General features: G+C 44.2%; 1 protein-coding gene across 6 annotated transcripts; it reads right to left on the bottom strand.

Annotated features, from left to right (window-relative positions):
- Positions 1–63,411: 63,411 nt before the first annotated feature.
- Positions 63,412–248,062, bottom strand: ccdc149a (coiled-coil domain containing 149a). Of its 6 annotated transcripts, none has more exons than XM_068037329.1 (14): positions 247,861–247,918; positions 236,600–236,773; positions 236,378–236,498; positions 218,772–218,933; positions 192,386–192,424; positions 191,361–191,468; positions 176,230–176,346; positions 170,544–170,716; positions 144,248–144,320; positions 139,129–139,213; positions 120,656–120,800; positions 115,773–115,849; positions 106,001–106,105; positions 63,412–70,778 (listed from the first exon to the last, which is right to left on the bottom strand). In XM_068037329.1, the coding sequence occupies exons 3-14, from the start codon at positions 236,441–236,443 to the stop codon at positions 70,216–70,218; spliced, it is 1,713 nt and encodes a 570-aa protein (XP_067893430.1). In that variant the 5' UTR covers positions 236,444–236,498; positions 236,600–236,773; positions 247,861–247,918; the 3' UTR covers positions 63,412–70,215. The 6 variants fall into 6 exon arrangements, with proteins under 6 accessions (XP_067893430.1, XP_067893440.1, XP_067893460.1 ...); XM_068037339.1 differs by having other exon boundaries at positions 106,001–106,102; XM_068037359.1 differs by lacking the exon at positions 236,378–236,498.
- Positions 248,063–288,358: the final 40,296 nt, after the last annotated feature.

The following is a 288,358-nucleotide window of genomic DNA, read 5'->3' as shown; positions in this document are numbered from 1 at the left end:
TGACATCCTACATTACTGTGACAAAGGTAAACTATCCTTCTTTGCCCTTCCAGAGCTGTCTGCAGCCTTTAACATGGTGAACCACACCATCCTTCTCTGACTGAGTGAGATGACACTTGTCTGGTTCCATTCTTATCTATCTAATCCTAACCAGAGTATCACTTACACTGGCTTCTCTTTCCTCTCCCACACCACTACCTCTGATGTCCCCCCAAAGATCTATCTTTGGCCCCCTCCTATTTCTCATCTAACATACTGCCCCTCGGCAACATCATCTGAAAGAGTGTCAGTTTTCAGATGTACACTGACTACACGTAGCTTTACCTCAGTACCACCTCTCTTGATTCATCCACTATTTCTAAATTATCAGACTGCTTATCTGACATCCAGTATTGGATGAGTGTAAACTTCCTCCAGTTAAATATTGGGAAGACTGAAGCCACTCAGCTGAATTTTCATCCCAAGGCAGAGGTGGTTGTGCCAGGAAAATCTCAGCGCTGAGCGGCATGCGGCTTCCTGATGCAGCTCGCCCCCGCCCCCAGTGATTTTTATGGAGGTGTCTTCTCGCCTGAAAGTGGTGCATAATGAACTGAGGCAATTAACGAGCCAATTGAGAGCTCATTGCAGGGCTGTATTTTGATTTTCGAGGTGATGTATGGGAAACAGGCTGGACCAGCAACAAATCCAAGGAGATGAAGTGGTTGCACAGCGGTGAGCCATTCAGAAAAGCAGAAGCCATTCCTGATGCTGCCTAAATGGTGGAATAAGCAGAGAGGAGCTAATGCATCAGCACACAGTAGTCATTGCGTGAGCAGAGCTTGCAGAGTGTTTCTGGTGGAGGCACTGGAGCAATTATGCGGAAGTGCACCTACAGGAGTCAGTGGGGCACAGCAAGGGGGGAGTGGGGGTGGTCCAGGCAGCTGTTCCCGTGCAGCTGGTGGCAAGTGAGGCCATCCCTGGGCATGGGGCTCAACTACTCTGAGGTGACAACAAATGTTTTTATTATTTTCATGGGATGTGGGCATTGCTCACAAATCCAGCATTTGTTGCCCATCCCTAATTGCCCTTGAGAACTGAATGGCTTGCGAGGCCATTTCGGAGGGCAGTTAATCATAGTTATGAGGAGCAGCTGTGCCAGCAACGCACACAGCCTCTTGATGCAGAGGAATGCAGAGGTGATGCCTGTGGGACAGGGAGGGCACGAATGTGCTACACTTACCATAGGGTGTACTGCCAAAGACTCAGCTTCTTGGTCATGTTGGAGCAGGAGTGCCCACTGGAGGCTGCATCTCTTGAGGCAGGTGATTGCTGATTTGTGTGCCCTAGTGGAGGAGGATCTCAGGCCTTGGCATTCAGGTGAGCATGCCCTTCCAGTAGCTGTGAAAGTGGCCTTAAATTTCTTTGTCACTGGGTTGTTTCAAGGGGCAGTAGTGGACCTGTGTGGCATATCGCAAGCAGTCACCCATCACTGCATCAGGGAGGTGAAGGATGTCCTGTATGAGCATGCATCGGAGTACTTGGACTTCCATACTGATGGGGCCACACAGGCCCAGAGGGCCCTGGACTTTGCCTCTATGGCAGGATTCCCTCAGGTGCAGGGAGTGATCGGCACCCATTATGATGTTCTTGGGAAGAAAAAGTATACCAGCAGAGTCAGTAAGAAACAGAACTGCTGCACGTACTGTTAAATGTGGATTCCTTTTTATTCTCTTTCAAAATCCCTCTGCTGGTGTATGTGTGTATGGTAGCCTGAAGCGGACAAAATGCACAATGCAATTTTCAATACATCACATCCCTCCCCTTCTTAGTAAATGAGAGGCATAGCATGTTTCAATGGTTTGTTTCCAAAAGTGTAAGCAATAAACTTAACTATAACTTGAACATTCAACTGCACCAGTAACACAACTTTTGTATTAATTAACAATGCATCCAGTCAAATACAATGAGATGAAAGATTTGTTCATCAATTGACAATCATTCACTTCGTAACATTGTTACGACTGCTCAGGCCAAAGCCCCCAATCAAAATACATGATTCTGATCGTGGTGGGAGCAACATACTGTCTATTCAGTCCTGTCGCTCCACAGGTCGTGGCATATTCCCTTAAGCTTTCCAAATCAGAAATCAAACAGCCAAATTAAACAATCTAGTAACCCCTGAACGAAGCACACCAAACCAGGTATCTTTAGATATTAACAAATTAGCCATTTATTTAAAAAAAGCTAAAATCTTAAACATTACTAAGATAAACCAATATCTAAAGACCTCATAACTTCTTATTTAAAAATTTATCTCCCGCAATTGCATACATATACTCGGTTTTAAATTAGCTGACCGAAAAACAGAAAAAAATAGTCTTTGCAGATTACGTTCCTGATGAACAGTTTTCCAATACAACACAGTCAAAGCTCACTTGCAGTCTTCCAAGGTCTGATGAAAACAAAAGGCCCTTCCAAAGATAGGGGTTCAGCCGTTCGGCAGTTGTAGCATTAAGCTCTTTTTTTTTCCAACAATGAACACAGCAGATATCAATAACTTGTTGTGAAAGAGAAAGCTTTTCTCTTATTTTTTATGGAATTAATTCAGCTTGAAGCTTCGTAGAATTTTGAGAGAAAAATAACACAGCTTCTTAGTTTAGTTTAGAGATACAGCACCGAAACAGGCCCTTTGGCCCACCAAGTCTGTGCTGACCATCAACCACCCATTTATACTAATCCTACACTAATCCCATATTCCTACCACATCCCCACCTGTCCCTATATTTCCCTACCACCTACCTATATTAGGGGCAATTTATAATGGCCAATTTACCTACCAACCTGCAAGTCTTTTGGCTTGTAGGAGGAAACCGGAGCACCCGGAGAAAACCCATGCAGACACAGGGAGAACTTGCAAACTCCACACAGGCAGTACCCAGAATTGAACCTGGATTGCTGGAGCTATGAGGCTACAGTGCTAACCACTGCGCCACTCTGCCGCTTCTCTTCAGTTCAAAATCACCTCAGAACTCTGTCTGCTTAAAACCAGTTTTTGTCAGCTACTTTCAAAAGTCAAACTGCAACATTGAATGTCGCCCTCTCTGTGGCTGTTGCTTGGCAACCAGAATGCACTCTGGCTCACTGAGCCTCCGGAACTTTCTGCCTTAAAGATGCAGTGATCTTTTACAGTCTTAAAGGCGCACCCCAATATTTCCGAGGAGATAAAAAAATAACACAGGACCGTGACACCTCCGCCCCTGGTGAAATGAAACGCCGTTCCCAAAATGCGTTTCATTACAATGCAATAGAAATTGAAAAAAAGACTAGCACTTTTTTCCCACATTTATGCACCATTCACACTACTAAGAATTTACAAAATTTTCTTTATACCATCGCCACCTATATAAGTTAACATGGTTAAATCCGTGACAAAGTGTCGGCGATAACATTATTTTTCCTGATATATATATATATATGCAATTTTCTAAAATGATAAGACTACAGCAATAAGTTCCATTGAAACATTTTTGGCTTTAAATTTTACAAAGGTTGAGCTAATTATCCCATTTCAGTCTTCCAAACATCGTCTCCCAGTTGTTTTGTGTTTCCCTTCCAAGTGTCCCTATTGTCCATCGTTTAGTGAGAGGGAGGAACTGAAGGAAATCAGTATTAGTAGAGAAATGGTGTTGGGGAAAATTGATGGGATTGAAGGCCGGTAAATCCCCAGGGCCTGATAATCTACATCCCAGAGTACTTAAGGAAGTGGCCCTAGAAATAGGTTGCATTGGTGGTCATCTTCCAAGATTCTACAGACTCTGGAACAGTTCCTACAGATTGGAGGGTAGCTAATGTAACCCCACTATTTAAAAAGGGAGGTAGAGAGAAAACGGGGAATTATAGACCAGTCAGTCTGACATCGGTAGTGGGGAAAATTCTAGAGTCCATTATCAAAGATTTTAAGCAGAGCACTTGGGGAACAGTGGTAGAATCGGACAGAGTCCGCATGTATTTACGAAAGGGAAATCATGCTTGACAAATCTACTAGAATTCTTCGAGGATGTAACTAGTAGAGTTGATGAGGGACAGCCAGTGGATGTGATTTATTTGGACTTTCAGAAGGCTTTCGACAAAGTCCCACATAAGAGATTAGCATGTAAAATTAAAGCGCATGGGATTGGGGGTAGTGTATTGCGATGGATAGAAAATTGGTTGGCAGACAGGAAAAAAAGAGTAGGAATAAACGGGTCTTTTTCAGAATGGCAGGCAGTGACTAGTGTGGTACCGCAGGGATCGGTGCTAGGACCCCAGCTGTTCACAATATATATTAATGATTTAGAGGAGGGAACTAAATGTAATATCTCCAAATTTGCAGATGACACAAAACTGGGTGGGAGGGTATGGTGTGAGGAGGATGCAGAGAGGCTTCAGGGTGATTTGGACAAGTTGAGTGAGTGGGCTAATGCATGGCAGATGCAGCGTAATGTGGATAAATGTGAAGTTATCCACTTTGGTAGCAAAAACAGGAAGGCAGATTATTATCTGAATGGCTATAAACTGAGAGAGGAGAATATTCAGCGAAACCTGGGTGTTCTCGTACACGATTCGCTGAAGGTAAACATGCAGGTGCAACAGGCGGTAAAAAAGGCAAATGGTATGTTGGCCTTCATAGTGAGAGGATTCAAGTACAGGAGCAGGGATGTCTTGCTGCAATTATACAGGGCTTGGGTCAGGCCACACCTGGAATATTGTGTGCAGTTTAGGTCTCCTTATCTGAGAAAGGATGTTTTTGCTATTGTGGGAGTGCAGCAAAGGTTTACCAGACTGATTCCTGGGATGGTGGGACTGACGAATGAGGAGAGTTTGAGTTGGTTAGGATTATATTCGCTAGAGTTAAGAGTGATGGGGGGATCTCATAGAAACCTATAAAATTCCAACAGGACTTGACAGGGTAAATGCAGGAAGGATGTTCCCGATGGTGGGGGAGTCCAGAACCAGGGGTCATAGTCCAAGGATATGGGGTAAAGCTTTCAGGACTGAGATGAGGAGAAATTACTTCACCCAGAGTGGTGAGCCTATGGAATCCGCTACCACAGAAAACAGTTGAAGCCAAAACATTGAATGTTTTCAAGAAGGAGTTAGATATAGCTCTTGGAGCGAAAGGGGTCAAAGGATACTGGGGGAAAGCGGGAACAGGTTACTGAGTTGGATGATCAGCCATGATCATAATGAATGGCAGAGCAGGCTCGAAGGGCCGAATGGCCTACTCCTGCTCCTATTTTCTATGTTTCTATGTCCATCACCTCAGCCAGGTGAACTGCACAGCTAAGAACACTGGCCACTACTGGGTTCACTGTTCTCTGAGAAGCTTCTCAAATATCCCTTAACCTGTGTGGCATTACTTGATACTGGAAAACCCTGTCCGGTGTAACAGAAGCTGATTTTTACTTATCTAGTGGGGTGTCAAAGGAATTTGACAGTATCGCTCCAACATATTTGTCTCTTTAAGACACATGGTGTTGCCCACTCTGTCCATACAGTCTTCTAAATGAGAATTTGGGTAGGCGTCTGCCTTCATTACTGCAGTGATTTTTCTGTAGTCCATGAAAATTTGAGCTGACCCAGCATCAAGACCATCTGTGAATTCCAGCTGTCCTGACTAGGTTCAACTAAACTGTCATCCAGCATGCATTGAACCTCTGCTTCCACTCGGGCCAGTCGATCTGGACCTAAGCAGCAGGGATTTTGTTTTAAAGGAATGGTTCCCCTAATACCCACATCATGTGTGTCTAAGGTTGTACATCCTGGCTTATCCCTACAAACTCTTTGAAACATTGTGAAAAGCCTGGTTAGGTCTTCACGTTGTTTTGCCTCTAAGTGCAAAAGTATATTGTCCAATTTTCCTAGCCATTCTGTATTCGCTAATCTGATAGTTGGAGGTTCAATCTGAGAATTTCCTAGGCCTGCTTCTGCCTCATCCTCACTATCCTTTTCCTTCCGACCAGTCCCGATTACCTGACATACCTGTACTGGTTTATCCTCCTCCTTGTGATAATATTACTTTAGCATATTGATGTAACACAACCAGTTCTTCTTCCGGCGATCAGGGGTATCAATCAAGTAATCTACCTTACCCACTCTTCTTATCACTCCATATGGGCCACTGAATCATGCTTTTAATGGTCCTCCCTGTAATGGTAACAACACTAATACTTCATCCCCTGGTTGAAAATCACAACTTTTGCATTCTTGTCTGCCCACTTCTTCATATTGGCTTGGGATGCTTTAAGGTGTTCCTGAGCCACACCGTAAGCTTTCCTGGAACCTAGGTACGTAGTCCAGTATCGAAGATTCATTCTTTTGTTCCAATAATCTGTCTTTTATAGGTTTTAGAGGACCTCTTACTTCCTGTCCATAAATGAATTCAAAAGGACTGAAGCCTGTCGACTCATTCGGTGGAAAATAAAAGAAAGTATAGTCCTTTATCCCAGTCATGTGGATATTCGTGACAGTATGTTATAATCATTGTTTTGAGAGTTTGGCGAAATCTGCCTAAAGCTCCCTGTGACTGTGGGTGATATGCTGAAGATTTCAACTGTCTAATCCCCAAATTGCCCATGACTTGTTGAAATATCTTAGATATGAAATTAGAACCTTGATCTGATTGATCTTCAAGTGGTAACCCATATCTCATAAAGAATTGGGTTAACTTTTCTACTGCTATTCTAACAGTAATTGTCTTCAAAGGAATGGCCTCTGGAAATCGAGTCGCCATATCCATGATAGTCAGTATGTATTGATGTCCCGCTTTTGTTTTTGACAAGGGTCCTACACAATCTACTAATACCCGGCTAAATAGTTCCTCAATCACTGGTATGGGAACTAGTGGTGCCGGTTTTATGGTAGGTTGTGGTTTTCCCACCATTTGACATGTGTGGCATATCTTACAAAATTGTCTCACATTCTTCGTAAGATCTGGCTAGTAATAATGCTGGCTAATGCTTGATTTGGGCTTCCGAATTCCCCCATGTCCTGCAAAAGGAATGCCATGCGCTAACCTTAACAATTTTTTTATTTTTATTCATTCATGGGATGTGGGCGACGCTGGCTAGGCCAGCATTTATTGCCCATCCCTAATTGCCCTTGAGAAGGTGGTGGTGAGCTGCCTTCTTGAACCACTGCAGTCCATGTGAGGTAGGTATACCCACAGTGCTGTTAGGAAGGGAGTTCCAGGATTTTGTCCCAGCGACAGTGAAGGAATGGCGATATAGTTCCACGTCCGGATGGTGTGTGACTTGGGTGGGAACTTGCAGGTGGTGGTATTTCTATGCATTTGCTGCTCTTGTCCTTCTAGTTGGTAGAGGTAACGGGTTTGGAAGGTGCTGTCTAAGGAGCCTTGGTGCATTGCTGCAGTGCATCTTGTAGATGGTACACACTGCTGCCACTGTGCGTCGGTGGTGGAGGGAGTGAATGTTTGTGGATGGGATGCCAATCCAGTGGGCTGCTTTGTCCTGGATGGTGTCGAACTTTTTGAGTGCTGTTGCAGCTGCACCCACACGGGCAAGTGGAGAGTATTCCATCACACTCCCGACTTGTGCCTTGGAGATGGCGGACAGGCTTTGGGGAGTTAGGAGGTGAGTTACTCGCCTCAGGATTCTTAGCCTCTGACCTGCTCTTGTAGCCACAGTATTTATATGGCTACTCCAGTTCAGTTTCTGCTCAATGGTAGCCGCTAGGATGTTGATAGTGGGGGATTCAGCAATGGTAATACCATTGAATGTCAAAGGGAAATGGTTAGATTCTCTCTTGTTGGAGATGGTCATTGCCTGGCACTTGTGTGGTGCAAATGCTACTTGCCACTTATCAGCCCAAGCCTGAATATTGTCCAGGTCTTGTTGCATTTCTACACGGACTGCTTCAATATCTGAGGGGTTGCGAATGGTGCTGAACATTGTGCAATCATCAGCGAACATCCCCACTTCTGACCTTATGGTTGAAGAAAGGTCATTGATGGTTGGGCCTAAGACACTACCCTGAGGAACTCCTGCAGTAATGTCCTGGAGCTGCTTGCCTAGCTTTCAAAACTTTCAGGTTATCTACATGAATTTTCACTACTGAAGAAATGGAGTTTTTAACCTCCTCTAAGAGAATCAATTATCAAAGGTTCTCATATGTAGTTTCCATCTTTAATGCCCATATCCAACGGTCAAAATTAATTTGCTTCACCCTGTCAAATTCTACATACGTCTGCCCAACCAATCTCCGTAAGTTCCAAAACTTCTGACAGTACGTTTTAGGGACTAACTCATACACAGCGAGAATAGCCTTTTTTCCCATCTGCAGAAGCCTTTTCAGGAAGCATGGCATAAACTTATCCATAAATTATCCACAAACAGGACTGTCTCGGCAGACCCATTGTGTCAGCCTGCTCCTGACCCACTGAACTTATTTCTTTCTATCTTGACACTATCTTTTCTCCGCTGGTCCAGTCTCTTCCCACCTATATCCATGACTCTTCTGACGCCCTACGTCATTTTGACAATTTCCAGTTTCCTGGTCCCAACCGCCTCCTCTTCACTATGGACGTCCAATCGCTCTACACCTCCATCCCCCACCAGGATGGTTTGAGGGCTCTCCGCTTCTTCCTGGAACAGAGGCCCAACCAGTCCCCATCCACCACCACCCTCCTCCACCTGGCTGAACTTGTTCTCACATTGAACAACTTCTCCTTCAACTCCACGCATGGGTCCTAGTTATGCCTGTGTTTTTGTGGGATATGTCGAGCATTCCTTGTTCCAGTCCTACTCAGGCCCCCTCCCCCAACTCTTTTTCCGGTACATTGATGACTGTATTGGTGCCGTTTCCTGCTCCCGCCCTGAACTGGAAAACTTTATCAACTTTGCTTCCAATTTCCACCCTTCTCTCACCTTTACATGGTCCATCTCTGACACTTCCCTTTCCTTCCTTGACTTCTCTGTCTCCATTTCTGGAGATAGGTTGTCTACTAATATCCATTATAAGCCCACCGACTCCCACAGCTACCTCGACTACGCTTCTTCACACCCTACCACGTGTAAGGACTCCATTCCATTCTCCCAGTTTCTCCGTCTCCGACGCCTCTGCTCTGATGATGCTGCCTTCCATGGCGGTGCTTCTGATATGACCTCCTTTTTCCTCAACCGAAGATTTCCCCCCACTGTGGTTGACAGGGCCCTCAACCGTGTCCGGCCCATTTCCCGCACCTCTACCCTCACCCCTTCCCCTCTATCCCAGAACCATGACAGGGTTCCCCTTGTCCTCACTTTCTACCCCATCATCCTCCAAATCCAAAGGATCATCCTCCGCATTTCCGCCACCTCCAGTGTGATGCCACTACCAGTCGCATCTGCCCCTCCCTTCCCCTGTCAGCATTCCGAAGGGATCGTTCCCTCCGCGACACCCTGGTCCACTCCTCCATTATCCCCACCACCTCGTCCCCGTCCCATGGCACCTTCCTCTGCAATCGCAGGAGGTGTTACACTTGCCCATTTACCTCCTCTCTCCTCATTATCCCAGGCCCCAAACACTCCTTTCAGGTGAAGCAGCGATTTACTTGTACTTCTTTCAATGTAGTATACTGTATTCGCTGCTCACAATGTGGTCTCCTCTACACTGGGGAGACCAAGCGCAGACTGGGTGACCGCTTTGCAGAACATCTCCGCTCAGTCCGCAAGCAGGACCCTGTGCTTGCGGTTGCTTGCCATTTCAACACTCCCCCTGCTCTCATGCTCACATCTCTGTCCTGGGATTGCTGCAGTGTTCCAGTGAACATCAACGCAAGCTCAAGGAACAGCATCTCATCTACCGATTAGGCACACTACAGCCTGCCGGACTGAACATTGAGTTCAATAATTTCAGAGCATGACAGCCCCCCATTTTACTTTCATTTTTAGTTATTTTTTCTTTTACCTTTTTTACATTTTTTACAATTTTTTTTGCATTTATTTCATTTCATCTTAGTTTGTTCAGTTTGCTTACCCACTGTTTTTTTTCAGGTTTGCACTTGCTGCTGTTCAATATTCAGTCCGTTAACACCTAATCTGTACTAATGCTTTGTCTTTCAACACACCATTAACATATTGTTTGCCTTTGCTCCATGACCTTTTGGTCAGCTATGTGGCCTTGTCCAATCTACACCTTTCCTTTGTTATCTCTTGCCCCACCCCCACATCACTTGCTTATAACCTGTGACTTTTCTAATATTTGTCAGTTCCGAAGAAGGGTCACTGACCCGAAACGTTAACTCTGCTTCTCTTTTCACAGATGCTGCCAGACCTGCTGAGTGGTTCCAGCATTTCTTGTTTTTATGGCATCAACTTCATGAGCTCTGCCTATCAGCCTGCTTTGTATAAGCAATGTCCAACTTTCCTTTGGCCATTTCATGTGTTTTGCTATCTTTTCAAACGATATGAAAATGCTTCTATGTCCCTTTCCTTGAACTTAGGATGAGCTTTAATAAATTTAAACAGCTTTTCGCTGGGGCCTGAGCTAAATTCATATTCTTCCTGACCCAAATTTTTCCTGGATTCAAGACTACCCCTTTGTCTTAGTTTCATCTCTTTTAGTCCAAATTCCCTCTCTTCTCTTTCACTTTCTCTCTGAAGTTCAAGTTTTCTTATTTCCAATTGAATTCTAGCCAATTCTACTGCATCATTCTGTGACTTATGAGCTTCTTGTTCCTCATACTTCCCTTTTTCTTCTTCTTCTTCTTCTAATTACAGATATTAGTCTATTATGTCAATTACCTCTGCTTTTTTGGCACCTAATTTCAATTCTAACCCCAATCTTGCCACCAATTATTTTAGTTTATTCTTAATTAAAGTTATCAAGTCACCAAGGGAAACATTCTGCTTTCTCAAAAGCTCTGCTGTAACCGCTAATGCCATTACTTTGGTATAGACTGTACCTTGTTATACAAGAGACCTGGTTCCTTTTATTTCTTCATAATTGGCATTAGATTTAGATACCAAGAATTGAGTTTCCAATTGATATGATCCCAGAGGCAAGAGCAATTAATATGATGCCAGACGTAAGATCCCAATTTGTATGTTATCCCAGAGTTGAGCAATTAATATGATTCTAAACACGAGCTCTCCAAATTTGTCTGCTTCTGATCCCAGACGTGAGCCATCTAATTCAATATGATTCAATCCCAGCTGAGCCCCCAATTAAAATATGTTACACCTGCTCAGGACAAAGCAGCCAATCAAAATATCGTGGTGGACACAATGTACTGTCAATTCAGTCCTGTCACTCCACAGGTCGCAGCATATTTCTTTAAGCTTTCCAAATTGGAAAGAAAACAGCTAAATTGAACAATCTAGTAACCCCCGAATGAAGCGAACCAAACCAGGTATCTTTAGATATCAACAAATTAACTATTTATTCAGAAAACTAAAATCTTATACACTGCCAAGATAAACCAATATCTAAAGAGCTTATAACTTCTTATTAAAAAATTTATCTCCCGCACTCACATACATATACTCAGTTTTAAATTAGCTCACCGAAAAAATAGAAAAAAATATAAAGTCTTTGCAGATTACACTCCTGACGAATGGTTTTCCAATACAACACAGTCAACGTTCACTTCCAAGGTCCGATGAAAACAAAAGGTCCTTCCAAAGATTGGGGTTCAGCAGTTCGGCTGTTGTAGTATTAAACTCTTTTTTTCCAGCAATGAGCACAGCAGATATCAATAACTTCTTGTGAAAGAAAAAAGCTTTTTCCTGATTTTTTTAATGGAATTAATTCAGCTTGAAGCTTCGTAGAATGTTGAGAGAGAAATAACACAGCTTCTCTTCAGTTCAAAATCACCTCAGAACTCTGTCTGCTTAAAACCAGTTTTTGCCAGCTAGTTTTTCTAAAGTCAAACTGCAACATTGAATCTCGTCCTCTCTCCCTCTGTGGCTGTTGGTTGGCAACCAGAATGCACTCTGGCTCACCAAACCTCAGGAACTTTCTGCCTTAAAGATGTAGTGATCCTTTACAGTCTTAAAGGTGCACTGCAATATCTCCGAGGAGAGAAAAAAATAACACAAGACCATGACAACATTATCACTCAAGTGTGGTGGACATTTTCTCTCACGAGTAGATATCATCTAACGTCAGCTGCAGTCGCATATAGCTCATGTTCTTCAACTGAGATATCAATGTCAGTATCAGATTCAATGCTTACGAATGTGTTTTCAGTGCTTTGAAGAATGACGCATTTTGTGTAATTTGTGAACCAGTGATCATTGATCCTTTTGTGTTGGTTACAAGAAATGAGCGGTTGTTTGTTTTCCATCATGACCATCACGTTTAACATGTACTTTTTCGCCTGGCTTTAGCGGTGTGGCTCTAAATTTCATGTTTCACTCTGCATTTACTTTCATTCGATCCTTCTGTTCTCGATTGTGTTTGCGTACATGTTGATAATTAGCTCCGTGGGGAAGCTCAAGAAGACGTGTGCACAAAGGATGTGCAAAGGTGAGTGCAGCTTGAGATTTTCCAGTAGTCGAGTGAGGAGTCGCTCTGTAATTACAAAGAAAGTGATATAGCTCTTGCTTCCATGACTTGCTCTCAGCTGCAGCTGTACAAATCACTTTTTTCAAGGTATGCATAAATCTCTCAACTTCTCCATTAGCTTTTGGCCAACGGTGTGTGAATTTTTGATGAGTGAAATCTAGATAGTTTGCAAATTTACTGAACTCATCGCTGTTGAATGTGGATCCATTGTCATTTTTCACCTTTTGATGAATTTCAAACAAGGCAAAAATCTGGTCAAGCTTTAGGATGACTGCTTTCATTGAAGTTGACATAACTATTTCCACGATTGGGAATCTGCTATAGTCATTAGTGATAACAAGTAGGTGTTCACCAGTGGGCAAATCTGTGAAATCAATGGTCACTTCAATCCATGATCGTGGAGGTAGTTCAGATAACTTGAGAGGATCACGAGGATGTAACATTGTGGTTGCTTGACATGGAAAACACTGAATTTGCACTCTATCATGTGTTCAGTTCCTGGAAGTCATACTGTTACGACCAGGTGAGAAAGAAGTCTAGGGTTCCTTTTCAGCCTTCAGCTGTTCTTACTGTAACAAAGTTTAATTTTAAACACACCATGTTGTTAGCTCCCCCTTAGTGAGTCCTTGTTCACCACTTTCCAATTATAAGGCAAAGAAACCAGCACACACACAGGTTTTCTTAGGTTTACAGAAGAAAGATTGAAATTTATTAAATATAAACATAAACTCTAATTCAAGTTCCATGTTGAGTATCAGCCAGGCAAGCCTAACCCAGAGGACTATCTTGCGTCACATCCATTGCCAACAGTCAGTACTACTAGTTGTGAGGAGAAAGGTTGCCAAACAACATCTTAAATACGTAAGCGTTGCTGTGGTGCCAAAGTTGCTAAAACTAGCTAATATCAAAGTGGCAACCAAAACAAGATGAGGCATTGCAACTATGTATGACAGCTATGGAATGATGAAACTGGAAACACGTGATCGAGAGCATCCATGCTAGCATGCATATGCGATACACACATGCAAATAGGGACAGAAAATAGCAGAAGAAAAAATAAAGTGGAAAAGTTTGAGGCAATCTCTGAAGAGGGTTTTGTTACTGTGCTTCAAGCTCACTGTAGAGTCCTTGATTGTAGGTAGATCTTGCTTTTCGTTGGGGCCCAGTATTCTTCTTATGCCTTGTTCACTGTAGGAGACTTCTCTCTCTTGGGGTTCATGTGTCTTCAGTGGGTTTTGGAGTTCCGTGAGAAAGAGATGGGAGGAGAGGCTGTGGCGAGCCAACCAGGAGAGATCTTTTCAATCCAGGAGCAAACCGCTTTCTGTCAGTTCAAATACGACAATTCAGAAAAAAACCCAGATTGCCAAGCAGGTTAGTCATGTGGCTAACTGGTTTGACCATGTCTGTCTGTGGATTGTATTGGGGCAAGGGATAGCTCCTTTGTTCCAAGCAGTCTGTTAATATGCAAAAATGTCTTTACAGCCAGGGGCCTGGCAACCCCTTGTTACAGGCCTTCTCTTCTTCCCAGTAACAATTTGAAATATGTCCATATGGTGAAATTAATGTGCCTCATTCTTGGCAGGTGGGGGCCTGCATGACAATACCTTTTCCCTAAGTGGTTGTTTGGATTTGACAATTCCCTGGTGACTTTCATGTGCTATATCGACAACATATTACCTCAATGAGTGTGGAATAACAATACAATTGCTGCATGATACTAGATCAGATGTGCTTGTAACAGTGAGCTCATTTCGAACATTGTAAAGAGCTTGTAATGTGTGAATGATTTTGTTTGTAGATGCTCTCGATCACGTGTTTCCAGTTTCCTGATTCCATAGCTGTCATACATAGTTGCAATGCCTCATCTTGTTTTGGTTGCCCCTTTGATGTTAGTTAGTTTAAGCAACTTTGGCACCACATTTAGGCTTACGTATTTAAGATACTGTTTGGCAACCTTTTTCCTCACAACTAGTAGGACTGACTGTTGGCAACGGATGTCATGCAAGATAGTCCTCTGGGTTGAGCTTGCCTGGCTGATACTCAACATGGAACGTGTACTCTTGTAGTTTGAATATCCAACACTCTATTCGAGTGGGTGGTTTGCTATGTGGATTGTTGACAAGCTTACTTGTGGTCTATGATCAATTATTACTTCAAACACCCTTCCATACAAATAGAGATGAAAGTGTAAATTACCCCACGTGATTGAGAGTGCTTCTTTCTCTGTTTGCGAATAACATTGCTCTACCGATGTTAGCAATCCGCTTGCCATCTTAATAATTTCTGGTTTACCTGTCTTTTCTTTCTGTATTAGAACTGCACCTAAGCCAACCAGGCTTGCTTTCACTATTAGCTGGTTGTTTTTCTCAGGGTCAAAATAGCCAACTGTGCAACTTGCTGACAACAGTCAGTTGATCTGGTGTACCGCCTCTTTGTGTGATTTAGTCCACTCCCACCTGATCTCTTTTGGCAGATCAGGAGGGAGGGTAGATAATATAGCGAGGTCAGGAACTACAGTATGTGATGAGTCCCAGCAGACTCTGGACTTTCTGCACATTTGTAGGATCCACAGCATTTGCAAGGGCTTCAACTTTCCATGGATCAGGTAACACTCCACCACCTCTGAACACATGACCAAATAAGTAAATTCTGCTTTCATTGAACAAACATTTGTCTTTGTTCAAGGTGAGGTTACATTCTCTAAGATGTTGTAGGCATGCACGTAGGTGTGTCTCAAGTTCCTTTTTGTTGCGACCGTAGATGAGAATGTCAACACTTATGTTCAGCGTGCTTTCAAATCCTGGAAGTGCAGATTGAATCATGTGCTGAAATACCGCAGCTGCTGAGTTGACTCCAAAGTTGAGCCTCTTGTATCGAAAAAGTCCCATGTGAGTGGAGAATACAGTAAGATATCTCTTCTTCTGCAAGCTCAATTTGATGGTAGCCTGCATTGAGGTCAAATTTAATGAAGTGTTTAGCACCATTCACTTTCTGTTTTATATCATTGATTGAAAGTGTCTTTCTCGTTGTATGGCTTGGTTTGGTGATCACAAATCAATGTCGATTCTAATCTGGTTCTCATTTTTGGGTTTCTCGACGACTTGTATGGGTGAGACTTAAGGGGTAGACTCAACCCCAACTTTCACAATAATGTCAAAGTCAGGTAGATGCTGCTGTTCCTTCTTTGTCTGCTTTCTGACATGAAATGGTATTCGTCGCTGGTGATGAGCGACTGGGGCACATTAAGGTCTACATGCAACTTGTATGTAACACCTTTCACTTTGTTGATACCAGTGAAGCAGTCAGCATACAGTTCGAGAATGCTGTTATGTGTAGAAATTGCGTGTGTGACTGCAATCATGTGTGGAAACTAATAAGCATGTCACATTCTCCATAGAATACAGCATTCATTCTAATGTGTTTGAATGAGACTGGCGTTTCAAATCTCCTGAGAGCTTTCAGCAGTTTGTCACTGTTGTCAGAGAAAATTTTCATATTCCCTGGCTTGCAGAGAATGGGGCAATCCCGAAATTTGGTGAATATTTGTCTCCCATGACATTGACAGATGCTCCTGTAATTATGAGAGCATCTATGTCCGAGCAGCCAATGGTCAGTGTCACACATGGCTCATTGCTGTGTCTGAGAAAGAGGAAAAAAATATATGCAGGGTCATCTACTTATATATTAGTTACATTCTCTCACCCTTTTACTGTGACATACATGGTGCCCTTCTGTTAGTATAGGACTTACTAATGGATTTTGCCGATGAGTGACAAACATGAGCAAAGTGGTTGGGTTTTTCACAGGCTTTACACTGTTTACCAGTAGCAGGACACTCTGTCCGGTGTGGATAAGCACCGCCACAATAGAAACATTCCTTGGACAAGTCATAACTTTGTGAGAACAGTTGTTGTTGCTTTGCAGGTGGTTTCCTGGCATGTGAGCAATGAACAGTGTTTACAGGAGTTGAATTTGGACTGTGGTGGTTACTGTTGGCAGCATCAACTTCAGTAGCTCTGGACTCTGAATGCAATAGTGATCTTGCTAACTCCAACAGCTCTGACAGTTTTCTGTCTTTCTCGAATGCTTTATGGCATAATTCACTCAGTTATTTGTGTTTTGATTTCTCGTTCAACATGTTCAACATCACAACGTCACCAAAGTTACATCTGGTTGCTAGTTGCCTCAATTGTGTGCTATATTGGTCCATTGTCTTGTTTTGCTTCTTGCTTAATGCATCGGAAGATAATTGTTTTGTATATGTTATTTTTCTTGGGTGTGAAGTGGGTTATTAGTGCATTTTTTTGCTGAGTCACAGTAATTTTGCTCAGGCATAAGCGGCTCAAAAATGTCTTTCATTTCTTCACGTCCATCGTAGACAAGTAAGGCCTTTTTATTTTTGTCATCTGTGATTACAAAACCTGCCATTGCACCTTTGAAACCTCACAATCATGTTTGCCAATGTGGGAATACAGATGATGGCTCTGAATGCACATCAAAAGGTGATAGATAGGGTATAGGCAATACCATATTGATCAGCAATGCAGTGATGGTGCATGATCAAGGATCCGGGATTGCGTTCCTTTCAAAGAAAAACTCTGTAATGATTTGAGATTTTGTTTTGATTAGATGATTATTTTAGTGAGAACAGTTTGTGTGTATGCAAGCTAATCCTGAGCTGGGGTGGCTCCTATGTGTACCTAAGACAGCCTCAATGTGTTCCCTAAATCTCCAACTTAAAATGCTGTCTGCAGAAAGTAGACAGACAGCTTCTAAAAGCTTCAAACCTGAAAGCAATGTTTCCTATTTTTCATCATCCTTGTTGCCATTGTGATGTTCTTGGGAAGGCAAAGTAAGATTCAGAGTCAGTAAGAAACAGAACTGCTGCACGTGCTGTTGAAACATGGATTAATTTTTAATTCTCTTCCAGATTCTTTTTGCCAGTATATGTGTACAAAGTAGCCTTAAATGGGCAAAATGCACAATAACACTTTCAATACACTACACCCATTTGACCATCAAGTCCCCAGTAGAGCAGCTGGGCATTTATCAATAGAAGGGATCCCATTCCCTCAACATACAGCTGGTGTGTGATCACCAGATGCATTTTTTGCAGGTGTGTGCAAGGTTTCCTGGCAGTTGCCATGATGCCTTCATCCTGAGGCAATAGAAGGTGCTGCAGCTGTTCTTGCCACCAAAGGGACTATGTGGTTAGCTGCTAGCCAACAACAATTATCTGTTAAAGAAATGGATTCTGACACGTGTGCGCAGCCTCACAACGGAGGCACAGAGTTGCTACAGCCACTGCCATCTCAGCACAGGGGGCCCTCACAGAGCTGCTGATTGGACTTCTGAAGATACAGTTCAGGTGCCTTGGCTAGTCAGGGCAGTGCCCTCCAGTACGCTCCCTCAAGGGTTTCTCGCATGGTGGTATGCTGCATTCTTCATAACATGGCCCACCAGAGAGGTGTGGATCTTGAGGAGGGATAAGCAGAGGAGCAGCACCCGTCTTCGGAGGAGGAGGAGGAGGAAGACATAGTGGACCATAATAATCATGTGCTGCAAAGCCTTCCAGAGGTCCAGCTGAGGCATCAAACCATTGACTAGGAAGACAGGGAAGGTTGGGCTTCACTGATTCAGGCACGCTTCTCCTGAGGATGGCACATCCTGTCCTAGTATCCACCTCTGCCACAAGGATGGCCACATCCAAAATGCCTGCCACACAGACACAGCTGTTCTTTCCCCACAATGCCCGGAAGACACATTGCCAACGACCACACTGTGTCCCCAACCACCCACGCATTCACTTCATCATGTTAGTGCCTTAATGCCCTCAAAATAATGGGATCACACAAACCAAGGTGCTAACATGAGCTATTTCATTACATTGAGGGTTAATCAGTGAACAGAAGCATTACAAAAGTCACCTATGTGAACCCCAAAGTGAAACTACTGATGCACCACTGTCCACATGCATCCAATTCTACAGGGTGCTTGCCCTGTAGCTGAGGCAGAAGTGGTGGAAGGCTGCCTGCTTGCATCTGCATGTACTGAGGTGCCATCTTTGGCATCACAGTGCCAGTGGGGGCTCCGTTACAGGCTGCCACATCTACAGGGTCAGCCTCGGTCACAGGGGCTTTCTGTATAGATGGTGCCTCAGTTAAGGGGCTAAGGGTGAGTCTGAGGATGAAGGCATCCCCCCTCGACATCATCCCAGGCTACCCCAGCCCTTTCATGGCACGCATGCACATCCGAGGAACTAGCAGCTGGGGGACATCTAGTTGCTTGTCCTTGCATCTTTGTGCCATCAGTGCTGGTCAATTCTACAGAATGTGGCATGCATTCTGTGCATGGCGGTGCGATGTTCCTGCATCACTCAGTGTGAAGCCACATATGGCGCTTCACGAGGTTGGCCACTCCTTCAATGGAGGTGCTCGTGGGCTCATATACCTGAGACATTCCAGAACACATATCATGAATGGACTCTTCCATTCACTGCCTAAGACTCCACACTGCCTCAGGGAACTCCGACATTTGGGCACACGTCTCCTATTGCTACTCTGCCTTCTGTGCGACCCCCATCTCAGTGTAGCTGAGCATAGCTAGAGCTGTCCTCAATCCTCCGAGCGAGATTGTCCACAGCTGCCTCTGTCACCATCAACTCCTCCTGCTCCCACGTGCAGTGCTGGTCAACTTGTGCCAAGCATTCTAAACTCACGTGAGGACCCACTGAGGTGTCCCTGTGCTAGTGGAGGGTGCGCTTAACTGCTGTGACGGTGGTGCCTCGGGCGCATCTTCCCCCTCTGATGTTGCTGCCGATGGTACAGTGGTATGCTGATGCTGCTTCTCCATAACATGTCTTGTGGACACATACGATATTGGTTAGGAAAGCTCTCCTCTATCAGTGGCTGCTTATGCTGACCTGCAGCAGCTCATAACAGCTTATGCATTGGCATGGACTACACAAATGAAGACAGAGCTCCACCCCTTTCACATGGAAATGGCAACATGCTTTCACTCTCTCTCAGACAGGCACCCATCTCACCCTCACTGACTTCCTTCTGCGCTACCACCCTGACAATTTCAAGGGCCTCCTCCTTCATGTTATGTGCAATCACTGGTGCAATCCCTTTCTCATGCCTTGTGTGCTTTTTCTTTCCTGCAAAGTCAAGAGTGAGAGAGTTAAGACCACAGTGCTCTCCTTCACTGCATTCTGCGACTCACTAACCTGTGATGTCCACAGCTCCAGTGCCACCTCCTCCACAATTGCTTGTGGTGTGAGTGTTGCCCACAGCTTAGGAAGTGCAACTGGGGACACATATCCTCACTGTTCCTAAGCACTATGCACCCTCAGCCAGCTCTGCACATAGGTGTACTGGTGACACCAGAACTGAAGGCCTGTCATTTGGGTGTATTGCACTCACCTTGGCAAACCCCCAGAAGGTTGTTGAAGCGATTCCTGCACTGCACACACGTCCTGCTGACAACACTGCAGCTGCTCACCTCCTGAGTCACCTCCATCCATGTCTGCTTTGTTTGACTTGCTGGTCTCCCCTTGACGCTCACTGGAAACAGGATGCTCCACTGAGCTGCCATCACCTCTAACAGCACCTCCAAGGAGGAGTAGGCAAATCATGGGGCCACCCCTCCACGGGTGCATTCCATGCTGCTGCTTTACTGCGTTCTGGCCTCTGCCATCACCCAGGATGTGGGCGTCCACAGTCATGGCTGCTGGGTGCCGTGTCTACATCCCTCCTCCTCAACGTGTCCGCTGTCCTTAATTGGACGGTGATCACAACAGCTTGCCACTACTTGGCAGCCTTCTTCAAATACCATTGGATGACCAACAGTAATGTTAAGAGCAGTGGGGACCTGGAAATGATCCCAACATTGAGGTCCCGCGCTGGAAAGAAAATTCAGCCATTGTCTTTGGTTCCTGCCATAAGATCTCTTCCCTAGTTACCGACTCCATTCCTCTCCCTGGCAACTGTCTGAGGCTGAGCCAGACTGTTAGCAGCTTTGGTGTCACATTTAAACCTGAGATAAGCTTCCGACCATATATCCACAACATCACGAAGATCACCCATTTGCACTTCCATAGCATTGTCTGACTCTGCCTCTACCTCAGCTTATCTGCCACTGAAACACACATCCATGCCTTTGTTACCTCTAGATTTGATTATTCTAAGGCACTCCTGGCAGGCCTCCCACGTTCTACCCTCCTTAAATCTGAGGTCATCCAAAACTCTGCTGCAGGTGTCCTTACATCAAATTCCACTCATCCATCATCCTGTGCTCACTGACCTACATTGGCTCCTGGTTAAGCAACACCTCAATTTTAATATTCCTGTCCCTGTTTTCAAATCCCTCTATGACTTCACCCCTCCCTATCTCTGTAATCTCCTCCAGCCCCACAACCCTCCGAGAGCTGCACTCCTCTAATTCTGTCCTCTTGTGCATCCCCAATTTTAATTGCTCCTCCGTTGGTGAGAGTGCCTTAAACTGCCTAGGCCTATGCTCTGAAATTGCCTCCCTAAAGCTCTCTGCTTCTCTATCTCTCTTTATTCCTTTTAAGATGCTCTTTAAAACCTACCACTTTGACAAAGCTTTTGGTCATCTAATGTAATATGACAGTTATGAGGCTTGGTGTCAAATCGTGCTTTAGAACACTCCTGTGAAGCAGCTTGGGACATTTCATTACATTAAAAGGCACTATATAAATACAAGTGGTTGTTGTTGCTGCTTCCACTAAGAGAATAGGGCATTTTCCCCTTCCTCCAAATAAACTGCCCCTACTTTTCCTGATTTCACCTAGCAGGATGTCCAGTTCACTTCAGCAAAATTGTCAGACTGCCTTCCTTTCCTTTCTGGTTGGCTATTTTCTATTTTTTTTTCAGCATAAGGTGTTGATTGTAGGCTTGCATGTTTTTTTTAATCTTTAAATCTTTAATTCCCAACCCATGTAAAGATGTATCATATTCTTACTTTTAAGGTACAGACATTGTTCAATGTAGACTCTTTAAAATTGACATTTCTTTTTAAAAAGAGTAGACACTGTGCTGCAAATAATGGCCATCGAAGGTCACTGCTTCACAATCTCAAAAGGACACAAAGACACATTCTAGACAAAGAGGTGTCGACACCACCCATCCTGAAACCATCAAGAGACATTCCAGAATTGAAAGGATTTCTTCTGAGATAAAGAAGGTATGAAGTAGGCACATCATAACAGAATGATACTCATTCAGACATTAATAGATGGCCATGGAGTCCACATCCTGGTCCATTGTGTAGTCACACCAGGGGAGAAGGCCACGTGTCAACTAACACAGACTCTAATTTGATGGATTTTTGACCTTAAAAGGCAATCCCATGGGGGGAGGAGGAGAGAGAGAGAGAGAACACAGCAATATCACTCCAGCCAGGGGCTTTGGAAAGATCCAGCCTAAACAAGAAGAAGGCCTGCTGCTAAGTCTACACTTCAACTTGGTGCAGCAGAGAACTGAATGTGACCGTCACCTCCAGTCCAAAGTCTTAAACACCAGAACCTTACAACACCTCAACAATTTCAAGGCTACAAACAACTCAGGCCTGTACCTTTAAAAGAGACTGTCTTACTGAGAAGATTCACGAGGTTTTCCATAAACTATGAACACGTTCCAAACCTTGAACTCTACCCTTTACCATCTGTCTATCTTCTCTTGCAAGTGCATGTGAGAGTGAATGCTTGCGTGAATGGTGTTGCAAACATTTCAGGGAATGAATATTGTTCAATAAATAGGTAATCTTCTGTTTTAAACCTACAAGAAAACCTGTCACTATCTGTTCATTTGGCAAATGAAACACTCAAGGGCTAATTCATCATTTTAAACAAAACATGGTTGCGGTCAGTTAGGAGGTGAACAGTTACCACCTACCCATTAACTGCAAATTAGTTGACCCCAAAAAATAAATTTGGATTAGTGGTACATGCATGTGGTAAGCAGATGTGCCAGCACAGTGATCTAGTAGAAAGCCTGTGCCACAGTGTTTTTCTTCATCCTAGTGTGACTTTTTCAGTTTTGAAAGCAAACAGAATGTCTACCTAGCAACAAAAGTTTCATTGATAGAAAGTGTAAATATTTCAATTCTTGGCACATGGGAGACCGAAACAGTGAGACAGACATAGAGTTACAGGAACATGAACCAATCACAAAATACCAACTTTTATGCTTTCAGAGATCTCGAGAGTTACAAATCAGGTTGGCCCAACCTGGGACACCTCTTACCCGTGTCTGGGAGCCCCAGGTCTTCAACAGGAAAATACCAGTCAACCAAACTCCATATTCCATCCCCTGGTTTTTATAAATATCCCCTCACAGATCTCACAAACAAACAATCCTCTCATGCTGCATAACCCCAGCAGCCTCACTATAGTGCTACCAAAGGTGGATTAGGGTATTGCCAGCAGAGGTAGGAAATTTGCCAAAGGTAAAGCAAAGTGGTCTTGGGACCTATCAGATGCAGGGGTGGAAACTCAGCTCATGGTCAAGCCATACATCGAGGATCTGCACTGCTGGACCAAGATGGTATCTGGGCAGGATGAAAAAGAAAGAAAGAGAGAATTGCATTTATATGGCACCTTTCATGACTAGAGGATGTCTCAAAGTGCTTTTCAGCCAATGAAATACTTCTGAAGTAATAAAGTGGGGGTGGAGAGGGGAGGTGGAAAGATACAGGAAAGGGTAAATTCAAAAACAGCAAGGAAAATGTGAAGGCTCTAGAGCAAAGCAGCATTTTGGGTAAAAATAAGTAGACTCAATCAGGAAGTGACAGAGAGCTTAACAAAGGTAATAGGGCATCAGGTGATGAAAGAGAAAATTAGAAAAACAGTCAAAGCTAAAGGCAGTCGGCGGAATCTTACCACTTTAGTTTTTGGTCGAGCGTAAGGACCATTTTCAGGTCAGGAGCTGAGGGGCTGCAGCAAGGTGACTTCTTCAAAGGGCAGGAGGAAGGGGATAGCCTCTCCAAGCACGCAAGCATGGATGGAAATAGCCAAGGAAGTCAGCAGCAACAATGTGTCCCCTCCAACATTGAGACCAAATAGCTAGAGACTCTCGAGCCACAGGAGGGCATGATAGGTGAGTGTCCTAATACCTTGAGGTGCTAAGCCCCACACTTTGACTTGCACAGCATTCTCGTGTACTGCACTCCTCAGCACAACACACCTTGAAGCTTCACTCATTCCTTTCCCTACAGGCACCTCATATCCCTGCAGTCAGCACTCAAACTCACTCTCACCCGCTTTTCTCCTCACATCTATGTCTCACAGTCACCCTCCAGAAATTATGTCCTTCCCTCCTCTGCACACATACCATTCTGACTACTCTCATCTCTGTTTTCTTTCCTTGTAAGAGAAGAGAGCACATAATTTGACAAGAAGCAGAGAAGTATTGTTGGAGGATGTGGGAAGTGGACCTCCAGTGACAGGCACCTTGTCAGCCACTGGCAATGTGTGCTCACCTGGTTCACTGGGAAGGTGGTCCAGCACCATGAGGATGCCAGTACCACGAGATGTCAGCTGCGATTTGCCACGAGAGCCTGAGCCTTCTGGGGCACTCCTGCATGTGGGAATAGCTGGTCCTCTGCCTGCAGCTTGTCTGTTTGGGGGTGAGGGGTCTTGCTTCCTTCAAGCTCTATCTCTATCTAAGTCACAACTTTCTCTTCAGCCACCCCTTCTTCCCTGTGGAGGGACATGTGCTGCAGCCGGAACACACAGAAATAGTGAGCCAACTGCCCTACACCCTTATCAGATGGTGGAGTTGCATAAACTGCTGCTGTGCCGCTCTGAATGCTGGCAACAAGAAGTGCAGCTGAAGGTGGGTGAGGTGCTAGTCAGGTGAAATACCTTCCAAGCATCTGGCAATCACCTGTCACACAGTAATTTCATTCTCTGAGAGAAGACATGCTTTGCAAAGCAGCCTCTCACCTGGTCATGACTGCAGCTCTTCAGTGTAACTGATCAAAGCCTCCACAGCTTGTCAGTAATACTGAGGAAGTCCCTCCCACTGTGCTCTCGCCTTCTCCGCGCTGCCAGCTTGGAGACACAGCGTGGGACTGCTACCCTGTTGGGGAAGAGGGAATCCATGTGCAAAATCCCTCTTAACTCCCAGCTTAATGACTTTAATTGCTTTCCTGCCTTGACCACATGGGGTTTCCTGACTTCATTCCCAACCCGCCCCTGGGAAAGAGGGAAGAAGGCAGGAGTACGTTGGGATACCAGCCAAACAGCATTTTTTTTTGCAATTTTCCCAGTTCCTCGTGCCTTCAAACCTGCCTCCACTGGCCAGGGAAAATTGTCCCCACTGTATCTCATTGCACAAAGCATTTGCAATATATCAGATTAATAGCACAGATAGAAATTAATAGGTTTGATCTAATAGCCGTTATGGAGACTTGGTTGCAAAATGACCAAGCTTGGGAACTCAATATTCCAGGATACTTAACTTTTAGAGGAGTGGAAAAGGCCTGATTAAAAAAAAAGGATGGATTAAAGGCAGTAGAGAGAAAGGAATTTAGCTCAGCAAATCAAGAGTAGAATCAGTTTGGGTGGAGCTAAGAAATAACAAGGGGCAGAAGACACTGGTGGGAGCTGTTTATAAGCCCCTCTAACAGTTGTAGTGTAGGGCAGCATATAAATTAGGAATTAGAGGCCTATGTAATAACAGTAATATGGTAATCATGGGGGAATTTATAAGAATGAGAGATGATCTAATTGAAACATATACAATTTTTAAGGGGCTTGGCCAGGCAGATGATGAGAACATTTTCCCCTGGCTGGGGAATCTAGAACACAAGGGCACAGTCCCAGAATAAGGGTCAGCCATTTCGGACTAAGATGAGGAGAAACTTCTTCACTCAAAGGGTTGTGAATCTTTGGAATTCTCTGCACAAGAGAGCTGTGGGTGCTCAGTCATTGAGTCTATTCAAGACAGAGGTTGATACATTTTTGGGTACTAAGGGAATTAAGGGATATGGGGATAGTGCAGGAAGATGGGGTTGAGGTAGAAGATCAGCCATTATCTTTTTGAATGTTGGAGCAGACTTGAAAGCCCAAATGGCCTACTTCTACTCCTATTTCTTAAGTTCTTATGAAATGTAATTACTGTTGTAGTGTAGGAAATGCGACAGCCAATTTGCACACAAAAGCTCCCATAAACAGCAATGTGACAATAACCAGATAATCTGTTTTTGTGATGTTGATTGAGGGATAAACATTGACTAGGACACCAAGGATAACTCCCCTGCACTTCTTTGGAATAATGCCATGGGATCTTTTACGTCTATCTGAGCTCAGATGGGGCCTTGGTTTAACATCCAAAAGACAGTGGCCGGAATCTTCCAGACTTAAAAAATTTACAACTGTCAGCACCCGCTTGTTTCAGCAGAGCACTTTCCCAGGAAATCTTATAGGAGGTGGCCAATTAGCAGGTTGAAACCATCCAATCAGGGATGGTGGACGAGTGCAGGAAGTTGCATGGCCCATTTAAAGGGTACCTGGCAGCATTCAATATGGCTGCAGGCAGACTGCCTCAAAAGAGAGAGTAGCAGGATGGAAGGCAGGCATGGAAGGGCAGCTCCACACTTTAATGACGCCTCTCTGGAGGTCATGGTGGAGGCGGTGAGGGCCTGCAGGTATGTTTTGTTCCTGGAGAGCAGGAGGAGGAAGCCAGCCAGCACACAAAGCTGGAGGTGGCTCAGGAGGTACCCAACCCCAGTGTTGAACAGGACATGGATCCAGTGCCAGAAGCAATTCAATGACCTTTTGCGGTCTGAGAAGGTGAGTGGCATGCAATGCATAGCTGGCAGACCTGAAGGTCTCAAGCATGTAGCAGCCCTCTGCATTGCAAGGCTGCAAGGCAAACTTGTCCCAGCAATACTCAACACTGTGTGCCCAGGTCCTTTCCTTAACCAAACAAAGCAGTCATACCTCGGTCACTCATAGATAATGTGATAATAACCCCACCTTATCATGAGCACATTGGAGCCATTTCACGCATGACACTCTTGTGCTTCCCGTTGCTGGAGAAGAGAGCACACAACACCCAAGAGAGGGGGTGCACTGAAGTTGGAGTGCCCATTCTGTCAACCTTCATGCCGATGGAAGAAGAGGCCCTTGACAGTGGTGGGGTATCAGCAGTGCAGGACTATGCCGAGGGCGAGATGGGCGAGATTTGGTGAAAGCATAATGTCTAAACCATGCAGACTGCTTCAAGCAGCTCACCCATCTTTGCATTTATATCCACACGCTCTCAGTTGAAAAGATGGAAGATCTGTACATAAGCAACTACTGAGAGGCTTAATGGCGATGGGGGCTCTCCTCAAGGCAGCTGCCAGTCATTGACTGCCCCCTCAGTCCCTCTGTATCCTGCCCCCATAACTGAGGCTGCCCCTGGACAGATGCAGATTGGGCAGGGTGTGGCAGGGCCCTCACAGGCATCCCTACCCAGTGGACATAGGCCACAGGCATCTCCTTTGCCAGAGCAAGGGGACAAGCAGGCTGCCTCCATGTCAGCCTCGGCTACAGGGGGAGCACCACGTAGAAACTTGCATAAGACCACACAGAAATAGTGTTAGCATCACCATGGGATTCACTTGGGTGTATTTCTTTATGAAACTGTTACATGGATTATTGTTATTTGAATGAAAGTGTTTGTGTTAACAGACTGATAAGTTTCATGTAGTTTGCATTGGTCCATTGCAGAAGCAACATTAGGAGAAGCCTGGATGGGATGGACATGAATATGATCGCCCACAGTCTTGGCGTGGGAGGGGTAGTGGCTATGGATTATGTGAGGCGAGGAGTTGTGCATGTGGTGATGGGCTGTTGATAGCGGCCACTTCTATTGACACACAGGCCCAGATGGCACCCTATAATACAGGATGTCCTGTGCTTAGGTGAATCCTGCCTGGATGAGGATATCCCATGTGCCCCTGGCATGCAAGTTGATGTGCTGACACCTCAGAGGGACCTCTGTGTGGGCCTGCTGCTCCTCTGCGGATGTTGTGCACTCATCACCAACTTCTGGCTCCAGTTCCTTTCTTCTCGGCAGTGCCATGTTGTGCAATGCGCAGCACACATGAAGAGCCATATTGGAGGGTTCCCCCAGATGGTCAAGGCAGCAGAAGCACATTTTCAGCAGCCTATTGGTCTGCTCAATTGCTGCCCTAGTGGTCAAATGGCATCAGTTGTAGTGCTCGTGTGCCTCTGTTATGGGGTTCCACACTGGTGTCATCAGCCATGTCTTCAGTGGATACTCCTTGTCACCCAGGAGCCACCCACGGAGACTTTCTAGTGGCTTGAACATTTCAGGCACCTGAAACTACCTCAGGGGGAACATATCATGGCAACTGCCAGGAAACTTTGCGCAAACTTACATTATCTTTTTGTGGTGGTTGCATATGAGCTGAACATTGAAGGAGTGGAAAATCTTCCTATTGATAAATGCATCTGGCTGCTCTGACGGAGACTTGATGGCCACATGGATGCAGTCTATCATCCCATGCACCTGCCATGGAGGCAAAGCCAACAGCCCTCTGGGCCTGACTGGCCACATCCATGTTGAAGGCAATATAGTTAGATGCCCTCGCATACAGTGTATCAGTCACCTGCATGATGCAATTATGGGCAGCCAATTTGGATATCCTGCAAAATTCTGTAGCCGAGGCCTGGAAGGAGCCGGATGCATAAAAATTCAAAGCTACTGTCATCTTTACCATAACTGGATGTCCACCCACTCTATGAGACCTGAGGTCCTCCTCCAAAAGGCCAGTGACCACCTGCCATGAGACGCGCAGCCTTCAGTGACACTGCTGCTCCAACAGGTCAAGAAAGTTGACCCTTTGCTAGTATATTCTTCGGTGAAGTTAGCACCTCCTTCTTCCTGCCCCTCGGCCAATGTCACTACGTCGCTCTGCTGCATGTGGCTGGATTCGTTGCTGACCCTGCTTCTCCTCCCCAGTGGTCCACTCGACCTTTGAATATGAGCACCCATGTCCGGATGCAGCTTCTAATTCACTGGGCTGTGCAAACCAGTTGCCTTGGCAACTTATGCTGGCGCAATGTCACCCAAAGTGATTCCCCCACCCCCAACACTTTCAAGATCATCAGTCTTACAATGCTGCTTCCTCAAAGCCAAGTCTCTGAGCTCATCCTTGCTGCTTTCCCCCTTTATACTACTGACTACATGTCAGTTTCATTACTCAATGGCTTCCCACCGTGCAGCCATCTCAGCTGAGTTGCTGAGGTGCTGGCTGACACAGCATGGGGCCCCTGCAATGCTCTGAAAATTGCAGTGGTGTGGTAAAATAGACAGTAATTAGCTCTTTAATTGGCTTCTTGGCACTGCTGGACTGGTTGCCACAGTGAAATCACCTTCAGGAAAAAGGACAAGGAGGCAGTAACAACACTTTTTTCTCTATTTTTCCTGCCCACCGCCCCCCCCCCTCCCCTCCCCCCAAATCCTCCAAAGCTTTCGTCATGGGGCTGGAAAAATTGCCCCTTCCTGCCCCCGCCAACAGCGCAGCAAACCCTCAGCACTGCACTGGAGTGACAGCTGTGATTTTTGTGCTCAAGCCTTGGAGTGGGACTTGAATTCCACATTCTTCTCACTCTTAAGTGGGAATGCTACCAACTGAGCCACAGCTAATACCAAATAAATGAATAAGTTGAGAATAGAGGTGAGCATTATTCCTCAGATATACCTTGTTTCTGATAAAGTATGTCTTATAATAAATACAAATTTATTGTTTAGATTGCAGTCTACAATCTGTCAAAGTAGTGTTTTACTACCAGCCTATGAGACTACAGTGCACATTCCATACTATTTCTCGTATAAACACTAGATTATTAACCTTGAGGCACACTATTCTCTGTCACCTTGGTTAAGTTTTTGTTTGTAGAAGATGTAGGCCTACTTATGGAGGCTGCCTTTTGTGGTGAATGTTAATGAAAAATGTTTGGGGTGGGATCCAAATCTTAAAGCTGTATAATCAACAATATTTGTGTACTATAGAGGCAACATAGTGAGAGCTACCAGCACTTGAGCCTGATCTCCATGTCTTTGTCAGAAGCACAAGAATTTTTGTGACGACATTCAAATTTTTCTATCAATCTAAAAACTCCCCACTGAATACCAGCAGTTTCATGCATCACCTCCCCAGCCTATAAAACTCCTGACACAGTGATGGGTACTTATAACCCTGTTTCTTGACTGCAGAAACTCAGATACACAGGAAGCCCTTATTGCTTAAGCTGGGATGTGCATTAGGATAGGGGAAATTTGTGATCTTACATTTATTTGGAATAATAATTACTCCATCCACCAGAATCAATTGCTCCTAACAAATTACTTTTGCGAGTGGCCAGCACTAGAATCACTGTACAATAGTACCGATTTCCACCATTGACCCATTTTAGAAGTGATCATGGCATGACACCTAATTAATTACTTAAAACAGTTTAAATTTTGAATAAAACTTTATGGTCTGATTAAAATATTTTATCCTAAAGCACTTTGGGGCTTGCTTATTGCTGAATAGGAATAAAGCCTTACTGCCAGGAGAAGTTAATCTCCATCTACCTAAACTATTTCTTGCTGAGTGACATAGCCTATTTATTTAAAGCCAGTGGGGGAAAAAGTGGCTAACCCTCAAACAGGCATGGAAATCACTTTAGGCAATTAACCTGTGCCATTGCATTGCAGGCAGCACATTAAATTTGTGCTGCCTGCTGCTCTACACAATTACTGTGTGCAACTAGCACTACCCATTCTGGTCTTTGGCTGCATGCATCAGCAGGAGGCTTGATATCACGAGTAGCATTGCTACATAAAGCCACCTGGCACTCTAAAAAGGGAGTTGCATAGTAGCTGCAGGAAATGGTGGGAGTCATTCGAAGACTGAATCTGTGCTGTGATACTTTGTTCAAAAAAGGGGAGAAGTCTAATCCTGGAAAATACAGGCCAGTCAGCTTAACATCAGTGGCTTTTAGAAAACTTCGAGAGACAATAATTCAGGAGAAAATTAACAGTCACTTGGACAAGCATGGATGAATAAAGATGAGCCAGCACGGATTTATTAAGGGCAAATCTTGTTGGACTAACTTGATTCAGTTTTTTGACGAGGTAACAGAGAAGGTGGACGAGGGCAGTGCAATTGATTTTTTTTATTGATTTTCAAAAGGCATTTGGTAAAGTACCACATATTAGGCTTGTTACCAAAATTGAAGCCCTTTGGATTGAAAGGGGCAATGGCAGCATGGGTACAAAATTGGCTTTGGAATAGAAACCAGAATTATGGTGAATGGCTGTTTATCGGACTGGAGTTAAGTAGACTTGTGAGCAAAATTATAGCTCATGGATTAAAAGGGACAGTAGCAACATGGATACAAAATTTGCTGAGTGACAGGAAATAGAGAGTGGTGGTTAATGGATGTTCTTCGGGCTGGAGGGAAATTTGTAGTGGAGTTCCCCAAGGATCAGTTTTTTTTTAGAATTAGAACATTACAGTGCAGTACAGGCCCTTCGGCCCTCGATGTTGCGCCGACCTGTGAAACCATCTGACCTACACTATTCCATTTCCATCCATATGTCTATCCAATGACCACTTAAATGCCCTTAAAGTTGGCGAGTCTACTACTGTTGCAGGCAGGGCGTTCCACGCCCCTACTACTCTCTGAGTAAAGAAACTACCTCTGACATCTGTCCTATATCTATCACCCCTCAACTTAAAGCTATGTCCCCTCGTGTTTGCCATCACCATCCGAGGAAAAAGACTCTCATTATCCACCCTATCTAACCCTCTGATTATCTTATATGTCTCTATTAAGTCACCTCTCCTCCTCCTTCTCTCCAACGAAAACAACCTCAAGTCCCTCAGCCTTTCCTCGTAAGACCTTCCCTCCATACCAGGCAACATCCTAGTAAATATCCTCTGCACCCTTTCCATAGCTTCCACATCCTTCCTATAATGCGGTGACCAGAACTGCACGCAATACTCCAGGTGCGGTCTCACCAGAGTTTTGTACAGCTGCAGCATGACCTCGTGGCTCCGAAACTCGATCCCCCTACTAATAAAAGCTAACACACCATATGCCTTCTTAACAGCCCTATTAACCTGGGTAGCAACCTTCAGGGATTTATGCACCTGGACACCAAGATCTCGCTGTTCATCTACACTACCAAGAATCTTCCCATTAGCCCAGTACTCTGCATTCCTGTTACTCCTTCCAAAGTGAATCACCTCGCACTTTTCCACATTAAACTCCATTTGCCATCTCTCAGCCCAGCTCTGCAGCCTATCTATGTCCCTCTGTACCCTACAACATCCTTCGGCACTATCCACAACTCCACCGACCTTAGTGTCATCCGCAAATTTACTAACCCACCCTTCTACACCCTCTTCCAGGTCATTTATAAAAATGACAAACAGCAGTGGCCCCAAAACAGATCCTTGCGGTACACCACTAGTAACTAAACTCCAGGATGAACATTTGCCATCAACCACCACCCTCTGTCTTCTTTCAGCTAGCCAATTTCTGATCCAAAGCTCTAAATCACCTTCAACCCCATACTTCCGTATTTTCTGCAATAGCCTACCATGGGGAACCTTATCAAACGCCTTACTGAAATCCATATACACCACATCCACTGCTTTACCCTCATCCACCTGTTTGGTCACCTTCTCGAAAAACTCAATAAGGTTTGTGAGGCACGACCTACCCGTCACAAAACCGTGCTGACTATCGCTAATGAACTTATTCTTTTCAAGATGATTATAAATCCTGTCTCTTATAACCTTTTCCAACATTTTACCCACAACCGAAGTAAGGCTCACAGGTCTATAATTACCAGGGCTGTCTCTACTCCCCTTCTTGAACAAGGGGACAACATTTGCTATCCTCCAGTCTTCCGGCACTATTCCTGTCGACAATGACGACATAAAGATCAAGGACAAAGGCTCTGCAATCTCCTCCCTAGCTTCCCAGAGAATCCTAGGATAAATCCCATCCGGTCCAGGGGACTTATCTATTTTCACACTTTCCAAAATTGATAACAGCTCCTCTTTGTGAACCTCAATCCCATCTAGCCTAGTAGCCCGAATCTCAGTATTCTCCTCGACAACATTTTCTTTCTCTACTGTAAATACTGACGCAAAATATTCATTTAACACTTCCCCTATCTCCTCTGATTCCACACACAACTTCCCACTACTATCCTTGATTGGCCCTAATCTAACTCTAGTCATTCTTTTATTCCTGATATAACTATAGAAAGCCTTAGGGTTTTCCCTGATCCTATCCGCCAATGACTTCTCGTGTCCTCTCCTTGCTCTTCTTAGCTCTCCCTTTAGATCCTTCCTGGCTAGCTTGTAACTCTCAAGTGCCCTAACGGAGCCTTCACGTCTCATCCTAACATAAGCCTTCTTCTTCCTCTTGACAAGCGCTTCAACTTCTTTAGTAAACCACGGCTCCCTCGCTCGCCAACTTCCTCCCTGCCTCACAGGTACATACTTATCAAGGACACGCAGTAGCTGCTCCTTGAATAAGCTCCACATTTTGATTGTTCCCATCCCCTGCAGTTTCCTTCCCCATCCTACGCATCCTAAATCTTGCCTAATCGCATCATAATTTCCTTTCCCCCAGCTAAAATTCTTGCCCTGCGGTATATACCTGTCCCTGTCCACCGCTAAGGTAAACCTAACTGAATTGTGATCACTATCACCAAAGTGCTCACCTACATCTAAATCTAACACCTGGCCGGGTTCATTACCCAGTACCAAATCCAATGTGGCATCGCCCCTGGTTGGCCTGTCTACATACTGTGTCAGAAAACCCTCCTGCACACACTGGACAAAAACTGACCCATCTAAAGTACTCAAACTATAGTATTTCCGGTCGATATTTGGAAAGTTAAAGTCCCCCATAACAACTACCCTGTTACTCTCGCCCCTGTCGAGAATCATCTTCGCTATCCTTTCCTCTACATCTCAGTGTTAAGAACCTTGCTCTTCCTGATATATATTAATGACTTAGACCTTGGTGTGCAGGGTACAATTTCAAAATTTGCAGATTATATGAAACCTGGAACAATTGTGAACTGTGAGGATAGTGTAGAACTTCAGGGGGACGTGGACAGGTTGGTGGAATGGGCAGACAAATGGCATATGGGTTCAGTGTGGAGGGATGTGAGGTGATTAATTTTGGTGGGAAGAACATAGAGACACAATATAAAATAAAGGGTACTACTCTACAGGGGGTGCAGGAGCACAGGGACCTGGGTGTATATGTGCATAAGCCAGTGAAGGTGGCAGGACAGGTTGTGGGAGCAGTAAATAAAACATACAGTATCCTCAGCTTTATTATTGGTGGAATAGAGTACAAGAGCAAGGTGGTTATGTTAAAATAAGGACAGAGAGTGCTGGAAGTGCTCGGCACGTCTGGCAGGGTCTGTGGAGGGAAAGGCAGAGTTAACGTTTCAGGTTCTGATGAACGGTCACAGGCCTAGGATATTGGCTCTGTTGCTCTCCATGGGTGCTGCCAGACCTGCTGAGTGTTTCCAGTACTTGCCATTTTTATTTCAGATTTTCAACATCCACAGTATTTTGCTTTTATTTTAGAGGTTATGTTGAACTTGTATAAGACACTAGTTTGGCCTCAGCTAGAGCATTGTATCCAGTTCTGGGCGCCACATTAGGAAAGATGTGAAGACTTTGGAGAGAGTACAGACAAGATTCATGAGAATGGTTCCAGAGATGAGGAACTTCAAGTATGAAGAGAGACTGGAGAAGTTAGGGTTGGTTTCCAGAAGAGAAGGCTGAGAGGAGATTTGATAGATGTATCCAAAATCATGAGGAGTCTCGACAGAGTGGATAGGGAGAAACTGTTCCCACTTGTGAAAGGATCAAGAATGAGAGGGCACAGATTTAAAGTGATTGGCAAAAGAAGCAAAAGTGACTTTTTCATGTAGTGAGTGGTTAAGGTCTGGAATGCAATGCCTTAGAGTGGGGTGGAGGCAGTTTCAGTTGAGGCATTCAAAAGGGAATTAGGTTGTTATCTGAAAAGGAAGAATATGGGGAGAAGGCGAGGGAATGGCTCTAGGTGAATTGTTCATTCGGAGAGCCGGTGCAGACAATGGGCTGGGACATCGCTGTAACAATTCAGTGATTCTATACAGTGGTGCTCCCCAAGGTTCAGTACTAGAACTATGGCTGTTTTTGACATCATTAGTGACTTGGACTTGGGGGTACAGGGCACAATTTCCAAATTTGCAAATGACTCGACACATTGAACTGGAGTAAACAGAGAGGAAGACAGTACAAGCTTCAAGGGGACATAGACAGGTTAGTGGAATGGATGGGCATGTCAGATAAAATTCAATACAGAAAAATGTGAGGTGATATATTTTGGCTGGAAGAATGAGGAGAGACAATACATGGTAACTGGTACAATTTTATAAGGGGTGCAGGAACAGAGAGACCTTTGGACAAATCTTTGAACTGGGACAGGTTAACAAAGCAGTTAATAAAGCATATAGGATCCTGGGTTTATAAATATAAGCATAGAGTGGTAGTTATGGTAAACATATGTAAAACACTGGTTTGTCTCCAGCTAGAATATTGTGTCCAATTCTGGGCACCACTCTTTAGGAAGGACATGAATGTGTTGAAGAGGGTACAGAAGAGAGATAGTAGAATAAAGAGGTGAATTGAGAGTAACTGCCCATGATATCAAGGCAGCATTTGACTGAGTATGGCATCAAGGAGCCCCAGCAAAACTGGAGTCAATGGGAATCAGGAGGAAAACTCTCTGCTGGTTGGAGTCATACATAGCGCAGAGGAAGATGGTTGTGGTTGTTGCAGGTTAATCATCTCAGCTCCAGGACATCACTGCAGGAGTTCCTCAAGGTAGTTCCTAGGCCAGCCATCTTCAGCTGCTTCATCATTGACCTTCCTTCAATCGTAAGGTGGGGATGTTCACTGATGATTGCACAATATTCAGCACCTTTCGCAATTCCTCAGATACTGAAGCAGTCCGTGTAAAAGTGCAGCAAGACCTGGACAATATCCAGGCTTGGGCTGATAAGTGGCAAGTAACATTCGTGCCACGCAAGTGCCAGGTAATGACCATCTCCAACAAGAGAGAATCTAACCATCTCCCCTTGACATTCAATAGCATTACGATCGCTGAATCCCCCACTATCAACATCTTGGGGGTTACCATTGACCAGAAATTGAACTGGAGTAGCCCTATAAATACTGTGGATACAAGAGCAGGTCAGAGGCTAGGAATCCTGCAGCGAATAACTCATCTCCTGATTCCCCAAATCTTGTCCACCATCTACAAGGCACAAGTCAGGAGTATGATGGAATACTCTCTACTTGCCTGGGTGGGTGCAGCTCCAACAACACTCAAGAAGCTCGACATCATCCAGGACAAAGCAGCCCGCTTGATTGGCACCCTATTCACAAACATTCACTCCCTCCACCACCGACGTACAGTGGCAGCAGTTTGTACCATCTACAAGATACACTACAGCAACGCGCTAAGGCTCCTTACACAACATTTTCCAAACCCATGACCTCTACCCCTAGAAGGACAAGGGCAGCACATGCATGGGAACATCACCACCTGCTAGTTCCCCTCCAAGCCACACACCATCCTGACATGGAACTATATCCTCGTTCCTTCACTGTCGCTGGGTCAAAATCCTGGAAATTGAGTAAATAAAGAACTGTTTCCAATGGCTAAAGGTTGTTGTGACCAGGTAAGAAAGGGATCTAGGGGTTCCCTCTCAGTCTTTGCCTGGTTTGGCCGTAACAGGGTTTAATTTTAAAACACCGTGTTTTTAGTTACCCCCCCAGTGAATCCTTGTTCACTGCTCTCCAATTGTAATGGAAAAGAAATCAACCAGACAGGTTTTCTTAGATTTAAACAATAAAGGTGTAAGTTTATTAATCTTAAAACTCTAATTTGGTTAAAACTACTAAAAATACACGACGTGACCACGCGATAAACACACGCAAATAGAGACAGAAAAGGAGAAAGAATTAAAGGGGAAAGGTTTGAAGCAATAGCTGGAGTTCATTTACTGTTGGTGGATTAGATGTATAGTTTTTGATTGCAGTTAAATCTTGCAGTTCTCGTTGGGGTCCAGTGCACACTTTCACTTGTTTAGCTGCAGGAGTCTTCTCTCTCTTGAGGTTTAAGCGACTTCAGTGGATCTGGAAATTTGTGTGAGAGAGAGAGAGGGAGACAGCAGAGAGACCTTCCTTCTCTATTGTCTTCAATTGCAGACTCTTTTTCAACTGTTCTGTGAGCACAATTCAAAACAAGTTGGCTAGCAGGTTAGTCATGTGACTAACCCCTTATTTGGGACAACTTCTCCTGTGAGGTTTTGTGGATTCTTTCAATATTAGAAACACCCTCAGTGGGGGAGATGGAATGTTGACTTTCACATATTCAATTTTTGTCTCTTATCTAAAATCCATCTGGCTAATTGAATTAGGGGAAGCACTCCCCTTGTCTTCTCCAAGCAACTGTCTTTTAGAATGCAATATGAGTAGTCATGTTTCAGTGATCTTTTGAACCCAAGCTTTTTTTTTCAGTCCCATTTCAGTTTAAAGTTAATGTTCTACATGACGAAATTAAGATATCTCATTTTGGTAGGTGTGTTTTTCATGCCAAGGGTCAATAATCAATACGATTTAAGGTGATTGACAAAAAAAAGAGGCGACATGTGGGAAAACTTTTTTATATAACAAGTGGTAAGGATTCGAAATGCACTGCCTGATCGAGTGGAGTCAATAGTATAGCCTTCAAAAGGGAATTCGCTAAGTATTTGAAAGTGAGAAAATTACCGGGATGTGGACAAATTACGTTGCTCTTTGAAAGAGCCTGTGCAGACTTAATGGGCCAAATGGCCTCCTTCTGTGCTGTACTATTCTATGATTCAGTGATAAGACAAGGCACTAAGGGGGTGCGCAAGTATGATTAGTTTAATTTGTATGCATTGTGTCATGATTGAATCAAGAATCATCTGCTTATTTACTATGAGCACTGTTTTTACACTGCAGTGAAATGGTGCCACAATGAATCAAATAACCTATTCTAGAGCCAATCTAGACTGATATTGTGATCAAACTGATAATAAAATAACCTTACTGGCCAACAGTTAGCTTGCCATTCACTTATTATTAAACAGTACTGATTAGTCATTTTTCTGACAAAAGCATGTTCTATAATTGGAGTGGTTTCAAGGTCACCTATTATTAGCATTCTGTCCCCTTAATTAGAGAACTTCTTCAGTTGGACTGATGAATGGAGGGCCACAGGATGTAGTGTTATAAGGGATGGGAAAAATTGGACAAGCCAGTAGTTTGTGCTTCAAAATGTTTCATCACTCCTGTTGAAATTGAATCTAAATTTAAAATATTTCATTCAGTATAATCCATAAGAAGTTAAAGAACGAAAGGTGACTGAGTGGAATGTATTCAATGAACTGCACAATTAAATAATAAACACCATTTAATACGAGGATCATTTGTGGCCAAATAATTACTATCAATTGTAGTTAATAGAAAGTGATTTGGTACCTTGTGCTTGGATTAGAAACATACTGAAAACATAAGTTCATGGAGGGCATAAAAAATAAGGGAGTTGTATCAATTCTTTCAAAAATTAGATTTTTTTTGAGTGCTTGAATGACTTTAATGCAAATTTATTCTTTCAGTATGCTGAACTGTTAATTAACGGAGGGCTGAAATGCTGACACTCACTCAAAACATGAGTTGTTGGCGACTATACAGAACGTGCTGACCTCCTGCCAGCTCACTTCAATGGCAGCATATATACCAGAGGGGACACAGGGTGAGGTTGCTTATGCAGCAGCACAAGGGGTATAGCCTGCTGCAGATATATCTCAGGAATTAGCAGTTATAAAGCAAAGGCTAGCTCATTCCCAGGATATTCATATTGCAACACAGCAGCCAAGCATCTCCCACACTCCTGCCACTGAGGTAGCACCTAGGAAAAACACTAGGGGCGGAATCTAATACCGATTGAATATTTTCAGGACTAGGGACCATTTCCGGGTCCCAAACCAAAAGGGTTTGCAGTGCACCCTCTGGCGCAATCTTCCGGGAGGCAGCTTCCGAATTGCCCACCTCCGCATTTACCATCCAAACAAGGGCAGTGGGCAATTTCCTGAGGTTGTAGCCTCATCATAAGACCTACAGCTTTGGAAGACTGGCAGCCCCACTTGGAGAGGTGAGCGCTGCTCAGACAGAAAGGAAAGTGTGAGAGTGCCTCAAAATGGAGACCCTCAGAAGCGTTCATATAATTTAAAAAAGGCTGCGTTTGCTGACAACGCCACCACTAGGTGGCGCTGCAATGACGCATGCACATGGGTCTTCCTTGATTTTACATGCCAATATTTTTTCATGCCCTCTCTTTGCTTTCCTAATTTTCTTTTTAATTTCACCCCTACACTTTTTATACTCCTCTAGGTTTTCTGCAGTATTGAGCCCTTAGTATCTGTCATAAGCTTCCCTTTTTTCCTTTATCCTTTTCTTTAAGTTCCTTGATATCTGGAGGCTCTGGATTTGTTAGTCCCACCCTTTTTCTTTAAGGGAACATACTTGCTCTGAAGCCTCACTATCTCTTCCTTGAATGCTTCCCACTCATATGGCACTTATTTATCTCCAAGTAACTGTTGCCAGTCCACTTTAGCTAAATCACATCTCAGCTTTGTAAAATTAGCTTTTCCCCAATTGAGAACTTTTTTGTTAATCTGTGTTCTCAGCTCATCTGTCTTCTTCCCAAGACTTCTTGCGCTGAAGTATATCCATTTAGCCAAACTGCCTTGTTGTCTATTTTCTAGCCTTTGTTTCCTCTGCCTTCCAAACATGCTTACCAATTTTCTGCCTTCCATCTCCAAATTGTCTTCTCTCCCTTCTGAATCAATTCTCAGGTTCCCATCTCCCTGCCAAGCTAGTGTAAGCCTTCCCCAACAGCATAACAAAATCCCCTGCAAAAGTACTGGGCCTGGCTCTGTTGAGGTGAAACAAATCTGGCTTGTACAGGTCCCACATCCCCAAGAGGTTGTGCCATTGGCTTAGGAATCGAAAGCCCTCCCTTCTGCAGCATCACTCCAGCCACATATTCATCAGCTGTATCTTCCTATTTCTGTACTATCATGTGGCACCTGGAGTAATCCTGAGATTACTACCTTTCTCTCTCCTAGCTTCCTAAACTCTGCCTTCAGGACCTTATCCCTCTGTCATTGGTGCTGAAATGGACCATGGCCTCTGGCTGTTCACCTTCCCCCCCCACAGAATGTCCTGCAGCTGCTCAGTGACATCCTTGATCCTGGCACCAGGGAGGCAACATGCCATCCTAGCATCACGTCTGCAGCTGTGGACACGTTTGTCTGTTCCTCTCACTATCAAATCCCCTACCACTATTGCTCTTCCACTCTTCTTCTTACCCAACTGTGCAGCATGGTGCTGTGGACTTGGCTCTGCCTGCACTCCTGAGAGGAACCATCACTCTTTAGTTTAGTTTAGAGATACAGCACTGAAACAGGCCCTTCGGCCCACCAAGTCTGTGCTGACCAACAACCACCCATTTGTACTAATCCTACATTAATCCCATATTCCCTACCACATCCCCACCATTCTCCTACCACCTACCTACACTAGGGACAATTTACAATAGCTAATTTACCTGTCAACCTGCAAGTCTTTGGCTGTGGGAGGAAACCGGAGCACCCAGCGGAAACCCACGCGGTCACAGGGAGAACTTGCAAACTCCGCACAGGCAATACCTAGAACTGAACCCGGTTCACTAGAGCTGTGAGGCTGCGGTGCTAGCCACTGCACCACTATGCCGCCCATTCAGCTGAATACTAGTTGGAGAGCAAGATGCACTCATGGGGTCCCTGCCCTGCCTGCCTGATCTTCCTTGCTCTACTGGCAGTCACGCATTCCCCTCTCTGCCTGCACATTTTTAAGCTGTAGGTTGACCACCTTCACAAAAATGCTATTCACGAAGCTCTCAGTCTCGCAGACGCTCCATAGTTACTCTAGCTGCTACTCAATCTCTAAAACCCAAGGCTAGCTGGTGGCACTTCCTGCACATGTGATCGTCTAGGCTATGAGAACCGTCCAGGATTTCACACATGGCACAGGATGTGCATTCCACGGGTTTGAGGTTCCCTGCCATACCTTTACTTTCTATACTATTTTCTAGAAACACTTACCAGCTACTCACCAGGTCTCATTGTCTTCCACTCCCTCACTTGGACCGCTCCTTGTTTTGTAAAAGACCAGAACAGCACCTCCTCCCTCACTGCACCAAATTCCCTCATTCGTCAAATTCCCAAGCTAAGTACTCTGTCAAACTGGGCTTTGTGCAAAATTTCCAAAGACCTGAGTTTGATCCTGCTGACCAGGTAACCAGTTCTAACTAGCCACCTAATTAACTAAGCAAGCAGCTTGTTTACCACTGATTAAGACTGTGAAAGAAACTACAAGTTAAGGTTAAGGTGAAATACTAAATGCAAAATTTGACTAGATTTTAAAATGAAATCAACCCTTAAATTTCCCTCACTCACCAAATTCCCTACACTAAGTACTCCGTCAAAGCAGTACTCCATCAAGCTGGACTCCATACCACAGGAAGTAACTCATCAGTACCAACGTCAATGTTTCAAAAAAGTTGCTCTCTGATGTACATCAATCACAACTGATGATAAATACATTATTTATCTTCAGTGAGGTGTAATGTAGGTCATTAGAGCACTGATAAATGTGTCAATTTCAGTTCTTGCATTAAGTTTTTCATCAACTCTGCTTTAAAAGCATCTTTTAAGCATGTTGTTTATGATGCCATGCAATACCATTAGGGCATTATACACAATTATTATCTAGGACAATGAGCAAAATCATATTAAAAATATCAAATTGCACATTGCTTTCATCAGTGGTAACTCAAACTAATTTCACATTTCATTAATCCCAGTGTATCTATTTTTAAATTCTATTTATTTTTATATATATAACTTCCATTCCCTTATTTCTAAACATAAGCTTTCCACCTATGGACTGACTCCATTAGCATGGTAAATAGAATGGGCAAGGTTTTAGAGTAGTCCAGAATTGCTGCCTGTTTTGCTCTGTACTGTTGTGTTTACACAAAGTGGCTGGAATTTAACGCCCCCTCTGGGAGCGGGCTAGGAAGTGGGTGGGGGGGTGCATAAAATCATGTGGGAGGCGGGAGATGTCATGCCTGTCGCCGCCCCCGCTGCTATTTAACCAGCGATGGGGGAGGTGGCAAATGGCCCACCCATCCCAAGCCAATTGAGGCCCTTAAGTAGCCAATTATTTGCCACTTATGGGCCTCTTCCCACCACCACTGGTATTTTACCAGCGGCGGATGGACACTTCAGCACCTGAGGAGGCCGCTCTGATAAACAAATACAAATCAGGCTTCCTGTCCCCAATGGAGGGCCCACCCCCACCAGCAGCACAGGCCTCCTCTGCAAAAGCTTCCCCCACCCCCAGCCCTGCTCTCCGACCCACCACCATCCCGTCACCGAGGCCTAGCTGATTGTCCCTAGTGAGGCCCGAACCCCACTTAGCTCTTTGAAGTGCGATGTCCATTGTTCCTTTTGTTGCTGGGTGCAGTCCCAGCAATGGCCACCACTCCCAGTAGCGCTGATGGGACTGAGGAGCTGCCGGCCCTATGACCACCATGTTAAGATTGTCCACTGTGCCAGGAATGCAAATTTTGGTGGCTTCTGGGAGACCAAACTATCTGTGCAGCATTTCTCATGATGCCTATGCACTCATCTAGGACACGGACCAAGTACCAATACTGTTTATACAATGATATCTATTTGCGCCTCAGAGTAATAACCCAGCAAATAATTGGCAGTTTGAGTGCAGGCTTCAGCAATGTTCCCTCTAATTTCCCTATAATGTGGGTGGTCCATTTGTTCCCTGTGCAGTAAGTTCTGGACTGCTGCATGACACGCATCCGCACAGCTTAGAGGGAACATTGGGCTTCAGGTGCCTGGATTAATGTCAAGGCATCCTGCAATACAGAACTGCTAGGTTCTCAAGCATTGTGTTTGTATGGGGCACACATCACAAACTTGCCTTCCAAAGAGGCCTTATCATGGAGACGAGAGAAGAGGAATGTCCCACAGGGAGCAGTAGGATCTGCAGGAGGACAGCAGCCTGAACAGCATGTGGCAGACAACCCATTGCCAGATTCAAGTGACATTTGTGCCACTCTCACAGTATGCTATCTATTAACTTCCACATTTCACATTTAACTGCTGCATTGACATTCTGTGTACATCTTCTCCATCCTATTACAATTATGCCATCATCTACAGACCAGGGATAGGCACCAACATGTTGCACCATAGACATTTGACAAAATTATTGACTCAGCCAAAGACATGGGGGCAAATAATCTGTATATAAAGTGTGTAGCTAATCTAATGCCATCAAAACACAATCCGATTTAAAACGCATTTCTCTCCGTTTAGTGAGATACCTGGCATTGTTTTTGCTTGCACAAGTAGTCAATGTCGGCCTGCACAGTTGATGTAGCGATGTGGAGATTTCAGATAGATGTATATCTGACAGGAGTGATCTTGATCTCATTCTCTCCTCCCTCTCTCGCTCTCCCTTTCTGTATCTATCCCTCTCCCCTCTCTGTTTCCATCTCTCTCCCCCACCCCGTCCATCTCTCTCCCCTTGTGTCCCTCTCCCCTCTCTCCGTCTCTCCCCCATGTCCATCCCTTTTCCCGCTGTGTGCATCTCTTTCTCCCCTCTCTTTCCCCTCTCTGTGTTTATCTCTCTCCTCTCTCTCTCCCCTCTATGTCCCTCTCTCTCCCTCGCTCTCTCTCTCCCTCTCTCTCTAAGTCGCCATCTCTCTCCCCTCTCTCCTGCCCCCCTCCCCTCTCTGTATTTATCTCCTCTCTCTCTCTCCCTATGCTCCCCGGGCCAGTGCTTGTTTAAAGGGCTGCCTGACTCTCAGCATGCTCCGCCCCGCACCTCTAACTGTGTGCTGGCCTGCTTCCTGCTCTCCCCTTGACCCCTCTCACTCTCTCCCCCGCAGCAGTCATTCTCGCTCACTCTCTGAACCGTGCAAAAAACTGCAGGTTCGGCCTACCATCCGCACCCCGCCCACCCCCACCCACTGCCGAACTTATACTTTAATAGGAGAAATGTCTATCAAAGCCAAGCCACAGGCAGCCTGCTGTCAGTCACAGAGGATTGGCGGGCCGGATGGAAACCTTCTGCGTACCGGGTTCTAGCTGCTAGGTTATTTTAAAACAGAAGTGTCCGTATATGGACATGTTGCCAACCCCTGCTACAGATCCTTATTTGTGTGAAACAATTCCCAAAGCCCCTATTCATCCCAGCATATGAAAGCAACTCCAAAATTTTTCAAGGACAATATTTGTATGCACAACAACTACTGCCACTGTAACTTTAATGTGAAACTTTACTGAACTGTTCCTCCTTGGTTCCAGTATAAACTTAACCGAGGGCGGAATCTTCCTGGTCTTGCAGAGGTGGGTTTGAAGGCGGGTCCAGGAGCAAGATTGGTGATAAGGACAACGAGTTGGTGCCACAACACATTCCTGTTTCCCAGCAATCTTGCCAGAGGTGGGCGAACATCAGCCGGGGCTACCCCCCCACCCCACCTCCCCGGCAGCAGTGGGAAGCCAATAATGATCAATTAAGGCTCTAATAAAGGGGATGGGGAGGAATTGCCAGGATCTTCCTAGCATCAGAGTGGATTCCTGCCAAATGCACAGCCCGACAGCTCTGTGGAGGCAGCCTCCTAGCAGCAGGCCAGGTGGCAATTGGAGGCGGAGGCTCCGTGCCCCCATGACAAGACCACAGGTATGAACACCTGCAGCCAAAACATGCGCAGATTGGTTCCCACCCTCTGCGCATGCGCTGCATTCCGCAGTGCCAGGACTGGTTGGCACATACGTAGTTGATGTCATTGCGTAACGCGGGCAGAAGGGGTTGGCGCATGCGCAGATGAAGTCATCGTAACACGGGTAGATGGTGGGGGGATCCGGGCTGGAGAGAGCAGGGGTGGGTGGAGAGGGAGTCTGGGGAGTAGGGAGAGCGCAGCCGAAGACCTTGCTGGTGGCGGGTGCACTCTCCTCCTTTCCCCCGCTGCCTGCTCCCGACCCCCGTAGCCCGCTCCCGACACCCACCGCCCGCCACCCGCCTGATCGCTTCCGACCCCTGCCGCCCGCCTGCTCGCTCACCCCCCTGCCCGCCTGCTCGTTCACCCCCCCACCCGCCTGCTTGCTCACCCCTTCCGCCCACTCGCTCGCGCCCCCCCGCCCGCTCACTCACCCTCCCCCCCCTCCCCCGCCCACTCGCTCACCGCCTGCTTGCCACACCCCGGCCCGCTCGCTCCCTCCCCCTCCCTGGCCTGCTTGCTCCCTCCCCTGGCCATTGTGTGCTACCACATGTTTAGGTTGCCATCGTGTGATTATTTGAGCAGCGCCATCTTTAATCCTGGCAGCTGCCTGACGTCGCACACTGTGACATTTTAGTGGCACAGGCTGCATTTGCGCATGTGCCATTGCAGTGCCACCTAGTGGTGGCATTGTCAGCAAACGCAGCCTTAAAATTATGAGAGGTCCAGACAGAGTGGATAGGAAATCTCTATTCCCCTTGGTTCAGGGGTCCATAATCAGGGGGCATAGAGTTATAGTAAGAGGTAGGAGGTTTTGAGTAGACTTGATGGAAAAAAGTTTTCACCCAGAGGGTGATGGGGATCTGGAATTCACTGCCTGAAAGGTGTTTCCATTGTGTTGTGATATCACCTTAACAGTTTGAGTACCTCACACATCATCACAAGAAGTTACATCAACCAACATGTGACAGTTCAGTTGGAGTCATGTTCATCACCTAATCAAGCGTGTATTATAGAGCTCTCTTGTAACTTATTACTTTACAATAAAGAACACACTCTTTACCATTCAACTCAGGATTGGTATCTTATTGCTGAAGAAAGCAATAACATAATATGGTAGCAGCAGTGGCATTGATGTGTATTTGAAGGCCACAATATGGAGGCAGAAGAACACATAGAAGTAGCAGTACTGCAGAGAGGCTCAACAATGGTGCTCAATAGGAGCAGCGATCTCGAGTGAGATATCGAAATCAGCAACCTCTCCAATTAGACTCCATTAAAAACAGGAAAATGTTGCATCTTTGGAGGTAGTGGCGGCTGCACTACATTGTCTGGTTCGACGACCATCTGCTGATGTCGGTGCTGAGGAGTGTGAGTACATGAAAGGGGGTTGGTTATCTTGACAGTGGCTGGCAAGAAAAGGCAGGAATTTGGGTGGAATCGGGCTCGGGAAAAGTGAGCAGAGTCAGTTCATGTCGGGGCTGTAGAACAGCACTGCCATTGCATACTGCGTATTTTCCTGCCATAATTGCTTCGTGGGGTGGAGTCTCTACGATCACAGGCTGAAAGCTGCATTGCAGGCACTGATCTCAGGGCATGGCTGAAATCCCACACTGTGGACACAGCAGACCTGCAATTTTTTTCCCCTTCAAGGAAAGTCTCAAAAATAGAAAAAAAGAGAGGGAGTCATTTAAAGGGAAAGCTCCAGCCAAGGAGTCTTGCAGACAAGGAATTTGGTACCATGAGTAGCAAATACCTGTCAATGAACTGGAAAACTCATGATCTCCTCTATGAGTTCCAACTCATCAAACAGCACATGGAGTTGTGCTTTTTGGATCTTGCTGTCACAGAGCTTTACAGGCAAATGATCAAAATAAAAATTGCAATTGGTAATGAAGGGCTTCATCATATCAACATTGTGGGACTATCTAAAGCAGACCAGAGGGACCAAGGGAGACTCTGGACTACATTAGAGGACCAGCTGAGGTCAAGATGAATTTTGGATACCTTCATCTGGAACTGATGGCATACAGACAACAATCCCCAGAGACCATCGATCAATTTGTAAGAAGATGCCGTGATTTCTTGGAAGTGGCGTTATCCGAACAGATAATGGAATTGGAAATTCTGTCTACCCTGAGAGAAGCTATTCAGAAAGAGCTACTAGACAAAGAAAAAGGGTATGACGTTGAAAGTCTCCTGAAAGAAGGCAGAAAGTTTGAGGCCATACTTGCAAGCAGGCAGTGCATACGAGAACTTGGAAAAACAATCATAGGTGAGGTAACCAGGTCACTGCAGCAAGGTAAGATATGTGGCAAGTGCAGTTTGATGCACCAACCAAGAAATTGTCTAGTTTACTTGGATAACTGCAAGATGTGTGGCAATAAAGAGCATGGGCAAGGCAGTGCAGAAGGTCTGATAATGGAAAATTGGCCAGAAGTCACAGCAGGCCACAACTGACAAAGAAACAAACACGACCATGTGGGAGAAACAGGGAGGCATTTGTAAGAGGCCAATCTAAACACAGACATGTCCACGAGATAAAAAAAGGATGTAATTAATAAAGAGAGCACTGATGGTTTTCACACGGTAAAAGTTAGAAACATAGAAAAATAGGAGGAGTAGGCCATTCTGCCCTTTGAGTCTGCACCGCAATTCAATACAATCATGGCTGATCATTCAAACTCAGTACCCTGTTCCTGCTTTCTCCCCGTATCCCTTGATCCCTTTAGCCCGAATAACTATATCTAACTCTTTCTTGAATATATTTAATGATTTGGCCTCAACTGCTTTCTGTGGTAGAGAATTCCACAGGTTCACCACTCTCTGGGTGAAGAAATCCCTCCTCATCTCAGTCCTAAATGGCTTACCCCTTATACATAGACTGTAACCCCTGGTCCTGGACTCCCCCGCCATCGAGAACATACTTCCTGCATCTACTCTGTCCAGTCCTGTTAGAATTTTGTAGGTTTCTATGAGATTCCCTCTCATTCTTCTAAACTATAGCAAATACAAGCCTAAGCGACCCAATATCTCTTCATACGTCAGACCTACCATCCCAGGAATCAGTCTGGTGAACCTTCGCTGCACTCCCTCCATAGCAAGAACATCCTTCCTCAGATAAGGAGACCAAAACTGCACACAATACTCCAGATGTGGTCTCACCAAGGCCCTGTATAATTGCAGCAAGACATCCTTGCTCCGGTACTCGAATCCACTCGCTATGAAGGCAAACATACCATTTGCCTTTTTATCTGCCTGCTGCACCTGCATGCTTGCTTTCAGCGACCGGTGCACAAGGACTTGCTGCACCTCCCCCTTTCCCAATCTATCGCCGTTCAGATAATAATCTGCCTTTCTGTTTTTGCCACCAAAGTGGATCTTCTTTGGCCTCCTTGTCTTGAGAGACAATGGGTAAGCGCCTGGAGGTAGTCAGTGGTTTGTGGAGCAGCGCCTGGAGTGGCTATAAAGGCCAATTCTAGAGTGACAGACTCTTCCGCAGGTGCCGCAGTTGGCTCTCCCCTTGCACTTCTGTCTTTTTTCCTGCCAACTGCTAAGTCTCTTCGACTCGCCACACTTTAGCCCCGCCTTTATGGCTGACCGTCAGCTCTGGCGATCACTGGCAACTGACTCCCACGACTTGTGATCAATGTCACAGGACTTCATGTCGCGTTTGTAGACGTCTTTAAAGCGAAGACATGGACGGCCAGTGGGTCTGATACCAGTGGCGAGCTCGCTGTACAATGTGTCCATGGGGATCCTGCCATCTTCCATGCGACTCACATGGCCAAGCCATCTCAAGCGCCACTGGCTCAGTAGGGTGTATAAGCTGGGGATGTTGGCTGCCTCGAGGACTTCTGTGTTGGAGATACGGTCCTGCTACCTGATGCCAAGGATTCTCCGGAGGCAGCGAAGGTGGAATGAATTGAGACGTCGCTCTTGGCTGACATACATTGTCCAGGCCTCGCTGCCGTAGAGCAAGGTACTGAGGACACAGGTTTGATACACTCGGACTTTTGTGTTCCGTGTCAGTTCGCCATTTTCCCACACTCTCTTGGCCAGTCTGGACATAGCAGTGGAAGCCTTTCCCATGCGCTTGTTGATTTCTGCATCGAGAGACTGGTTACTGGTGATAGTTGAGCCTAGGTAGGTGAACTCTTGAACCACTTCCAGAGCGTGGTCGCCGATATTGATAGATGGAGCATTTATGACGTCCTGTCCCATGATGTTCGTTTTCTTGAGGCTGATGGTTAGGCCAAATTTGTTGCAGGCAGCCGCAAACCTGTCGATGAGACTCTGCAGACACTCTTCAGTGTGAGATGTTAATGCAGCATCGTCAGCAAAGAGGAGTTCCCTGATGAGGACTTTCCGTACTTTGGTCTTCGTTCTTAGACGGGTAAGGTTGAACAACCTGCCACCTGATCATGTGTGGAGGAAAATTCCTTCTTCTGAAGACTTGAACGCATGCGAGAGCAGCAGGGAGAAGAAGATCCCAAACAGTGTGGGTGCGAGAACACAGCCCTGTTTCACGCCACTCAGAATAGGAAAGGAGTCTGATGAGGCGCCGCTATGCTGAATTGTGCCTTTCATATTATTATGGAGTGAGGTGATGATACTTAGTAGCTTTGGTGGACATGCGATCTTTTCTAGTAGTCTGTAGAGACCATGTCTGCTGACAAGGTCAAAGGCTTTGGTGAGATCAATGAAAGCAACGTAGAGGGGCATCTGTTGTTCGCGGCATTTCTCCTGTAGCTGACGAAGGGAGAACAGCATGTCAATGGTCGATCGCACTGCTCGAAAGCCACACTGTGCCTCAGGGTAGACATGCTCGGCCAGCTTCTGGAGCCTGTTTAAAGAGACTCGAACGAAGACTTTCCCCACTATGCTGAGCAGGGAGATTCCACGGTAGTTGTTGTCAACCTCACATTTATCCGCATTATACTGCATCTGCCATGCATTTGCCACTCACTCAACTTGTCCAAATCACCCTGAAGCCTCTCTGCATCCTCCTCACAACTCACCCTGCCACCCAGTTTTGGGTCACCTGCAAATTTGGAGATATTACATTTAGTTCCCTCATCTAAATCATTAATATATATTGTGAATAGCTGGGGTCCTAGCACCGATCCCTGCGGTACCTCACTGGTCACTGTCCGCCATTCGGAAAAAGACCCGTTTATTCCTACTCTTTGTTTATTGTCTGCCAAACAATTTTCTATCCATCGCAATACACGACCCCCAATCCCATGCATTTAATTTTACATGCTAACCTCTTATGTGGGACTTTGTCGAAAGCCTTCTGAAAGTCCAAATAAACCACATCCACTGGCTCCCCCTCATCAACTCTACTAGTTACATCCTCGAAGAATTCTAGTAGATTTGTCAAGCACAATTTCCTTTTCGTAAATCCATGCTGACTCTGTCTGATTCTACCACTGTTCTCCAAGTGCTCTGCTATAAAATCTTTGATAATGGACTCCAGAATTTTCCCCACTACCGAGGTCAGGCTGACTGGTCTATAATTCCCTGTTTTTGCTCTACCTCCCTTTTTAAATAGTGGGGTTACATTAGCTACCCTCCAATCTGTAGGAACTGTTCCAGAGTCTATAGAATCTTGAAAGATGACCACCAATGCATCCACTATTTCTAGGGCCACTTCCTTAAGTACTCTGGGATGTAGATTATCAGGCCCTGGGGATTTATTGGCCTTCAATCCCATCAATTTCCCCAACGCCATTTCTCTACTAATACTGATTTCCTTCAATTCCTCCCTCTCACTAAGCCCTGTGTTCCCAAACATGTCTGGTATGTTATTTGTGTCCTCCTTTGTGAAGACAGAACAAAAGTATGCATTTAGTTGGTTTGCCATTTCTTTGTTCCCCATAATAAATTCCCCTGTTTCTGACTGTAAGGGACCTACATTTGTCTGCACCAATCTTTTTCTCTTCACATACCTATCGAGATTTTTACAGTCAGTTTTTATGTTCCCCGCAAGCTTTCTCTCGTACTCTATTTTCCCCTTCTTAATCAATCCGTTGGTCCTCCTTTACTGAATTCTAAACTGCTCCCAATCCTCAGGTCTGTTGTTTTTCTGGCGAATTTGTATGCCTCTTCCTTGGAGCTAATGCTATCTCTAATTTCCCTTGTAAGCCATGGCTTGGCTACCTTTCCCATTTTATTTTTGCGCCAGACAGGAATAAACAATTGTTGCAGTTCATCCATGCGCTCTTTGAATATTTGCCATTGTCTATCCACCGTCATCCCTTTACGTAACATTTCCCAATCCATCATAGCCAACTCGCGCCTCATACCTTCGTAGTTTCCTTTATTAAGATTGAGGACCCTAGTCTCAGAATCAACTACGCCACTCTCCATCTTGATGAAGAATTCTATCATATTATGGTCGCTCGTCCCCAAGGAGTCTCGCACCACTAGATTGTCAATTATTCCTCTCTCATTATACAATACCCAGTCTAGGTTGGCCTGTTCTCCAGTTGATTCTCAACATATTGGTCCAGAAAACCATCCCGTATACACTCCATGAATTCCTCCTCTGTGGTATTGTGACTAATTTGATGTGCCCAATCTATATGCAGATCAAAGTCACCCATAATTACAGATGTTCCTTTATCTTATGTGTCTCTAATTTCCTGTTTAATGCCATTCACAACATCACCACTACAGTTTGGGGGTCTATATACAACTCCCACTAACGTTTTTTGCCCCTTAGTGTTTCTCAGCTCTCCCCATACAGATTCCACATCATCAGAGCTAATATCCTTCCTCACTATTGTGTTAATTTCCTCTTTAACCAGCAATGCAACTCCACCGCCTAAATACTGTCCTTCCTAAATACTGAATACCCCTGGTTGCTCATTTTCCATCCCTGGTCACCCTGCAGCCACGTATCCATAATCCCGACTATATCATACCCGTTTACATCTATTTGCGTGATTAATTCATCCACTTTATTGCGAACGCTACGCGCGTTAAGGCACAAAGCCTTAAGGCTTGTCTTTTTCACATTATCTGTCCCCTTCCCAGTATTTTTCACTGTGGCCCTGTTTGATTCTGGCCCTTGAATTCTCTGCCTATCACTTTTCTTATTCCCCTTACTGTCTTTTGTTCTTGTCCTTGATCCCCCCTCCTCTGACTCCTTGAAAAGGTTCCCCTCCCCCTGCCATTTTAGTTTAAACCCTCCCCAACCACTCTAGCAAATACACCCCGAGGACATCAGTCCCGGTCCTGCCCAGGTGTAACCCGTCCAGTTTCTACTGGCCCCAACTCCCCCAGAACTGGTCCCAATGTCCCAGGGATCTAAAACCCTCCCCCTGACACCATCTCTTCAGCCACGCATTCATCCGATATATCCTGCTATTTCTACTCTGACGAGCACATAGCACTGGTAGTAATCCTGAGATTACTACCTTTGAGGTCCTACTTTTCAACTTACTTCTTAACTCCCTGTATTCTGTTTTTAGGACCTCATCCCTTTTTTTACCTACGTCGTTTGTACAAATGTGTACCATGACCACTGGCTGTTCACCCTCCCCCTTCAGAATGTCCTGTATCCGCTCTGAGACATCCTTAACCCTAGCACCAGGGAGGCAACATACTATCCTGGAGTTTATTTTGCGGTCACAGAAATGCCTATCTATTCCCCTTACAATTGAATCCCCTATAACTATTACATTCCCACACTTCTTGCTCCTCCCCTGTGCAGCAGAGCCAGCCATGGCGCAACGAATTGGGCTGTTGCTGCTTTCCCCTGAGAGGCCATTCCCCCCAACAGTATCCAAAGCAGTATACCTGTTTTGCAGGGGAATAGCCACAGGAGATTCCTGCACCGCCTGCCTAGTCCTCTTGCTGTGCCTGCTGGTCACCCGTTCCCTTCCTGCCTATGGAATCTGAGCCTGTGGTGTGACCATCTCTTTATACGAGCTATCCACGATACTCTCCGCCTCGCGGATGCTCCACAGTGTCCCCAGCTGCCGCTCCAGCTCTGAAACCCAGGCTTCCATGAGCTGCAGCTGGAGACACTTCCTGCATACATGCTGGTCCCGGGCACTGGAATTGTTCCTGGCTTCCCACATAGAGCACGAGGAGCACACCACTGTTTTGAGCTCTCCTGCCTATTACTCTGGGGCCCTTCTTCACTGGTCCTCGTTACTACAGAACTCCCTAAAAAACACTACTTACTATATATGAAAAAAAAGTGTAGACCTTGCTTACCGCAGCTATTTAGAGCTATTCTCTAACAGCAGTTACTCACCAACCAATCACCTTGCAGCTTTCCTGTGATGCCACTGTTGACTTTTTTTTTTCAAACTCCTGTGCGCCTGGACTGCTCTCCCGGAAGGTAAGCGACTGTCTCGATCCCCAGGTCGATTTATAGGCTCCGCTCTCGGCGTTCTCCCCACAGGTCCGCTCCACTCCTCTCCGCTCTGCTGCTGGAAGGTAAGAGACTGGGCCTTCATCCTCGGGTTCAATTTATAGGCTCCGCTCTCGGCATTCTTCCCACAGGTCCACTTCGCTCCACTCCCGGAAGGTAAGAACAGGACATCATCCCTTGTTCTACCTTTGCCGTTGGTACCGACATGTACCACAACCACTGGCTGTTCATCCTCCCCCTTCAGAATGTCCTGCATCCGCTCCGAGACATCCTTGACCCTAGCACCAGGAAGGCAACATACCATCCTGGAGTCTCTTTTGTGGCCACAGAAACGCCAGTCTGTTCCCCTTACAATTGAATCTCCTATCATAATGGCTCTCCCAGTCTTTCTCCCCTCTGCTTTGCAGCAGAGCCATCCGTGGTGCCATGAACTTGGCTGTTGCTGCTTTCCCTTGGGAGGCCACCTCCCCCCTTCCCTCCTTCCCTCCCAACAATATCCAAAGTGGTATCCAAATCTGTTTGAGAGGGGGATGGCCACAGGGGACTCCTGCACTACCTGCTTGTGCCTGCTACTCCTGGTGGTCACCCATATCTTTTCTGCCTGTGCAGCCATTACCTGCGGTGTGACCACCTCGCTAAACATGCTATCCATGACATCCTCAGCATCGCGGATGCTCCACAGTGAATCCACCCGCAGCTCCAGTTCCGTAATGCGGGTAGCCACCAGCTGCAGATGGATGCACTTCCTACACACACGGTCATCAGGAACACTGCAAGCGTCCCTGATTTCCCACATAGTGCAGGAGGAGCATATCACGGATGCCATGACTTACCTTTAGGTTACTTAGTTATTCCCTATCAAAAATACTAATTACATTAGGGGCCTTGTTGCCCTCCAAACACTACTCACTATAATCTGAAGTCCTTAATAAATTACACTAATTAAAAAAAAACACACTTTAGTAGTACTCACTTTATCACTTATATGGTAGGTTTTGAGATTTTAAAAAAAAATTCCCCTTTTTTTACGCTATTTAAATGCATTAACAGCTTTTACTCACCCAACCAATCACCTTGCAGATTTCCCATGATGTCACTGTAAGTTTTTTTTTCCTCTTTTGAATCTCAGCGCGTGCCGGCACAGACAGAGCCAGTCGCCGCTCCGGTCTCCAGGTAAGGGTCTCGAGCCCCGCTCTCTGCTTTTCAGGTCCTGCTCAGGATGCGATTCCACCCAGGTCTGCCAGTCGCCGCTCCGGTCTCCAGGTAAGGGTCTCGAGCCCCGCTCTCTGCTTGTCAGGTCCCGCTCAGGATGCGATTCCACCCAGGTCTGCCAGCCGCCGCTCCGGTTACACAGCAACAAGCATTCACCGCCATTGATATCATATGCCCTGTTATGACCAGGTGAGAAAGGTGTCTAGGGGTCTCTTTCAGCCTTCACCTGGTCTTATTGTAACAGGGTTTAATTTTTAAACACACTGTGTTTTGAGCTCCCCCTTGGTGAATCCTTATTCAACACCTTCCAATTCTTCTTATTCTTCTTCTTCTTCTTTGGCCTCCTTATCTCGAGAGACAATGGATACGCACCTGGAGGTGGTCAGTGGTTTGTGAAGCAGCGCCTGGAGAGACTATAAAGGCCAATTCTAGAGTGACAGGCTCATCCACAGGTGCTGCAGAGAAATTTGTTTGTCGGGGCTGTTGCACAGTTAGCTCTCCCCTTGCGCCTCTGTCTTTTTTCCTGCCAACTACTAAGTCTCTTCGACTCGCCACATTTTAGCCCCGTCTTTATGGCTGCCCGCCAGCTCTGGCGAACGCTGGCAACTGACTCCCATGACTTGTGATCAATGTCACAGGATTTCCTGTCGCGTTTGCAGACGTCTTTAAAGCGAAGACATGGTCGGCCGGTGGTTCTGATACCAGTGGCGAGCTCGCTGTACAATGTGTCTTTGGGGATCCTGCCATCTTCCATGCGGCTCACATGGCCAAGCCATCTCAAGCGCCGCTGACTCAGTAGTGTGTACAAGCTGGGGATGTTGGCCGCCTCGAGGACTTCTGTGTTGGAGATACGGTCCTGCCACCTGATGCCAAGTATTCTCCGGAGGCAGCGAAGATGGAATGAATTGAGACGTCGCTCTTGGCTGACATATGTTGTCCAGGCCTCGCTGCCATAGAGCAAGGTACTGAGGACACAGGCCTGATACACTCGGACTTTTGTGTTCCGTGTCAGTTCGCCATTTTCCCACACTCTCTTAGCCAGTCTGGACAGAGCAGTGGAAGCCTTTCCCATGCACTTGTTGATTTCTGCATCTAGAGACAGGTTACTGGTGATAGTTGAGCCTAGGTAGGTGAACTCTTGAACCACTTCCAGAGCGTGGTCGCCAATATTGATGGATGGAGCATTTCTGACGTCCTGCCCCATGATGTTTGTTTTCTTGAGGCTGATGGTTAGGCCAAATTCATTGCAGGCAGCCGCAAACCTGTCGATGAGACTCTGCAGACACTCTTCAGTGTGAGATGTTAATGCAGCATCGTCAGCAAAGAGCAGTTCCCTGATGAGGACTTTCCGTACTTTGGACTTTGCTCTTAGACGGGCAAGGTTGAACAACCTGCCCCCTGATCTTGTGTGGAGGAAAGTTCCTTCTTCAGAGGACTTGAATGCATGTGAAAGCAGCAGGGAGAAGAAAATCCCAAAAAGTGTGGGTGCGAGAACACAGCCCTGTTTCATGCCACTCAGGATAGGAAATTACAAGGTAAAGAAATAAGCATAAACAGGCTTTCTTAGGTTTAAAGAAGAAAAGTGAAATTTATTAAAACTTAAACTCTAATTTGGTTAATGCCTACAGATACATGCCGTGCCCCACACCAGCATGCATACGTGATGCGCACATGTAAATCGAGACAGAAAAGAACAGAAGAAAAATAAAGTGGAGAGGTTTGAGGCAATATCAGAAGAGTTTCTTGATACTGTGCTTCGATATCATTGTAGTCCTTTTGTAGGTAGTTCTTGCTTGTAGGTGATTCTTGCTTTTTGTTGAGGCTCAGTATTCTTCTTAAACCTTGTTCACTGTAGGAGACTTTTCTCTCTTGGGGTTCATATGTCCTCAATGGTTTCTGAAGCTGGTGAGAATGAGATGAGAGCAGACAGGGGAGAGATGTTCTCAGTCCAGGAGCAAAGAGCTTTCTGAGTTCCAATTCTCTGTGGCAAGTTCAAATTCAAAAAACTCCAACAGCCAGTTAATCTTGTGACTAAACTGGTCTGACCACATCTGTTTGTGTATTCGGCCATCTTAGCAGTTAACTTGGAATGCTAGCATCTCCACCTTCAGGGTTCAGTAATCAAAAGTCCATTGTGGATTAAATTGGAGCAGGGAGTGGCCCCTTTGTCCTTTTCAAACACTGTCTGTTACTATGCAAATGTCTTTCCAGTCAGGGGCCTGGCAACCCCTTGTAATAGGCCTTCTTTTCTTCCCAGCAACAATTTTAAAATTTAATGTCCATGTGGCGAAATATTTGTGTCTCATTCCTGGCAGGTGGGGCCTGCATGACAGCCTAGAGAAAAGAGTGGCCAGCACAAGTTGCAACTCAAGGTCAATACAGGGGAAAGTGCAAATATTTTGCCACTGAGAATTTTGAAAGATATGTACCTGGCAAGGGAATCAAGGGTTATCAGGGATAGATAGGAGTGTGGAATTCGAAACACGGATCAGCCAGCAGATGCACCCTTGTGCCCTAGGAGATGCTTATTCACTGTCTTGAGTAGGTGCTCCTGCCTCACATTTAGCTGCCTTGCTAGTTCCATAGCCTCCTCCTCCATCGGGCTTAAGACATGGAGATAAGGCACTCCAATGCCAGTCTTGGACGGCTCTTTTCAATTGTGGGCTATCTTCTCCCTCAGACACAAAGATGAACAAAGTTAGTCTCGCAGTGGGGATAGGCCCAAGACCTCTGATGGCGATAGTCCAGCAGTCCATGATGGAGGCAGACATATGTCTCCTGCACACGGTCCCTCTTGAGGGACTGTGAGGAGTTATACAATGACTGACGTGCATCCCTCACCAAGATGCAGCCAAGCCTCAGGCAGCATGTCCTGCTGCCCTTCTCCAATGCACATAACAGGGTGGTCACTCCCTTTCCAAGAAAGGCTCCCTTTCACTCTACCACATGCAATGCCCAAAGGGTCCGAAGTGTATGCAGCATTCACCTTAGCAGCCTGGATCAGATTATCAACCAGCTTTCTACACTGGATCCAAGTCCTGGGGGTGACCTCATGGCTGCTGATCTCTTCCGCAATCTCCGTCCAGGCTTGCTTGGTCAAGTGAGGAGGTCTCCACTTCCCATCCCTGGGGAAGAGGCCCTCAAGCATTTCCTTTGCAGCCTGGATGAGAACCTGTAGGGAGGCACTGCTAAACCGTGGGGCCACTCGGTCTCTTCCATCAGCCATGCTCGTTGCAGGCCCGCGTTCAACTCCTTGCCTAACAGGCAGCAGAAGGGGTCCTGGAGCAGCAGAGGCAACTCAGGAAGGCATTCTTTTAAACCAGGCAGGAGTGAATGCAGGCCCTTAAACTATGGTGCCAGCACCTGACATTGCATCAGATGATGGCGCCATCGGTGCCTCGTTCCCTGCATCTGATCATTGCCTGCATGGGCCCCACGCCTCCCCTTCCTTAATTGGCTGGCCGCTGTGTGGTTGGGGTCAGCTGGCTACATTTTGCTTGTGTGGCAACGGCACTCAGTTTTGGCGCCGCCACCAATATCTGTGCTGTTAGTTTAAAATTCAGCCCATTCTGTTCTCAGTCCATAAAATTTCATTTCACTCAACAGCCATCCTACGATTTCTTTAATTCCAACTCTCAATTTAGTGCCATGCAAATAAGTGCTATGAACTCATGCCAAATAAATACTGGGTTGAGACTAGCCAAACTCATTTCACATAGGACCTTACAGGCATTACAATTTAATTCCATCAATCTGGGCTGGATTTGAATCACCAGTCTAAAAAGCAAAAAGCCAATATTTCCATCCACTGCATCACTTATGGTTTGTCAATAAAAACCTTATGATTGATTAAAATGTGATGCACAGAATCAATTATATATTATGTCTAAGTGTGAAATATATTTCTCAGTCTAATTATCTGTTATATTTTGATTCCTGAAGTATCTTCTTCTTTGGCCTCCTTGTCTCGAGAGACAATGGGTAAGCGCCTGGAGGTGGTCAGTGGTGTGTGAAGCAGCACCTGGAGTGGCTATAAAGGCCAATTCTAGTGACAGACTCTTCCACAGGTGCTACAGATAAAATTGGTTGTCGGGGCTGTTACACAGTTGGCTCTCTCCTTGTGCTTCTGTCTTTTTTCCTGCCAACTGCTAAGTCTCTTCAACTCGCCATGCTTTAGCCCCGCCTTTATGGTTGCCCGCCAGCTCTGGCGAACGCTGGCAACTGACTCCCACGACTTGTGATTATTGTCACAGGACTTCATGTCGCATTTGCAGACGTCTTTAAAGCGGAGCCATGGATGGCCAGTGGGTCTGGTACCAGTGACGAGCTCGCTGTACAATGTGTCCTTGGGGATCCTGCCATGCGGCTCACATGGCCAAGCCATCTCAGGCGCCGCTGGCTTAGTAGGGTGTATATGCTGGGGATGTTGGCCGCCTCGAGGACTTCTGTGTTGGAGATACGGTCCTGCTACCTGATGCCAAGGATTTTCCGGAGGCAGCGAAGATGGAATGAATTGAGACGTCGCTCTTGGCTGACGTACGTTGTCCAGGCCTCGCTGCCGTAGAGCAAGGTACTGAGGACACAGGCTTGATACACACGGACTTTTGTGTTCTGTGTCAGTGCGCCATTTTCCAACACTCTCTTGGCCAGTCTGGACATAGTAGAAGAAGCCTTTCCCATGCGCTTGTTTAATTCTGCATCGAGAGACAGGTTACTGGTGATAGTTAAACCTAGGTAGGTGAACTCTTGAACCACTTCCAGAGTGTGGTTGCTGATATTGATAGATGGGGCATTTCTGACGTCCTGTCCCATGATGTCCGTTTTCTTGAGGCTGATGGTTAGGCCAAATTCATTGCAGGCAGCCGCAAACCTGTCGATGAGTCTCTGCAGACACTCTTCAGTGTGAGATATTAAAGCAGCATCGTCAGCAAAGAGGAGTTCCCTGATGAGGACTTTCCGTACTTTGGTCTTCGCTCTTAGACGGACAAGGTTGAACAACCTGCCACCTGATCTTGTGTGGAGGAAAATTCCTTCTTCTGAGAACTTGAATGCATGTGAGAGCAGCAGGGAGAAGAAGATCCCAAACAGCGTGGGTGCGAGAACACAGCCCTGTTTCACACCACTCAGGATAGGAAAGGGGTCTGATGAGGTGCCGCTATGCTGAATTGTGCCTTTCATATTGTCATGGAATGAGGTGATGATACTTAGTAGCTTTGGTGGACATCCGATCTTTTCTAGTAGTCTGAAGAGACCACGTCTGCTGACGAGGTCAAAGGCTTTGGTGAGATCAATGAAAGCAACGTAGAGGGGCATCTGTTGTTCACGGCATTTCTCCTGTAGCTGGCAAAGGGAGAACAGCATGTCAATGGTGGATCTCTCTGTTCGAAAGCCACACTGTGCCTCAGGGTAGACACACTCAGCCAGCTTCTGGAGCCTGTTTAAAGCGACACGAGCGAAGACTTTCCCCACTATGCTGAGCAGGGAGATTCCACGGTAGTTGTTGTAGTCACCGCGGTCACCCTTGTTCTTATAGAGGGTGATGATATTGGCATCGCGCATGTCCTGTGGTGTACTGCTCCCACATCCCAGCACAGGCAAAGCAGTTCGTGCAGAGCTGAAAGTATAGCAGGCTTGGCACTCTTGATGATTTCAGGAGTAATGCCGTCCTTCCCAGGGGCTTTTCCGCTGCGTAGAGAATCAATGGCATCACTGAGTTCCGATTTTGTTGGCTGTACGTCCAGCTCATCCATGACTGGCAGAGACAGGGTTGCATTGAGGGCGGTCTCAGTGACAACATTTTCCATGGAGTACAGTTCTAGGTAGTGTTCCACCCAGCGGTCCATTTGCTTGCGTTAGTCAGTGATTGTGTCCCCTGATTTAGGTTTGAGGTTGGCCCAAAAGCCCTCTTAATGCCATCATACATCCCTCTGATATTTCCTGTGACAGAGGCCAGCTGAATATGACTGCATAGATGTTGCCAGTAGTCATTTGCGCAGCGCCTGGCTGTTCTTTGTGCAGTGCTTCTGGCAGCTTTAAGTGCTACGGATGTTAACTCGCTGGGGGCTTTCTTGTAGTTCAGCAGTGCAATGCGCTTAGCGGCTATGACAGGTTCCAGCTCTTCAATGTGAGATTGAAACCGATCTGCATTCCACTTCACACAATTGCCATAGGTGCTCATTGCTGAGTCATAGATGGCGTCTCTGATGTGGGCCCACTTGGTCTCTGCATCCCCTGTAGGAGTGTTTTGGAGGGCTTTTTCAAGTGAATTTAGAAACTTGCGTAACAGCTGTGGATGAGAAATTCTGCTCGTGTTGATGCGCGGGCAGCCCTTCTGCTTGGAGTGAAGCAGCTTCTTTGGTTTGAGGCTAACCTCAATTTTCTATATCAATAACCTAATTTTGATTCCTGAAGTATCACATAGAAAATAAGCTGGAAGTTAAATTAACTAATTTGAGACTTCCAGTAGTCTCTCAAAAAAACTGTCTGCATATTTCATTTAGGTTTCATTTGAAACTGCAAAGTATTAGTGTAATTGTCTGGTGATGAGATTAGTCTTGGGCGGTACTGCAAAATGGATAGAGAATGGGTCACCTGTTTTACACTCTGCCTGATTTTCTTTTCCATTTTCCATTTGCCCTGCTGTCCAAGAGAATTTCACTCGTGTGTTAGAAAGTAGCAATTCTAGAGGAATCAATCTTTATTAGATTTCATATTAGTGGCTTTTATTTTACAGATATTCCACCTCAAAAGTTAGATTTTGAATTTGGTCAATAGCAAAAACTGGAGAAATATAAATTGTGTTCACATTTCTTCTGTAATATTATGATGAAATCATGTTTCAGTGATGTGAATCAAAGAGCCAATAACTTCGGACTGTATTTTGAATGTTCTTAATTTTTGTGCCTTTACTATCCTATCTGGCAAATTATTCCAAACATTTGCAGATGATGAATTACAAAGGAATTCACCATCCTGCATATTATATAATTAAGTATCCATAACAGGATACTAATGTTACCTGTTAAGAGATGTGAACATCGCTCAGAGGATTTTCAGTATACAAATGTTGCATAAACCCTAATGTACAAAAGGCCCTTATTACATTAAACACTGATAAGCTGGGTCATCCTGTCACACATAAACTTGCTTTGAGTCAGGTGTATATTTTTTTTTAAGTAAACTCTTACTTGAATGCAACTTGTCACAGAAAAACAGTCTAGCTATATTTTTCAGTTCCCATAGCAATGATGGGAAAGGCCCTTTAATAACCAGGCCATGCCTGCATTGTGTAAAGGTCCTTTAATAAACAGGCCATGTCTGCATTGTGTAAAGGTCCTTTAATAAACAGGCCATGTCTGCATTGTGTAAAGGTCCTTTAATAAACAGGCCATGCCTGCATTGTGTAAAGGTTCTTTAATAAACGGGCCATGCCTGCATTGTGTAAAGGTCCTTTAATAAACAGGCCATGCCTGCATTGTGTAAAGGCCCTTTAATAAACAGGCCATGCCTGCATTGTGTAAAGGTCCTTTAATAAACAGGCCATGTCAGCATTGTGTAAAGGTCCTTTAATAAACAGGCCATGCCTGCATTGTGTAAAGGTCCTTTAATAAACAGGCCATGCCTGCATTGTGTAAAGGTCCTTTAATAAACAGGCCATGTCTGCATTGTGTAAAGGTCCTTTAATAAACGGGCCATGCCTGCATTGTGTAAAGGTCCTTTAATAAACAGGCCATGCCTGCATTGTGTAAAGGTCCTTTAATAAACGGGCCATGCCTGCATTGTGTAAAGGTCCTTAATTTAACAGGCCATGCCTGCATTGTGTAAAGGTCCTTTAATAAACAGGCCATGTCAGCATTGTGTAAAGGTCCTTTAATAAACAGGCCATGCCTGCATTGTGTAAAGGTCCTTTGACAAACAGGCCATGCCTGCATTGTGTAAAGGTCCTTTAATAAACGGGCCATTCCTGCATTGTGTAAAGGTCCTTAATTTAACAGGCCATGCCTGCATTGTGTAAAGGTCCTTTAATAAACGGGCCATGCCTGCATTGTGTAATGGTCCTTTAATAAACAGGCCATGTCTGCATTGTGTAAAGGTCCTTAATTTAACAGGACATGTCTGCTTTGTATACCTATTAATCTTCTGCTGATATGATTTTAAAAATGGCCAGGACTGAGATTCATCCTCACTCACAGCTGCAATGTACAAGGATGCATGGTTGTAAATATTCATCGTGGACTGAGCTTATTGACAGTTCACTACACAGAAGTTGACCAAAACTATTTCAACTTTGACAGAATTACATACTACTTCTTAGTGTATAGCTTTTTTTGTTTTATGTGGCTTTTTGTAGCCTTTTATCTGCATTCATCTTTAAAATAACTGAAAACCCCCCAAAATAGTATTGTAGCTAAAGGCTGCAGTTTTTTGAATCGTTTTCTTTTTAACAAGTGAACATTTTACTTCTTTTGGTGAAAATTCCATTCTTAATGTTGGTTTAGATTCTTTTGTAATAGAAATTGTATTTGTGCACATTATATTTGTTACAAGATTACACTGATATGCAGGAAGTATACAATATAATTAATGAGGCATGGAAAATATTACTAGTTATTTAAATGTATTACCCAGGAGCAACAAAGTGCCATGGGATGCAGCCAGACATACACTGTTACTATTATGCATTACTAATTCTAATTTCTAGTTAGGTGTAAGAACATAAAAATTAGAAGCAGTGTGGATTAGATAGACATCATTGCAAGTGTTTCGGAAGCAGCCGCCTGTGACATCCCATTCAAGGCTCACAGTGCAACTTGAAAAGGTGTAAATCTAAATGATTTTTATGCAATATAGATTATTTCCCCCAAATGGCTCATTGCCTTTATTCGATATGGCTGAACAAGAAGGTTTCACATTCAATCCCATCTGTGCTGAGTAAGTTGATCTCAGTTGGAGCTGTGATACGAAAGCTATAATTCCCCTCAACACCCCTCCTGGGTTAGGGAGAGGGAAATTGACTAAGGGAGCTGCTCTCAACTGATATTCCTCAAATGCTGTTGTAAAACTGCACATTGTTACGAACAAGTGAGGGGGGAGTGCGGGGATCACAGTCGCCCCTCTTGCCCTTCCTCTTAATTGACCGCAGCAGGGTTTATTCCTTTTTAAACAGTGGTTGTGCCTACCTTTTACCTTTACTGTGATCGTGAAAGAACCAATCAGACAGGTTTTCTTGAGTTTAAACAAGAAACAGGTAAGTTTATTATACTCAACAAGCTAATCTGATCTAAAAATAAAAAAAATAAGCTACGCATTCACAGGAGGATCACACATACATACACAAATAGATTACAAAGTGGAAAGTAGGGTTTTTGGTTGAATTAAAGTCCAGAATAAATACAAGTTAAATACACAGCCTGAGGTTGGATGATTCGGTGGTCTTCTGGCTGGAATTGTATTCTTGAAGTCTTTGGCTGGTCAAAGTGCACTTTGTGGCTGGCCTGCTTTGCTCAGGGTTTACTTGGAGGCAGAATTGTAGGTGGCTCTCTTCCCTTGGTTTCTGGCTGTAGCAGTCTGCAGGCTTGCAGTGTTCACAGTCACAGATGGTTTTCAAACTTGATGTTTTCGGGAGAGAAATAGAGAAAAAGGGAGGCACACAGCCTTCTCTGCTGCTGCACACTCAGTTACTGCTTGTCTCTTGTCTGTGTAACAAAACTCTCAGTTTTTTCAGAGATGGTCAGATAAGGCAGAATCATTTGCAACAATCTTCAGCCAGAACTGCCGAGTTGATGATCCATCTCAGCCCCCACCTGCAGTCCCCAGCATTACAGATGCCAGACTTCAGCCAATTCGATTCACTCCACGTGATATCAAGAAACAACTGAAGGCACTGGATACTGCAAAGGCTATGGGTCCTGACAATGTTCCGGCAATAGTACTGAAGACCTGTGCTCCAGAACTTGCCGCACCCCTAGCCAAGCTGTTCCAGTATAGCTACAACACTGGCATCTACCCAGCAATGTGGAAAATTGTCCAGGTATGTCCTGTATACAAAAAGCAGGGCAAGTCCAACCTGGCCAATTACCACCCCATCAGTCAACTCTCAATCATCAGTAAAGTGATTGAAGGCGTCATCAACAGTGCCATCAAGCAGCACTTGCTTAGCAATAACCTGCTCAGTGATAGCCAGTTTGGGTTCCGACAGGGCCACTCAGCTCCTGACCTCATTACAGCCTTGGTTCAAACAGGAACAAAAGAGCTGAACTCAAGAGATGAGGTGAGAGTGACTGCTCTTGACATCAAGGCAGCATTTAACCGAGTATGGCATCAAGGAGCCCTAGCATAACTGGAGTCAATGGGAATTGGGGGAAAACTCTGTTGGTTGGAGTCATACATAGCGCAAAGGAAGATGGCTGTGGTTGTTGGAGGTCAATCATCTGAGCTCCAGGACATCACTGCAGGAGTTCCTCAGGGTAGTGTCCTAGGCCCAACCATCTTCAGCTGCTTCATCAATGACCTTCCTTCAATCATAAGGCCAGAAGTGGGGATGTTCGCTGATGATTGCACAATCTTCAGCACCATTCGTGACTCCTCAGATACTGAAGCAGTCCGTGTAGAAATACAGCAAGACCTGGACAATATCCAGGCTTGGGCGGATAAGTGGCAAGTAACATTTGTGCCACACAAGTGCCAGGCAATGACCATATCCAACAAGAAAGAATCCAAAAGCTGACTTGTCCACTTTTCTACCCCTCCTTGGCATTGTTTCCATTTGGTGGAAGGCATTAAAATCAACCTCAATATTTTTTGGAGAAAATTGCTGAGAAAAGTTGGGCTCTTCCACAAATTGCCTTATTTTACAATAAATATTCCATATGGGGTTGTCTGGAGACAATGCTAGCCACAAAAGTTACTCCCTGAAGAAATTCTTACATATCTGACCTAAAATCTAATAGCAGCAGCACTTTGTTGCAGCTGGATATTAGATTGACTACAACCATTTCAACAGGAAGCAATAGAAGAAACTGCAAAGAAAGAATTAATCACTGCCTAAAATTTCAGTACAAAGTAAATTTTACTGTAGACAAGGGCAGCAACACTGTAATGTTCCATTTTGGTTTAATTGTTGTGGAGAAGGTCAGAGAATGAGCTGCATAAAGCTGAAATGGGAGGTTATTCTGGGTCTGCATCCAGGTTCACAGGATGGCCTGAATAGCGGATATTGGAAAATTGGGTGGTTTGGAGCATTGATCTGTGAAGGTACCTGCTTGATTTTCCTTCTGTTCAAATTTCTTCCAGTGGGCAAAAACCCAGGAAAATTTCTCCAATAGTGTTCTACTACAATGGTAAAGGTGACTGCAAATATCTGAGGAGGGACAAAGGAACCACTGCCAAACTTACCCAGAGGGTTGGTCTGTGAGCATGATAAATGGCACATGGATCACAGCATCAACAGTACTCTAAAAGCATGAGGGAACTGAATCACTGATTGATAACCTCATTTCTGTAATAATTTTTGTGGTTTTAATTAGTTTCAGAAATTGCTCGGGTAAGATTGCATTAGAATTGCGTGAACAGGATTAGATAACACAGTAGCAGTTGCTGGCAAGAGAGGACCTTTGGTCTACCTAGCTCATGCATCCACAGCATTCGCTTGGTGCAGTTCTAGTGAGGGAAATTAGTCATTGTTGGTTATATTATTTTCAACATCTGTCAAATTCAGCCCATTGAAAAGAATACTGCAGCTTTAAACAAAACAAAGTTCCATTAAAAAAAACCCAAAACCATTTGTCAACCTTCCTCAAACGAAAGCAATATAATTTGCAGTGGAAATATGGTAATTTCAAACACACACAGAAATTCACCTGCATATAAACTGACAACCCATAGTGTAACATTATGGTATTTCTCTCATGTAAAACGCAACTAATTGAATTCAACTTAAAATAAATACATAGATTACTGGCTCATAAAAGATGGAAGCCACAAAGAAAAATAAAGCTTTCACCACAAGCTCTTCATAGCTGAAAGACAACTAACATATTCTATGCAGTATTGACAACAGTTTTAGAAATGACCACGTCACTGATCCAGTTTTCTGAATAAAAGAATATTTACTGACTTTCAATACTAACGACAAGTCACAGCAAATACATTCAGAGCAAACGTATATTAGGGAAAACCACATTTATACATATTTTTGTTGTAAACTTTTCAACTTAAAACAGATGGGTGTCAAACTAGAAGTACTAAACTATTCCTGAGATTGGAGTCCACAAAGTTCCAAGTACACTATTTACATGTAAGAGTTTGAACTCTTCCATATACTGTACATGAGGATATACGGCTATTAATGGTTTATAGAAAATAAGGTATCCATTGGCATGTACTTACATAATGAAATGTTTATTTTCATACATCACTGCTATTCAATGGGTATTCTCTTCATACCACACATCCTGCTGTATGTTGTCAACACAAATATTGTTTCTTTTCTGTTACTTTGAAGATTTCCATGGTGTTCTACATTATGCAGAAATGCAGGTCTTGCTGTTAATACAAACTCTGCATTCCGTCTGATGATAGTGGAGTTCAGTCAAACATCGTATGAAAATTGTTCTCATTGGGAAATTGGTTGGGCAGGAAGAAGAAAGCAATAAACATAGAACAAAAGTAGCACTGTTCACAACCTCAGCAAATCCCAAAGCAATTCACAGCTAATGAAATACTTTTTTTGGAAACATATTCATTGTGGTAATGTAGGCAATGCAGCAGCCAATTTGCATATAAGGTTCCACAAATGACAATGAGATAAATAATCTGGTAATGTGTTTCTTTAAGTGATGTTGGTTGAGAGATAAATTTTGGCCAATGGTGAAAATGAAAGAAACAAATTGTAAAATATACAGATCTGGCCCCCTGATAGTTCAATATGTAAATAATTGGCATTAGTTAACACTAGCATAAACCCATTTAAAATGATTGGGTTAGCGCCGATTGAGATCTATAGGCATGAAGAACGGGCACTTAGCCAGGTTTAGAGGGCTTCCAGTGGCCTTACAATCATACTTCAGACTAAATAATCACCTGGAGCAGAAAAGAAAATAGTGAATGGGAGGGGCAAATAAATAAAAGTGAAACACAGATGCACATCAGTGAAAATCAAGAAAAGGCTATGAACATGAAGAAATTCAATCAGTGAATCTGTAATGTGACAAACTCAGTGGTACGGGGATAGGACACGTACATTGATGTTGGGAGATAGTGCAGCAATGGGACAGAAGATTCATATAATCACTGCTCAAGACCCTTGTGTATATGGTATAAACCTGCAGATAAAACAAATTGCAAATATTTATTTAAGGCTTCTACAAAATATGTCCTCCTCTACATTTTCACAAATTTCTTTTTAAAATTTCATTAACAGCGATAGCATCAAAATGGTTTAAAATGCCTGAAATGACGCTTACTGGTGAAGAAAACATATTTGGAATAGTGCAATCCTTTACAATCCTTCAATTTAGAAAGAAACATAATTAATACAGTACAAAACAATGATTCAAATCCATCCAGGCACTACTGTAATGATTATCACCAACATCTAGCCAAACAATAATTCTGGGAAAGCAAACAGAACACAACTCCAACAAAATAAATTAAGGAGAAACACAAAAATGTTTTAGGCTTTGGGCCTAAAAAATTCTTAACTTCTAATCTGGCTCCTGCATAGTGGCAATATGTTTGAATTGATTACCAGGTCCTAAAAAAATAAAATTAAATGTTAATAATCAATGTGAGAATAGCTAAACCTAAAACTAATACACGTGACAGAAAAGTCAATAGCATTGCAAATAAATCTTAAGTGGGCTGGATCATTTAAGGTAAAAGATGATGAGATGAGTGACATCAGAATGAACACCTCTCATCATCAAAAGAATCTGCTTCTACTAATTTATTAATTTCAATGAAAATAATGTTTTTCAAAAGTTCTACCACAATAGTGAGAACTTGAGGCAGGCGCCAATATATAGCAGGCTGTTCTGAGCAAATTTCCGGAACTAAACCTATTCAAAGATCTCCAAAATGCCAATAATCTCTCTTTAAAATGTATTCTTCTCTGTGGAACTGATCCTTATTTTGAGATCGACAAATTTAGAAAAGAAACCAGCTCCATTCCTTGTGAGTTCGTTAAAAAACAATCCTTTTTGACACAAATCTGATGATGGCAAGCAGCTACAACAAAGCTTCAATCAATCAAGTTCCAAGGAAAATAACAGCAGTCTTTTCTCAGTGTGAAGGCCATCGATAACAGAGCAAACTGAAGTAAACAATAAATATTGTGAACAACCTAATTTCCATCACCAATTAAGTTATAAACAACACTCAAACTGGCAAAGCGGCGTACTCATTTAGAGACAATTCTTTCCCCTCAGATTCAATCAAAAGGTATTGTTATTTTCCTCTATTCCATGATCTTGTAGTCCTGCTCTTGCTTTAACTATAAGGTGTAAATTTCAACAGTTTGTATTCAAAAAATGAATACTTGTGATTATAGAGTCACCAGCATGAAAAACAATCTTTAGAATGCTAATGCTATGCCTCTACTTGACTATAGTTCTCCTTAAAATAGTGCAAAGTCTTGACACTTCTCTCCAGGTACTCTTGTAATTCTTATTAAAAGCATACACAAATTTTGAACCTTTATAATTCTTGAAAAGCTAATAGAACAGAACTCCACATAAAATAAACTGAGAAGTGATATGCAAAAAAATGACAGACCTCCCACTCCCCACCCCCACAAATAATTAGTACATTTCATTAATATATTCTCGCTTCCAGCATAACGCACACATGCTGTAAAATTCAGCACACAGCATCTATGGTTCTTGTCACAGGCAATAATCTATACTAATTAATAAAAATTATTACTCAAGCAAATACATTATTTATATTAACACAATGATCATACCCTCCAGGTGTAATAAGCCTTGACTTATTAATGAAATATGGAAAATCTGCAATATTGACAATGTCATTTCCTGTTCCTTATGACTTCTCTACTTTTCCAAATTACAAATTCCAAGTCATGTCTGCATGACTTTGTTTGCAACTCATGAATAAAACCATTTTTTGTTTGCATTGGGAGTTGGGGCGATTGCCTTCCAATATGCAATAACAATGGTGATATACCATAAATAGAAAACTTGTGGAAACGGTTTTCTTTCTATATTCCATGAACAACTCTATCCTTTTTAATGAGGTCATTATGACAATCCTGTGTCTTGCTCTTTTAGCACACTTTACTCTGACTTGGAGAAATTCCACTTGTAACACAGCAATTTCTAACAGGAAAGTTACAAATTCTAAAAAGAGTAAAAAAATTGCTGGAAATCAGAAACAGAAAATGTTGGAAATGCACAACATCTCAGTCAGGATATAATAAAAAGAAAAAATAAGTTAATGCTTCATGTGCACATGGTTCTGAGGGAGATATAGCCCAAAATCATTAACCTGTCTTTTCAAATTACATTTACTCCTACTTCCCAGCAATTGTTGAGACTCAATAGCACTCAGAGTTCCTTGTGGGGCAGGTTACCCAGAGAAAATCTCTTGTTTTTGGCAGAAACATTTTGAAACCCAGTAGTATGAATATCATATTCCACTGAAGACCTTTTCCACTGGTTCCTCTTGAGCCATACAGTATAAAATGAGGAAAACATGTCTCCTTAACTATGATGAAAAGAAGTGTTATAAAGAAATGTTTTAATATTGTGCACTTAGGAAAAAGATAGAAAAAGGTTTTGGTGAAAACCCTATTATTTCATTTTTCTATAGTTAATAATCAATGTAATTATTTATTCTACTTTACCATCACAGATGTGGAATAGACTGTCTTAAATAGAATTCAGTTCACAATACATGATGCAGAAACATCCATAGCACATCCGATAGAGTGCTGATCTACTGTGTTCAAGAGAATTAAAGTTTCTCCTTGATCTTAAATTAAATTTGAGCTTTATCATAATTTTTAATTAAGGGCAATAATATTCAAACTATAGGAGTAAACCAAAATATAAAGTTAGAAAGCAAATTATGCTATATTTCCTTCATGATTTTCATGAATATTTTCTGTAGAACCCTCAAATGTCGACAGATCTGTGGTCAACAGGTTGTGCAACTGAGAATCTGAACTTATTTTGGAAGTCGTGTTTGATGACACACAAGCTGCGTTACTTTCCAGAGCATTAGATGATTCATTATTTTGAATCCACTGGTTACTCTCAGAATCAGATGGGTTGGGTGCCTCTGGACTAGCTATTGGGGATTCAAATACAGATGAAATAGCATCATCATTCTGAGATGTCACTATGCACTGCCCTTCCGAAGCACTTGTTTCATTACAGCCATCACTTAATTCAGCAGTAACTAACTTTTCAGTCATTTTTGCTATTTCCTTCCTTGAATTGGATTGGGACATTGATGGATAAATATCCATTGTCTGGGAGTCTGTTTCTAAAGGCAAAAATACTGGACTTCCACAACTATCCATATGTTCCACCTGCATTTCTTCAGATTCTCTGGATTTTTTCTCTATACGAGCCAACTCAGGTGCTGAAGGCTGAAGCAGAGTTCCTTGATCTTCTTTTAATTGATCTGTGGATCAACCAAATACTTTTTTTTAAAAAATCAATATAAGGATGTGTTATATGAAAAGGATTATGAAAGAAATAATAGGTCAACATTAAGCATCTGTCATAGAAGCTAAAATGCCATTGTATTCACTTTATAATATCTAAAAAACTATAACAAGTAGGATCGTGATCACATATTTAGGGTTACATTACAGTTTTGTGGATCAGCTATAAAACATGTGTTGTGTTGTGTAAAAAGAACTGAAAAATAATTAATGCAGGGCATTCTCCATTTTAAGAGCGTAACAGGCACTCGTAGATATAACTCAGAAAAATTACTGAGTACAAATGTATATAATGTAGATATAAGCAGATTTCTTAACTTGCGTTGGTAATCAGAAACTGGAGAAGTACAAAATTAACTTGCCCCAAGCAAAACAAGATATTCGAGAATTTTTTCTCATTAAAAGTAGTGAATAAGGTGTAGACTTAGCAAAAAATGTAATTGTTCTGTCAATCAATCTTTTTTTAAAGTTGCTGGATTGTAAATTACCAGATTATTATCACCAGTCAACATTCTTTACAGAGATATTCATGTTAATATCTATCTACATCTGTCATATCTGATGACATCTGATTTCCCCATTAAAGTGAGTCTGTGATACTGCACTGGCCACCAATTGACTCTGTGGAGCAAAGGTCTGAAATTTCTACCACAGTTTCAATGTCATATTGTTTTTCTGGAACTGATTTCTTTCCCGCTGAGGCAAGTTGATTTTCAGCTATTTAGTGAGTAACTGGGACAGAACTCTTCTATATCTGGGAAGCCTGACCTGCTCCATTTACTGCCCCCCTGCGGAAACGTCTTATGGCCTCTCCCACACCCCCTCCCCCTCTTAACCACCGCACCACTCTGCCTGTCCCCCAATCTCTTTCAGGATTGCCATAGCTTCTCGGTGTGCCTCTCACCACCCATTCCTCAAATTATATTCCCGTCCTCTGCCCCATTCACATCTGCTGTCCCACTTTACTTCCATGCTGTGTCTCCATGGTCCTCTGTTTCTGATCTTTGGATCTTCACTGTGGGGTGCTAACAAATCAACCCAGTCTCACTGCCATCTGCGTTTCAACCTTATCCCCTGTGTGCTTTTATCTTCCATGGCCTGGCTTTATCCTGTTGTGCCACCTGCGTGTTTTGCTTTTAATTTTTATCTTCGCCATTGTTGTGTGTGTACACTTTTAAGATGTGTGGCTACGTTATTGTGCCAGCAGTGTAAGAGCTGTGATGTAACATACCATGGGACTTCTGGGTTGGGGGCAGTCTTAAGTAAGTACTTGTACAGTGAACACCTGTCTGCACATGCGAAACTATCCTTAAATAAAGAGTCCACATTACTGCATTCCTGATCCTATCTTGAGTGGTCAGTGCTTTGTGTATAGTGGCAGCTGACACAGAGATTAAGAGAACACGCAATATGGTGGCAGTGGTGTGAGTCTGAAGACCGAACCACGTCGCAGAATTTAAAAAACTTAAAGTTGAAGAGTGGACCAGAAGAGTGGGATCATGGTGCTCTACTTCAGCGCAATGTCATGGAGAGGAACCAGCCTGAAGTCAGGTAGAGACACAGAAGAAATTTGGGAACATCTCCAGTGAGAAGAAGCCCCACACAGAAAAAAGCAAAATCTCTTTAAAAGGAGCACCTGAGCAGCACAGTGAGTACCTGATTTTAAAATTGCCAAACCAGTGGTCAAAAGCAGCAGGAGGTCAGTTCAGGATCACACTGTCCAAATTTGATGCAGGTTGCTCCAGGATCTCACCATCCAAAGCCCGTTCTGATACAGCCAAAACTAAAAAAAAGCTGCGGCTGCCATTGTAGAGTCAGAGTCCTTTCCCGGGTTGACTGGTTGGAAGCTAAAAGGCAGGACGAGCAGAGTAGTAATCTCAGAATTAATACCAGTGCCACGTGCTAGTGAGGCTAGAAACAGAGAGCGAGTGCAGCTGAACACGTGGCTACAGAGCTGGTGTAGGAGGGAGGGCTTCAGATATGTGGATCATTGAGATACCTTCCGGGGAAGGTGGGACCTGTACAACAGGGACGGGTTGCATCTGAACTGGAGGGGCACCAATATCCTGGGCGGGAGGTTTGCTAGAGCTCTTCGGGAGGGTTTAAACTAGTTTGGCAGGGGGATGGGAACCGGAGCTACGGATCAGTGGATGGGGTAGCTGTTGAACAGGCAGATACAGAGCGCAGAGAGTCTGTGAGGAAGGTTAGACATTTGACAGGGCAAAGTTGCAGCCAGTATGATGGGTTGAGGTGTGTCTATTTTAACACAAGAAGTGTCAGGAATAAGGGTGATGAACTTAGAGCATGGATCAGTACTTGGAGCTACGATGTTGTGGCCATTACGGAGACTTGGATATCACAGGGGCAGGAATGGATGTTGGATGTTCAGGGGTTTAGATGTTTCAAAAGGAATAGGGAGGGAGGTAAAAGAGGTGGGGGAGTGGCATTGCTAATCAAGGATAGTATCACAGCTGCAGAAAGGGAGGTCGTCGAGGAGGGTTTATCTACTGAGTCAGTATGGGTGGAAGTCAGAAACAGAAAAGGAGCAGTCACTTTATTGGGAGTTTTCTATAGACCCCCAATAGCAACAGAGACACGGAGGAACAGATTGGGAGGCAGATTTTGGAAAGGTGCAGAAATAACAGGGTTGTTGTCATGGGTGACTTCAACTTCCCTAATATTGATTGGAACCTCCTTAGTGCAAATAGTTTGAATGGAGCAGATTTTGTCAGGTGTGTCCAGGAAGGTTTCCTGACTCAATATGTAGATATGCCGACTAGAGGGGAAACTATGTTGGACTTGGTGCTTGGCAACGAACCAGGCCAGGTGGCAGATCTCTCGGTGGGAGAGCATTTTGGTGATAGTGATCACAACTCCCTTACCTTTACTATAGTCATGGAGAGGGACAGGAGCAGACGGGATGGGAAAATATTTAATTGGGGAGGGGGAATTACAATGCTATTAGGCAGGAACTGGGGAGCATAAATTGGGAACAGATGTTCTCAGGGAAATGCACGACAGAAATGTGGAGGTTGTTTAGGGAGCACTTGCTGCGACTGCTGGATAGATTTGTCCCGATGAGGCAAGGAAGGGATAGTAGGGTGAAGGAACCTTGGATGAAAAAAGATGTGGAACAGCTAGTCAAGAGGAAGAAGGAAGCTTACTTAAGGTTGAGGAAGCAAGGATCAGACAGGGCTCTAGAGGGTTACAAGGTTGCCAGGAAGGAACTGAAGAATGGACTTAGGAGAGCTAGAAGGGGACATGAAAAAGTCTTGGCGGGTAGGATTAAGGAAAATTCCAAGGCGTTCTACACTTATGTGAGGAACAAGAGGATGGCCAGAGTGAGGGTAGGGCCGATCAGGGATAGTGGAGGGAACTTGTGCCTGGAGTCGGAGGAGGCAGGGGAGGTCCTTAATGAATACTTTGCTTCAGTATTCACTAGTGAGAGGGACCTTGTCGTTTGTGAGGACAGCATGAAACAGGCTGATATGCTCAAACAGGTTGATGTTAAGAAGGAGGATGTGCTAGAAATTTTGAAAGACATGAGGATAGATAAGTCCCCAGGGCCAGACGGAATATACCCAAGGATATTATGGGAAGCGAGGGAAGAGATTGCCGCGCCTTTGGCAATGATCTTTGCGTCCTCACTGTCCACTGGAGTAGTACCAGATGATTGGAGGGTGGTAAATGTTATTTCCTTGTTCAAGAAAGGGACTAGGGATAACCCTGGGAATTACAGACCAGTCAGTCTTACGTCAGTGGTGGGCAAATTATTGGAAAGGATTCTGAGAGACAGGATTTATGATTATTTGGAAAAGCATAGTTTGATTGGACGTAGTCAGCATGGCTTTGTGAGGGGCAGGTCATGCCTCACAAGCCTTATTGAATTCTTTGAGGATGTGACAAAACACATTGATGAAGGAAGAGCAGTGGATGTGGTGTATATGGATTTTAGCAAGGCGTTTGATAAGGTTCCCCATGGTAGGCTCATTCAGAAAGTAAGGAGGCATGGGATACAGGGAAAGTTGGCTGTCTGGATACAGAATTGGCTGGCCCATAGAAGACAGAGGGTGGTAGTCGATGGAAAGTATTCAGCCTGGAGCTCGATGACCAGTGGTTTTCTGCAGGGATCTGTTCTGGGACTTCTGCTCTTTGTGATTTTTATAAATGACTTGGATGAGGAAGTGGAAGGCTGGGTTACTAAGTTTGCCGATGACACGAAGGTTGCTTGAGTTGTGGATAGTGTGGAGGGCTGTTGTAGGTTGCAACGGGACATTGACAGGATGCAGAGCTGGGCTGAGAAGTGGCAGATGGAGCTCAACCTGGAAAAGGGTGAAGTGATTCATTTTGGAAGGTTGAATTTGAATGCAGAATACAGGCTTAAAGACAGGATTCTTGGTATGGAGGAACAGAGGGAGCTTGGGGTACATGTCCATAGATCGCTCAAAGTTGCCACCCAAGTTGATAGGGTTGTTAAGAAAGCGTATGGTGTGTTGGCTTTCATTAACAGGGGGATTGAGTTTAAGAGTCGCGAGGTTATGCTGCAGCTCTATAAAGCCTTGGTTAGACCACACTTGGAATATTGTGTTCAGTTCTGGTCGCCTCATTCTAGGAAGGATGTGGAAGCTTTTGAGAGGGTGCAGAGGAGATTTACCAGGATGCTGCCTGGACTGGAGGGCATGTCTTACGAAGAAAGGTTGAGGGAGCTAGGGCTTTTCTCATTGGAGCGAAGAAGGATGAGAGGTGACTTGATAGAGGTGTACAAGATGATGAGAGGCATAGATAGAGTGGATAGGCAGAGACTTTTTCCCAGGGCGGAAAGGGCCATCACCAGGGGGCATAATTTTAAGGTGATTGGAGGAAGGTTTCGGGGAGATGTCAGAGGTAGGTTCTTTACACAGAGAGTGGTGGGAGCATGGAATGCGCTGCCAGCGGTGGTAGTAGAAGCAGATACACTAGGGACATTTAAGCGACTCTTGGATAGGTATATGGATGATAGTAGAATGAAGGGTATGTAGGTAGTTTGATCTTAGAGTAGGTTAAAGGGTCGGCACAACATCGTGGGCCGAAGGGCCTGTACTGTTCTATGTTCTATGACCGCTTTGTATGCGGGGCCTAACAAAAGCACACAAATCGGGCAACAGCTCCACATCCTCCAAGTGGAACTGCAGCCAGCTCTCTGTATATCTGTATGGCAAGATTCTGCACAACACCCTCCAAGCCTGCTCACAAGTGGAACTGCAGCCAGTTACTATAACAGGAGACAGTGCAATACCCTCCAAGCCTGTTCACAGGTGGAATTGCAGGCAGTTATTTCTGTTTGCCTGTACAGCAGATTTCTTTTAAGAGCAACAGCAGTGAGTCAGTACAAGAATGAGAGCTCTCTAGAGACAGTTCTCCAACATCAACTGGAAAGCATCTGGCCTGCTATCAGAATTTAAGCTGCTCAAGCAAAGAGTTGAGTTATGTTTTGTCGACTTAGCAGTCGCCGACCCACAGAAGCAGGCAGTGAAAATACACATTGCCATTGACCAAGAAGGCTTACATCACCTTAACACTTCTGGTCTAACTGAAGAAGAGCAGAAGGATCCTGTGAAAACCTGGCCCACATTAGAGGATCAACTCCAGCTCAAACTTAATTTTCAGGTCCATCAACTCGAATTCATGTCCTTTCAACGACAGCCGACTGGGTCCATTGACCAGTTTGTCAGTCAATGTTGAGCTAAGGGTCAAGAGTGTGACTTCACTGAGACTGAGCTGGCAGACTGCATGTATCCGGGTAAATGGGGAGCCATGGTGACACCGACGAATGTCCAACTAACCGCATACAATTGGTCTCCGATCCCATGTGTAGGATCCATCAAGAAGCAAGTGAGTGCAAGCAAAGCTGTGGTCTCAGAATGATATTTAAATTTTGCCCATACTGTGGCCAGAAGATAGAAGCTGTTTTCAACTTTTCACCATCATGTGGCTAAAGAAGAGACTGAGCAATAAGTACAACCTGTTACTGCCCAGTCTACAGCATCTCCAGCTCAGATTGTGCCCAGTGCAGAGGCACCTAAAGAAAAACACACCCCTGTGAAAATAATCTACCCTGAAGTTATGGACGCTCTTCTGGAGCAATGGGGGAAGATGAAAGAGGTGTACAATAGTCATGCTGGGAGTGAACTTTCAAAATTAGTGCTAGGACAACAGGTCACGATACAGAATCCTGTAACTGGTACATGGAGTACTGCACGAGTCTCCAGGATTCAACCAGAACCACGCTCGTACAAGGTTACTACTTCTACTGATGCTACATTGCATGGGAATAGAGGTCAGAGTAGAACAGTCCATGATCCCAGATCCATGGAAGACTCTACCGCAAATGGGACAAGATCGAAGACGACGCCCCGAGCAGAGTCTACGCACTCCACTTTCATAAAGCCGAGTCCACACATATTTGCTACGGATTCCAAGAACTGTTATCCTGTTTCTAAATCCGGCCATTTGATCAAACCACATTACCATGACTGATGTACTTGCATGTTTCTGCTACTGTTTTGTACCATGCATGTTTTTATCATATTACTGCTGTTGAATTGTCTTTAGTTAACATTTACCAATTTGAGGGGGATATGTTTCTGTTTGTGAAAAGAGGGATGTTGTGTGTGTACACCTTTAAGAGGTGTGGCAATGTTATCTTGCCGGCAGTATAAGAGCTGTGATGTAACACACCATGTGTCATCTGGGTTGGGGGCAGTCTTAAGTAAGTACCTATACAGTGAAGACCTGTCTGTACATGCAGAACCATCCTTAAATAAAGAGTCTATGTTACTGCGTTACTGATCCTGTCTTGAGTGGTCAGTACTTTGTGTACAGTAGCAGACAACACAGAAGTTAAGACAACACGCAACAGTCATTAGGGTGCACCCAATTGGCCCAATCTCACTGTGACTCATTCTCACTGATCACACATGTGTGCATACTCCCTCTAATCTTAAGATACACAATTTTTAAATGTTTGTATGTACAAGAAAACCAGTGCAAAGCAGATTGAAACTAATTCTGCACAAACATTAAAACTTCATCACAGCTTTTACACATTATCGCAGACTGACCATGGCACTGTGGTACAGGGAAGCCATTCAAATGGGGGGAGCTAAAAGGGATGTAGTTGGGAGTAGGGGATAATATAGTGAGGGGGGTTGGCACTGGTCTGCGCAGCCGAGAGTGTGCGTCCAGAAGGCTGTGTAGCCTGCTCAGTGCCAGGATTCGGACCATCTGCTCAGAGCTGGACAGGAACTTGGAGTGGGAGGATCCAGTTGTCGTAGAGATGGATAGGACTAGGAAAGAGGTTCTGCTTAGACAGTATGAGGAGTTAGGCAACAAATTGAAGAGCAGAACCTCAAGGGTAATAATCTCTACTGAGCCAATTGGCAGAGGCCACATAAGATTAGTGAAATGAATATGTGGCTCAAAAACTGGTGTGGGAGAAGTGGGTTTTGGTTCGTGGGGCACTGGCACCAATACTGGGGAAAGTGGGGGCTGTACCATTGGGACAGTCTGCACCTGAACCATGCTGGAACCAGTCTTCTAGTAAACCGTATAACTAGGGAAGTAGAAAGGGCTTTAAACAAAACAAGGGGGCTGAGGGATCAAGCTTGGGTAGATGTAGAAAATCAAGGGGTACAGTCAAGGCAGGAGAGCAGAACAGTAATATGGGAAATGAAGATCAGAGAATGGCAGGAAAGGATAGAGAGAAAAAATCTAAGAACACACCAACAGTCAAGACTCGATGGTACAAAGATAATAAAAAGACAAAACTAAAGGCTCTGTATCTGAATACAGGTAGCATTCATAACAAAGTAGACAAACTGATAGTGCACACTGAAGTGTGATCTGATAGCCATTATGGAGATATGTCTGCAGGATGATAAGGATTAGGTCCTCAATATTGAGGGCATATAACATTCAAGAAGAATAGGAAGCTAGGTAAAGGCAGAAGGGTAGCATTGTTAATCAAGGATGGCATTGGTGCAATAGTTAGAAATGACCTTGATCAGGATGCAGAATTGATTTGGGTGGAAATGAGGAACAGTAGGGGAAAGAAGTCACTAACAGTAACCACAATGTAGGACAAAGTATCCAAGAAGAAATATTGGGTGCTTGTGATAAGGGACTGCAATGATCATGGGTGATTTTAATCTACATATAAACTGGAAAAATCAGATTGGCAATATTAGCCTGGATGAGGAGTTCATAGAATGCTTTTGAGATAGTTTCTTAGAGCAGCACGTTCTGGAACCAACCAGAGAGCACACAATATTAGACTTGGTATTGTGTAACGTGTCAGGATTAATTAATGAACTCAGAGGAAAGGCACCTGTGGCTATGAGATAGATCAATAGAGAAGCAGTGGCAGACATGTAAGGGGATATTTCAGAATACTCAGAATAAGTATATTCCTATTATAAAGAAAAATTCTAAGAGGAGGACCCATCGTCCATGGTTAAGTAAATAAGTTAAAGAAAGCATCAAACCTAAGGAAAAAGCATATAATTGTGCAAAGGTGAGTGGCAGGTCAGATGATTGGTCAGAATATCAAGAATGGCAGAGAATGACTAAAGGTTTAATCAGAAGAAAGAAATTAGAGTATGAGAAGAAGCTAGCTAGAAATGTAAAAACAGATAGCAAGTATTTCTACAGGTATTTAAAAAGGAAAAGAGTAAGTAAAATAAGTGTTTGTCCTCTAGAGAGTGAGAATGGGAAGTTAATAGTAGATAATAAGGAAATGGCAGATGAAATGAACAAATATTTTTAGTTTTAGTTTAGTTTAGAGATACAGCACTGAAACAGGCCCTTCGGCCCACCGAGTCTGTGCCGACCATCAACCACCCATTTATACTAATCCTACACTAATTCCATATTCCTACCACATCCCCACCTGTCCCTATATTTCCCTACCACCTACCTATATTAGGGGCAATTGCTAATGGCCAATTTACCTATCAACCTATCTTCTATCTTCACTATAGACGATACTAAAACATTCAGTAATAGCTATAAATCAGGAGGTGGAAAGAAGAGAGGAACTTGGCGAAATTACAATCACCAGGCTGTCAAGTCCCTGGGTCCTGATGGGCTTCATCCGAGGGCCTGAAAAGAGGTGGCTAATCAGGTAGTAGATGGTGTTAATTTTTCAAAATTCGCTAGATTCTGGAAAGGTTCCATCAGACTGGAAAGTAGCAAATATAACCCCTCTATTCAAGAAGGGGAGGAGGCAAAAAACAGTTAACTACAGGCCAGTTAGCTTGACGTCTGTTCTGGGGAAGGTGTTAGAATCGATCACTAAAGAGGCTACAACTGGCCACTTAGAAAAACTCAAGGTAGTCAGGAATAGTCAACATGGTTTTGTGAAAGGGAAATCATGTTAACCAATTTATTGGAGTTCTTTGAAGGAGTAACATGTACTATGGATAAAGGGGAGCCTGTTGACATATTGTACTTGGATTTCCAGAAGGCATTGGACTAGGTGCCACATAAAAGGTTATTGCGCAAAGTAGGAGCTCATGGTGTAGGGAGTAACATATTAGCATGGATAGAAGATTGGATGGCTGGCAGAAAACAGAGAATATGCATAAATGGGTCCTTTTTTTTAGTTTCGGTGACTGCAGCTTTGATAGTAACGGAGGTGCGTGAACGGGCTTACAGCTGTGAAGTCAATTTCAGTGTAAGTTTAAAAGTGAATTCCCTTTTGTTTTCGGAGGACCAGGGGACTGCTGGGTAAGGAAAAAGGTATATATTTGTGTGGTGGCTGTACCCGAGACACTACACGTGTAGTGTCTCCCACCCAACCTCCTCCTCTAACCAAAAAAAAAGGACTCTGGTGTGTTGATAAGGTAAGCTTTGTATTTAGGAAGTTCTGTCCGTTGGATTGCTAACCTAACAAGTTTTGACTTTTTGTTTTTGGTTTTTCAGTAGATTTGTTGGGAATTTGGAATAGTGGGAATGGAGGTTAAGGCAGTTGTATGTTCCTCCTGCAGAATGTGGGAGGTAAGGGTCGCCAAGAGTGTCCCTGCTGACTGCATCTGTGGGAAGTGCACCCAACTCCAGCTCCTCGAGAACCGCGTTAGGGAACTGGAGCTGGATGAACTTCGGATCATTCGGGAGGCGGAGGAGGTTATTGAGAGGAGTTATGGGGAGGTAGTCACACCTCAGGTAAAAGAAGTAGGTAGATGGGTTACCGTCAGGGGAAGGAGAGGGAACCAGCAGGCAGTGCAGGGATCCCCTGTGGCCGTTTCCCTCAACAACAGGTATACCGTTTTGGATACTGTTGCGGGGGACGACTTACCAGGGGTAAGCAATGGGGTACAGGTATCTGGCACAGAGTCTGTCCCTGTTGCTCAGAAGGGAAGGGGGAAGAGGAGCAGAACATTAGTCATTGGGGACTCCATAGTTAGGGGAACAGATAGGAGGTTCTGTGGGAACGAGAGAGACTCACGGTTGGTATGTTGCCTCCCAGGTGCCAGGGTTCGTGATGTCTCGGATCGTGTTTTTGGGATCCTTAATGGGGAGGGGGAGCAGCCCCAAGTCGTGGTCCACATAGGCACCAACGACATAGGTAGGAAGAGAGATGGGGATTTAAGACAGAAATTCAGGGAGCTAGGGTGGAAGCTTAGAGCGAGAACAAACAGAGTTGTTATCTCTGGGTTGTTGCCCGTGCCACGTGATAGCGAAGCGAGGAATAGGGAGAGAGAGGAGTTGAACACGTGGCTGCAGGGATGGTGCAGGAGGGAGGGTTTTGGTTTCCTGGATAATTGGGGCTCTTTCTGGGGTAGGTGGGACCTCTACAAACAGGATGGTCTTCACCTGAACCAGAGGGGTACCAATATCCTGGGGGGGAGGTTTGCTAGTGCTCTTCGGGGGAGTTTAAACTAATTCAGCAGGGGAATGGGAACCTAAATTGTAGTGCCAGTGTACAGGATGTTGAGAGTAGTGAGGTCAGGGATATGGTTACAAGGACGCAAGAGGGCACTGGCAAGCAAGAACCTGGTTTAAAGTGTGTCTATTTCAACGCCAGGAGCATCCGGAATAAGGTGGGTGAGCTTGCAGCATGGGTTGGTACCTGGGATCTCGATGTAGTGGCCATTTCGGAGACATGGGTAGAGCAGGGGCAGGAATGGATGTTGCAGATTCCGGGATTTAGATGTTTCAGTAAGAACAGAGAAGATGGTAAAAGAGGGGGGGGTGTGGCATTGTTAATCAAGGAGAGTATTACAGCGACAGAAAGGACGTTTGAGGACTCGTCTACTGAGGTAGTATGGGCCGAGGTTAGAAACAGGAGAGGTGAGGTTACCCTGTTGGGAGTCTTTTATAGACCTCCGAATAGTTCCAGAGATGTAGAGGAAAGGATAGCGAAGATGATTCTCGACAGGAGCGAGAGTAACAGGGTAGTGGTTATGGGGGACTTTAACTTTCCAAATATCGACTGGAAATACTATAGTTCGAGTACTTTAGATGGGTCAGTTTTTGTCCAGTGTGTGCAGGAGGGTTTTCTGACACAGTATGTAGACAGGCCAACCAGGGGCGATGCCACATTGGATTTGGTACTGGGAAATGAACCCGGCCAGGTGTTAGATTTAGATGTAGGTGAGCACTTTGGTGATCGTGATCACAATTCGGTTAGGTTTACCTTAGCGATGGGCAGGGACAGGTATATACCGCAGGGCAAGAATTATAACTGGGGGAAAGGAAATTATGATGCGATTAGGCAAGATTTAGGATGCGTAGGATGGGGAAGAAACTGCAGGGGATGGGAACAATCGAAATGTGGAGCTTATTCAAGGAGCAGCTACTGCGTGTCCTTGATAAGTATGTACCTGTGAGGCAGGGAGGAAGTTGTCGTGCGAGGGAGCCGTGGTTTACTAAAGAAGTTGAAGCGCTTGTCAAGAGGAAGAAGAAGGCTTATGTTAGGATGAGACGTGAAGGCTCAGTTAGGGCGCTTGAGAGCTACAAGCTAGCCAGGAAGGATCTAAAGGGAGAGCTAAGAAGAGCAAGGAGAGGACACGAGAAGTCATTGGTGGATCGGATCAAGGAAAACCCTAAGGCTTTCTATAGGTATATCAGGAATAAAAGAATGACTAGAGTTAGATTAGGGCCAATCAAGGATAGTAGTGGGAAGTTGTGTGTGGAATCAGAGGAGATAGGGGAAGTGTTAAATGAATATTTTGCGTCAGTATTTACAGTAGAGAAAGAAAATGTTGTTGAGAATACTGAGATTCAGGCTACGAGGCTAGATGGGATTGAGGTTCACAAGGAGGAGGTGTTAGCAATTTTGGAAAGTGTGAAAATAGATAAGTCCCCTGGGCCAGATGGGATTTATCCTAGGATTCTCTGGGAAGCTAGGGAGGAGATTGCAGAACCTTTGTCCTTGATCTTTATGTCGTCATTGTCGACAGGAATAGTGCCGGAAGACTGGAGGATAGCAAATATTGTCCCCTTGTTCAAGAAGGGGAGTAGAGACAGCCCTGGTAATTATAGACCTGTGAGCCTTACTTCGGTTGTGGGTAAAATGTTGGAAAAGGTTATAAGAGACAGGATTTATAATCATCTTGAAAAGAATAAGTTCATTAGAGATAGTCAGCACGGTTTTGTGACGGGTAGGTCGTGCCTCACAAACCTTATTGAGTTTTTCGAGAAGGTGACCAAACAGGTGGATGAGGGTAAAGCAGTGGATGTGGTGTATATGGATTTCAGTAAGGCGTTTGATAAGGTTCCCCACGGTAGGCTATTGCAGAAAATACGGAAGTATGGGGTTGAAGGTGATTTAGAGCTTTGGATCAGAAATTGGCTAGCTGAAAGAAGACAGAGGGTGGTGGTTGATGGCAAATGTTCATCCTGGAGTTTAGTTACTAGTGGTGTACCGCAAGGATCTGTTTTGGGGCCACTGCTGTTTGTCATTTTTATAAATGACCTGGAAGAGGGTGTAGAAGGGTGGGTTAGTAAATTTGCGGATGACACTAAGGTCGGTGGAGTTGTGGATAGTGCCGAAGGGTGTTGTAGGGTACAGAGGGACATAGATAGGCTGCAGAGCTGGGCTGAGAGATGGCAAATGGAGTTTAATGCGGAAAAGTGTGAGGTGATTCACTTTGGAAGGAGTAACAGGAATGCAGAGTACTGGGCTAATGGGAAGATTCTTGGTAGTGTAGATGAACAGAGAGATCTTGGTGTCCAGGTGCATAAATCCCTGAAGGTTGCTAACCAGGTTAATAGGGCTGTTAAGAAGGCATATGGTGTGTTAGCTTTTATTAGTAGGGGGGGTCGTGTTTCGGAGCCACGAGGTCATGCTGCAGCTGTACAAAACTCTGGTGAGACCGCACCTGGAGTATTGCGTGCAGTTCTGGTCACCGCATTATAGGAAGGATGTGGAAGCTATGGAAAGGGTGCAGAGGAGATTTACTAGGATGTTGCCTGGTATGGAGGGAAGGTCTTACGAGGAAAGGCTGAGGGACTTGAGGTTGTTTTCGTTGGAGAGAAGGAGGAGGAGAGGTGACTTAATAGAGACGTATAAGATAATCAGAGGGTTAGATAGGGTGGATAGTGAGAGTCTTTTTCCTCGGATGGTGATGGCAAACACAAGGGGACATAGCTTCAAGTTGAGGGGTGATAGATATAGGACAGATGTGAGAGGTAGTTTCTTTACTCAGAGAGTAGTAAGGGCGTGGAACGCCCTGCCTGCAGCAGTAGTAGATTCGCCAACTTTAAGGGCATTTAAGTGGTCATTGGATAGACATATGGATGAAAATGGAATAGTGTAGGTCAGATGGTTTCACAGGTCGGCGCAACATCGAGGGCCGAAGGGCCTGTACTGCGCTGTAATGTTCTAATTCTAATTCTAATTTTCTGATTGGCAGGATGTGATGAGTGGAGTCTCGCAGGAGTCTGTGCTGGGGCCACAACTTTTTACAATTTATATCAATGACTTAGATGAGGAGAGCATTGGCATGGTAGCTAAATTTGCAGATGACACAAAGATAGGTAGGAAAGTATGTTGCGAAGAGGACATAAGGAGGTTGCAGCCAATATAGATAGGTTGAGTGAGTGGGCAAAAATCTGGCAGATGGAGTATAAATTGGGAAAATGTGAAGTTGCTCACTTTGGCAGGAAGAATAAAAAAGCAGAGTATTTCTTAGACGGGGAACAACTGCAGAATTCCGAGGTGCAGAGGGATCTAGGTGCTCTAGTGCATGAGTCACTAAAGGTTAGTATGCAGGTCCAGCAAGTAATAAAGAAGGCTAATGGAATGCTATCCTTTATTGCAAGAGGAATTGAAAATAAAAGTAAGGATGTTATGCTTCAATTATACAGGGCATTGGTTAGACCACATCTCGAATACGGTGTGCTGTTTTGGTCTCCTTATTTAACGAAGGATGTGGATGCATTGGAGGCAGCTCAGCGGAGGTTTTCTCGATTGATACCTGGAATGAGTGGGTTGTCTTATGGATGAAAGGTTGGACAGACTGGGCTTATTTTCTCACTGGAGTTTAGAAGAATGAGGGGAGACTTGATTGAAATATTTAAGATCCTGAACAGTCTTGACATGGTGAATGTGGAGGGGATGTTTCCTCTTGTGGGTGAGTCCACAACTGGCGTGGGGGGGGGGGGGGCACTGTTTGAAAATTAGGGGTTGCCCTTTTAGGACTGAGACGAGAAGAAATTTTTTCTCTCAGAGAGTTCTGCGACTTTGGAATTCTCTGCCTCAGAAGGTGGTGGAGGCGGGTTCATTGAATATTTTTAATGCGGAAGTAGATAGATTCTTGTTAGGCAAGGGAATCAAAGATTATCGGGGTAGATGGGAATGTGGAATTTGAGACAGAAACAGATCAACCATGATCTTATTAAATGGCAGAGCAGGCTTGATGGGCTGAATGGCCTACTTCAGATCCTAATTCGTATGGTCATATGGTATGGTAATTAAACTACATCACGCTAATCTGCAGCATATATCCAGTAAGTAACATAACAAAGTCTACAAAAAGACAAAGATGGCAAAATTCTAATTAACAAAGTAGTTCACAGGACTTAAGGTATCAGAGGGTTCCTCTGTCTACCAGAAGTTATAAAGTATTGCAAGGGGCAAATAAGTGACAATAACAATCAAATTTATAAAGCGAGATAATAGGCTATTCAGAAGAATAAGTTTCCTTATCTAGTCCATTGATTTTGTGTACAGGTAAGTTTCTTCATTCATTTGTTTATATAAAAAGAGCTATGGCCAATCAGTTCTCTTAACAGCAGGGCAGTTGCTGAAAATAATAAATAGGATTGCTAAGTTAAAAGTTACACACTCAAATAAATGGGATTTGAACCTTCAGCTCTGCTATATTTCATTTTTAAACAATTAGCAACATTTCGCAAATGCACATAATCTTTATATTCCTACACATAAGAAAATTTACCCGATCACCTTTCCCTTTCCCTCCACCCTCTGGTGAAGCTACAACACAGGAGTACATGCATGCTAAACAGCGGAAGCCCCATGCTAAAGAGTGAAGTGATCCCACAACTAACGGATCAGATTAAAGCCCTGAACTCCTGCCACATTCAGTCGCGAATGGTGGTGAACAATTAAACAATTAACCGGAGAAGAAGGCTCCACAAATATCCCCATCCTCAATGATGGAAGAGACCAGCAAGTCAGTGCAAAAGACAAGGCTGACACATTTGCAACCAACTTCAGCCAGAAATGCTGAATGGATGTTCCATCTCGGCATCCTCCTGAGGTCCCCAGTATCACAGATGCCAGTCTTCAGACAACTCGATTCACTCCACGTAATATCAAGTAACGACTGAAGGCACTTGATACAGCAAGGGCTAAGGAACATAGGAGCAGGAGTAGGCCATTCAGTCCATCGAGCCTGCTCGGCCATTCAACTAGATCATGGCTGACCATCTACCTCAACGCCACTTTCCCGCCTATCCCCATATCCCTTGATGTCATAAGTAACCAGTTATCTATTGATTTCTGTCTTGAACGTGCTCAATGACTGAGCCTCCACAGCCCTCTAGGGTAGAGAATTCCAAAGATTCAACACCCTCTGAGTGAAGAAATTCCTCTTCATCTCAGTCTTAAATGGCCTACCCATTATTCTGAGATTATGTCCCCTGGTTCTAGACTCACCAGCCTGGGAAACATCCTATCTACATCCACCCGATCATGCCCTGTTAGAATTTTGTAAGTTTCAATGAGATCACCTCATAACAGCCCTGACAACATCCCGGCTGTAGTACTGAAGACTTATGCTCCAGAAATAGCTGCGCCCTTAATCAAGCTGTTCCAGTCCAGTTACAACACGGACATCTACCTGACAATGTGGAAAATTGCCCAAGTATATCCTGTCTACAAAAAGCAGGACAAATCCAATCTGTCTACTCTCAATCATCAGCAAAGTAATGGAACTTGCCCTTGACATTCCTATCAAGCAGCAATTAATCAGCAATAACCTTCCCAATGATGCTCAGTTTGGATTCCGCCAGGATCACTCGTCTCCAAACCTCATTACAGCCTTGGTCCAAACATGGACATAAGAGATGAATTCAAAAGGTGAGGTGAGAGTGACTGCCCTTGACACCAAGGCAGCATTTGACAGAGTGTGGCATCAAGGTGCTTTAGAAAAATTGAAGTCAATGGGAATCAGGAAGAAAACACTCCACTATTGGATTCATACTTAGCACAAAGGAAGATGGTTGTGGTTGTTGGAGGTCAATCATCTTGGCCCCAGGATATCGCTGCAGGAGATCATCAGGGTCATGTCCAGGGCCCAACCATCTTCAGCTGCTTCATCAAGAACCTTCCCTCCAACATAAGGCCAAAGTGGGGATGTTCACAGATAATTGCACAGTGTTCAGCAGCATTTGCAACTCCTCAGATACTGAAGCAGTCTGTGCCCACACGCAGCAAGATCTGAGCAACATTCAGGCTTGGACAGATAAGTGGCAAGTAACACTCATGCCACACAAGTGCCAGGCAATGACCCTCTTCAACAAGAGAGAATCTAACCAACTCCCCTTGACATTCAACGGCATTACCATTGCTGAATCAGACACCATCAACATCCTGGGGGCGGTGGGGGGGAGGTTTCACCATTGACCAGAAACTTAACTGGACCAGCCATATAAATACTGTGTCTGGAAGAGCAGGTCAGGGGATGGGAATTCTGTGAGAAGTAACTCACCTCTTGACTCCCTAAAACCTTCTATAAGGCCCACATCACGTGTGATGGAATACTCTTCACTTGCTTGGATGAATGCAGCTCTAACAACACTCAAGAAGCTCGACACCATCCAGGACAAAGCAGCCATTTGATTAGTCCTCCATCCACCACTTTAAACATTCACTCCTTCCACCAACAGCAAACAGTGGCAGCAGTGTGTACCATCTACAAGATGCACTGCAGCAACTTGCCAATGCTCCTTCGACAGCACCTTCCAAACCTGCGACCTCCGACACCTAGGACAAGGGCAGCAATCACGTGGAAATACCACACCTGCTAGTTCCCCTCCAAGTCACACACCATCCTGACTTGGAACTATATCACCGTTCCTTCACTGTCACTGGGTCAAAGTCCTGGATCTCCCTCCTTTAAAGCACTGTGAATTCATCTGAACCACATGGACTGCAGCGGTTCAAGAAGGCAGCTCACTACCACCTTCTCAAGGACAATTAGAGATGGGCAATAAATGCTGGCCTAGCCAGCAATGCTTACGTTCCACGAATAAATAAAAAAAATATTTTCCCCTCTCAATCTTTCTCTGCTCTCCCTCCTTTCCCTTCTCCACCTTCCTGCTATACATTCTCCTCTCCCATCCAACAGTCCTTTCTCGACACTAGTCAGATTACCAGCACTTCCTCCCCACCTGCCTAACTATATTTACCAGAAGACTGAACTTCATCTTGATTGCTCATATGCAATCCCATAAGAGATGGAGTAGTAAGTAATTAAATACTCTTTAAAGCATGATTCAACTCTGCTGTTGCCTGGATACCCTTGATTACCTCCAGAAATCAGAGAGAAATTCCACACAGCTTTGACTTTATCAGATTAATTTACGGTTGGTCATTAAAATCTAGGGGACGGTCCAATCTATGGAGGGGCTGAGCTTGATAAGAATTAAGGACATGCCAAGAATGTAATGGGAATAGACAGCCTGTTTTATAGTCGCAACTAGAATACGGAGTTATGTGTTTTCTCCTTCGGTAAAAGACAAAATGGATTCAGTGGGAAAAAAACTTATAAAATGTCAGATGTTATAGTTCATATAGGAAACAATGACATTGGTAAGTTTAGGATGGAAGTCCTGAAGATTGTTGGTTGGCATCTTTCCATCTGCTAACAATGATGGACATGCAGCAAACAATCCATTTAGGTGGGGTTTCTTCTCTTGGTGCACCTTTGCTGATGGCTGTTAAGGCCAATCCTTGAGAGGCAGGTTCTGCCACAAGTGTCACGTGAAGCTGTCAAGTGACGGTGAGTTGTTGTTGTTGACGTTGGCACCTGTCACTAAGCTGCTGTAGAAACTGATCGTCGTGGTAGTGCGCGCCAGTCCACAGGCTGTGATGCTATTTCTCTCTTTCGCCAGCTAGTGACTCCCAGGTGCGATAGTCGATACTTAGGGCCTTCACATCACACTTGCAAACATCCTTGAAGTGGAGCTTTAGAAACCCCACTGGTCGTTTGGCCACAGCTACTTCACCAAAGAGAGGTCCTTAGCTATGCAACCGTCTACCATCCTGTGACTGTGTCTGATCCACCGAAGCCGCCTCTGTTTGATTAGTGCCAACACACTTGGGAGCTCTGCCTTTGACAGGACTGCTGCATTTGTGATTTGTCCTGCCAGGATATACTCATGATGCAGTGCAGAGAGCGAAGATGGAAATGATTGAGCTTCTTTTCCTGGTAGCTATAAGTTGTCCATGTTTCACAGCCATACAGCAAGGTGCTGAGAACACAACCATTATAAACCATCAGCTTGGTCCTAACGGTCAGCTTGGTGTTATCCCGTGCACATTTCACGAGTTGGCAAAAGGTGGTAGCTGCTTTCCTTATGGGTGTATCGAGCTCTGCATTAAAGGACAGATTGTCTGTTGCCATAGACCAAGGTAGCAGAATTTGCTAACCACTTCCAGTGGGGCATTACTTAGTGTGATCAGGGATGGAGATGTAACACCTTGTCCCATGATCATGGTTTTCTTGACGCTTATAGTCAAGGAGAAAAAGTTACAGGCATGGGTGCGACAGTCCATGAGTCTTTGTAGCAGAGTTTCCGTGTGAGCAACTAGCACAGCATCATCAGCGTAGAGGAGTTCTCTGATCAAGACGTGATGTATTTTTGTCTTTGCTTTCAGCCTTGATAGATTGTAGAGCTTGACATCTGACCTAGTATGAAAGTAGACTCCTTCCTTACCTGCAGGGCAGGCGAAGGTCAGGAGCATGGAGGAAAACATGCTGAATAGACCAGACGCTAGGACACAACCCTGTTTCACTCCATTCTTCACTCGAAAACTGTTAGAAGATGAGCCATCAAACTGTACAGTGCAGTGCATGTTGTCATGAGAGCAGGAGATGAGATTGAGGAGCTTCGGCGAACAGCCAATTTTCCCCAAAATCTTGTAGTGCCCTGCTTTGCTGACGACATTGAATGCCTTAGTGAGATCTACAAAAGTAAGGTAAAGGGGTATATATACTCTGTTCCCTACACTTCTCTTGGGTAGCTGGCATATGGAGAACATCATCCACAGTAGATCTGTGTGTGGATAAAGTCTTGAAGAAGGTTTGAGGAATTAGATGCTAAACATTCAATAGGCCCGGTTTGCAGGCACAGGAATCATGATGCACGATTACCCTGCGTCCGATCAAGGTGATGCAGGTAGCACACAAATTTCATTACCTTATTGCAGCGTGCAGCCCAGCATTAAAGGCAGTACTGATGGGCGGCACGCTCAGCAAGGGTCCCAGATGCATGCGAAGCAAGCACAAGTTAAAGGTGCATCTTTTAAAGGTGATATGCATTTTGGTAGCGGCAGGTGTTGAAACTGTCTCAGATATTTATCACAAGGAAGAAAGAATACAAATGGAGCTGCAACCAGATGCAAGGTGCACTAGTGTCCAATGAGGGCTGTAGTCACATTTGCATTGCATGAACCGGGAAGGGGGGAGTTAGCAGGTTATAATTAAGGCATAATGGAACGTGGCATTCAGACAATGATGGCTAATGATCTGAACAAAATAACATTTAAATGATGACGGGATTACATTTTATCTGCACCCGTGAGTCCCAAAGTGTGACTAGGTGGTTTTCTTAAAATCTTTGTGAGTGTCCCTATGCTTTATGACCACTGTGACAGTAGCTGGACTGGAGGCTGGCTGCTGATCAGGCTGCCCCTTGGTCTGTGATGACTTTGTCATGCGTCCTCTGGCTGCCTGAAGCCTGGAAAGGCCCTGGCTACCTGAGGGTTTCCTGCACTGGTGCAGGACTCTTCTCAGGCATCGCGGCTACTGGAGCTGGGCTCACTAGCGGAGGGGCTGAGGACCCGGTGCTCACACTTGGAGCACCCTGAGGGAAACTCTTAGATATGTGGAGGGCAGCCTCTCCTCCTCCCTTTGAAGGCTCGCTTGAAGTCCCTGCTTATCAGATAAGGACGAGGTGTGGGAGAAGTCTCCAGAGTCCTGTTCCTTCTCTCGCCTTGCCACTAATGCGCGAGCTCATGCCCAAGGCGATGGTGTGCTGGTCTGCGCACGTCTTTGGAATCTGGCTCTTCATGAGGCTCGCCAACCTCTCGATGGAGGAAACCATGTGCTCATTTTTTTATTTGTTCAGGGGATGTGAGCATCATTGGCTAGGCCAACATTTATTGCCCATCCCTAATTGCCCTTGAGAAAGTGGTGGTGAGCTGCTTGAGATATGGCAGCACTCATGGCATGAATGGACTCCTCCGTTGTCCGCTCATGGCTGCGCATGGCCTCTGGCATCTCTGCCATATGTCGCCTTAACTCTCTGCAACAACATGCCGTGTGCTTTTGACACCAGAGGTTTGAGCCTGGGGCTCGGCATGGGCCTGGTCACCCACTGTCCTCGGACTGTCGGAAGCCTCAGCTGTCTTAGCCTTAGCCAGCTGCTCGGGCTTGTATGCAGTGCTCTCTTGTAACCCTGATTCTAAAGCCAATTGGTTAACCATTGATGTGGAAGTATCTGTGCTGGTGGAAGGTACAGGAGAGTCATGGGATGGTGCATCATCTGAGTGGTCCTCCTCCTTAGAGGTGGATGACTCTCCTCCTGTGGCTGTGGTCTCCTGCGCACACTGACCTGCAGGAGAGAACACAAACATGTGTGCGTTAAGCTGTGCAGATCTCATCAGGTCAACCATGCCTGGTGTGGTTCATCATAATTATTGACTATGTCGATGGAGGCCAATCCTGACTCTCTTGCGCAGGGACTCCAGTCTCCCTACCTGAAATTATACGGTTAGCATGGGTCCCCGCCAGTTCCAGGGCCTCTTCCTCAATGGTGTTGAGGAGATGTAGATCAGGGACTCCTCTGCCAGTCCGTGCAGTCTTCAGATGTGGGCATCGCTGGCTAGACCAACATTTATTGCCCATCCCTAATTGCTCTTGAGAAGGTGGTGGTGAATCCTTGAATCAGGCAAGCAAAGTTTTAAGCTGCATATAGCTGACAATCACTTTAAGGCAGGAGTGAATGCAGGGCTGGCAGGCCTTTAAATAAGGTGTCAGGACCTGCACTAGAGTCATCTGATGCCCTAATCGGTGACTCGCTTCCCACCCCTAGCATGTGACTGTGTGGGGGGGGGGGGGTGCTGCATCTCCATTATGCAAAATGGCTGTCTGCTGCGTGATCGTCATGTGGTCGCCCATGTGATGCACAGGAACAGTGCCCATTTCTGGTGGCGAGCTCATTAAATTCAGTCCAATGGCACCATTCTCTCTCTGGTGTAAGACAAGGTGGTCCAGAACTGGAGAGTGCACTACAGAATAGCCTGGGGGCAGGATTCCCTGCATTTCTTGAGGCCCTTGAGGGAGACAGTGCTCCGAATTATTAGCGCAGCAATGACTAAGGTCGTTACAACAGGTATCGCTGAGACCATCCAGGATGATGGAATGCTCCTGCCTTATGCACCTTCAAAAATCCCAACTCACCCTCATCCAGCAATCTGGCATGAAGTACAAGCTGCAGATGGTGTGATTATGGACTTCTTGCTTTCCCAACCTCACTTCCCTCAACCCAACCCTCCTCTTCTGCATTTATGCTTTCAGATACCCAAGAACTGCTGCCTGGCCAGTCAGGGCAGCCAGACAATGAAGGGCACCAAACAACAGCAGACATCTGATGAAGCATACATTGACTGAAGCATTGAAGCATACAAAATTCTTATAGGGCTCAACAGGGTAGATACAGGAAGGATGTTTCCCCTGGCTGTTTAGAACCAAGGGACAGTCTCATAATAAAGAGGTAGGCCATTTAGTATTGTGATGGGGAGGAATTTCTTCACTCAGAGGGCGGTGAATCTTTGGAATGCTGTACCCCAAAGGACTGTGGATGCTCAGTCATTGAATATATTCAAGACAGAGATTGATAGATTTCTAGATACTAAAGATATAAAGGGATATGGGGATAGTGTGGGTATAATGGCTTTGAGGTAGAAGATCAGCCAAGATCTAATTGAATGGCCAAGCAGGCTCGATGAGCTGAATAGCCTACTCCTGCTCCTATTTTCTATGAAACACCGTCACTTGATCTGACACTCACAGCCGCCAATTCAGTTACTGGCACTGGGCTTTCTTTGGAGAGTATTATAGAAGTGGGATCAGCACATTGTGTGTCATCAGGCACAAGTGGGCTGCAGCCAGGACAGGGAGAAATGGTAGCCCATGTGCCAGCCCCCTGGAGGCAAGGTTGCAGGTAGGTTCTGATACAGAGGACTCAGATGAGGACTTCAATGGAGTGGCGCAAAGGGAAAGGCTAATGGGCATGCAGACCGAGACGCTTGGTCCATTGGCATGCCTGCCACAGAGCCTGGTGTTACTGTCAAGGACCCTGGAGGAGTTTGACTCCAACTTGTCACAGGGCTTCCTGCAGAACTTGGAGCTCATCCTTTCCATCATCTGGTGGCTAATGTCTCAGATTCCATTGCAGCACAGCCACAAGCCACCCAGCGTCTCATGCTGCAGTAGAAGTTCAGAATGAAGTCTTGGGATCCACGTTTGGTGCCAAACAGGTTCAGATTGCTGCCATCATGGCTGCTGATGCCTCTGCTCAAATGTATGTCACAGCAGTCCAGTGATCTGTGCCTTCACAGATTACTAAGATTGCTGAGGCGCCACCCCAGAGAGAGTGGCAATTGTTCCATGCTCCCACCACTGCCACTCTGCCAGTGACCTTGATGGTGCCTACCAGCCAGTCAGTCCGGACAGTTGCCACCCATGCTGAGGTGATGCAGTCCAAATTGGGCCCTCAAGGCTGTCCTGCAAGGCCATTTGCAATCTCTCCCACTGAAAAAGTCAGCAGCCTTCCACCAACCATGCTATAGCCACTGGGGTAGCACTGTGTAGGAGCATAAGGCCAGTCAAAGACACCCACAGACAGCATTAGGGATGAATAGTTTAGCTTAGTATGTATTGTAGGAAGTGTCATTGGATAAAGTTGTTATGAAATGGTTTTTTTCTTTGTGGTGTCTTTTATTTCAGGATTTTGGCCAAAAGGATGCTCACAGCAGAGGGATGAAAAGGTAAGGAACCGTGAAGTAACGGCGCTGTGGGGAAGTTTTCAGGGGAACCAGAGTATGATGAGCCGCTCATGGACAGCCCACCCAAACCCGGATGCCTCCTCTCCTTCCTCCTCCCAAGGTGCATGCTGAAGGCTTGGTAGCAAGGGCTGCGGTCTCATGACAGCCAGATTGCGTAGAACACAGCAGAGCACCAAGAATTTGGAAACATGCTCTGCTGCGTATTATAGGGGTCCCCCTGAGTGGTCCAGGCAGCAGAAACGTTGTTTGAGAATGCTGATGGTTTGCTCCATGATGTTATTGTGCTCCAATGGTGCATGGCTCTCATTGTACTGTTCACCCACATGATATCCTGTGCATGGTCGCATGACAACTGCAAGTTCAGGCAGTGGAACAGTTTGCAGTTCCGATGCACCTCCCCGTTGAGGTGTGGCATCCACAGAGCCATGTGTCTGCAATCAATGGTTTCCTGCATCATTGGAAATCCTGCTACACTGACAATGCTATGTGCCTGCTCCTCCTGCTTCTCTGTGCTTAGACAGAAACCCTCTTCTGAAGGTCTGAAGACCTCTCTTCTCATGTACAGGGCCTCAATGACCACTGCAATGTAGTGATGCATGGCAAACCAAGAGATATTGGCGATGTCACCAGCTCTAGCCAGGAAGAATCCTGAAGCATAGAAATTGAGGGCAACGGGTGATCTTGATGGCACTGGGAGCATGGTCTTCGCCCTGCTCTGTGGCTGCAGGTCTGATTGCAGGAAGTGGCACAGTTCAGTGCCCACTTGCTTCATGAATCGTAACTGCCTCAGGAACAGCTGCTGGCTGAGAGGAAGGTAGGAGAAATGCTGTCTGAATTCTCTAGGTGGGAACAGCCTTCTGTTGCAAGCCCTTCTTCTCCTCTCTCTGCACACAGCTTCTCCTCTCTGTTGTCTGTGCTCCATCTCCCTGTCACACGACAGCCCAAGAGGGGCTGCAATTATAGTCCCCATGAGAGAGAGCAAGTTTTCTACTCAAAGGCCTTAAACTCCACTGAACTCTTTGCAAAAGTCCAGCACCATTTCCTTCTGACTCCAACAACTGGTGAGAGTGCCTCCAACAATTCAGTACAGAGTACTTCTAATAACAATGCAGCAGGAAAACAAAGTCAAAAGCACCTCACCTGACAGTCCCATAGTGATCCCTAAATGCTTGTTTAGCTTTGAATGTTTAAAATAGGATGTTAGCCAGAACCACAAGGTCCAAAATGGCAGGTTGGATGCCAAATCAGGATTAGATGCTGACTAACATCACAATCAGCCCACTCCACATACTTCCAGCACACGCATGGCATGCCTGCGCTATCGCCCAAGCATAGCGATCTACACAGGCCACGGCGGAAGTGGTCAGAGGCAGATTGGCCACCATTTATACTTCCTCTGGGCTCCCAGACACTGACACCAGTGGCACTACGGAGCCCAATTTTGCAGCCGAGGTTCCTAGACTGAGGATATCTCAGGATCACTCCCAATGCCACAAACTGGACAAGTTACGGAGAAGTAGATGAGATATATCTCTGCGTGGCTGGAAAAGGGAGGGTTTCAGATTCCAAGGACATTGGAGTTAATAGTCCACTGCTGGAATCTACATGGAAACAGTATGGGTTGCCCGCTGTTTGCTCCTGATGGTCCTTACCTCATTTAATAACTAATTTTATTATGAGATAGAAGTATCCATAAAAACAAGTTAATAGCTAATAAAATAGCAATAGAGTATTTAATTTTTTCTAATAACTTAATCCATTTTCTGAAACCAAAAAAACCCATTTCTAATTCTATGTCCTTTTACAGAATCATTAAAACAGAGTTTTTTTGCATAAGTCTACACAGAAAGAAATAGCAGAATCATTAACTTTAACAATTGGCTAGAGGCTCTGAGTACAAAGGAGAACCTGGTCTTCATGGACAACTAGAGGAGATTTGCCAGAGAAATATGTTTTTTCAGGAGGGATATCTTCATATAAATCAGTTAGGGACAGTATTTGAAAACAGCAATTGGGAGGCAATTGAGCTAATTGGGATTGAGGCGCAAGAAGCTAATTCTATATGCAGTTCCTATGGGACTGGAAACCAAAGTGCTAATGATAGCAATATTAAAAACTTACTTAGTTCTAATTACAAGGAACATGGCAATTTAATTAGACAAAATCACATGAGGCATGCAACAAATTCCTTCAAATGTTTCTAGTTAAATTCTAGAATGGCAAGCATATGCAGCTATGAGTGATAATATAGCTCAGAAGCAATGGTTGGATCCAAAAGCTAGCCTTGAATGAATAGGACAGGTTAAAAAGTCATAAATAAAGTTCTGTTTATAAAAGAAAATACAGTTGTGATAGAGGGAGGATATTAGTCAACAAAAAGTAGCTGAGACAATTTGGATTAGAGAGTTGATTAAAGTTCGCACCATTTATAGGCATACAGGACAAACAAACAAACAACAACGTGCATTTATATAGCACCTTTAAAGTAATAAAACATCCCCAGGCACTTCACAGGTAAAGCATTATATGACACTGAGCCACATAAGGGGATATTAGGGCAAATGGCCAAAAACCTGTCAAAGAGGTAAGTTTTAAGAAGCATCTTAAAGGAGGAAAGAGAGATAGAGAGGCTGAGAGGTTTAGGGAGGGAATTCCAGAGGTCAGGGCCTCAGCAGCTGAAGGTACAGCCACCAATGGTGGAGCAATTAGATGAGCACAGATATCTTGGAGAGTTGTGGGGCTGGAGGAGATTACAGAGTTAGGAAGGGGCAAGGTCATAGACAAACCTGAAAACAACACTGAGAGTTAAAAACAAATTGAGGCATTGCTTGACTAGGAGCCAATGTAGGCCAGCAAGTGTAAGGGTAATGGGTGAATGGGACTTGGCGCGAGTAAGGGCATGGGCAACATTTTGGATGACCTCAAGTTCACGGAGGGTAGAATGTGGGAGTCTGGCCAGAAGTAAGTTGGAATATTCAAGTGTAGACCAAACAGGATCAGAAAGATCTTGTTTCATGAATCATAAAGGCAGGAGAGTATAGTGCTGTTGTCATGGGGTTCTCAATTATCCACTGGATGACAGGGAGGAGCCAAGTAGCAAGGAGGGAAAACAGAAATATTTGTTGAAATGTTCAACAATTGCTTCTCAAATCAATATATTGGGGAGATTACTAAGGAAAATAATCTATTGGATCTAGTCTTTAACAGTAACTCTAGGATGATATCTGATCTGTGTGGGGAAGCAACCAAGCAAAAGTTTCATTGTTCATTTGATTTTCAATCTGAGGCCAAATTTGGGGAAGGTAGAAATAACTATCATGCAGAAGAAAAATAACAGTTTATTTCAAGGCATAGTTATGGAAAGGGAAATCTTGTATGCTCCTTAGATAAAAAGGCAAGTAGAGAGTAAATTGAAGCCTAAATAGCTAAATGGGACTCAACCTTAAAAAAAAGTCATTTGACATTATGTGAATAACTATCAAGAGAAAATGGACAGAGGAGAACTAAATCCACTGTGAGAGATACTAAAAAGGTATATAAAAAAAAAAGGGATTGTGGGCAAGCATAGCAGCAATGATAAAGCTTTTTCAGTTCGGTTTGAAGCTAGAAAATGATTAAAGACTGCATTAGCCCTCTTGAGAGATTAAGCACAGCACGTTAGGTAAGAGGATCAGAATGTGGTTAAAGTGCTGAATGGATAATTTGCAATGGTTTTCACTACTGAAGATAATGCTACGGTAACAATATTGTTGATAAAATTGATTCAATAGAAGTAACTGCAGAATAGTCTAAACTGGGATTAAGGCACTGACGGCTGAACATGCTGTAAAGCATGATACTGTTTACCCCAGAGTGCTGGAGAAAATGGCAGATGTATTCTGTGAGCACTGGCTTGTTTATTCAATAGCTCTTTGAGGTCTGGAACAATTCCAGTCAACAGGGAGGAGGCTCATGTTGCTCAAATATTTAAGAAATGGAAGAAACCCTGGGAATTATAGGCCTGTCAGTTTGACATCTGTTACAGGGAGATGCAGGAACACATAAGGGATGCAATTTATGATACCTAGAGAGTTCAGCATTAATAGGAAATGGTCAGCACAGCAATAGAAAGGGAAGGTCCTACTTCACTAACATGACTGACTTCTCTAGGGTGGAAACCAAAATACTGTATGATGGCCTTTATATCTGATTTCCAAAAAGCCTTCATTAAAGTAAAGAAGGCTACCGGAAAACGATAACATCATATGTGAATGGCAGTCAGATATTATACTGGATAGGTAGAGAGTTGTCATCAATGGGAATAGATCTGAGTGGAGTCAGGTCCCACGTGAAATCCCACTGTGCTCTGCATTGGTTGTCAAGTTAATCACTGTTAACCACTGCTGTTCATAATTTATTTATTTATTTATTTAGAGATACAGCACTGAAACAGGCCCTTCGGCCCACTGAGTCTGTGCCGACCAACAACCACCCATTTATACTAACCCTACAGTAATCCCATATTCCCTATCACCTACCTACACTAGGGGCAATTTACAATGGCCAATTTACCTATCACCTGCAAGTCTTTGGCTGTGGGAGGAAACCGGAGCACCCGGCGAAAACCCACGCGGTCACAGGGAGAACTTGCAAACTCCGCACAGGCAGCACCCAGAATCGAACTCGGGTCCCTGGAGCTGTGAGGCTGCAGTGCTAACCACTGCGCCACTGTGCCTCCCCTAATCTCGATTATTGATTTGGATGAGGGCATTAATGGAATTATTTAACCCAATCAGGCCATGTTTGCATTTACAAATACTGATCAAAAAATTCTAATCACATTTACCCAGCAGTTCCCTTATCCCTTCAACCCCTTTCCTTTATCACCTTGCCAATCTAATCCTGAATGTTGACATAGGAGGCAATTTTAACTTGCATGGGGGCTGCAGTGTAGGTATGTAATGGTGGGGGCGTGATGGTTAAAGATGGAAAAAAATGCTGGAGTATCAGAAACCCAACATGACCTCACTAACTTCCAGATTTAACTGCGGCATATTTGGAGGCGTGCAGGAAACCCCTGTGGCATAGGCTGGTTGGTGATTATCATATGCAGAGTAGCAACTGTTTGAAGATTAACCTGACATTCTGGCTTTAAACAGCCAGCACACGGGTTTCCTGAGCTGTCTGAAACTCACCAATGTCAACAAGGCGTGAGAGCACAGCAGGGAGCAACAGGACTGTGAAAATGACAGGCTAGAAATCAGGCTTTAAATACGGAAACAGGACAGCTACATCCTTGACTAAATGAAAGGCTTTTGCTGACAGATTGTTCTGAGAGTGTGCTTTCACTGTTTGGAGGTCATTTCTGCTATCTTGGACTTTTTAACTTTGATCTGCATTTCCCAGCTCTCAACCTTCTCAGCAGCATGGAAGCAGCTTATGCAGCTCTACCTTGGACCTCTGATGAGGAACAAGAAGAGCAGCACCAGCAACACTAATAGCAGCAAGAGCAAGAGCAGCTGCCTTCTTCTCAGACACCTGCTGTTCCACAGGACAGAGGGGATGAACAAAGAGCTCCATCTTGAAGGAGGCAGTACCCCAGCTCAGGGTGTACAGGCAGAGGATCAGTTTTCTCGACATGCTGAACAACAGTGCCTCAAGACGCCCAGATGTTCAGCAGGTCACTGCTGACATCCGCAGCCTCCTGGAACAAGAACTCCTTCCAAGTGGACCAGGTGGACACGCATGGCCACTGGCCATCAAGATCACCACAACCCTGAATTTCTTCACCTCCTGATCCTTCCAAGGATCTGCTGGTGATATCTGCAGGACTTCATAATCTGCTTCATGCAAATGCACATCCCAGATGACGGATGCCATGTTTGCCAAGGCCACCTTTTATGTCTACTTTGCTACTGTTAAGGCCAGTCAAAACAGGAGGGCCCTACTGGAAGCTGCCATAATGCCTTCAATCTCCACCAGTCATGTCTCCCACAGATCTACCCACCTTCAGACAGAGTCATTGGATGTTTCCTTGGAGGCAAGGGCTATCCTCCAAGGTCATGGCTGATGGGACCTGTGAGAACCAACTGATGAACAGAAAAAGGTACAAGCACACGAGTGATCATTGAGCAAGCCATTGATCACCGCAGATGTGGTTCAGGTGCCTTCACAGATCTGGGGGTGCCCTTCAATATGCACCGCCAAGGATGTCCTGAATAGTACAACAAGCAAAATACTGTGGATACTGGAAAGCTGAAATAAAAACTGAAAATATTGGAAATACTCAGCATGTCTGATGAAAGGTCACAGACCTGAAACATTAACTGTTTCTCTCTCCACAGATACTGCCAGACCTGCTGAGTGTCTCCATCATTTTCTGTCCTGAATGGCAGTGGTCCACTATGTCTTGCACAATATTGGGCAGGACTGAGGACTGGAGCTGCAGGATTAGGGAAGTGAGGAACACTTTGCATCTTTGGAAGAGAAAGAGCAACAAGAGGAGGAGGAAGAGCCTGATGCCTCACCTAGCTGCCAGGGATGCCCATGATGGAGTCATACAGGTACAATTCAGCTCACATGAGTGTGTGAAGCCATAAGGCACACCAACGTTGAATCCACTTTTTCCCTCCCCAACACAATCAATAATCCTTCCAGTTCATTAACACCCATTGCTCATCTTCTAATCTCGTCATACCATTTTCCTCAAGGCTAATAGCCACTTAGTAGGCAAGAGGCAACAATGAAGATGACTGGAGAATGGAGACTTGAAATAACATTTATGGTTCATAAACACTGACAATAAAATTAACACAATGGCAAACTTGTAAATACCCAAGTGATTACGCTCATGCAACAACAAATTCTTTGCTTACTTTTCCTATAATTCCCACATGGTGCTGCCTCTGTGGCCTCAGCAGAGCTAGAGGCATGCTGCTCATTTCCCTGCTCTGACAGCTGAGATATTTGTGGCCAATGCCCTCTGGGTTTTGAAGCCTGTGAGGGCCCCGCCAAAGACAATGTGCAAGGATAGACTTAGCCATTGGGACAGGAGTTAGCATGTGGGACCCTGATTGAGGTGGGGTGGGAGCAAGAGGAGTGGGAGCACCTTGACCAGAGCCCTCACTTTAAAGTGCCCTTTCTCCATCTTCCCTCTCATAGCCCATCCACACTTCCTGCTCGCCAAGAGCTGGAGAATACTTTGCTGCACTTTAGTGAAATGCTGAATGGCCAATGCAAGGCTTTCCTCCACCCTATTTAAATATGCAGACAGAATGTTGAGGCCATTGATGAGGACCAGCATGCACTCAGTTGCCTGCAGCATCTGATGCTCCAGGCAGGTGGTCACTCTTTCCACAGAGGTGAACATCAGGACAAAGGCCTGAGAGATCATGGCACTCACGATAGAGACAGACTCCTCCAATCTCTCTGCAATGATGTGCAGTGCCCTTGGAAGAGCTAACAGAACCATTTTTCACACATTCTGCTGCTGCTCCAGGACAGTCCTCCTCATAGATGGTCCCCAAGGCTCAGCATCTGTGTCCAGCTCAGCAGAGTTTGGAGGGTCCTGCGCCCTCTTACAGGGACTCTCTACTGCTATCCCTGTCTCCAACATCTGCTCCTGCTCACTTGTGATGTGTGGCTCACCATGTGACAATGGAGCTACCTGTCTTGGAGGCCCCACTGAGGTATGTGCATCTGAGCTGATGGAGGGCATGCATGAGTCATGTGATGGTGTTTCCTCAGCATGCATGACCACTTTGAGGAATTCTCAGTCTCCTCTTTATCTCCTGCATTATGTTTGAAGGACCTCTGGGTGATGAAAGACATGAATTAGAACAAAGGGAAAAAGTTCAAATGAATCCTTGTGCAGCTGATCATATTTCAGTGGCTGCTGACATCAACATGAGTGAGTTTTTTTTTATTCATTCTTGGGATGTGAGCATTGCTGGCTCAGACAGCATTTATTGCCCATCCCTAATTGTCCTTGAGAAGATGGCAGTGAGCCACCTTCTTGAACCGCTGCAGTCCATGTGGGGTAGGTACACCCCCACAGTGCTGTTAGGAAGGGAGTTCCAGGATTTTGACTCAGCGACAGTGAAGGTTCCGGTGCCAGGTGATCCGTCCAGTTTCATTCCTTGTTGACTTTGTAGTGGTTTGATACAACTGAGTGGCTTGCTAGGCCATTTCAGAGGGCATTTAAGAGTCACACGTAGGCCAGACCAGGTAAGGATGGCAGATTTCCTTCCCAAAATAACATTAGTGAACCAGAAGGGTTTTTACGACAATTGACAATGGTTTCATGGCCATCATTAGACTAGCTTTTTTTAAAAAATTCTAGAATTATTAATTGAATTCAAATTCCAAATTTGGCCATGGTGGGATTCGAACCCAGGTCCCGAGAGCAATACCCTGTGTCTCTGGGTTACAAGTTCACTGACAATACCACTATGGCACCACCATGTGCCTGTGTGATATCTAATTCTGTCACCAGGTATCTGGGAGACACCTGTATCTCCATCTTCAATGGCCATGCATTCTGCCACACGTGCTGATCTCCATTGCTTCCTCCGCAGCAGCAGTCAGGGTGGCGATTGCTGGAGGCCAACCCCAGTTCTCTGCTTCTCCCTGCAGTTCTATGCTCTCTTCTGCAAGGAGAGAAAGCAGAGAGTTATGATTGTGAGAAATGGAATGTTTTGAGATAACATTTGTGGAAGGTGATTGTGAGGAAAGGATGTGAGATAGCAATAATGAGGTGATAGAGGGATGGGTGGAGCTGCAAGGTGTGTTGGTCTGAGGAGTGCTGTGCAGGAGAATGCTGGGCAAGTCAGAGAGAGTTGGGGTTGGCACTTGAATGTGGTCCATCATTCACCTTTCCTGCCTTGATGAGGTCACTGAACCTCTTAACACTGTATCCATGTTTGAGGTACCACACTGGTGCTGACTTCCTGAGCTTCAGAGGCTGGCCTCCTCCTCCGTCCACTAGGAAGACTATCTCTGAGGGTCGTTACAGCCCTCAGCATGACCTCTACGGATGCCTCAGAGAACTAGCGGGGGGGGGGAGGTGAGCAGTCTTCCCACGTTGAAACTTCATCATTGCACTTGCTCTCTCTCTTCTGACAGTTCTATAATGGTTGTGATGACAATCCATACCTATTTAAAGAGTGAGGCTTGAAGAGTCAGGTGTGGGCTGTCATCACAACTGCCAGCTCCAATTGGTCAGGAAACCCAGAATTGGGATGCTAATACCGCAGCTGAGTTAAAAGTGCTACTCCACTAACTTTTGGGTTCCTGACCCACTGCCGGCCTCCCCCACTGCGTGTGGCTCTAATTGTTAAAATTCTGTCCATCTTCTCTGCCTCAACCACTAATCCTGAAAGTGAATTCCATAGCCTCACAGCTGTGAAAAAAGTTTCTCCTGCCCTCAGTTCTAAATCTCTTGCATTTAATCTTTGACTTATGCACCCTCCCCCATCCCCATTCTTGAGTCCACAACTACTGGAAACAGTATCCGTCTATCTAGTCTGTCCCATCCTTTCATAATTTTAATACTTGCCCATAGTTTGTTCTGTAGTCACAAAAAAACGACTAATTTTTCAAGTATTCCTTCATATTTAGAGTTGCTCCTATCATAGCAACCTAGTGAATCTCATTAATGAAAACAAGAAATGCTGGAAATACTCAGCGGGTCTGGCAGCATCTGTGGAGAGAGAAGCAGAGTTAACGTTTCAGGTCAGTGACCGTATTTTAGTGAATCGCATTGTTCCTTCTGAAATCTCAATATCCTTCTTATATTGTGGAGCCAACATACTGCACATAATACATGTGGCGTGAGTTATTGAGGTCATGGAGAAAGTAGACAGGAAGGTGACCAAAATGATATCCTGTATTAGGACTCATAGTGATTGGGATAGGTTCCACCAGTTGTGGCTATTTTCATTAAAGATACACAGGCATATAAAATGTTTCTAAAATGATGAAGGGATTGGAAGCACTCCAGATTAATTTGTTGAAAGCAAAATACTATGGATGCTGAAAATCTGAAATAAAAACAGAAAAGTGCTGCAAATACTCAGCAGGTCTGGCAGCATCTGTGGAGTGAGAAGCAGAGTTAACATTTCCAGTCGGTGACCTTTCATCAGAACCCTGATCATAGGTCACAGACTAATTTGAAATGGATACAGATGGTAGGACTAAGGTTCTTGCATTTATACGTTTCGGCAAAAAAATTAGATTAAATATCGGTAAACATTTCCTCCCAAAAGGTGAGGGACAGAAAATGGCATTTGAATCCCTGTCCATAAAAGTACTGCATTATTGAGCTAAGGCCAATGCATCAAAATACTAATGACATCAAGGTCCTGTGGTGGGATGCAGGATGTTGCCTCGATTCTCTGTGCACTGACTTCTAGTTCTTATCCATGTTACAGCAAGGAAGAATCAAGTGGAGAGATATGATTACATCCACAAGAAAAACAACTATTCAGAGTGTCATCCAGGGATGCTCTTACGCATCTTCGGCTACTGATCAACAGTAGCATTATTATAGGCATTGTCTGCCTCCCCTAGTAGCTGGCAATGGTGCATAGGGCAGGAAGAAGGAAATACTATATAAAAATAACGATCTTTACCTTTTCCAAAACCAAACCAAAACAAAGTGCACATACACATACTAGTTGCATATCTCTGCATATATCTCAAAGTGCTGTTCTTTATGGGGGTGAGGATTGGGTGGTAGGGGTTGGGGGAAAGCTGGGGTGGAAGAGATTAACAGTTCATTTTGTTTTCGTACCCCTAGTAATATTAGTCTTGTCAATGTTTTAAGAGAATAAAATCCTGCCTGTTGTGTCAGCACTGAATGATATGATCTGTTCAGTTGTGTCACCACCGAATGATATGACCTATTGAGGGCCTGTCCAGTGGCTTTACCCTAGAAATTATTTTTGGTAGTATTAGCGTATGAATTACATTGAATCTATAGCACAGAAACAAGCCATTCAGCTTAACTAGTCTATGCCAGTTTTTATACCCCACAGAAGCCTCCTCCCACTCTAATTACCTCTTCATGTCTGGCCCCATATTCCTCTACTTCCTTCTCCCTCATAAATTTATCAGGCCTCCCATTAAATGCATCAATACATTCTGCTTCAACCACCCCACATGGGAGCGAGTTCCACCTTCTCACTACTCTCTGAGTAGTGATAGAAATGAATGATTAATGTGTTTAAGTGACACTCCCTAGTGTATTATATTACACAAGAGATTAATCCATTTAAATAAATAGGTTAATGCTTGTACGTATAAAAAACAAGGCAATGCCGCACAAAAGCCTTAAGCACTCACCAGCTAAGATCATGAAGTAAATGCCAAGCTTTCATTTCTTCAATTTTTTAGACTCACCATTCTGCTGCAGCTGCTGCTCAATTCCCACAAACATAGGTGACTTTGTTCTTAGATCCACAGGTATGGCAGCATCAGTTAACGTTATAGTCTCCTTCCCTCCTGCTGCCACAAAAGGATGCAGGAAATAAAATAAAAAGTAATTGCAATATAATTGTTCATAATGCAAGCGTTACAAATTATCATTTAAAACTACTTTCATATTTTTCAATCTAAGAGTGATGAAAATCATGTATCCATTATAGCACAAATAAAAAGAGGTTTTATTTAAATGATGCACATGAACACAAATCAAATAAGATGTCCCAATAAAGTTGACACAAAAATATCAGGAATTATTTTATTCCACATTTATTTAAATAAGTTTATAAACTGTACTCTATGGTGCTGATTATTATTTCACTGACTAGACAATGGACCAACAAATCCAAATTTAATATTTAAGTGAATTTTCATTTAATAGCACCCAGAATATATCTGACAATGCTCATAGTTCTTCAGGTCTAGATGTTAGGGTCTGAAGTTCTGTTAATAGATGTTGAATACCTGGTAGTTCAAGGTAATAGGGTAAACAGGTGTTGGGTGTTAATTAGTTAATTGTATTGAAATGTGTATATATAAAGAGCCAGCCAGTACTGGCAGTGGGTTGTTAAGAGTGGAGAAGTAAGCTTTGTGGCAAGCAATAGTCTCTACCTAAGCTTCCTGGTCTCAGTGACTTCTTCACAAACAGGCTTGGAAGTTCTATAACACTGGAGTCACTTAGAATAACCTTAGACCCCAGACATTCTTCATTCACACCTAGTGGTTCCTAGCTAATGGCCCAACAGTTCATAGTGTCATGATCCTGTTGTTTTCTTTTTTGGGAAATATGTGGTGTGTCTTTAAGATAGCAAAGGATCAGTACTGCTTTAAGTAAAGGTGCATCTTGGTTGCCCTGGATACAACCATTCAGAGACCGAGAACAGGACATACAATGTTGTGATTGACTTTTGAAGCTGGCTTTGCAGAGACACACAGTTAACAGACTGTTCTGGCGCATGAAAGAAATGAAGGAAACAGGAAAGCTCTCCCCTCAGTCTATATAAACCCTATTTGTTATTCCCTCTCAAAATTCTGAAAAATCAAGCCAGGTTGATTCTTTTGAAAGTGGTAGCAAATTGTGTTCATGGCTGGAAAAGAGCAACATTTCAACTGCTGAACAAGACTACTGACTATCCTACTGCTGAAGAACCTTTTTATCCCATCGGATAACTGTGAAGACTTCAAGCAACCTTGGACTGTTTCTACATTGGGAAGATTCCATTTTGGCAGGAACGTAAATCAGCAAAGACTATATTGCTATTCTATTTTTTTCCGGGCAGCTAGACAGTAAACTTCTGATAGTTTGGATATATGTTTGCGAATGCGGGAGTTAGATTTTTAAATAAGTTATAAGGTCTGGTTTATCTTTGCAGCGTTTAGGATTGTAGTTTTTTTCTAATAAACAGTTAATTTGTTAATATCTCAAGATATCTGGTTTGGCTCACCTCAATTCAGGAATTACTAGATTAGTTCAACTCGCCTGTGTCTTTCTTTGATTTGGGAAAGCTTTAAGATATATGTTATGCGACCTGTGGAGTGACAGGACTGAAGTGACAGTGCGTTGCTCCCACCACAATCAGAATCATATATTTTGATTGGGGGCTTTGTCTTGAGCGGTCGGTCCATAACAATAGCATTACCTAAAATGTGTTCTCATTCTGCATCGGTTCAGTTAATTGAGATAAATAATATTAACTATTATAGACATAGAGATAATTTTACAACTTTGTGATCTAAGCAGAGATTTTCCCACCGGTAATGCATATTGGGAATTTGATTTTGTACCCCTACAGTTTTCCAAGCAATAAAATTAATAGATGAAAAATCAAGTGGGCAGAGGGCACACTCCTAAATTACAATATGTACTTTCATAGTGTTATGTTCTACACCAATAGCAAATATCTGTAAAATTATCCTTTCTGTCTGTATTGTTTAGTGTTTTCACTATTCATTTCTTTTTCTCCCTATGCTGCTTTGACAGTGCTGTGCACTGGTCAACTGGGAGGACAGTCAGACACGACAGTAGTGGAGGGCGACCTCACATTTTTCCTATCATGAGGAATCACTGGGCTCTCCTTATCATCTTTGTATGACTGAGGTCAGTAATTTGCAGTGTGGAGAATCTAGGGTTTTAATACTCAGTACTTAAACTTATTCATAGCATGGAAATTTGGAGATTATAATCTGGATTCAACGTACATTTTTAAATTCATTACTGTGATTTTACAATGCCACTGTCCATCTGGCAGATGAATTTTAATTTTAGTCCATTGTATTTATGCAGAGGGAGTGCAGTGTAGATTTACTAGAATGATACCTGGACTCCAAGGTGAAATTAAGGGGTGATCTGATCAAGTTTTCAAGATATTAAGGGGAACAGTTGGATTAGATTGGAAGAAACTATTTCTGCTCGTTGGGGATTCTAGGACTAGGAGGCAAAACGTAAAAATTAAAGTCAGATCTTTCAGGAGTGAAATTAGGGAACATTTCGTCACACAAAGCTTGGAACTCTCTTTGATAAACAGCAATTGATGCTAGATCGACTGTTAATTTTAAAACTGAGATCGCTAGCCAAAGGTACTAGGTGATGTGGGACAAAGGCGGGTATAAGGAATTTAGGTTGCAGATCAGCCATGATCTCACTGAATGGTGGAAGAGGCTCGAAGGCTAAATGGCCTAATCTTATTTTTATGTTCCCATACCATAGCTGCTGAAAAGATGTATCCAATGTCAGATTAAATTTGCCCATTTTGTAGGTCAATAATAACATTGTAAAATTTAATTTTATGCATGCAAATTCTCAATCAGCATAGTACAAGCAAAACCTACTCCCTAATCCCACTGAGATATTGTAGCTCAGACCTGTGGGCAGCAAGGAAAGAGAAGAAATGGCATTACCGTGAGAAAAAAAAGAAATTGAATGTTAATAAAATAACTTAATACATTGGATAATCGATTTAACATATTTGTTTCACAGTTTCTACTAAATTTTCAAATGACTTCATTAGCAGTACAATAACAGTTTATTCACAGTGCACTAATGGCACAGATTAACAAGTATACAAATGACTTAATTCAAGCACTCAACAGTGCACTGCATACTATGTGCAATGCTAATGATACAAGACCTACAATTAAGACAATGGCCTTCATATCATCCTCCAATCCCCAACGACGGACAGGAGGGGGTCAGGTGGGTAAAGACTTAAATAGGGGGAACATACCTGCCAGCATTTTTATGGCAGTGAATATCTGGGCGGCTGAGTCTCCCACTGGAGAGGCAGGACAGTTCATTAGCACATTTAAATCGGGCTCCCACAGAGTACTGGGAACCTGATTAAAAACTCACTGCTGCTGCGTGGGTTTCCCAGGGGTCAGGAAACGAGGTCGTGAAAGGGAGGCAGGAGTTGCCGACTCGGCAAGGTGTGTCACAAAACTATTTTTTTCTCCTCTGATTAAAACAATGTGCCTTTAAAAACTAAGGGGCACAGTATGCCAACTGCACCTGTTCCTAGGCCACAGCAGGAGAGTGAGGAGGTCACATGATGTACAAAGAACAAAGAAAATTACAGCACAGGAACAGGCCCTTCGGCCCTCCAAGCCTGCGCCGATCCAGATCCTCTATCTAAACATGACGCCTATTTTCTAAGGGTCTGTATCTCTTTACTTCCTGCCCATTCATGTATCTGTCTAGATACATCTTAAAAGACGCTATCGTGCCCGCGTCTACCACCTCCGCTGGCAACGTGTTCCAGGCACCCACCACCCTCTGCGTAAAGAACTTTCCACGCATATCCCCCCTAAACCTTTCCCCTTTCACTTTGAACTCGTGACCCCTAGTAATTGAATCCCCCACTCTGGGAAAAAGCTTCTTGCTATCCAACCTGTCTATACCTCTCATGATTTTGTACACCTCAATCAGGTCCCCCCTCAACCTCCGTCTTTCTAATGAAAATAATCCTAATCTACTCAACCTCTCTTCATAGCTAGCGCCCTCCATACCAGGCAACATCCTGGTGAACCTCCTCTGCACCCTCTCCAAAGCATCCACATCCTTTTGGTAATGTGACGACCAGAACTGCACGCAGTATTCCAAATGTGGCCGAACCAAAGTCCTATACAACTGTAACATGACCTGCCAACTCTTGTACTCAATACCCCGTCCGATGAAGGAAAGCATGCCGTATGCCTTCTTGACCACTCTATTTACCTGTATTGCCACCTTCAGGGAGCAATGGACCTGAACACCCAAATCTCTCTGTACATCAATTTTCCCCAGGACTTTTCCATTTACTGTATAGTTCACTCTTGAATTGGATCTTCCAAAATGCATCACCTCGCATTTGCCCTGATTGAACTCCATCTGCCATTTCTCTGCCCAACTCTCCAATCTATCTATATTCTGCTGTATTCTCTGACAGTCCCCTTCACTATCTGCTACTCCACCAATCTTAGTGTCGTCTGCAAACTTGCTAATCAGACCACCTATACTTTCCTCCAAATAATTTATGTAAATGTACTGTAACTTTTGACTGTGTGTAAAAACCAGCTTCAACCGGTTTGAACTGAGTGACACCAGCGAAGCGTGCTTGCCTTGAAGGAAGAGAATTATCTCAGCAGAAATTCTACAAAGAGCTACAGGTTGTGTTAATTGCCTAAGAAGAAACAAAACCCTTTTGAAGAGAACATTTGTATTGCTGGAGGTAGCAAAATTCCTTTTCTTTACTTCCAATCTAAGAAGTCTTTGCTTCAAGATTGACTCTCTTGACTATGTTTTCTGGAATTCGCAGTAAAGTTTTGACTGAAAGACTACCAATTTTAAAATCCCAAATATAGACCTGTCATTATACTCTGTGTCGAAAGAACTGTGTGACGCCTGTTGCAGCCGAATTGCTTTGAATGCCTATCTACTGAAGGACTGTTTCGTTGAGTCTGCCTGGAGACTTCGAGTGGCATCTGATCGTTCTAATCTGGACACCTCATCATCCAGGAACGTAACTCACAAAGATTTACAACCCAGTTATTTATTTATTAAGAAACAGCTAATTTTTTTGAAAAACGCTATTTTTAAAACCGGTTAACTGTTAGATGTTGAATGTATGTGTGTGAATGGGGGAGTTAGAATAAATAAGAAGTTATTAGGTCTTTAGACATAAATTTATCTTAATAGTGTTTAAGATTTGGTTTATTGATAAATAGTTAATTTGTTGTTGTTTAAAGATACCTGGTTTGGTCTGTTTTATTCTGGGGGTTACTAAAGTGTTTCAATTTAGATAATTTATGGTCGGTGGGAAAACTTCAATAATATGCTGTGACCTGTGGAGTATTGGGACTGAATTGACAGTGCATTACTCCCGTCTCAGTCGTAACAAATGCCTTTTTCATCTTTCCTTGTGGACCAGGAGGAGCAGGAGTGTACCCTCTCAGACCTCAGGGAACAATGTTTTTGAATGCTCCAATTGTTTTGTTTGTAAAATGCATACTGTATAAGGAGGTTAGGTGGGTTGTCATGGTAAACGTGTAAATAGTAGTGAGTTCCAATGAAGGGTCACTGACCCGAAACGTTAACTCTGCTTCTCTTTCCACAGATGCTGCCAGACCTGCTGAGTGGTTCCAGCATTTCTTGTTTTTATTTCAGATTTCCAGCATCCGCAGTATTTTATTTTTATTTTAGTGTAAATAGTCTTAGTCATTTATAAATTAGATTCTTCAAGGGCTTACCATATTTGTAAGTATGCAAGACTGCAATAATATTTCTGTTTTGTCAATTATTTGAGTTCTACAAACAATGTAGTCGTTTAATGATCAATTTAAATCTGATCTGGTATTATTGTCATGACATCACCACGGTGCTGATAACTCACACATGTGCTATGGCTGAGAACTGTTGCAATTTTCCAAATGTGTAGTTGAATAATGCAAACTGTTTCAAGCTGATTTAATGGATCCAGGCCACACTGGAGTGATTCTGCATAACTTACAAATAGGCCATAAAAGACTACAATAAAATGCTCTTCATCCACATTTAAGTTATCCCCTTAGGCAATTTATCTGGATGAAAGCAGAAAAACAGCAGAAGCAGCAACAGTCATCCAAAGCAGCACCAGCACTAAATGGCTCCAATGGCAATGGCTTGAAAGATTTCCTAAAAATTGTGTTACCAGGATTGTAAATGACTCAGCTTACAATCATCGTATCCAAAAGGAAATCCTGACCATCAGCGTTGGCTCTTCCTCCTCCTGACAGAGCTCCGCATACCAATTCAGAGCACCAGTAGCAGCAGCAACAACACTTATATCCATATAGTGCCTTTAACATTATAAAATGACCCAAGGTGCTTCACAGGAGCATTATAAAATATATGATACCAAGCCACATAAGGGGACATAATGTCAATGTCCAAAAGCTTGGTCAGAGGTGGGTTTAAAGGCATGTCTTAAAGGAGGAAAGGGAAGAAGCGAGGCAGAGAGATGTTGGGAGGGTATTTCAGAGTTTAGGACCTAGGCAACTGAAGGCACAGCCACCAATGGTGGAACGATTAAATTGGGGATGCTCAAGAGGGCAGAATTAGAGAAGAACAGGCATCTCAGAGGGTTGTGAGCTGGAGGGGATTACAGGGATAGGAAGTGGTGAGGCCATGGAGGAATTTGAAAACAATGAGAATTTTAAACTCAAGGCGTTGCTTGACTGGGAGCCAGTGTAGGTCAGCATGCATTGGAATAGTCAAGTCTAGAGGTAACGAAGGCATGAACGAGGGTTTCAGCAACAGATGAGCTGAGACAAAGGCAAAGTCACGGAGGTGGAAATAGGTGGTCTTAGTGATGGCACAAATATGTGGTTGGAAGCTCATCTTGGGTCGAATGTGACACCAAAGTTGTGAGCAGACTAGTTTAATCTCAGACTGTTGCCAGAGAGAGGGATGGAGTCGGTAGCTTGGGAACATAGTTTGGAGCAGGGACCGAAAACAATGGCTTCAACCTTCAAGATTTAATTGGAGAAAATTTCTGCTCACCCAATACTGGATGTCAGATAAGCAGTCTGATAATTTAGCAACAGTTGAGGAATCAAGAGAGGTGGTTGTGAGGTAGAGCTGGGTGGCGTCAGCATACCTGTGAAAACTAATACTGTGCTTTCGATGATGTCTGAAAGCAGTGAAGAATCCTAGCCATTCTCAGTGCAGGAAGGAGAATAATCCAGCAAAACCCTTTGATCACTGAGAGAAGCACACAGGAACAACAGCAGATTGATAATCTCAACAGAAAATTTAATCACAATCAAAACTGCCAGATCAGTTTCCACCTCCTACCCATCTGAAAAATGCGATAAAACCTTGCTCCCTCCCCTCAAACAAACTGAGCAAAGATTAATCTTAAATAAACCTTCTCCTCTCCATGAAGCATGTTCCAGGTCCCCCATTCCCAGTTGTAACCATGTTGACCCAACCCTCATCAGCACCAAGGAGTACTTAGACCTGGACCCTCAGTTCTGCAAAAAAGCAGCATCTTGGACCACCTCCACACCCCACCACCTGCAACCACCCCACCACCCTACACCACAATTGACCAGCAGTTTGAATAGACACTTTCAATTTTTACCAGCTTTCTGACTATGAGACATTACCCCTTCATGGAACAATATGTTGACCGTAGACAACCCATAAGATTGCCATGATTTCCACCTACCCAGTGTACAAGGACTAGGGGACATAGTTTGAAGGTTTTGGGCAAGAGATGCAGGGGAATATGAGGAAGATTTTTTTTTACAAAGTAGTTAGTAATTACCTGGAACTCGCTGCCCACAAAGGTGGTGGAAGCAGAGACAATCAATGACTTCAAAAGGAAATTGAATGGCCACCTAAAGGAAATAGACTTGCAGAGCTACGGGATCGAGTAGGGGAGTGGGACTGACGGCACAGCTCTGTGGAGAGCCGGCATGGTCTCAATGGGCTGAATGGCCTCTTTCTGTGCCATAAATGACTCTATGACTCTATCTTCTTCCCATTCTCTCTCTCCCATCTCCAGTCCCCTTCACTCTTTTCCCACACCCCTCTCTATTTTCCCTCTTCTCTTACTCTCCTTTTGTCTGGTTTCTTGTTCTTGTCCTCCTATTTGCCTCTTCCCCAAATCCCATTCCCTGCTTTGGACCAACTGACGATACAGCAGATCTCTATCCTGATCCCCCACCCAAAATAAGCAAACAAAGGCCTTTCCCATGCAATGAAGGATCTGTGCCTCACCTCTGCAGCAAAGCGATTATTCCCTCCCAAAGCTTCAATAAACAATTTTGGCTCTTCCCCATCCCTAACAAGGAAATCAGACATAAGACTGCTTCAGCTTCCTCCACCCACAGTATGGAAAACTAATCTTTACCCTTTCACATCAGAAAGCAACACATGTCTGTTCTTCCTCCAATCCACCCCACCAGGAAATGACAGCTATTTAATGCTTCCTCCTCTCTCCCTCACATCAAGCTTAAATCCTCTCCTCTGCCAACAACTGTCCCCCAGAGCAGAGAATCATTCTACACAACCTCCACAGTGATGGAAATGGCTCTGATCCAGTACAACCCGCCATCCACTGAAAAGAAAATGAATCCTGGCCCATTTTAACCTCTTCCGTGTGCAATCACTAGTTGTTGCAATGGAAAAAGAATTGTTAAAAGATCTGGAGGAGGACTGAAGGAGGTACTCAGTGGGTTCAAGTGAGCACTTCCCAGATGAGTGGGGCAATCCAAGCTGCAGTACTTCTATGCATGACCAATGATGAATTACAGCAATACTAGAACAGACCAGGGTTTGTTCACTCTGCTCTATCAGAGAATGGTGTAACACACAGGCATCTCACAAAAGGGAGAGAAAAAAACTATCTTTCTCAGATTGGAAAGCTCTTTGTGTACATTAATTTCCTTCCACATTCAGAAACAGGATGTTCCACAGCAGCATCAAGGGCAGTTCATATGGCAGCTAACACTATGATCCAGAAATTACAGCATGGGATACTGGAATGGGAACACCTCGCTCATTCAGTTGAAGCTTCATGCTCTTTCATTTTAGCAAAAGTGTTGACACTTAGAAAAATAAATGGGTTAATGTCTCCACTAAAACAGCAGAAAGCTGAATTACACATGACTGTTTTAAGTATTCATACGTGTGTATTCAATGGCATAATTTCAGGGCCTAGATCTGCTGAAGCCAAACTTCAAATATGTATTCAGCTGTGACATGGGAAAAAGTACAGGTCACCATGTAATGTGTCGCATCACTAACTTCAGCAACTGTTTTGCATACTTAAAATGAATCCTGGCTGAAGACAATGTGGAACCAAACATGCCAAATACATCCTCAAAACACCTCCAGAAGCAAAAACACAAGAAAGGATTGCCAAATAGTCCAGAAATGTTAACAGTCATGAACAAATATAAATCACACAGAATAGCAATTTTCTAATGTCAATTGGAATAACGTAATAAACTGTATTGAGAAAAGTAGACTATTTGGTGATATCTCACTCAGTTGTCAAATTTGCTTGCACATTTGACCAGAATCTAAAGCAATTTTAGTAGATTAAGGCATTGCAAAAAATACCTATTTTGGACTGTTTAAAGATTTAATCAAGAAATATCAAACTGGAAATGGCTGCAACAAAATGAACATTAAAAAAATGAAAATAAGATTCCAGAGGATGAAATTCACCTGGAAGACTCCACAAACCAGAAACTTCCAAAGTTCTCAGTTTTTTTTCCAATTCAGCCACACGATTGCCCAGAATTCTGCAGAGGTGAGAATAATTTCAAGGAGAGACTGTTGAACAATGCTGCCTTCAATATATTCATGAAGAGATTTATACATTAATTTTGCCCCAAGAAAGAAAACAAAACTGCAATATAACAATTAAAGTTTGGTATCATCAGCAAATTTTGAAATTTTACTCTGTATTCCAACATCCAAGGGGGAGACGGTGACGTAGTGGTATTGTCACGGAACTAGTAATCCAGAGGCCCATGCTAATGCCCTGGGGACATGGGTTTAAATCTCACCAAGGCAGCCGGTGGAATTTAAATTCAATTAATTAATTTTAAAAATCTGGAATTGAAACCTAGTCTCAATAATGGTGCCATGAAACTATCAACTTGTCGTTAAAACCATCTGGTTCACTAATGCCCTTTAGGGAAGGAAATCTGCCAACCTAACTTGGTCTGGCCTACATACGACTCCAGACCCACAGCAATGTGGTTGACTCTTAACTGCCCTCTGAGATGGCCTAGCAAGCCACTCAGTTGTCAAAGGCAAATAGGGATAGCAACAAATGCTGGCCTTGCCAGCAATGCCCACATCCCATGAAAGAATAAAAAAAGTCATTTACATATATAAATAAAAAAAAAGCAGTGGTTCTAGCACTGAACCTTGGGGAGCACAACTGTCTACCATCCTACAGTCTGAAAAACAACCATTATGAAAAGCCATAAAATAAGTGAAGGCATAAACATCTGCCAAACTATAAAACACTTTGCGAGTTATTTGGGAAAAGGGTGAAAAAAGGCAATTCCATGGGAGATTAACTATTACATAGAAATGACAGCATGGAAACAAGCCACTCGGCTCAACCAGTCCATGTTGGTATTTATCCTCCACATGAACAGTATTCCTAATACATTTATCTGCTATTTTAGTGTTGTCTGAAAATCTGGACACCACTCCCTCTAGCCTTATATCACTGAATTATTTATATTAAGCACAGTGTGCAGAGCCAGAGTGAGTTACAGCCTGCATCCAATCTGACTTTTAAGAAATATACAAACCACTTCAAATGCATTCTTACTATTTTTAAAAACCTCATCAGAATCCCATGATGGTAGTACAGCCTTATATTACACTTTATGCCAATTGATTCGATCTGTAAGTAGTATTTTGAAATATTGTAATAGCTTCATTATTTCAGAAAATAATCCAAAAACTTTAAGAGCAAAGTTTAAATAACTATAGAAGCATACCATCCTTCAATAACATAATATTGTTAGAAAAAGATGCATTTTTCAAAATTAACTCAGTGATTTTCTTTTTGGCACTGATGTGATGCATTTTTCAGAAGGCCTATGACCTTGAGACTGTGTTTTCATTAATACTATTTAGCAAGATAAATGAAGCTTGTTATAGTAATTGTCAAATTTGGTATTTTCTACAGTTTCTACAAAAGGATTCAGTACAAACGGTACATAAATAAGTAGCACAGGTATTAGTGCATCTGGGCACATAATAGGTAAAACATCTCTTTCCAGTTGTTAACAGGATTTACTGCACATTGCGCTATTTGTGGCTGCATGGTTACAGCTTAGCTTCTGTAACAGGATTTTGCCTCTTTAGGCTAGTATATAAGCTGAAAATGTTATGATAACCTGAATCAAATGATGGATGCCATTCAATTATTTAAATCTAAAATGACTGTTAGACGACTTGGGCGGAATCTTCCTGGTCCCATGGAAATGGGGTGAGATGGGACTGGGAGTAAAATTTGAAGATAGTGCATCAGGACTGCTCCCTTACATGTTCCGGCCTCTGAGCGATCTTGTCAGAGGCGGGGTTAATGTGACAGTAGCTATCCGCCCCGCAGCAGTGGGGAGGCAATTAGGTCACTTTAGGTCCTAACTGATGGCAAGATGCTGCTGCCATCAGGACTTCACCGACATAGGGCAGCCCCTCCCCCCCCTTCCCGGTGAGGCTGAAACCTGACAGGTACCTGGATGCGGCAGGCCAGGGAGCCAACTACACCTCCTCTCAAACCCCCTATCACTGAGCCATGGGGATCAGAGGGCCACAGCTGAGGCCACAAGCAATCCTGTGTAGGGATTCCCCCTCCACAATGATGGGTTGACATCTTGAGGCACTTTTGCTGTCCCCTACATGCTTCAGCAACACCCGCCTCTCCCCGTGGGACTGCCTGGCATCCACAGCTGCGGGCTCTCATTGAGCCTCCCATCTCGGGAACCTGCTCACCATCACTGAATTGGACGGCGGATGCGAATTGGCCACATTCTGGCAGATCGCAACACCGGTTTTTTTTTCTTTTTTTTCCAAGGTGGCCTTTATACCCCAGGCCCCTTTTATATTTTTCATGTCGAGGGGGCCTTTATTCCTCAGGCCCCCTTTATATACATATTTACAAAAATAACTTTATTAAAAACAGAAAAATAAACCAAAACACAAATTAAAATGCCATTCTCGGCGTCGATGATGCACTCCAGTCCCTGCGGTGCCGACTGGTCGTGGAAGGCCTCAGGCGTGCCGGCGGACACCGCATGCTCCCTCTCCAGGGACACCCAGGCACGAACGTAACCGCGGAAGAGGGGCAGGCAATCGGGGAGGACGGACCCCCCAACGGCCCGCAGCCTGGACCTGTGAATTGCCACCTTGGCCAGGCCCAGGAGCAGACCGACGAGGAGATCCTCCTCCCGGCCCACACCCCTCCGCACCGGGTGCCCAAAGATCAGGAGCGTGGGACTGAAGTGCAGCCAGAACTTGAGGAGCAGCCCCTTCAAATACTCAAAAAGGGGCTGCAACCTCGCACACTCCGCATATATGTGAAACACGGACTCGTCCAGGCCGCAGAAAGTACAGGGGGCCTGGGAGTCCGTGAACCTACTTAAAAGTCTATTGCACGGGACTGCCCTGTGCAACACCCTCCACCCCAGGTCCCCGATGTAAAGGAGGAAGACTCCCGCGTACAGAGACCTCCATCGGGGTTTCCCCTCGCCGCCAGATGGCAACGCGGACTGCCAGGGCGTGTCCGGCCGGCTGACGAAGGCAAGGAAGTGGAGAGTGTGCAGGAGCAGCCCGTACAGGAAACCACTCCGCACCGATTAGAATGGCATGGAGGGCATTCCCGAGAGGCGGCCCGGGTTGTGCGGGACCGGCTCCCGAGGAGGGTTTCGGGGTCTGGGTCCGATGAGCAGTTCCGGCCGAACGGGGGTCAGCTCGGCTGGGAGCGCTCCGCACTCCCGAGCCCCCTCGCCACCCGCAATGAGGGGCGTCCTGGGGGTTTCGGCTACTCCTCCGCACGCCGGACCGTCCCTGAAGTCGGCCACCCGGACAGCTGAGGCGCTCTCCTCTGCCGGTGGGGGAGCGCCCAGGCTGGAGGCGACCATGTTCCAGACTCGGAATAGATCCCGGTAAAAGACAGGCAACTCCCTCAGAGAGGCGCAGCTAACGGACTCCACCGGGAGCTGCGTGTCGTCTTGCAGGCAGTGACACTGGCGGAAAAAATACGTCGCCAGCGCACACCATCTGGGAGGACGCTCAATGTACAGGTATCTCTGCAGGGTCGCGACACCGTGCGGCAGCCGACACCATTGAGGTCAGGACCCACTTTTGGTCCTGACGGCAGAAAAACTTCAGAGGTTGTAAGATTCCTCCCTTTATTTTCTTCACAGCTATTAAACCTATTGATTTAGGTGTAAATAGATACTACGTTTTCAACTTGACAGATGGTGTGTCAATGAGTGTTGCAATTTATTGGGCATGTACACGTAAGTGTTAATTCAGGTAAGATTCTAAACAAGGGGCAGTGGGTGCTCTTGTTGATATTGTGGTTTAATTTTTGAGAAGATAAATCTGCACTGCTGCCATATGCCAATTATCATTCTTTTGGTCTTCAAAGGAATGAGGGATATAAAAGAAGTGGAGCTCTGTGTTTTTAGATCATACTGACTTCCGAAGAATGTTCAGAATAAAGAGCTCCCTGAGTGTTCAACTTTTATTTTTGATGTGCAATTCCCTACCTCAGCAATACAGCAACAGACGTTTTGTTTTACTTCAAAAGACTGAGCGTCTAACTCACTTTTCCATTAGGCATTTCAAGTATATGTATACCAAAAGATTCTGTCTTTTACTGCATCGTATGTCTGGTATTTTTGCAGCTATATATATTGTTTTAGGACTGCAAATATATTTTATTTGGTCTGTCGAGATCTGATTTAAAGTACAATATTTTCCACCATCCAAGAACTGGAGGACATATTGGGAATCCTACATAAATCCAGTCGGCAATTTACCACAAATCGATGGAGCGACTACATGTAGGTTACATTATTCCTGAAAGGGTAGAAAGCAAAAGATGCAAGATCTCAGATTGTAAAGAAAATTACAATACAGAATTTGAAAATACTGTTTCAAAAGCCTGGATTAGAATATGTCTCAGGAGTTCTTTGCACAGATATTAATATTAAAAACCACTGAAGGCAAGTAATACAGAAAGATCCAGCTTGGACAGGGATCCAAATCATCCCATCCTGTTTTCCATTTTCAGGACATTTGTTCAGTTGGGAGATTAGGGCAAGGCTGTGCTTCCCAATGAAGAACCTTTATTCAGTTTAAAAAACACCAGCTTTGCAACTTAGTAATCAGTTCAGTGGCGACAAAGCATTAAATCTTCTATCAAGACAATAATACTATAATTTAATAGCCTTGTTTCTGGGAATAATATAACAATGGTAATAACTTACGTATCTGTAGCAACAGAAAATCAAAAGATTTAAAACCACAGCATGAGTGGCTCTCTATTATCAAGTAAATGTAATACATGCCTGTTCGTCTGCCTTTGGTGCTGTAGGACCATGTTTTTGTCATGAATTGTCTCAAGTAAAGCAGACGCCAATGATTTCAGATCTGAAATGGACTGTGGAGTGGCTGGCAGACTACAACCGTGATCTTCCGACAATAGCTCCTGGACTGTAGCCAAAATGCATAAGATAACAATTACATTAATTGCAGGGAAGAAAAAGCAGACACTTTGGGATTTAAGTTCCTCTTACAAATTTTAGCAAAGTCAGTAAATACAAAGTAGAATTTTCTGTCTTTTACCTTTTAATAACCTTTTTGCTGAAATTATTGGCTGGCTTTTCACCCCCTTTGTGATCAATGAATAACTATAGAATTGTAGAGTAAATTCACTGATCCTGTGCTCCCAGTCGACAGCTGTACTCAAAAGGATCAATGGGTTGCAGATAGGACTACAAAAATCACTAGTTTTCTGATGCACACTCTCTTTGGGTACTAGAAGTGGGAGATAATTAAATTACCTTATAACTGAACTGCATCACAGTTATTATGCATTTCAGTATTGCTGGTGCATCGCAGACTTAATCAAGGATAACCATCCTACAACACTTCTTTGTCGACATCACAAGTAGCTTTTGGTAACTGGGACACATTCCCCTTAGTATTAATTATCATCAGACCAGTTCTAAAACTCATCAAAATGTTACATGAGTCAGTCTCACAGTTAGAAATATATTTTGTAAAAATAATTTTGCAAAACAGCCTTTAACAAGCTGCATGCTACATCAACTTTAATTTTCAAACAGTTCATTTTTTTTTAATGCAGCTTCGCCAGACAGGGTTGACCAAAAAAAATAATCATTTTTAATAATTGGTTTCAGTTTTGATTGTTTCCAAGTTATGATGAGTGGGGCTGGTGGCCTTTCAGCCATTTTCAAGTCATTTGAACTGCAAGGGTTTGACTTTTCCCCCTCTTCTGAAGGTAGCGATTTTTGCTGGGCTATGTCTGGCACACAATGCAAGTGCTTATTCTCATTTGTAAACATGAATAGCAATCACAAATAGGCAATATGGGAAGAAAGCACGGGTGGAGGTTTATAGCTGAGTCTAATTCTGATTTTACGAAACACACGCACATACATGCTTTTTAGCAGAGGTTGTCAGATAGAAATGAGAATCAGGAACACTGGCGAGCCTCAGGAATGGTGCCATGAAACTATCATTGATTGTCGTAAAAACCCATCTGGTTCACTAATGTCCTGTATGGAAGGAAATCTGCTGTCCTTACCTGGTCTGCCCTACATGGTGACTCCAGACCCACAGCAATGTGGTTGACTTTAACAGCCCTCTGAAATGGCCTAGCAAGCCACTCAGTTGTCAAGGGCAACAAATGCTAGCCTTGCCAGTGATGCCCACATTCCATGAAAAGAATAATGAAAGAAAAAACTTTATTCTTTAATCTGGAGAGGTTGATGTAAATGTGCAGTGTTCACTGGTGCTGAGTAGGGACACAATTGGCCAGCTAAGCACAGATCAAATATCAAACTTGGAACCTTTCTGTGGCTTCATAATACAGCCTACTTTGAAATTGTCCATCAAGACAGTTTATTAGTGGACTATCATACAAATATGAAGGTGACTAAGAAAATGGAAATTATCTAAAAGAATGTAGAAAATAAAAAGAACAGTGGCAAATGTAATTTAATCCTGAGAAGTGTGAAGTGATGCATTTTGGGAGGACTAACAAGGCAAGGGAATATGTTTTCTATGTTTACAATGGATGGTAGGCCCCTAGGATGTACAGAGGGTCAGAGGGACCTTGGTGTACTTGTCCATAGATCACTGAAGGCAGCAGCACAGGTAAGTTGGGTGGTTAGGTGGTTAGGAAGGCATATGGGACACTTGCCTTTATTAGCCGAGGCATAGAATATAAGAGCAGGGAGGTTATGATGGAGCTATATAAAACGCTAGTTAGGCCACAACTGGCATACTGTGTACAGTTCTGAGCACCACACTATAGGAAGGATGTGACTGCACTGGAGAGGATGCAGAGGAGATTCACCAGGATGTTGCCTGGGCTGGAGCATTTCAGCTATGAAGAGAGACTGGAAAGGCTAGGGTTGTTTTCTTTAGAGCCGAGAAGGCTGAGGGGGGACATGATTGAGGTATACAAAATTATGAGGGGCATTGATAGGTTAGATAGGAAGAAACTTTTTCCCTTAGAGGAGGGGTCAATAACCAGGGGGCATAGATTTAAGGTAAGGGGCAGGAGGTTTAGAGGGGATTTGAGGAAAAACTTTTTCACTCAGAGGTTGGTTGAAATCTGGAACACACTGCCTGAAGAGGTGGTAGAGGCAGGAACCCTCACAACATTTAAGAGGTATTTAGATGAGCACTTGAAACACCGTAGCATACAAGGCTACGGGCCAAGTGCTGGAAAATGGGATTAGAATAGTTAGGTGCTTGATGGCCGGCACAGACACGATTGGCAAAAGGGCCAGTTTCTGTGCTGTATAACTCTAATATTCCAAAAGTAAACAATTTAATAGGGAATAATGAAATAGTTTTTCAAAATTGCACCCTTTCAACTGTATAGGCCAATACCTTTCACTGACTGCACTTTCTCACTCGTATCCCACATTATGAATTGGTATAGTTTAGAATGTTTTTACTTTGCATATGAGGTTATTGTAGGGTCCTTAATGGAGTGCATAGATCAGGCAATATTCAATTTGTTTCCAGACTCTGAACCAATTATAGACTTTGATATCACAAAGTTGAAAGAGAGAAACCAAGAAATTATAGACCTGTTAGACTAACATATGTTACAGGAAAGTTATTGGAATCTGTAATTAAGAACAAAGTGGCTGAGCACTTAAGAGAAATTTGAGCTGATTAGAGAAAGCCAACATGGATTTGTAACAGGTTGGTCACATCTAATGAATTTATTTGACTTTTTTTGAGGAAGTAACTAAAGTAGCAGATAGGGTAGTACAGTTAGTATAGGGTAATAAGGGTACAACACAGGCATCTACCTGAGTATGCAGAAAATTTCCCAGGTATTTCCTGTCCACAAAAAGGACAAATCCAATTCGGCCATTACCACCCCATCAGTCTACTCTCGATCATCAGCAAAGTGATGGAAGGTGTTGTCGATAGTGCCATCAGCCTGCACTTACTCAGCAACAACCTGCTCAGCGATGCTCAGTTTGTGTTCCGCTAGGACCACACAACTTCAGATCTCATTACAGCCTTGGTCTGAACATGAACAAAAAAGCTGAACTTCAGGTGGGGGATGACAGTAACTGCCCTTGACATCCAGGCAGCATTTGACTGAGTGTGGCATCAAGAAGCACTCGCAAAATCACAATCAACGGGAATCAGGGTGAAAACTCTGCTGTTTGGAGTCATACCTAGCACAAAGGAAGATGGTTGGAGTTGTTGGAGGCCAATCATCAGGACATCGCTGCAGTAGTTCCTCAGGGTCATGTCTTAGGCCCAGCCATCTTCAGCTGCTTTAATCAATAACCTTCCCTCTAACATAAGGTCAGAAGTGGGGATGTTCGCTGACGATTGCATAGTGTTCAGTACCACTTGCAACTCCTCAAATACTGAAGCAGTCCGTAACCTCATGCAGCAAGACTTGGACAACATTCAGGCTTAGGTTGATAAGTGGCATTTAACATTCACACCACACAAGTGCCAGGCAATGACCATCTTCAACAAGATGAGAATCTAACCATTTCCCCTTGACATTCAATGGCAATACCATCGCTGAATCCCCCACTATCAACATCCTGGGGGTTACCATCAACCAGAAACTAAACTGGACCAACTATATGAATACTGTGGCTACAACAGCAGGTCAGAGGCTGGGAATTCTATAGAGAGTAACTCACCTCTTAGGATCACAGGAAACAGGAGCATGAGTAGGCCATTCGGCCCGTCAAGCCTGCTCCGTCATTCAAACAGATCATGGCAGATCATCTACCTATATGGTCCCCACTATCCCAATATCCCTTGATGTCGTTAGCATTCAGAAATCTATCAATTTCTGTCTTGAACATGCTCAATGATTGAGCTTCCACAACCCTCTGGGGTAGAGAATTCCACTGATTCACCACCCTCTGAGAAAGGAATTCCTCTTCATCTCAGTGTTAAATGGCCTCCCCCTTATTCTGAGACTGTATCCCCTGGTTCTAGAGTCATCAGCCAGAGGAAACATCCTGTCCAAATCAACCCGTCATGCCCTGTAAGAATTTTGTAAGTTTCAATGAGATCACCTCTCATTCTTTGAAACTCCAGAGAATACAGGTCCAGTTTCCTCAATCTCTCCTCACAAGCCAATCCTGCCATTCCAGGGATTAGTCTGGTGAACCTCTGTTGCACTCCCTCTATGGCAAGTATATTCTTCCTCAGATAAGGAAACCAAAACTGTACACAATACTCCAGGTGTGGTCTCACCAAGGCTTTATACAATTGCAGCAAGACATTTTTACTCCTGTATTCAAATCCCCTTGCAATGAAGGCCAACATACCATTTACCTTCCTAATTGCTTGCTGCACCTGCACACTAGCTTTTAGCGACTCAATGATCAGATGGGCTGGTAAAATAGGCGGAGCAGTGGCAAATGGAATTTAATCCTGAGAAGTGTGAGGTGATGCATTTTGGGAGGACTAACAAGGCAAGGGAATATACAATGGATGGTAGGACCCTAGGAAGTACAGAAGATCAGAGGGACCTTGGTGTACTTGTCCATAGATCACTGAAGGCAGCAGCACAGGTAGATAAGGTGGTTAGGATGGCATATGGGATACTTGCCTTTATTAGCCGAGGCATAGAATATAAGAGCAGAGAGGTTATGATGAAGCTGTATAAAACGCAAGTTAAGCCACAGCTGGAGTACTGTGTACAGTTCTGGGCACCACACTATAGGAAGGATGTGATTGCACTGGAGAGGGTGCAGAGGAGATTCACCAGGATGTTGCCTGGACTGGAGCATTTCAGCTATGAAGAGATACTGAAAAGGCTAGGGTTGTTTTCCTTAGAGCAGAGAAGGCTGAGGGGGACATGATTGAGGTATACACAATTATGAAGGGCTTAGGTTAGATAGGAAGAAGCTTTTTCTGTTAGCGGAGGGGTCAATAACCAGGGGGCATAGATTTAAGGTAAGGGGCAGGTGGTTTAGAGGGGATTTGAGGAAAATTTTTTTCACCCAGAGGGTGGTTGAAATCTGGAATGCACTGCCTGAAGAGGCGGTAGAGGCAGGAATCCTCATAACATTTAAGGGGTATTTAGATGAGCACTTGAAATGCCATAGCATACAATGCTATGGGCCAAGTGCTGGAAAATGGGATGAGAATAGTTAGGTGCTTGAGGGCTGGCACAGACGAGATGGGCCGAAGGGCCTGTTTCTGTGCTGTATAACTCTATGACTCTGTGACTCATAAGCAAGGACACCCAGGTCCCTTTGGACATCAACACTTCCCAACCTCTCACAATCTTAAGAAGTACTCTGCCTTTCTGTTTTTTTCTACCAAAGTGGATCACTTTACACTTATTCACATTATATTCCTTCTGCCATGTTCTTGTCCATTCACACAGCCTGTCCAAATCTCCTTGAAGCCTCCTTGCATCCTCCTCCTAACTTACATTTCCATATTACATTACATTCTCTTGTCATCAGCAAATTTGGAAATTACGTTTGGTCCCCACATCCAAATCATTGATATAGATTGTGAACTGCTGTGGCTCAAGCACAGATCCTTGCAGTATCCCCTCTAGTACAGCCTACCATCTTGAGAATGACCCATTTATTCCTACTGTCTGCTTTCTGTCTGTTAACCAATTTTCGAACCATAGCAGTATATTACCCCCAATCCCATGTGCTCTAATTGTTTACTAATCTCCTGTGTGGGACCTTATCAAAAGCCTTCTGAAAATCCAAATACACCACATCCATTAGTTCTCCTTTATCTATGCTTCAAGTAACATCCTCAAAAAACTTCAACAGGTTTGTCAAACATGATTTCCTTTTCATAAATCCATGTTGACTCTGCCCAATCACATCATTATTTTTCAAGTGTCCGGTTATCTCATCCTTTATAATTGATTCTAAAATTTTCCCTGCTACTGTTTCCCCAAAGCCTATCTTCCATCTACAAGGCACAAGTCAGGAATATGATGCAATACTCTTCACTTGCCTGGATGAGTGCAGCGCCCAAAGCACTTGTTGTTGAAGCTCAACACCATCCAAGACAAAGCAGCTCACTTAATCAGCACCCCATGCATCACAGTGGCAGCAGTGTGTACCATCTACAAAATGCACTGCAGTAACTATGCCTCCTTCAACAACACCTTCCAAACCTGTGACCTCTACCACTTAGAAGGACAGGGGCAACAGATGCATGGGAACACCACCACCTGCAAGTTCCCCTCCAAGTCACACACCATCCTGACTTGGAACTATATAATTGCTCCTTCTCTGTCACTGAGACAAAGACCTGGAACTCCCTCCCTAACAACACTGTGCATGTACCTACACCACATGGATTGCAGCAGTTAAAGAAGGCAGCTCATCACCATCTTCTCAAGGGTAATAAATGCTGGTCTCGCCAGCGACACTCACATCCCATGAAAGAATAAAAAAGGGTAATGTCTATGGATGTAGTTTATATGGACTTCCAGAAGCAATTCAATAAAGTTTAACATAAGAAACTGTCAGTTAAAAATAAAGCTCATGGAATGGAAGGCAAATTATTGATCTGATTGGGAGATTGGTTAGGCAATTGGAGACAGAGAGTAGAGAGAAAGGGTATGTACTCAAGTTGGAAGGAAGTGACTTGTGGAGCAGAAATTTCGTAGGACGGTGGAGGGAAGGTTATTGATGAAGCAGCTGAAGATGGTTGGGCCTAGCACACTACCCTGAGGAACTCCTACAATGATGTCCTGAGACTGAGATGATTGACCTCCAATAACCACAACTATCTTCCTTTGTGCTAGGTATGACTCCAACCAGCCGGGACTTTTCCCCCTGATTCCCTTTGACTCCAGTTTTGCTTGGGCTCCTTGACGCCATACTCGGTCAAATGCTGCCTTGATATCAAGGGCAGTCACTCTCACCTCACCTCTGGAGTTCAGCTCTTTTGGCCATGTTTGGACAAAGACTGTAAAGAGGTCAGGAGCTGAGTGGCCCTGACAGAACCCAAACTGAGCCTCACTAAGCAGGTTATTGCTGAGCAAATGCCGCTTGATAGCACTGTCGACGATCCCTTCCATCATTTTGCTGATGATCAAGAGTAGACTGATAGGGCGGTAGTTGGCTGGGTTTTTTTTTTCTGTTTTGTGGGTACAGGACATACTTCCACCTTGTCGGGTAGATACCAATGTTGTATCTGTACTAGAACATCTTGGCGATGGAGGCGGCTAGTTCTGGAGCACAAGTCCTCAGTATTATTGCCAGAATGTTGTCAGGGCCCACAGCCTTTGCAGTATCCAGTGGCTTCAGCCATTTTTTGATATCGCGCTGAGTGAATCGGATTGGCTGAAAACTGGCATCTGTGATGCTGGGGGCCTCAGGAGGAGGCCGAGATGGATCATCCACTCAGCACTTCTGGCTGAAGGTGGATTCAAATGCTTCAGCTTTGTCTTTTGCACAGATGTGCTGGACTCCCCCATCGTTGAGGATGGGGATATTTGTGGAGCCTCCTCCTCCTGTTAGTTGTTTAATTATCCACCACCATTCACGATTGGCTGTGGCAGGACTGCAGAGCTTAGATTCGACAGATACATCTGCAGCAGGTAGATTGGTGAGGACGAGGTCAAGTAGATTTTTGCCTCTTGTTGGTTCCCTCACCACCTGCCACAGTCCCAGTCTAGCAGCTATGTCCGTTAAGACTCGGCCAGCTCGGTCAGTGGTGGTGCTACTGAGCCAGTCTTGGTGATGGACATTGAAGTCTCCCATCCAGAGTGCATTCTGTGCCCTTGCCACCCTTAGTGCTTCTTCCAATTGGTGTTCAACATGGAGAAGCACTGATTCATCAGCCGAGGGGGGGACGGTAGGTGGTAATCAGCAGGAGATTTCCTTGCCCATGTTTGACCTGATGCCATGAGACTTCTTGGGGTCCGGAGTCAATGTTGAGGACCAGATGTTTTTTTTACAACAATTGACAATGGCTTCATTGTCACCATTAGACTAGCTTTTAATTCCAGATTTATTAATTGTATTCAAATTTCACCATCTGCTGTGTGGGATTCAAACCCGTATCCCCAAAGCATTAGCCTAAGCATTAGGGTTACTAATCCAGTGACATTACCACTACCCACCGCCTTCCCAAATATCCTGAAGTATTGCTTTAAGCCCAATCTTATTTTAGTTCTCTGCACTTACACTAAGCCCTGCCCACAAACCAATCAATACAATATTTACTGGTATTTCTTAAATACAATTTAGTACTATTATCTGCCTGCATGAAACAGCAAGAAATCTAATTTAAATGCAAGTACTATCGCTTGTAATGTCATTCCCTCAAAGCACAAAGGACAGAAACTCAGTTATTAATGAGATGAGACTATGCCCATCAACAATTTATAAGTCAATTAATACCCCATCCAACTGCCTCCAATTACTCAGATACACAAACTCTTGACTAAGTTGGATGGGTATTCTTAGATTATGAAGCGTACTATTTCAGATCTAGTACGATAATACTGCAGCTTCGTTTTCACAACATCCACAGCTCTAGAAATGCTGCTGTTGGGCTGGTGGAGTGGGGGGTGAGGGGGGGGGGGGCCGTTGTGGAGGGATCTGAATTTCTCACAGTATTATTGGAGCAGGTGTCTAACTTTATTCTTCTCATTCTTTGCAATCATGTTAATGGGAGCAGGGTTATATAGCTTCATTGTAAGAGCCATGGTGAGAAAAAAGAGCAGTCACTAACATTTATGATTTATGGTCAGCAAGAGTGACAGAGAACAATAGCATGTGTTTGGAGAATTGTCGGTGTACTGTGGAATGTTAGGGCCAAGGAAAAATACATGAAAATATTCTGAAAGACCTAGACATTTCCAAATATGAAGGAGTGCCAGGGATTCCATGTATTCTGTTTGTCTGGAATCAAAGTTTTTCAAAGGCTGAGCACATTTATCCAGTGAGATGCTGAACAACATAAACTGACAAGTCCCAAGTTTGATCCCCAATGCTGTTAGCTCACTTCAACTGGGGTGACAGCAGAGGCACTATAATTAGTCTTCAGTGCCCTAGGTTAGCGAGGGAGGAAGTCATCTAGGTTCCTGATCCTGATTACTATCCTGTGATCCATTCTGAAACTGCAGTATGAGAACCTTCGGATAGGGATAGGATCAGGTTTGGCTGTGATCCACACATAGTAGAATAGCCAACTTCCACTGTCAAACATCACTTGAATAGTGGTCAATTCACTGAGGTATCTGACAACAACTGGTACCAATGGAATACTACTCCACAAAGATTCAATACAATATCAGAGAAGAGGAGAGAAAAACAAATTTAAGCATTGTTTTCTTTTGGAGTAACGTACATCAAATCGGTCACACTTTTAAATTAATTGCTACTCCCAATTCATAATACTTAGTTAGTCTCCGTCTAGGATGAGCCTGCTTTGTCAAAGTCAAACTAATTTAGTCTTGTGGGGAAGCGAGCCCGACTTCCCAGTGCTGATTTGTTCAGTTTTTGGCCTTACAGCCTGACAGAAACTTTGTGGTGGGAATCTGTGCTTGTAAACCCTATCCAACTTCCTTAAAATTGGTGAAATTATCTGCAAGAGTAATCTTGCCAATGCTGAGGAGTATGAATTAGAACTAGCAGCATTTGGTCAGTTATAAAATGTGCTGGGTGGAGGGCTTCCCTGCTCATCATTGTAAATCTTCTGATTCAGTTTACATTAATGCATCATTTCTAACCTGCAGTCTGAAGTATGATGCAGTGGTTTGACAGAGCTGGTGGAAATTAGTTCAGATTCATGCCAGATGTGGATTACACAATCAAACAGGAAGGTGAAGAACGTTTTTTCAAACAAGTCTGATTGCAGTCATAGAGTTATACAGCACAGAAACTGGCCCTTCGGCCCATCGTGTCCGTGCCAGCCATCAAGCACCTAACTATTCTCATCCCATGTTCCAGCAATTGGCCCATAGCCTTGTATGCTATGGCATTTCAAGTGCTCACCTAAATACTTCTTAAATGTTATGAGGGTTCCTGCCTCTACCATCTCTTCAGGCAGTGCATTCCAGATTTCAACCACCCTCTGGGTGAAAATTATTTTCCTCAAATCCCCTCAAAACCTCCTGCCCCTTACCTTAAATCTATGCCCCCTGGTTATTGAGCCCTCCGCCAAGGGAAAAAGTTTCTTCCGATTTAACCTATCAATGCCCCTCATAATTTTGTATACCTCAATCATGTCCCCCCTCAGCCTTCTCTGTTCTAAGGAAAACAACCCTAGCCTTTTCAGTCTCCTTCATAGCTGAAATGCTCCAGTCCAGGCAACATCCTGGTGAATCTCCTCTGCACCCTCTCCAGTGCAATCACATCCTTCCTATAGTGTGGTGCCCAGAGCCGTACACAGTACTCCAGCTGTGGCCTAACAAACGTTTTATACAGCTCCATCATAACCTCCCTGCTCTTATATTCTATGCCTCGGCTGATAAAGGCCAGTATCCCATTTGCCTTCCTAACCACCTTATCTACCTGTGCTGCTGCCTTCAGTGATCTATGGACAAGTACACCAAGATCCCTCTGACCCTCTGTACTTCCTAGGGTCCTACCATCCAAAGTATATTCCCTTGCCTTGTTAGTCCTCCCAAAATGCATCACCTCACACTTCTCAGGATTAAATTCCATTTGCCACTGCTCCGCCCATCTTACCAGCCCATCTATATCGTCCTGTAATCTAAGGCTTTCCTCCTCACTATTTACGACACCATCAATTATCGTGTCATCTGCAATCTTACTTATCATACCTCCTATATTCACGTCTAAATCATTAATATACACAACAAATATGGGTGGCGCAGTGGTTCGCACCGCAGCTGCACAGCTCCAGCGACCCGGGTTCAATTCTGGGTACTGCCTGTGTGGAGTTTGTAAGTTCTCCCTGTGTCTGCGTGGGTTTCCTCCAGGTGCTCCGGTTTCCTCCCACATGCCAAAAGACTTGCAGGTTGATAAGTTAATTGGCCATTATAAATTGCTCCTAGTATAGGTAGGTGGTAGAGGAATATAGGGACAGGTGGGGATGTGGTAGGGATATGGAAATAGTGTAGGATTAGTATAAATGGGTGGTTGATGGTCGGCACAGACTCGGTGGGCCAAAGGGCCTGTTTCAGTGCTGTATCTCTATAAAAAAAAATAGCAAGGGTCCCAGCACCGATCCCTGCAGTACACCACTGGTCACAGGCTTCCACTCGCAAAAACAACCCTCGACCATCACCCTCTGCCTCCTGCCACTAAGCCAATTTTGGATCCACTTTGCCAAATTGCCCTGGATCCCATGGGCTCTTACCTTCTTAAACAATCTCCCATGTGGGACCTTATCAAAAACCTTACTGAAGTCCATGTAGACTATATCAACTGCTTTACCCTCATCTACACATCTAGTCACCAGCTCAAGAAATTCAATCAAGTTAGTGAGACACGATCTCCCCCTGACAAAGCCATGCTGACTATCCATGATTAATCCCTGCCTCTCCAAGTGGAGATTAATCCTATCCCTCAGAATTTTAAAAAATATTTTCCCAACCACTGATGTTAAACTCACCGGCCTGTAATTGCCTGGTTTGTCCCTGCTACCCTTCTTGAATAATGGCACCACATTCGCTGTCCTCCAGTCCTCTGGTACCTCTTCTGTGGCCAGATTTGAAAATTTGTGTCAGAGCCCCTGCTATCTCCTCCCTTGCCTCACATAACAGCCTAGGATACATCTGATCTGGGCCTGGGGATTTATCCACTTTTAAGCCCGCTAAAACAGCTAATACTTCCTCCCTTTCAATGCTAATATGTTCAAGTATATCACAATCCCCCTCCCTGATCACTACACCTACATCATCCTTCTCCATAGTGAACACAGATGAAAAATAATCATTTAAAACCTCACTTATGTCCTCTGGCTCCACACACAGATTGCCACTTTTGTCTCTAATGGGCCCTACTCTTTCCTTGGTTATCCTCTTGCCCTTAATATACTTATAAAATGCCTCAGGATTTTCCTTTATCTTGCCCGCCAGTGTTTTTTCATGTCCCCTCTTCACTCTCCTAATTACTCTTTTTAGTACCCCCCCCCCCCCCCCCCCACACTTCCTAGAGTCCTCTAGTGCCTCCGCTGTTTTCAGCGGTCCAAATCTGCCATAAGCCTCCTTTTTGTTCCTGATCCAATCCTCTATATCCCTTGACATCCAGGGTTCCCTGGACTTGTTGGTCCTACCCTTCAACTTAACGGGAACATGTTGGCTCTGAACCCTCACCATTTCCTCTTTGAATGACTCCCACTGGTCTGATGTAGACTTTCCTACAAGTAGCTGCTCCCAGTCCACTCTGGGCCAGATCCTGTTTTATCATATTGAAATCGGCCTTACCCCAATTCATAAGCTTTATTTCCGGCCTGTCTTTGTCCTTTTCCATAATTACCTTAAATCTTAGAGTTATGGTCACTATCCCCGAAATGCTTCCCCACTGACACTTCTACCACTTGTCCAGCTTCATTCCCTTGGATTAGGTCCAGTACTGCCCCTTCTCTTGTAGGACTTCCTACATATGAAACTCAAAAAGCTCTCCTCTATGCATTTAAAGAATTCTGCCCCCTTTAAGCCTTTTGCACTAAGGCTATCCCAGTTGATGTTAGGTAAGTTGAAATCCCCTACTATTATTACCCTATTATTTTTACACCTCTCTGAGATTTACCTACATATCTGCTCCTCTATCTCTCCCTGTCTGTTTGGAGGCCTGTAGTACACTCCCAACCAAGTGATTGCCCCCTTTTTGTTTTTAAGTTCTACCCATATGGCCTCATTTGAAGAACCTTCTAAGATATCATCCCTCCTTACTACAGTAATTGACTCCTTGATCAACAGTGCAATGCCACCTCCTCTTTTATCCTCTCCCCAGTCACGCCTGAAGATTCTATACCCTGGAATATTGAGCTGCCAGTCCCGCCCCTCCCTCAACCATGTCTTTGTGATAGCAATAATATCATAATCCCATGTGCTAATCAACGCCCTCAATTCATCTGTCTTATGAGTAAAACTCCTTGCATTAAAATAGATTCAATCCAGCCTTGCATTTTTCCCTTGTGCCTTAACAGGTCTATATCTGCTCTGCCTTCCAGACTGACTCAGTTTCTCTTCTATATTTGACTACTGTACTTACTGTAACTCCACTCTGTATCCCATTCCCCTGCCAAATTAGTTGACACCCCCCCCCCCCCCCCCCAACAGCACGAGCAAACCTCCCAGCAAGGATGTTGGTCCCCTTCCGGTTCAGGTGCAACCCGCCCAACTTGTACCGGTCCCACCTTTGCCAGAAACAGACCCAATGATCCAGGAAACTAAAGCCCTCCTTCCTGCACCATCTCTTCAGCCACACAGTCATCTGCTCTATCCTCCTATTCCTATACTCACAAGCATGTGGCACCGGGAGTAATCTAGAGATTACAACCTTTGAGGTCCTGCTTTTTACTCTGCTACCTAGCTCCCTAAATTCTTGTTGCAGGACCTCATCCCTCTTTTTACATATGTCATTAGTACCAATGTGTACCACGACCTCTGACTGTTCACCCTCCCCCTTCAGAATGACTTGCAGCTGCTCCGTGACATCCTTGACCCTAGCACCAGGGAGGCAACATACCATTCTGGAGTAAAAACAAGAAATGCTGGAACCACTCAGCAGGTCTGGCAGCATCTGCGAAAAGAGAAGCAGAGTTAACGTTTCGGGTCAGTGACCCTTCTTCGGAACTGACAAATATTAGAAAAGTCACAGGTTATAAGCAAGTGAGGTGGGGGTGGGGCAAGAGATAACAAAGGAGGTGTAGATTGGACCAGGTCACATAGCTGACCAAAAGGTCATGGAGCAAAGGCAAACAATATGTTAATGGTATGTTGAAAGACAAAGCATTAGTACAGATTAGGTGTAATGCACTGAATATTGAACAGCAGCAAGTGCAAACCTGAAAAAAAACAGTGGGTAAGCAAACTGAACAAACTAACCTCCTTTGTTATCTCTTGCCCCACCCCCACCTCACTTGCTTATAACCTGTGACTTTTCTAATATTTGTCAGTTCCGAAGAAGGGTCACTGACCCGAAACGTTAACTCTGCTTCTCTTTTCACAGATGCTGCCAGACCTGCTGAGTGGTTCCAGCATTTCTTGTTTTTATTTCAGATTTCCAGCATCCGCAGTATTTTGCTTTTATTTTAGTGTTTAATTCACTGCCACTTCTCTTCCAGGAATGCCTACCTTGAAGAAGTTCTGCTCTTCTCTCCAACGGGATTTTCATTTGTCTCTTTTACCTTGTTCACCTTCATTGCTTTCTATTTCACTCCTGGTGTTTGATAAGGTATCTACCAAAACTCGTTTTCACAGCCACATCTCCTTCCTCAGTGACTGTCTCCGGCTCCGATTTATTCCACGTGGATTCCAACTGCAGTTTCACCCATCATGCTTTGAATCCACCCAGGATCACAGGTATCTCCGAGAAATACGACGTTCCTCGGACTGCTACTCTCGCCGCATCCTGAGATCCACACTCAGTGCTATGCGCCGCTACATGCACACACTGGACCTCGCTCTCCAGCAGCACCGCCTCACCTTATCTCAAAGCCGTTCTACTCCGCAGTTTCATTTCTCGTCTCATCCAACGCATTAACAAAAAACGTTTTTTTTCCTTTCAGGTGTTAAGGAACGCAAGCTCCAGCAGCTGATGGGGACTAATGCCCCTCCAGATCCTCCTTCCGCTTCACTTCCCTCTGACCCCACCCCTTCTGATCTGACCCCTTGCCGTGTATTCACTATACCCTCTGACCTCCCCCTCTCTGGTGCTGAGCGTTCTGTACTCAGCAAAGGTCTCAGTTTTATCCCCTTACGCCCCCACCTCAATGAATTTCGCGCTCGGCATGACGTTGAGCTCTTCTTCCGTCGCCTCCGCCTCCGGGCTCACTTCTTTGACCAGGAGTCCTCCCCCCGACCAGCAGACCCATTCACCCGCCTCCAGCATTCTCTCTCTACCTGGACCCCACCCCCTGGCCTCTTACCCGCTCTTGATCTCTTCATTGAAAACTGTCGGCGAGACATTGGTCATCTCAATTTCTCTGCCCCCCTCACTCACTCTAACCTGTCCCCCCCTGAACTTGAGGCACTCCGTTCTCTCAGGTCTAACCCCGACATGGTCATCAAACCTGCAGACAAGGGTGGTGCTGTTGTGGTATGGCGTACCGACCTCTGCCTTGCAGAAGCTCAACGCCAACTCACGGACACTTCTTCCTACCTCCCTCTGGACCATGACCCCACCACCGAACATCAAGCCACCATCCAAAGGACTGTCACTGACCTCATCTCCTCTGGAGATCTTCCCTCTACAGCTTCCAACCTCATAGTCCCGCAACCCCAGACAGCCCGCTTCTACCTCCTTCCCAAAATCCACAAACGGGACTGTCCCAGCAGACCCATTGTGTCAGCCTGCTCCTGCCCCACTGAACTTATTTCTTCCTATCTTGACTCTATCTTTTCTCCGCTGGTCCAGTCTCTTCCCACCTACATCTGTGACTCTTCTGACAATTTCCAGTTTCCTGGTCCCAACCGCCGCCTCTTCACTATGGACGTCCAATCGCTCTACACCTCCATCCCCCACCAGGATGGTTTGAGGACTCTCCGCTTCTTCCTGGAACAGAGGCCCAACCAGTCCCGATCCACCACCACCCTCCTCCGCCTAGCTGAACTTGTTCTCACATTGAACAACTTCTCCTTCAACTCCATGCACTTCCTTCAAGTAAAAGGTGTCGCTATGGGTACCCGCATGGGTCCTAGTTATGCCTGTCTTTTTGTGGGATATGTCGAGCATTCTTTGTTCCAGTCCTACTCAGGCCCCCTCCCCCAACTCTTTTTCCGGTACATTGATGACTGTATCGGTGCCGTTTCCTGCTCCCGCCCCGAACTGGAAAACTTTATCAACTTTTCTTCCAATTTCCACCCTTCTCTCACCTTTACATGGTCCATCTCTGACACTTCCTTTCCCTTCCTCGACTTCTCTGTCTCCATCTCTGGGGATAGGTTGTCTACTAATATCCATTATAAGCCCACCGACTCCCACAGCTACCTCGACTACACTTCTTCACACCCTACCTCCTGTAAGGACTCCATTTCATTCTCCCAGTTTCTCCGTCTCCGACGCATCTGCTCTGATGATGCTACCTTCCATGACGGTGCTTCTGATATGACCTCCTTTTTCCTCAACCGAGGATTTCCCCCCACTGTGGTTGACAGGGCTCTCAACCGTGTCCGGCCCATTCCCCGCACCTCTACCCTCACCCCTTCCCCTCCCTCCCAGAACCGTGACAGGGTTCCCCTTGTCCTCACTTTCCATCCCATCAGCCTCCATATCCAAAGGACCATCCTCCGCCATTTTCGCCACCTCCAGCGTGATGCCACTACCAGTCGCATCTTCCCCTCCCTTCCCCTGTCAGCATTCCGAAGGGATCGTTCCCTCCGCGACACCCTGGTCCACTCCTCCATTACCCCCACCACCTCGTCCCCGTCCCATGGTACCTTCCCCTGCAATCACAGGAGGTGTAATACTGCCCATTTACCTCCTCTGTCCTCACTATCCCGGGCCCCAAACACTCCTTTCAGGTGAAGCAGCGATTTACTTGTACTTCTTTCAATGTAGTATACTGTATTCGCTGCTCACAGTGTGGTCTCCTCTACATTGGGGAGACCAAGCGCAGACCGAGTGACCGCTTTGTGGAACATCTCTGCTCAGTCCGCAAGCAGGACCCTGAGCTTCCGGTTCCTTGCTATTTCAACACTCCCCCCTGCTCACATCTCTGTCCTGGGATTGCTGCAGTCTTCCAGTGAACATCAACGCAAGCTCGAGGAACAGCATCTCATCTACCGATTAGGCACACTGCAGCCTGCATTGAACATTGAGTTCAATAATTTCAGAGCATGACAGCCCCCCATTTTACTTTCATTTTTAGTTATTTTTTTCTTCTTTTTTTTACATTCTTTTTTACATTTTTTACAATCTTTTTTGCATTTATTTCATTTCATCTTAGTTTGTTCAGTTTGCTTACCCACTGTTTTTTTTTCAGGTTTGCACTTGCTGCTGTTCAATATTCAGTGCATTAATACCTAATCTGTACTAATGCTTTGTCTTTCAACACACCATTAACATATTGTTTGCCTTTGCTCCATGACCTTTTGGTCAGCTATGTGGCCTGATCCAATCTACACCTTCTCCTTTGTTATCTCTTGCCCCACCCCCACCTCACTTGCTTATAACCTGTGACTTTTCTAATATTTGTCAGTTCCGAAGAAGGGTCACTGACCCGAAACGTTAACTTTGCTTCTCTTTTCACAGATGCTGCCAGACCTGCTGAGTGGTTCCAGCATTTCTTGTTTTTATTTCAGATTTCCAGCATCCGCAGTATTTTGCTTTTATTATACCATCTTGGTGTCACGTCTGAAGCCACAGAAATGCCTATCTGTACCCATTATGATAGAATCCCCTATCACTATAGCTCTTCCACTCCTTTTCCTTCCCTGCTGTGCAGAAGAGCCATCCGTGGTGCCTCGAACTTGGCTGTTGCTTCTTTCCCCTGGAAGGTCATCCCCCCCAACAGTATCCAGAGCGGTGTATCTGTTTGAGAGGGGGATGGCCACAGGGGACTCCTGCACTACCTGCCTGCGGCTCCTACTCCGCCTGGTGGTCACCCATCCCTTTTCTGCCTGTGCAGCCATTACCTGTGGTGTGACCAGCTCGCTAAACGTGCTATCCACGACGTCCTCAGCATCACGGATGCTCCACAGTGAATCCACCCGCAGCTCCAGCTCCATAATGCGGGTAGCCAGTAGCTGCAGCTGGATACACTTCCTGCACACATGGTCACCAGGGACATGGTTACACTGGAAGCGTCCCTGATTTCCCACATAGCGCAGGAGGAGCATATCACGGGTGTGAGCTCTCCTGCCATAACTTATTGGATAACCACATGCAAAGTTTATATTCTTGTGTAGTCAGGTAAGGAGGTGGCCAAACACAATTCAATTTCTTCCTTGGAAGGAGAGAAAGAAATCTGCGCAAGAAATATATAATTCCCAGTATTAAGGGGGTCTAACATCTTTGAAAATGGATAAAAGCCCAGGACTGGACGAAATGTACCCAGGGCTGTTAAGGGAAGCACGAGAAGAAATAGCGGAGCCTCAGACCATTATTTTGCAAAATTCTCTGGTTACGGGTGTGGTGCAGTGGGCACAGCTCACCTTGTTTAGCAGAAAGAACTCCTGTAAGTGCACTGCTGCTGCTTCTTCCACTTGACTTCGGGTGCTTTCTGCGCTCAAGAGCATTCTATGTGAAACAGAAATTATGAAATGATGAGGTGACATCATTTTTTAATATTGAAGGAAGGTAGTCTCCTCCAATCACAACACACACAACACATCACCTGACTTATTAACTCATGAATAAAGGTCAGGTGAGAAAGTAACCAATTCATTCTGATTGCTAATCTCAATCACCCCAGTAAACCCTAAATACAGTCATCTCAGTAGAGTTAGAAATACATAGGCAATCAACAAAATATATTTCCAAATAGCAGATAAATGAAAAGAACGTATTCAATGAGGCATACTGACAGAGAAGTAACCCATTTTTTATTTTAAGTCGAACAAAGAACAGTATAGCTGCTGGATTACCGCATGCAAAGTTTATATTCTTGCGTAGTCAGGTAAGGAGGTGGCCAAACACAAATCAATTTCTTCCTTGTAAGGTGAAAAAGAAAGCTGCGCAAGAAATATATAATTCCTGGTATTAAGTATTAAGGGGGTCTAACATCTTTGAAAATGGATAAAGCCCCAGGACTGGACGAAATGTACCCAGGGCTGTTAAGGGAAGCACGAAAAGAAATAGCGGAGCCTCTGACCATTATTTTCCAAAAATCTCTGGTTACAGGTGTGATGCCAGAGGATGGGAGGACAGCAACGTTGTACCATTTTAAAAAAGGGAGAAAGGGATAGACCAAGTAATTACAGGCCAGTCAACCTAACCTTGATGGTGGGAAAATTATTGGAAAAAAATCTGAAGGACAGGATAAATCTTCATTTACAGAGACAAGTAATAATCAAAGACAGTCAGCATAGATTTGTCAAGGGAAGGTCATGTCTGACAAGCATGATTGAATTTTTTTGAGGAGTTAACAAGGAGGGTTGATGAGGGTAGTGCATTTGATATTGTCTGAATGGATTTTAGCAAGGCTTTTGATCAGGTTCCACGTGGCAGACTGGTCACGAAAGTAAAAACCCACGGGATCCAAGGCAAAGCGGCAAATTGAATCCAAAATTGGCCCAGAGGCAGAATGCAAAGGGCAATGGTCAATAGGTGACTGGAAGGCTGTTTCCAGTGGCATGCTGCAAGGCTCAGTACTAGGCCCCTTGTTTTTGTGGTATATTTCAATGATTTGGACTTGAATGTAGGGGGTATGATTAAGAAGTTTGCAGGTGATACAAACATTGGCCATGTGGTTGAAAATGAGGAAGAAAGCTGCAGACAAGATATCAATGGACTAATCAGGTGGGGGGAACAGCAGCAAATGGAGTTCAGTCTGGAGAAGTGTGAGGTAATGCCTTTGGGGAAGGTTAACAAGACAAGGGAATACACAATAAATGGTTTGAGAAGTGTAGAGGAACAGAGAGATCTTGGAGTGCCTGTCCACAGATCCTTGAAGATGACTGGACAGGTAGATAAGGTGACCAAGAAGGCCTATGGGACACTTGCCTTTATTAACTGAGGCATAGAATATGAGAGCTGGAGGTTATGTTGGAACTGTATAAAACACTCGTTAGGCCACAGCTGGAGTTCTGGTTAGTACACTGTAGGAAAGGTGTGATTGCACTGGAGACGCACAGAGGAGATTTACGAGGATGTTGCCTGGACTGGAGAATTTTAGTTATGAGGAAATATTGGATAGTCATAGAGAGATACAGCACTGAAAAAGGCCCTTCGGCCCACCGAGTCTGTGCCAACCATCAACCACCCATTTATACTAATCCTACACTAATCCCATATTCCTACCACATCCCCACCTGTCCCTATATTTCCCTACCACCTACCGATACTAGGGGCAATTTATAATGGCCAATTTACCTACCAACCTGCAAGTCTTTTGGCTTGTGGGAGGAAACCGGAGCACCCGGAGGAAACCCACGCAGACACAGGGAGAACTTGCAAACTCCACACAGGCAGTACCCAGAATTGAACCCGGGTCGCTGGAGCTGTGCTAGGGCTGTTTTCTTTGGAACAGAGGCAGTTGAGGGGAGACCAAATTCAAGTGTATAAAATTATGAGGGAACTAGATAGAGTGGATAGGAAGGCTCCATTCCAATTGGTTGAGGGGTCCATAATCAAAAGATACAGATTTAGGGTAAGAGGTAGGAGATTTAGAAGGGATTTGAGGGGAATTTTTTCACTCAGAGGGTTCTCAGGATCTGGAACTCACTGCCTGAAAGGGTGATAGAGGCAGAAACCCTCATAACATTTAAAAAGTACTTGGATATATGCCGTTACCTACAAGACAATGGACCAAAAGCTGGAAAATGGGATTAGGCTGGATGGCTACTTGTTGGCCGCTGCAGACACGATGGACTGAATGGCCTCCTTCCCAGATGTAAATTTCTATGATTCTATGACTCCTTAAATTTTCTACCTGCGCGTGCAACAGCATTTTAAGTTCTATAAACAGGAGCACAGAGTACAATTAAGAAGTAAAGTTGAATTTATAAAAAAAATTTGGTTAGCCCACAGGGGTTCAAATGCATATTTCCTTGAAAGCTCAAGTGCAGGTAAGGCCATCAACAAAAATAGAATTTTCTGTTTTATAAATGAGGCATATAATACTAGAGTAAACAAGTAATGATTAATTTGTACAATAAATTGGTTAGACCACAGTTAAAGTAACGTGCAGTTTTGGCCACTCCTTTATAGAAAGGACATTAAAACCACAGACTGAATAATGTAGATTCAGGATGATGCCAAAGATGAGAAACTATAGTTACATGGAGAGATTTAAGATACTGGAACTATTTACACTGGAGCAGAGAGGCTAAGAGAAGATAATTTTTAAATTATGAAGGGTTTGATAGAGATAAAAGGGAAAGGCTATTTCCTCTAGTTGGGCCAGTGAGAAGTCATCAATTTTAAGTTGCCACTAAGAGAATGAGGAGAGGAATTTATTTAATGAGGGAGCTCGAGAGCTCTTTCAGCATGGAATGGTTTGTGACATAGAGTAGTTGAAGCAAAGACCATTATATCTTTTAAAAGAAAGTTGTTTAAATGGCGACAATGACATGATGGGCTGATTGACCACCTTGTGTGCTTTAACTTCTATAGTTCGTAGGATGTCACTGCTGGGTGTGCTCGCATGACTCTTAATGACCGAATATAGTTATTGCCTGTCAAGGAATCACTACAGAAAGTAGCTAGGGATTTGAGGAAAGAAAAATTTAGGCAGGATTTAAAAACTAAAATGGCCTATTTTGCTTTCTAATTTAAGTACTGTAGACATATATTTCTTTGCGTATCTAGTTTTTGTCCTTTCTTGAGGATGCACAGTAATAAAGTAGACAAGATCTATGAATTGGAGGTGAGGATCTGGTATTTCGCAGTACGATGGAGGGATTGGGGTTTGGGGATGGCCCAGGGTTTGGTAGCACTGTGTGGATCCCGGACTTGGTGGCACTGGGGTTGGGAATTTTTCAGGGTTTGACAGAACTGAGGGGCTAGGATGAAGTGTAACTGCATTAGGAAGGGATTTCTGCAGTTGATCAGCAGGATGAGAGTGAGATCCCAGTGGTCTGGCACCTGCTGATGGGGAACTAGGTTTATCAGAACTGTGGGGGTTACCTGCTGGATCCAGTGTCTTTGTCTCCCTTCACCTGCCAGATTTGCTGAATCCTGGGAAACCTGGCCGTCAGGCGTTAAAAGCAAAACTATGGTTAAATTTGAGGCATGCAGCCTCATTAAAATATTTAAATGACAGACCTGGAGTGCAGGCTAACGCCCATCCACCAACTCAACCTCCTCTAAAACTGTGCATTTCGGAGGCAGACTGGGATCGGTTTTCAGTTTTTTAAAAATTTAAACCCTCCTCACCACCCCCCAGTCTCTCAGTTTATCTCTTGCTCTATCTCAGCTTCACATGCTTTCAGAAGGAAAAAAACTTATATGCAGAAGTTTAGTTAAACACTTGCTCAATTTGTTACCAAGTTTGTATTTAAATCATTTTCAAAATACACAAAGTGAATTACTGATATACACAGAAATGCAACTTATAATTGTGGGAGAATCTGGAACTCGGGGTCACTGTTTAAAAATAAGGGGTTGCCCATTTAAGACAGATGAGGAGAAATTTTTTCTCTCAGAGGGTCTTGTGTCTTTGGAACTCTCTTCCTCAAAAGGCAGTGGAAGCAGAGTCTGAATATTTTTAAGGCAGAGGTGACAGATTTTTGATAAGCAAGGGGGTGAAAGGTTTTCGGGGGTAGGCGGGAATGTGGAGTTGAGGTTACAATCAAATCAGCCATGATCTTATGGAATGGCAGGGCAGGCTAAAGGGATCGAGTGGCCTCCTCCTGCTCTGAATTCGTATGTTCGTGTAATGCAATCAGTATAAAGTGATCATATTTGCAGTCTCTGCCCGTTTCTGGTTTTCTCATAGAGACACAGTTCCTATACTTAAAAAAAAATCAATATAAAATTTATTTGAAAAAAAAGTTCTCATCGTTCATACTCTAGCTTTTCCTCAACTGAAAGCAGAAGAGAAACAGTGGAGTTGCTGGGTTAAATAAATGCTACTGATGCTTTCTATGAAATTGTGCCCTCTAAATATGCCTAGACTGCAGGATCTGCCTTCAGCCAACAGAATCACATCTCTAGACCAAAATATTAAGTGCAAGGCCAGGCTTTTGCGAGAGGCTGAAGCCTTCTTAAAAACTTCAATGAAGTTATGAAAAGACAAATAAATTGGTAAATGCAATCATGTCATTTTGGAAAAAAAAACTGATGTTCTTATTTTGTTTAAATCCTTCTTTTGGGCAAAAGGCACAAAACCTTTAAAGACTTCAAAAATAAAATGATATATCTTGCAGAGTTGTAATAATAGTACCAAAGAGCACTGCAATTGTTTTCTGAATAGTTGTTGAGCATCATAATGGACATTGTATGGTCATAAACCTTAGTACATAGGGACAAAGTGTGTTCCACGCAGAAGGACTGGCAACACTAAGGCACAGATCAAAATCTGAATAGACTGCAATATATATTATTACTTTCTGCTAATGAAAAAATGTGAGTCTTAACTGCAGCACATTAACATGTCACAGACAATAATACCTTATATTTAGAAATGTTATTTTTAAGGATGTTGACTTCTTCCTGGATCTGCTTCAAATGTTCGTGCAGATACCTGGAAAACAAAAAAAAAAAGGGGAAAAGATAGCATGTAGCTTTGCTCCTACTCCATTATGTCAAAGCAGACTGGCTAATTTTCAAAACTGGACTGAAGGTACTATAAGGCTGATTTTCTGAGTTAATGCTATCAGTCGGGAGCATTTATTGGAGGCCAAGGACAGAATGGGCAGGATTTTCAGCTCCCCCCCCACCCTCCAGGGGCGGAAGCAGAGGCAGACAGGGCCCAAAAATACTGGCACTGGCTGGTATGGCAGTTTCCCAATCCCGTTCTCAGGACCAGCCATTTTTGCTGAGGCAGCTTCGCGATGGGTAGACAATTAGGCTCGTTAAGAGCCTTTTTCACCTCTCTTAAAGGAGGCCGAGTGGGATTTTTCAGTCGGCCTCCAGGTTCCCATACTGGCAGGGACCAGTTTAGGTGCCTGGAGGTGGACACCAGGTGACAGGATGGGGGACCAGCGCTTCAGGCAGGCCTAGAGTATGAAAAAAGACACACAGCTAACATAAAAGGGAATCGCGAAGTCTTCTATAGGCATAGAAATAGTAAAAGGGTAGTAAAAGGTGGAGTAGGGCCGATTAGAGACTAAAAGGGCAAATTTAAGTATAGAATAGCTGAGGTATTAAATGAATACTTTGAATCTACCTTTACCAAGGAAGAAGATACCACCCAGGCCAGGGTGAAAGAGGAGCTAATTAATACACTAGAAGGATTTAAAATTGATAAGGAGGAGGTATTAGATAGGCTGTTTATACTTAAAGTTGATAAAGCATCAGGGCCAGATGAGATGCATCCAAGGATACTGAAGGAAGTGAGAGTGTAAATTGCAGAGGCACTGGTCACAATTTTCCAGTTCTCCTTAGAATCCAGGATGGTGCCAGAGGACTGGAGACTTGCAAATGTTACACCCTTGATCAAAAAAGGATGTAAAGATAAGCCCAGCATCCACAGGCCAGTCAGTTTAACTTCGGTGGTGGGAAACGTCTACATACAATGGGCTGAATTTTACTAGCCCCTCGACACCATGGGTCGTGGCAGGGGGCCCGTAAAATTCAGCGGGGAGAGGCCCACCTCGACCCCCGACGGCAAGAAGGGCCTGTGCATATTACCAGTGGTGGGGGAACCTCGGTGCAGCAGCCCCCACCGCCAAGTGGTTGGGCCTTTATCTACATATTTAATTAACAATAATAATATGTAAATTAACTTACTTGCAGGTGGTGGCCGTCCCACGCCAATATTGTGGTCGCTGAACGCAGCTCACGCGCCTTCGGAACTCCATTCGGAGTTCCGAGGCGAGAACCTGGTGGGGATGGGGGAGGAATAAAACTTTCAGGGCAGGAGGGGTGGGGAAGCAGGGTAAACAATTATTATTGGCTGTGGGGATGTGGGAAGGGGTTGAAGGGTAAATGTTAGAAGTTGGGGGGGGAAGGTTCGGGTAGAGCATAAAGTAAGTTTTGTCAATAAGGGCCAAATAAAATACCATTGGGGGGGGGGGGGGGTAGGGAAGGACCTCCATATCCTAATTATATATTTTTAAAAATCAGGATGACTGTCACCTTAAAAATTTAAATCTCTGCTAAGGGCTAAAAGCCCTTTAAAAATGGTGCCAGCGCCTGTGCGGTGGTGCCTGACGCCGTTGCGGGGGACGTGGAGGCTGCCCACTCTACGTCATCAGGGGCGGCTGCCCTGCCTCCTCTATTTAAATCAGCCGCCGCGCATAATATCGCGGGGGCTGTGTGGCGGAACTTCCATGTCCCACAGTGGCATGCTGATAAAATTCAGCCCAATAAGTCTGGACAAAATTAATAGTCACATGCACAAATGTGAGTTAATTAAGGAAAGTCAGCACAGATTTGTGAAGGGAAAATCATGTTTAAGTAAATTTAAGTAAAGAGTTTTTGGAAGAGGCAACAAAGAGGGTTGATGAGGGCAATGCTGTTGATGTGGTGTACATGGACTTTCAAAAGGCATTTGATACAGTGCTGCACAACAGACTTCTGAGCAAAGTTATAGCTCATGGAATAAAAGGGACAGTAGCAACATGGATATGGAATTGGCTGAGTGACAGGAAACAGAGAGTAGTGGTTAATGGATGTTTTTTGGGCTGGAGGAAGGTTTGTAGTGGAGTTCCCCAGGGATCAGTGTTGGGACACTTGCTTTTCCTGATTTATATTCATGACCTAGACCTTGGTGTTCAGGGCACAATTTCAAAGTTTGTGGATGATACGAAACTTGGAAACATTGTGAACTGTGAGGAGGATAGTGTAGAACTTCAAAAGGACATAGACATGTTGGTGGAATGGGCAGACAGATGGCAGATGAAGTTCAATGCGGAGAAATGTGAAGTGATTTATTTTAGTAGGAAGAACATGGAGAGACTACATAAATAAAGGGTACAACTCTAAGTGGGTGCAGGAGCAGAGGGAACTGGGTGTATATGTGCATAAATCATAGAAGGTGGCAGGACAGGTTGAGAGCAGTTGATAAAGCATACAGTATCACAGGTTTTATTAATAGGGGCATAGAGTACAAGAGCAAGGAGGCAATGTTGAACTTGTACAAGACACTAGTTTGGCCTCAGCTGGAGTATTGCGTCCAGTTCTGGGTGCTGCACTTGATGAGAAATGTGAGGGCATTGGAGAGAGTGCAGAAAAGATTCATGAGAATGGTTCTAGGACTGAGGAACTTCAGTTATGAAGATAGATTGGAAAAGTTGGGACTGTTTTCCTTGAAGAAGAGAAGGCTGAGAGGTGATTTGATAGAGGTATTCAAAATCATGAGGGTCTGGACAGAGTAGATAGGGAGAACTGTTTCCCCTCGTGAAAGGATTGAGAACGCGAGGGCACAGATTTAAAGTAACTGGCAGAAGAAACAAAAGTCACATGAGGAAGAACTTTTTCAAGCAGCGAGTGGTTAGGATCTGGAATGCACTGTCTGAGTGTGTGGTGGAGACAGATTCAATCGACGCATTCAAAAGGGAATTAGATAGTTATCTGAAATGGAAGAATGTGCAGGGTTACGGGGAGAAGGCAGGGGAATGGCACTAAATGAATTGCTTATTTGGAGAGCTGGTGCAGACACGATGGTCCGAATGGCCTCCTTCTGCACTGTAACAATTCTGTGATTCTGTGATAGAGCCATCCCTCCCTTGGTGTGAGAGCAGCCAAATGCCACCTAGCAGAGGAACTCCCCTCACCACAACCCCCCCGACCCTTGCCACAGTTGTGGCCTAGCTGCAAGAACCATTTTTCAGTTAAAACTTTTTAAACTTTGGTGAGGAGACGCCTCCATGTTGAAGTTACTTACCTGCCATCACAGCCTGCTGCGCCTCTCAAGCTGGAAGGTCTCTGATTGGCCCTCCAGCTTTGAGAGCCCACCCACCACCCTGTCTCCATGGCAATTAAGGGGGCGCCTCTGTGAAACTGTCAATGAGTGGCTGATTCCCCGGGGGTGGGTTCGACACCCAGAAACGGTCCTGACTTTTGTTTCCTGTCCCCGTAGGAAAAATCCAACCCAGCACCTGTGACGTCACCAATCATATGTAAACTCATCTCTCACCAAAATCAATGTTCTTATTCAAGCTCATTCTTTCAGTATGTCTAGGATAACTTGCACTGACGATTAGAAGTTTGAGTTTTAATGGCATAATCATCAATATTTTTTAATTATACATTGCTACATCCTCAGTATCCACTGGAGTCCTAGCCTGACCTGCAGACAAAATCTATCGCAGGGCACACCTGTAAAAAGACTTGCATTCATCTAGCGCTTTACACAACCACTGGACGTCTCAAAGCTCTTTACAGCCAATTAAGTACTTTTGAAGTGTAGTCAAAATTGTAATGTAGGAAATGCAGCAGCCAACAACAAGCTCCTGCAAACAGCAATGTGATAATGACTAGATATTCTGTTTTTGTGACGTTGAGGGATAAATATTGGCCAGGACATCAGGATAACTCCTCAGCCCTTCTTCAAATAGTGCCATGGGATCTTTTACGTCCACCTGAGAGGGCAGACCCAAGACTTGGCTTAATGTCTCACCCAAAAGACAGCAGCACTGACAGCAGAGCACTCCCTCAGTACTACACTGGAATGGTAGCCTTGATTTTTGTGCTCAAGTCCTGAAGTGGGACTTGAACCCAAGAACCTCATGACTGAGAGTTGAAAGTGCTACCAACGGAGCCACATCTGATACCTGTACACAAATATATCACAGGGACAAACCTGCAGACAAGATCAACCTGTTAACACGATCTATCACAGGGACAAAGCTACGTAAAATGAATATTACCACAGCGTTACATTTAATGCAACCTGACCTTTCCAGGAGTCTGTGTTGGAGCTCCTCTTATTTGCTAAATACATAAATGATCTGGACCTTAGAAACTGAGAGAACAATAAGAAAATTTGCTGATCACCCCAAATTTGTGGGGCAGAGTTATGGAAAATTGTGAAACACTTCACGAGGTTAAAATAGGTTAACAGGATGGGCAAATTGGTGGCAGGTGCAATTCAATGTAGAAAAATGTCATGTAATATATTTTGTAAGTAAGAACATGGAAAGGAAGTACTCTGGCTTGAAGTAGTAAGGCCATTAAGCTTCAAAACGTTTTTATTGCCTGATATATTTTATTGCCTAAAATAACGAAACTGATGGTGGAAATTATGATGAGGTCAATGTGCATGACTCAGGTAGATGCAAATTAGCTCCACCATGGGGCCTACACAAGATCAGAAAACCCAAGACTGGATCTCCAAAGAGGACGTACATACCATTCCCCAGCACTGACATCCCCTATTTTTATCAGTACAAATGTATAGAAAAAAGAGCTTTAAGTGTACATTTTCCAGTCAGGTTGTTCAATTTACCAATATGAATCAAACTAACTCGATTGTGAAAGTGGACGGAGATCTGTTACAGAAGATCTGCATCCGCTCCAGGCAGCAATTCCATTTCTAGTGCAGAGAGAACAGGCCCAGGAATTGGCCTTTTAAACCGGTGTGAGCAGGGACATTCTGCACACAACTTTCTGATGTTTCTGCATGCAGGATGTTGATTCTTAATTACGCCCTTGTGAACTAAGCACCCAGGGTTTCTCAGAAGTGGTAGATATACAGAGGTCTTATAAAGAACACAGTAATATTAAGACAAGCCAGTTTTGATCAGTTTTCTCCACAATGGGTGGCTTTTCACTGACACTTGAGCCCTGATGACAATCTGGAGCAGGAATCAGCCAGACAAGAAGAGTGAAGTGAGCTCCAAACTCCCTGACCTCAGCAGCATGAAGCCCAGGCGATGTTAATTCCTGGACTTCACCTGCATACCACTGGTCAGCTGCATGCCTGAAATGGGCACATCATTATGCTGTAGAGAGGTGGTCTAGATTTTCCTTTGTGACACAGAACCATTTCTGCCCCTCAAGGAAACTTAAAAATAAAGTACCTTAAATGCCTCCTCTGTATACCCAGCGGGAAAGACACAGCTCCCCAACTCAGGCCAGGGTTAAAATGCAGTTGGGGGTTCGATGGTCTGCACACTCCTGCTGGCTTCAGGCAGATGTCCTTGCCGGCTGAAATTGAAGATGGCGGGGTCTATGTAGGATGTCAGCAAGTAAGTCACTTGGCTGAATTTAACTGGCCAGTTTTTTTGCCAGGTGAGTAAAATCAAATTTGCCCCTTTAGATTCTTAAGAGTATTTGTACCAATTCCTTTAGGCTTCACCACCATTACCCTAATCCACGTGTTTTTCATAGAGCAGATGTTTGGAGGAAAAGGAAGATCAACAGAGGGAAACCAAACAGGCTGCATGAAAAATACCCTGTGCCACTGACAGGTATCCATGCACCTATAGAGGTTAATGTACCTCACTGGAAGATGATTTGAGCAGATGGAGGGCCCTTTTCCCAAAGGAAGATGGGAATGCAGATCCAATGGCATTAATAAGATATGTGAATGCCTGATTAACTGTAACTGAGATTTAAAGAGTGCACAAGAGCCAGCAGCAGAAATAAAACGTCCGAGACAGCACAGAGTATGGAGTGGCGAGGGTAAGTTACATATAAGTATTTAGTTCATTGGTTCGTGTTTTTATTGGTTGGTGTAAGTTGTTTGCTTGTTGGTTAGTGTTCCTAGTAGTTAGTGGTTTATTTAGTGGTTTGATTTTGTGTTTTAGGGTTAGCTAAGCAGCTAAATAGCCTCAAAGCTAAGAAGAATCTAGAAATAAATGTTTATCCATAAATAAATATAGACTAAGATATTACAGAGCAGTTTGTGTGTCTGGACTGCAGTATGTGGAAGTTTTTGTATAGTGAGACTGTCCCAAGTGTACACATCTGCAGTAGATGTCTCCAACTTAAATCTCTCCAGCTCACTCATTGAGCTCCAGTGTGCATTGCAGACAGTCCAACACATAAGGCAGGGGGAGGAGTATCTGGACAGTTTGCTCCAGACTGCAGTCACACTTTGTTGAGAGGTGCAGGATCAGAATGGGGTTGGTAATGATTAATAGTGTATAGGGTACAGGGAACCCAGGTGAGATAGAGAATGAGGATCTGCAGACACTGATCCTATCCAACAGACACAATGTACCCTTATTGCTACATGCAGCAAGTACAGACTGTCAGAAGCACAGACAGAATAGTGTCCATGGCACCTTGGAGCTGAAGGCTGGCCAAACAGGGGAACGGGAGGAGGAGGAGGGGGAAGGGGAGGGGAAGTGTAATGTGGTGATTGTAGGACTTTCAATAATTAGGGAGAATGAAAAGTCCCACTTATTATGTTGCCTTTCTGGTGCCAGGTTGAGGGACATCCTGAACCTGCTTGAAAGGATTTTGGAGGGGAGAGACCCCATTATTGTGGTCCATGTTGGGACCAACAACATAGGAAACAGTGGACAAGAGGTCCTGTCAGAAAATACCAGGAGCTAGGAGCTAAATTTACAAACAGGACCTCAAGAGTTATCTCTTGATCAGTTACTTGCACCTTAGGATTCCTTTTCCTTTTCGCATGTCATTTCTTAGTCTCATCCTCCTTCAGCTTTAGCAAAGTCTGGTAAAGCGATGAGATATCTTCTGAACATTTCCACCAAGTTTTTGGAATATTTGTTCCTAACTCCCCTTTAAATCACCAGCCCTTTAAATTTCACTTCCATGTTATTTGCTACTCGCAAAACTGACATGCTCCCTGAAGCCACACATGACTATGACAATGAGCTGATCTCAGAAAATTGAGTAGAAATAGCACTGTTCCATTAATACCAGAACAAAACCTATTTGTAACCATTTGGGTGTAAACTGGACCCATATCAGATAATATACGCTTCATTGTCAATGGCTTCTGTTATTTAAGTGTGGCATTTATGCTGTTATAAAGCATCACTCACTGGCTGAGATATTCAAGTGGGAATGAGACTGTCAAAAAGAAGTCAAAAGAAAAATGAGTTTTATTGTGAGATGTGACCTTTTAAACAGAAAGGAAGAAATGGCAGGATTTGAAAATGAAGTTTAAAAATAGTATACTAGCCGTTTTTCCTGAGCAGATGCAAAGCTGTACACTAAATAGGAGAATGTTTGGGGCCGGAGAGAAAGCTTTGCTGACAAATGGTTATCAGAGAATCATAGAATGGATACAGGACAGAAGGAAGGCATTTGGCATTTCATGTTAATGCCAGCTCTCTGCAAGAGCAACTCACCTAGTCCCACTCCCACGCCCATTCCCATAGCTCTGCAAAATGTTTCACTTCAGATAATTATTCAATTCCTTTTGAAAGCCACAACTGAATTTGCTTCCACCACACCTTCAGGCAGCGCATTCCAGATCCTAACCACTCGCTGTGTTAAAAAAAAATGTCCTCATGCCGCCTTTGGTTCTTTTGCCATTCACCTTAAATCAGTGTCCTCTGGTTCTTGACCATTCCAGCAAAGGGAACAGTTTCTCACTATCTACTTTGTCCAGACCCCTCATGATTTTGAATACTTCTATCAAATCTCCTCTCAACCTTCTCTTCTCTAAGGAGAAAAACCCCAGTTTCTCCAATCTATCCACGTAACTGCAGTCCCTCATTCCCAGAACCATTCTCCTAAATCTTTTCTACACCATCTCCAATGCCTTCACATCGCTGCTAAAGTGTGGTGCCCAGAATTGGACACAATACTCCAAGACAAACCAGCGTTTCATAAAGGTTCACCATAACTTCCTTGCTTCTGCACTCCATACCTCTGTTTATAAAACCCAGAATCCCATATGCCTTATTAACCACTTTCTCAATCTGCCCTGCCACCTTCAATGATTTGTGCACGTGCACCCCCAAGTCCCTCTGCTCCTTTAGAATTGTATTCTTTATTTTATACTGTCTCTCCTTGTTCTTCCTATCAAAATGTATCACTTCACACTTCTCTGCATTAAGTTTCATCTGCCACATGTCTGCCCATTCCACCAGCCTGTCTATGTCCTCACTATTCTCTTCACTGTTCACAATACTTCCAAATTTTATGTCATCTGCAGATTTTGAAAATGTGCCCTACACACCCAAGTCTAGGTCATCAATTTAGATCAAGCAAAACAGTGGTCCTACAACCGACCCCTGGGAAACCTTCCTCCTGCCTGAAAAACAACCATTCACCACCACTCTCTGTTTCCTGTCACTCTGCCAACTTCATATCCATGCTGCAGCTGTCCCTTTTATTCCATAGGTTTTGACTTTGCTGACAAGCCTGTAATGTGGCATTCTATAAATGTATTTTGGAAGTCCATGTACACCACATCAACCATATTAGCCTCATCACCCCTCTCTGTTATCTCATCAATAAACTCAAGTTAGTTAAGCATGATTTGCATTTAACATATCTTTGCTGGCTTTCCTTAATTAACTGACATTTGTCCAAGTGGCTATTAACTTTGTCCCAGATTATTGGTTTCTAAAAGATTTCCCACCACCGAGATTAGACTGGCTGGCTTGTAATTGCTGGGTCTACCCTTATATCTCTTTTTGAACAAGGGTGTAACATTTGCAATTCTCCAATCCTCTGGCACCACACCTGTATCTAAGGAGGATTGGAAGATTATTGCCAGTGCGTCTGCAATTTCCACTCTTACTTCCCTCAGATACATCTGGTCGAGTCCTGGTGACTATTCAACTTTAAGTACAGCCACCCTTTCTATCCCTCCTCCTTACCAATTGTTAGCCCATCCAGTATCTCATCTACCTCTTCTTTCACTATACCTTTGGCAGCATCTTCTTTCTTGGTAAAGACAGATGCAAAGTTCTCATTTAGTATCTCAGCCATGTCCTCATCCTCCATGCGGAAACCTATTTTTTGGTCACTAATTGGCCCACCCCTCCTTTTACTACCCTTTTACTATTTATACGCCTATAGAAGACTTTTACGTTAGCTGCTTCTATTACTTTCTCCATCTCCCCTCTGAATTTTCTATATTTATCCTGGTTCTCATTTGAATTATCCACCTGACATCTGTCATACGCACCCTTTTCTGCTTCATCTTACTCTCTGTCTTTTTCATCATCCAGGGAGCTCAGGCTTTGTTTGTCCTACTTTTCCCCCTTGTGGAAATGTACCTCGACTGTACCCAAACAATCACCTCTTTAAAGGCAGTCCATTGTTACATTTTGCCTGCCAATCTGGATTGCTCCTTGTCCTTTTCCAAAGCTAACTTAACCTTATGATACTATGATCATTGTCCCCTAATTGTTCTCCTACTGCCACTTGATCCATCTCATTCCCCAGAACCAGAATTAGCAATGCCTCCTTCCACATGGGGCCAGAAACACACTGATCTAGAAATTCTCCTGAACAGACCTCAGAAACTGTTCCCCCTCTCTGCCCTTTATACTATGACTTTTCCAGTCTTAGTAAGGATAACTAAATTATAACTACTCTATAGTTTTTGCACCTGTCTGTAATTTTGTTGCATATTTGTTCCTCGTCTAAATCTTTTCCACTAGTTGGTGGCCTATAGAATACACCCAGTAGTGCAATGGTACCTCTATTGTTTCTTAGCTCTAACCAAATAGATTCTGTCTTTGACCCCCATAGGACATCCTCCCTCAGCACTGTAATATTTTTCTTAATCAGTACTGCCACCGCTCCTCCTTGCTTTACTTCCTTATCTTTCCTGAACAACTTGGGCTGAATTTTATAAGCTCACCGCCGAGAAGGCGGCTCGGCGCACGCGCAACTTGTGCGCTGCTGAGCCCTTGCGATATTTTGGGTGGAGCTTATTTAAATGGAGGCGTGGAACGGCTGTCCCTGATGACAGAGGAGGCAGTCACTCTGTCCCCGGCAATGGTGTCCAGTGCCATTTTTAAAGGGCTTCAAGCCCTGCAGGTAAATTTAAATATTTAAAAGGACAAATGTACGAATGTTGCAAATAAAGTTTTATTTAAACTTTGAATCCCCTCTCCTAGACCTGCCCCCCACCCCACTCAGCTCTCAATAAATAAAACGGCCTATCCCTCCGGAAAACCACTTTTTAATACGCGGTTTTTCCCGCTCCCCCAACTCCTCCCCTGCAAATTTCAGTCCTTCCCCCTCCCCACCAGTGTCATGCCTCGGAACTCCAAACAGAAATCCGAAGGCGCAGGAGTTCCGGCCAGCAGCCAGAATATCGGTGTGGGATGGCCGTTGCTACCAGGTAAATGTTTATTCATTAATTGTAATATGATTAGCATATTTAGATGAAGGCTCCGTGCCGGGCAGTGGAGGAGCCACACCGAGGCTTCGCCGCCGCCGGTAAAATGCGCAGGGCCTTCCCGGTGTCCCGGAAGAATATTCCAGGCCCCCCCCCGCCAATGACCCCTGACGTCGGAGGGCTGGTAAAATTCAGCTCCTTGTATCCAGGAATATTTAATAACCAGTTTTTCCCTATTCAAGTTAGGTCTCCATTATTACCATAGCATCATATTCCCTGGTGTCCATCTGCACCTGCAGCTCAATATAAAGTCACAAAAAAAAACCCGACCCAAATCCGACAGAACCACACCAGACCTGAGTCCGACCCGGCCCGAGTTCCTCCATTTCCTCCCGCGCCCGACCTCACCCGAGCCCGACCCGACCACTGGAATGTTCCCTTTACCTACCTTGCAACTCCCAATCTGCAGGAAGCTGCAGCATGAGTGTGTTGACATCATAGAGACACTCACTCGCTCACTGCGCAGACTCAGAGTTTCCCTCTTTGACGTCCCAAACTCCCAGCTCAGGTAGGTTTCTTACTTTTAACACTTTGTGCTGTGTGTGTCCGACCCAGACCCGGCCCGCCCCGGACCCGGGCTGACCCGACCACAGCCCGAAAGCCGGACCCAGAAGGGCGACCGACCCGAACCTGGCACATGTCATCGGGTCCTGTTGGGTTCGGGTCTGGTAGCACATCTTTAGCTCAATAACCTTATTTGTCAGGCTCTATCCATTCACATACATGCACTATAAAAGTAATTTAGACCTTATTGTATTCCCTCTTAATCTGACCCCACCTAATGCCTTACTATTTCTTACTTTAGTGCTATCTGTCACTCCCAGTCCTTTGTGCACCTTGTTTCTCCTTTCTAATGTTACATCCTGGTTCCCATCCCCCTGCCAAGTTAGCTTAAATCCTCCTCAATAGCAATGGTAAACCATCCCGCAAGAACACTGGTCCCGGCCCTGTTGAAGGGCAACCCGTCTGGCCCGTACAGGTCCCACGTCCCCCAGAACCATGTGTCTGTTTTTTATGTTTGTGCTTTTGGACAGAGCTGCTCATTACTCTGCCATTAACACTCTCTCTGGACTAATGCTTTGTCTTTCACCACAAGCATTAATATGCTCTTTGCCTCTGTCCCAAGACAACTTTGTTAATTTCTCCTGACCTCTGTCCTATCACACACCTTCTCTTTTGTTCTCTTTCCCGCCCCGCCCACCACCCCCCCCACACCCCACGACCTTCACTTACTAAAACCTAATTCTTTTCTAACCTTTGCCAGTTCTGACGAAAGGTCACAGACCTGAAATGTTAACTCTGCTTCTCTCTCCACAGATGCTGCCAGACCTGCTGAGTATTTCCAGCAGTTTCTGTTTCTATTTCAACATCCTAACAGCTTGCATTCTAGCCAAGCCAGAAAGCACAAACCCTGCTGCAGAATCCTACATCTACATTATACAGCAATGAGAGCTAGAAGTAACCCACCATCTTCAACTGAACCTTCAATGAAGGGAAAAATCTACAATCATCTCAGGCCAGCATCCATCGAGAACTTGATTTCCAAGAGAATTCAACAGGTTTAACGTAACTTTCCCCCCAACCCGCACTAAAAGTAATCTTCCTTTTTCCCTTCTCTATCTCGTGTGTGTGTGTGTGTGTGTGTGTGTGTGTGTGTGTGTGTGTGTGTGTGTGTGTGTGTGTGTGTGTGAATGAATACATGAGTGGATGTGGTTGTAGCAATTTTGGGATAAGGCACATTGATCAATAAACAATTGATTTTCTGTTTTTTTAAACCCTATAAGAAAACCTGTCACTGTTTGTTTATTTGAAAAATAAAACACCAAGGGGCTAAAATCTAACACAAATAGACCTGCTATGGTCAGGTGGGGAGTTGAACAGTGGGAACCAGCCACATCGCACCATGTGGGAACAAATTGGGGGCTTGAAGCCAGGACCTGAACCGCCAGACAAACAAGAGATTTGGAAAACGGGAGGAAAATTAACCTCTAAAATTGTGGAAAAATAAACAAACAGGTTTTCTTGTATTTTTTTTCTATACAGTGCTGAAAACAAAAGAGATGCCACATTTAATGCCAAGGAGCTTGTACAGCAGGGAGAGATATCCCATGATACGTTAAACAAGTTAAGTGTTGAAAGATTTCTGAAGCTTAGCAACAGAGCTGGGAATCACTTTCGGACAAAAAGCGAAGAAACCTGAAAAGTCCAGCCAAACATTTTAAACTTACCCTGAACTAGAAGAAGACAGACTAGAATCAGTTTGAAAGAAGAGATCTAGCTGGAATTCAATTGAAAAGGGAAGAGATGCTTTTGCAGATGAAAAGAGAGGAGATGCAGGGCTGAATGAGGCGGTGGCATAGTCGTATTGTCACTGGACTAGTAACCCTGAAACCTAGGGTATTTCTCTGGGGACATGGATTGGAATCCCACCACAGCAGAAGGTGGAATTTGAATTCAATTAATAAATCTGTAATTAAAAACTAGTCTAATGATGGCCAAGAAACCACTGTCAATTGTTGTAAAACGCCATCTGTCCTTCAGGGAAGGAAATCTGCTGTCCTTACCTGGTCTGGCCTACATGTGACTCCAGACCCACAGCAATTTGGTTGACTTAAATGCCCTCTGAATTGGCTTAGCAAGCCACTCAGTTGTACTTAACTGCTACGAAGTCAATAAAACAAAATGAAACTGGACGGACCATCCGGCATCGACCTAGGCACTGGAAACAACAATGGCAAACCCAGCCCTGTCGACACTGCAAAGTCCTCCTTACTAACATCTGGGGGCTTGTGCCAAAGTTGGGAGAGCTGTCCCACAGACTAGTCAAGCAACAACCTGACACAGTCATACTCACAAAATCATGCCTTACAGACAATGTCCCAGACACTGCCAGCACCATCCCCGGGTATATCCTGTCCCACCGGTAGGACAGATACAGCAGAGGTGGCGGTACAGTGGTATACAGATGGAAGGGAATTGCCCTGGGAGTCCTCAACATCGACTCTGGACCCCATGAATTCCCATGGCAATTCCTCAGCTTTCCCTCAGCTGATGAATCAGTACTCCTCCATGTTGAACACCACTTGGAGGAAGCACTGAGGATGGCAAGGGCGCAGAATGTACTCTGGGTGGGGGACTTCAATGTCCATCACCAAGAGTGGGTCTGTAGCACCACTCCAAATGGACATAGCTGCTAGACTGAGTATGTAGCAGGTGCAGAAGGAAACGACAAGAGGGAAAAAGATACTTGACCTCGTCCTCACCAGTCTGCCTGCTGCAGATGCATCTGCCCATGACAGTAGTGGTAGGAGTGACCACAGCACAGTCCTTGTGGAGATGAAGTCCTGCCCTCACACTGAGGATACCATCCATTCTGTTGTGTGGCACTACCACCGTGCTAAAAGGGATAGATTTCGAACAGATATAGGAATGCAAAACTGGGCATCCATGAGGCGTTGTGGGCCATCAGCAGCAGCAAAATTGTACTCAACCACAATCTGTAAACTCATGGCTCGATATACCCCCACTCTACCATTACCATCAAGCCGGGGGACCTACCCTGGTTCAATGAAGAGTGCAAGAGGGTATGCCAGGAGCAGCACAAGGCATACCTCAAAATAAGGTGTCAACCGAGTGAAGCTACAACACAGGACTAGCGTGCCAAACTGCGTAAGCAACATGCGATACACAGATACACGAATCAGATCTAAGCTCTGCAGTTCTGCCACATCCAGCCGTGAATGGTGGTGGACAATTAAACAACTAACTGGAGGAGGTGGCTCCACAAATATCCCCATCCTCAATGATGGGGGAGTCCAGCACATCAGTGCGAAAGATAAGGCTGAAGCATTTGCAACACTCTTCAGCCAGAACTGCCGAGTGGATGATCCATCTCGGCCTCCTCCTGAAGCCCCCAGCATCACAAATGCCAGACTTCAGCCAATTCGATTCACTCCGCACGATATCAAGAAACAACTGAAGGCACTGGATACTGCAAAGGCTTTGGGCCCTGACAATAGTCCAGCAATAGTACTGAAGACCTGTGCTCCAGAACTTGCCACGCCCCCTAGCCAAGCTGTTGTAGTACATCGACAACACTGGGATCTACCCGGCAATATGGAGAATTGCCCAGGTATGCCCTGTACACAAAAAGCAGCACGTGTCCAACCCAGCCAATTACCGCCCCATCAGTCTACTCTCAATCATCAGTAAAGTGATGGAAGGTGTCATCGATAGTGTTATCAAGCAGCACTTGCTTAGCAATAACCTGCTCAGTGACGCTCAGTTTAGGTTCCGCCAGGGCCACTCAGCTCCTGGCGTCATTACAGCCTTGGTTCAAACATGGGCTAAAGAGCTGAACTCAAGAAGTGAGGTGAGAGTGACTGCCCTTGACATCAAGGCAGCATTTGACCAAGTATGGCATCAAGGAGCCTTAGCAAAACTGAGGTCAATGGGAACCAGGGGGAAAACTCTCCGCTGGTTGGAGTCATATCTAGCCCAAAGGAAGATAGTTGTGGTTGTTGGAGGTCAATCATCTGAGCTTCAGGACATCACAGCAGGAGTTCCTCAGGATAGTGTCCTAGGCTCAACCATCTTCATCTGCTTTATCAATGACCTTTCTTCAATCATAAGGTCAGAAGTGGGGATGTTCGCTGATGATTGCACAATGTTCAGCACCATTCGTGACTCAAATACTGAAGCAACCCGTGTCGAAATGCAGCAAGGCCTGGACAATATCCAGGCTTCGGCTGATAAATGGCAAGTAACATTTGTGCCACACAAGTGCCAGGCAATGACCATCTCCAACAAGAGAGGATCTAAACATCTCCCCTTGACATTCAATGGCATTACCATCGCTGAATCCCCCACTATCAACATCCTAGGGGCCACCGTTGACCAGAAACTGAGCTGGAGTAGCCATATAAATACCGTGGCTACAAGAGCAGGTCAGAGGCTAGGATTCCTGCGGCGACTAACTCACCTCCTGACTCCCCAAAGCCTGTCTACAAGGCAAGTCAGGAGTGTGATGGAATACTCTCCACTTGCTTGGATGGGTGCAGCTCCAACAACACTCAAGAAGCTCGACACCATCCAGGACAAAGCAGCCCGCTTGATCGGCACCCCATCCACAAACATTCACTCCCTCCACCACCGATGCACAGTGGCAGTAGTGTGTACCATCTACAAGATGGACTGTAGCAACACACCAAACTCCTTAGACAGCATCTTCCAAACCCACGACCTCTATTAACTAGAAGGACAACGGCAGCAAATGCATGGGAACACCACCAGCTGCAAGTTCCCCTCCAAGTGACACACCATCCTGACTTGGAACCATATCACCGTTCCTTCACGGTTGCTGGGTCAAAATCCTGGAACTTCCTTCCTAATGACACTGTGGGTGTACCTAAAACACAATGAACTGCAAGGGTTCAAGACGGCAGTTCACCACCACCTTCTCAAGGGCAATTAGGGATGGGCAGTAAATGCCGGCCTAGCCAGCGATGCCCACATCCCATGAATTAATTAAAAGAAAAGAATTTTAATCACCTGCCGTGTTGCTCGGCGGCGTGCTTTCAACTCGGTGGCCTTCCGACATGGAAGGGCCGCCGAGGAGCCTCCGCGATATTTCGCATGAAGGCTTATTTAAATAGTGGGGGCAGAGTGGCTGCCTCCGGTGATGTGTAGGGGCAGCCTCTTTGTCCCCGGCAACAGAGTCTGGCGCCACCACGCAGGCGCCGGCGCCATTTTTAAAGGGCTTTAAGCCCTTAGAATTACTTCTAATTTTTAAAGGTGCATTGTTAAAATCTTATTAAAAAATAAGGGAGATGTGGATGGCCCTTCCCCAACCCCTCAATGGTCATTTCAGTGCCCCAAATGACCAACACTTGCCTTTTTCCTTCCCAAACTTTACGCCCTAAAATTCTAACATTTGACCTATAACCCCTCCCACCATCCCCACATCCAATAAAAATTGATTTCCCCGCTCCTCCACCCCTCCCGCCCTGAAACTTTTATTACTCCTCCCCCATCCAACAGGGTCTCGCCTCGGTACTCTGTGCGGAGTTCCGAAGGTGCGCGGAGCACGAATGGCGGTCGAAAATTGGCGTGGGACAGCCACCGTCTGCAGGTAAGTACATTTACATCTTTATTAACGTTTATTTGCATATGGAGATGAACGGCCCGCTGCCACGCCACGGTGGGGGGGTGCACACTGAGGTCCCCCTGCCCCTGGTAATATGCAGTGGGCCCTTCTCGACCTCACGGGCCAACGCAGGCCTCTCCCCATAGAATTGTACCAGCCCCTGCTCCGCAACCTGTGGCGTCGAGGGGCCAGTAAAATTCAGCCCGCAATTTCAGAAGGAAAAAGAAGGAAAGGAGATACAAAGAGATGAAGCAGCAAGAAGGTTTGAGTTACAGAGACTGCAAACCCAAAATGAAAATGCGACCAGTCACTCAAACCTTATGCCCAATTCAGAGCAAAACTTTAATGAGCTGAGATACTCAAGACTAGTGCCAAAATGTAATGATGAGGAAGATGAGTCATATTTTATCTCATTTGAGAAAATAGCTTCCAAGCTAAAATGGCTGAAAGAATTGTGGACTCTCTGCTTACAAGACGAATTTGTGGGCAAAGGTCGTGAAGCTTTTTCCCTGTTATCAGAAGAAAGTTCCTCTGATTATGAACAAACTAAAACTGCAATTCTAAATGCATATGAACTGATATTGGAATTATACAGACAGAAATTCTGACACACCCGGAAAAGACCCACAGATTTACATTGAATTTAGAAGAATTAAACATCTGGCTTTTGATTGCTGGAGAAGATCTCTGAAGCTAAAACCCTCATATGAAAATTTGAGATAAGTGACATTATTGGAAGAGTACAAAAATAGCATCCCAAGTAGTACAAAAACCCAGATAGAATAACAAAGAATTGATAGGGTGAGAGAGCTGCCAGCATAGCAGATGGCTTTGAACTCGCACATGAACTGAAAATTGGTTGTATTCATCTAAAAGCAGATCCCGCAATGTTTTATTGGTATCATAAAGGAACACTTTCAGGCATCTTCATGATGTACGTTGATGATTTCTTATGGGGTGGTTCTGCGGAATTTGAGAAATGTTATTGATAAGATGGAGGTGGATTTTAAGATTGGGTTTCAGCCTTGTGGGGCTTTTAAATATATTGGTTTAGATATTAAGCAGAGTAGGTCTGGAATAACTTTAAATCTACAATCCTATTAAGAGAATGTTGCTCCCATACCAGTTAATCGTGCTCGGCCATCACAAAGATGCCGGTATATCTAAAGAAGACAGAGCAATTGCAAAGCTTGAGAGGTCAATTAAATTGGTTGTGCACTCAGACTAGACCTGATGCTAGATTTAATGCGTTGGCATTAAGCACTACAATAAAACACCCAAAAGAATGTTTTAAGGGGAAATAAAATATTCAAAAAATTAAATCTGGAGAAATGCATACTTAAGTTCCCATCCTTAGGTGACCCAAAGAATATGAAACTAGTCATTTTTAGTGATACTTCACATACTATTCTTGCTGATGGGTATTCGAGTGCATCTGGTTTCATAATATTTTTGATGGGTGAAAATGGGAAATGTTATCCTATAGCTTGGGAGGCTAAGAAAATAAAAAAAGTTTGTTAAAAGTACTTCAACTGCAGAAACACTGGCTTTTGTGGCAGGATTGGATATGGGGTTCTATTTGTCAAATATTTTAGGTGAGATTCTGTACAAGGGCCATACCCATTGATTGTTATGTAGATAAGTGTTCCCTGTGGGATAATGTACACTCTACAAAAAAGTGTGAGTGAATAAAGCTTACAGATTGACCTTGCTAGATTGAAACAAAAACTGAGAGAAAGGAAATCTCAAAATTAAGTGGGTACATGCACGTCATCAACTATCTGACTGCATGTCACAATGTAATGTTTTGTACAGAATATGGAGTTTATTCTGATTTGTTTTGAAATGTTTGTGCATGTTGAACTCTAAGTTTTTTTATTTAAAGAGAAAGAAGGGAATCTTAATTGTGTTTAACCATATGCAAGTGGAAGGTGTTAATTAGGGTCTTACTTGAGTATATATACGGAGACACTTACTGAAACTGGGTGAAGATTTGAGTGAGGAGCTGCATGTTTGTTCTGTTGCCCCTGCTTTCACAATCCTACAATTGTCATTTTCCAGTTCCCCTTTAAATAGTTCAGCTGAAATAGACTTATGCGGGTTGTCAATTGGTACGGAACCCAGAAGTCAGATGTAAATGCAGTAGATGTGTTAAAAAGCCACTGGAAAACACTCTTCAGATACTTCTGGGTTCCCCATGCAATTCCAGGTTCTCCCACTCCTGGTGGGTCAAAACATTAAAATTCTCACCCATTGAGTTTCTTGTGCACCATCATAAAAATTATGCTGTTTTACAGTAGAAAATTTCCATAGGTAATTCCAATTTGATTGTGGGTGGCATTCAGCAGGAATTTATCTTCAACCATATTTGGTAATTTTTGAGTACATTCCACTTTTGTAACGTTATCCAAGTTTAAATTTCAACTTTAACTGTTTCTGACAAAATACATCAGGGTATCTAAGTTATAGCTTCTAGACTACCTGTGATCTCTGACCCATGGCAATGTGTCCCATGAACTTGATCCTGTTCCGCTCATTTCATATTCGCTGGTTTGTTTGGTTTTAATTTCATGGACCAAAAATCAGAACAAGAAGGGTTATCTGCAACCTACTAACTACTTGGACTTCAATTTCAGGTGTTGCATTGTACACACCCAAGCAGCCTGTGAAGATGAAAGGCTTTTGCATTTTTGCAGTACATCAAAAAGAATCCTCAATGAGGAAATGTGGAACATGGAGTACATTTCAACTGTTGGAAAGACTGAACATCCTCCTCATGAATGAATCAATTCTATTTGCCAGTTCTCCACTGAATATTCAATTTTTATTATTCGGTCATGGGAGGTGGGCATCGTTGGCTTGACCAGCATTTATTGCCCATCCATAATTGCCCTTGAGAAGGTGGTGGTGAGCTGCCTTCTTGAACCGCTGTAGTCCTTGGGGCACAGTGCTGTTAGGAAGGGATTTTGATTCTGATTCTGACCCAGCAACAATGAAGGAATGGCAAAATAGTTCAAAGTTAGGATAGCATGTGGCTTGGAGGGGAACTTGCAGGTGGTGATGTTCCCATGCATCTGCTGTCCTTGTCTTTCTGGACGGTAGAGGTCACGGATTTGGAAGGTGCTGTCGAAGAAGCCTTGTGAGTTGCTGCAGTACATCTTGTAGATGGTACACAATGCTGCCACTGTGCGATGGTGGGAAGTAAAGGCCTGCTTGGGTCTGCAATTGAAACCTGACCCGAGCCCAACAGAACCACATCTGACCCGAGCCCAACCCGGTATGAGTCCCTTGACTTTTTCCCGCGCCCGGCCCGACCCTACCACTGGAATGAAATTGATTATATTAAACAGGTTGTGCTCCACCTTGGATGGAATCGCTCACTGCAGACTAGTGCGGAGTCCGGATGCACGTTTCCCGCCTTGACGTCCTGGCTGTCACTGTATCCGACCTGGCACGACCCAACCCGAGCCCAAATGCCGGACCAGAAGAGCGACCCGACCTGAGCCCAACACATGTCATCGGGCCCGATCGGGTAACCATGCTCTAGTGGGAAGGGAGTGAAAGTTGAAGGTTGTGGATGGCGTGCCAATCAAGCGGGCTACTTTGTTCTGGATGGTGTTGAGCTTCTTGAATGTTGTTGGAGCTGCACTTATCCAAGCATGTGTAGAGTATTCCATCACATTCTTGACGAGTGCCTTGTAGATAGTGGACAGGCATTGGGGAGACAGGAGGTGGAAAATAAAAGCTCATGGTGTAGGGGGTAACATTTTGGCATAGATAGAAGATTAGCTAGCTAACAGGAAACAGTAGGCATAAATGGGTCACTTTCTGGTTGACTAGATGCAATGAGTGGTGTGCCACAGGGATCAGTGCTGGGGCCTCAACATTTTACAATTTATATAAATGACTTGGATGAAGGGACCGAAGGTATGGTTGTTAAATTTGCTGATGACACAAAGATAAAGAGGAAAGTGAGTTGTGATGAGGATATAAGGAGGCTACAAAAGGATAGGGATAGGTTAAATGAGTAGGCAAAGATCTGGCAAATGGACTATAATGTGGGAAAATGTGAATTTGTCCATTTTGACAGGAAGAATAAAAAAGAAGCATATTATCTAAATGGTGAGAGATTGCAGAGCTCAGAGACATAGGGTGATCTGGGTGTCCTAGTGCATGAATTGCAAAAGATTAGTATGCAGGTACAACACATAACTAGGAAAGCTAATAGAATGTAATTGTTTATTGCGAGGGGAATTGAATACAGATGTAGGGAGGTTATGCTTCAGTTATACAGGGAATTTGAGAGACCACACCTGGAGTACTGTGTAAAGTACTGGTCTCCTTATTTAAGGAAGGATGTAAATGCATTGGAAGCAATTCAGAGAAGGTTTACTAGACGAATACCTGGAATGGGCGGGTTGTCTTATGAGGAAAGGTTGGACAGGCTAGGCTTGTATCCGCTGGAATTTAGAAGAGTAAGAGGCGACTTGATTCAAACATGTAAAATTCTGAGGGGTCTTGACAGGGTGGATGTGAAAAGGATGTTTCCTCATGAGGGAGAATCTAGAACTAGGGGTCACTGTTTAAAAATAAGGGGTTACCCATTTAAGACAGAAATGAGTAGAAATTTTTTCTCTCAGAGGGTTGTGAGTCTTTAGAACTCTCTTCCTCAAAAGGCAGTGGAAGCAGTCTTTGAATATCTTTAAGGCAGAGGTAGATAGATTCTTGATTAGCAAGGAGGTAAAAGTTATCGAGGGCAGACAGGAATGTGGAGTTGAGATTACAATCAGATCAGCCATGATCTTGTTGAATGGTGGAGCAGGCTTGAGGGGCCGAGTAGCCCACTCCTGCTCCTAATTCGTATGTTTGTATGAGTTACTCACCACAAAAGTCCTAACCTCTGACCTGTTCTTGCAACCACAGTATTTACATGACTGGTCCAGTTCAGTTTCTGGTCAATGGTAACCCCCGGATATTGATAGTGAGGAAATTCAGCAATGAGAATGCCATGAACATCAAGGGCAGATGGTTAGATTCTCTCTTGTTTGAGATGATCATTGCCTGGCACCTTTGTGGCGCGAATGTTACTTGCCACTGATCAGCCCAAGCCTGAATGTTGTCCAGGTCTTGCTGCATTTGGACATGGACTGCTTCAGCTTCTGAGGAGTCACGAATGTACAATGTTCAGCACCAATCAGTGAACATCCACAATTCTTATTTTTAATTCGTTCATGGAATGTGGACGTCACTGGCTAGGCCAGCATTTATTGCCCATCCCTAACTGCCCTTGAACTGAGTGGCTCGCTAGGCCATTTCAGAGGGCATTTAAGAGTCAACCACATTGGTGTGGGTCTGGAGTCACATGTAGGCCAGACCAGGTAAGGACAGCAGATTTCCTTCCCTAAAGGACATTCAAACCAGATGGGCTTTTACAACAATCGACAATGGTTTAATGATCAGCATTAGACTAGCTTTTTCTTACATTCCAGATTTATTAATTGAGTTCAAATTTCACTATCTGCCGTGGTGGGATTCGAACCCATGTCCCCAGAGGACTAGCCTGGACCTCTGGATTACTAGTCCAGTGATATTACCACTACACCACCACCTTCCATGACCTTATGATGGAAGGTCATTGATGAAACAGCTGAAGATGGTTGGGCCTAGGACACTACCCTGAGGAACTCCTGCAGTGATGTCCTGAGACTGAGATGATTGACCTCCAACAACCACAACCATCTTGCTTTGTGCTAGGTATGATTTCACGCTCCGGTAGGATGTTTTCGGTACAGTGAGTTGTCCCAGAATCAAATTGTCGGATGCCACTTGAAGTCTCTCCAGGCGAGGTTAATGATCAGTCTGTGATGGATAGGTGTTCACGGTAATTTAACTGCAGCAGGTGTCACATGGGTCTTCCATCAGGGATGTAGCAACAGATCTGCTTGGGTTTTGTAACAGCAGTCTAGCAGTAGAAGAATTCTTCAGATTTCAGGATTTTCTTAGAACATAGGAGGTAGCAGGAAAATCACTGGATGCAGAAATCCTTCAGAGACTGGAGGCAACAGGAATCTGCTACCTTTCAAATGCAGGATTCCTTTTCAAAAGATGCAAGTCTCCTTTACAGAGAGAGGTAACACTTTTCTGGGTCTTTTCTCTTTTACTCCAGGCAGGTCAAGCAAAGATTTTCAAATGTCTGCCCTTTGTCCAATTCACAGGCTTTTTTAAAGGGTCCAAAGAGAAAAAAGAATCTTCCTGAACATGGTCAGATATCCAGACACAGCGTCTTCCCCTGGTTCAAAAGCTGCTCTGGTCAAACCCCTGTGATTTCCTTAAAATTGCCGACCTTCCTGTCCTTTTACAAGTTTAACTTCCTTTCAAAACATCCATAAAGTTCAACCCTTGTTCTGAACTTCCTTTCAAAACATTGCAGGAATTCCAATTATTTTTGCAGGTGTTTTTCAGCGAGCAAAATCTTTTTTAATTTTTTTTTCAAACACGTAGAAGTCCAAGATTTTAGTACAAAAATAAAACCTTTTGTAACAATAGCACTGTCGACAACCCTTTCCATCACTTTGCTGATGATGGAGAGTAGACTGATAGGGCAGTAATTGGCTGGGTTGGATTTGTCCTGTTTTTTGAGCACAGTACATACCTGGGCAATTTTCTACATTGCTGGGTAGATGCCAGTAGCTGTACTGGAACAGCTTGGTTAGGGGTTCGTCTAGTTCTGCAGCACAAGTCTTCAGTACTATTGCCGGAATGTTGTCAGGGCCCTTAGCCTTTGCAGTATCCAGGGCCTTCAGTCGTTTCTTGAAATCATGTGGGGTGAATCAGATTGGCTGAAGACTAGCATCTATAATGCTGGGGACCTCAGGAGGAGGCTGAATGGATCATCCACTCAGCACCTCTGGTTGAAGATGGATGCAAATGCTTCATCCTTGACTTGTTCAGGGCTCCCCCATCGTTGAGGATGGGGATATTTGTGGAGCCTTCTCCTCCTGTTAGTTGTTTAATTTTCCACCAGCATTCACAACTGGATGTGGCAGGACTGCAGAGTTTAGATCTGATCTGTTGGTTGTGGGATTGCTTAGCCCTGTCTATTGCATGCTGCTTCTGCTATTTGGCATGCAAGTATTCCTATGTTGAAGCTTCACCAGCTGACACCTCAAGTTTAGGTATGCCTGGTGCTGCTCCTGGCATACCCTCCTGCACTCTTCATTGAACCAGGGTTGGTTCTCCCGGCCTGATGGTAATGGTAGGGAGATATGCTGGGCCATGAGGTTATAGATTGTGAGTGAATACAATTCTGCTTCTGCTGATGGCCCACAGCACCTCATGAATGCCCAGTTTGTAGTTGCTAGATCTGTTCGAAATCTATCCCATTTAGCATGTTGGTAGTGTCACACAACACGATGGAGGGTATCCTCAATGTGAAGACGGGATTTCATCTCCACAAGGACTGTGTGGTGGTCACTCCTACCAATACTGTCATGGACAGATGCATCTGCGTCAGGTAGGTTGGTGAGGACGAGGTCAAGTAGCTTTTTCCTTCTTGTTGATTCCCTTACCACCTGCCGCAGACCCAGTCGAGCAGCTACGTCCTTTAGGACTCAGCCAGCAATGGTGCTACCAAGCCACTCTTGGTGATGGACATTGAAGTCCCCCACCTAGAGTACATTTTGTGCCCTTGCTACCCTCAGCGCTTCTTCTAATTGTTGTTCAACAGGGAGAAACACTGATACATCGGCAGGGAGGGTGTTGGGTGCGGTAGTTGGTAATCAGCAGGAGGTTTCCTTGTCCATGTTTGACCTGATGCCATGACACCTCATGGAATCTGGAGTCAAAGTTGAGGATTCCCAGGGCCACTCCCTCCCGACTGTACCTTCACCTCTGGTGACATACCCAGGTATGGTAATGGTGCTGCCTGGGATTTTTTTTAAATTCGTTCATGGGATGTGGCGTCACTAGCTAGGCCAGCATTTATTGCCCATCCCTAATTGCCCTTGAACAGAGTGCTTGCTAGGCCATTTCAGAGAGCATTTAAGAGTCAACCACATTGCTGTGGGGCTGGATTCACATGGAGGCCAGACCAGGTAAGGACGACAGATTTCCTTCTCGAAAGGACATTAGAGAACCAGATGGGTTTTTATATCAATCAACAATTTTTCATGGTCACCATTAGACTACCTTTTTAATTCCAGATTTAATAATTGAATTCAAATTTCACTATCTGTCATGGTGGGATTCGAACCTATGTCCCCAGAGCCTTAGCCTGGGCCTCTCTATTACTAGTCCAGTAACATTACCACTACGCCACTGCTTCCCCGTTCATATAATGCATGTAGTTCCTTTATGAATAGGAACTATTACAGCACAGAATGTGCTCTGATAGCTTTTAATAGATCAGGTGACCTGCTGCTCCCTTGAGTAGCTGCCATCTGAAAATTCTACCCATATGGAGCTGACTTGATTGAGGTGCCATGATCAATCTATGGTCTGTGCTGACCAGATAATTTCTCAACAAGGCTAATTTTAGAGACTTTGATACCTTGAACTGAATAAAAGAAATAGCCAACTTATCAGTCCTCTTTTTCTTTTTTTCATTTTTTACAATCTTTTTTTTGCATTTATTTCATTTCATCTTAGTTTGTTCAGTTTGCTTACCCACTGTTTTTTTTCAGGTTTGCACTTGCTGCTGTTCAATATTCAGCCCGTTAACACCTAATCTGTACTAATGCTTTGTCTTTCAACACACCATTAACACATTGTTTGCCTTTGCTCCATGACCTTTTGGTCAGCTATGTGGCCTTGTTCAATCTACACCTTCTCCTTTGTTACCTCTTGCCCCACCGCCACCTCACTTGCTTATAACCTGTGACTTTTCTAATATTTGTCAGTTCCGAAGAAGGGTCACTGACCCGAAACGTTAACTCTGCTTTTCTTTTCACAGATGCTGCCAGACCTGCTGAGTGGTTCCAGCATTTCTTGTTTTTATTTCAGATTTCCAGCATCTGCAGTATTTTTCTTTTATTATCAGTCCTCTAGATGGTGCGCATATGTGGATGCTCAATAAGGACAGGATTAGAATTGACTGTGGTAACTTCCACAATCAAGCTTTGTACCAGTTCTGAGTGTCCAATCTCATATTTGAAAAATCTTCACTGGGAGAAGTGGAACCACATGCTCAACACCTTCAGAAAGGGAAGGAATCAAAATGAGAACATTCAGGGAAAATATTTCTATTTCTCTCATGCATTTAGGATAAATTACATATTTTATACTGTCTGATAATTACCACACGTGTCGTATAAAGAATTATTGATTAGCAATCTGCCAGAAGTAAAGAAACTTATTAAAAAGAATTTGATCACCTGTTCTCCATGCACAATGCATCCACATCAATAATACGGTTTTCATGTCCTCCAAGAATATGATTAATCTCTTGATTTAGGCGGTCAGATTTCTCCTGGTAGAAAGAACGTTCGACCTTAACATCCTGAAGCTCATCAGCAGCTGCTTGATAATCATGATCCAAGCGTTCAATCTGCAACAGAACAAAACAAAAATATTGGTGAGTCACTGGGCAGTTGAATACATATTTTAAATTATTTACCCAAAACATGAAAAAGCCAGTTTGTGTTTTGCCTGCAACAGAATAAGAACAGCGCATTCCTCTCTCTTGAAAACAAACCTTGTATATAGTGTTTCAGATTCCTATTTGCTCCTGTATTTGAAGAAACCCTGCATGTTTAAAGAAACCTTGCATGTCGCATGAGTGGGAACTGAAATGTTGTTGCTGCATTCCTGCTGTAAGACATATTTGGAGCCTCTGTAGCAGCATCCCTTGGAAAGCCTACCCAAACTGATCTTCAACATTACCTGGAAAGAACTGTTCTAGGAAGGTCCTATTGACAGCCATCTATATGCATTTGGGACATCAAACCAAATCAAAGGACATCTTTCCATACCTTCTTTTCAGCCTAAGTGTTTTTTTTCCCTTCTGTTTTCTTTGTAACAGCTTTAATCAAAAATCCCTTTTATTTTCCCGGTTAACCGGTTGTGTGTGTAAATGTGTGTGTGTGTCTGTGTGTGTGAGAGGATAAATAACAGGCTTTAATATTTCAATTGGTGTGTATGTTTTATTCATTATTGGTTCGGACTTGTTTTATAAGAAGCTGATAATTTTGTTGTTTATTAAAGAAACCTGATTGGTGTGTTTTATTCTGGGGAAAAATATATGTATTGGTAAGTGGGAAAATTTAATTATATGTTGTGACCTGTGGAGAATTGGGACTAGAATAAACAGTTCACTCCTCGCAACTCGATTATAACAATAAAAACATTCAATTTTTAAACTGAATTTAATCCTTTCTTACAAGCTTCTATACTGTGATTACCTTCTGTAAGCAGGAATAAGCCTCAGTGTAATTGCTGCCTATGGGTATTTTTTTTTAATTAAGTTGTCATTTGCATGCCAATGGTCATGCAATTTATGTAACTAGGAAATTGAGGTTACAGGGATACCAGTTGTTTTAAGGGATGTTATATCTGGACTCCATGTGTACAAGATTATGAAAGGCTTAGATAAGTTAGGCAAGAAAAAACTGTTCCCATTAACTCATGGTACAAGAATTAGGGAACACAGATTGAAGGTTTTGGGGAAAAGATGCGGGGGAATATGAGGAAGAGCTTTTATCTGCAGTGAGTGGTAATGAGCTGGAACTTGCTGCCAATGAAGCTGGTGGAAGCGGAGACAATAAATGGGAAATTGGACAAGCACATACCTAATGCAAAGGAAGATGGTTGTGGTTGTTGGAGGTCAGTCATCTGAGCTCCAGGCCATCACTGCAGGAGTTCCTCAGGGCAGTGTCCTTGGCTCAACCATCTTCAGCTGCTTCATCAATGACCTTCCTTCAATCATAAGGTCAGAAGTGGGGATGTTCGTTGACAATTGCACAATGTTCAGCACCATTTGCAACTCCTCAGATACTGAAGCAATCCGTGTAGAAATGCAGGAAGACCAGGACAATATCCAGGCTTGGACTGAGAAGTGGCAAGTAACATTCTCACCACACAAGTGCCAGGCAATGACCATCTCCAACAAGAGAGGATCTAAACATCTCCCCTTGACATTCAATGGCATTACCATCGCTGAATCCCCCACTATCAATATCCTAGGGGTTACCATTGACCAGAACCTGAACTGGAGTAGCCATATAAATACCGTGGCTATAAGAGCAGGTCAGAGGCTAGGAATTCTGCGGCGAGTAACTCACCTCCTGACTCCCCAAAGCCTGTCCACCATCTACAAGGTACAAGTCAGGAGTGTGATGGCATACTCTCCATCTGCCTGGATGGCTGCAGCTCCAACAACACTCCCTCCACCACCGATGCACAGTGGCAGCAGTGTGTACCATCTACAAGATGCACTCCAGCAACACACCAAGGCTCCTTAGACAGCACCTTCCAAACCCACGACCTCTACCAACTAGAAGGACAAGGGCAGCAAATGAATGGGAACACCACCACCTGCAAGTTCCCCTCAAGTGGCACACCATCCTGACTTGGAACTATATCGCCGTTCCTTCACTGTCGCTGGGTCAAAATCCTGCAAGTCCCTTCCTAATGGCACTGTGGGTGTACCTACCTCACATGGACTGCAGCGGTTCAAGAAGGCAGCTCACCACCACCTTCTCAAGGGCAATTAGGGATGGGCAATAAATGCTGGCCTAGCCAGCGACACCCACATCCTATGAATGAATAAAAACTTGAAGGAAATAAACTTGCAGGGCTATGGGGATCGAGAGGGGGTGTGGGATTGACTGGACTTCTCTGTGGAGAGGCAGCATAGACTTGATAGGCCAAATGCTATACTGTAAATGACTCTATGACGTTTCAATCATTTACCCTAAAGAAGTGCTAAAATGGCTTGGCTGAACAATCTATCTTCCTCCCCTCACCCTCCCTCTACAGAACCAGGCATTACACCGGTGATTAAATATGGTGTAATTTAAATTAGCAACAGGAAAGGATAACCTGGATGACATTATCTTTATGCTTACAACTCCATCACCAACTTGAACTTCTGTAGTACTTTGCCTGGACAGAAAGATATTTCAAAGAGGAATATCTGTGGGCACCAAACAGCAGGAAAGCAAAGGTAACTAGGCTGAGAGACTGAGGGGGATTGGTGGTTAACTCAAAAAAAGGCAGGTTTGGGTCAGCTGGGGTATCAAAGACTGAGAAATCTGTTTCCCAGCCCACACCCACCACCAACCCATCCAATTCTGGCTTTAACTGAGACTGGAAGATAAGCAAGCAACAATCTGTTCCAAGGAGAAGCGCTGGAACTTTAAATAAGATAATGAGGTTGCAAGTCTCATCATCATTCCCAAGTGTTGGGAAACCCGGAAGTCTCATCAAAGTGAGAAGTTCGGATTCAGGAGTTGTGCCTTTACACCTACTTCCTGGATCCATTGCCTGCCTGAGGAGCCTCCGCCATCAGGCCCCAACCCACCTCATCCCACCCCCTCCCACGCCTCCAATCCCACCATGAAACCTCTGATCTCCACCCTCCAACCCCCAGACTTTGACATTTTCCTCCCCCTCTCACTCCTCCACCAACATCCCGGCCTTCGACTTTACCCACCCACCACAAGGCCTCCGATCCTCTCCAGATCCCCAATCTCCACCCTCACACCCCAGGAATCAGTGACCAAAACGATCACCTCCTCTCGCTCCCCCCACCCCCCCCTCTCTTTTCCCCCCACTGATTTATCCACCTCCTCTCCCCGAGTGAAACCCCTCCTTCCCTCGCGCCCCCCGCCCCCACCACCACCACAGCAAGTAACAGAAAACAAAGAGTATCTTAATGTTGGAAGACCATAGGGTACGTGTAGCAATCCATGACCACAGGAAATCACTAAGATAAGATAGGATGGGGCAATGAAAAAATTTGAAGGCAAAGAAAGCAGCCTTGAAATTCAGTGCACTTGCAGACCAAGAGGTGCAAAGAATAGTGTGATGGAAGTTTGGGATTTTGTATGGGTTAGGTCACAGGCTGTGCCATTTCTAGATGGGTTTTAATTTGTGGAGGGGAAGGTCATCTAGGAGAGGATTAGAGAAGTCAAGCCTTGAGGTGTTTAGGCATGGATTAGGTCTCAGTGTGGTGGGGAGAAGAAGTAGTGGCAAAGGCAGGTGATGTTTTGGAGCTGGCAACAAGTGATCTTGGTAATGAAATGAGTATGGAGGAAGGTGCTCAGCTCAGAGTCGAGCATTACACAAAAGTTCTGCTCATTATGACTTAGGCTGAGGTGATTGATGGAGGACAATTTTAGATTTCCCTACATTGAACTGCAGGGAATTTTGAATGATCCGAGTTTTAATGCTGGAGAGCTGATTAAATGGAGGAGGCGGTGGTGAGGATGATCAGCATCAATGTGAGCTTCTGGATGATGCTACCAACAGGGACCATATAAACTATGAAGAGGAAGGGACTAAAGATGCAGCTCATAGAGTGCATTGGCAGTGGAACACAAGACAGGAAGAGAAATAATTGGAGGCAACATAGTGCCTTTGTTACAACAGGCATCAGTAAGACCCTGGAAACAACAGTACCAGAGGAGGACTTCATAGGAACATAGGAGCAGGAGTAGGCCATTCAGTCCATCGAGCCCGCCCTGCCATTCAATATGATCATGGCTGACCATCCACTTTAATGCCTTTTTCCCACACTATCCTCATATCCCCTTATGTCATTCGTATTTAGAAATCTGTTAATCTCTGCTTTAAACATACTAAATGACTGAGCTTCCACAGCCCTCTGGGGTAGAGAATTCCAAAGATTTACAATAGGCTGGGTAAAGAAATTTCTCCTCATCTCTGTCCTCAGTGGCTTTCCCCTTATTTTGAAATTTTGTCCCATGGTTCTAGACTCCCCAACCAGGGGAAACATCTTATCTGCATCTAACTTGTCAATCCCTTTAAGTATTTTGTAGGTTTCAATGAGATCACCTCTCATTCTTCCAAACTCTAGAGAAGACAGGCCCAGTTTCCCTAATCTCTCTTTATAGGACAGTCCCGCCATCCCAGGAACAAGTGTGGTGAACCTTCGTTGCACTCCCTCAATGGCAATAATATCCTTCCTAAGGTAAGGGGACCAAAACTGCACACAGTACTCCAAGTGTGGTCTAACCAAGGTTCTATACAATTGAAGCAAGACTTCACTTCTCCTGTATTCAAATCCTCTTGCAATAAAGGCTAACATACCATTAGCCTTCCTAATTGCTTGCTGCAACTGCATGTTAGCTTTCAGTGACTTATTGACGAGGACACCCAGCTCCCTTTGTACATCTACACTTTCTAATCTCTTACCATTTAAGAAATACTCTGCACATCTATTCCTCCTCCCAAAGTGGATAACCTCGCATTTTTCCACATTATATTCCATCTGCCACGTTCTTGCCCACTCACTAAATCTGTCCAAATCCCCTTGAAGCTGCTTTGCATCACAACACACATTCCCACCTAGTTTTGTGTCATCCACGAACTTGGAAATACTACATTTTGCCCCCACTTCCAAATCATTGATATATATTGTGAACAGCTGGGGCCCAAGCACTGATCCCTGCGGTACCCCACTAGTCACAGCCTGCCAATGCGAGAATGACCCGTTTATTCCGACTCTCTGTTTTCTGCCTGTTAACCAATCCTTAATCCATGCCAATATATTACCTCCAATCCTATGTGCTTTCATTTTGCTAACCAACTTCCTGTGGGAAACTTTATCATCAGCAGAGGCCTATTCGAAAATGAGTGTTTGACAGTGTTGTTGTTGAAAGGTGATGGTGATGTTGAGGAAAATGGGATAAACAATGAGCAAAGGTTACAGTTTCACAGGATATGATGTGTAACTTTAATAGGTGCAGTCCAGTTACTGTGTTTGGGTAAAAGCTGAATTGTTGGGGAGTGTATTCAAACAAGGAATACGATGAGAGTTGAATACATGACTAAATCATTTTTTAAAGAAATGTATTGTGTAAACAGAATAATTTGTACCTGTTCCCGTGTCTTTTCCAACTGCTGAACAAGGTCCTCACGTTCGTGTGCAGGAAAGTGACGAGCCCCTACTTCTTCATCACCTAGGCGCTGTTTTGCAATAGTCATTCGTAGGAGCTCAAGGAGAGAGAGAGAGAGAAAATGAGAATGAGAATAGATAATCATCACTGAATAAGTCAAATTCAATTTTTAATCGATGGGATTCTTACTCGTATTTTGGGGATTGCATTTGCAATTCTGCCCATTTTTGTTAAGATGTCAAACTAGTGGCCTTGATCATCTTACAAAGAGTTGATCAGTCTTAACAACACTGTGATTTTCAGGATGATGTATAATAGTCCTTTTATGATGTGTCATTGATATCAGTTGGTTGTAAAGATCAATGGCTCTTTCATTGCACATCAAGAGCCCTTAAAAGAAGTTCATTTATTTAGCTGCGCAAGCATTTCTGAAAAACTGATCTTGATATTTAGCATTTTCCCAATACTTTCTAAGAATATTATTGTAGTGTTATAGAAACTAGTTTTCCTGTTTTTTGTTTCTTAAAATGTGGGCTATAACACTGCAGCCTACCAGAAAGATAGAGCGAAAACGTTTAACCCTCCCCCTCACAATGGGCAGGAGAGGGTTGGGGTTAAATCATAAAATTTGTGAAATCCAACCTCAGGCACCGTGAACGCACCTGTTTCTATTTTAACTGCAGCTGATATTGGGGATCCAGGTGACCTGCTCAGGAAAGGTGGATCCATCATTATAATATTTAAATGAGGCTCCTTTCCTTAGATTTTGACAGCAATTTGAAATTAACGCCTCTTGAGCTCGGGATTCCTGGGCCGAAATTTCACAATGAGGTGGTGGCCTTACCCACCAGCTGGAAAGCAGGGTGGGGGGAGGGGTGCAAGGCTGCTTCTGCCAGTCCTGGAAGCTACTCTGCTATTTTGCGTGGCTCAGACACTTAAATGTCTGCAGTCATGGCTCCCACCCATCTGAGGTACGAAATCCCGCCTCCAAGAGCAGCTGGCCAATCAAAGAACTGGCAGCTCGACAGTCCCAGCAGTGCCACTGGGAGCGGTGTCCATTGCTGGGACTGCACCCAGCGAGATGACCTCCAAAAAAGCTAAGCAGGGTCGGGCCTCATCAGGGACACTCGGCTAGGCCCCAACAAAGTGAGGCGGGGTGGGATTGGAGTGTAGGGCGTGGAGGGGGTGTTTCATTAGGGGCAGCCCATTCTGCTGGGGGTTCCCTGCGTGCGGCACAGGGTGCCCGATCAGAACACTCCCCCCAGCCCACAAGGAGACTGCCAGATATTACTAGGTGCCGAAGTGCCCTGGAGTTCAGGTACCTCATCAGGAAAATGGAAGGGTGATTGAGCCTCACTTCACAGTGAGGGCGGCACAGTGGCGCAGTGATTAGCACCGCAGCCTCACAGCTCCAGCGACCCGGGTTCGGTTCGGGGTACTGCCTGTGCGGAGTTTGCAAGTTCTCCCTGTGACCGCGTGGGTTTCCACTGGGTTCTTCGGTTTCCTCCCACAGCCAAAGACTTGCAGGTTGATAGGTAAATTGGCCATTGCAAATTGCCCCTAGTGTAGGTAGGTTGCAGGAGAATGGTGGGGATATGGTAGGGAATGTGGGATTAATGTAGGATTAGTATAGATGGGTGGTTGTTGGTTGGCAGGCACAGACCCGGTGGGCTGAAGGGCCTGTTTCAGTGCTGTATCTCTCTATGACTCTATGATTCACAGGGCTGGTTAAAGATCAGAAGTCTCAATATGAATAAAGACTCAATGTTCACAGCTGCTTTCTCAGTTCCTTTTGGGAAATGGTTTGGTGAGACTACTTGTGAGAGACTTATTGACACAGTTTGGAGGTGTTGACAAAGAGAACATCAAGATTGGTAGCATCATAGCTGCTTTTGATGGTCTTCCTCATCTGAAGTCCAATCAGCATCCACAACAGCAAGGATGTGCTGTGAAGAAAGCTGCAGAGAGAAGAGCAACAGAGAGTTGAAGATCGCAGGAGGCACTACCCAGCTAACATTCTACAGAGTTTCAGCTTCCTTGACCTATTGGAAGAGCAGTGCTTTCAGAGGTTGAGATTGCCACATCAGCTGATCTTAGAAGATCTGCACCCTGTTCAACCTGGCAGGCAATAGCTATGAAAGTCATTACCGTCTTCAGTTCCTTTGGCTCTGGTTTCTTCCAGGGTACTACCAGAGAAAGAATGGAGGTCTGACAGTCAGCTGCACATAAATGAGGTAGGTGACTGCTGGATTGTTGTCCAGGGCTGGGAGGTATGTAAACTTCCCCCGTGATTACAATCGCCAGAATGAGTGGGCACTCTGATTCACGTCTCTGGCTTGATTCCCACAGGTGCAGGTGCTATCGATTGCATGCACACGGCAATCCAAGCATCGCCAGATTAACCAGGAGCATTCGTCAACTGCAAAGGATTTCATTCTAAATGTTCTAGTAAAGGCTCATGCAAGTCAGTGCCATATTCTCTGGGAGCTGCCATAATGCTTTCATACAGCAGCAGTCCAAAGTCCCAACCTGTTCGTGCCTGGAACTGACCTTTAGGAATGGCTGCTAAACAACAAAGCATACCGCCTTCAAACTTGACTGATGATACCTCTGAGGAACCCATCAATTAACACCGAGAGTAGTACAACCAGATGCGTCATTAAGCAAGCCAACAGTTGCCGCAAGCATTTAAAGGCTAATTGTTGTGTGCTGCGCTCTGAACAAAATAGCACAACAGCAAGGATTTGAGGCATAGGAGGAATAGGCTGCTCAACAATCTTCAGGATTCCAATAGCAAGGATGAGGACCAGGAGGAGGAGGAAGCAGAAGAGGAAGAGAATCAAGATGAAGATAGCACCCCCAACACAAAACCAGTCGATTACATTGTTGTTCAGGATGCCAGCGATGCTACAACAGCTTGAAGGTTCAGTTAATCACTCAGATGGACTGCAGTAATTATCACATACCCTCTCTCTCCTACAATGCTCCAACTCTTCCCAATGTAATCTATTTATTGGCCCTTTGAATAGTTAAGAAGGACACGCGATCCTGTGTATTGGAGGCATGAAACCTATGCGTCCCACCATTTCCATGTTTCATACCAACTATTGCCCCCCCAAGGTTCAGACCCTATCTCTGCATATCAACCCCATAATTTCTGTCACAATTTCAGTGTGTCACAGTCTGTGTCTTTCATGCAGTCCTCACATAGAATTAAATTATTTTCTTTCACAGAGACAAGTCCTCCAGGTCTTTGCTTACACTGTCATGATAACAGCATCATACTGATAGTATACCATAGTTACAGGTGTCACATTTCGTGTGTTGGGGGTTGCAAAAAGAAAAAGAAGGAGCTTACGCTGACATGTTTTCTGCGTACTGCAATTCAACCATGCTACTGTTAGCTGATATTAAGTTTTTTAATAATAGTAATTGTCTTTCACTGAAATTCCATTTTTAAATTACTGAATTAAAAAAAATATTCATTACTATCCTGTGCACACGTGCCACAACATTTTGCAACTGAACACTACACAGTATTATGTGCTAAATGGAAATGACATTGCAGATTTAAAGTAAGAATTGTGGTACAAGATTAATTTTTGACCCAATAGGTCAAAGGTGTGTGCAGGTCCCCTTAGCTAGGGTTCGTTGTAATTAGTGCTCAGGACAGTATCCACATGAATAAAAAACAGAACTTTTCAAGAACATGAGTAAGAATCCTGGGAAATGCCTACATTGGGTTTTCTTGGGAATTTTTTTTTTATTCATTAATTGGATGAGGGCGTTGCTGGCTAGGCCAGCATTTATTACCCATCTCTAATTGCCCTTGAGAAGGTGGTGGTTAAAACTAACTTGAACACTATGTCATGGCCCTGTAGTTTTTTTCGGGAAATGCAGTTTGCCTTTAAGGCTTGCAAAGGATCAGTATTGCTGTAAGAACCAGCAAGCCTCAGGAGTTATAGGAAGGTGCATTTTCATTGCCTCAGAAACAGCCATTTGGAGGCTGCAATTCAAAGGGTGCATTCTCATTACCATAGATACAGCCACTGGGAGTGAGTAGCAAGCGATACATTTGTTGCAATTCAATTTTAAACTGGCTTTCAGTTGAAGATAGTTTGTTCTAATAGTTCACAGACACAGACACACAGCTGTGGTGACAGCACCTGGAAAAAGAGCTCTCAACCATTTAAACTGAAGGAATAGAAAATTCTGAAAAAAGTAAAGCCAAAAACAGAGATCTCTGGTAATTGAAATTGAAGAAAGGGAAGTTAGACTGTGACAATCTTTTATCCCTGAAAAACTCTAAAGTCAGCTTGATTCTATTGAAACTGTTTGCAAGTTCTTAATTGTTGAAATTGGAAGGAAGCATCACCTACTGCTGAAGTTACACTACGGACTGTTCTATGTGGAAGAACCGTTTCCCCCATCGGACGGCTGTGAGGACTTCAAGCAACATTGGACTGTAAATTTGCAAGGACTCTAATTTTTTCTATTCTAAATGTTGTTTATATCTTCATAGTGTTTAAGAATTTAGTTCTTCCAATTAAAGAGTTAATTTGCTGATTTAAAGACACCCGGTTCGGTTAGCCTCATTCATGGGTTAATAGATGGTACAACTTGGCTGGGTCTTTCTTTAATTTGGAAAGATATGTTAGGCGATCTGTGGAGTGACAGGATTGAATTATCAGTGCATTTCTCCCACCACAATCAGAATTATATATTTTGATTGGGGGCTTTGACAGGAGCGGTCGGTCATAACAACTATGACTGGCTGTACATTTCTTTTCTTTTCTTGTTACGTTTAATCTTATATTGAACTACTTTATTCCTGCTTGTGATATGCACAGTGGCGCAGTGGTTAGCACCGCAGCCTCACAGCTCCAGTGACCTGGGTTCAATTCTGGGTACTGCCTGTGTGGAGTTTGCAAGTTCTCCCTGTGTCTGCGTGGGTTTCCACCGGGTGCTCCGGTTTCCTCCCACATGCCAAAAGACTTGCAGGTTGATAGGTGAATTGGCCATTATAAATTGCCACTAGTATAGGTAGGTGGTAGGGGAATATAGGGACAGGTGAGGATGTGGTAGGAATATGGGATTAGTGTAGGATTAGTATAAATGGGTGGTTAATGGTCGGCACAGACTTGGTGGGCCGAAGGGCCTGTTTCAGTGCTGTATCTCTAAATCTAAAATCTAAATCTAAAATCTAAATGCCCTGGGTAAAAGAAGTTGAGAGGTGACTTAATGAGAAATTTTGGTTTGGGCCTTCATTCACCAAATGATAAAAAGGTAAATTTCAGCAGAAATCTAGCAGAGCATGAAAACAGACTAGCCTGCTGCATGAGAACTAAAAGATAAACACCTTAGCATAACCTCAGAGACCGAGATGTGCATAGAGCCGAGGCAAAATAGCCAAGTACCAAAGCCACCATGTTTTTCTTGCTTTAGTCACACTTGGCATTGGAATGTTTACCAGCTGACAGGAATCTGAGCATGGGAAGCCAGAGATCTTGAGAGTTTGACCTGGCTTGGGAGGGCAGATGGATAACTGGTATCTTTTGTAATTGGGCTGTTCAAATAATAGCAAGGTAATGATTGGGTTAAATTGGTCTCCATAGGCTTGGCTGTATAAAGAAGGTATAGAAACATAGAAAATAGGACTAGGATTAGGTCATTTGGCCCTTGGAGCCTGCTCCGCCATTAATTATGATCATGGCTGATCATCCACTCAGTAAACTGTTCCCACTGTCCCCCCATATCCTTTGATCCCTTTCGCCCCAAGAGCTATATCTTCTAACTCCTTCTTGAAAACAATGTTTTGGCCTCAACTGCTTTCTATGGTAGCGAATTCCACAGGCTCACCACTCTCTGGGTGAAGTAATTTCTCCTCATCTCAGTCCTGAGAGGTTTACTATGAGGTTAGACTATGATCCCTGGTTCAGGACTCCCCCACCATCAGGAACATCCTTCCTGCATCTACCCTGTCAAGTCCTGTTACAATTTTATAGGTTTCGATGAGATCCCCCCTCACTCTTCTGAACTCCAGCAAATATAATCCTAACCAACTCAATCTCTCCTCATACGTCAGTCCCACCATCCCAGGAATCAGTCTGGTAAACCTTTGCTGCCCTCCTTCTACAGCAAAAATATTCTTCCTCAGATAAGGAGACCAAAACTGCACACAATATTCCAGGTGTGGCCTCACCAAGGCCCTGTATAATTGCAGCAAGACATCCCTGCTCCTGTATTCGAATCCTCTCACTGTGAAGGCCAACATATCATTTGCCTTTTTTATTGCCTGTTGCACCTGCATGCTTACCTTCAGCAACAGGTGTACGAGAACACCCAGGTCTCGTTGCATATTATTCTCTCTCAATTAATAGCCGTTCAGATAATAATCTGCCTTCCTGTTTTTGCTACCAAAGTGGATAACCTCACATTTATCCACATTATACTGCATCTGCCATGCATTTGCCCACTCACTCAACTTCTCCAAATCACCCTGAAGCCTCTCTGCATCCTCCACACAACTCATCCTCCCACCCAGTTTTGTGTCATCTGCAAATTTGGAGATATTACATTTAGTTCCCTCATCTAACTCATTAATATATATTGTGACTAGCAGGGTCCTAGCACCAATCCCTGCGGTACCCCACTAGTCACTGCCTGGCATTCGGAAAAAGACCTGTTTATTCCTACTCTTTGTTTCTTGTCTGCCAACCAATTTTCTGTCCATCGCAACACAATACACCCAATCCCATGTGCTTTAATTTTACATGCTAATCACTTATTTGGGACTTTGTCGAAAGCCTTCTGAAAGTCCAAATAAACCACATCCACTGGCTGTCCCTCATCAACTCTGCTAGTTACATCCTCGAAGAATTCTAGTCGATTTGTAAAGCTTGATTTCCCTTTCGTACATCCATGCTGACTCTGTCCGATTCTACCACTGTTCTCCAAGTGCTCTGCTATAAAATCTTTGATAATGGACTCTCGAATTTTCCCCACTACCGATGTCAGGCTGACTGGTCTATAATTCCCCGTTTTCTCTCTACCTCCCTTTTTAAATAGTGGGGTTACATTAGCTACCCTCCAATCTGTAGGAACTGTTCCAGAGTCTATAGAATCTTGGAAGATGACCACCAATGCATCCACTATTTCTAGGGCCACTTCCTTAAGTACTCTGGGATGTAGATTATCAGGCCCTGGGGATTTATCGGCCTTCAATCCCATCAATTTCCCCAACACCATTTCTCTACTAATACTGATTTCTTTCAGTTCCTCCCTCTCACTAAACCCTGTGTTCCCCAACATTTCTGGTATGATATTTGTGTCCTCCTTTGTGAAGATAGAACCAAAGTATGCATTTAGTTGATCAGCCATTTTTTTGTTCCCCAATCATAAATTTCCCTGTTTCTGATTGTAAGGGACCTACATTTGTCTTCACCAATCTATTTCTCTTCACATACCTATAGAAACTTTTAGTCAGTTTTTAAGTTCCCCGCAAGCTTACTCTCGTACTCTATTTTCCCCATCTTAATCAATTCCTTGGTCCTCCTTTGCTGAATTCTAAACTGCTCCCAATCCTCAAGTCTGTTGTTTTTTCTGGCAAATTAGTATGCCTCTTCCTTGGATCTAATGCTATCTCTAATTTCCCTTGTAATTAGAATTAGAATTAGAATATTACAGCGCAGTACAGGCCCTTCGGCCCTCGATGTTGCGCCGATCATCTGACCTACACTATTCCATTTACATCCATATGTCTATCCAATGACCACTTAAATGCCCTTAAAGTTGGCGAGTCTACTACTGTTGCAGGCAGGGCGTTCCACGCCCCTACTACTCTCTGCGTAAAGAAACTACCTCTGACATCTGTCCTATATCTTTCACCCCTCAACTTAAAGCTATGTCCCCTCGTGTTTGCCATCCTCATCCGAGGAAAAAGACTCTCACTATCCACCCTATCTAACCCTCTGATTATCTTGTATGTCTCTATTAAGTCACCTCTCCTCCTCCTTCTCTCTAACGAAAACAACCCCAAGTCCCTCAGCCTTTCCTCGTAAGACCTTCCTTCCATACCAGGCAACATCCTAGTAAATCTCCTCTGCACCCTTTCCAAAGCTTCGACATCCTTCCTATAATGCGGTGACCAGAACTGCACGCAATACTCCAGGTGCGGCCTCACCAGAGTTTTGTACAGCTGCATCATGACCCCGTGGCTCTGAAACTCGATCCCCCTACTAATAAAGGCTAACACACCATATGCCTTCTTAACAGCCCTATTAACCTGGGTAGCAACTTTCAGGGATTTATGTACCTGGATACCAAGATCTCTCTGCTCATCTACACTACCAAGAATCTTCCCATTAGCCCAGTACTCTGCATTGCTGTTACTCCTTCCAAAGTGAATCACCTCACACTTCTCCGCATTAAACTCCATTTGCCATCTCTCAGCCCAGCTCTGCAGCCTATCTATGTCCCTCTGTACCCTACAACACCCTTCGACACTATCCACCGACCTTCGTGTCATCCGCAAATTTACTAACCCACCCTTCTACACCCTCATCCAGGTCGTTTATAAAAATGACAAACAGCAGTGGCCCCAAAACAGAACCTTGCGGTACACCACTAGTAACTAAACTCCAGGATGAACATTTGCCATCAACCACCACCCTCTGTCTTCTTTCAGCTAGCCAATTTCTGATCCAAAGCTCTAAATCACCTTCAACCCCATACTTGCGTATTTTCTGCAATAGCCTACCGTGGGGAACCTTATCAAACGCCTTACTGAAATCCATATACACCACATCCACGGCTTTACCCTCATCCACCTGTTTGGTCACCTTCTCGAAAAACTCAATAAGGTTTGTGAGGCACGACCTACCTTTCACAAAACCGTGCTGACTATCACATTTTACCCACAACCGAAGTAAGGCTCACAGGTCTATAATTACCAGGGCTGTCTCTACTCCCCTTCTTGAACAAGGGGACAACATTTGCTATCCTCCAGTCCTCCGGCACTACTCCTGTCGACAATGACGACTTAAAGATCAACAACAACGGCTCTGCAATCTCCTCCCTGGCTTCCCAGAGAATCCTAGGATAAATCCCATCTGGCCCAGGGGACTTATCTATTTTCACTCTTTCCAAAATTGCTAACACCTCCTCCTTGTGAATCTCAATCCCATCTAGCCTAGTAGGCTGTATCTCAGTAATCTCCTCGGCAACATTTTCTTTCTCTACTGTAAATACTGACGAAAAATATTCATTTAACGCTTCCCCTATCTCCTCTGATTCCGCACACAACTTCCCACTACTATCCTTGATTGGCCCTGTTCTAACTCTTATCATTCGTTTATTCCTGATATACCTATAGAAAGCCTTAGGGTTTTCTTTGATCCTATCCGCCAATGACTTCTCGTGTCCTCTCCTTGCTCTTCTTAGCCCTCCCTTTAGATCCTTCCTGGCTAGCTTGTAACTCCCAAGCGCCCTAACTGAGCCTTCACGTCTCATCCTAACATAAGCCGCCCTCTTCCTCTTGACAAGCGCTTCAACTTCTTGAGTAAACCACGGCTCCCTTGCTCGACAACTTCCTCCCTGCCTGACAGGTACATACTTATCAAGGACACGCATTAGCTGCTCCTTGAATAAGCTCCACATTTCGTTTGTGCCCATCCCCTGCAGTTTCCTTCCCCATCCTACACATCCTAAATCTTGCCTAATCGCGTCATAATTTCCTTTCCCCCAGCTATAATTCTTGCCCTGCGGTATATACCTGTCCCTGTCCATCGCTAAGGTAAACCTAACCGAATTGTGATCACTATCGCCAAAGTGCTCACCTACATCTAAATCAAACACCTGGCCGGGTTCATTACCCAGTACCAAATCCAATGTGGCATCGCCCCTGGTTGGCCTGTCCACATACTGTGTCAGAAAACCCTCCTGCACACACTGGACAAAAACAGACCCATCTAAAGTACTCGAACTATAGTATTTCCAGTCAATATTTGGAAAGTTAAAGTCCCCCATAACCACTACCCTGTTACTCTCGCTCCTGTCGAGAATCATCTTCGCTATCCTTTCCTCTACATCTCTGGAACTATTCGGAGGTCTATAGAAAACTCCCAACAGGGTGACCTCTCCTCTCCTGTTTCTAACCTCGGCCCATACTACCTCAGTAGACGAGTCCTCAAACGTCCTTTCTGCCGCTGTAATACTTTCCTTGATTAACAATGCCACACCCCCCCCTCTTTTACCCTCTTCTCTGTTCTTTCTGAAACATCTAAATCCCGGAACCTGCAACATCCATTCCTGCCCCTGCTCTACCCATGTCTCCGAAATGGCCACAACATCAGGATCCCAGGTACCAACCCATGCTGCAAGCTCACCCACCTTATTCCGGATGCTCCTGGCGTTGAAGTAGACACACTTTAAACCAAGTTCTTGCTTGCCAGTGCCCTCTTGCGTCCCTGTAACCTTATCCCCTACCTCACTACTCTCAACAGCCTGTACACTGGCACTGCAATTTAGGTTCCCATTCCCCTGCTGATTTAGTTTAAACCCCCCCGAAGAGCACTAACAAATCTCCCCCCCAGGATATTGGTACCCCTCTGGTTCAGGTGAAGACCATCCTGTTTGTAGAGGTCCCACCTACCCCAGAAAGAGCCCCAATTATCCAGGAGTAAGCCATGGTTTGGCTAGCTTTCCAGTTTTACTTTTGTGCCAGACAAGAATAAATAATTGTTGCAGTTCATCCATGCGCTCTTTGAATGTTTGCCATTGACTATCCACCATCATCCCTTTCTGTAACGTTTCCCAATCCATCATAGCCAACTTGCGCCCCATACCTTTGTAGTTTCCTTTACTGAGATTCAGGACCCTAGTCTCAGAATCAACTATGTTACTCTCCATCTTGATGAAGAATTCTATCATATTATGGTCGCTCATCCCCAAAGGGTCTCACACAACTAGATTGTCAATTTTTCCTCTCTCATTACACAATACCCAGTCTAGGATGGCCTGTTCTCTAGTTGGTTCCTCAATGTATTGGTCCAGAAAACCATCCCGTATACACTCCATGAATTCCTCCTCTACGGTATTGTGACTTATTTGATTTAAGTATAAGAGGAGATACTCCCAGCACAGAAATTGTAGAAGTATGACTGCCGTGACAGTACCTGGAGCACCTCCAGCGAGTGGTTAGGTGGAGATCGTGCTTCTACCCAGGGGGTAATGGTAATGCTGTTGCCTTTTGATACTACTGCTCAGACTTTAGTATGTGTCAAGTCTTATACTGAATAAAATATAACGACAGTCACCATTAAGGGTTATCATTTCAACTCATTTCAGAACTTGAGATTAAGGGGTTAAAGCATTAACTGACATGGATACCCAAATTCCAACACACAGCCACAATATGATCAAATAAATTATCTGACAATCAACACGAATAAGGATCAGCATATATAAAGCTGAGTGAGACCCCACTTAGAGTACAGCATTCAGTTCTAGACACTGCAACTTGGGAAGGATATACTAGCCTTCAAAGGGATGCAGATTCAGCAGAAATATACCAGGCTAAATGGGTTACTTTATGAGTTCAGGTTGCATATAGTAGACTTGTAACCCCTAGAGTTTAAAAGATTAAAGGGTATCTAATTGAGCTGTGTAAGATGATTAAAGGAGTTAATAAGTTAGACAGTAAAATTATTTCCTCTGGTGAGACAGTCCAGAACAAGGGGGCATAACCTTGAAATTAGAGCTAGACTCTTCCTTCAGTGGTGATGTCAGCAAGTATTTCTTCAGACAAAAGGTAGGGGAAATCTGGAACTCTCTCCCTCAAAAAGCTATTGAGGCTAGTTTGAGGTCTTGAACGGCATATTCCTGATGATAACTTACTAAAGCAAGTTCAAAGAGATATTAGAAAATCAAAGGGGACATTGGAGATGAGTATAGCAAAAGATGCTCGCCACAACATTAAAAAGTTCTTTCAGCAACAGAGTGCTGCAAGAGCACTTGAAGGATAAAGTGACAGGAAAGATAAATTGGTTGAATTATTAAATTAATATATTGATTTTAGGTAGAGAATCCTGTAAGATTTTGAAGTTAATATGGCAAAGATTTTTGATAACTTAGTGGATTTACAATCAACAAATCCCTTGGGTCATATATCTTGGGGTGCTGAAGGAGGCCAGAGAAGAAATTTGTGGTGGCTGACTATTGCAATGGAAGAATCACTAAGCACTGGTAAGTCTCCACTGGACTATAAAGCTCTGCTGCCTGTGTCCTAATTTGCATCAAGTCCTGCTCCCCCATCACCCCTTTGCTCGATGAACTACATTGGCTCCCAGTTGAGAAATGCCTCAATTTTAAAATTATCATCTTTGTTTTCAAATCCCTCCATGCGCCCCCCTCCCCACCACCACCCCACCAATCTCTGTAATCTCCTCCAGCCCTATGCACTTCCAACTCTGGCCTATTGAGCATCCCTCATTTTAAATGCTCCATCATTGGCAGCTGTACATTCAGCTCTGGAATTCCCTCCCTAAACCTCTCTGCCTCTCGACCTCTCTTTCCTCCTTTAAGATGCACCTTAAAATCTGCCTCTTTGACCAAGTCCTAATATCTTTTTATGTGGTTCAGTGTCAAACTTTGTTTGATAACACTCCCGTGAAACACTTTCGGACATTTTACCACATTAAAGGTACTATATAAATACCAGTTGTTGTTGCAAATAAATGTAGTTTATTTAAAAAGAGCAAAAAATTGAACCCAGGCAACTATTGGCCTATTATCCCAACATAAAAAATAAATAAAATTTATTGTAAGAAGCAAGCTGTAAAATCACATATATAGTCATAGAGCATTGATTTAGAAGGGAATTTTGCATCCTGTGAAAGCTTCCTGAGGATTTCACAGGTAGATAATGGAATTCCCTATGTTATATGTATTTAGATTTACAGAAATTATCTTGACAAATTCCACAAGAAAAATTTAAATGAAAGGTGCAAGAAACAACAGCAGAATAAAAAAAAAATTAAGAAATAGGGAACAGACTTACAAGGTGTATAATGACACACGGGAGGTGTGTGGTGGGAGGAGTATAAATAGAGTGAAGCAAAGTCCCAAATGAGCAGTGCACAGACCCTTATTTATTTTAATCTTCAAAATACAACTGTACAGTGGTCAAATTTGCTGACAACACTAAAATAACAGTGGAGACTGCAAAACGATAACAAAATAGATCAAATCCACCAAGACAAATGGGATGAATGTTTCCTCTGTCTGTTAGCTGTAAGGGTCCCATGTGGAATGTGGCTGCAGTATTCCACCAAACAAGCAATGGAGGTATTTTAGGTGGGTGGGGGGAATGGAATTATTGGGTTTATTCTATTGTTACGAACAGGTGAGAAAGAGGTCTAAGGTTCCCTTTCAGCCTTCGCCTGGTCTTACAGTAACAGGGTTTTATTTTTAAACACACTGTTTTTAGCTCCCCCTTGGTGAATTCTTGTTCACTGCTTTCCAATTATAAGGTAAATAAACCAGCACAAACAGGCTTTCTTAGGTTTAAAGAAGAAAGGTGAAATTTTATTAAACTTAAACTTAAAACTCTAATTCGGTTGACGCCTACGGATACACATCGCGCCTCTCGCCAGCATGGATACGCGATACGCACATGCGAATAGAGACAGAAAAAAGCAGAAAAAAAATAAAGTGGAAAGGTTTGAGGCAATATCTGAAGAGTTTTTGTTACGGGTCTTCGAGCTCACTGTATAGTCCTTGTTTGCAGGTAGATCTTGCTTTTTGTTGGGGCCCAGTATTCTTCTTGAACCTTGTTCACTGTAGGAGACTTCTCTCTCGGGGGGTTCATGTGTCTTCAGTCAGTTTTTGGCGTTCCGTGAGAAAGAGATGGTAGCAGACACACTGGCAGGGGGTCTTCAGTCCAGGAGCATTCTGCTTTCTGCCAGTTCAAACACTGTCTCTACAATTTAAAACCTCCCAGCAGGCTGGTCACGTGACCGACTGGTTTGACCAGGCCTGTTCTGTGTATTGTATGGGACCAGGGGATAGCTCCTTTGTTCCAACACGGTCTGCTAATATGCACAAATATCTTTCCGGCCAGGGGCCTGGCAATTCCTTGTCACAGGCCTTCTCTTCCCAGCAACAATTTGAAATTTAATGTCCATGTGGCAAAATTAATGTGCCTCATTCTTGGCAGGTGGGGGCCTGCATGACACTATTTACAATTAGAATCCACAATAGGGAAGACAAAATGCTACTGATGTGTTGCCATGGACTCAATATCTGTCCTTATGTTAAGTAATACCATTTTTGAGAAGTTTATACCTACGGTGTAATCTTCCAAGGTTGCGCTCATGATGAAGGTTGCGACTCATTGGAAGCACCCATCAGAGAAGTGGGTGTGTGCTGGCTATAAATTTCTTGTAACAGATGGGCAACACATACCCAGTTTTCTGAAGCCAGTGGGGGAAGCTATCTGCCCATGATGCAAACTCAGAAAATGACCCCATAAATGTTGTCTTTTGAAAATAACTAGTTTATGCTGTTTTCCTGCTTAGAAAGTGTGGCATTTTTTTTGTCATTGTCACTCTAAAGAGAGAACACTTGTGAGTATCTTCACATGATTATCAGAAGACTAATGCCAACAGAACTGTTTGCAGCTATCAGTCGATTATCCAAATTAAGTAAATTGATTGTAAGGTTAGGCAGACCTGAACGAAAATACTGACAAAAGTGCAGCAAAACACTCAAACAATAGGCAACAGATAGTGAATTTCTGACAGTTCCAAATGAGTAAATCAGCATATTTATTAGACTCAGAATGCATACTGCTCCTAATAACAAAAACTCATCAACCAGAACATTTTAATCACTTGCAGAACTGCAGTTATTTATTTTTCATCTTTTTGCTCACCACATGAACCATTAGATTATCCCTCATGCAACTTCATTGTTATTTTCGTTACAATTTTCACAATTATTATTGTGCTTTGAAGATTTCCTTCCCTTCGCCTTTTTACCTCAATCAGACAAGACTGATGGTTTTTTTCTTCCCCCCACTTGCCAACTCCAACCCAACCTCATAAATTATACCTTGTTATCACCCTGTGCCTCAGTCAGTCTCTGCTGGAGTTCTTTAATTTCCTCTGTCAGCTGTTTATTCCGCTCTCGAGAACTACTCAATAGTTGTGCAAGGTTTGCCTGGGCAAAGAAATGCAGTTTGAGTTTATTTAATTTCACATTATAAATAACATTATCTTGTTCTGTTGCAAGTTTTTAACTTCTAAGTTGATTCTCTCAGCCTTCGCAGGCAAAAATCAATGGCAATATGATTTATTGAATTCAAGTTCCACAGGGAAAAACCAACACAGGGAGAAAAATACAACCTGTTACTGTGAGTTTACAATTAAGAATTTGTGAAGCCTTCTTCACTTAATCTGCTTGTAAAATTTTAAATCACTTCAGTCAGTAAGCTCAAAAAAAGACATGTTCATTTGCATCAAGTGGCCTGTGGTAAACAGGATTACATAAAAGTAATGGAGTGTTTGGTAACGTCCAAAGAGTATGTTACTTTTGGCAAGGTGGAATGTCAGATTTCAACATCAGCAAAATAAACAGAACAATGGCTAAATAGATACAAAATACCAACTAACCTCCATGACTTTATTCTGGTTACAATCTTCATCTAAAAAGCACGGTTCAAAATTTACTGCTTAGACCCAAATAGACTTTTCCCACATTTCAAAATGTCCTCTAAATTTTATTTTTAAATTCAAAATAAATTCTTTGATACATATTGTAATGTTTCTTTAAACTAATTTTTCTTACTTCAAATTTAGTTACTCTACTATTCTGATTCGCATTTTTTTCCATCTAAGCTTCCTTTTTCATTAGCATTCAATGACAGACAGTGCTCATGTTTTATCTTAGGAGATCAATTGGTAGCAAATTTGATCACAGCTAGCATTTACTTCAAATACTGGGTAAGGTTTATTCCCATTTGATACATGCTGTGTCTAGTTCACTTTTGTGGAATTGGTGTTGTATTTAATTATGAAATGTAATTACAGCCAAAATAAACATGATTTCGTCAAGAGTTTTGTTAGCTTACATCTTACCTGATTCCGTTTTTCTGGAGGGAGCGTAGGATCACCATCCTGAGGAGTTAAAAAAATGAAACAGTTAATTTTGATACAAATGCAACCTTTATTGACTTTACTACAATTTTCAAATACTGCTCATAAATCCTTCATTTGTGTTTATCCTCTTATTCCATTTGAGAAAACAATCAAAATACAGAGAGGATACTGACTGGCTGCAAATAGATTCCAAGCAACCCAACTGACAGGATCAGACAGCATATTAAATGCTGTGCGACAGGGTACAGTGTTTCCAATTTTTGTTGTACCACAACATGAAAAATACAGGTCAGGTACTTCTCTGCAAGAAGGAAGAGGAAATCCCAAACAAAAGGTTGAATTACCGGGGGCCCCCGAGGGTGGGAAGGGAGGCGGAGGTGCCCAAGAAATACCGGCACCGGCCAGCATGTCTGTTTCAAGACACCACTCCCGGTGCTGGCAATATTAACCAGAGAGGGGCAGGGATCGACTCCCTACTGAGGCCACTTAAAGTAATTTAAAAGCTGGTTAGAGTTGGAGGGTGTATTTTGAAGGGGGCACACAGTTCACAAGTGCTGTCTTTTTTAATTCATTCATGGGATGAGGGCCTTGCCGGCAAGGCCAGCATTTACTGCCCATCCCTAATTGCCCTTGAGAAGGTGGTGGTGAGCTGCCATCTTGAACTGCTGCAGTCCATGTGAGGTAGGTACACCCACAGTGCTGTTAGGAAGGGAGTTCCAGGATTTTGACCCAGTTACAGTGAAGGAACGGCGATACAGTTCCAAGTCAGAATGGTGTGTGACTTGGAGGGGAACTTGCAGGTGGTGGTGTTCCCATGTATTTGCTGCCCTTGTCCTTCTAGTTGGTAGAGGTCGCAGATTTGGAAGGTGCTGTATAAGGAACCTTGGTGCGTTGCTGCAGTGTATCTTGTAGGTGGTACACACTGCTGTCACAGTGCGTCGGTGATGGAGGGAGTGAATGTTTGAGGATGGGGTGCCAATCAAGCAGGCTGCTTTGTCCTGGATGGTGTCGAGCTTCTTGAGTGTTGCTAGAGCTGCACCCATCCAGGCAAGTGGAGAGTATTCCATCACACTCCTGACTTGTGCCTTGTAGATGCTGGACAGGTTTTGGGGAGTCAGGAGGTGAGTTACTCGCCATAGGATTCCTAGCCTCTGACCTGCGCTTATAGCCATGGTATTTATATGGCTACTCCAGTTCAGTTTCTGGTCAATGGTCGTCCCTAGGATGTTGATAGTGGGGGATTCAGCGATGGTAATGCCATTGAATGTCAAGGGGAGATTGTTAGATTCTCTCTTGTTGGAGATGGTCATTGCCTGGCACTTGTGTGGCGCAAATGTTACTTGCCACTTATCAGCCGAAGCCTGGATATTGTCCAGGTCTTGCTGCATTTCTACACGGACTGCTTCAGTACCTCAGTGGTCGCTAATGGTGCTGAGCATTGTGCAATCATCAGCGAACATCCCCACTTCTGACCTTTATGATTGAAGGAAGGTCATTGATGAAGCAGCTGAAAATGGTTGGACCTAGGACACTACCCTGAGGAACTCCTGCAGTGATGTCCTGGAGCTCAGGTGACTGACCTTCAACAACCACAACCATCTTCCTTTGCGTTAGGTATGACTCCAACCAGCGGAGAGTTTTCCCCCTGATTCCCATTGACTCCAGTTTTGCTAGGGCTCCTTGTTGCCATACTCGGTCAAATACCGCTTTGATGTCAAGGGTAGTCACTCTCACCTCACCTCTCGAGTTCAGCTCTTTTGTCCATGTTTGAACCAAGGCTGTGATGAGGTCAGGAGCTGAGTGGCCCTGGCGGAACCTAAACCGAGCGTCACTGAGCAGGTTATTGCTAAGCAAGTGCTGTTTGATGGCACTGTTGATGACACCTTCCATCACTTTACTGATGATTGAGAGTAGGCTGATGGGGCGGTAATTAGCTGGGTTGGACTTGTTCTGCTTTTTGTGTACAGGACATACCTGGACAATTTTCCACATTGCCTGTTATCGATCAGCTGAAGGGATGCAGGTACAGAGTGGGGTGTCAATCATGGCAGCCCCAGGGAATCACCCTGGCCCCATAAGAGGGTCTGGGTGGGTCAGAAGGCAGACTCGGCATTTGGTAAGGAGGTGCCCTTGATGCCATGCAGGTGGCAAGGAGAGTGGGCACTCACTTGCTCAGGCACAGAACGAGTTCGACACCCCCCCAGGCATCAGGGGCAAGGCTGCCTATCACGGAGATGATGGTGGAATAGAGGTAATTCAGAGGCCCAGGATAATGTCCTGGGGGCATGGTTTCAAATTCCACCATGACAGCTGGGTGGAATTTAAATTCAATTAATTAATAAATGCAATTAATTCATAAAAATTTGGAATTGAAAGCTAGTCTCAGTAACGGTGCCATGGAACTATTTATTGTTGTAAAAACACATCTGGTTCAATAATGTCCTTTAGGGATGGAAATCTGCTGTCCTTACCTGGTTTGGCCTACATGTGACTCTGGACCCACAGTAATGTGGTTGACTCTTAAATGTCCTCTGAAATGGCCTAGCAAGCCACTCAGTTCAAGGGCAATTAGGGATGGGCAACAAATGCTGGCCTTGCCATCACCACCCACATCTCATGAAAGAATTTTTTAAAAAGGCAGCCACCTGTCCAGAAGGAAGGCTGCAGCTCGCAATGAGGCATGAAGCTCAGATTATGGCCCCAGTGGCGATGAGGGGCAACACCGTCTACAGGAAGAATGGAACCCCTAGCAGCAGGAGGGGAAAGAGGAGCAGGAAGGCAACAGAGGCCATACACCGAACACAGGATTTACTGCCGAAAATGAAGCTATCTGGAGATGACAGAGAACCAGCACGACAGAAAACTGTGACTCTACAGGCAGGTGGTCACAGACATCTGTGACCTCATCGCCAAAGACCTCGTACCCAGTAGCACTGGTTGCCAAGCCGTGCCAGTAGCCATCAAAGTCACTGTGGCCTTGAACTTCTTTGCTTCTGGCTCTTTTCAAGGATCAGACCTTGGTAGCATCTCGCAAATGGCTGCACACCACTGCATATCACAGGTCACTGATGCCCTCTTTGCCAGAGCTGGACAGTACATTCATTTCAGGACAAACGCAGCCTCGCAGGGACAGAGGGCATTGGGTTTTGCTGCCAGCACTGGATTCCCTCAAGTGCAGCACATCATCGATTGCACCCATGTGGTCATCAAGGTACCCAACAACTGTCCACTCAGATTCATCAACAGGAAGAACATCCACTCCCTCAAATTCAACTGGTCTGTAACCACAATCTTTGCTTTCCTGGCAGCTGCCCTTCCTCTCGGCTACAATAATTAGAGAACAGGACAAAAGGAGAAAATTCCATTTTTGAAAAAATGTTGTGCTGGGCCAAACAAGTATCTCAAACTGTGAAGAACTGGTCGAGTCAAGTTGTAAACATGTTATTTTTGAATATTCATACAATGTGGTGCAATTTGATCACAGCAATTCTTTTCCCAATTCCTACTTATGAGTTTATAGTTAAAATCTGTCTGAGCAAAATGTTTCTTTGTATTTTCTCTTCCCTTCATTCTTGACCATAATTTCTCATTTGTTCCATTTCTATCCTCTGTTCTATCTCTTACTCATCTCATCACCTATTTTACAGATGATATCAGTTAAGCTCATGCACCTGCTTCCTTGTTAACTTTTATGATTTTTTTCTACTTGGTACCTTTTATTCTCTTTCGTCTTCATTGCTTCTGGTTTCAACTTTTTCATATTTGTTTAATTCTTTCTCACTTCCCTCCATTCCTCGAATTAGTGGCACGTTAGTTTCACATGTCCTTTAGGGAAGGCAATCGGCTGTCCTTAACTGGTCTGGCCTACATGTGACTCCAGACCCAAAGCAATGTGATTGACTTTCAATTCTTCTCTGAAATGGCCTAGTAAGGCACTCAGTTGTATCAAACTGCTGCAGAAAAGCTGAATGAGAATACAAACAGACGGACCAACTGACATCCACCTGGGCACTAGAAATGACAAACGCACATCCTGCCCAGTCGATCCTGCCAAGTCCTCCTCTCTAATATCTGGGGACTTGTAGCAAAATTGGGAGAGCTGTCCCACAGACGAGTCAAGCAACAGCCTGACTTAGTCATACTCAACGAATGATACCTTACAGCCAATGTCCCACTCTCCACCATCACCATTCCTGGGTATGTCTTGTTGCACCAGCAGGTTAGGCCCACCAGAGTTGGCGGCACAGTGGTATACAGTTGGGAGGGAATGGCCCTGGGAGTCTTCAACATTGACTCCAGATCTCATGAAGTCTCATGGCATTAACCGCCTGCTGATTACTACCTACCATCCTCCATCAGCCGATGAACCAGTACATTTCCATGTTGAACACCACCTGGAAGATGTACTGAGGGTAGGAAGAGCACAAAATGTACTCTAGGTGAGGGACTTCAAAGTCCATCACCAAGAGTGACTCAGGAGCAATTCTACTAACCGAGCAGGCCGAATTCTGAAGGACATAACTGCTAGACTGGGTCTGCAGCAAGTGGTGACAGAACCAACAACTTGAACTTGCCCTCATCAATTTTCCTGTTGCAGAGACATCTGTCCAAGGCAGTACTGGTAGGGGTGACCACTGCACAGTCCTACTACCTGGAAGCAAGATATGAACAGTTCCTTTGCTTGCTATTTTTAGTGAAATTGTAAATGTATTCTTCACAACTGTGTATATGATTTCACTACAATTAGTGTACTAAAGAAATCCTACTCCAAGTTTCTGTTAGGGATCTAGGGAAAATACTATTCTTGATGACTGAACTGTTACTGATATTTTGATTGATATTTTGAGAACAAGGGGGAAAAGAAGCAAAATGAAACAAAGAAGAAATCATAGTAAATGGAAGACATAAAAAACACCAGATGGTGTACAGGGAGAATGGAGACCTCTGCCAAAAAGCATCCCATTGTGAGATGGTGGAGGTCCCAAGCCTGTGACTTCTACCACCTAGAAGGACAAAAGCAATAGGTGCATTGGAAGACCACCATCTCCAAGTGCCCTTCCAAGTCTCTCACAATCCCCACTTGGAGATATATCTCTGTTCCTTCTTGGTTGCTGGTCAAATTCCTAGAACTCCCTACCTAGAAGCACTAGGGGAGTACCTTCACTGTACAGACTGCACCAGTTCAAGAAACCCCAGTGCCACCATCTCAAACAACCAGGAATTGGCAATAATAGTGTCCTTGCTGATGATGCCTATATCCCTGGTATGATTTCTTTTTAAAGTATGCCCCCAAATGAACTTTAGCTTAAATTCTTGGGAAAATGATATTAATGCTACTGGACAATGCATTCTCATTCTGTATTCCATTTATTACACTAAATTCAAGTATTAACTAAAGGTGATTAACAATAACCTTGGGGATAATTGCAGCATTTCTGGACAAGGTGAAAAGGTGGCTGATAACCTCAGAGAAGAAAACAGTATTTCTGGACAAGACAACAGCACTATTATTGAAAATGTTATCAGTGGCTCATCAATGATAATGTATTCTGAAGGCACTGATATTTGAAATCAAAGCAGTTAGTGTCATCTATTGCTGAGCCTTAATACCACAGACGGTTGACAGCAGCGACCCAGGAAAATCTGACACTATTCATAAAAATGCTATCGGCAAATACCAAGAGGCTTGGCATTGATGCTAGCCAGTAAATGCGGAGGGAAAACTTGCACTGAAGACACTGATGGTAGATGTAGAGAGACAAGTAGCACCTTCAAATATGGCACTGTGGTCACAAAGACTGTGGCTCACGATTGATTGTGTTTTCAGACTCCAGAAATGTTGGAAATGTCCCCATTAATAATTGCCTCAGAGTTTTCACCTTCCTTGTGGACAACAGTGGTAGGTTGTTTAAATCCACATAGATACTTGAAGCAGCAGTTGAGATGGCCATAGAATTGGAAGGATCATTGCACCTATGGTGCCTTTTCATCTTTCACATATAGCAATATACAGTTGGAAAGTTGAGATAGCAACTATACAATAGTAATTAAAAACACTATTGAACTGCAGTTTTTTTTAATTTAAGGGGTTTTAAACACTCTAATTTTATATTAAAACTAACTGGAACATTAATTGGCACTAACAATAAATCAAACAAAATCAATTTGCAGGGCCTGAGACATGCCCTAAGTGGCAAGAGCGATACAAAATGCTTTGAATTAATAATTACGAAACAAGTACACAGTATCTTTTTCTCTATCTATAATTACAACCGGGACATGTCCGTAGGGTGTGAGAAAGTGTGCAGTGTGCCATAAGGCTCAGAGTATCTCAGCTGCTTCTGCCAATCAAAAATCACTATCTGTAAAAACTATTTTTCACTGTCTGTGAAGATTTTCCTTCCTCTTCACTAACAATGTGCCAGTCCTGAATAGACAAACAACAGAAAGGAAACCAATCAAATCCTTTAAGAGTCAATAGTCCCCATCCACTCTATCACATACCCCAAAAAATAATATTTATAACAAAAATCAACACACAGGGAAATTAAGAATTCTGAAAAAAACTGCCCATCCCTTCACTTAAATTCCTCCAACAAATTTCCCGCTTTCACAGAGGTCTCATCTTGTGTACTGTTAGATTTAATTTTAATTCGTTCGTTAATTTGTTGCCCATCTCTAATTGCCCTCAAAAAGTGGTGGTGAGCCAGCGTCTTGAACCACAGGAGTCCATGTGATTTGGGTGCACCCACAGTGCTATTAGGAAAGGGGTTCCAGGATTTTGACCAAGTGACAGTGAAGGAACGGCAATATACATCCATGTCAGAATGCTGTGTGGCTTGGTGGGCAGCTTGCCGGTAGTGGTGTTCCCATGCCCTTCATCCTCTAGCTAGTAGAGGTCACAGGTACAAAGGTACTGTCGAAGGAGGCTTGGTAAGTTGCTGCAGTGTATCGTGTAGATGGCATACACTGCTGCCATTGTATGCCGGTGGGAGTGAATGTTTAAGGTGGTGGATGAGATGCCAATCAAGCAGCCCGCTTTGTCCTGCATGGTGTCAAGCTTTTTGAGTGTTTTTGGAGCTGCACTCAACCAGGCAAGTGGTGAGTATTCCATCACAATCCTGACTTGTGCCCTGTAGTTGGTGGACAGGCATTGGGGAGTTAGGAGGTTAGTAACTCACCACAGAATTCCCAGCCTCTGACCTGCTTCTACAGCCACAGTATTTATATAGCTGGTCCAGTTAAGTTTCTGGTTAATGGCAACCCCTAGGATGTTGATGGTGGGGGATTCAGTGATGCTGATGGCATTGAACATCAAGGGGAGATGGTTAGATCTTCTCTTGATGGGGAATGGTGATTGCTGGTCATTGTGACATGAATGTTACTTGCCCAAGTCTAAATGTTGTCCTGGTCTTGCTGCCCGTGGGCACAGAGTGCTTCAGTATCTGAGGAGTTTCAAACATTACTGAACACTGTGCAATCATCAGCAAACATCCCACTTCTGACCTTATTTTGGAGGGAATGTCATTGATGAAGCAGCTGAAGATGATTGGGCCGAAGACACTACCCTGAGGAACTCTTGCAGCGATATCTTGAGGCTGGGGTGACTGACCTCCAACAACCACAACCATCTTCCTTTGTGCTAGGTGTGACACCAACCAGTGGACAGTTTTCCTCGATTCCCATTGACTTGAATGTTGCTAGGGCTCTTTGATGCCACACTCGGTCAAATGTTGCCTTGATGTCAAGGACAATCACTCTCATCTCACCTCTTGAATTCAGTTCTGCAGTCCATGTTTGGACCAAAGAGGTCTGGAGCCAAGTGGTCCTGGCAGAACCCAAACTGAGCATCATTGACCAGATTATTGCTAAGTGTCGCTTGTTAGCTCTGTCAATGATGCCTTCCGTCACTTTGCTGATGATTCAGAGTAGACTGATGGGACGGTAATTGGCCAAATTGGATTTGTTCTGTTTTTTGTGGACAGGAAATACCTGGGCAGTCTTCCACATTGTCAGGTAGACACCTGTGTTGTAGCCCGTGGAATAGCTTGGCTAGGGGTGTGGCTAGTTCTTGAGCATAACTCTTCAGTATTACAGCTGGATATTGCCAGGGCCCATAGTCTTTGCTGTATCCAGTACCTTCAGCCATTTCTTAATATCACATGTAGTGATTCGAATTGTCAGAAAACTCGCATCTGTGATGCTGAGGACCTCAGGAGGAGGCCATTATGGATCATCTACTCAGCACTTCTGACTGAAGATGGTTGCAAATGCTTCAGCCTTGTCTTTTGCACTGATGTGCTGGACTCCTCCATCATTGAGGATGGGGATATTTGTGGAGCCTCCTCCTCCTGTTAGTTGTTTAATTGTCCACCACCAGTCATGACTGGATGTGGCAGAGAGAGAGAGAGAGAGAGAGGGTGGCAGAGATAGAGAGAGAGGGTGGCAGAGAGAGAGAGAGAGTTTGTGTGGCAGAGAGGGAGAGGGGCAGAGAGGGGGGCAAACACAGAGAGAGAGGGGGGTAGAGAGAGAGCCGGGGGCAGAGAGGGAGACGGGGGGCAGAGAGAGAGAAGGGGCCAGAGAGAGAGAGACAGAGGGGGCAAGAGAGAGAAAGGGAGGCAGGGAGAGAGAGGGGGAGGGCAGAGAGGGGGCAGAGAGAAAAGGGGGCAGAGAGAGAGTGGCAAAGAGAGGGGGGCCAGAGAGAATGGGGCAGAGAGAGAGAGAGAGGGCAGAGAAAGAGAGAGGGGGCCAGAGAAAGAAAGGGGAGGGTGGCAGAGTGAGGGGGGTGGCAGAGAGAGGGGGGTGGCAGAGAGAGGGGGGTGGCGGCAGAGAGGGGGGGTGGCAGAGAGAGAGTGGGTGGCTGAAAGAGAGAGAGAGAGAGTAGAAAGGGGGGGCAGAGAGAGGGGGCAGAGAGAGAGGGGGAAGAGAGAGAGAGAAAGGGGGGCAGAGAGAGAGAGAGGGGGACAGAGAGAGAGAGGGGGGGACAGAGAGAGAGAGAAAGGGGGACAGAGAAAGAGAGGGGACAGAGAAAGAAAGAGGAGGGTGGCAGAGAGAGGGGGTGGCAGAGGGAGGGTGAGCTGAAAGAGAGAGAGGGAGCAGAAAGAGGGGGGCAGAGAGAGAGGGGGCAGAGAGAGAGGGGGCAGACAGAGAGAGAGGGGGGGGCAGAGAGAGAGGGGGCAGAGAGAGAGGGGGAAGAGAGAGAGAAAGGGGGCAGAGAGGGGGCAGAGAGAGAAAGAGAGCAAGGGGGGCAGAGAAAGAGAGGGGACAGAGAAAGAAAGAGGAGGGGGTGGCAGAGAGAGGGGTGTGGCAGAGAGAGAGCATGCAGGGGGACAGAGAGAGAGTGAGTGGTGGGGCAGAGAGAGAGCGGACAAGTGTGCGGACAAATATTGACTACTTGTGTGAACAAAGAAAATGCCAGGTATCTCACTAAATCAGTATCCAGCATAGAGATGAGAAATTACGTCAATTAATTAGTCTTTTCATTTAAAGCTTCTTCAAAAAAAATGCATATTTGTTGTTTTGATTAATAGTAAGATAAATTTTTAATGTCTTTATCTTTCTGAAATTGTCTCATCGGCCCCTATGTAAGACAAAGATTATAATGTGCCCGTCACCCCCAACGTGAAAAGGTTGGACAACCCTGCTCCAAGCATCTCCCAAGACCACCCAAATCCCAGAAACCACCGGCTTTCTCATTCTAGTGATACCCCTAAACCACAGCTCCATAAGCACTTTCAGTACCTCTTAGGGACCACTCATTCTGAGCATACCTGGACTCTGTCCCCCTGCCAACTGCTTTCCACACTATACCCCAGGCCCCTGCCCCTCCAAATGCTCTCAGACTTCACCCCATCTCTCCAGGTTCCTTCCCCTTCCAAACATTCCCCCAGACCCCAGACCGATCCGAATGGACACAGACCTCACCCCTGGTAAGAAATCCCAGCACCACTTCCTTCATGTACTCACAGACCCCCATATCCTATACAATGTCACTGCAATGTAGGGTGAGAACAAATAAAATAATGGAAGACAGCAAGGGATACAGAAAGAATGAGAAGGACAACTGCAGAAAGAGAAATCTTTTGCTCCATGAGCAACAAAGGAAACCAATTGTCATATAATAAAACAATGCAGTAGTTTATTCCCCCTTCAGTTAGAAATTGAAGATTGTTACAAATAATAATTTTCTTCTTGAAACAGCAAAATACAAAACACTTGGTTTACTTGGCAATTTAAGCAACATTTCTATTCTAGTATCAAATACAGCCAATTATAGTAATTGCCAGAATGTAAATGGCATGGGTTACCTACAGTCTGATCATGTCCAAATTTTCTAATAAGTATGTTGCGTAGTTAGTCTCAAAAGACAGCAAAGCAGCTTTCCATGACATGAGCACGGCTGAAGTTAAAATTTGCATGGCAGTATGCAGCATGACCAGAATTCATATGACTCATTTGTGCACATTATGTGTATTGCATCAGCATCCCAGAATCAAGGTCTTCTAGTTCTACTAGTATCACCACAATTTGAATGCAAAATTATTTATAGATAAATTATTTTCACACTATGAATTGAACTCAATTCTAATTTTAAAGCAAGCAAAGTGATTTCCCCTTTCCAGTTTGAGGGTGTATGGAAATATTTGGGGGTGTAAAGAATGAACCTCTGAAATACGTTCCAATGTTGGACTTGTATTACCAGCAGATTTATGCAGTCTGATCAACAGTGAATGAGGTTAACAAAGAAGAAAAACTGATTTGTTTTACTGAATCACAAAAAGGTCAACGTGCAGAAGATGGACAAGAACTAGAAAGCACAGCACTCTATAACTAAGAGAAGTTGTGTTAATGATAAGGGAAGATGCTACATCTATCAAAGGGAAAGACAGAACTGTGGAGCAATACAGGTAAAATTAATATTGTTAAACATGACATTATAATTGAAAACCCTCCTGCCAGCTGCCAACTCAAACCCTAACAGCTTTCTGCATCTGTTCGATAAGTACAGGAGGCTAAGGGAAATTGTAATATGTGACCATCATGGGAGGTTTTAAGTTTCTGAAAGTAAAATGGAACAGAACCAGGGACACCCAGAAGTTTTGAAGTTGGCACTGCACTGCAGCGACCCGGGTCTTAGACTGCTCTTTGTTTTTTGGTGTTCTTTGCTGTAAGGTGGTGGGATGGGAGGACTTTTGGTGGCTGTGGAGTGACTGCCAAGGTCGGTGTGTGGCCGGTGGCAAGGCCAGAGAGAGAGAGGTACCAATGTTGGATAAGGCCAAAGGTAAGTGTAGTTGTCAAACAGGCCAGAGGAAGTGAGGCCACTGAGGCCGGGCGAGTTCAGGGTGAGCAAGGCCACTGAGGACGGGGGTGAGGCCAGGGGTGAGTGAAGCTGCCGAGAGTGGGCGAGGACAGGGTTGAGTAAAGCTGCCTACCATGTGTTGCTTCAACTCGCAGGAATTGTAGCCTTGTGAGTTACACCTATAAACTTGCCCGGGTGAGTACCAACAAGAGACAACCCATATTCAGGGCCGAGTGGCCTCAATTTGGCTGGAGAGGGAAACAAGAAGGTGTGAGACAGTGAGTGAAAAGGAGAGGACAACGTTTATCAACAAGCGACGCCCCGAATTTGGGGACAAGGCAGGAAACGAGGAGGCATGAGACAGCGAGTGAAAAGGAGAGGGCAACGTCCACCACTTCCAGTTATTATTCTTAAGTAAGGTCAGTGAGAAATCAGATTGCGATTCAGTCCTGCATAAGATTTTTGTCAGAATTCAGGGAGTTGAGTGTGCTCTGTTTCACCAAAACCTGGTGAAAACCTTCAGACATCCCAGACAATTCAACTGATATGATGGATTTCATCTATTACACCAGGATTACTGCTACAAATATATCTTGAGGAGGGGTCATATATGTATGTATGTGAATAAACGATGGTGCCAAAATTTTCAGGTTAAAAAATGTATTTACCTTGATAACATTGAATTATTGTGCGTGGCTTTCAGACCTTTCTATCTGCCCCGTGAATTCAATCAACTACACATCATTTTGGTATATATTCCACCAGATACAAGCACGGAGGCAGTGTGTTGACAAACCAACTCATGGGGACAATACACTGGATCAATGTTTTTGCTCCATTCTTGACTCTTACAAGTCTCTGATTCGACCAGGGATTGGAGATTCAGATCATAATGTTGTGCATCTCCTCCCAAAATATCGACAAAAACTGTAAAACTTGACAGGAAAGTGGAAAACTTGGGCTCATGTGGTCATTCAAGATCTGCAAATTAGCTTTGACAACACAAATTGGGATTTTTTTATGGGAGGATGATGACATAAATAGGTCCACAGATATTAAAAATGGTTATATTATCTTTTGTGAACAGCTTCATATCCGAACTAAAATGATTAAGATCTATCCAAATGAGAAACTTTAGATTACAAAGGACTTAAAAGTAATAGTGAAGGAATGACAAATTGCATCTAATGTTGGACACCAAGACAAACATGATGAGCTAAAAATCAAAGAAAGAAGGGAAATTCAGAATGCGAAAATGCATATAGAGACAGGCTGCACAATTGTTTTAGGACAAATAATCCCAGAGATGCATGAAAGTGTATGCATAAAATTGCAAGCTTCATATCAACAAAAGAGAAACGCTTTTTGTCCACAGATAATCCTCATGATGTTGTGAATGAATTGAACAGATTTTTTAGCCAGTTTGAAAGTGATGAATTTGAGGAACATGTGATACTGCAGCAAGCTTCACTTCCTGAATTAGAAGGATCTCGTGTTACTATCAACAAATGGGAAATAGAGAAGCAATTCAAGTGTGTGATTCCATGGAAAGCACACAGCCCAGATCAGATCAACAGAAAAATTCTTAAGGAATGTGCTGATCATCTGGCAGCTCCTTTTTCTCTGGTCTTTCAGAAATCGTCTGCCATGCATACTGTTCCTTGCTGTTCGAAATCAGCCACCATCGTTCCAGATGCGAAGAAGTCACAGTCTGTTGAGCTGAATGATTACCAACCATCGATAGTCATGAAGTGTTTCGAGTGCATTGTGCCAAAGCGTCTTTTAGATCCTCTTGTACCACTTATCGATCAGTAACAGTTTGCTTATCAAGCTTATAAGTCAGTGGACGATGGTGTTCTGACCGTGCTCCATTTGCTCCAACAGCACACGGACAGATTATCCTTTGTTGTGTCACCTTTGTTGATTTCTCTTCAGTTTTTAATACCATGAAACCATTTAAGCTTACTGAGAAACTGAAAAATGTTAGTCCTGCTCTCCTACTTTTGATCAGTGATTTTCTTCACAACAGGTCTCAACGGATGTTAGATATACTTGGAGCCCATGTCAATGAGTACTGGATCCCCTCAGGCTGTGTACTTTCACTCCTGCTTTTCATCCTCTACACAAATGATTGTCAATCAGAACATGATAACATAGCAGTTTTGAAGTATTCTGATGATACGGTACTTGTGGGCCTCGTCATGAATGACAAAGTAAACTATAGGATCTCAGAGGAGCGATTCATAAAATAGTGTGATGATAATTCTCTTAAATTGAATTTTTTTTCATTCATTCATGGGATGTAGGCATCACTGGCTATGCCAGCATTTATTGCCCATCCCTAATTGCCCTTGAGAAGGTGGTGGCGAGCTGCCTTCTTGAACCGCTGCAGTCCATTTGGGGTACGTAAGGTGCTGTTAGGAAGGGAGTTCCAGGATTTTGACCCAGCGACAGTGAATGAACGGCGATAGAGTTCCAAGTCAGGATGGTGTGTGACTTGGAGGGGAACTTGCAGGTGGTGGTGTTCCCATGTATTTGCTGCCCTTGTCCTTCTAGTTGGTAGAGGTCGCGGGTTTGGAAGGTGCTGTCTAAGGAACCTTGGTGCATTGCTACAGTGCATCTTGTAGATGGTACACACTGCTGCCACTGTGCATCGGTGGTGGAGGGAGTGAATGTAGATGGGGTGCCAATCAAGCGGGCTGCTTTGTCCTGGATGGTGTCGAGCTTCTTGAGTGTTGTTGGAGCTGCACCCATCCAGGCAAGTGGAGAGTATTCCATCACACTCCTGACTTGTGCCTTGTAGATGCTGGACAGGGAGTCAGGAGGTGAGTTACTCGCCTCAGGATTCCTAGCCTCTGACCTGCTCCTGTAGCCACGGTATTTATATGGCTACTCCAGTTCAGTTTCTGGCCAATGGTAGCCACTAGGATGTTGATAGTGGGGGATTCAGCGATGGTAATGCCATTGAATGTCAAGGGGAGATGGTTAGATTCTCTCTTGTTGCAGATGGTCATTGCCTGGCACTTGTGTGGCGCGACTGTTACTTGCCACTTATCAGCCCAAGCCTGGATATTGTCCAGGTCTTGCTGCATTTCTACACGGACTGCTTCAGTATCTGAGGAGTCACCAATGGTGCTGAACATTGTGCAATCATCAGCGAACATCCCCACTTCTGACCTTATGATTGAAGGAAGGTCATTGATGAAGCAGCTGAAGATGGTTGGGTCTAGGACACTACCCTGAGGAACTCCTACAGTGATGTCCTGAAGCTCAGATGATTGACCTCCAACAACCACAACCATCTTCCTTTACGCTAGGTCTGACTCCAGCCAGCGGAGGGTATTCCCCCTGATTCCCATTGACCTTAGTTTTGCTAGGGCTCCTTGATGCCATACTCGGTCAAATGCTGACTTGATGTCAAGGGCAGTCACTTTCACCTCACCTCTTGAGTTCAGCTCTTTTGTCCATGTTTGAACCAAGACTGTAATGAGGTCAGGAGCTGAGTGGCCCTGGCGGAACCCAAACTGAGTGTCACTGAGCAGGTTATTGCTAAGCAAGTGCCGCTTGATGGCACTGTTGATGACACCTTCCATCACTTTACTGATGATTGAGGCTGATGGGGCGGTAATTGGCCGGGTTGGACTTGTCCTGCTTTTTGTGTACAGGACATACCTGGGACATTTTCCACATTGCAGGGTAGATGCCAGTGTTGTAGCTGTACTGGAACAGCTTGGCTAGGGGCACGGCAAGTTCTGGAGCACAGGTCTATTGTCAGGACCCATAGCTTTTGCAGTATCCAGTGCCTTCAGTCATTTTTTGATATCACGCGGAGTGAATCGAATTGGCTGAAGTCTGGCATCTGTGATGCTGGGGACTTCAGGAGGAGGCAGAAATCTGCTCTCGTAAAAATTTGTCAAAGAAAGTTATCAGCAGTTAGAATCACAAAGTATTACTGTTGGATGCATTCGGGGGAAAAGATACAATCCTTTACATGTAGAACAAATTGTTTCTTGAACTTGTTTGTGCCTTTCTCTGTAACAGATACTTGATGAATGGATAAGGATATGCACTCATGATGGGACTTACTGATTATTTTAATGTACTGGAATTAGTTTTTAACATATATTTTAATCAAATTAGACTTTGTGATGGGGTCATTTTTTTCTTATTATTATTCATATGTAACATATTAATGAATGAGTAATGTACCTGAAATTAATTTCCATATGGACAATATATTGAAATTCAGTTGAACTGATTTGAATTGAAGAGATTATTTTATATTTATATTTACATAATTTTATAGTGGCAATTTGTCTCTTACCACGCGTTAAAAGAATACAAGAGCAGGTGCTATATTGCATTTAGTATTTAGCAGTATGCCACAAGTGATCAGTAAACCAGAATTGGGTGAACACTTGTGTTCCGGTGATGATTTGATACAATTAGATCTGACATTGTAATTAAAGTCTAGACCAAAAGAAAGAATACAGACTTCTAAAACTAAGGCAGTAAACGTTCCAGCTACGAAAAGAGCATGAGAGAAGATTAAGTGGGGAGTGAAAGAAACAAAAAAACTAAAGTTTTTAAAATAGTTTCAATCTACATAGAATATACATAGAAAGCAGCTATCTCCCACTGGGAGATCGAAACATAGTTAAACAAGACCACAATGGCTGACTTAGGTCAAAAATGCAATAAAGGTCGAGGAAAAATATTTTTTAAAGATATACAGAGTCAAACAAAAATCAGATTCTGACTCATGAAAATGTTTATTCAGGATAACTAAAATGAGTATAAAAGGTAAGAGGACAGAAAATAATATAAAGAAAGATTGCAGTGGGCAGCAATATAGATGCAAGTGTGTTTTTTGAACTTTGCATGCAGGAGGCAGAAAGTAAAAGACCAAATAGATCCATAACTCTGGTTACCAATAACGAACCAGTGGAAACAGTTTCTCCCTAGTTCCTTTATCAAATCCTTCACAAATAAAAAAAAATAAAGACTTTAGTCAAATCCTTCCTCCTGTCCTTTGAGCTCAAAAATCTATATTACACTAGTCAATCTCTTATGACAGGGATATGCAACCCATAGCTCCAAGGCTTTGGCAATCTGGCCCTCAAAGTCCTGGCAATTCAATCCTATTTCTGCTTATTTATTATTTGCCTTGTTTGAATGTTGTAGGCCTTGAAAAAACGAATTGATAGATTTTTTTTTCCTTGTGTCTCAGTGCTCAGAAAAGGGAACTATGCCATTGGGATGGGCTTCACTTGAACTGGGCTGGGACCAGTGTACTGGCAAGAATAGGCATAACTAGGGCTGTGGCCAGGGCTTTAAACTAACAGAGGGGAGGGGGGGGGGGGGGGGGCGGTGCAGGGTTTGGGTAAAGGGAAATTTAGAAATCCAAAGAGAGAGGTCAGAGCATCAGAGCAGGATAGTGATGTGGGTAAATGCTAGCACAATGTGACCGGAAGAGACAGAGAGTTTAACAAAAATTGTACACCGGCAAATAAGGTCATTGCAGCGAACAGAGGTAAAAAAATGAAATTAAAGTTCCTTTATCTGAATGCACGAAACATCCGTAATAAGATAGATGAACTAGTGCCACAAATAGAGGTAAATGATTTAGATCTAATTGCCATTACCGAGACATAGTTACAAGGAGATCAAGGTTGGGAAATTAATATTCCAGGGTATACAATATTTCGGTGAGACAGACCGGATGGCAAAGGAGGAGGGGTAGCACTGATAGTAAAGGATGACATAAGGACAGTAATAAGAAGGGATCTGGCCTCAGAAGATCATGAATTAGAATCAGTTTGGGTGGAAATTAGGAATAGGAGGAGTCAGGAAACACTGACGGAATTACTTTACAGGCCCCCTAACAGTAGTTATATTATTGGACAGAACATGAAATGGGAAATTACTGGAGTATGTAAAAAAGGTAATATATTAATTGTGAGGGATGTTAATCTGCATATAGACTGGGACAATCAAATTGGCAACAGTGGTCTAGAAGGTGAGTTTGTTGAATGTTTTCTTGACAGTTTCTTGGAGCAATATGTTGGAGAATCGACTAGGGATAAAGCTATCTCAGATCTCGTATTGTGTACTGAAACAGGGTTAATAAGCAATGACATAGTAAAAGATCCACTGGGAAATAGTGATCATAATACCACTGAATTTCATGTTAAGTTTGAAAGTGACACATTTCAAACCCAAACAAGAATCTTAAACTTAAACAAAGCTAATTACGAAGGTATGAGGTTAAGGTTAATTGGGTAAATAGATTGGAAGGTATGGCGGTAAATGAACAGTGGGAAACATTTAAAGAAACAATTCAAAGGCTTCAACAAAAGTACATTCCGTTCAAAAACAAAAACTCCTCAAGGAAGACCTATCCGTGACTCACTCAGGAAGTTGAGGAGAGTATTAGACTAAAAGAAGTAAAAAATAGTAGCAAGTCTGAGGATTGGGAGTGTTTTAAAAACCAGCAAAGGGCCACCAAAAAGTTGTTAAAAAGGGAAAAAATAGAATGAGTAAACTCGCCGGCAATATAAAGACAGATTGTAAGAGCATTTATAAGTACATAAAAAGGAAGAGAGTAGCTAAAGTAGACATTAGTCCCTTAGAGGCAGAGACAGAAGAAATCATCAAGGGGAATGAGGAAATGGCAGAAGCATTGAACAAATATTTTGTGTCTGTCTTCACAGTAGAAGACACAAGTTCCTCACCAGAAATAGGCAGTAACCTAGGGGCTAAAAAAACAGTGAGGAAATTAATGAAATTGATATCAGTCGAGAAAAAGTTTGGAGAAACTTGAGGGGCTAAAATCTGACAAGTCCCCGGGACCAGATGGCCTACACCCTAGGGTTCTAAAAGAGATAGCTGTAGAGATCGTGGATGCGCTGGCTATGATTTTCCAGAATTCCTTAGATTCAGGAATGGCCCCGTCAGACTGGTAGTTGGCAAATGTTACACCACTTTTCAAGAGAGGAGGTACAGAGAAAACAGGGAACTACAGGCCAGGTAGCCTAACATCAGTCATTGGAAAGATGCTGGAAGCTATTATTAAAGAAGTCTTAACATTGCACTTGAAAAAGCATAGTATGGTTCGAACAAGTCAGCATGGTTTTACTAAAGGGAAATCCTGTTTGACAAATTTATTAGAGTTTTTTGAGGATGTAACTAGTAGGATAGATAAAGGGGAACCAGTAGATGTAGCATACCTGGATTTCCAAAAGGCATTCGATAAGGTGCCACATAAAAGATTAATAGGCAGGATAAGCACTTATGGTGTTGGGGGTAATATATTAGCGTGGATAAAGGATTGGTTAACAGACAGGAAGCAGAGAGTGGACATAAATGGGGTATTTTCAAGTTGGCAGGCAGTGAATAGTGGAGTGCCGCAAGGATCAGTGCTGGGGCCTCAGCTATTTACACTCTATATTAATGACTTGGATGAAAAGAGAGAGTAATGTATCTAAGTTTGCTGATGATACAAAGCTCGGTGGAAAGGTAAGCTGCGGGGAGGATATGGAGACGCTGCAAAGAGATATAGGCAGGTTAAGTGAGTGGGCAACAAGATGGCAAATGGAGTATAATGTAGGGAAGTGTGAAGTTGTTCACTTTGGTCGTAAAAATAGAAAAGCAAAATATTTTTTAAAAGGTGTGAAATTGGTAAGTGTTGATGTTCAGAGACACTTGGGGGTACTCATACAAGGAATGCACAAAGTTAACATGCAGGTGCAGCAGGCTATTAAGAAGGCAAATGGCATGTTGGTCTTTATTGCAAGGGATTGGAGTACAGGAATGAATAAGTTTTACTAAAATTGTACAGGGCTTTGGTGAGACCACACCAGGAATACTGTGTGCAGGTTTGGTCTCCACATTTAAGAAAGGATATACTTGCACTGGAGGTGGTGCCGCAAGGATTTATTAAATTGGTCCCTGGGATGAGGGGGTTGTCCTATGATGAGAAGCTGAGTAAATTGGGCCTATATTCTTTGGAGTTTAGAAGAATGAGAGGCGATCTAATTGAGACAAACAAGATTCTGAAAGGGCTTGATGGAGTAGAAGCTGAGAGATTGTCAGGGAATCTAGGACACAGAGACACAGACTCAGGATAAGGGGTTAATCATTCAGGACTGAGATGAGGAGAAATTACTACACTCAAAGGGTTGTGAATCTTTGGAATTCTCTACCCCTGAGAATTGTGGATGCTCCATTGTTGAATACATTTAAGGCTGGGATAGATAGATATTTGGTCTCGCAGGGAAACAAGGGATAGGGGAAGTGGGCAGGAAAGTGGAACTGAAGCCCAACGTCAGCCGTGATCATATTGAATGGCGAAGCAGGCTCGATGGGCCATATGGTCTACTTCTGCTCTTATTACTTGCGGTCTCCATATCATTTCTCACTTTACTCCAACTTTTTTTGAGGGTACATGGAAATAAGTTGGGGGTGTAAAAAAAAAATGAACCTCTGAACAATATTTCAGCTTTGTACCTGTATTACCAGTAAAGTTATGCAGCATGATCACCATTATCAATAATGTGGTTAACAAAAAAGAAAAAATGATATATTTTATGGCCATCATAGAAGCATGTCATTGTGCAGAAGATGGGGAAGACCTGGAAAGCACTGAGATAAGATAACTAATATCAAGATAGCATGTAGCCTAGCTTGTTTTTTTAAATTTGTTCTTGGGATGTGGGCTTTGCGGACAAAGTCAGCATTTATTGCCCATTCCCAATTGCCCTTGAGCAGGTGGTGGTGAACCGCCTTCTTGAACTGTTGCAGTCCATGTGGTGTAGGTACACCCACAGTGTTGTAAGAGAAGGAGTTCCAGGATTTTGGCCCAGCGACAATGAAGGAACAGCAATACAGTTCCAAGTCAGGATGGTTTGTAACTTAGAGGGGAACTTGCAGGTGATGATGCTCCCATGTGTCGGCTGCCCTTGTTCTTCTAGGTAGAAGAGGTCACTGGTTGCAAGTTACTGTTGAAGGAGCCTTGGCAAGTTGCTGCAGTGTATCTCGTAGATGGTACACACTGTCGCCACTATGCGCTAGTGGTGAAGGGGTGAATGCTTAAGGTGGTGGATGGGTTGCCAATAAAGTGGGCTACTTTGCCCTAGATGGTGTCGAGTTTCTTGAGTGTTGTTGGAGCTACACCCATCCAGGCAAGTGGAGAGTATTCTATCACATTCCTCACTTGCACCTTGTAGAAGGTGGAGAGGCCTTGGGGAGTCAGGAGGTGAGTTACTCGCCACAGAATTCCCAGCCTCTGATCTGATCATGTAGCCACAGTATTTAGACTGTACTGCTTGCAGTCCCTTTTATGATGAGAAGCCATGCGCGAGCAGTATGTGTAAGAGGAAAAGACACATTATTGATAAAGGAAGATACGACATCCATCAAACACTTGGCAGGAGATGGACTGTGGCAAAAGCTGGCACCTTACAATAATTTGATGATACAGTAGTACCCAATGCTTTAGAACAGAAGTAGAAGTGAGCGGCAGAGGACCAGCAGTAATGTCGCTGGCACTGGCGTCGTGCATGCACAGAGGTCTGAAACTTCACTTGTATATAGAAGTTCCCTTGCCCCAGAACTAGAGATGAAGGAAAAGTCTTTGAGAAGAAAGTAAACTTCAGGAAGGAACAAAACTCAAGCCCCAGACCTCCAAGTATCGATTATCCATTAGACTGATTTCCTACGTGATATTTGGCAAATTTATGAATATCAATTTATTTTAAATTATTTTACGTTTTTATGTACTTGTTATCAGTTGTATTTTTTTTACAACTGGATAGTGTTATGAATGCTGGACTTTGTCACATGATTATGTTTTAAAAACAGTGATTTTAAAAGTTTAAGATGGAGTCCCAGAGGTCAGATGAGCTCACATCCACTCTGCTCAAGGACAAGACAGAAATCTTGGTTACCAGGACAACAGAGAAGACAGATCAAAGATTTTTTTTTAAAAAACAGACTCTGCAAGGGTAACAACTGAAGAAGAACAAGGGGTTTCATCCTCCCAGACTTTTGGATTGTAAATAAGGAGTCAGTGATTCTAAAGTTGCAAATGTATCAGGCGACTGTTAACACCTGGGAACAATGGAAGACCCAGGTGTTTCAGCTAAAACGAGACTTCTGGATTTCGCATTTTGGAAACAAAATAACTCCTGACAACGCAGTGGCCTGCCGACATCACCAGAGCACTCCAAGCTGTGCAAATGTGCAAATGGTCTCCTGCTCTCAGTGAGATGCTACGGATGCAAAGCCTACGTCTTGCCAGGCCTATTGGCACATGGGTAGGAAAACGCCATTGCATAATGCCAACGTCTTTGAGCAACTGAATGGGGCACTTTGAAGCTAGAGCTCGATCCCCGCACTCATTCCCCCGCCCGCTTCCCCCCACTCAGTTACTCTCCCTTGCCCCACTTGCTGCTCTCTCTCTCAGCCACCCGCTCCAGGCCTCAACGCTTTCTCCCCTCCCCCCTCCTCTCCACCGGCCACTTCCCCCCCTCAGCCTCTCGCTCCACACCTCGCCACTACCCACCCCCCGGCCAATTGTTCTCCACTCCTTGCTTCCTGCCCCCGCCGCCCCACTGTCCAGCTGCTCGCTCCCCACTTCACCCCCCCACCCCAGCTGTTAGTTCTAGGCCATGCCGCTTCCCTCCTCTCGGCCACTTGCTCTATGTCGCCCCGTCACCCCTCGCAGCCTGCCTTGCTTCTTTGGGTGGCATGCGGAGACGATCGAATGTGGGAGCTAGTTGCCGAGACAAGGGAAGCGGCGTGGCCTAGAGCTAGCGGCTGGAGGTGGGGAGGGGCGGGGGGGGGGAGCGGGGAGCAAATAGCCAGAGAGTGGGATGGCGGGCAGTGAGGAGCGGGGAACAAATGGCCGAGGGGAGGGGAAGGGGGGGGGGGGGCAGCAGTGGCGAGGTCTGGACCGAGTGGCTGAGGGAGGGGGAGAAAAGACGAAGCTGTAGTGAGTGCTTAAGGAAAGGCAGTGGGGAGCCAGCGGTGAGAAGACGGGCACAGGAGGGACCGATAGAGAGAAGTGCAATGGTAGGAGCGAGCGGGATCTGTTGGGGGTGGGATGGAGGAAGCGATGGCAGCCATTGAGGGGATTTTTGGGCTGAAGCTGTTTTCTGTGATATATTGAGCTGCGTCATCTTTAATCCTGGCAGCTGCCTGAATGTCGCAGACAGTGACATTTCAGTGGAAGAGGCTGTATTTGCGCATGTGCTAGTACTGCGCCACCTAGTGGTTGCATTGTCAGCAAACGCAGCCTATTAGAAAAGTACAATAAGCTATTGACTTTTGAGTCCAGATAAATTTAACAGATTTTCTGAAGGCAGACAGGCTATACAGACAACCAGCGGCGGCAGCCTCAGAGCAGGATGTAAGAAAGGAACTCAACCAGCAGTGGCAGTCTCTAGAAACAGAAAAAGGGAATGCCTGCTCTCAGAAGCCTGATACAGCAAAAGGTTGCAAAGAATTGAAACAGTTTTGAAAGTTGAAGTTTACAGAGAAGTAAGAGCCCAACAGGATCACCAGCAATCACCTTGTTCAAGGACATCCAGGGTAGAAGTGCTCAGAGAAGTAAGTGAAGAGGACATTGATTTTCAAGAAGTCTGGGAGACCCAACCACTGCAGCTAGGAGGAGTTTGGGGCTTTTAACCACAAAGATGTCACCATCAACGAGGACTGTAACATATAAGTTTAGTGTGAAGTAAAGAAAATACTTTTCTTTGTAATTTGGAACATCAGCTACTGACAAAGTACTATTTAGTTAAAGGGGATTTCTTTTAGTTTACTTGTTAGAAAAAAAGTCTTAAAAAGTGAAATCTTGTACTGTTATTTTTAAAATTGGTCTTGGGGTTCATAACTTGTATTTTCACGTTAATGATCTCACTAAGAATGTGAGAAAAAAACTTATAAAATTTGCTATTTTCTGATCAGTAATTTTGGAAAGCCATTTAAGCAATTTGGTTTGTTTTGTGTGGGTTGCTGGTTGATTCTTGCCAGTTTTTGCATTCTGTCCATATTTGAGCAAATCATGATAGATAACTGGTTCTTTGAGCGAGTTAGAAAAATGTGCCATAGATTTTCCATGCTACCAACACATTTCATATACCACCCTACACATTTGATGATTGACAAGTACATTGGGCTGTATTTTGTGATCGGAGTGGCACTCGACACAGGCCTCTAAGAAAACTGCTTACAAAGATCTAGCGATCTGTGGTGTAGATTTCCCCTTTCTCAATGTCAGTTTGTTTGTGGTGCCAAGTCAAGATCTCCAGGCATCCAGCAGCAGTGATGTCACCAAGCAGTCAATCACGTTGAAGCATTCTCAGACAGCAAACTAGGAACTAGAAACCACTGAATTCCTTCAATTGTAATGTTCAATTTTTACAGATAGCAACATAAATGATTGAGACATACACATGGGATTAAGGAAGGAAATGAATAAATCATAAACTTTAAAAAATGTAATTTAAAAATATGTGGAATTTCTTATCATAATGGAGAAATGTGACATCCAGCAAATACAAAACTATTTTTTCAGGCCAATGAAGCTGTTTAGCAGTAATTATGAACTTAGTAGGCCATTAAAAACCCAGTTACACCTCATTCAACAAGGTGTAACTTTTACTGTAAGATTAAGGGCTGAATCTTGTGGGCCCGCCACCATGAGAGGCAGCAAGTGTAGAAAATGATGGCCGGCACGCATGGACCTCGCGCCACCGTGATCTTGAGCCCTGCGGCTCATTATCATATGCAGAGTGGCCACCCCACCCCCCCCCCACCTCCAATGGTGGGGGCGGCCTCGACGACACCGTGAACGGTGTCAACTGTTTCTGTGCCATTTGTATAGTGCTGCCAGCCCTGTCAAGAAACTGCAGAGTTGCCCTGTTTCCCCCCATTCAACTGCACTATCAATGCTGACTTTACCCCTTCCTCCCCACCCTCCACGACACAACAAATGCAGAGCTCAAACCCCACCCCCACCCAAACCTGGCTACTCTACAAATACAGAGATCCCCCTACCCCACCTTGGTGGCGCCAGCTTTCCCTGAACGGGAAAGTGAAGGCACGCGAGTCCCGCACGTCGTGCTGAAGATCCAGAACTGCAGGTAAGATCACCCCGGTTTTCGTTTTAATTCATGCAAACAGGTAATTTTAAATGTAAAGTCGGGTCCCGTCACAAAGCAGCGGAGGGCCTGCCACGGAGCATCCCCGCCAGTGGGATAATGAAGCCCGGTAATCCCTGCATTGGGTTCCGTGACAAGCTACTGCACCTCTGATCTTCCCACAACCATCACCCCGCCCCCGCCACAGAGCCCAACAGTGGGAGGGGAACAAGATCCCGGCCTGAGAGTGTAAGTTCTCACCAGTTCAATGTTTTCCAATTGATTGCAGTCTTGGGTGGTGGGGGGGAACGGGGAGTGGTCTCAACTGCGAACCCTCTGGAGAAGTGTTGAATCACTGAGAGCAACTTCTGGATTTCCAAGTTTAACTGCAGAAGTTGCCATAGCTTCAGAGTAACACTGATGAACTCGACAGTTTTGTCATCACTACTACTGCAAACTCCTGGCCATTAAATGCGTGATGCTCCCACAAAGTGAGAAACAATGAATTAAATGATTCAGGGTGAGGAAATAGATGAGGCTGTAATAATATAATCTCAATATTCAAAACAGAAGCCTGTCATGAACGATAGACTTAACCAATTAGCTTAACGTTGGTAGTGGGGAAAAACTACTCAAAAGCATTTTATGGAAAATTACCAACATTCATTTCAAGAATACTATAGCCAGAAAGGAAATTGTGAACATGGAGTTACAATTTGTTGGAATGCTTTGAAGCATTAACTAAATTGGTTGATGAGAATAATCCAGTGGATGTTATATACTTGGATTTTCAGAAGGCATTTGATGTCAGTTTCATATGCCAGGTTCGAGGTAATTTTTTTTTTACAAGGAAGTATCTATGGTTAACTAGAAGCAAAATATTTCAACTTTATGCTGATTATTGACAAGATGAAATTTGAAATACCGTGGGCAATGTAGGCCACCCTGGAGCTGAATTGGAATATGCTTGCCCATGATTTCCAGGGGCAGAGGAAGGTCACATTATTTAAATATCATGGGTGAATGTCCACACCACTAGGGGTGCATTTCGGGTGATTACCTGTCCCAGAAGTGTGCAAACTGCAGTGCAGTGTACTAGTTTTGGGACACAAGGATTTATACAGAAATGTTGTTTGAATGAACAATGGATTTTCAGCCACCATATGTTTAAAACAGATACATTAGAGTTGATTCTACAAAGATCAAGATGATTTATAGACTAAGGGCTCTAATTTATGAACAGAGATTCACAGAGTTGAAATAGTTTGCATTAGAGCCAAAATTACAGTGACAAATGACCAAGATTTTTAAAATATTGATTAATAATGGAGCATGTACATGCAAGCAGATCATTTAATTTGGACTGAATTCATAGCTCGATGACACAAATAGGAGCGTGTTCATATTTCACAAAGCAAAAAATGCTACCGAATTCATTGCAGGTTTGGAGTGCTGATTTACACCATTTCCAAACCTAACCCAGTTTCCCAATTTTGAAATCAACTGATGCCCTTTGATGCTCTGATGTGGTAATGGTCTGGGAATGGATTCCCACTGCTCTGTACTTTTAAAGCTGGACTGCGGAAGGCCGCATTTGTGGTGCAGTCTGGAATTTGAATTTGGATGTGCAACCTCCAGCTACAATGGGTTTTACTTCCATTGCTCTGCTGTGAACCACTGTAAAATTTCTAGGATAGACCCTTGTCTACACAACAACCGTAATATCAGTGAACTGGAAATCAAATCTAATGACGCTAAAGTTAGTGTGCAAAATGCATCCTAAAATGTTAAGAAGCCTCATCAAGTAAGATAAAACTACAAATAATGTTTTCCTAATTTTTTTTTAAATTGACTTAACTTTGCTTCTTCCTCCCACAATGCAGCTGGTATACAGCATTCATCGATTGAAATAGCAACTTACTATTAGTTCTCTGTACTTTTTCTTCAGCGATTGATGGCGCTCTCGTAGCTGATTGGCCATTAGTTTGTACTGGTCCCGTTCTTGTTGGCATGTATCAAGCTCCTTGGAGAGGATCAACAGAGCTTCCTTCTTGCTCTCCAGCTTTCTTTTGCACATCAAATACTGAAGCAGAATGAAAATGTTAAATTAAGACCAAAGCATGATGTAAAGCCACACAAATTTCAGGTTTTGTTCTTTATAAAGAGACATTAGGATTTTTTCTTCAAACTTCCACAAGTTTCTATCATCTACTGAACTTTTGTGAAGTACATGTTATCATTTAAATAAGCTACCCCACTTTCTTAAGCATCTAAACTGACTACAATTTTTTTTAAATTCTTTTCATAGGATGTGGGCGTTGCTGGCAAGGCCAACATTTGTTGCCCATCCCTAATTGTCCCTGAACTGAGTGGCTTGCTCGGCCATTTCAGAGGATAGTTAAGAGTCAACCACATTGCAATGGGTCTGGAGTCACATGTAGGCCAGACCAGATAAAGACAACAGATTTCCTTCCCTAAAGAATTTGTTGGCAACCATGACAATGTCACAGAAAACCTAGAGCCTTTAGTATTAATGAGGTCTTCTCCAATATCTACCTTTAAAAAATCTTGGAGAGAAAATATATGGGTAGTGCACATGCAGGTATAAGTGCTGGGATGCACCCACAACGGCCACCATTAACCTTACTGAATTTTGTGCAGTTAGCAGGAAGTAGTGTAAGGGGAAAGCCCCTTGATTTCCAGGCTAATCACTGGAGTGCCTGCCCATTAAGGAAGCATATGGAGTTAGGGTTAGCTGGCCAGTGGGAGTGATAAGTGGTGAGCAGTGTGAGGACTCCCTTCTGGAAAGAATCAAAAATTGCTCCCATTGGCCCCCTTTGTAAAAAAGGGATCACCACTTAGATATATATTTTAAAACTTAGTGCCTTGTTTTTTGGTTGGCCAGACACCCAGGCCAGCCTGCGCTCCCCACCACCGCATCCGCCTCCCCCACCAACCACAGGTGAAACTCACTACCATCCTGATACATCTCACCAGGAGCACCAATGCTGAAAAGGTGGGAATTCCCTTTTGTAGGAGCCCTCAGCTGTGCCACTTCGCACACAACCAGCTTTATAACGGTTGGCTGAGGGCTTTACTCCTTTCAAGGCACCATAGAATCTCACATGTAAGATCAGGACCTGATGTATCTGGGTCCCAGCCTAATTTCCAGCCCTTCACTACTATAGTTACAGTGGAAGTGTGCCAAAAAGCCAAAGATTTTCCATCCCCAATATCACATGATTAACAAATCAAACATTTAGATGTACTGGTTTAATGTCTGCTACTTGTATAACATTTATTTAGACTTTTGCTCTTTTCAAATGTTGTCCATTTAGCCAGGAAAGGGGTTTGGAGAGGGGAAAGAGGTTTCACTGAATTAAATTTATCCAGTGTCCTTGTACCAAAAGGGAAATGAGTTGAGATTTTCCACTTGCAGTTTGCCGTGTATGTAAAGTTTGATGAATTGCATTCCTTCATTGTTTAATCTTTCAACCTATACAATATATGCCTACTGCCTTAATTTTTGCTAATTAATTCTTATCGTCACTTGATAAAATGAGAGTAATTGTATCACAATTGTGAAGTCATCATGCCCTCACTGGATGGAGAATTTTGGCAACCTCTCTTCACCTCTAGCCAACAAACAAAATAGAGTAACAATGGAATATTGGGGTTCAAAATGACTGTTGGAAACCACTCAAGTTTCTGATTTGTGAAAATATCAGAATAACTTTTGTGGAATTTCTGCTTTGTATATTCACTCCTGAATATCCATAATTCTTTATTCAAACACAGTAAAACACTCTACTTAATGAACATCAATTTAGTTGACCAACCACTGTAACAGAGTCTCATTACCATTTCTACATGGCTCTAAAGTTAATTTAAATAGAGGACCAAGACAGCAGAAAAAAAAACCTATACTCGCAACGATTGGCTGATTAGGTATTATACTATATGGTGATTCATTCAAGGTATTGAATAGCTCCAATATTCGCTGACATTATTTGTAATACAGTTGTCATCCATTTGATCAATGTATTTACTTACATCACAGAAATCTGTAATAGGCCTTCATTTATTTTACCTCATTACAATCTGAGGCAGCTTTAAGTATCAATAAGTCACAGAGTATTTATGACTCCTATACATCAAAATCAAAATAATTTTTAAATAATTGAAAGTTATTTTTGTGGGGTTATTAAGAGAGTTGTGACATTCTGTATGTGAGCTGCATTTAGCTTTCCCTAACACAATTATCTACGAGCTTGAAATTTCCCTCAGCTGAGATATGCTACTAAATACATGGGACCTCCAAATCCAACTGACACTTCTTTCAGTAATGAGTCACAGAACTAACATGAACACTTATCTCCATAGGTCCAAATAAATTCTCCCTGTTGTTGTCAATTTTACTGGCAAGACACCATATCACATAAAAAATAGCTTGAATTGCCACAATTGTGCTATTACCATAAAGTGTCAAAAGAGTAAAATTATAGCAGCAGTGGGAGTGGGAGAATTCATTCTTGACAGCTGGAACAAGCCAGACTGAGGGGGGAAAGTGCAGGTATTTTTTTTTTTATTTCCAAAATATACTTTATTCATAAACATCTGTAAAAATTACATTGCCAAACAGTTTCCAAACAGCACCAAAAAATACAAACATTGCAAGGGAGATCAGTTTCCTTCAATACTGTCATGAGTTTCTTCCCAACCCTTCTGTTTCACAATTGTCATGTCAATTACAGTTTTACATTTACAGCAATTGAGAATATTAACGATACAGTTCGAGGGGTTTCCCATTGATCCAGCCCCTCAGTCCAGCTTGGTGGGGGAACCTTACACTGTGGTCTTTCCCCATTGAGCCTTTGCTGCGGCTGCCCCAAGCTTTAGTGCGTCCCTCAGCACGTAGTCCTGGACCTTGGAATGTGCCAGTCTGCAACATTCGGTGGTGGACAACTCTTTGCGCTGGAAGACCAGCAAGTTTCGGGCAGACCAAAGGGCGTCTTTCACCGAATTGATAGTCCTCCAGCAGCAGTTGATGTTTGTCTCGGTGTGCGTCCCTGGGAACAGCCCGTAGAGCACAGACTCCTGTGTTACAGAGCTGCTTGGGATGAACCTTGACAAAAACCACTGCATCTCTTTCCACACCTGCTTTGCAAAGGCACATTCCAGGAAGAGGTGGGCGACCGTCTCTTCCCCACCACAGCCAACGCGGGGGCACTGTGCGGAGGGGACGAGACTTCGGGTGTGCATGAAGGATCTGACGGGGAAGGGCCCTTCTCACCACCAGCCAAGCTACGTCTTGGTGCTTGTTTGAAAGTTCTGGTGATGAGGCATTCCGCCAAATGACTTTGACGGTCTGCTCGGGGAACCATCCAACAGGATCCACCGTTTCCTTTTCCCATAGGGCCTTGAGGACATTCCGTGCAGACCACTGCCTGATGGACCGGTGGTCAAGAGTGCAGGTATGCTGCAACAGTTCAAAATAGAACTACATGAGTTCCTTGTGGTGGTTAATATCCTTCAAACAGAAGCTAGGTGGGACTGTAGTTTGCACCTCATAGTCACAGTGACCTGGAACTTGTTTTTGATCACCTTATGGGACCAGAGAGGAACTGTCCAGCTTTTTTTCCCACCCTGAAATTGGCCCAGGAATTTCAGTGTTCTTTTGAATCTCTCTGAGTATTACAATGACAAGAGTGAACAGAAACATTGGGAATCACAATGCTTAGTGTATAATCACCCAGCAAAATACATTTCAAATCACTGAATCTACAAGGATGATAAAAAAACAATAATAACTGCATTTTTGCAGTGGAATGTAGTTCCCCTACAATACGCATTTCCAATTGTAGGCTGTGACCTCGTGTCAATTGGCCAAGGCTGGTTGGCTTATATCACAATTTCCTTTTTGCTGTTACCTCCAATCTAACTGCATTAGACAAAGCAAAACCTAAGTGATGTGAAAAATCATACCACAGATGAGGATTTTCAAACTCCTTCAAGATATGCATTCAAATAGTTGCAAAATGATTAGTTCAACTGTAGTGGCTACAAATATGTCACAATTAGTAAACACATATCACCATGGTTTGTAATAAATCTAAAGAGTAGGTTTAGAATAAAAATAACTACAGTGAGTCAAATAGGACATGAAAGGTTATCCACGCAGCACTTGGGTACAAAAGCACTCTTAAAGACAAACAGATATGGGCTAAAAATTCACAAGAACATAATAAATAGGAGCAGGAGTAGACTATATGGCCCATCGAGTCTGCTCCGCCATTCAATATGATAATTCATAGCCCTGCACCGCCACTGTATGTGCAGAAGTGCAGAAAATTGAACCAGGAATCCGCTGCAATTGGTCCCAGCCTTGCCCATCATTTTTCATGGGGCTTTTTTTGGAATGGGGCCTCCTCTATCCCAAACAAGCTAACGACAATCAGAGAGGAAGGGACTCAGAGGTCAGCAGTTTTCTTATCCCCAGAATGGAAAGCTGTCGATGGGCCTGTATGCCCAGTGAAAGCAGGCATGCTGGCCCTTCTGCCAGCACAAGTAGAGTCTGTCCTGGACCCTATAAAATGTTAAACCTTTTGGCAGAATTTTTCAACCCCTTATAAAGGTGGCCAAAAGGCCACTTATAGGATGTTTCCAGGAGGGAACACTTTAAATCCAATTGCTACTTCTTGCAGTAACAAGTCACAGAACTCAGACCAACATCCCATGCCAAAAATTCCCATCTCCTTAATCAGGTGCATACCTGAGATAAGACCACAGTGGCAAGGACATCCTTGACCATATTTACATGAGGTGAAGCTTCATTTTAACATGCACACTGAAACGCAGTCAGCACCAGATCCCAACAGACTAATGCTTGGCCCACTGAGTTTCGGCCTCATAAGCTACAGTCAGATACATTTTCACTCAGCATCTTCAAACAACCCCAATTTATCAAAGAAATAAGCTGCTCCATCTTATTCAGGCATTTCTAGGAAGCAATAAGGCTACTACTAACCAATTCAACAAATACATTTTTTGAAAAAAAATTATTTCTGCATTTGAGAGATTGCATAGTCAATATCTAGAGTCATAGAGTCGTACAACATAGAAACAGGCCGCCGAATGATAGAATCCTGCAACTGTAAGATTTAAAATGTTTTAAACAGCACTGCTGTCTCAAATATTTTGCTGGCCTGGCAACATTATCCTTCCCAGGACAATTTTATCAAAATATAGCTGAATAAAATATTTCCAGTAATAATTATTTACCATTTTTAGGTTGCTGATCAAAGGCATACTATAATTTACACTAAAAAAATGTAATATAAGGGACAGTTCAAATTAAAATGCCAATAAGCAGTAAAATGCACTGACAGTTTCGTTGTCCAGTGAATAGCAAGCACACATTCTTAACGCTTCAATGACCAATTGCCAACTGATCCATGTATACAATAGTAATTGCTGCTAAACATTATAAACTTACAATACTTAGCATTCTGTGCATGAATAAAAAAACCTACTAAATTGGGCCCAAACTCTCATTGCTTATACATTCGTTGCTTTATAAAATTTGTAACAAGATAATGGAATATTCAAACATGCCCACCACAAATTAGGGACCAAAAAGGAGATCTTCTTGGGGAGGCAGGGGTACTAATTGAGTACTTTGCATCTGTCTTCACTAAAGAAGAGGACACTGCCCATCACAGTAAAGGGGACGGTAGTAGAGAAATTGGATAGGATAAATATAGATAAAGAGAAGGTACTTAAAAGGTTGGCAGTCCACAAAGTAGAAAAGTTACCCAGTCTGGATGGGATACAACCTCGGTGGCTGAGGTAAGTAAAGGTGAAGATATTGGAGGCTCTGGTAATAATCTTCCTATCCTCCTTAGATATAAAAGTGGCACCAAAGGACTGGAGGATGGCAAACGTTAAGCCACTATTCAAAAAAGGGGAGGGATAGACCTGGCAGTTAGCCTAATATCAGTGATGGGGAAACATTTAGAGACAATAAGCTGAGCCAAAATGAACTGTCACTTGAAAAAAGTATGGGTTAATAAATGACAGTTGACACGGATTTGTTAAAGGCAAATCATATTTTGCTAACTTGACTGAGTTCTTTGACTAAGGGGAGGTTGATGAAGATAGTGTGCTGATATGTATATAGACATTCAAAAGACATTTGATAAAGTTCCACATTATACATAGTACACAAAATTGAGGCCTCTTAAAGGATTAATGGGCAGTAACAGCATAGATAAGTAATTGGCTAAGTGATAAAAAGCAGCGAGCATTGTTTTTCAGACTGCAGAGAAGTATACAGCAGTGCCCCCAGGAGTCGGTATTAGGACTACTACTCTTTTTGCTTTATTTTAATGACCTGGACATGGATATACAGAGCATAATTTTCATGCCTGCAGATGACACGAACCTCAAAAATGTAGTAAACAGTTAGGAAAATAGAAACAGACTTCAGGAGGACATAAACAAGATTGGTGAATAATGGCAGATGAAATTTAACACAGAAGTGTAAAGTAATCCATTTTGGTAAGAAGAATGAAGAGAGGTAATATGAGCTAAACGGTACAATTTTAAAAGGGGTATAGAAACAGACGGACCTGGGGGTGTATGTACACAAATCTTTGAAGGACAAGTTGAGAAGGCTGTTAAAAAAGGCACACGGTATCCTTGGCTTTATAAACAGAGGTATAGAGTACAAAAACAAGGAAGTTATGCTAAACTTTTATAAGTCACTGGTTAGGCCACAGCTGGGGTAGCGGATCCAATTCTGGTGCCACGCCTTAGGCCTCAGACAGTCAAGGCCTCAGATGGTCTAGAGGTGATAACTAGTATGGAACCAGGGATGAGGGGCTTCAGTTACACAGAGAGACTAAAGAAGCTGGGTTATTTTCCTTAGATCGAGAAGGTTAGGGGGAGATTTGATCGTGAAGTTCAAAGTCATGAAGAGTTTTGATAGAGCAATTAAGGAGTGAGGGAATGCAGTTGAGAAGAGACAGTTGCCTGAGTGAGACATTTGCCAAAGTGAATTTGGAAATTTGGTGCACATGGGAATTCGGTGCAGAGGGGGAAAGAGGGGCTCCTTTTCCTATCTTTTTCAGCCTCCTGCAGTTGGTGCAGCTTCTTCTTCTGACTCCAAGGTAGGTGTGTGCAACTTTCCATTACTTCAGCTTGAATTATTAACTAATTGCTAACAAAACATTGTACAGAGATGACAGGGCCAGTGGTGTGCTGCAATTGCAGCATGTGGGAATCTATGGAATGCACTACAATTCCAGACAACCATGTCTGCAGTAATTGTCTGCAGCTTACATGACTTCAACTCAGAATTGCTGAGCTGGAAATTCAGTTGCAGACATGACAGAGCATCAGGGAGGGGGAAAGTTACCTGGACACTTTGTTCCAGGAGGCAATCACAACCCTTAGAATAGGGAGAACATTAGAGATCAGGGATAGGAAGGTGTGACCACAAGTGAGGTAGGTAGGGGGTATCAGCATGTACTGATGGAGGAGACTCAGACCCTGATCTTGTCGAATACGTACGACGTCCTTGCTACCTGTGTGGATGAAGAGAAGGACTGCAAAGTGGATGAGCGGACTCACCATGGCACCATGGTGAAAGATGCCATTCCAGTTGAGCGGGGGGGGAGGGGGTAGTGAAGAGGAATTGGGTAGTGATAGGAGACAGTATAGTCAAGGGGATAGATACTGTTCTCTGTAGCCACGACCAGGAGCTCCGATGGCTGTGTTGCCTGCCCGGTGCCAGGGTTAAGGACATCTCCTCGTGGCTGGAGAGGAACCTGGAGTAGGAGGGGGAGGATCCAGTTGGCGTGGTCCATGTGGGAACCAATGACATAGGCAGAACCAGAATGATGTTCTGCTTCGAGAATTTGAGGACTTAGGGTCCAAACTAAAACGCAGAATATCACAAGTAATCATCTCTGGATTGTTACCTGAGCCACGCACAAATTGGCAGAGGGGCAAGCAGATTAGAGAACTAAATGCATGGCTCAAAGAGTGGTGTGGGAAGAAGGGGTTTCGGTTCTTGGGGCACTGGCATCAGTACTCAGGGAAGAGGGAACTATTCCATTGGGATGGGCTTCACTTGAATCAGTGTCCTGGTCAATTGCCTAACTAAGGCTGTGGACGGACTTTAAACTAACAGGGGGGCGAGGGGTGCGGTTTGGGTAAAGGGAAATTTAGAAATCCAAAGAGAGAGGTTAAGGCATTGGAGCAGGATAGTGATGTGGGTAACTCCCAACAGAATGGGACAGGAAGGGACAGAGAGTTTAACAAAAATTGTACATTGGCAAATATGGTAATTGCAGGGAATAGAGGTAAAAAAATGAAATTGAAGTTCCTTTATCTGAATGCACGAAGCATCCGTAATAAGATGAACTAGTGGCACGAATAGAGGTAAATGATCTAGATCTAACTGCCATAACAAGCCATGGTTACAAGAAGATCAAGATTGGGAAATGAATATTCCAGGGTACACAATATTTCGGACAGACAGACAAAAAGGTAAAGGAGGAGGGGTAGCACTGATAGTAAAGGATGGCATAAAGACATTAATAAGAAGGGATCTGGCCTCAGAAGATCATGAAGTAAAATCAGTTTGGATGGAAATTAGGAGATAGCTGCAGAGATAGTGGATGCACTGGCTATGATTTTCCAGAATTCCTTAGATTCAGGAATGGTCCCGTCAGATTGGAAGTTGGCAAATGTAACGCTGCATTTCAAAAAAGGAGGTACAGAGAAAACAGGGAACTACAGGCCAGTTAGCCGAACATCAGTCATTGGGAAGATGCTGGAAACTATTGCTAAAGAAGTCTTAACAATGCACTTGGAAAAGCATAGTATGATTAGAAGAAGTCAGCATGGTTTTACTAAAGGGAGATCCTGTTTGACAAATTTATTAGAGTTTTTTGAGGATGGAACCAGTAGATGTAGTATACCTGGATTTTCAAAACGTATTCGATAAGGTGCCACATAAAAGATTAACAAGCAAGATAAGGGCTCATGCTATTGGGGGTAATATATTAGCGTGGACAGAGGACTGTTAACAGACAGGAAGCAGAGAGTGGGCATAAATGGGGTATTTTCAAGTTGGCAGGCAGTGAATAGTGGAGTGCTGCAAGGATCAGTGCTGGGGCCTCAGCTATTTACACTCTATATTAATGACTTGGATGAAAAGACAGAGAGTAATGTATATAAATTGGCTGATGATACAAAGCTCGGTGGAAAGGTAAGCTGCAGGGAGGATGTACAGAGGCTGCAAAGAGATATAGACAGGTTAAGTGAGTGGGCAACAAGATGGCAAATGGAATATAATATAGGGAAGTGTGAAATTGTTCACTTTGGTCGTAAAAATAGAAAAGTAGACTATTTTTTAAAAGGTATGAAACTGTTAAGTGTTGATGTTCAGAGAGACTTAGGGATACTCGTACAAGGAATACACAAAGTTAACATGCAGGTGCAGCAGGCTATTAGGAAGGCAAATGGCATGTTGGACTTTATTGCAAGGGGATTGAAGTACAGGAATAAAGAGATGTGACTAAAACTGTACAGGGCTTTGGTGAGACCGCACCAGGAATACTGTGTGCAGTTTTGGTCTCCACATTTAAGAAAGGATATGCCTGCCCTGGAGTCAGTGCAGTGAAAATTTACTAGCTTGGTCCCTGGGATGAGGGAGTTGTCCTATGATGAGAGGCTGAGTAAATTGGGCCTATATTCTCTGGAGTTTAAAAGAATGAGAGGCGATCTAATTGAGACATACAAGATTCTGAAAGGGTTTGAAAGGGTAGAAGCTGAGAGATTGTTCCCACTGTTCAGGGAATCTAGAACACGGGGACACAGTCTCAGGATAAGGGGTCAATCATTCAGGACTGAGATGAGGAGTAATTACTTCACTCAAAGGGTTGTGAATCTTTGGAATTCTCTACCCCAGAGGGTTGTGGATGTTCCATCATTGAATACATTTACAAAGTGATTCCTGACAACGCAGTCGGCTGCGCCAAGCTGTGCACATGCGCAGACGGACTCCTGCTCTCTGCGTGTGCGCTGCATTCCGACTTGCCAGGACTGGTTAGCGCATGCGCCTTTGACGTCATTGCGTGACGTGTGCATCGTCGGGCAACACGCATGGTCGGCCTCTGTGCATGCGCTTTACACGTACAGCAATGCAACACAAACAAGTATTCACCCATGCATCAAGTTCTGCTCCCCACCCCCCCCCCCCCCCCCAGCTGCTTTCTCCGGCCGCTCCGCTCTCCCCCTCGCTGCTATCTCCAGCCGCTCCGCTCTTTCATCCGGTCCCCTCCCCCCCACCCTTCCCCGGCCCACCCCGCTACCCACCCCTGATCCCGGCCCGCTCCGCTCCCCCCTGCCCCCGTCCCACTCCGCTACAACACCCGCTCCCCCCTGCCCCCATCCCGCTCCGCTACAACACCCCTCCTCCCCCACTCCATTCCCGGCCCGCTCCGCTTCTCCCCCGGCCCGCTCCACTTCCCCCACTCCCCGTCCCGCCCACTCGCTCTCTCCCTCCCGCCATTGTGTGCTGCCATGTGTTTAGGTTAGGTTGCCTTCGTGTGATGATTTGAGCAGCGCCATCTTTAGTCCTGGCAGCTGCCTGAAGTCCCAGAGTGTGACGTTTTAGTGGCACATGCTGCATTTGTGCATGTGCCACTGCAGCGCCACCTAATGGTAGCCTTGTCAGCAAACACAGCCATACATTTAAGGCTGGGATAGATAGATTTTTGGTCTCGCAGGGAATCAAGGGATAGGGGGAGCAGGCAGGAAAGTGGAACTGAAGCCCAAGATCAGCCATGATTGTCTTGAATGGTGAAGCAGGTTCAATGGGCCATATGGTCTACTTCTGCTCCTATTTCTTGTATTCTTGTGAAATGTTTCCAGTATCAGCAGGCTCAGTCACCAGAGGACACAGATTTAAGGTAACTGGCAAAAGAACCAAAGTGAAATGAGGAAATATATTATGGCACAGTGAGTGCATGGCCTGAAATGGTGGTGGAAGCAGATTCAATAACAACTTTCAAATGAGAATTGAATAAATATTTGAAGGGAAAAAAAATTACAGAGCTGTGGGGAAGCAGCAGGGGAATGGGACTAATTGAATAACTCTTTCAAAGAATGGGTTGAATGGCCTGCTTCTGTGCTGTACTCCTCATGCCTTGACTATTCCAATGCTCTCCTGGCCAAGCTCCTATCTTGCACCCTCCATAATCTTGAGGTCATCCAGAACTCTGCTGCCTGTATCCTAACTCACACCAAGTCCCAGTCACCCATCAACCCTAAGCCCACTTACATTGGCTATCGGTCCAGCAGCACCTCGATTTTAAAATTCTCATTCTTGTTTTCAAATCCCTGCATGCCTCACTCCTCCCTATCTCTGTAATCTCCTGCACTCTTACAATCCTTCAAGATCTCTGCGCTCATCCAATTCTGGCCTCTTGAACATCCCCGATTTTAGTCGCTCCACCATTGGCAGACATGATCCGAGCTGTCTAAACCCAAAACTCTGGAGTTCCCTCCCTAACCTCTCCACCATCCTACCTCTCTCCCTTCCTTTAAGACACACCTTAAAACCTACCTCTTTGACCAAGCTTTTGGTCATCTGTTCTAACATCTCCTTATGGGCTCAGCATCAAATTATGCTCCCATGAAGCACTTTGGGACATTTTATTATGGTAAGGTGCGATATAAATGCAAGTTGTTGGTGTTGTTTTATCATTCTGTGATTCCATATAAATAAAATTCCACACAGGCAATTTAACAGTGAACTGTTCATGCCACAAATGAAAAAGCCCTGTATAACTCAGGAGTAACTGTTTCTTGTGAGCTGTGTGGTCTCCCTCAATTGTGAAATAATAGTTCCTGGCTTTAGTTATTGAGCTTGCCATTGTTTCATTTTCCCTCCCCCGCCTACAGAGACAGTACTTAACTCGGCAACATGGCACATTTGGGCATGGATTTTCCACAGATACTAATCACTGTCACTCAATATGGCCCAATGGAAAATATGGTTGGCGGAGAGCCAATTTTTCCACACTACAGTATTCACCCATGCTCTCTGGGACTGGCAGTTGTTCCTGATGTAGTGGCATTAGGCACCGAAGTGACATAATAAAGGAAGGGGGCCTAGTAGTGGCAATACTGTGGCAGGAAACCTGCTGGGAACCCTGACTGGATATAAAATGATCCATATCCAAGAGAAACCGGTCGGGCTCATAGGATGGGGTGGGAGTGTCTAAGGGGCGAGTAGAAATCCCAACTCACCACTACCTTACTAGAAAAACAGAGAGTCCAGGCCTCACTGCCTCAGCTCATACAATGAATAGGGCGAGGTACTGGGCACCCAACAATGTCCCAAGAAGGAGTAAAGGTCTTCAGGAAAGGGGAGAAAATTGAAACTAAAATACCAGAAATTAATTCACAAAAATGATTTTTTTCTCCAGCGAGTGCTCCTTCTACCTACTGCCACCTTTTCTTCTTTTTGCTGAGAAAATACTTGGGTTTGGCTGTATTTTCGACCATCACAGCTATAAATTCTGTTGTTCAGTCGTCGAGATTTCCAAACAAAATAATTATATTTTTTAAATAGTTTGCATCCCAAAATTATGTTCTTTCCTCTTTTAATCTCCTCAGCCTCTACCAGTTGTGACTAAGAGAGCAAACAACTAATATGCTCCCAGCTCTGCCCCAATGACACTATTTGCCTGTGTCTGAGTGTACTGGAACATGATTATACCTCACCTTTTAACATTCTCTTGTGACATGGAAGACACTTTACTCTGAATGGTGGCTTCTCAAAACAGCACAACCATAACTAGAAATGCAGCACTATGCAGTAGTCATAAGCTTGAGCACATTTCTGCTCAATGGGGTTCTCATGCACTAAGCTGTCTTTATACAATATATTGGAAGTCGTGCTTACAATGTCCATCATTCTAAGTGTTGCAAACTTGTATCATATCCTCTGACTTACTGTGAGAAATGCCATGAGAGGTCTATTTATTATGGTATAACTTTGCAATATTATGCACAGAGGCTTCCCTGTTTAGAGTCTTTGTAGAAGTCTAAATTTACAGAACATTATTCAAGCAGAAGTTTAAAAAAAATTCTTCTAAAGCTTTCATTGAACAAAACTCAGTTCAATAAAAGGGTAAAAAAAGACTTGGATGGCCGCAGAATTCAAGTATATGAAGTTTCGCTGCATTGGATCATGATGTACTGAAATATTATAAACACTTTGATATTTACACTGCTTGGCTAATATTCAGCAGTTGCCTTTTTAATGATTGAAGTTTTCTCTAGTGTTAACATACAATCACAATAGCTCTATTAACAAGAAGTCAAGAAGGTATTTAAGTTCAACAGCCTATTCTAAAATCATATTTATATTATGCTAGGTAACGTAAAAACATAGTACAGCTGGAGGCAATTATTGACGACTCATTTTTGCCATTGAAATACTGACTGTTTCTGGCATTTGTCCGCACTCAGCTGCAATGGTAATATTGTTGACACCCCCATAGCGGCAATGAGCCATTTTTTGACAACATAGAAATTATTGACAAGCTGCTCAACCTTGGGAACTAAATAGTGATTAAGCCAACCTACACATTTGAAAAGCCCCATCACTGAAAAGTCATGAACAGCAAATTCATCATCACAATGTAAATAAGTCATTAAAATATTTATCAAAGGTCTTAATACATATGCTTGTGAACTCCATCTAGGTAGAATTACTCTCAGCTATACTGTTCCTTTAAATGATGGTGCCTGGAAAGTATACACAGGAGTAACCCTGAGTAAATATATAAATAAAGCTCCAAGAGGGCTGTTCGATGATTTCTTACAAAAACTCATCCATATATTTTGTCATCATGCACTGGACAGTTTCAGCTCTGCCAAACCATTGTGTATCAGGCTACTTAAAGGAAAGCATGTAATGCCTCAGCAGGCTATCATTCAAAGAGAATCCCAGGTAACAATGTTGAGAAAGGCAACGCTCTGTAGAGCTCCTCCTAGGCATGAACCCATGGAATCACTTGTTCACAACATGACTGTTTTCACTTATTCTCAGTCAGTGAAAGCTGCTGCTCTAAGTAATGTTTAACTTATAAAACAGAGAAGCTAATGATGCAAATTAACTAATAGTTTCTGATAACAACAGATAGATACCTGGACTCAGATTACGAAGAGAGATTACACCATCTAGTGTTAGGGATAATTTAATTGAAGTTTACAAGATATAGGGAATAAATAGGGTAGATAGCGAGAAACTATTTCTGCTAGTTCGGGGTTCCAGGGCAGAATTTTGAGGCCCTGATGGGGGAAGGTACGAAGATAGGCAGGTGCGGAATGTCACACCACTGGCTAGCATTCTAGTTCCCCTCTCCCATCCCACCCTCGGGCCATTTTCCCAGAGGCAGGGATGGGGGGTGCAGTAAGGCTAACTGCCCACAAGCAGTGAGTAGCCAACTAAGATAGTTAATGGCCTCCATCTCCAGGCAAGCATGGGGAACATTGTAGCTGCCTGGAGATGGCCTCCTTGCGGCAGACCTGGGAGCCAGCATTCCAGGCATGCCTAGAGGCCACCCACGCCTGCCTGGCTTCATCTGCAGCTGCAAGCCGCCATGTGGAGGGACTCCCTCTCATAAAGGTCGTCCAGATGTTTAATTTATTTTTTTAATTTAAACTTTAAAAAGTTGGAGGGCAGCACAAAATGGAGGCACCCTCTCTCTCACTTACCTGCACTGCAGACTGCTGCTTCTTCAATGCTAGAGGGCCTCCTACTGGTCCTCCAGCTTCGCAAGCCCTCCCACCATCGTCAATTGGACAGTGAGTCCGCCCTCTGGCTACAAATTGGCCAATTCGGGGAACATCAGTCGGGTGACTGTTTCCCACACATTGCCCATGTCAGTGGGATTCTGAAGCCCACGGGAAAAATCAGGCCCTAGGATTCAGGGGCAGAGGGGAGAATTTTATGCTTTCTGCCATGGTGGATTTGGCTGCATGCGGAGTGATCTAATTAGGCGGGAATTGTTTTTGGATTCCCAACAGCAGGATATTTTAGAGGAATTAAATCGGTGGCAGGTTTACAGCATTCCGGGGCTCCCCAGCACAGCGGCAGATTGCAGCTTTGCATTCATTTAAATAACATGAATACTCATTACCCTACGCATAGTTACAATTTCGTCCTACCTGGAAGATTAAGCGAACGGCGACCGTTATTCCCATGCCACCCAGTTCACCAATGTTTCAACATGGCGTGCAACAGTCGGATTTGTGCAGTTGAGTGTCAGGACTGTGATCTTCTCTCTTTACCTCATCTGTTAAACTAACGCCAGCATTGGAATGGATGTTTGCCTCCAGGCTTGGTACAAGCAAGGGTAAATCATCTCAGGGGATGGCGGCGATGGCCTGGGCGGGGCCTACATGGAGGAGCAGGAAGTGTAGTTGGGGAGGGAAGAGTGGAGTTGAACAGGTGCTTGGAAGAGCAGGGGAGGGTGGAGTGTCCAGGTTGTTGAATGGTTGATGTTGATGGTGAAGATACATTTTGTCGGCTGTGGGGGTGGTGGGTGGAGTAGATCAGTAATGTGTGAAGATATTTGGCAAGGGCCTAAAGGGAGGAATGAGTGCTGTCAACATCGGGGAGCTGTGGGGCAAATTGAGGATACTGGCTAGCAGAGGGAATGGTCACAGTCAAGGGGGGCAAATGGGTTCTGTAGGGGGTGGGGCGGGGCTAATGGGTAGGTATTCGACAGCTACCGATGGAAGGGAACAGGAGTCAGCAACAATGGCCAGTTCAAGTGTAAGAGTCAGCATGTCGATAATAACGGGAATAGGGATGGGGGGGGGGAGAGATGGCATGAATACACTGATGATTACATTGTGCACAGTAATGGGCGAAGGCTCAATGGTAACGGAGGGAAAGGTAACGGTAGCATTGGGTGGGGCAAGGCTGATGGGTTCAAGCTGGAAGGTTCCAGGAGGATGTTGGAAGGTGGGGAGATTTGCCCTGAATTCCATGCGCACCATTTTCTCCAATGATAATGGAAACCACGTGGACACTCAGGATTGCAAGGAGAGTGGGAGAAGGCAAACTACATTGGGTGTGTCTTCTACTTGGCTACAATTTGAAGGCAGATATAAGGGAGCTGATCATTGCCTCGATGTTTCAGCTCAGTAGCAACAGAGGGCTGAATCGACACGCTCTGCTTATTTATTGTTCAGAAAAGCTGCAGCAACATGGGTCTCATACACCCAATTTGTCTAGTACCACAGGAGAAGAACAAAGAGAGAAACTAAGGAGGGCTCTTTTCCCTCAACTCATGATGCCTGAGTGCCAAGAACAGGAAGGTGAGGATGCTCTAAATGATAACATTGAGGAATGGCATTATCGAAGACAGGCACTGGTATGTCATCGCATCCTCAGGACAAGAACAAATTACCTTCAAATGTCAGAGACACCACGTGAAATGGTCACAGAAATTTGTAGGATCCTGCAGCATGACCTTCAGCCACTCGGCTTCGGTGGGAATCCCATGCCAGTTGCCCTCAAGGTGACTGCTGCACTCAATTTTTTTTCCATCGGCTCCTTCCAGGGATCCACAGGTGACATCTGGCATCTTGCAGTCTGCGACTCACAGGTTCAAAGAGATGGCCAATGCCCTTTTTCGACATGCCAATGATTTCTACTTACCTGCAGATAAGAACAGTCAGGCAGCAAGGTCTATGGCCTTCGGCGACATCGCTGGCTTCCTTAGAGTGCAAGGAGTGATCGACTGTACTCATGTGGCCATTAAAGCTCTCTGGGACCAGCCTGCCGTCTTTGACAAATGCACTCTTTAAACATACAGCTGGTTTGTGACCACAGGAGAAGAATCATGCATGTTGGCGCACGTTTGCCAGGGACCTGTCATGATTCCTACATTCTGAGGAACTCCCAGCTGCCAGCAGTTTTCGAGGAACCAGCCGAAGTGGACGGATGGATCCTGGGTGACTAGGGCTACCTACTTTGTACATGGTTAATGACACCAGTACGTCATCCCCAAAGTGCTGCTGAAGAGAGGTACAATGCTGCTCACGCATTCACCAGAGCCATCACTGAACAAGTCATCATTGGCAAGCTGAAAATGCCATTCCCTTGCCTTGGAGGGGCTCTTCAGTACACCCCACAGAGGATATCACGTATAATTGTTATCTGCTGTGCCTTGCATGACCTCGCAATTAGACGCGGCAACATTCTGCAAGTGGAGGAATAAGAGGAACACTAGTCCTCCTCAGATGAGGATGAGGTCTTATTCATCTCTACAATTTTAACAAAATGCTGCTGCACTTTCATGTGATTGGTATTTGAAATCATATATGGGCTACAATGAATGTGACTACACACCACTGCAAGCAGCATTAAGTTATGACCGTAGAAAACAAAAGAAAGGCATGACAGTATTGGAAAAAGTTATTAATCACCAATAGGAAAACAGTGATCATTGAAGAATGAAGGCTCAAATTCCATTGAGATATGGCATTGAACATTTCCAGAGATGCTTTACAAGCATCATTGCGTTCCTGCCATAGACCTCCGATCCATCTGTAACCAAGCAAAACATTACATTACCGATAGTGGTTCAAATTTTGCATGAAATAAAATGTATTCATTAATCTTTTCAGTCATGACAATTGGTACAGCACCTGTGTCATCTTCGTGATCAGAACTCTGTCAATTTCCTTTTTCTCCCATTACGTCTAGGTGCTACTCAGACATTAGCAGCTGAGGTGGAGGCAGTCTGCTCAGTGCGCTGCCCCGTTGCTGCGGATGATCGTGGCGGGTGTCTTCTGGAGGAACGGGGCCTTCATTGCTCCATCCTGGAGGCAAACATCCATTCCAATGCTGACGTTAGTTTAACAGTCTGCCATGTTTGACCTTGTCAAAAGCCTTGCTAAAATCTTGTAGACTACATCAAACATGTTACTTCCTCAAAGTGTCAACCATGTTAGTCAGACATAACCTTAACAAATCCATGCTGCATGTCCTTCATTAATCTGTGCCTTTCTAAATGATGATTATTACTGTCTCTCATTTTTTCCAGTAATTTTCCCACCATTGAGGTTAGGCTGACTGGTCTGTAATTACTCAGGCTATCCCTTTTTAAACAACAGTATAATGTTTGTTGTTCGCCAGTTCCCTGGCATCATGCCTGTAGCAAGACGGGTTTGAAAAATGATGATCAGAGCCTCCATTATTTCTTCACTTGCTTCTCTTCGCAGCCTGGGGACACATTTCATCCGGGCCTGGAGACTTATCCACTTTTCAAGGATGTTGAACACTAATATATCGTCCCTCACCATGCTTATCCCATCCAATATTTCACACTCATTCTCAACAATAATGTCGGTTTTGTTCCCTCTCATTTGTGAAAACAGACACAAAGTATTCATTGAGAACCATGCCCATATCTTGCACCTCCCCACAAAAGTTACATTTTTGCTCTCTAATCAGCCCTACTCTTTTCATCTAGAACTTGATTCTCAAGAGAATTCAACAGGTTTATCGTAACCTTTCCCCCTCCTAAAAACCACCTTCCTCCTTCCCTTCTCTATCTGTTTCTTCTTGTGTGTGTGTCCGCGCACGTGAGCAAATGTGAGAGTGGATGTGGTTACAACAATTTCGGGATAAGGAATATTGATCAATAAACAACTGACTTTCTGTTTTTCAAACCTACAAGAAATCCTGTCGCTGTCTATTTGAAAAATAAAACACCAAGGAGCTAAACTCTAATAGAAATTCACTTGCTGTGGTCAGGAGGGGAGTTGAATAATGGGAACTGCCATGTGGCCATAACAACAGTTATCCTCTTGCTGTTTATGTATTTATAAAACATTTTTCAGTTTTTCCTTTACTTTACTTGCCAATATCTTTTCACACCCTCTCTTTGCTTTCCCACCTTCCTTTTTAATTACACGCCTGCACTTTCTATACTTCTCTAGGCTTTCTGCAGTATTGAGATTTGGTATCTGACACAAGGTCTTTTTTGCCTTATCCTACTCTGTATGCTCTTCGATATACAATTAAACACATATTTATGATAATTTTTGTCTTATTTACAACTTGTCTGCTATCCACCAGTTTTTCCACTTCTTGGGCGTAGATTCTCTTCTTTCTCTGCACTCCAACTGATCAAAGATATCTCACATAATTATTGTTCCAATTTGCAAGTTTTTTGTACCTTAAGCAAGCATTTTTTTAAAATGCATATACTGTATAAAGATGACAATGAGCAAAATTCTAATTCCCAATGGTACAGCAGAAGTTACTCTTTCAACTTGGGACAATGTTGGGGTAGGGGAGAAGAGTGAAATCATGGAGTGGAACTAAGAAGAAATCAGAAGTGTGAAGAAAGTACATGGAGAATTTTGCCAACTGATTTGATGCACATAATCATGTCACTGGGGAAACAAGAGATAAAGTTATAAGTCACGGCCGCTCTCTCTCCCTCTGGCACTGATTCTCAGCAGTGTTCACCAGGTAAAGACTCAGCATCTTATCTTTTTATTTATTTATTTATTTTTTATTTATTTTTTTTATTTTTTTTTATTTAGAGATACAGCACTGAAACAGGCCCTTCGGCCCACCGAGTCTGTGCCTCCCTATCCCCTTCCCTCCCACTCTCCAGAGTCTCTGTCTGTGCCCTGTGTCCAAACACAACTGCCGTGATGCCTTGCATGTAGACCAGCTGGTTTTAGAGTCATAGAGTCATGTGGTTATAGAGCTTTACAGCACAGAAACAGGCCCTTCAGCCCAACGTGCCTGTGCCGACCATCAAGCACCCATCCAATCTAATCCCATTTTCCCACACATGGCCCGTAGCATTTTGAGCGCTCATCGAAATACTTCTTAAATGTTTATTTCCCCCATCACTCTGCACTTCATCCTATGCAAATATCGAGCTCTGATTCACTGTCATTGGATGTTGTCTCTTGATTAACATTGCATTCTAGCCACCACTTGTCCCGATTCCGATTCTGACTGGTCTATTATCATGTCAATTTTTTTATCTACACATTATCTGGTTATTTTTGGCTGACCCCTTGAAACCTTCTCATGACCAGGCACCCTCAATTGAAAACCCCTGCTTTAGTGCACCACCTCATGGTGCTGTCTCTGTACAAGAATAATTAAAACACTCTGTACCAGACTAAGATACATATACATTAATGACCTAGTCTGGGTATACAGATCAGAACTGTCTCTGGACTAATGCTTTGTCTTTTACTACAACTGTTAGCACACCCTTTGCCTTTTGTTCCGTGACATCTCTGTCATTGTATCTATCTTACCCTCTGCCCTATCACACACCTTCCCCTTTGTTCTTCTGCCCCCACTCCCTCCCTTTCACTTGCTCAAAGCCTTTTACATTTCTAACCTTTGCCAGTTCTGATGAAAGATCACAGACCTGAAAGTTGGGCCGGATTTTGTGGAGGAGGCAGGGCTCCCGGCACCAGGCCGAAAAGGCAGAGGGAATCCCGCCTTGGCCTTTTCGTGCCCCCCACCGACCCCCACCCCCACCCCAAACGATCCTTCGTCGTTTTGCCGCCTAAGTGTCCCATGCCGAGATCCCAGTCCCTTTAAAGACAGGGACCCCGCCTCCAAGAGCTGCCAGTCAATCACAGGGCTGGAAGCTCAGCAGTATCAGCAGCGCCACCAGTAGCAGTGGCCACTGCTAGTACTGCAGAGGCCTTGGAACCAGGCCCAATGCTGGAACCCCAGACCTCAGGTAAGGAAAGCAGGATCACCGGGACCAGTTAGAAGGCCCCAGCGAGGGAGTCGTGAGGAGGGGGAGGCAAGGTGGGGTTGAGGGGGTGAGTGTGAAGTTGAGGGGGAGGGGGGTCCTTGGAGCTGGAGGTGTTGCCAGTGGGGTCCTCCATGGGCCGCAGATTGTCCAGGAAGGAGGAACCCCCTCCCCCCACCACCCCACCAAGTCCATAGGAAGGGCACCTCGTTTTACAAGGCGCCCTCCCTGCATGGCGGAGGAAACCCCACTGCTGGTTAGATCACAGAAGTGGTGGGAAGAGGTCCTTAAATAACCATTGTCACTGGACTAGTAACCCAGAAAGCCAAAGTATTGCTCTGGGGACATGGATTCGAATCCCACCACGGAAAACGGTAGAATTGGAATTCAATTAACACATCTAGAATTTTACAAAAAGCTAGTCTAATAATGATTGCCATGAAACCATTGTCAATTGTCATAAAAACCCATCTGGATCACTAATGTCCTTTAGGGAAGGAAATCTGCTGTCCTTATCTGGTCTGGCCTACATGTGACTGCAGACCCACAGCAATGTGGTTGACTCTTAAATGCCCTCTGAAATGGCCTAGCAAGCCCGTCAGTTGTATCAAGCTGCTACAAAGTCGATAAGGAATGAAACCCGACAGACCACCCGGAAGCAACCAAGGAACCAGAAATGACAACGGCAAACCCAGCGCTACCAACACTACAAAGTCCTCCTTAGTAACGTCTGGGGGCTTGTGCCAAAGTTGGGAGAGCTGTCCAATAGACTAGTCAAGCAACAGCCTGACATAGTCATACTCACCGAATCATACATTACAAACAATGTCCCAGAACCGCCATCATCATCCCTGGGTATGACCTGTCCCACCAGCAGGACAGACCCAGCAGAGGTGGCGGCACAGTGGTATACAGTCGGGAGGGTGTTGCCCTGTAAGTCCTCAACATTGACTCCGGACCCCATGAAGTCTCATGGCATCGGGTCAAACATGGGAAAGGAAACCTCCTGCTGATTACCGCCGACTGCCACCTCCCCACCCCCCTCAGCTGATGTATCAGTACCCCTCCATGTTGAACAGCACTTGGAGGAAGCACTGAGGGTGGCAAGAGCACAGAATGTACTCTAGGTGGGGGACTTCAATGACCATCACCAAGAGTGGCTCGGTAACACCACTAATGACCAAGCCCTAAAGGACACAGCTGCTAGACTGGGTCTGTGGCAGGTGGTGAGGGAACCAACAAGAGGGAAAAACATACTTGACCTCGTCCTCACCAATCTGCCTGCCACAGATGCATTTGTCCATGACAGTATTGGTGGGCGTGACCACTGCACACTCCTTGTGGAGACAAAGTCCCGTCTTCACATTGAGGATACCATCCATCGTGTTGTGTGGCACTACCACCATGCTAAATGGGATAGATTTCAAACTGATCTAGCAACTCAAAACTGGGCATCCACGAGGCACTGTGGGCAATCAGCAGCAGCAAAATTGTACTCAACCACAATCTGTAACCTCATGGCTCAACATATTCCCAACTCTACCATTACCATCAAGCAGGGGGATCAACCCTGATTCAATGAAGAGTGCAGGAAGGCATGCCGGAGTAGCACCAGGCATACCTCAAAATGAGGTGTCAACCTGGTGAAGCTACAGCCCAGGACTTTTGTATCATCGTTAGCCATGGGTGAGGTACAAGAAGACTGGAGGATAGCTAATGTTGTGCCTTTATTTAAGAAGGGCAGCAGGGATAAGCCAGGGAACTACAGGCCGGTGAGCCTTACATTAGTGGTGGGAAAGTTACTGGAAGGGATTCTGAGCGACAGGATTTATATGCTTTTGGAAAGGCGAGGTCTGATTAGGGATAGTCAGCATGGCTTTGTGCGTGGGAAATCGTGTCTCACGAATTTGATTGAGTTTTTTGAGGATGTGACCAAGAGGATTGACGAGGGCAGGGTGATGGACGTTGTCTACATGGACTTTAGCAAGGCCTTTGACAAGGTCCCGCATGGTAGACTGGTCCAGAAGGTTCGAACACATGGAATCCAGGGTGAGCTAGCAAATTGGATATAAAATTGGCTTGGTGATACGAGGCAGAGGGTGGTAGTGGAGTGTTGTTTTTCAGATTGGAGGCTGGTGACCAGTGGTGTGCCACAGGGATCGGTGCTGGGCCCTCTGTTGTTTGTCATATATATTAATGACTTGGATGTGAATGTAGGGGGCATGCTTAGTAAGTTTGCAGATGACACCAAAATTGGTGGTATAGTGGACAGTGAAGAAGGTTGTCTAAGGTTACTGGGATAATCTGGGAAAGTGGGCAAGGGATTGGCAAATGGAATTTAACGTAGACAAGTGCAAAGTGATGCATTTTGGGAAGTTAAACCAGGGCAGGACATATACAGTGAATGGCAGGGCCCTGGGGAGTGTTGTAGAGCAGAGACACCTTGGGGTGCAAGTACATAGTTCCCTGAAAGTGGCAACACAGGTAGACAGGGTGGTGAAGAAGGCATGCTTGCCTTCATCGGCCAAGGCAGTTGTACATAACGTTAGTTAGGCCGCATTTGGAATACCGTGTGCAGTTCTGGTCGCCGCACTACAAGAAAGATGTGATTAAGCTAGAGAGGGTGCAGAAATGATTCACAAGGATGTTGCCTGGTTTGGAGTGCTTGAGTTATAAAGAGAGATTGGATAGGCTGGGTCTGTTTTCCCTGGAGCGTGGGAGGCTGAGAGGGGACATGATAGAGGTATATAAAATTATGAGAGGCATAGATAGGGTAGATAGCCAGAGTCTGTTTCCCATGGTCGGGGTGACTAAAACTAGAGGGCATAGATTTAAGGTGAGAGGAGGAAGTTTAAACGGGATCAAAGGGGTAAATTTTTCACACAAAGAATAGTGGTTATCTGGAATGAGCTGCCAGAGGAGGTGGTGGAGGCAGGAACAGTAGCAACATTTAAGAGGCATCTGGACAGGTACTTGAATGAGCAAGGCATAGAGGGATATGGAATTAATGCAGGCAGGTGGGATTAGTATAGATAGGCAATATGGTCGGCATGGACGTGGGGTAGGCTGAATGGCTTGTTTCTATGCTGTACGACTCTATGACTCTACTTGTGTGCCAAACAGCATAAGCAGCATGGGAAAGACAGAGCTAAGCGATCCCACAACGAACGGATCTGATCTAAGCTCTGCAGTTCTGCCACATCCAGTCGCAAATGGTGGTGTGCATTTAAACAACTAACTAGAGGAGGTGGCTCCACAAATATCCCCATCCTCAATGATGGGGGAGTCCAACACATCAGTGCGAAAGATAAAGCTGAAGCATTTGCAAATATCTTGAGCCAAAAATGCCGAGTTGATGATCCATCTCAGCCTCCTCCTGAGGTCCCCAGCATCACAGATGCCAGACTTCAGCCAATTCGATTCACTCCACATGATATCAAGAAATGACTGAAGGCACTGGATACTGAAAAGGCTATGGGGCCTGACAACATTCCGGCAATAGTACTGAAGACATGTGCTCCAGAACCTGCCGCGCCCCTAGCCAAGCTGTTCCAGTACAGCTACAACACTGGCATCTACCCGCCAAATTGTCCAAGTATGTCCTGTACAGAAAAAGCAGGACAAATCCAACCCAGCCAATTACCGCCCCATCAGTCTACTCTCGATCATCAGTAAAGTGATGGAAGATGTTGTCGACAGTGCCATCAAGCGGCAGTTGCTTAGCAATAACCTGCTCAGTGACACTCAGTTTGGGTTAAACCAAGGCCACTCAGCTCCTGACCTCATTAAAGCCTTGGTTCAAACATGGACAAAAGAGCTGAACTCAAGATGTGAGGTGAGATGAGAGTGACTGCCCTTGACATCAAGGCAGCATTTGACCGAGAATGGCAGCAAGGAGCCCTAGCAAAACTGAGGTCAATGGGAATGAGGAGGAAACTTATCTGCTGGTTGGAGTCATACCAAACGCAAAGGAAGATGGTTGTGGTTGTTGGATGTCAATCGTCTCAGATCCAGGACATCACTGCAGGAGTTCTTCAGGGTAGTGTCCTAGGCCCAAACATCTTCAGCTGCTTCATCAATGACCTTCCTTCAATCATAAGGTCAGAAGTGGGGATTTTCTTTGATGATTGCACAATGTTCAGCACCATTCGCAACTCCTCAGATACTGAAGCAGTCTGTCTAGAAATGGAGAAAGACCTGGACAATATCCAGGCTTGTGCTGATAAATGGCAAGTAACATTCATGCCACACAAGTGCCAGGCAATGACCATCTCCAATGAGAGAATCTAACCATCTCCCCTTGACATTCAATGGCATTATGATAACTGAATCCACCACTATCAACATCCTGGAGGTTACCATTTACCAGAAACTGAACTGGAGTAGCCATATAAATACCGTGGCTACAAGAGCAGGTCAGAGGCTAGGAATCCTGCAGCGTAACTCACTTCCTGACTCCCCAAAGCCTGTCTACCATCTACAAGGCACAAGTCAGGAGTGTGATGGAATACTCTCCACTTGCCTGAATGGTTGCAGCTCCAACACTCGAGAAGCTCGACACCATCCAGGATAAAGCAGCCCGCTTGATTAGCACCCCATCTACATATATTCACTCCCTCCACCACCAATGTACAGTGGCAGCAATGTTTACCATCTACAAGATGCACTGCAGCAACTCACCAAGGCTCCTTAAACAGCACCTTCCAAACCCATGACCACTACCAACTAGAAAGACAAGGGCAGCAGATGCATAGGAACACCACCACCTGCAAGTTCTCCTACACGTCACACACCAGCCTGACTTGGAACAATATCGCCATTCCTTCACTGTCGCTGGGTCAAAATCCTGGAACTCCCTTCCTAACAGCATTGTTGATGTACCTACATCACATGGACTGCAGCGGTTCAAGAAGGCAGCTCACCACCACCTTCTCAAGGGCAATTGGAGATGAGCAATAAATGCTGGTCTAGCCAGGGACGCCTCCATCCCATGACCAAATAAAAAAAAATTAATCGGTCACTTAAGGGCCTCAATTGGTCTCTGGGTGGGAAGGCTATCATCGGCCTATCCCACCCAAAAAATCGCAACGGGGCAACGTCGGGCCCTCCACCCCTGCCAACCGCTGCAATTCTATTGGCTCCCGCCTCTGACCCTGCGTCAGGGGGCCTATGAAATCCAGCCTGTTAACTCTGTTTCTCACTCCACAGATGCTGCCAGACCTGCTAAGTAATTCCAGCACTTTCTATTTTTATTATAGCAATCATTTAGAACTCAAGATCTTCCCCAGCCCCCACTTGTCCTGATCCTGCATCGCGTTTTGGTCTCGGTGAAAGAAGACAACTCCGGTCGCTGCATTGACAGCAAGAGCAAACGTTACCCCTCTTGTCAGCAGGATCGGAAATTCAGCAGTTCTGACAATTTGGCTTTCCTTTTCAAACATGTTTTTCCACATTTTAACAATAAATAGATCTCTTGTAACCTAGCAGGTCTGGTAGCATCTGTGGAGAGAGAAGCAGAGTTAACGTTTCAGGTCAGTGACTCTTCATCAGAACTGGCAGAGGCTAGAAATGTAATAGGTTTTAAGCAAATACAGAGGGGGTGGGGCAAGAAATAACCGAAGAAAAGGTGTCGATAGGACAGGGTCACAGAGAATAACTGACCTGAAGGTTAATTAGCACCGCAGCTTCACAGCTCCAGCAACCCGGGTTCACCTCTGGGTACTGCCTGTGTGGAGTTTGCAAGTTCTCCCTGTGACCGCATGGGTTTCCGCTGGGTGCTCCAGTTTCCTCCCACAGCCAAAGACTTGCAGGTTGATAGGTAAATTGGCCATTGTAAATTGTCCCTAGTGTAGGTAGGTGGTAGGGAATATGGGATTAATGTAGGATTAGTATAAATGGGTAGTTGATGGTCGGCACAGACTCGGTGGGCCGAAGGGCCTGTTTCAGTGCTGTATCTCTCTATGACTCTATGACTCTAAGGTCATGGAACAAAGCCAAATGATGTGGTGAAAGACAAAGCGTTAGTGCAGAGAGGGTGTTAATTGACAGAAAAATAGAACAACCTGACCCAAAGCACAAACATGACAAAAAAAGCAGTGGGTAGGCACATGGTTAAAAAAAAAATGATGAAACGAAATGAAATAAAATAAACAAATAAAAAATAAATAAGAAAAAATAGCTGAAAATAATAAGACTGTAATAATAATCAGTAAATGAGATGCTGTTCCTCGAACTTGCGTTGATGTTCACTGGAACACTGCAGCAATCCCAGGACAGAGATGCAGGCATGAGAGCAGGGGGGCAGTGTTGAAATGGCAAGCAACCGGAAGCTCAGGGTCACGATTTCGGATTGAGCGGAGGTGTTCCACAAAGCGGTCACCCAATCTGCGTTTGGTCTCCCCAATGTAGAGGAGACCAAATTGTGAGCAGCGAATACAGTATACTACATTGAAAGAAGTACAAGTAAATTGTTTGGTAAATGCATCTTCCCCTCCCCTCCCCGTCAGTATTCTGAAGGGATCGTTCCCTCCGCGACACCGTGGTCCACTTCTCCATTACCCCCAACATCTTGTCCCCTTCCCACAGCACCTTTCCATGCAATCGCGGGCTGTAATACCTGCCCATTCAGCTCCTCTGTCCTCATTATCCAAGGCCCCAAACACTCCTTTCAGGTGAAGCAGTGACTTACTTGTACTTCTTTCAATGTAGTATACTGTATTCGCTGCTCACAATGTAGTCTCCTCTACATTGGGTAGGCTAAACGCAGATCGGGTGACCGATTTGTGGAACACCTCCGCTCAGTCCGAAAGCATGACCCTGAGTTTCTGGTTGCTGGCCATTTCAACACACCCCCCTGCTCTCATGCTCACATCTCTGTCCTGGGATTGCTGCAATGTTCCAATGAACATCAATGCAAGCTCAAGGAACAGCATCTCATTTACCAATTAGGCACGCTAAAGCCTGCCGGACTGAACATTGAGTTCAATAATTTCAGAATGTGACAGGCCCCCCTTTTTATTTTCAGCTATTTTTTATTTTTTATTTGTTTACTTTATTTCATTTTGTTCCATCATTCATTTTTTTTAGCCATGTGCCTACCCACTGCTTTTTTTTGTCATGTTTGTGCTTTGAGCCAGGTTGTTCTGGTTTTCTGTCAATTAACACCCTCTCTGCACTAATGCTTTGTCTTTCAGCACACCATTAACATATTGTTTGGCTTTGCTCCATGACCTTCTGGTCATGTGACCTTGTCCTATCAACACCTCTTTCGTTATCTCTTGCCTCACCTCTGCTTTATTTGCTTAAAACCTATTGCATTTCTAGCCTCTGCCAGTTCTCATTGAAGGGTCACAGACCTGAAACGTCAACTCTGTTTCTCTCTCCACAGATGCTGCCAGACCTGCTGAGTTTTTATTGTTTTTCAGCATTTCTTGTTTTTATTTCAGATTTCCAGCATCTGCAGTATTTTGTTTTTATTTTACTCTTGTAACCTATATTGTTACAGGTGCTGACCGTGCCAATTATAAACAAGTTGTGCAATTAATTTGCAGCAGTGTGGCACCGACTCGCCCTCTATCTGTACCCAGGCGCACCGGCTGCACCAGTAATCCTGACGTGGAAGATGAACCGGATCCGGGAGCTGGGGCCCGAGATGCTCAGGCTCCACTCCGCGTATTGCTGCAGCTCCAAGCTCAGGCTCAAGCTGAGCTCCACATATTGCTGCAGCTCCAAGCTCAGGCTCAAGCTGAGCTCCACGTATTACTGCAGCTCCAAGCTCAGGCTCAAGCTGAGCTCCACGTATTGCTACAGCTCCAAGCTCATTTCCGTATCTTGCTGCAGCTCCAAGCTGAGATGCGGCCGTGCTCCGTGGCTCTGGCTGCTCGGAGTGACACGGCGCAGTTCCCACAACCGGCTGACAGCGACATGGAGTAAAACCGAGATCCCGCCGGCTGTTGTGGTCTCTGGGTTTAATGCCTGGATCCATCACATTTTACACCAAATCAAATATTAAAAAACAAGGAAGCTTTCGACCAATGAACACTTTAGCTGCGAGACTGTCTCTGTCAGAATAAGTGTTTATTATAATTCTGCACAGATGGCTGGATGATATTTCCTGTCAGGTCCCCAGCCGTGTTTGTATTGATTCATTTAATGTGAACTCACCTCATTCACTAGCCCCTGCCATTCGCCTTCGCTCCTCTTTGAAGTCATTACAAAACTGGTGATATTTATATATATATATATATATAAACGCAGTCGGTAAATGGAGCTACCGAAGAGAAATTCTGCGTGAGGATTGGGATCAATCAACCATAGGCAGTCGCTTCCTCCCGGCTGTGCTACCTCACTTCCATGTGTAGACCAAACCCAACGTCAGGTCAACCCAGGGTAATATGAGCCGGGCTGCAGTGGGAGGTTGACTTAGTGCCAGCAATATCACTCCTACCTGATAAGATTAATTATACCGCAGTTCTCTAATGTGTAAAGGAGCAAGAAACGTTTGCTCTCAAAACTATAGTTAATTGACTTTTCTTCCTGATTCTCCTTATCACTCTTAAATGTGTTGATTTTGGTTGCCTTATGGTAATCCGACTTTGTTGTCCATTGTTAAATTGTTATCCATAATTATATACTAACAGTATTTATTTTAAGGAATCGAATTTTCCCTAATCACCATTGACAGAATTGTATTAAGAACCCTCCACTCGGCCCTGACCAGATTCTCCTCCTACCCAATCTACCAATTTTCACCACTTCCACGCCTTGCGTCCCAAGGTAGGCGATGGCGGCGGGAGGCGATGGTGTAGTGGTATTGTCACTGGACTAGTAACCCAGAGTCCCAGGGTATTTCTCTGGGGCGATGGGTTCGAATCCCACCACAGCAGAAGGTGGAATTTGAATTTAATTAATAAATCTGGAATTAAAAAAGCTAGTCTAATGATGGCCATGAAACCATTGTTGATTGTTGTAAAAACCCATCTGGTTCACAAATGTCCTTTAGGGAAGGAAATCTGCTGTCCTTACCTGGTCTGGCCTACATGTGACTCCAGACCCACAGCAATGTGGTTAACTCTTACATGCCCTCTGAAATGGCCTAGCAAGCCAGTCAGTTGTATCTAACCGCTACGAAGTCAATAAAAAGGAATGAAACCGGACAGACCACCCGACATCGACCGAGGCACCGGAAACGACAATGGCAAACCCAGCCCTATCGACCCTGCAAAGTCCTCCTCACTAACATCTGGGGGCTTGTGCCAAAGTTGGGAGAGCTGTCCCACAGACTAGTCAAACAACAGCCTGACATCGTCATACTCACGGAATCATACCTTACAGAAAATGTCCCAGACACTGCCAACACCATCCCCAGGTATGTCCTGTCCCACCGGCAGGACAGACCCAGCAGAGGTAGTGGCACAGTGGTATACAGTAGGGAGGGAGTTGCCCTGGGATTCCTCAACATCGACTCTGGACCCCATGAAGTCTCATGGCATCAGGTCAAACATGGGCAAGGTAACCTCCAACTGATTACCACCTACCGCCCTCCCTCAGCTGATGACTCAGTACTCCTCCATGGTGAACACCACTTGGAGGAAGCACTGAGGGTGGCAAGGGCACAAAATGTACTCTGGGTGGGGGACTTCAATGTCCATCACCAAGAGTGGCTCGGCAGCACCACTACTGACCGAGCTGGCTGAGTCCCAAAGGACATAGCTGCTAGACTGGGTCTGCGGCAGGTGGTGGGGGAACCAACATGAGGGGAAAACATACTTGACCTCATCCTCACCAATCTGCCTGCTGCAGAAGCTTCTGTCCATGACTGTATTGGTAGGAGTGACCACCGCACAGTCCTTGTGGAGACGAAGTCCCGCCTTCACATTGAGGATACCGTCCATCGTGTTGTGTGGCACTATCACCGTGCTAAATGGGATAGATTTCGAACAGATCTAGCAATGCAAATCTGGGCATCCATGAGGTGCTGTGGGCCATCAGCAGCAGCAGAATTGTACTCAACCACAATCTGTAACCTCATGGCCCGGCATATACCCCACTCTACCATTACCATCAAGCCAGGAGACCAACCCTGGTTCAATGAAGAGTGCAAGCGGGCATGCCAGGAGCAGCACCAGGCATACCTCAAAATGAGGTGTCAATCTGGTGAAGCTATAACACATGACTAGTTGCGTGCCAAACTGCGTAAGCAGCATGTGATAGACAAAGCTAAGCGATCCCATAACCAACGGATCAGATCTAAGCTCTGCAATCCTGCCACATCCAGCCGTGAATGGAGGTGGACAATTAAACAACTAACTGGAGGAGGTAGCTCCACAAATATCCCCATCCTCAATGAGGGGGGGGGGGGGCCAGCACATCAGTGCGAAAGATAAGGCTGAAGCATTTGCAACAATCTTCAGCCAGAAGTGCCAAGTTGATGATCCATCTCGGCCTTCTCCTGAAGTCCCCAGCATCACAGATGCCAGACTTCAGCCAATTCGATTCACTGCACGTGATATCAAGAAACGACTGAAGGCACTGGATACTGCAAAAGCTAGGGGCCCTGACAATATTCCGGCAATAGTACTGAAGACCTGTGCTCCAGAACTTGCCGCGATCCTAGCCAAGCTGTTCCAGTACAGCTACAACACTGGCATCTACCCTGCAATGTGGAAATTTGCCCAGGTATGTCCTGTACACAAAAAGCAGGACAACTCCAACCCGGCCAATTACCGTCCCATCAGCCTACTCTCAATTATCAGTAAAGTGATGGAAGGTGTCATCAACAGTGCCATCAAGCAGCACTTGCTTAGCAATAACCTGCTCAGGAGTGACGCTCAGTTTGGGTTCCGCCAGGGCCACTCAGTTCCTGACCTCATTACAGCCTTGGTTCAAACATGGACAAAAGAGCTGAACTCAAGAGGTGAGGTGAGAGTGACTGCCCTTGACATCAAGGCAGCATTTGACCGAGTATGGCATCAAGGAGCCCTAGCAAAACTGAGGTCAATGGGAATCAGGGGGAAAACCCTCTTCTGGCTGGAATCATATCTAGCTCAAAGAAAGATGGTTGTGGTTGTTGGATATCAATCATCTGAGCTCCAGGACATCACTGCAGGAGTTCCTCATGGTAGTGTCCTAGGCCCAACCATCTTCAGCTGCTTCATCAATGACCTTCCTTCAATCATAAGGTCAGAGGTGGGGATGTTCGCTGATGATTGCACAATGTTCAGCACCATTCGTGACTCCTCAGATACTGAAGCAGTCCGTGTAGAAATGCAGCAAGACCTGGACAATATCCAGGCTTGGGCTGATAAGTGGCAAGTAACATTCGCGCCACACAAGTGCCAGGCAATGACCATCTCCAACAAGAGAGAATCTAACCATCTCCCCTTGACATTCAACGGCATTACCATCGCTGAATCCCCCATTATCAACATCCTAGGGGCTACCATTGACCAGAAACTGAACTGGAGTAGCCATATAAATACCGTGGCTACAAGAGCAGGTCAGAGGCTAGGAATCCTGAGGAGAGTAACTCACCTGCTGACTTCCCAAAGTCTGTCCACCATCTACAAGGCACAAGTCAGGAGTGTGATGGAATACTCTCCACTTGCCTGGATGGGTGCAGCTCCAACAACACTCAAGAAGCTCGACACCATCCAGGACAAAGCAGCCCGCTTGATTGGCACCCAATCTACAAACTTTCACTCCCTCCACCACCGACGCACAGTGGGAGCAGTGTGTACCATCTACAAGATGCACTGCAGCAATGCACCAAGGCTCCTTAGACAGCACCTTCCAAACCCGCAACCCCTACCACCTAGAAGGACAAGCGCAGCAAATACATGGGAACACCACCACCTGCAAGTTCCCCTCCAAGTCACGCACCATCCTGACTTGGAACTATATCGCCTTTCCTTCACTGTCGTTGGGTCAAATTCCTGGAACTCCCTTCCTAACAGCACTGTGGGTATACCTACCCCAAATGGACTGCAGCGGTTCAAGAAGGCAGCTCGCCACCACCTTCTCAAGGGCAATTAGGGATAGGCAATAAATGCTGGACTGGCCAGTGAGGCCCACATCCCATGAATGAATAAAAAAAACCTCTGGTCCCCTTAGCTCTGGAATTTCACCTCCCGGATGCAGTGGGGATATTGTTACCTGTCTGAGGTCTGTGAAGATTGGACCTTAGACCATCACCTGTCCTCCCCTCACCTTCCCAACTGTCACCTGTCTTATACCACATTCCTGGCAATTAGCTATAAATGGTTTTATTTCTAACCTTTTAAACAACTTGTGTGTGTGCAGAAAAATGCCAACTGACATACTAGGCAGCCTTGAAGTTCCTGGCACTTTTCAGCCGCATGTATTGATTACAAAACCTCCCCATGGCCTCACCCCTCCCGACCATTTCAATTTTCTTTGGCCCTGTATTCGAGCATTCACCCTCAACTCCTCCAACTCTGACTTCCTTTGCAATCTCCCTCCCGCTCCATCCTCAGTAGCTGACCCTCCAGCCATCTCAGCCCCACAGTCTGGGACACTGTCCCTGGGCCTCTCAGCCTTGCAAACCTTCCTTAAAACCTACCACCTGTCTCTGTGAAGTGCTTTGGGATGTTTTATTAAGTTAAAGTTGCTATACAAATATGTGTTGTTAACCAAGTCAGCAGCAAGTCTCACTGATGTCAGCACAGCATCATAGCAACCAACAGCCCAGGCAAGGTGGAGCTCAGTCCATACTCTCCTGGGTCCATTCCTTTTCAATAGTGCTGGACTCCAGACCCCATCAATATTGCCACTCCCAGTACACTTATGCTTCCAGTCATATCCTCCAATGCACCTGCACCCAAAAAGCTGCATTAAAAGGAAGCGCAAGTGGGAGACAGGCTTACAACTAATTGTATGGCACACATTATAGTCAAGTGTGATTCACCACAGAATTGGTGAATTTACCCTTCTGCCTAACTTCCTGCCTCATGATACATCTACTGGCACACAACCCCAAATATAAACAACACAACCTTTCCTCCACTGCACAAACAGACTCACACATATGTAAAATTCTCTAAACATTCTTATTACGTCTGTATATTGAATACAACATTATATAAAAATATTTGCTCTTTACAAATTATAGATTATACAAATTATATATACTAATCCAAATTTTTCAGAATATGTCAGGATTTGGGAAGGATGATTGGGGAATGCTGCTAGATAGGAACAGTAATACAGAAGAAAAATTGAGTTCAAACAAGGTAAGAGAAGTGTGAAGTCATGCATTTTGGGATGACTAATGTGGAAAGACAGTATAAATGGCATGATTTTGAAAAGTGTCCATATACACAAATCCTTAAAGGTGACATGGCAAGTTAATAAGGTGCTTAAAAAAGCAAATGGGTTACTTGGATTTATAAAGAGAGGAATAGAATATAAAAGCAAAGAGATCATGCTAGAACTTTATAAATCATTACTTAAGCCTCAGTTGGAGTATTAAAAGAAAAAAGAAAGACTTGCATTTATATCGTGCCTTTCACAACCACCAGACGTCTCAAAGCGCTTTACAGACAATGAATTACTTTTTGAAGTGCAGTCATTGTGTAACGCAGGTAACGTGGCAGCCAATTTGCGCACTGCAAACTCCCACAAACAGCAATGTGATAATGACCAGATAATCTTTTTCTGTGATGTTGATTGAGGGATAAATATTGGCCAGGACACCGGGGATAATAATTCCCCCACTCTCCTTCGAAATAGTGCCATGGGATCTTTTACATGAGAACAATTACACACCTCAGGAAAGCTGTAAAGGCCTTAGAAAGGGTACAGACGAGATGTACCAGAATATTACTAGGGAGGAGGGACTTCAGTTATGAGAAGAGGTTGAAAAAGTTCGGACTATTTTCCTCAGAACAGAGAAGGTTAAGAGGCAACCTAATAGAGATTTTCAAAAAGGATGAGAGGTTTTGATTGAATAGACAAAAAAAATCTGTTCCTTCTGTTGGATAGGTCAGTAACCAGAGGTCATGAATTTAAAACCATTCGCAAAAGATCTAGAGGGAAGGCAAGGAGAAATATTTTCAATCAATTGTCGGAATCTGGAATGCTGTATCTGAAAAGGTGGTGGAATCTGATTCCATAATTAATTTTAAAAGGGTGTTGGACAGGTACATCGCATGGGGAACTTGCAGGATTAGGGACAAAAAGAGAAGATGCGGGACTAAATCCAACTGCTGTTTCAAAGAACCAACACAGCCACAGTGTGCCAAATGACCTCCTTCTGTACTGTAAGTTTGTATGATTCTGTGACTCTAACAGACAATATCAAGCTAATGGAAAAGGCTCACACAAGTGAAAGCAAGGACTGAATTTTCCTGCCCCTGTGGAGGCGGGACTGCAGGTGGGGTTGAGGAAGAGGGAGTTATTCTGTTGGGATGGGCTTCACTTGAACTGGGCTGGAACCAGTGTCTTGGCCAATCACATAACTAGGGCTGAGGACATGGCTTTAAACTAACAGAGAGAGGGGGGGAGGGTTTGGGTAAAGGGAAATTTAGAAATCTGAAAAGAGAAGTTAGGGCATCAGAGCAGGATAGTGATGTGGGGAACTCCCAACAGAATGGCAGAGTAGGAAGGGTAGCCCTGATAGTAAAGGATGGCACAAGGACATTAATAAGAAGGGAGTAGAATCAGGATGGAAATTAGAAATAGCAGGAGTCAGAAAACATTGGTGGGAGTAGTTGACAGGCCCCCTAATAGTAGTTATATTATTGGACAGGACATTAAATGGGAAATTATTGGAGCATGTAAAAAGGTAATGTATTAATTGTAGGGGAGTTTAATCTGCATATAGACTGGGACAATCAAATTGGCAACAGTGGTCTAGAAGATGAATTCGTAGAATGCTTTCGTGACAGTTTCTTGGAGCAATACATTGTAGAACCGACTAGGGATAAAGCTATCTTGGATCTTGTCTAGTGTAATGAAGCAGGGTTAATAAGCAATGTCATCGTAAAAGATCCACTGGGAAATAGTGATCATAATACCATTGAATTTCATGTTAAGTTTGAAAGTGACACATTTCAAACCCAAACAAGAATCTTAAACTTAAACAAAGCTAATTACAAAGGTATGAGGGGAGAACTGGCTGAGGTTAATTAGGTAAATAGACTGGAAGGTATGGCGGTAAATGAACAGTGGGAAACATTTAAAGAAACAATTCAAAGGCTTCAACAAAAGTACATTCCATTCAAAAACAAAAACTCGTCAAGAAAGACCCATCCATGGCTCACTCAGGAAGTTAAGGAGAGTATTTGACTAAAAGAAGAGACTCACAATGTTGCAAAGAATAGTAGCAAGTCTGAGGATTGGGGCTCTTTTAGAAACCAGCAAAGGGCCACCAACAAGTTGATAAAAAGGGAAAAAATAGAATGTGAGAGTAAACTAGCCAGCAATGTAAAAACAAATTGTAAGAGCATTTATAAGTACATAAAAAGGAAGAGAGTAGCTAAAGTAGACGTTGGTCCCTTAGAGGCAGAGACAGGAGAAATTATCATGGGGAATGAGGAAATGGCAGAGGCATTGAATAAATATTTAGTGTCCGTCTTCACAGTAGAAGACACAAGTTCCATACCAGAAATAGACGGTAACCTAGGGGCTAAAAAGAGTGAGGAAATTAAGGATATTGATATCAGCCAAGAAAAAGTATTGGAGAAACTTGAGAGCCTAAAATCTGACAAGTCCCCAGGACCAGATGGCTTACATCCTAGGGTTCTAAAAGAGATAACTGCACAGATATTGGATGTGCTGGCTATGATTTTCCAGAATTCCTTAGATTCAGGAATGGTCCCGTCAGATTGGAAGTTGGCAAATGTTATGCTGGTTTTCAAAAAAGGAGGTAGAGTGAAAATAGGGAACTACAGGCTAGTTAGCCAAACATCAGTCGTTGAGAAGATGCTGGAAACTATTGTTAAAGAAGTCTTACCATTGTACTTGGAAAAGCATAGTATGATTAAAACAAGTCAGCATGATTTTACTAAAGGGAGATCCTGTTTGACAAATTTATTCGAGTTTTTTTAAGGATGTAACTAGTAGAGTGGATAAAGGGGAACCAACAGATGTAGTATACCTGGATTTTCAAAACGCATTCAAAAAGGTGCCACATAAAAGATTAATAGGCTAGATAAGGGCTCATGGTGTTGGGGGTAATATATTAATGTGGATAGAGGATTGGTTAACAGACAGGAAGCAGAGAGTGGGCATAAATGGGGCATTTTCAAGTTAGCAGGCAGTGAATAGTGGGGTGCCACAAGGATCAGTGCTGGGGCCTCAGCTATTTACACTCTATATTAATGACTTGGATGAAGAGAAAGAGAGTAATGTATCTAAGTTTGCTGATGATACAAAGCTCGGTGGAAAGGTAAGCTGCAGGGAGGATGTACAGAGGCTGCAAAGAGATAGAGACAGGCGAAGTGAGTGGGCAACAAGATGACAAATGGAGTATAATGTAGGGAAGTGTGAAGTTTTTCACTTTGGTCGTAAAAATAGAAAAGCAGAATATCTTTTAAAAGGTGTGAAACTGATAAGTGTTGATGTTCAGAGAGACTTGGGGATACTCGTACAAGGAACGCACAAAGTTAATATGCAGGTGCAGCAGGCTATTAGGAAGGCAAATGGCATGTTAGCCTTTATTGCAAAGGGATTGGAGTACAGGAATAAAGAGGTGTTACTAAAATTGCACAGGCCTTTTGTGAGATCGCACCAGGAATACTGTGTGCAGTTTTGGTCTCCCATTTAAGAAAGGATAGGCTTGCACTGGAGGCAGTGCATGCTAAGATTTACTAAATTGGAAATGAGGGGGTCATCCTCTGATGAGAGGCTGAGTAAATTGGGCCTATATTCTCTGGAGTTTAGAAGAATGAGAGACGATCTAATTGAGACATACAAGATTCTGAAAGGGCTTGATAGGGTAGAAGCTGAGAGATTGTTCCCACTGGTCAGGGAATCTAGAACATGGGGACACAGTCTCAGCATAAGGGGTCAATCATTCAGGGCTGAGCTGAGGAGAAATTACTTCACTCAAAGGGTTGTGAATTTTTGGAATTCTCTACGCCAGAGGGTTATGGATGCTCCATCGTTGAATGCATTTAAGGCTGGGATAGATAGATTTTTGGTCTTGCAGGGAGAATCAAGGGATATGGGGAGCAGGCAGGAAAGTGGAATTGAAGCCCAAGATCAGCCATGATCGTACTGAATGGCAGAGTGGGCTCAATGGTCCATATGGTCTACTTAGACTCCTATTTCTTGTGTTCTTGTGCTCTTGTGTTCTTGGGGTTGGAAGCAAATTCTGAAAGTAACCCATCAGGTTGGAGACCCAATGCATTCCCGTCTCCGAGCTTTTGCTGGAGGCAGGGTCACCACAGCACCGGCTACCCACTCTGCAGCAGCAGGTAGTCAATTAACCCAATTAAGGGCCCACAGGGGCAGGGTGAGGATGCTACCAGGATCTTCCTGGTGCTGTCCAGCCTCCCACTGAGTTGAGAGACAGGCAGCAGTTTGGATACCTCCACTTGATCGCCCCAGCACAGACCCACTGGGATGTGATGTCCACTGCCACGTCTGCAAGCCATCCTGTGGAGGGGATCCCCCTCCAGAAAGATGACCTGACAGCTGTGGTTATGCAGGATTTTTACATTTTTCCAGTGTTACAGAGACGCCTCCATTTTGAAGTGCCCTTGCCTGCCTGCCTTAGCAGCACCCACCTCCTCCATCAGGGCTGCTGGCCAGGCATCGCTGCAGGCCCTCTGATTGGGCCTCCCACTTCCCTGGTCCACACACTGTTTTTAATTGGACTGAGCTCTCAGAGGCGGTTTCGTAATTGAACGCCTCCAGGAGGATCGTGACCGACACCCTGCCGTGGCCACCTCCGTGTTCCCAACCCCGAATTGAGGCCGATGTTGGAATCATGACCCAACCAGGCAAATTCAGCCAAATAAGTTCAAATCCAGTGACCTGTTTAAGCTATAAAGAGCAACAAAAGGATTCAAGTGGAACATGAAAGAAACTTGCAAGGCATATCAAAGCAAATAGTTTTATAAACATATGAAAGGAAAAGAGTGGGGACTCTGGGCCCATTAAAGATGGATGCAGATGTGACTATAATGGGCAATAAGGAAATGGCAGACTTGTTATATAAATACTTTGTATCCATTGTCACAGTAGAGGAAATGTAACATATTTTGTTAAGTTCCTACAGCTCTATCTAGAATACTTATAGTTGGGGTGGATTTCCTTCCTTCCTGCATATTGGTGCTTTAAGGTGGAGTACAGTTTGTGCTGACTGCCCCCACCCTTTAAGCCTGGCGCTCATCTATCGTGGCCCTGTGAATAGGATGGAGGAAAGGAGGTCTCCAAGCCCTAGGTTTCAATTCAGAGTTTCCCTCTCCTCGGTGGGTTGCCAACCAAGGCTTGAGGGGACCCTCCTTCCCTTGTTATTTTATCAATAGCTGGTATACCAACAAGCGTAGTCCACACAATATGGTCCTTTGGTCCATATCATGGTGATCACTTGGTATGTCCTGAGACCCACATTTATTCCTCAAATACTCATGGTGTAAACGATGCCCTCGTTGCTGCTGAACACCACCAACAGCCCCTTGATGGCCAGGGCCTGGTGTCCATGCCAGGGCCACGGTGCTGGACTGCTGGAGCCCAAGACGCGCTTCCACTTCAGCATGAAAGCCGCCATCTTTCGGCGTGTGCAATGGCCACTAGCAGGCCTGCAACCGATGAGTACAACCATCCTAAAATCTTCATCTGCGAAGAATTGCCAAGAGATCTAGAATAATCTGTATGATTGCCATTGGGGATTGGATAGGAATTTCCAAGAGTTTATCCTAAATTGGCGTAAGGTTTTTTCTGCTTTGTTGCCTGTTCCCAGAGATTGTATGACTTGTGTACAGACAGCACCAGATCTGGATGGGACAGGCTTGCTTCACAGTTGATTTTTTCCTCTCCTTTTTGGTATGTTCATATTTCACATTGATTTGTTTTAACTTTATTGTTAAACTTCTAAAAATTTGTTTATAACTTTCCAATATGTAGTTTTATTTTTTGTTCAATTTCATTCATTTCAATGTTTATTTAATTTCTCTCCAGCACTTAATCTTTTACAATCATTTTTTTATTTTTAACCTGCTCTTTATTCCCAATGACAACTAACATATCAAATGTCTATTGCACCATATAATCCTTTCCTTAACATACAATACATCCTGCAACATCCCCAAACAATGTCATGACAAATCCACTATATTATGTAAAAACAGTAGGAATAATTTTACGTATTTGCACTCCCAATGCAGAACTTTGGACTATGGGATGAGCTATACTTCATCATCAAGAAGCCAAACAATGATTTCAAAACAATGGTCTTAATCATAATAGGTGGGGAAAGCTTTAGCAGCCAAAAAAACTGGAAGATCTAGTTTGCCAGAGGTCAGCTAAATTTAATGTTAGCTCCTGATTTTTATAGAATTCTGGTATGCCCACTGGTATGGGTGCAATGTGGGTGGTTCCCATTGTTCAACTCCCCACCTGACCGCAGCAAGTGTTTTGTTATTAGGGTTTAACCCCTTGGTGTTTTTTTTAATAGACAGTGATAGGTTTTCTTGTAGGCTTTAAAAAACAGAAATCAATTGTTTTTTGATCAATACACCTTATCCTGAAATTGTCACAACCTCATCCACTCACACATTCGCTCGTGCACGCACACGCACACAAGAAGAGACGGATAGAGCGAAAAAAGGAAAGTGATTTAGTGGCGGGGGGAGGGGGAGTCACAATAAACCTGTTGAATTCTCTTGGAAATCAAGTTCTCGATGGATGCAGGCCTGAGATGATTGTAGATTTCTTTCTTGATTTAAAGTTCAGTTGAAGACAATGGGACAGTTCTGGTTCACAGCTGTCTAATATAGCTGTAAGATTTCACAGCAGGACACGTGCCTTCTGGCTTCCTGGAACACAAGCTACTAGATGTTGCCTCTCTCGCTCTCTCTCTCTGACCTTTGGCTGTCTTTTGTTAAGGTAAAGCTCACCACCAGGTAGGAGACATTCTCATCTCTTCCCCATGGTGATCGTACAATGGCCCAGGACATGGCTACTTCACACCTTCTTTGTTTCACAGGTAAACATTCAATTCTGGTATATTTTAGGATGGGGTGTAATTGACACCTCTTAGCTTTGAAGATTTGTCCTTTGTTTTTGTCAGACAGTTTGAATACACAAAGGCCAGTTTCTTCTCCTTCGCTGGCTATTTTGGACCATTTTTCACTTTTTTTTTTAAGTTCCTTTTTTAAAAGACAAAGTCAGTTTTTCATGACTCTTCAGAGTTAGTCTGTAGTTTGTATCAGCGCACTTCTGGTGTGCATGACACCTCCCCCAAAAAGGAAAAAATGAATTCCTTGGATTTAATTTTTATTGTGTGCGTTTTTTGGGGGGAGCAGTTAGAAAGAGGGGTAAAAAGAAACAGTAAGAAAGGTTAGGGTCACACCACTGCACACATTCATTTCATTCACTCCTCCATCTTACAACTACTGAAGTTGACATTGTTTGTACCAGCCATTTAAGTTTAAGATTTTTCATCATCGTTCCTTTGGATGAGGTCCCATTAAAACATTTGATTTCTTTTGGTTATGTGTTGTCAAATTGGGTTGTAGTTTATCTCACACCAGTTTGTACAACTTTAGGAACGTTAATCTCCAGGACCATGTGATTGTTGGTGAAGCTTGTAGTATGCAAATTTATGATACTGCTTGTGACAAAGTTCCCTGTCCGTAAAAGCTTTAACCCTTTACCTAATGCTTCCACAAAACATGGCATTAACAATTCAGGTTTTGCACATTGATAGTTCTCATTTCTAGGGCTATAGTGAGTGAGGCGTCTGGGATTTCTTCCTGCCCCTTGTTCTTGTGGAGTTATAACTCTAAATTGTTGGGTTTGATTAGTTTTGGATTTGGAACCTGATTGATTCTTCAGTGGGTAAATCCACACTGACTTCACTTTTAGTTTTCTTGTAATTTTCACAAGTGTGGTTCACTTTAAGATATGTCACCTTCCCTTTTTCATTTACTTCAGAGGTAGGTGTTTCTCCAATCTTCCCCATGTCCTCTGGAACACTACTGCTCGCAGGTGGTTGTCCAGCTTCCGCTGCACTCCCGTGTGACAGTTCAATTAGATGAGGCATCTCCCTCACTCTTAACTTTCCTGTTTGGGAACTTTCCTCATCCCTATTTAAATCTTTGAAAAAGATTTCAGCTAACCATATCTTTGATATTTCCCCTTCCACTTTTGTGGCTTTTATCTTAGCTTCCTTAAATCTTTTTGGCTCTATCTGGGCCCTTTAAATTCTTCTGGCTCTATCACCCCCTGGGAGATTTTTGGGACTTCCCCAGCCTTCTGCAGCTGTACAGAGTTTTCTTTGCTCCCTTCAGTTTCTCCAATCTCCGAGGGCTGTTCTGGATCCTCTGGGTACAATACTGTGCTTCCTGCCAAGTCATTGCCCAGCAATAGATCTACCCCCTGCATGTCTAAGCTCGGAATGATTTTGACTGTCACTATCCCAGCGAACAACTTACTCTGTAGGTAAATTTTAACCAAGGGAACCTTCAAGCATTTGCCAGTAAGCCCTTTTGCTAATACCGAGAGGTGAGGTGAGAGTGACCGTCCTTGACATCAAGGCAGCATTTGACTGGGTATGACATCAATGAGCCCTATGTTACAACCAGGTGAGAAAGGTGTCTAGGGATCTTTTACTGTCTTCACCTGGTCTTATTGTAACAGGGTTTAATTTTAAACACACTGTGTTTTAAGTTCCTCCTTTGTGAATCCTTGTTCACAGCTTTCCAATTATAAGGCATAGGTAGGAAGAGAGATGGGGATTTAAGACAGAAATTCAGGGAGCTAGGGTGGAAGCTTAGAGCGAGAACAAACAGAGTTGTTATCTCTGGGTTGTTGCCCATGCCACGTGATAGCGAAGCGAGGAATAGGGAGAGAGAGGAGTTGAACACGTGGCTGCAGGGATGGTGCAGGAGGGAGGGTTTTGGTTTCCTGGATAATTGGGGCTCTTTCTGGGGTAGGTGGGACCTCTACAAACAGGATGGTCTTCACCTGAACCAGAGGGGTACCAATATCCCGGGGGGGAGATTTGCTAGTGCTCTTCGGGGGGGTTTAAACTAATTCAGCAGGGGAATGGGAACCTAAATTGTAGTGCCAGTGTGCAGGATGTTGAGAGTAGTGAGGTCAGGGATATGGTTACAAGGACGCAAGAGGGCACTGGCAAGCAAGAACCTGGTTTAAAGTGTGTCTACTTCAACGCCAGGAGCATCCGGAATAAGGTGGGTGAGCTTGCAGCATGGGTTGGTACCTGGGATCTCGATGTAGTGGCCATTTCGGAGACATGGGTAGAGCAGGGGCAGGAATGGATGTTGCAGATTCCGGGATTTAGATGTTTCAGTAAGAACAGAGAAGATGGTAAAAGACGGGGGGGGGGGGGTGTGGCATTGTTAATCAAGGAGAGTATTACAGCGACAGAAAGGACGTTTGAGGACTTGTCTACTGAGGTAGTATGGGCCGAGGTTAGAAACAGGAGAGGTGAGGTTACCCTGTTGGGAGTCTTTTATAGACCTCCGAATAGTTCCAGAGATGTAGAGGAAAGGATAGCGAAGATGATTCTCGACAGGGGCGAGAGTAACAGGGTAGTTGTTATGGGGGACTTTAACTTTCCAAATATCGATTGGAAATACTATAGTTCGAGTACTTTAGATGGGTCAGTTTTTGTCCAGTGTGTGCAGGAGGGTTTTCTGACACAGTATGTAGACAGGCCAACCAGGGGCGATGCCACATTGGATTTGGTACAGGGAAATGAACCCGGCCAGGTGTTAGATTTAGATGTAGGTGAGCACTTTGGTGATAGTGATCACAATTCGGTTAGGTTTACCTTAGCGATGGGCAGGGACAGGTATATACCGCAGGGCAAGAATTATAGCTGGGGGAAAGGAAATTATGATGCGATTAGGCAAGATTTAGGATGCGTAGGATGGGGAAGGAAACTGCAGGGGATGGGAACAATCGAAATGTGGAGCTTATTCAAGGAGCAGCTACTGTGTGTCCTTGAGAAGTATGTACCTGTGAGGCAGGGAGGAAGTTGTCGAGCGAGGGAGCCGTGGTTTACTAAAGAAGTTGAAGCGCTTGTCAAGAGGAAGAAGAAGGCTTATGTTAGGATGAGACGTGAAGGCTCAGTTAGGGCGCTTGAGAGCTACAAGCTAGCCAGGAAGGATCTAAAGGGAGAGCTAAGAAGAGCAAGGAGAGGACACGAGAAGTCATTGGTGGATAGGATCAGGGAAAACCCTAAGGCTTTCTATAGGTATATCAGGAATAAAAGAATGACTAGAGTTAGATTAGAGCCAATCAAGGATAGTAGTGGGAAGTTGTGTGTGGAATCAGAGGAGATAGGGGAAGTGTTAAATGAATATTTTGCGTCAGTATTTACAGTAGAGAAAGAAAATGTTGTTGAGAATACTGAGATTCAGGCTACTAGGCTGGATGGGATTGAGGTTCACAAGGAGGAGGTGTTATCAATTTTGGAAAGTGTGAAAATAGATAAGTCCCCTGGGCCAGATGGGAGTTATCCTAGGATTCTCTGGGAAGCTAGGGAGGAGATTGCAGAGCCTTTGTCCTTGATCTTTATGTCGTCATTGTCGACAGGAATAGTGCCGGAAGACTGGAGGATAGCAAATGTTGTCCCCTTGTTCAAGAAGGAGAGTAAAGACAGCCCTGGTAATTATAGACCTGTGAGCCTTACTTCGGTTGTGGGTAAAATGTTGGAAAAGGTTATAAGAGACAGGATTTATAATCATCTTGAAAAGAATAAGTTCATTAGAGATAGTCAGCACGGTTTTGTGACGGGTAGGTCGTGTCTCACAAACCTTATTGAGCTTTTCGAGAAGGTGACCAAACAGGTGGATGAGGGTAAAGCAGTGGATGTGGTGTATATGGATTTCAGTAAGGCGTTTGATAAGGTTCCCCACGGTAGGCTATTGCAGAAAATACGGAAGTATGGGGTTGAAGGTGATTTAGAGCTTTGGATCATAAATTGGCTAGCTGAAAGAAGACAGAGGGTGATGGTTGATGGCAAATGTTCATCCTGGAGTTTAGTTACTAGTGGTGTACCGCAAGGATCTGTTTTGGGGCCACTGCTGTTTGTCATTTTTATAAATGACCTGGAAGAGGGTGTAGAAGGGTGGGTTAGTAAATTTGCGGATGACACTAAGGTCGGTGGAGTTGTGGATAGTGCCGAAGGATGTTGTAGGGTACAGAGGGACATAGATAGGCTGCAGAGCTGGGCTGAGAGATGGCAAATGGAGTTTAATGCGGAAAAGTGTGAGGTGATTCACTTTGGAAGGAGTAACAGGAATGCAGAGTACTGGGCTAATGGGAAGATTCTTGGTAGTGTAGATGAACAGAGAGATCTTGGTGTCCAGGTGCATAAATCCCTGAAGGTTGCTACCCAGGTTAATAGGGCTGTTAAGAAGGCATATGGTGTGTTAGCTTTTATTAGTAGGGGGATCGAGTTTCGGAGCCACGAGGTCATGCTGCAGCTGTACAAAACTCTGGTGAGACCGCACCTGGAGTATTGCGTGCAGTTCTGGTCACCGCATTATAGGAAGGATGTGGAAGCTATGGAAAGGGTGCAGAGGAGATTTACTAGGATGTTGCCTGGTATGGAGGGAAGGTCTTACGAGGAAAGGCTGAGGGACTTGAGGTTGTTTTCGTTGGAGAGAAGGAGGAGGAGAGGTGACTTAATAGAGACATATAAGATAATCAGAGGGTTAGATAGGGTGGATAGTGAGAGTCTTTTTCCTCGGATGGTGATGGCAAACACGAGGGGACATAGCTTCAAGTTGAGGGGTGATAGATATAGGACAGATGTGAGAGGTAGTTTCTTTACTCAGAGAGTAGTCGGGGCGTGGAACGCCCTGCCTGCAGCAGTAGTAGATTCGCCAACTTTAAGGGCATTTAAGTGGTCATTGGATAGACATATGGATGAAAATAGAATAGTGTAGGTCAGATGGTTTCACAGGTCAGCGCAACATCGAGGGCCGAAGGGCCTGTACTGCGCTGTAATGTTCTAATTCTAATTCTAATTCTAAAAGGCAAAGAAACGAGCACACCAGGTTTTTCTTAGGTTTAAAGAAGAAAAGTGAAATTTATTAAATCTTAAACTTAAACTGTAATACGGTTAACGCCTACGGACATATGCCGTGCCCACGCTAGTATGCACAAGCGAAACACACATGCAATTATGGACAGAAAAGAGCAGAAGAAAAATAAAATGGAGAGGTTTGAGGCAGGCTCCAAAGGGTGCTTCTTGTTACTGTTTCTGTGTTTCCAGCTCGCCATAGAGTCTTTGATTGTAGACAGTTTTACCTTTCATTGGGGCCCAGTATTCTTCTTAAAACTTTTTCACTGTAGGAGACTATTTTCTTTTGGTGTTCACACGTCTTCAGTGGTTTCCAATGCTGGTGAGAGCGAAATGAGAGCAGACAGGCGAGACGTGTTCTCAGTCCAGGGGAAAACAGCTTTCTGAGTTCAAAATTCTGTTGGAAGCTCAAATTCAAAAAACTCCAACAGTCAGTCAGTCATGTGACCAAACTGGCCCGACTATGTCTGTTTGTGTATTCGGCTATCTTAGTAGTTAACTTGGAGTGCTTCAATGTCTGGTAATCAAAAGTCCATTGTAGATTAAATTGGAGCAGGGAATAGCTCCTTTGTCCTTTGAAGTACTTGTCTGTTGATATGCTAATATCTCTCTCCAGCCAAAGTCTGCAATTGTTTTTTAAAGCAAGTTCTTTCTTCACCATCAGAAGTTTAAAAGCAATGTTCATGTGGCAAAATTAATGTACTCATTCTTGGCAAATGCGGGGCTTGTCTGATACCTAGCAAACCTGGAGTCAATGAGAATCAACCGCTGGTTGGAATCATACCTAGCACAAAGGAAGATGATTCTGGTTGTTGTTGGTTAATCATCTCAGTCCCAGGACATCACTGCAGGAGTTCCTCAGTGTATTAGATTAAGTATTTTCTTTTCCCCTTATGTTTATGCCAGAAATGCACATTTTGTGATCGTCAGAATATGGAGTTCAAATTTGTCTTTGGACCCTAGGCTATGGAAGCTATTGAAAGTTCTTAAACTCAACAACTGCAATGTCAGAATTGATAAATGAAGCAGTGAATGATGCTTGTATGTTATATAATTGTAACATCTGCCAAATTCTTTCTTGCTGTTTCTGGCAGATGGCACATTCAGTCAGCAGAACCATATGTGAAAGACCACAACAGCAGTCAATTTGTTACTTTAGTAACAGAAATTAAAATTTATAGGGGAGATTTTCCTGGTTTGTGTCCAGGCAATCATTTGTGCCTGTGGAAATCTCCTGTAGCATGTATAAGGAAACAGACTATGATTAAATAATAACATCTTGCTATTCCTCATTAGGCTGTCTTCAATGAAAGTCAAAGGCTTAGAAATCGGATTGCACTCGGAAACTAGAGCAAGGGGGTGGTGGTTGGGAGGGTGCAGGTGGGGTGGTTTTGGCACGGACAATCAGCGCCAGTGAGTACCAATGCAGGCAGCATGCAAAATCCATGTGACTTGTTGATTAGAATAATTCATGCATAAAGCTGGCACCATCCATGCTATTTATTGACTGTATGTATATTTGGGAAGCCAATATTGGGAGGCCAGGATGCTACTCTAATGCAGCCAGCAGCTCTTAAAGGAGAGGTGCATTCTGTCTTAAAAAACTATAATTTCTGAATGAAATGGCTGAAAGAGAGTAAGTAAGCACCAAGAATCTCCAATGTTGTGCTGGAGGCCTTGGTGGAGGCCCTGGGGAGGAGAAGGACATTCTTTTGCCATTAGGGGGCAGGGTGCCATCCTGGCATCTACTCAGGATGCAGTGGGAAGAGATCACTGAGGGCGTCAAATCCAGGAGCATTGTCCCAGGAACATGGCTGCAAAAGGATAAAAATCAACTGGTGTTGTTAAGAGAATTGCTAAAATACTTTCTCATCACAGCTCAAAGCTTCATTAATTACAACACTAACAGCACTATCAACACTGCCTTACCCCAGTATTCTGTCTGTCCCACAATCACTGCAGCACACATTAAACATCTTTCTCCTCATACGCACACACTCATCAATATTACATCCCATGCTTACCCACAACTCACACACACTTTGGCAGCTATTTCATGATAACAGCCACATTCTCCAAACTCCTTACAAGACTCGCTTTAATACACCAGGCAACAGGCCGCCACTGTAGGATGAGGGGCCATCTAACACCCTCTCTATCTTGAAGAGAGCGTCCTGCCAATAATGGGAAAGGGCATTATGGAGGCTGTAGCCACTGGTGACACTACAGCAGGTGCTGCACAGGGTTTCTTTATACATTTTCCTCTTTGTCTCTTCTGATTTCTCCCTCACCCCGCACATGTGTAACAAGCTGCAGGTGCTTTCACAACCACTTTCTCTCTGCTCTCATTCACACTACAAGCTAATCTTGCTTGTTTTTTGCTTATTTTCGTGAGGGTTAATGGTATTCAAAATAAAAACTTATTTTACTGATCTTTTCCAAATTTATCCTTTCTGTTGGAGCTCTAAGGAGAACTTAGAGATGACCATGTTCCTGTGACCTATCCTCTGATTGGTATATTTGTGATATTATATAGATATATGTGTGTGTGTGATACTTCCCTACTGTAATCCAATTACCGCAGGCTTTTGGCCAGGGATCCCTAACTGTTTTGCTCAATCTGGCATCAAAGGACAAACAATGTGCAAAAATCTCCTTTTCATCACAGTAATATAACAAAATATTTCTGAAGCTAAGGTTTCTAGCTCATATGCAATACCTAAAGGTTTTCTTCCTTCAAAGAACAATGTTAGTTTAATATTGTATTCTAATTAGAATGGTGTGTCAGGTAAAAGGTTGGTAATTTGTTAGCCCAGTAACTTTGAAAGTGAAACACTGGTCTGTTAACCTAAAGGTCAGAAATCAAAACATTTGAACCTGCACAGCTTCTTTGAGCAAGTTCCACAAGTTCTCAGTCAGGCTTTCAGATGGGTTATTTTAGAGCAGCAAAGCTGTCTGCTTTGGGATCTAATGTTGCAAAGCTTTGGTTTTAGTTACCTAATATTAGACTGGAATAGAGAAAGCGGTTGCAATGAGAAAGGGGAGGATTTTTTTACAGTACCATCTGCAGGACTATTTTCTCCGTCAATACCTTCCTGCCCCAACAAGCAAGGAAGTACTGCCTGACCTGGTTCTGAGTGCTGATGTGGACCAAATAGGAGAATATTTGGGAAGAAGTGGCCACAATATAAATTAGTATAGTGTAAGAATAGAAAAGAAAAACAGTCAATTTCAAGAGTACTTGTTGGAAGGAAAGGAAATTGTAGGGAGATTATAAAGGGATTTTGCCCAGATTAAATGGAAGGAAAAGCTAACAAATAAAAGTGTAGATTACTAATGGGAAATATTTATGTAGGAGGCAGAAAGAATACCAATCTTAATAATGAGAAAAGGAGTGTATTGGTGGCTGTTTTTTATGGATGGATAGGAAGATTCGATTAAAATTGAAACAAATAGAAAAAAAGTATCCTCAGAACAAATAATTAAGAAAAAGCCAGGAAAAATGTAAAGAATGTAGGAGAACAGAAAGGCGAAGAGGGAGTATGGGAGAAAATTAGCAATAAAACATAAAGGGAGAAAGAAAGCCTTTCTGGACGCATATAAGTAGGACTTAGAGCAGGATGTTACTTGCAGGCTTCAGGACCCTGCCCTCAGGCTCAAATGGAAGACAGAAGCCTGCACTGTGAGAGGAACAGTCATTCACCTGTGATTTTTCCCTGAATTGGCCAATTGAGGGCCAGAGGGTGGTCTTGCCATCCAATTAAGGACAGCAGGTGGGCTCTCAAAGCTGGAGGGCCAATAGAAGGCCCTCCACCTTGGAAGCAGCAGCAGCAGGTTGCCATGGCAATTAAGTGAGGGAGAGGCACCCCCAAAATGGAGGCTCCTTCTCCAACTTTTTAAAAATTAAAATAAAAAATAGTCTTAGCAGCCAGGCCATAATTGTTGGGGGGAACCCCTCCACACGGCGCCTGCGGCTACAGTTGAATCCACACAGGCATGGCAGGCCTCTAAGCCTGCCTGGAGCACTGGTCCCCCATCTGCCACCAGGAGGCTGCCTCCAGACAGCTACATTGTCTCCCACTGCCTGCAGGGATCTGGAGGCAGACTGGAAAATCCCAGTTGGCCTCTGATAACGGGCCTTAGCAGGCACTTAAGTGGGCCAATTGACTACCCACAGCTTGCTGGAGGGGTATCCCTGCAACACACCCTACCCTCAACCATCAGGGAAAATGGCCAAGGGGCAGGATGGAGCCAGGGTACAGGCATGCCGGCTGGTGGCACAAAACTCCCCCCCCCCCCTGACCCTGCCTGCCTCCGTTCCTACCTCAGTTGGGGGCTAAAAATGCAGCCTGAGTTTAGTCAAAGTAAGAGTAAAGATAATAAGAGGTGATGAAAACAAACATGTAATGAAAATTGGTAGAGATGTGTACTTTGCCCCAGTTTACTGGAAATCATGTACTTTAAGCTCAGTAAACAACAGAAACCTTGGTGACCTGGGGAAGATATTTACAGAGAAGCCACATGTCAAGGTTTATGGAGGTTAGGAGGTTGACTTTCTATTTGGGGTTTGGATATTGTATTCAAGTCACAGAGAAGGTAGATTTTGGGATTATAGGTCCACTAGACATAGTGTAGAAATTTAAGTGGAGGTTATTATTCAAAGAGATATGATACTAAAGAGATGGTGCTCAAAAAAAAGTAGATAAACCACAAGGACCTACAAATTTATGCTCAAGGATTCTGTAGCAATCTGGGGAAGAAATATTGGAAGCTCTGGCAATAACTCTGCAGAATTCTGTGGAAAGCGGATGGGATGAGTGGCAGGCATGACATTCCTTTTCAAACAACTAGGCATGGTAAGTCGGAAATTATAAACCAATTAGTCTTACTTCAGTGGTTGGTAAAATACTAAAGTGTATAATACAGAATAAAATTACAAAGCATGTAGGAAACGTAGACTGAGCAGCAGCAGTCAGCATGAATTTCATAAAGGCTTATGCTTCCCCAATCTTACAGTAATCCTTGAGAAAGTAACAGAAGACTGGTAAAGGAAAAGGATGTGGTTTGTATGAATTTTCAAAAAGCATTTGATAAGGTGCCATTAGAGACTTGTGACAAAGATAATGGGGTAATTTTACTGCCCTATACCCCATTGTCTTTGTGCTAGACAGGCCTGGCAGGCCCTTACACTGAGAAATGGGACAGAACCAAGAGCACAGCTGCAGGCTTTTTCAGGTTCACAGATGCAAGGTTCGCATTAACCTCCAACAACAAACAGATTTTATAAATGCTGGACTTTGTTTTATTGTTGACAGTTCACTGAAAGAACACTGAGATGTTGTTTGAAAACAACGTTTACTGTAAATCATGTACTTTAAGCTCAGTAAACAACAGAAACCTTGGTGACCTGGGGAAGATATTTACAGAGAAGCCACATGTCAAGGTTTATGGAGGTTAGGAGGTTGACTTTCTGTTTGGGGTTTGGATGTTGTATTCAAGTCAGTTGGGGTGTGAACTGTTTTGAAGGCAGTTGGTGTGTTTTGCCTGCCAAGGAAAAATAAACCACCCAGCTCACCTCTTTCTCTACAGCTTTGAAGAAACCCTGCAAAGATCCATTGTGGGATAGCTAAAATCCCTGGTGCTGCATCTCTCTTGAGAAGCTGAAAAAACCTTCCAAATTAATTCTCAACACCACCTGAAAAGAACTGCTTTGGAAAAGATCTCAGTGACCTATCTCCGTATACCCGGACGCCAAACCAAAAGGAATAACTGATGTCCTTCCATATCTTTTCTTTTTTTCTTCAAGAATTATCAAGTATTTGGACAAAGTGTTCTTTTTTTGTCTTTTTTTGTAACAGACCTCTGCAGAGAGAATTTCTGATTTTTTCAATGTGTGTGTGTGTGTAATTTAAAAAGGGGAGCTTTCATATTTCAATCTGCGTCTTAATGCTTTGCTTCATTACTGAATAAATCTTGTTAGATAATAAACTGATAATTTGATTGTTTATTAAAGAAAACTGGTTGATGTATTTTATTCTGGGATAAAGAGTAGAGTATATGATTGACCGAATTGGTAACTGGGTAAATCGGTAAGTGGGACTAGAAAAGACAGTGCACTCCTCCCACCTCGGTTGTAACATATAATAAATACCCGTTGTAGTATTGTGTACAGTTTTAGGAAGGACATAAAAGGAATGAGCTGGAAGGTTAATGGATGACCTAATTGAGGTTTGGAGATTACGATTAAGTAAGTAGTGATGAATTGTTTCCACTGGTTGGTGAGATGGTAATGAAATGGCACAAATTTATGATAATACAAAGAAAGTTAAACGCACCAAGGCTCCTTAGACAGCACCTTTCAAACCTGCGACCTCTACCACCTCAAAGGACAAGAGCAGCAGATGCATAGGAACATCACCACCTGCAAGTTCCCATCCAAGTCACACACCATCCTGACTTGGAATTATATCACCGTTCCTTTACTGTCGCTGGGTCAAAATCCTGGAACTCCCTTCCTTACAGCACTGTGGGTGTACCTACCTCACATGGACTGCAGCAGTTCAAGAAGGCAGCTCACCACCACCTTTTCAAGGGCAATTAGGGATGGGCAATAAATGCTGGCATAGCCAGTGATGCCCACATCCCATGAATGAATAAAAAAAAAGTTAAAGAGGATATCAGATTTTTTTGTTTACACAGAGTGTCATTGGAATTCTTTGTTGCAAACTGTTGAAGAAAAGTTGACTAATTCTTTTAAAATGGAATTAGTTGCTTGAAAAGGAATAGTAACGGTTAATATGGAGTAAATAGCAGAGTGGGATTAGACTAGGTGGCACTCTGAGCCAAACCCCTGCACTAACTTTATAGATCAAATGGTCTATTTCTGATCCTAATGCCAGTGTATGCATATTGTTTCCTCTAGCTGCCATGACGTGTCAAACATCTATTGTGAACTGTGAAGAATTGTATAGTTATAGTAAGCTGTTGAAATATATCACCCTGCAAGAAATTGGAGCTTCTGTCAACCCCTCTTATGACCTCTTGTGGGCCATCTATTGCTATGAGAGACTCTGCTATTCCAAGTAAGTTCCATGACTAATTTCAGAACAAAGCAAGTAGGTAAATAAGGTTCTAATTAATTCAGCAACATACAACCTATTTGACTCTAGGGATAAATACACTGGCTGATTTGAAATGCTCAGACTTCAAACTGAACTATTTATAATGCAATCTATTGGCACAACATATACAAAGTTCTACCCCAAAGTATCTATGAAGTATTTCTAAGTGATTGAAGAGAAACTCTTTTTGCTGTGTTTTGCATATTGAATTGATAGGAGATCTTTCACATTTTCTTAGTCTTTGAATAAAGAATAAATGCTTTGTTGGGTGATCTGAATTAAGCTATAATTACAAATCAAGTTGATTAAAAGTAAAAGTTAAATAATGGTGGAAAGTCAACACAGCATATTTCACCTGATTACAGAACTTTTATCTTATGTACTTCCTCAGGAATAAAATTATCAACAGCTTCAGTAAGTCTCATAAGACGATCAGACCAGTGTCTAACACTAGATAATGTACATGGTTTCCTTTAGCTACTGGCGTGTGCAGCATTCTATTGTGATCAACTCAGATGAATTGAAGAGCTGTAGTCAACTGCTGAAATATACCAACCTAGAGCTTCCATCAACCTCTCCCACAGAGACCCTTTGTGGAGCACTCTCTGCTGTGAGAGACTGCTATTCCAGGTCAGTTCTAACGGATATCTGGACTGTCAATCCGCATCGGAAAATCATAGAATGATACAGCACAGAAGGAGGCTATTTTCCCCATTGTGCCTGTGCCAGCTCTTTGAACGATCCATCCAACAAGACCCACTCCAACACTCTTTCTCCATAAATATGCATATTTTTCCCCATCAAGCATTTTATCTAATTTCCTTTTGAAAGTCGTTATTGAATCTGCTTCCACAACCCTTTCAGGCAGTGCATTTCAGATCATAACAACTCACTGTATAAAAACATATCTCCTTATGTCTCGTCTGGTTCTTTTGCCAATTACCTTAAATCTATGTCCTCTGGTTACTGACCATTTTGTCACTGCAAACATTTTCTCCTCATTTACTCGATCAAAACCCTTCATGACTTTGAGCAGCTCTATTAAATCTCCCTTTAACCTTCTCTACTCAAAAGAAACAACTGCAGTTTTTCTAATCTCTCTGCATAACTGAAGTGCCCCCACCCTCCAACTCTTCCATGGTACCATTCTAGAAAATCTCCTCTGCACTTCTGTGCATTGACATTCTTTCTGTGATGCCCAGAATGGGACACAATGCTCCAGCTGGGGCTGAACTAGTGAATTGTAAAGTTTTAGCATAACTTCCTTGTTTTTGTACTCACATTCACCCCCGGGTCTCTCTCTTCCTGCACCCACTTTAAGATTGTACATTTTAGTTTATATTGCCTCTCCTCAATCTTCCTTCTGAAATGCATCACTTCATACTCCTCTGCATTGACTTTCATCTGCCATATGTCTGCCCATTTCAATAGTCTGTCTATATCCTTTTGAAGTCTGTGACTATTATCTTCTCTGTTTACTACATTTCTGAGTTTCATGTAATCTCGAAACTTGGAAATTATGCCCTGCATATCCAAGTTCACGTCATTACTAAACAACCATTCACCACTACACTCTGCTTTCATACCCTTAGCCAATTTCATATCCACAGTGCCATTGTCCATTTAATGCCACGCTTCAATTTTACTAACAAGTCTGTTATGTGGAACTTTATCAAATACCTTTAGAAAGTCCACATACACAAGATCAACCACACTACCATTATCAACCCTCTCTGTTACTTCATCAAAGAACTCAATCAAATTAGTGAAACATGTATTGCTTTTAACAAATCCATGTTAGCCGCCATTTATTAACACATATTTTTCCAAGTGACAATTCACTTTGGCTCAGCTTAGTGTCTCTAAAAGTTTTCCTACCATAGATGTTAGGTTAATTGGCCTGTAGTTGCTGGATTTATCCCTCTCCCCTTTTTTGAGCAGAGGTGTAACATTTGCAATCTTCCAGTCCTCTGACACCGCTCCCACATCCAAGGAGGATTGGAAGATGTGGCCCGAGCCACTGCTATCTCCACCTTTAACATCCCTCAGCAACCTACAAAGCATCCCCCCTGTACTGAGTGTCTTTTCTACTTATAGCATTGCCAGCCTTTTAAGTAGCTCCTCTTTATTTTTACCTTATACGATTTCTCTACTACCTCCTCCTTTACTGTAACATTGGCAGCATCTTCATATTTCATTCCTACATTACAACAGTGACTACACTTCAAAAGTACTTCACTGGCTATGAAGCGCTTGGGGTGTCCTGTGGTTGTGAAAGGCGCTATATAAATACAAGTCTTTGTTTTTCTTCCTTTTTTATTGAAGACAGATGCAAAGTACTCATTTAATACCTCAGAAATGCCCTCTGCCTCCACAAGAAGATCTTTTTGGTCCCTAATCAGTTCCTTTGAGTACCCTTTTACTATTTATAAGTTTTCAAAGACTTTTGGGTTCCTTTTTAAGTTACCCACTAATTTATCCTCATACAATCTCTCTATTCTCTCTCCTTATCCCTTTTGTTTCCCTTTTCAGTTCTCATGTACTTTCTGTATTCAGTTTGGTTACCTACTGTATTATGAGGTTGACATTGATCATATGTCTTTTTTTCTGTTTCTTCTTAATTTCTTTATCTTTAGTCATCCAGGGAGCTCTAACTTTGAATGTTCTTCCTTTCCCCTTCATGGGAATGTGTCTGGTCTGTAACTGAAATATCTCCTCCTGGAAGGCCTCCCATTACTCACTTACTGTCTTTGATTCTGATTCACCTGGGCCAGATCCCTTTTCAGCTCACTAAAATTAGTGCTCCTCCAGTTGGATGTTTTCACATTTGATTTTTCCTTTTCCATATATACTCTAAACCTAATAGCACCTGATCTGTGCCACACAATAGATGCAACTCCATTCATGCCTGATCCCAAGTTCCCTCACATGGCTAAATTACTTTAGTACAAAAAAAAACAGTTGAATTTGTTTTCAGTGATCCATCTATATACTAAAAACACTTTTTTACATCTCACCCTATTGGATTCTAGTGGTAAATACATTGGCTGATATGCTTGAACCTCAAGCTGAACTATTTTTAATGGGATCTATCTTAACTCCAGAAATACTATAAACTAAAGAATGAAAAATCATATATAATGGGTAAATATTCCATTTTAGTCACATAAGAGAAATTTTGACTGGGCAATTTTTTTTTAACTTCTTAAGCTGTGTGTTTTTAAAGCAGCTCAGATGCAGTATTTCACAGTTGAGGTATTACAAGTATGCCAGGGATATCAACTTGAATTAGGCCAAACCTGTAGGTTTTGCACACCTATGTATCAATGACCAAGGACATCTGCCTCAGTTTCTCAGGGTAGCAAGGAACCAGCTGCAGAACTTTTTTTCATCTACAGCAAGGACAGTTGCAGCCAAGTTGCAGAACAGGGACTGTCACTGCCATTGGTTGGCAAGGTCATCTCTGCCCTCAACTGTTATGCTATAGTTCATTCTGAACTACAATTGAAATGCCAGCTAACATGCAGCTGACATGTATCAAACAGGTATAAGATGCAGGTATAAGTTAGCACAGCATCTCAATTTCACCATACTGGTGTATTTCCCAAGATACAAGAGGTCAAAGAAGTGCTGACAGCCATCACGTGTTTCACCTGAAGTCCATTTGGGTGTCAATAAGTGACCATGTTTGTGTTACAGTAGTTTAATTAGGAGCTGTTGGAAGATGTGCAAGATTGATGGCATCCAGTTGAATTATCCCAGGAGGTTGAAGCTCATAAGTGCTGCTAGTGTCGTTCTGGGTTCCTCATCACCTGCATAAATGTGCACAGGGAACACTTTTTAATTAAGTAACTGACTTATGGGCGGCACAGTGGCGCAGTGGTTAACACCGCAGCCTCACAGCTCTAGTGACCCGGGTTCAATTCTGGGTACTGCCTGTGTGGAGTTTGCAAGTTCTCCCTGTGTTTACGTGGGTTTCCTCCGGGTGCTCCGGTTTCCTCCCACATGCCAAAGATAGGTTGATAGGTAAGTTGGCCATTAGCAATTGCCCCTAGTGTAGGTAGGTGGTAGGGAAATATAGGGACAGGCGGGGATGTGGTAGGAATATGGGATTAGTGTAGCATTAGTATAAATGGGTGGTTGATGGTCGGCACAGACTCGGTGGGCTGAAGGGCCTGTTTCAGTGCTGTATCTCTAAACTAAACTAAACTTGAACTCATGACCTCAAATGAGTGCGCTAGTGTTGTATGTTCTCCTTGAGAAGCAGCAGTCTTGCCGTCACTGCAATAGAACTGTGCAATTGGCTCCCTCGTCTGAAAACAGATCTGTTTATGCTGCTTTTGGATGACTAGAGAAATCTTTTGATCGATATTGCTCAGTTATACACTTGTTTTACCAAATGGGTTATCAGTAAAATTCTCAATCCATGCTCTGGAGATAAAAGGCGAGTCTTCTGACCTTCTTTGTTGTTGTACATAGTAAACACGAACATATAATTGCCAGTATTTTGTCTGGGCCACGGGGGTCTCGACTACTAGCTAAAGTGCTGGCAAGAGCCCTGCCTCATCTCCTCTGGGGAGGGCCTGTCGGATCAAGTGCCAGTTAGGTACTTAAGTGGACAGCAACGGGCCTTCCCCAGGATCAAGGACCCCGGTGACAGAAGTCCCGCCCTATGAGAGCTGTTGGCCAATCAGAGGCCGGCAGCTCTTTAAATGAGCAGCGCCACCACGGTGAACACAAGAAATAGGAGTAGCTGTAGACCATGCCCTTGACATTCAACGGCATTACCATCGCTGAAACCCCCACCATCAACATCCTGGGGGTTACCAATGAAACTGAGCTGGAGTAGACATATAAATACCGTGGCTACCAGAGCAGGTCAGAAGCTAGGAATCCTGCAGCAAGTAACTCACCTCCTGACTCCCCAAAGCCTGTCCACCATCTACAAGGCACAAGTCAGGAGTGTGATGGAATACTGTCCACTTGGCTGGATGGGTGCAGCTCCTCACCATCTAGGACAAAGCAACCCGCTTGATTGGCACACCATCCACAAACATTCACTCCCTCCACCACCGATGCACAGTGGCAGCAGTATGTACCTTCTACAAGATGCACTGCAGCAATGCATCAAAGCTATTCAGGCAGCACCTTCCAAACCCATGCCCTCTACCACCTAGAAGGACAAGGGCAGCAGATGTGTGGAAACACCACCACCTGCAAGTTCCCTTCCAAGCCACATACCATTCTGACTTAGAACTTTATCGCCGTTCCTTCACTGTCGCTGGATCAAAATCCTGGAACGCCCTTCCTAACAGCACTGTGTGTGTACCCAAGCCACAGGTAAGTCGGGCAGGAGGGGTTTCGCGGGGTGAGGGTTGAGGGAGAGATGAATGTAGTGGGTGCGTCATCAAGGACAGGGGTGGATCTCACCGTGTCCCCCCCCTTTGATGCCAGGTCCCTCGATCAGACACTGTGCCTTTTAACGAGGGACACTCCCCCCACCCCCCACCACCCCCCGGAGCCAGCAAGCAACTCGCATGGGTTTACTTGGCTTGCTCCCAGTGTGGCTAATACGGACAGAGGCGGGATGAGGCCCTTAATTGTCATGGATTGCCCTCTTAGCAGCAAGGTGGTTTGGCCATTCACAGGCCTTCCCACCCCGGACTTAATTTAGGTGGAGGCAGGAAGGTGGGATCACGCCCCGCCACCATCCCATCCGAATATATGCTCTCCCCGCCTCCAAAGACGCCGCGGGGGAGAGCATAAAATTCACCCCAATGTGTGAACTAAAAGATTGCATTCTAATTGGAGAAGGTTAAGTATTGTACCTTTATCTGAAGAAGTGGAATCTTTTGGCTTTAGCCACAGTATGTTGGTCACAGTACTTTTGAGAAGGTGGAATGTATGAAGAAGGTGTGAACACACCTCTCAAATCCACAAATCTAATGGAACATCCACACTTCCATTGGGGATTTCACCACATGAAAGGAGCATCCTTTCCATTTTGATCTGTAAAGATTTTCACTTGTGGTTAATTAGCATAATTTTATCCAACTTACTTACTACTTAGCCACTTAAGTTAACACCAGTAGCAAATTATCATGTGGAAATGCCAACAATAATTTATTTATGAATCATAAGTAAATATCCACAATTTGTATACATTTACTGTTAAAAGTGTTTCATGCCCCACAGGAGAATTTCCTTTAGATATATTATTAACAATATGTAGAGTTATTTTACAAAAGGGCTACACGTTAATTTTATTTTTGCTTCCTGTTTCTCAGTACACCTGGTAAATTTTTGCCAGGATAAAGAAATCTGTTTCCCTCATGAAATCTGATACAAGTACATTCTTTGTTACGGTAGAAAGCAATTAGTAATTAGGTCCTGGTTTAATATGTTTAAATGGTGCTTAACAGATGTGTGCAATATCAATGTGTCATTTTCAAACATTAAGATAAAAGGGCAGATAGTCCATAGGTGAAACCTGACAGGCGCGTATCCATTGTCTCTCGAGATAAGGAGGCCCAAAAGAAAAAAGAAAAGAAAAGAAAAGAAACCTGACAGTAAATGTAAGCTCCAGTCTTAGCTGTTTCTTTTGGAACTCAAAGCGGATAGAAGTGGTTCTTGTCATGGTTACTTTCAATTTGGCAACTCCCTCCCAAAAATGACACAAAGCATAAAGTGAAAATAATAAGATTTCACTCCAACAGAAGGCAATTTCAGGATGAATCATTTTGCATTTAAATCAATATAAAACAAAAGGCAGTGAGTGATTATTTTGCCAGTTCCGTGGAGGTTTTGTTAAACTGGCTATTTAGAGGGAACTGTGAGCATTGGGCTGGGCTGGGCTTGATTTAGCTGGTACGACAAAACAATTACATGTAAAAATGACAGTAAATGGAAATTTACAGCTAAACATGACATTAACTAGCACCAGATAAAAACCTATGTTTGCTGAACATATTTTCTTCCTTGGCATACTAAGATTTTTATTTCTTGTTAACTCTTTGGGTGGAATCTTCTCATCTTCGTTTTTTTGGATGTGGCGACCATTCTCAAGTTGTGAACCTGATCACTGGAATAGCGGGCCTCCCAGTCGCTCTTTGCCAGAGTAAACCAATAAAAAGCCTGCCTCTGGTCTTCCCGACCAATTAGAGAAGCTGGACAGGATGATGCAGTCAGAGGAGAGATGTCTAATTAAAGGGACCACAGCATGTTTCAGTGAAGCTCACCAGCACTTGAATATTTTAGGCTGCAACACTCAGAGGAATGGTGACGAGACCTGGGAAAGCTGGACCCGGGCTCTCCCACCCTTACCTGGAGATCTAGTTGAGGGCTGCAGTGAGACAAGCTCTCCTCAGAGCAGAAGGAAGAGGACAGCTTCTTCAACCAAGCAGACATGGAAGTGGCCGAGGAAGTCAGCAGCAACAATATGGCCCATCTAACCTGGAGATGGAGGACCAGTAGGATCCAGGACTTCTGGAGGGTATGACAGGTGAGTGGCATAACACTGTTAGGTGTCAAGTTCCACACTTTGACTTGCCCAGCATTCTCCTGCACACCACTCCTCAGAGCTACACACCTTGCAGCTTCATTCATTCCTCTCTCTGCAGGCACCCACATTCCCATTAGAACAGTCTGCACTCACACACACCCTCAGCCTATTGTCCTCTTGCACCCATATCTCATGGCAGCATGCACTTAGGAGAGCTCATCTCACTGCAGTCCTTCAGTTCCCTCCCAGGGGCCAGCCTTCCCAGGTCTCCTCACCATTGCTGTGGATGCTGCAGGTAAAAATTTTGTCCTTCACTCCACCGAACACAAGCCATTTCTAACACACCCTCCTCCTTACTTTCCCTCCTAGCAGAATAGATGACACAATTTGGTGAGAGTCAGAGACATGGGGTTGTAGGAAGCGGAGGGGTGGGCCTTCAGTGACAGACACCTTTCCAGGCATCAGTAGTGTGTGTTTCACTGGGAAGGCAATCTTCCATCATGAGGAAGATGTCAGCTGCAACCTGCCTTGACAGGCTGCACCTCATGAGGCACTGGTGCTCGCACATGTCAGGATAGCTGGTCCATTGTCTATAGATCCACTGCTGGGGGTCTGGCCTCCTTCTACCCTCATCCCGATGGCCACTCCCCTCTGCCCTGTGGAGGGACATGTGGCTGAGGGGAAGGTAGCTGGTGCTGCTGTTGGTGTTGGTGCTGCTGTTAGTGTTGCTCCTGCTGCTGCTGGAGCATTTAGCAGTGGGAAGCCCCATCCCTAGACCCTCAGCAGAGGTGCACGGTGGAGCTGCATAAGCTACTCCCGTGCCGCTCTGAAGGCTGGCAGCAGGGAAGTGCAGCTGCGGGTGGATGACGTGCTGGCCAGGGTGAAGTGGCAGTTGTCAGTTGTCTGACAGGAGTGCTTGCAAAGCCAACTCTCAGCCTGTCCATTTTTGCAGCTTTTCAATGCAACTGATCAAAGCCTTCACAGCTTGTCAGTTTCACTGAGGGAGTCCACCCCACTGTGCTCTCACTTTCTCCTCACTGCCCAGTTGGAGACACAGCCTGAGACTGCTTTCCTGTGGGAAAGAGGGATTCTACTGGGAAAATGCCTCTTAATTGACCTTTAACAGATTCAAAAGGCTTTCCGCCACTGCCTGGCAGGTTGTCAGCAGTGCACACAACTGAGCCCTGGGAAAAGTAGGGGTAGGTGGGAACACATTGGGATACATGTCTGATGGCATTTTGTTCCAATTTTCCTGTACCCTCCCCACTTCTGGCTCCAAGCCCCCTCCAAGGGCCTGAGAAAATTCCCACCTTTGAGTCTTTTGCTTTCTCTACTTTATTTTCCTTCACTTGTTTTTTTTCTCTCTGTCTCTCTTCCTTACATGAATTAGTATCCATTTCTCTCCTTTGATGAGGCTTCAGTTATTCCAGGGGAATCCAGAACTTGGGCCACATGGACTTGTGAGCTATGACAAACCAGTCTTCAATGTTCAGGCAACTCAGTCTTATTTGCTCAATAACAACAACTTGCATTTACAGCACATCCTTAACGTAGTAAAACATCCCAAGACAGTCCTTTCTATTTGCTGCTTTGCCAATGTGAGCTCCTGGATTAATTTTGACCACCTATGGAGGCCAGGAAGAATTTTCCAGTTTTCTTTTCCTTCATTAGCCTGGGTTTTCATCTGATTTTTGATCTCTCCAGGAAATTATATGAATCCAGTGGGGAATTTTATCCTCACAGCGGGGGACTCAATGTCAGAAGAAACCGACCCCCAGATCCCCGTGTTGCCATTTTTCAGAGGCCTGCTGAATTTACCGCCAATCAAGCACTTCAGTGGACTGCAGCGGGCCTTCCATAGGATCTAGGACCCCGTCGCCGGAAGTCCCACCCTTGGAGAGCTGTCAGACAATCAGAGGCCAGCAGCTGCAGTGTCACTGCGAGGCGGTGGCTGCTGCTGGAGGTGACTGTCCTGGAGGTCGAGGAGTGTCACTGGAGCCAGGCCACAGGTAGGTCAGGGCAGGAGGGGTCCTGTGGGGAGGGGGTCGCGGGGGGGGAGCAGGCCGGCAGCAAGGGTAGGGGGTGGCCTCAGTGGATCCCCTCCTTCCCGATGCTGGGTCCCTCATTCAAGCACTAAGTGCCTTTGAATGAGAGACCTGCCCCCCCACCCCACCCCTGGAGCCGGGAAGCAGCCTGCACAGATTTCTGTGGCGTGCTTCCCATTCAACGACAGGGCCGCCCGCTGAATGGGTAATTGAAATGGCAGTGGGATGAGGCTCTTAATTGGGGGTTAATTATCTAGTGAAGGGCCTCAAATGTTGGTGGGGTAGGAAGGTCGTTCACAAGCCTTCCCGCCTTAAACTAAATTTTAGCAGAGATGGGACGGTGGCAGGAAAGTCCTCCCCCACCCACCTCCCCGCCACCATCCCACCTGATTTTATGCTCTCCCTGCCTCCAAACCTGCCATGGGGGAGAGCATCAAATTGCACCCCCCCCCACCCCAAGTATGTGGACAGTGTGTGCTTTTTGGTGTATAACATGTCAGGACTGTGAGAAAGGCTGGATGGACCAATAGGTATTTAACAGTCCATCAGTTTTGTATGATTGGATGTTTGTCCTGTTCAAATTTTGTGTTTCTTGGAGGTTTGAAAAGCCCTGTTCTTGCTTAGTTGGTGGATAAGTCAGAGCACCATATCACTAAGATCATTTCTTCAGTCTTGTCAGATGTGGATGGAACACTCAACCTACTTGATGACGTTGTTGTCCACGGAAGGGACAAAGTTGTACATGAACACTGCTTATCAGTAGTGTTCACTCGACTTGCAAAACATGATTTGACACTAAGCAAGGACAAATGCACATTTGCAGCACCCAAGATTGACTTTCTAGGTTACAGAGTGACAGCAGCTGGAGTAAAGCTTACATACTCTCTGACTGGAAGGACACCAGCCGAACTTATGATAGGTCATAACTTTTGCATGCCACTGACCACTCATAAGCCATCACTACCAATTGACAAGAATGTCAGAGTGGAAGCAGATGAAATCGCAAAGCGACAAGGTAAAGCAAAAGCATACTTTGACAAATGTACATACATAAGGGAACCACAATTTAAAGTTGAGATTGGGTTTAAATCTAACGGCCAAATTGCCATCACAAACCTGCTTCATCAGTATCAGGTCCGAAGCAGATTAAACATTTGCTAGTTACCAATGCCTATCTGTTGGATGACAACACCAAGTGGAATGCAAGATGTTTGATAGGGAGAAGATCAGGATATTTTGAGGTTAGTGGTTATGAGGATACATTTCCTTTTCCTATGAGTGATATTGATAATCTGCCTCATCAAGCTGATCAAACAGATCCACAACCCCAAATTCATAAATCTAATCACAGACCTGAGAGACCTTCCTATCTCAGAGACTATTTCTGTACTTAGTGAAAACAGATACATTGAACATTAAGAAATAACTTGCTGTGTATATGTTTGATGTTTAGTATACTTTAATTCAAAAATAATGTCTTTAGTTAAAAGGGGGGAAAATGTAGTGCTTGATTGATTTGGGTTTGAGTTTGATTGCTTAAGCTTATTGGTCGAGCTGAAGCGTTGAAACTGAAACCAAAAGAGCAAGACTAGAATGCCCTACAGAAAAACACAGACTGTTCTGAAGAAGACATTGTACTAAGATCTTGTAGGAGCTGAGGTATTTTAAAGTGCTGTAAATAAATTAGTTGGTGATTTAATACAAATGTGATATCTGCATTGTTTTGAGATAAATCAGATATACATAATATATCCAGCACCCTGCATAAACATGCTAGGCCATCACACACAGTGGGTTGAATTTAGTCAACCTATTAAAGGTTCTGGCGGCAGACGATGATCACGCAGTGGGCAGTCAATTACCACAATGGAGGCGTAGGGCTCATGGGCGGGCTCCAAGGAACTGATTACGGCATCAGATGACTCCAGAGCAGGTGCTGGCACCATATTTAAAGGCCTGCCAGCCCTGCTTGCATTGCTGCCTTTGAGTCATTTATTATTTGCTGATCACTGCTGAACTGGTGTGGTATTGACTCTTGGACCATCCGCACCCCTCCAAAGAGGAAACTGGACTATGGCAGAGGTAAAACAACAGGTGGCCCCACAGTTTACTGATGCCTCCCTGGAGATTTTCCTCCAGGCTGCAAGGGATTGGTGGGAGGCCCTGTTTAGTCTATTTACCCAATCAACATAAGATAGCTTTCCCCCAGACCTATGTAATTGTCTTTCTTTAAGTTATAGATTCGCTTTTGCACTGGAGTATGTCACTTTCAAACTTAATATGGAATTCAATTGTATTATGATCACATTCAGCCTTTCTTCTTCTTCTTTGGGCCTCCTTATCTCGAGAGACAATGGATACGCGCCTGGAGGTGGTCAGTGGTTTGTGAAGCAGCGCCTGGAGAGAATATAAAGGCCAATTCTAGAGTGACAGGCTTTTCCACAGGTGCTGCAGAGAAATTTGTTTGTCGGGGCTGTTGCACAGTTGGCTCTCCCCTTGCGCCTCTGTCTTTTTTCCTGCCAACTACTAAGTCTCTTCGACTCGCCACATTTTAGCCCCGTCTTTATGGCTGCCCGCCAGCTCTGGCGAACGCTGGCAACTGACTCCCACGACTTGTGATCAATGTCACAGGATTTCATTTCGCGTTTGCAGACGTCTTTATAGCGGAGACATGGACGGCCGGTGGGTCTGATACCAGTGGCGAGCTCGCTGTACAATGTGTCTTTGGGGATCCTGCCATCTTCCATGCGGCTCACATGGCCAAGCCATCTCAAGCGCCGCTGACTCAGTAGTGTGTACAAGCTGGGGATGTTGGCCGCCTCGAGGACTTCTGTGTTGGAGATACGGTCCTGCCACCTGATGCCAAGTATTCTCCGGATGCAGCGAAGATGGAATGAATTGAGACGTCGCTCTTGGCTGACATACGTTGTCCAGGCCTCGCTGCCATAGAGCAAGATACTGAGGACACAGGCCTGATACACTCGGACTTTTGTGTTCCGTGTCAGTGCGCCATTTTCCCACACTCTCTTGGCCAGTCTGGACATAGCAGTGGAAGCCTTTCCCATGCGCTTGTTGATTTCTGCATCTAGAGACAGGTTACTGGTGATAGTTGAGCCTAGGTAGGTGAACTCTTGAACCACTTCCAGAGCGTGGTCGCCAATATTGATGGATGGAGCATTTCTGACATCCTGCCCCATGATGTTTGTTTTCTTGAGGCTGATGGTTAGGCCAAATTCATTGCAGGCAGCCGCAAACCTGTCGATGAGACTCTGCAGGCACTCTTCAGTGTGAGATGTTAAAGCAGCATCGTCAGCAAAGAGGAGTTCCCTGATGAGGACTTTCCGTACTTTGGACTTCGCTCTTAGACGGGCAAGGTTGAACAACCTGCCCCCTGATCTTGTGTGGAGGAAAATTCCTTCTTCAGAGGACTTGAACGCATATGAAAGCAGCAGGGAGAAGAAAATCCCAAAAAGTGTGGGTGCGAGAACACAGCCCTGTTTCACGCCACTCAGGATAGGAAAGGGCTCTGAGGAGGAGCCACCATGTTGAATTGTGCCTTTCATATTGTCATGGAATGAGGTGATGATACTTAGTAGCTTTGGTGGGCATCCAATCTTTTCTAGTAGTCTGAAGAGACCACGTCTGCTGACGAGGTCAAAGGCTTTGGTGAGATCAATGAAAGCAATGTAGAGGGCTCAGAGAATCTTTTACTATGAGATTACTAATAATACCTGCCTCACTGCACAATACACGATCTAAAATAGCTTTTTCCCTCGTTGGATCCAGCATCTATTGTTCCAGGAAACTGTTACAAAAGCATTCTACAAACTCATCTTCCGGATTATCTTTGCCAATTCGATTTGTGCAATCTATGTGAAGATTAAAGTCCTCCATGATTATTACATTGCCTTTGTTACAAGCTACAATTATTTCTTGCTTAATGCACTATCCAATGGTTTAACCACTGGTAGGTAGCCTATAAACTACTCCCATCAGCATTTTCTGACTCTGTTATTCCCAATCTCCACCCATACTGATTTTATTTCATGATCTTCTGCAGCCAAATGCGCGATCCTGGATATGTCTCCATATCAAATGAACTTATTAGCGAGAGACAGCATGGTTTTGTGAAGGGGAGGTCGTGTCTTACTAATTTGATTGAGTTTTTTGAGGAAGTGACGAAGATGATTGATGAGGGAAGGGCAGTGGATGTTGTCTATATGGACTTTAGTAAAGCCTTTGACAAGGTCCCGCATGGCAGACTGGTGCAAAAGGTGAAGTCACACGGGATCAGAGGTGAGCTGGCAAGATGGATACAGAACTGGCTCGGTCACAGAAGACAGAGGGTAACAGTGGATGGGTGTTTTTCTAAATGGAGTGATGTGACTAGTGGTGTTCCGCAGGGATCAGTGCTGGGACCTTTGCTGTTTGTGGTATATATAAATGATTTGGAGGAAAATGTAGCTGGTCTGATTAGTAAGTTTGCGGACGACACAAAGGTTGGTGGAGTTGCGGATAGTGATGAGGATTGTCAGAGGATACAGCAGGATCTAGATCGGTTGGAGACTTGGGCGGAGAAATGGCAGATGGAGTTTAATCCGGACAAATGTGAGGTAATGCATTTTGGAAGGTCTAATGCAGGTGGGAGGTATACAGTAAATGGCAGAACCCTTAGGAGTATTGACAGGCAGAGAGATCTGGGCGTACAAGTCCACAGGTCACTGAAAGTGGCAACGCAGATGGATAAGGTAGTCAAGAAGGCATTCGGCATGCTTGCCTTCATCAGTCGGGGCATAGAGTATAAAAATTGGCAAGTCATGTTGCAGCTGTACAGAACCTTAGTTAGGCCACACTTAGAATATTGCGTGCAATTCTGGTCGCCACACTACCAGAAGGACGGGAGGCTTTGGAGAGGGTACAGAGGAGGTTTACCAGGATGTTGCCTGGTCTGGAGGGCATTAGCTATGAGGAGAGGTTGGAAAAACTCGGATTGTTTTCACTGGAACGACGGAGGTGGAGGGGCGACATGATAGAGGTTTACAAAGTTATGAGCGGCATGGACAGAGTGGATAGTCAGAAGCTTTTTCCCAGGGTGTAAGAGTCAGTTACTAGGGGACATAGGTTTAATGTGAGAGGAGCAAAGTTTAGAGGGGATGTGCGAGGCAAGTGTTTTACACAGAGGGTGGTGAGTGCCTGGAACTTGCTGCCAGGGGAGGTGGTGGAAGCAGATACGATAGCAACGTTTAAGAGACATCTTGACAAATATATGAATAGGAAGGGAATAGAGGGATATGGGCCCCGGAAGTGCAGAAGGTGTTAATTTCGGCAGGCATCAAGATCGGCGCAGGCTTGGAGGGCCGAATGGCCTGTTCCTGTGCTGAACTGTTCTTTGTTCTTTGTTATAGTTTTAGTTTAGTTTTAGAGATACAGCACTGAAACAGGCCCTTCGGCCCACCGAGTCTGTGCTGACCATCAACCACCCATTTATACTAATCCTACACTAATTCCATGTTCCTACCGCATCCCCATCTGTCCCTATATTTCCCTACCACCTACCTATACTAGGGGCAATTGCTAATGGCCAATTTACCTACCAACCTGCAAGTCTTTGGCATGTGGAAGGAAACCGGAGCACCCGGAGGAAACCCACGCAGACACAGGGAGAACTTGCCCTAGAAGGATCAGTAAGCTAATAAGTTGAGGGTACTTTCAAAGCCACTGTTATAATACATGGTCACCAGCTCCAGAAGGGCACAGGTCTTCTTCCAGGAGGCTGGCGATATCTCCCACCACCTGGTTTGACAATCACAGCTTCCAGATGCACTGCTCGTCCAAGATGTCAAGAGCTTCTGCCTACTTTGATATACTGGTAGTTGCTCCTGCAACCTCAATCCCTCTGTTGCTCCTCGCTCTGCTATTCCCTTCTCTGCTGACGACCTTCAGATTTCTCCATAGCAAGCTGTTGCTGCTGCCAATGGTTATTTTGCTATTCATCTTATCGTGAGTTTCAATACCTCCAAAGGGCAGAAGTTAGCCTCTCACCATAAAGACTCACAACAAATCTTTTCCCAATGGGAGGTAAGAAAGCAACTGTGATACTGAGTATTTATTAATGTGGAATGCTTGACTTTAAATGAGCCCAATGAATTGTCTTCCAGTTTTCTCACTTTTGTTTCAATGGCAAGTTCCAGGAAGCCTGCGAAACCCATGCATGTCATTTTAAATTTAAATCCTGTTGAAATTCTGATTCAAATTGCCTGATTTAAATATTATGAGCAGTAACCTACCTCTTCGGAGAGTTACACACATGCTCTGAAACTTGTCCAAATTAAAGCTTGGAATTGATACATTGGAGCCATTTCCAAACGTGTTGACATTTTCAATGATTTTAACGGCCCTGCTGAACCCAAACCCATGCTCCCTCACTGTTAAAATTCCCCCCTGAGGTTCAGTAGACACCATGCATTGGTGGTTTACACCATTTATGTACGTTGATGAATCCATTTTTAACATTTAAACAATAAATCAAAAGAATGCAGAATATTGTGGAGTGATAGGCATTGATATTTTTGATATGACTTGGGTTAATGGTTATTAAATATAATTTTAGCATGTTACTTTTTTGTGGAATACTGTAGTTGTATTATATATAAAAGGCTACTGAGGTGAATTGATAATCACACATACCAGTTCAACAGTTGGTGAAATTGTCAGTTTCAGTCACAAGACAGCTATGATATACAGTAAT

The sequence above is a fragment of the Heterodontus francisci genome, chromosome 1, assembly GCF_036365525.1.
Source record: "Heterodontus francisci isolate sHetFra1 chromosome 1, sHetFra1.hap1, whole genome shotgun sequence".
Lineage (NCBI taxonomy): Eukaryota > Metazoa > Chordata > Chondrichthyes > Heterodontiformes > Heterodontidae > Heterodontus > Heterodontus francisci.
This window is presented reverse-complemented; position numbering and strand designations above follow the sequence as displayed.

Bases quoted from the DNA above. Each gene is read 5' to 3' on its own strand.
- ccdc149a (XM_068037329.1), bottom strand. From the start codon at position 236,443: ATGTTCAATGCCATATCTCAATGGAATTTGAGCCTTCATTCTTCAATG. The intron at 170,717-176,229 runs GTACAAATTATT...GTTCTGTTGCAG, and splicing joins TGGAAAAGACACGGGAACAG to ATTGAACGCTTGGATCATGA. The intron at 139,214-144,247 runs GTATTATTGTCT...TGTTTCACATAG, and splicing joins ATAACATTTCTAAATATAAG to AATGCTCTTGAGCGCAGAAA.